The following is a 288,358-nucleotide window of genomic DNA, read 5'->3' as shown; positions in this document are numbered from 1 at the left end:
AAATTCTATCTTCGGCCTTTTTAAACCCGGAGTGGATTAGGTACTCACCCAACACGCGCGGACCTGAAGGGGACCACTTTATGTATGAAATGTATATTCATGTGTCCATCATTTTTTCCAGCTTATTTTATGACGGGAACCCAGAGATGGAGCGGATTTATATCTCTAGTGGCTACATTCAGGAAACAGCAGTGATTAACCGTTAAAAATTTCTTATGGGCAACAAAATTTTTAAATAAAGCTCAGATTTGTGTTTTCCCCCATACAGGTTTGCTGGACTTTAGCAAATATCTAAATGCTCTCCTCAAACCAGCTCTCACTAGAAGTCATGAGAACTTTTTAAGGAATCTAGCAAATATCTAAATGCTCTCCTCAAACCAGCTCTCTCTAGAAGTCATGAGAACTTTTTAAGGAATCGTCTCACGTAATGTGGGCACAAAATCCAAACCTTCCACTAGATCAGCCAACTCATGAAACCTTAATAGCCCAAAAATTGACCAAATAAAAAAAAATCTAGCTATAGCAAAGTGAGAAAAAATTCCGACCCTTATCTTTAACCTGAGCCCACGTGAGTCACAAATTAATGTGATTTTACCTGACTTTATAAGTTAGATGAAGGCCTTGTATGGTCTAGATTGAATATACACATCAAGTTTGATAAACTCTCAAAAACTACTTATGACTATGGTCCATTACTGTTAGGCCCGTATCCTAGCCCATACCGTTCCGTAGACTTCCGCGGTCCACCTAGTCAAATTCCGGCGACTCGCGATAGGTAGATAGCATTTGCGCGCGACTCTAAGTTGTATCCCTTATTCCAGAGTCGGATCCACCCAAGACTTGTACCTTAGCGACCACGCCATCGCTGCGGTTTCGATGCCGTGTCTCGCACAGCGAGGCGATACCTAGGCCAAGAGATATGGGCCCGCATTCAATTCGAGGAAAACACCGCGCTATGCAACCCCAAGATAATTCATCACATCAAATGTCAAGTACATATCCCATCAATCACCTCAAGCAAGTACAACCACCCCTCCCCTAAAGTCAACTTTCTCTTACACTCATCACTCACACCCATCACTCACCCATCTCTCTCTCTCTTTCTCTCTTACAACCTCTCTCTCATCTCTCTCTCTCTCTCTCTCTCTCTCTCTCTCTCTCTCTCTCTCTCTCTCTTTCTCTCATTCTCCCTAGCAACCCCATGAGCACCTCACGTCCAAGCATTTCCATGGGAGAGAGGAGAAGCTAGTGTGGCCCACCTCCCTACTACCCAATCCAACCGTCCAATGTCCATCATCCTCCGTTAAAGTCGAAGCTGAGGAGCTAGGGATTTCATCTGACCAAGAAGGACCGACAATGGTGAGTGATTTTATGAATTTTCAACCATTGATTATTGTGTATTTGAGGGTCCGTTTATGGTGGGACCCATCTTGATGTACGCCTTGTATCAAAGAGGGACCCATAGTGGCGAGCTCCCTCTCATCTCCACCATTCTCTCTCTCTCTCTTTCTCTCTCTTTGTGATGGAGTGTGGCCCACCTGAACCAGACCGTTCGATCATGAGGCCCACCTTACTGCTGGATTTCGGTAAGCCCTGGATGAATGGAAACACAAATATCTGCTTGATCCAAACTCCGAGTGGGCGACATCGACGTGGACCCACCTTAATGTATTATATATTGCACCGCCCATCTGGACATGCAGGGCTTTGGTGGGCTGCACGTTGCAGCAAGCAGCACCGTCCGTGCTGCTGTTGGTGGGCCAGCACCCCTCCCCTGCTATCTGGAGGCGAAACACAAATATCGACTTGAATCTTAAGCTAGTGGGCCCCACACGGGTGGACCCACCCCCATGCATGTGACCTATTTTGGCCGTCCATCTTCGAGACGGCCAGCAACTTGGCTGGTTGTATTGACGTCAACAGGGCCTGTGGGCCCTGTTATGAGGTATACGTTATATCCTATCCGTCCATCCAATTGCTGGACGGTGGGACCCACTCTACACGTGTGGAACCTCCACCGTCCAGCTAAGACATGGATGTCCCACCATAATGCATGTGTTTTATCAATGTCGTCCATCTGTATCCCATATCTGTACCGTCCATCTAAACAGCCAACAACATTAGCTGCTGCAGTTACGTCAACAAGTTCTGTGGGTCCCTTGATGTATATGTGATATCCACATCGTCCAGAGTGTCTGGACGGTGCTGGACCACCTTTGGACGGTGTTGTGGACCCCACCTCGATGTATGTTTCATATCCACATCGTCCAGAGTGTTTGGACGGTGCTTGACAATGTCTGGCAGGTGTTGATTTACATGGACAATGTTTGGATAGTGCTGATTTACAAGGACAATGTTTGGACAGTGCTGATTTACATGGACAATGTTTGGGCGGTGCCGATCATCATTAGAGTGTCATGTGTCCCATAAAATGATAGTGTACAGTGATACACATGTTGCACCTGCAACTATTGAAATGATTTTTAGTATAAACCAAGCTCTCTCTTGTGACCCATTGATGCGGCCAACTTGTTATATATTAAGGGCCATTGGTGCGGCCCATTAATGTAGCCCACTTGTTGTATATTGAGGCCCATTGGTGTGGTCCATTAATACGGCCCACTTGTTGTATATGAGGCCCATTGGTATGGCTATTGATGCGGTCCACTTGATGTATATTAATGCCCATGGGTTATGGCCTATCATGATGTATATTAAGGCCCAGCCCATTGTGATTTATCATATTAGGCCCGTATGAGTGGCCCATTGTGATATAATTTCTAAGCCATGCGTTGAGGATCATTGTGATATTTTTTTGACTCATATAATGAGGCCCATTGTAATGTATTTTTGACCCATTTAGTAAGGCCCATTGTGATATATTTCTGGCCCATTTGGTAAGGCCCAATGAGATGTATTTTTTGGCCCATGTATTATGGTGCAACTGACATATATGGGGCCGATGTATTGCGACCCATTGTGATGCATATGCGGCCCATGAGTGAGGCCCATAGTGATGTGTATTAGGTCCTTGTGTGAGGCCATGGGCCCACGATATGTTTGGCTCTATGTGGGCCACTCCATGGGAGCAATGATGGTTAAATGTTAACATTGATGGGCGATGATGGTTAAATGTTTACATCGTGACCTTCCCTTAGGCCCTTTGTTAGGTTGATTACTGATTTCGATTATCGAGGCCAATTCCGATTATCAAGGCCGATTATCGATTCCAATTACGAGTATATCATCCGATACCGATTATGAGTATATGACAGTATAACATCATGATACATGCTCATATGCATCATCTGTATGTTTGTTATGAGATGTGGTTGACCATTGCATTTGTCATTGGGCAGGTTGTTATGAGACTCCCTGATAGGTGGAGATTGTCTCACATGAGTGCTCGGTATGCGCAGAATTGATGCATGATTGGATTGTATGATTCATGCATCTTACATTGTGTGTTGTGATTACTATACGCCCTAGCGACATCAAAGCCGTAACCTCCACAGTCATGTTATGGATGGACAGATGGGACACCGAAAATCTATTACTAGCATCGGGCTGCCATAGATAGCATCGGGCTGCCATAGATAGCCCCGGGTGAAAATCTCTAAACCCTCTTAGTACTAGAGGATGCTCCAACATTTAGACCTAGTGGATTACATGAGTGCTTGAGTGCCGAATACCAGTAGGCCGCGTCTCCTACTATGTCATGGTTGGAAGGGGTGTGGCCTTATCCGCCCGATTTGTAGTGGGCAAAACTAGGCTGAGTTTGACTAGCTCATAAATGGGTCCACTATCGATGTGTCAGGTAGGTATTAGCTGACTACTGGCCAGACGGATAGTGAGGTCTCTTCCACTCACCTGGTTGTGCGTGATGGGGCGGCAATCTGGTTTGGAGTGTACTAGATCCCCAGTGATGATCCCAGAGATGTACAGTACTGATATGTGGACTTATTGAATAGGAGTTGCATACTCATTCATTCATTCACTATCCACTCGAGCTGGTGGTACGTAACTAATTGTTGTTTATCTTCACAATGATAAGGATTTCGGTTAGGCGTGTGACTAACCTGAGGTTAGGGGTTTACCACATTAAGTTTGACTATCCAAATTTAGGTATGGGACTGGTTTGGATAAAAGTCCCTTGTGATGGACCCCATAGCCTGTGATACTACGTATTATTATCCCGACTTCACTCCAGCTTAGTCATTTCATTCGCACCGCATATTGCATTACATTCGTAACATTTAGTATTTTAGGTTACTATGTTTCGGCATTTATATGGCTTAGATGAAGTTGATGGCATTCGTGGCTCGTTAGGATTTGCATTTTGTATTACATCATTGGCATATTTGAGTCATTATGATTTGCATTCCATACTCTAATATTATATGACTCATGGACTGGTCAGTATTTTCGCTTACTCTGATTTCTATATGCTTGACACATACATCGCACCTACTTTCACAACCCTCTAAGCTCTCTATAAGCTTATGCACGATAGATGCGTGCATGTGGCGTTAGGTTGCAGCAGCATTGAGCTTGGAGCATGCAGCGGTCTTTTGGAGCTTTCATTTTGTCAAATGTATTTCCCTTTCTATATTGTATTCAAATGTTTATATGTATGTGATGATGATGTTGCCTTTATGATTTGGTTAAACTTGTGGTTATGCTTCTTATGAGACAAATGTATGTTGGAAAATTCTCCTTATAGGATCCCAGGATCAGAATCTGGCGTATGAGCACTTGGAGCTGAGAATGGGGTACTATGGAGGCTGTCGGCACCGGATTCGGCAATCGGAAATTTTGTGAACCCGATTTCCGGGTTTGGGGTGTGACAATTACTATGAGCCTATATGGTGTAGGAAAGCATTTCCCCAGCAAATAAACATTGCGGTGGCATTATTGTGGGCCCCTAGAAAATTTTAAAGGTGGACATTCTATTACCATTGTTTCCAATGGCATGGTTCAGCTTGAAATTGCGTAGATTATCTAACCCGATGTCATGGCACGTGGAAGTTTATGGAGTTTAGAATTATGACTAAGTCTAAGAGGGGAAAGGGGTTAATGGGACCACTTAAAATATTTACCAATTAAAAAAAATTAGGTTGAATTACTTTTCGATTAAAACAATTAAGTTATGTAGGTCCAAGAGTATATACTACAATAGATATAACTTTGTGTAACTAGTATATGATGTGATATATGAAAATATCAATTGTATGTGTTCTCAGGTAAGTGCCTAGCATACAATTTATTCATATATTCATATAACATAAACATCAACAAGCATAAATAGATTTTTATCCTCATAAAATATCGCAATAAAAAATAATGTATGGTTGTTCGGTTAAATACATATTCCACTCCTGGCAGACACACTCAAACTCAAGTGTACCGGATTACTATGTCAATTGGTTTTCTATATGTTCACCAAAAATATTTATAATGGTTTTCACTAGGCTCACCACAAAGTAACACATATACACTTATGTCAGTGGACACATACATACCTGTGACGGTGGAGATCCTGCACAAGAACCTACATGTACACACCCGTATTAGCGGAACACGTTTACACCCATACCGGTGGCTCCCTTAGAGACTTAAAAGGTTTTCTATAGGCTCAGCAATAATTTACACATAAGCACCCGTGTCAGTGACGGTCTTACACAAGGACCTATATGTACATACCCGTGTTGGTGGAAAACATTTACACTCATGTTAGTGGCTCCCTTGGACACTTAAAAGGTTTTCTATAGACTCACCAATAATTAACACATATGCACCCGTGTCAGTGACGGTCCTACACAAGGACCTATACGTACACACCCATGTTGGTGGAAAACGTTTACACTCATGTTGGTGGTTCCTTACATATTAAAGGGGTTTTATATAGGCTAATTGTTCACAACCCCAAGTGTAGGGTCGCGAAGTAGTAATAATCTCGATAAGACCGAGGTCGAATCTGAAATTGTGGTGAAGACCGCTTTAGTTGAAGTAGGAATATACCAATATGTCCTAGAGGGGGGTGAATAAGACTTTTAAAAGTTTTAATAATTTATTAAAAATCCTATTACACTAATCCTAACAGACTGTACTTATCAGGATTACTCAAAAGTAACTCTACTGGCTTCCAAGCCCGGTAGAGGATCCAATCACAAACTATTTAAGAAATGAATAATATGCAAACTAATTTATGATGGATATGACTGTGTATGTGTGTGAGGTGTGATCTCAAATATAAAAGTATTAAAGTAAATCACACAATCAAAAGAATAACAATCTCAAACACAGACATTTTTATAATGGTTCGACTACTTGTCTACTCCACTCCCGGTAACCACACTCAACCCATGAGTGCACCGGATTTCACTAAGGAGGTTTCACAGCGGTTCACTCAAACCTAAGGTTTAAATCAGGTTCACCTTCAACCTTTACAACCTACACTGAGACTGACTATTTATGCTCCATGAGCAAGGGTCAACACATAGCACCCGGGTTTTAGGCACACTGGCCAAGGATCCACACAAGGAACCTCTATTTATGCTCTCACGAGAGAGGGTCAACACATAGCACCAAAATTTAGGCACACTGCCCAAGGATCTTCCACAAGACCCTAACTATTTATGCTCTCCACAGAGCAAGGGTTAACACAGCGCACCCACCACATACACTCCCGCCGGAGGCCTCCTGCGAGGGCTTGCAAGGGTGAGAAACACCTTAGACCCAATCCTAAAAAGGAATGATCACAATTGTCCTCTGGACTCTAATAACTTACAAATAAATGGATGAGTCCCATTCAGTATGTTGACAAAATTCTCCTCCTTGTTGATGAAGAATCTTCGACTTCCTTGATCCGCAACTTAGATGATGTACCAATACAAGGCTTCGGGTTGGGTCAAGGTTAAGACGGAATCCTACTCTATAAAATATTTTCCTATAAGAAAGATAGAGTGATTCTGTTTATGCATTCGAGGCATCCCAGCTTAATGATTTGCCATTAAGGTAGTAACTAGATGATCCTTGAATGTGAAAGTTCATTCCCCAATCCACTCTATTGAATATCAAGGATGAGGGTGGATTGGAGGATGAACTTCCCTGAGAGAAAGGGCTTTGGGTATTTGATTTAAGGTAAAACACTCAAAAGCACTCTCTTCTTTCTCTACTAGAAATAATAGATAAGCTCTCTTTATATAGGCAAAAGGTTTCAACAGATATTAAATGGTCACATTTATGACAGAGTTCGATATCATCGAGCGGGATCGATATCATTGAGCATATACTCTCGATAGCATTGACAGTCCGCTCGATGACACAAACTTAAATGTCATACGCTTTTGAAACTAATTGCCAGCTAGTCGAGGGAATCAAAACATATATCGATGTCATCGGATTTCGAACTCCGATTCCATTGATGCAAGGTTCGATTCCTCGACATTTGTAAATGAGAGAGACTTGCTTTGAAATATTTCAGGTTTACAAGAATGATCCAGGGACCTTTGATTTCATCAGAATTTGAAGGTCGATGATATCGATAGCTGTGTCAAGGCATTGATAAATCTAAGGCATTTTCATTTAAGCTTGCTGGATAATTTCTATCCCTGTTCAATGCCATCGAAACCGTACCGATATCATCGATATTTGAATATCGATTCTATCGAGTGACCCTCGATCATAGATAAACAACCCTGAAATAATTGTTGGAAGACTAGGAGCCCATGTCCGATGATATCGAGAGCCCTCCGATGTCATCGAGATTTGAACTTCGATGGTATCGAGAACGACTTCGATATATCGATGCACATGTGATTTTCTTAAGTAAAAATAGGGGCACCGGATATCTGTCTGTGGATATTATCGAGTCAACTTCAATGGACTAGAGATTCAAATATCGATGATATCGATAGGTACATTGATACATCGATAAATCTGTCTAGAGATGTATGTATTTGTTGGACGTATTTTGTCCTCATTTCGATGATTTTGTTTAAGCATCAAGGACATCGACAACACAGGTCGATTCTATCGAGAAGTGTATTGATAAAATTGACGAAGCAAGAAAACTTAGAGAATTTTCTAATTTTGAAAAAGTTTTCTTAACTTAAAAATCCTATCATATTCTAGTTTGTTTTAAGGGTTTTATATACCTGGTGTTTTGGGACATGGGTTGTGAAGCTTTGATTTACCTGTGGCGAGATCACACACATCTGCTTGAGACAAACGCTTTGATTTGATCTTCCTATGAGGCTCTGCAGTCTAGCTGACTCAACACTCAAGCTAATTGACAAACCAGGGCACTTTCAATCTGCCCCTTTGTCAATTACGTGACAAAATACCAAAACACCCTAGACCAGCTTCTATACTGACATTCTAAATTGTGTGTACATGTTCTTTACACAATTGTACAATGCTAACAATGACATATATACAACACATCCAGAAGCTGCTCTCCTTAACTACAAAACTCCCCCTTGCTTGGTGCAACTGCTCCCCCTAACACCTGCAGCACCATTCAAGCAGATATACAATTTTCCATTGTTCGAGATGTTTGAATCATTCTGCCCCTTTTTGTCAGTCATTGACAAAGATATAGCAGTTGATATTGACTGAAGTTTGAAGTATTTGGGAGAAACACTCATTCAGTAAGCATACATACATAGAGTATTGATGTATAATGATTGAAATAGTTTAAGTAGACAACATTTCCAGAAACTACATAGCAGATTAGATAGAGCAGTTAGGATAATCATGAGAAGAACATCACATGCCTTCAATTTGTCAGAAACTAAATAAACCAGGGGACAGATGAGACATAATCATGGCAGTAAAAATATTGAATTATAACAGCCATATCCAAATATCAAAAACACATACTGCCACAGATAGCAATAAATTAATAGTTATCCCAACAAAAATCACCAAGCCCACTTAAAGGCACCTAGAAATATCCATCAGTATTTAGCCCAATCGTGGGCATATACAAAAAAACATCAGCCTATGCAAGTTAAAGAGCTATCACATACACCTATGAGACCGTAGAACATCCAAAAAGATACTAATGTTCATACGCTGAAATAGGAGTGAGGTGTGTGTGACAACATTCAAGGACCAGCATTATGGAGCAAAGGAGGATGGCGCCATGTCGTCCCGACGACAAGTTATTAGATCAACCAATTGTTGGACAATCTGCTGCACTCCTTGGACCAGCTGTTCCAAGATGGTAAGCCTCTTGTGCATCGAGTGGACATCCCTTTAAATTGTCCCAATCCTGTCCAGCTCAAACTGTTTGGCATACCCGGGCGTTGACGTCAATGGTGCTGGATCAGGTCCAGTGAGTTCATCTCTGGCCATTTCAGTCCCTTTAGTGGGAGCATCGCCTGCACCTCGTACTCCTTCTGCTTGAATGCCTTCCTCAGACGGATCCTCAGGATATTTACAAAACTTCAAATCCATTCCTCGAATATTACTTTTGTTAAAGTTTTGGAGAGGAAGTACAAGATCATTTGTAGTTGGAAAGGCAATGACATTGCATATTGTATGTATGAACCAGGGATATGGTAAATAAACATCCCTTGTCGTATGAAAAGCATAAATCAACTGATGCATGACGAGGGTAGGCAGACAGATCTTGAATCCAGAGGCGATCAAGTAAATTATCAAAGTCATGAAGCCCGTGAGATATGCCTTATTGGAACACCTAGAGTAGATATTTGAAGCAAGGATACCATGCAATACCCGATAGCATGGTTCCGTAAATCTGGCTTTTAGGGCATTCCCTTGGTGTCATTGGACATCACGGTCATGACATAGGAATTTGGTAACCTTGGATCGAACCTCAATATTTTCCATGTCCATATCTGGGAGTCCTATACGTGATAGAGTAAGATTGAAAATTCCCGCTATAGACTCAGGAGTGATCTGCAAATCATCACCAACGACGGTCACTATGACGGACAGAGGGTCAGACACTAGAGAGTGACAGGCGCCAAAGAAATTATATGTTCTTTCAAGATGGCACAGCCCGCCAAAATCAAGAATGGGCAACCCATCTATGGTAGCAAGCAGAGGTTCCAGGTTATATGGAATTAAACAACTCCTATCAACTTTTCTCTCCTGAATAACCTTTCTCCCAGTGAAGTTTTCAAAGACCAGATTTGCTTTTACCGGTGAAGGTGCTGGTGCCCCGGACTGGGACCCACAATGCGATCTAGTGCGTTGCCTTGTAGGGGTCCCACATTTTGGAACTCTTGCTTTTGTTTTAGAGGCAAGCACTTTTTGTTGGGAGGATTTCGAAGATTCCCCCTATTTAGATGCTTTTCCTTTGTCTTTTCCCATGTGGACAAAAAGAGGGTTTGAAGGATTTAGGAAAGAGGACAAAAACCCAACAGAACCAGAAATACCAAAAAAAAAAATGGACTCTTGATGTATAGGAAGGTATTACCGGATTTGTTGAATGATTTGGGGCAGTACTTCAAGGGTATAAGTGGTCCAGTCAAGAGAATCGAGCAGGGAAGAAGAACAGAAACCCTTGAAAAAAAACCCTTTTTCGTGCTCCACTAACTTATATCGGGCGGCACTTGTCAATATCATCGATCTTTGTTTCGATGATATCGAGAAACTCTTGATCAATTTTATCGAGCCTGTCTTCGATATCATCCTTACTCGTTTGCCTTTTCAAATTCTAAAGAGATATCGATGATATCGATTGTTTATTGATTTTATCGAAAATGCACATAACAGTCATATTGACGTTGAGTATTTTCAATACTTAGCATTCAAACATCCTTTCATGTATACATATAGTGTATTTATGAATCAACAGTATACACGGCAAAATTATGTACAGACTTTGTACAAATCAAAAATTATAAACATTTCAAAATGTTCATATACGAAAGATTGAGGTGAGAAACATCAGATATATCTTTAAACGCTCAGCAAAAAATTGCATTGGTTCAACAAATATCTAGATCTAGATGCATGATCTGGACTTGTCTTTTCATGTTTGATATTTCAGGGTATAGGGTTTAAACAATTCAATTTTTATTTTACTATCCATTTTGAGACAGAATTCTTAACTGTGGTAGATTTAGTTTTCATGGTTATCTCGCCCACTTGATCCACCGATTCCTTCATCATGTCTTTCATTTTGGGTGGTGATGGATGAGTGTTTCTCTTAGGTGGACTTTTGACATTCTGTATTTCTCTGGTCGGTTTGAATTTTCTAATATGATTTTGACCAGAGTTATGTAAAGTCCTTCTAGGTGTCAAACATTCAAATTATAATAACCCAAATCACCACATAAATGACAAACTGGAGTAGTTTTTATATTATTACCTGAAGCAGCAGAATTTTCAGTTTTTAAGGCTGCATTTCTAGTTCTTGTTTTAGTTTTATCATACCCTAGGCCACTCTTTTCTCTTCATTGTCTTCCCATCCCTAACAATTTTTTGAGTTTTTCACCACTCTGGGAGAATTTATAGTTTATTTCAACAAATTTTTTAGATTTTTCTAAGTCAAACCAGATGTGTGATTCTCATTTTGGAGATGCCTATTTTCATCTTTTAATAATTCATTTTTTTTATAAGCTTTGATGAGTCAGTTTTCAGGGATAGGTTGATTCTTTCCAACTTGTCATTATCTTTATAATATTGCTGTAGATCATTGACTAGATGTGAATTGATTTCCAATGTTTTGTTAAGATCTTTTCCAGCAGTTCCTTCTTGTTTTCAGTCATTCTAAGTCTTTTAAGAATTTTGATGCTATGAATATAGAGTTGATTGTAAGCATCTTGTAGCTTGTTTTGTTCTTCTTCTTCTTCCTTTTCAGTTTTCTCATTATCTAACGGAAATGATTCAGTGGCTTGTTATTCTTTTTCATTCTCAGATTCACTGGGAATGATTAGAGTAGTGGAGACCATAAGAATTTTCAAGGATTTCTGATCTCCATCACTCTCTGAAGCACTAGATTCTGAGATTGACACTTCTGTATCATCCCATGTGGCAGCCATAGCCTTACCTTTAGTTTTTTTGTTTGAGCATTCAGTAGATAGGTGTCCATACTTCTGACAGACATAGCATTGTGGTTCTTTGGTCTTTCTACCAAATTTGCCTGCAGAGGGTTTGTTGTCCACCTTTCTACCTTTGGAGAGACGGGCACGATTCTTCTGAAAAAATTTCCTGAATCGTTGTGCTAGCAAAGCCATTTTCTCATCTTCATCATCTTTTTCACTTCCACTGTCCTCATTTGTTATATTCTTTAAAGTTTTTAAGATAGTACTTTTGGATTTTTGGGTTTGTATGAAGTGTAGTTAAAAAGTTTGTAGGGAACCTACCATTTCTTCTACTTTCATTTCATCAATATTCCTACACTCTTCAATGGTTGTTACTTTGGGATTAAACCGTTCGGGCAGTGATCTCAGTATTTTCCTAAAGATTTTAGGAACCGGAACTTTTTCTCCCAAACCACCCATGGAGTTGCAAATGATATTCAGCTTAGTGAACAACTCCATAAAGGTCTCATGCTCTTCCATTCTGAGACTTTCAAACTGTGAAGTTAGGAGTTGCAATTTAGATCTTTTCACAGTGTTTATGCCTTCGTGGGTTGTTTCCAATAGATCCCATGCTTCTTTGGTTGTGCCACACATACTTATTTGACTGAATATATCTTGGGACACGGCACAGTAGATGGCGTTCATAGCTTTAGCTTTAGTAGTTTGTTTTTCTTTATCAAACATCGTCCACTTTTCTTTCAGTTTGGGTTTTGTCATGGTTGTGCCACTGTCAAGTATAACTTGTTCAGATGGTGGCACATATCCACTTTCAACTATATCCCAAACATCATGATCCAAAGATATCAGAAAGCAGTGTATCCTAGCCTTCCAGTATGCATAATTTGATCCATCAAACACTGGAGGTCTAGTGACTGATGAGCCCTCTCCTTTGGCCATATTCCCAACTTCAGTCAAGATCACTCTCTAGGTGGTGAAGCCCTTAAAGAGAGACCCTCTCTGATACCAATTGAAATTACGATGAGGACCTTTTTAGTTGAAGTAGGAATATACTAATATGTCCTAGAGGGGGTGAATAGGACTTTTTAAAGTTTTTATGATTTATTAAAAATCCTATTACACTAATCCTAACAGACTGTACTTATCACCCCCTCTAGGAAATATAGGCAAAAGGTTTCAACAGATATAAAACAGTCACATTTATGACAGAGTTTGATATCATCGAGCAGGATCGATATCATTGAGCGTATACTCTCGATAGCATTGACGGTCTGCTCAATGACACAAAATCAAATGTCATACGCTTTTGAAACCAATTGCCAGCTGGTCGAGGGAATCGAAACATGTATCGATGTCATCGGATTTTAAACTCCGATTCCATCGATGCGAGGTTCAATTCCTCGACATTTAAAAATGAGAGAGACTTACTTTGAAATATTTCAAGTTTACAAGAATGATTGAGGGACCTACGAGATCATTGGAATTTGAATGTCGATGATGTCGATAGCTGTATTGAGGCATCGATAAATCCAAAGGAATTTCGTTTAAGCTTGCTGGACAGTTTGTCCCTGTTCGATGCCATCGAAACCGTACCGATATCATCAATATTTGAATATCGATTCTATCAAGTGACTCTCTATCACAGATAAACAACCCTGAAATAATTGCTGGAAGATTAGGTGCCCATGTCCGATAATATCGAGAGCCCTCCGATGTCATCGAGATTTGAACTTTGATGGTATCGAGAACGACTTTGATATATCAATGCACATGTGATTTTCTTAAGTGAAAACAGGGGCGTCGGATATCTGTCTGTCGATATTATCAAGTCAACTTCGATGGACTTGAGATTCAAATATCAATGATATCGATAGGTATATCGATACATCGATAATTCTGTCCAGAGATGTATGTGTTTGCTGGACATATTTTGTCCTCATTTCGATTACATTGTTTAAGCATCGAGGACATCGACAGCACAGGTTGATTTTATTGAGAAGTGTATCGATAAAATCGACAAAGCAAGAAAACTTAAAGAATTTTCTGATTTTGAAAAAGTTTTCTTAACTTAAAAACCCTATGATATTCTAGTTTGTTTTAAGGGTTTTATATACCTGGTGTTTTGGGACATGGGATGTGACGCTTATATTTACCTGTGGCGAGCTTGTACACATCCGGTTGAGACAGATGCTTTGATTTGATCTTCCTATGAGGCTCTGCAGTCTAACTAACTCAACACTCACACTAATTGACAAACCAGGGCACTTTCAGAATCCATAGGGACTAATCTCGTACGTTTCTGATAGTAAGTAGAATCAAAACTAGAAGAAGATCTAAAACTAAATCTGAATAATTAGAAGAGTAATTGTGAATAGTGCAATTGAAACTTGTGAATTTAAAAGTCGGAACTAGGGTGCCAAGGATCCACTTATAGCTATTAGGATGTTTCCTTACTTGATTCAAGGAACATAATTGAAATTGGAGTCTTATCCTATCTAATTGGAAGATATATCAATTAAATCAAATCTGAACTTTCATTGACCTAATTCTTAATATAAGAGAATTGTAAAGATTGGAAGGGATTCCATCACCCTACCTTGCCCAGAAGATGATGGCAAACAATAGGATTTACCAATCCCATAATCTCAAAACAGGAAAAGAAGATATCCAAAGCTATTGTAGCGTCTATTGTAATTTAAGTCACAACAAACCATAGAAAACTAAAAATATTCCTTTAATATCAAATTAGAATCAAAGAAGTTCAACAAAAACAAGAATCAAAGCTAAAAAATCATCCAAACATGCTACAAGCTTCTCCTCTTAGCCCTAGATAAGAAGTTTAGCCAACCATAGACATGATTGGATCTAAAACCCTAAAAGAAAGCATTAAAAATAGGAAGGAAAGAAGAAAACTCTTGGGAGGCTTCTTCACCCTTTGCTCTGCTTCTCAAAACCCTGGATATCCTTAAAAGTCTTTACGAAACCCATATTTATAGCCTTGTTCACGTAAAATTGGAAAACCGCATCAAATTTACGCAGTCTGCACAAACTTTGTGTAACGGTTCGATGTCATTGAAGAATGTATCCAATTTGTCTAGCAAATAAACTTGATTTTTCTGTAATTCTTCGATGTCATCTAACAGTGTTTGATGTTATTAAACATTAGCTTCGATGTCATCGTACAAACTTTGATGTCATCGAAGAATGCATCCAGTTTGTCCAGCAACCAAACTCAATTTCTCTGTAATTCTTCGATGTCATTAAACAACCTTTGACGTCATCGAAGACTATCTTCGATGTCATCTAAGCTCAGATTCTATGAATTTTTGCACTAATTTTTACACTTCATTCCTTCTACACTTGGTTTTCTTGAATCTTAGGGTCTTGAAATCTTCAATCTGAAATTGCGATTATGGGCCGCAATGCGTCTAAGTATGGAATATGGTAGAGATATAAAATGTAGACTAAGTCCTAGAGGGGGCAGGGGGGTGATTAGGACCAATTAAAAATTATGACAATTTAAAATCCTAATTGCCTAACTGAAATTAATTTGTAATTAAACTAATTTTCCTAACTTAACTCTAAAGGCTTCCAAGCCAATAGAGGGTCCAATCACATAGGCTACAATAGATATGCAAGTTAAGCAACTATCCTATATAAGATAGTGTATATGAGTGTGTGGAATGTGTTTTCTGTCAATTCTAGACATTCATCTAATCATACATCATATTTAAACATTCAAGATACATAAGCATAATTAAATAAATGCATAAAAAATAATTCCAAATAAGATCATATATAGTGGTTCAGCTACATGCCTACTCCACTCCCGGTGGACACACTCAACCCATGAGTGTACCGAATTTCACTATGGGAGGTTTTAAATTAAGTTCACCTCAAACCTTTACAGCCCTACACAAGGACTTTACAATTTATGCCCTATACAAGAGCAAAGGTCCTAATCTCGAACCTGACAGTTTATGCCACATAGGCCATGGTCCTAATCCCGAACCTAAGATTTATGCTTTTCATAAGAGTAAGGGTTCTACTCCCGAACCCAACAATTTAGGCCACATAGGCCAAAGTCCTAATCTCGAACCTAATATTTATGCTCTACACAAGAGCAAGGGTCCTACTCCCAAACCCGGTCAAGTTTGAGGATAGAAAAATCTTAGCCTTAATCCTAAACTAGGAATGAGGGTTACTTACAGACTTCTAATAATGACACTTACTTGTCGGATTGAGTCCATTTTTATAGCTCCTATTAGGTTGCTTGATCTCTGCTCTCCCGTGTTTCAATCAGCTCCCCGATGCTCCCCCGATCATGTTATTGCTTCTTTGCCAAGGCTTCAGCTCCATGTTCAATCTCCCTGCATTTGATCCTTCTTTCAAGATGACCAAGGTGATGGTAGTGGTTGAATCTCGTACAACTAATGGGTAGTTATTTATCCTAGGGGATTCAACCGATGGACACTCTAGAGTATCATAGAGACTATAGATATACCTATAAGGTTGGTCCCAATACTTTAGAGAAGGCATGAGATCATGATCTTCCTTAATAAAAGCATAGAATGCTTGTTGAGTGATGAATCACAAGGAAGAGGACATGAATTTCAATGGAAAAGAGTTATAGGCTATAAATTAAGCTTGGGATGCATTAGATTCTCTAAAATGCCTTAATCCACCCATTTCACAAAGTTTTGGGTCCTATATTTATATAGAAAAGGTCCCAACGAATATAAAATGGCTACTTTTCGGTGGCAGTCGGTGGCATCGAATTAAATCCTGAAGTTGCTGGATGAAAATTGTCACTTCCGGTGGCAGCTTTGGTGACACTTAGTGGCAGCTTCGGTGGCACATTCTGCCACCTAGGGTGTGATAGGTTTTCCTGTTTCAATTCTTATCTTTTAACAACTTTGAACAAGCTTTCCTCAGAACATTGTCCTAAATCAATTGAAAAAAATAGGTTATGTCTCATGTGCCTTATTCAAATGCAGTTGAAAATTTAATGTATGCCATAATCTATACGAGACCATATATTTCACAGGCCATCAGTATTGTAAGCAGATATATGTCAAACCTCGGCAAGCAACATTGGGAAGCGGTGAAATGATTACCTCAATACATTCGAGGTAACAAATACTACGTTAAAACTTTTGAAAAGACATGGACAAAGTTGGTATACTATGTGGATTTAAACTACACGGGCAATGCGGATTCCAGAAAGTCGACTTCTGGTTAATAGTTTGTACTAGCGGTGGAGCAATTAGTTGGATGTCGAAGCTTCAGTCCATGGTGGATCTTTTCACGACCGAAGTAGAATATATGGTAGTGACGGAAGCATTTAAGGAAGGTATTTGGCTAAGAGGCATGATAAATCAGTTGGAACTTCAGCAGGAGGTCGTGCTAGTTAATTATGATAGCGAGAGCGCTATTAATTTGGCTAAAAATTCTATTTATCACTCACATGTTAAACACATTGATGTTCGTCACCATTTTATCCGATAGGTGCTTGAGAAGGAGACGTAACATTTGAGAAGATTCACACTAGCGTGAACCCGGCAGACATGCTCACCAAAGTTGTTCCTATAGAGAAGTTCAAGTTCTGTGCAACCTCTCTGTACTTGGTAATGGCATAAAACAAGGACTGAGTGTGCACGAGAAACATTGATTGAAGCTATGATGCGATGCAAAGATAAAAGAAGAAGTCAAGAAGCTACACGGTTGAAGATTGAAGACATGGTGGAGATTGTTGTTAACAGATGTTTTAAATTTGAGGAAATTCAACTAGCCTAAGAAAGTTCGGCTGGAAGTACGGGTGTACATCGAGCCGAACCGAGTCGAACTGGGCTTAACCCGGCCCGGCCTGGTCACTAGTCAAACCTAGTCCGAACCCGGCTCAGTCCAGCCACCGGGCCAACATGTTTAGCTCGAATTCGGCCCAGTCAGCAATCGGCCGAGTTCGGGCCAGTTTCAGACCTGTTCCATCTACAAAGAGACCCACGATTTAGATGGCCTGGATTGCTGTAAATCTGTGACACCTATGAGGTAGATGAGTCATTGTCACTTCAAAGATGAGTGGTGAACTATCCCAGAAGTCAAGAGAGAGATTGAGAGAGAGGGAGAGAGAGATTGAGAGAGAGACGAGATGGATGCGAGAGAGAGAGAGATATTAGAGAGGGAGAGAAAGAGAGAGAGAGAGAGAGAGAGAGAGAGAGAGAGAGAGAGAGAGAGTTTTAGGATTTAGGGTCAGGCGCCGTTCTCACATCTCTGTCTCAAATGGTTAGGGTAAGGATTTAGGATATATATATATATATATATGAAAACGGTAGAGTCAGGCCGGGTCGGGCGAGGTCGATTCAAGTTTCAAACCGAGTCGGGCCGAACCGGGACCTATTCGAACTCGGCCCGAAGTCAGTTTCAAGCTGAAGAAAATGGCCCGTCTCAGACCGAACTCAGTTCTGGGTTAAGCCAGGTCGAGCTTTTTCGAGCCGAGTCGAGCGAGTTAACCGGGCTAGCCCAGTTCGTGTACAGCCTTAGCTAGAAGTCCAGCAACAATATATTTTGAAACTTCTGAGAAATTCAACTAGTCGAAGGGCACCCTTCAACTAGCCCAAGCTCTAACTCGACTAGTCGAAAGACACCTTCAACTAGCCCAAGATCTAGCTTGATTAATCAAAGGTTACGCAAACTGCATAAATTTGAGGCAGTTTCCAAACTATTCCAAGTTGGTGCGAAAGTAGGGTTTCCTAAATTATAAATAGGAGTTCTTATGACCATTCTAAAGTATTCCAAAGGGTTTCTATAAGGGGTTCTAGGGTTTCAAAGGGTGTAGCAAGTCAAAGGGTGTAGCGAGGGTGAGATTCAAGATTGTTCGTATCGAGTAAGTCTTTTCTCTTTGTAATTTATGCTTTTATAATAGATTTTTGCCGCTTTATGCTGTGGTTTTTTCCCGAAAGGGTTTTCCACATTAAATCTTTGTGCTCTCTTGTGTTTGCTTGATACTCTTGGATTGTTATTTTAGATCCATCTCTGTGTGATTTCGCACCACAATCCCCAACATGTTTATATGCCTCCAAACCATTCATAAGGTCATTCCCACTAAGATGAATTGAAAAGACATGATCCAAAACTTCAACAATAGACGTTCAAGCCTTACTGTTTCTTTCCTCTGGTGTAGCCCACTTCAGTTTATGATCTACCTCATTTTTGGGCTCATGTCCCAACATGAGCTGGCAAACGGATGAAGGGGGTGGATTTCACAACATCAGGGTGGGGCCCACCTAGGAATCGGCCGCAGGAAGTGGGCAATCCGGGTCCCTATGAGGCCATGATAATCAGCACGTTATTCCAGAAAAAAGGAAAGGGTTTTCAGAAAATTAAGGAAAGTAGACTTTAGTGCTAAAATATATATATATATATATATATATATATATATATATATATATATATATATATATATGTGCACGACTCGCTGGTGAAGCATACATGTAATCAGTTTTAGAAAGTATGTGTTCTTAATTAGGAAAGCTGTGGGCACTTAGTGCGATTGCAAGACAGAAGGAGAGAAATGCGCCAGTGCAGTCAGTGCACTATAAGTTATAGTGCTCCTAGTTACACTGGTTCACTTGGACAATCAAATTGAAAAGATAGCTTTCCTCTGTTTGTCAAGACATGATCCAAAACTTAAACAATAAGATGAATTGAAAAGACATAATCCAAAACTTCCCACTAAGATGAACTGAAAAGACATGATCCAAAACTTCCACAATAGGCGTTCAAGCCTTACTGTTTCTTTCCTCTGGTGTAGCCCACTTCAGTTTACGATCTGCCTCATTTTCGGGCTCATATCCCAACATAAGCTGGCAAACGGATGAAGGGGGTGGCTTTCATAACATCAGGGTGGGGCACAACTAGCAATCGACTGCAGGAAGTGGGCAATCGGCGTCCCTATGAGGCCATGATAACCAGCACGTTCTTCCTGAAAAGGAAAGGGTTTTCAGAAAATAAAAGAAAGTGGACTTTAGTGCTAAAAAAAAAATAATATGTGCACGGCTCGTTGGTAAAGCATGCAGGTAATCAGTTTTAGAAAGTATGTGTTATTAATTAAGGAAAGCTCTGGGCACTTAGTGCGATTGCAAGACAAGGAGAGATGCGCCAGTACAGTCAGTGCACTAAAAATTATAATGCTCCTAGTTGCACTGGTTCACTTGGACAATCAAATTGATCAATCTGAACCGTCCATTAAATTCAGAACACTTCTTATGGGCTACGATGCAAAAATTGCAGTGATGAGATGATCTTACTTTTTATAGACATCCATTTCCAAGCCATGGTTGGGATGAGCTGATTGCCTGACAAAAGTGATTGGTTGAATTCATAAGCAACTCATAATGGACCCTGACAAATAGATGGATCAAATTGTTTATTGGGACTATTTTGGTAAAACAATCTTGACTGTCCTTATTAAAGGCCTGATCAAATGGTTAGTGTTTGTTAATTCGATGTGATGTCTGCATGGTGGCCCATGAAATGTGTGCTAAACCTAAGAACGGTCTACGTCAGTGGATTGGATTGTCTAAATGTTCAGATGCAACCAGGAGCACTATCTAAGAGCGCTAGGTCCCAAAGAGTTCCTGCATTTTGCAAGTTGGCGTGTGGGGGTGGGATTTTGAACTTTGAGATGGAGCATTTGGAGTTACCATGCTTATCAAAATGGAAGTGTCCAGTCCACCATAGAGGGGCCCGGACAGGTGAGGAAGTGGATGAGAGGCCGTGACCATGGGGCCATCTCGATCTATGTGTTGTACATCCACACTATCCATCCGTTTTGCCAGATTATTTTAGAGCATGGTCTTAAAAATGAGGCGGATCCAAATCTCACGCGGAACACACCATAGGAAAGTAGTGGTGATTGATCGGCCAGCATTAAGAACTTCCCAAGGCCATGATCACAGTTTAATGCAGTGAGCATGTGTGAAAATTTAACCTGAATCACGTTTAATGGAAACAGTATTTATGTCAATTTAATCTCCGCTGTTGATCTTCTAGCAAATTCAACAATGTAGATTGTTTCGATCTTCCGGGCTATTTAAGCTTATCAAATATAAAAATGGAGATCATCATGATGTGGCCCCAATTTCAAATACTTTGAGACTAAATTTCAGCCGCATTATAACTTAGATCAGACCGGTGGGCCACATGGCCCAACCATTTGACCAGATCCCTTCTTCTTTAAGCCCAAATCAAATAACAAAAAATTTATACCGTTTCAAATGTAACCGAGCCAGCTTTTCAACAAGATAAAAGCGACACGAATCCAACGTGAAGGACCGGTGAGATTATGAGAATTTCAACGCTAGAGCATGTCCAGCCGAATTTCTATATGCCTTTTAGGTTCCTCTTGGTTGGTGTTGTGCGCTGCACTACGCAATCGGAGATTTTCTCACATGCCAAGCATTGATGTGTTAATGAATATAAGGTCATAGACACCCACCAAAAGTAGAAATGAGCTACGCTGCTATTCATGTACGTTTTATTGTTTAATTTGTTTGAGCAACCGTTTTTATTGCTTGGAAAGTTGGGTTTTGTCTAGGATTTGAATTCTATGTTGAGATTTTGTTACTTCTATTTATAAATAATAAGTTCAATATAGCTTTCAGTTTTGGAGAATCCATTTTTATGATTATGAGTCTTTTCTCTCTATGCCTTCCAGCACATTTAGAGCTGTACACAAGTTGAACCGAGTCGAGCTTGCAATACTTGACTTGACTTGGCCAATAGTCAACCCAAGCCCGAACTTGGCTTGGCTCGGTCCTTGAGCCTAATTGGCTAGCTCGGCTTAGTTCAGTCAGCAGCTTGGGCTAGTTCAAGCTGAGTTTGAGCATGTACGACATTTTTTCAAATACATAAATTACATCTTCAATCTTCCATACTTCGAATGCAAATCAATAAGAGCATTTTGTAGACATTTTATTAACACTCAGCAAGTAACATCAATATTAAGATATGAAGTTAATCCTATAATGTAAATGTTTTTTTTTTTTTTTTTTTGAGAGGGAGGGGTGGAATTTATTTATTCAACTTTTTTCACTCAAAAATCCATTTCAAGAGTACCCAAATATAAGGGCACTCCAAGAAACATCTCTTGGTTGAAGCATTTTATCAAATACTCATTGAGAAGCATAAAGATCAAAATTACCGAGTCACCAAACCAATTTGATCTGAGTCAATTTGAGTTAGAGTTTGAGCTGATTTGAGTCGAGCTCGAACATGCTCGAACTCAAGTTGAAAATTTTCCAAGCTCCAAAAACCAGCTCGGCTTGGTCCAAATCTAGTTTCGAGCCGAGGCAAGTCGAACTTTTCTGAGTTGAGTCGAGCGAGCTAACCGAGCTAACTCAACTCGTGTACAGCTCTAAGCACCTTTAGCTTAGGGAAAGTTGATTGGTCCACTGAGATGCTCACATGTCACATTCTTTCATGTGTAAGAGTTCTATAGAGTGGGCATAATTGATCAACGGTCTAGATTTACCTAAGTGTTGGATATTATGATTAGGTATACCGAATACCCCCACTAAAGTTGTTGTGATCAGTCTCAAATTCGTGTAGGGGTGGTATGCTTGATGTCTTAATAGATTTATAAAATGGAAGAGTTTCCATAAATTTCAAACCCCTCTCCTCCAATTACTTAAATAGGATTGGGTCTCCAAACCCATACATCAAAAACTTTTCCTCGCTTCTAATTACTTCTCCAAGGTATAAAGCTGCTGAAGACTCAAGCAATCTTATTGAGCAATGGCTTCGATGGCTTCCCAAGGAAGTATAATTTCAATTTCAATTTTCTTGAACTCCATGTTCCATGCACACATCGATCCTTTTTAATTATGCAATTAAGTATTTTTATTTTTATTTTTTATTACATCATGGCCCAGTATAATACTGTTGCTCGGACAGTTGGAAGTTTGCTTGGCTGATTATTATTGCGATCATATCAGACCATCGTTCCATTTGCTCTGGGTTGCATCATAGTTGGTTATGTTGTTTGTTTTTTGTTGTTTGAGCCGGTGTTGTTAGACTTATTTTGTGGGCAACACATAGGCTAGTTATTTTAATAAACAAGATCGATTTTGAAGGTTGAATGTATTTCAATGAGCATGTCAATGGGGCCATGATGGTGTGTGATTGCACAATATGAAAAGGGCTGGCTAGTCTATTCATGGTTAGGTTTATTATACATGAAAGTGTGTGTGTGTACACACACACACACATATGTATATGAGAAAGGCTCACACACAACTTTGGACACTGCGTTTTGGTCCAACTAGTTGGGCATTTAATGTTGAGAGAGAGTGTGTTTGCTTCACCTTAACTTTTGAAGAGGTCCTAAGAATGATTCCCGGCTCGGGTGGGCCCCACTGTGGTGTTAATGTAAAATCCACCTTGACCATCATGTATGTCAACCCATGTTAGACCTTGGAACCAAAAATCAACTCCATCCATGGTTCAAGTGGACCTCACAATTGGAAATTGTGTGCAAAAAAAGTTTAACTTCCAAAATAATTCTTTTGATGAGGCACACTTAAATTAAGTATGGCCCTGATTTGTGAGTTCTACGTCTAACCTTTGCTGTGGCATCTAATGGTTAGAGTTGATTTAATTTTCTCATGATTATGAGTCTTATAAAAATAAGAGATTGACATCTCTTCCTCTAGTGTTATATTGGTGTGGCCTACCTCAATCAAAAGTCAGTTTGATATTATGTACCAAGACTTAGGCACATTCTGACATCACGATGGACCCAATAAAAATAAGGTTATGCCTTCATCTCCTGCAATTAAGCTTCTTCCGCTCCATTACAAGAAAAATGTGCCTATTAGATTTTATTTTTTTTAAAGAGTGGATTAAGTGCAGAACCTTCCTCATGCAACACAGTTCATCCCTGATCATGCCGCCCACATTGATATAGGTATTGTATATTCACGTTGTCCATTGGCTTTTTCAGCTCCTTTTAGAACATTAATCCAAAAACTGAAGCAGTTATAAATCTCAAGTGATCCGCACCATAAGAAATAGTAGATATTGAACTCTTACCATTAAAAATTTCTTAGGGCCCACTTTAATTTTTTAGTTGCCAACCAACTCATTGATAAGCTTACAAAGACCTTGATGAAGTAAATTAAAAATAAAAAACAAATTTCAGCTTGATTCAAAACTGTTGGCTCACAAAAAGTTTTTAATGGCTAATCACCACGGTTTTTGTGGTGTGGTCCACCTCAGAATTTTATCTACTTCAATTTTCAAATCAAGTCTTATCATGAGCTTAAAATATGGATGTTGGGCATAGATATACAATACAAATATTAAGGTAGGCCCCAGGGTTAGGGATGCATAGAAGTGTATGAGGACAAGTTGCACCTAATCCACTCTCACGTTTTTCGAAACACCCACCTTTTCTCTCCAAATTTGAAGAAGTTGAACAACGGCAGAAAAAGCCGACCTTGATTTTTTATATGGCCCACCGAGTCATATATATATATATATATATATATATATATATATATATATATATATATATATATATATATATATATATATATATATATATATATATGAGATCCACTCCGACCATCAGATTTGCAATCTCATTATATGTCTAGAGCCAAAATATAAGGCAGATTTGTAATTCGAGTGAGCCACACCAATAGAACATTTGACGTAGAGACATCCACCTTTGATTTTTACAGGACCCCAATCATGAATATGTGAAATCCACTCCAACCATTAGATGTGATGGAGAATTCTAGGTGTGGGACCAAAAAATGAGATCCACACGTGATTGAAGTGGGCCTCGTCAAATGAATCATTTTAGAGGGTGAGATTTTTCAGCACACTGTTTCTAATTGTGTGGTCCACCTAAACCCCCAACAGGGTTGATTTTCAGTCCATAAGTCTAACATCGGGTGACACACGTGATGGTCGGGTGGATTTTACATTAACACCACAATAGGGCCCACCCAAGCCAATATCCATTTTGAAAGACCTGTTTGAAAGGTAATGTGAAACAAAGTCCTAACCCTGTCTCAACATTAAGCTCCGGTGAGGTCGAGTTGTGTGGGCCCCACCGTGATGCGTGTCGACCATCAACACCATGCATTTGATGGGTCCCCTCTAAATTATGGGATATCCCAAAAATCAGCCGTATACAGAACTCAGGTGGGCCATACCATCTAAAATCATGTGAAGACACCGTTAAAACATACAAAAGCACTTGGTGGGGTCCACCTGAGTTTTGAATGCTGCTGAAACTTGGTCTGAACCCTCATCCAAGTGGGACACATATAATGGATGGGCTGGATTTACAAACCACATCTCGGTAGGCCCAAAAAATGATTATGAATGTTTTAATGGTGCACGGCCCCTCCCCACTTCTGTATGTGGTGTGGCCCACACAAGTCACGGATTGACTTGACTTTTTGAGACCTAGGCCCACGATGGAATGGTGCATCTGACTGATGGGGTAGATGTTCGAAACGCATCACGGTGGGGCCCACACAGCTTGACCTCATGGGATAGACTGGTGAGGTCGAGTGCATAGTACCTTTTCCATATATATATATATATATATATATAGATAGCCAGATCAAGGGCTCTCTGAGCCCTTTCACATATGACGATGGCAATCTAGGCACGTGATTTAAGTTATGTAGTCCGATTTGATTCATAAAGATTTTGGAAAATCAAATGTACTTATTATTTTGTGGTATCCAAGTAGGATGCACTTATTATTTGTGGTATATATCCGAGTAGGATGCACCAGTATTTTCATTGCTGATTCTGGTAATATCTCTTCCAATTCTCTATTTGCTATTGAACTTTTATCAATCACCTTTGATTCCAAGGGTAATCGATCATGGAAAATTGAATAATCTTGGCACGCTGATACTCGGTAATTATTTCCATTACCAATTCTACCCAACTCATTAGCCATTCATGGAATAAAGACTCGGTGACTCAGATCAACTCACCTGGTATTGAGTCGAGCCTGGATTGGACCCAACCAAATCAGGCATTGTTAGGATGGTAACTTGTGGTAACAAGCCAGATGGGATCCACCCAAGTATTTTGGATTTTTCTTTTTATAATTGTTTGAAAGAGCGTTTAAATGATTATTTAGATTACTTGTCCAGACCCCTAAAATTTAGAAAAATTACCAGCATTTCTATTAGTGGTACCAAATCAATTGCTACATCGAATCGAAGTACTTGATTTCCATGATTATCAATGCAAGAACATTTATTAAGCAAACCGTTTGATTGTTGAATGGCCACCTTCACAATCGATCATCTAGTAGCAGTGATCAAGCACTTTTGGGCATGCATGCAATAGCTTATGCAACAATGATTGTCAAGCCCCGTACTGTCGAGATTGGAATGCACGAATTTCTCCTCTTTTACTATGTCAAATAATCAGTGGCTCTAAAAGCTCAAGCCATTAGAAGATGGTGTATCACTGTATGTCAAGGGACTTCAACAAAATTTTAGACTACAGGCAGAGAATGTTGAGATGTGGAGCCACATCTGGATAGCCGCTCGAGCAGTCGAGTGACCTGCTCAACCGGTCAAGTGGCCCGCTCGACCAGTCGTGGACTGACTCGACTCATTTTCCAATGAGTTGGAATTTTGGATTTCCGATGTGCTCGACCAGTCGTGGGATGTGGTCGACCAATCGAGGGTGCCACTCGACCCGTCGACGACTCCGCACGACAAGTTAAACTTACACAGATTAGAGTCCAGATTTGATACGGACTGTGAAAATTTGAGTCGGTTTTCGCAGATGTGCGAAAAAGGAGTTGCTTAAACTATAAATAGGTTTCCTTAGGGCTTTTATAGGGTAATGGGAAAGCTTTTCTACTGAATGGAAAATAATTCTAAGCTGTGCATAAAGGGTTTTCTCTGTACTTTTAAGGAAAAGGTTAGTATATTGCCTTGTAATCTTCGGTTTTCTTCATAGTGGAAGTTTGCATCTATGATTTTTTACCCTTGTTGGGGTTTTTTTACGTATTTCTTGTCTTGTGGTTTATTTGGAATGTTTTGATTCTGTTTCCAGTCTATGTTTCTTCTTATTTATCGTTTGTAGGTAAGACCAGATATTGGATCTCGATTCACTGCGTTGTTGGCGTGCTGCGCAACAACTGGTATCAAAGTTATTTGTTTAGTTCTATTGAGAGCGATGACAGAAGAAAGGAAGACTTAAAATTGAGAAGTTTGATGGTTCAAATTTTTTCTTCTGGAAGATGTAGATGGAGGATTATCTGTATCAAAAGGACCTCTATATTCCTATAGGAGGAAAAGAAAAGAAATCAGAAATGATGACAGATAATGAATAGTTTTTATTGAATCAGAAGGTTTTAGGAACGATCTGACTCTCTTTGTCTAAGAGCGTCGTCTTTAATATATCCAAGATGAAAACTACAAAAGAATTAATGAGTGTCCTAGCCACCATATATGAAAAGCCCTCAGTGTCCAACAAGGTTCATCTTATGAAGCAGCTATTTAACATGAAGATGTCAGATGGTGGGAGCGTAGCTGAATATCTAAACGAGTTCAATACAGTCATGAACCAGCTGGAATTCGTTGACATTGTTTTTGAGGATGAGGTCAGGGTATAATTGATCCTATCTAGTCTGCTAGACAGTTGGGATGGTTTGGTGATTGCTGTGAGCAATTCTTCAGAGTTGACAAAGCTGAAATTTGATGATGTGGCCGGTCTAATTCTCAGCGAAGAATCTAGAAGAAAGGCATCAGGAGTTTCAAGGGATTCAGGGAATGCACTAAACGTTGAAGGAAGAGGAATATCGTTGAACAAATGAGACAATAAACACAGACGTTCTAAGTAGAGGAAGAAGTCTAAGGGACCGAAAGACAAAGACGGGTGTTAGCATTGCGGGAAGAAGGAGCACATGAAACATGATTGCAGGGTGCTTAAGAAACCAAAAGGAAGCTCTCAAGGTGGGAAGAATTCAATAAATCTATCCGAGGAGAGTGACACAGAAGCATTGATCTTGTCTCTTGATGCGAGGAATGAGTCTTGGGTTATAGACTCTGGTACTTCGTTTCATGCCACTTCATGTAAGGAAGTTCTGCGTAATTATATATCAGGTGACTTCGAGAGAGTCTACCTATGTGATGATGAGTCATGCAATATTGTTGGAAAGAGAGACGTTCATATAAATTAGAAAGACGGAATGACTTTGAAATTGAAGGATGTCAGACATGTACCAATTTTGAAACGGAACTTAATCTTAATGGGGCAGTTGGCCGATACCAGTTATGTGACGACATTCACCAGTGATTCCTTGAAGATCACAAAATGTGCTTTGGTGATATCTCGAGGCAAGAAGGAAGGTACTTTATACGTGACTTCAGGATCGTATAGTTCACTCGCAGTTGCATCAACAGGAGTGAATGGGCTGTTATGGCATCAGAGGTTGGGACAAATGAATGAGAAGGGGATGGAAGTGTTATTGTCAAAAGGGAAGCTACCAGGGCTGAAGTCTATTGACTTGGAATTCTGCGATGACTCCGTGTATGGTAAGAAGAAGAGGGTAAGTTTTAAGAAGACAGGACGCGCTCCAAAGACGCGTCTGTTGGAGCTTGTATATACTGATGTATAGGGACCGACACAGGTATCATCTCTTGGTGATTCACGTTTATTGATGATGCTAGTAGAAAACTGTGAATCTATTTCTTAAAGCACAAATTTGATGTATTTGATTAATTTAAGAAGTGAAAAATAATAGTAGAAAACAAGACAGGTAAAACAATAAAATGTCTCAGATCTGATAATGGGGGAGAATACTATGATAAGAGATTTGAGGAGTATTGTACAGCAAATGGAATCAAACATTAGGAAACGATTCCAGGGACACCACAATAGAATGATGTGGTTGAGCGCATTAAAAAGACCATCCTTGAGCGCGTCAGGAGTATGAGGTTACATGCAAGGTTGCCCAAGACCTTTTGGGCAGATGCTTTGAATACTACTGCATATCTCATCAATAGAAGTCCCTTAGTACCATTGGATGGTGGGCTACCAGAAGAAACGTGGACTGGGAAAGAAGTGAACATTACACATCTCAGAGTGCTTGGTTGCACTTCATATGTTCACATTGATGCAGAGCACAAAAATAAGCTGGATGCAAAGTCCAAGAGGTGCAAGTTTATAGGCTATGGGTAGTATGATTTTGGCTATAGTTTTTGGGATGCAGAAAATAAGAAAATCATCAGAAGCAAGAACGTAGTCTTCAATAAAAAAGTAATGCATAAGGACAGTGTGCAGGAAAATAAGGCCAAGGAGAAAGAATTTGTAGAGTTGAAAGAGTTACTGAACATGGGTGTTACATCGCCACAGGATGATCATGCACATGAGCATTACGAGGTAGTGCTGCATACACCAGTTGTGAGGAGGTCTACTCGAGAGAGGAGACCCACGGTATGATACTCACCCTCCTTACATTATCTACTACTGACAGATAATGGTGAACCCGAGTGTTTTGAAGAGGCATTACAGTCGGATACACAGGTTAAGTGGGAGCAGGACATGGATGATGAGATGGACTCTCTTGAGTATAATCGTACATGGGAGCTAGTCACTCTACCCAAGCGTAAGAAAGCTCTTCATAACAAGTTGGTTTATAGACTGAAGGAGGAGCATGATGGTTCGAAACAGTACAAGGCTAGATTGATTGTGAAAGGGTTTCAATAAAAGGCAGGTATTGATTTCACTGAAATATTTTCATCGGTAGTGAAAATATCTACGATTCGCATGGTCTTGAGTATAGTGGCTACAGAGGACTTACATTTAGAGTAGCTAGATGTTAAGACAGCATTTCTTCATGGGGACCTTGAAGAAGAGATATATATGCATCAGCTGATAGGATACGTGGCACTAGGAAAGGAGAACAAAGTGTGCAGACTGAAGAAGAGTCTATATGGCTTGAAGTAGGCCCCGAGGCAGTGGTACATGAAGTTTGACAGTTTTATGTCGGGAAATGGTTTTAGGAGATGTCATGCAGACCACTATTGTTATTTAAAGAAGTTTGATATGTCATACATCATCCTTCTTCTGTATGTTGATGATATGCTTGTGGCCGGTTCAAGCATGAAGGACATCTCAGATATCAAAAGACAACTATCTAGAGAATTTGCCATGAAGGATTTAGGAGTTGCAAAACAAATCCTAGGCATGAGGATAAAGCATAACAGAGAATGACAGGAAAAATAAGAAATTAGTTTTGTCACAGGCAGAGAACATAGCCAAGGTAATTGATCAATTTAATATGAGAGGTGCTAAGCTAGTTCGCACTCCATTAGCCAACCACTTCAAGCTATCTAAGGAGGAAGGGACAAAGACGCATGAGGAGCGGGACTACATGGCTAAAGTTTCATACGCGTGGGCTATTGAGAGTCTTATGTATGCTATGGTGAGCACGAGGCCAGACATTGCTCAAGCAGGGAGAGTTGTTAGCAGGTTCATGAACAACCCCAGAAAGGAACATTGGAAAGCTGTGAAGTGGATCCTCAGATATCTGGTAGGTACTGTGGATATAGGGCTATGTTATGGTGAATCGAAAATCAGGCTACAAGGCTACGTAGATTCAGATTTGGCAGGAGATATCGACAACAGAAGAAACACTACAGGTTATGTCTTTACTCTGGGTAGTGCTGCAGTCAGTTGGGTCTCTCACTTACAAAATATATTATCTATCAGTACAACAGAAGAAAAATATATTGCAGCTACAGAAGCATGCAAAGAGATGGTGTGGATGCAAGGTTTCATGGAAGAGTTGGGTAAGAAGCAAGCAGATTGCAAGTTGTACAGTGACAGTCAGAGTGCAATACACTTGAATAAGAATTTATCCTTTCATTCAATGACCAAGCATATTAACATCAGATATTAGTTCATACGTTCGTTACTGGAAGATGGATCAATTGCTCTGGAGAAGATTCACACAAGTGAGAATCCTGCGGATATGCTGACCAAAGCCGTCACACAGGAGAAGCTAAAGCTCTATTCAACTTTGATTAGCCTTTAAGCTTGAAGACAGGGAGATGATGTACTCCGGATAAAGAAAAAAAAAGTTTATAGCGATGTGTCTCCAAGTGGGAGATTGTTGAGATGTGGAGCCACATCTGGATGGCTGCTCAACCAATCGAGTGACCTGCTCGACCAGTCATGGACTGACTCAACTTGTTTTCCAGTGAGTTAGGATTTTGAATTTCCAAGGTGTTCAACCAGTTATGGGATGTGCTTGACCAGTCGAGGGTACCGTTTGACCTGTCAAAGACTTCGCACAACCAGTCGAGCTTACGCAGATTTGAGCCCGGATTTGATACGAACTGCAGAAATTTAAGTCGGTTTTCACAGAGATGCGAAAGGAGAGTTGTCTAAACTATAAATAGGTGTATTTAGGGCTTTTCTAAGGGAATGGGAAAGCTTTTCTACTGGATGAGAAATAATTCTAAAGTGTGGGTAAAGGGTTTTCTCTGTACGTCTAAGGGAGAGGTTAGTATATTGCCTTGTAATCTTCGTTTTTCTTCATAGTGGAAGTTTGCATCCGTGGTTTTTTACCCTTGTTGGAATTTTTCCACATATATCTTGTCTTGTGGTTTGTTTGGAATGTTTTGATTCTGTTTCTAGTCTATATTTCTTCTTGTTTATCGTTTGTGGGTGAGACCGGAGATTGGATCTCGGTTCACTGCATTGTTGGCGTGCTGTGCAACAGAGAAGGTATGGCAGTTTCGTTTAAATAGTTTGGCCCAAATTCAGGGCATTATATGGATGACTTTTTAGCCTCAAATCTGTAAGTTTTAGTTGTCTTTAAGGACTAATTTGGGTTAAAAAAGATGTCCAGTTCATGGCCTAGATCTAGAGTATCCTTGGCAATAGTTTTGGGGCCTTCTTTAGCTATTATTGGATTAATTTTGATGATGGGTCCCTGTATAAATTAACCTATTGTTTGATATGGCCTTAGATTGAATATATTGCCTAGATGGTGGGCCTTCTTTAGGCATTATTTGCACATTTTGGTCAATAATCTAGACTGATTCTTTGTCAAAAGCTTGGGTCTATTTTCACTCTTAAACAGACCCTTATGATGTGCAAGCCAGTCTATATTGAATGTCATCTGGATCAGATTTGATCCTTCATTCTAGGTCAAATCTAATAATTCGATATTGAATGTAGAGGTGCTTTAGCTCTGTCCAGTGGTTGCGGCTGGTGCTGTTGTGTAGCTAGGTAGTGCTGGTCTGTGCGATGATGCCGGTCAGGGTTGGAAAAGAAGGAAACAAGAGAAGGAATTAAAGAGAAAGGGAGGAGGGCGTGAGGTACAGTCTAGGGCCAATAGAACTTTAGCTAAGATATCACGTTGATAGAAAAAGAGGAGAGAATTCGTGAAAAGAAAATAGGTATTGGGGAGCATGAGTGTTATTAACCCTAATTATACTTAGGGCCGGTTTGTTAAATCTGAAATCGAACGTCCGAATCTGAATCTGAATATAAAGTTTGAATCTTAAGTCCGAAAACTCGTAGTGAATTTAGAACAACTTGTTCGTTAACTAAATGTATGAGATGTTTGAAATATATTAATTTGACACATTTACCCATATAAACAATTGTGATCGAATCCGTACCCTTAAAAACATCATGGTTTTCACTAAAATGTTTATTTATCATCCAACCCATTAAGAAGGTCACAAATAGCTAGATGAAGGGATGACACAAATATCATCTGTATCTAAAGCTTTTGTGCCTCACAAGAATTTTTAAATGGTCAATCACCATTGTTTCCTATACTATGGTCCATCTGGAATTTGGAGTTGCTTTATTTTTTAGATCATGCCCTAAAATAAGCTTTCAATACAGATGGACGGTGTGGATGTAGCCACATATATCACAGTAGGCCCCACGGTCAGGGGTCCCACCCACATTGGTGGATCCGAGAGTCACACCAAATCAACTTCCCCAGCGGTTGGGGAGGTAGATTGGCTAGTGATCCTGTAACTAGCCATTGGTTACTGGTTGGTGTTTTGTGGGCTACACCATGATGTATTCATTTCATCCGCTCTGTCCATCCATGTTTCCAAGTTATTTTATGGCATGATCCCAAAAATGAGGTGTATCAAAATCTCAAGTGGATCACACCATAAGAAACAATTTTGATTGAACGCCCACCATTAAAAACTTACTAGGGCCCACAAAATTTTTGGATAATGTTGATATGTGTTTTCCCCTTCAATCCAGGTCTGTACGACATAATCAACAGGTTTTATGTGAAATAAACATTACAGTGGGTACCAAGAGGTTTTTAATGGTGGCACTTAATTACTATTGTTTTCCTGTGGTGTGTCCACCTGAGATTTATATATGCTCATTTTTTGTAACAATCTATAAAATGGTATGGAAAACTAGATGGACAGTGTAGATGAATCACACACCACTGTGGGCCCACATAGCACCAACCGCTAGCCACCTTGATAACGGTAGCATCACTGGCAAAACCGCGTCTCCATATGGGAGGCCAGTTTCATGGGAAAGTCTTCTGCATGAAGTCCAGTGCTAGAAATCTAAGTGGGGTTCACTGTGATGTTTGTGTGAAATTCACCTCGTCCATCCGTTTTGTGAGATCATTTTATGTCATGGGGCCAAAAATGAGCTGGATCTAATACTCAAATGGGCGAAAACGTTATGATTGGACATCCATAATTGAAATATTCGTGGGGCCACACAAGTTTTCAATTAGGCTAATATTTATGGTTTGAGTTCATCTTATTGGTAATGACATTATGAACGGTATTGCTAGCACATAAACATCATTGTCGACCCCGGGGAGGTTTCAACAGTAGGAATTTTCCTACCCATCGATCTTTTCCTTTAGTGCGGCCCACTTCAGTCTTGTATCCCGCTCATTTTTAGTCTCAAGTCCTATAATGATCTCAAAACACAACAAGGATCGACATGTTAGATTTATCACAAACATAACAGTGGGCCCCACCTAAGTTTCTAGACCAAGAACATCCTAAATCCACACCTAAATCTGGATTGAGATTACAGGCTACCCACCAAAGTCTAGCGAGAGATAAATAGTTAAGGGCTTTGTGGGGCCTACCATGATATGTATGTTTTATCGATACTGCCCATTCATTTTTCCATATTATTTTAGAAATTAAGATAATAATAATAATAATAATAATAATAATAATAATAATAATAATTAAAAAAAAAACAAACAAACAAACAAACAAGAGAAATTTAAGGCTTAAGTGGGCCACACTAAAAGAAACTATGAGAATTGGGTGCATATCATTCAAAACTTCTTGGGGTCACATAAGGTTTTGATCAAGCTAATTTTTGTGTTTTTCCTTCATCCAGGTCTGTGTGACCTTATAAAGAGGTTTGATAGAAAATAAGTTTCATGGTGGACATCAGGAAAGTTTTAATGGTAGTCATTCCAGTCCCACTACTTTCTATAGTGTGATCGACTTGAGCTTTGAATGTGTATCTTTTTTCATATCATGCTTTAGAATGATATAGAAAAGTTGATAGACAATGTGAATCTAACACGTAAATCATGATGGGCCCAGAGAAGTGTCACACATTCAAAGTTGGATTGTGTATTACATAAAGGAGAAAATATATGTCACAAAGGGCAATTTTGAATTTAAAAAAATAATAATAATAATCACAGAGCGCATTCTTAATTCACCATTAAGCTAGACCCCGTTGAGAAAAAATTTCAGCATAAGATGACAATCCCCTTTCCTTCTTGTGTGCTAACAAGCATCACTAAACATGGAATGCTTTCCAAATTCCCTGTTAAGTGAAAAAAATTAAGTGTTAACAAAAAGGCCACCATGATATCTCAATGAAGCATCAAATGTCCATATAGAAAATTTGCTTTCTAACCGTATAGACCTCTGTACCAATTGGCCCACCAGTAAAAAGTTGAAGTCCTGACATCCCGACCGTGGGTCTTGGAGGACCAAAAGTCCATCCACCACAGGTCCCATCATGTAGCAATATGGTTCCAAAATTGATGACTCAACTCAAAATTCAGCTGAGAAAATAGGTATTAGGGAGCGTGGGCGCTCTCTTACCCTCTTTCATTAAGATTAAAGCCTAGTTACCAAAAAAAACAAAAAAGTTATGATATGTCTACGTAGCATCAAATATGGATATAGAAAATACACTCTTTGACAGTTTCGACCACTGAACCAATTGGCCCACTTGTAGAAAGCTGAAAGTCGTCATCCCAACTGTGGGTCCTGGAGGACCAAAAGTCCATCCACCATGCGTCCCATTATGTAGCAGTCTGAAACGCAGTAACTTGACTCAAACTTCATCTGAAAAAAACAGGTATAAGGGAAAATGAGTGCTCTGTAAGATTTAACCCTAATTATAAATAGCATGATATCCTGATGAAGCATTGAATGTAAATAGAGAAAATACACTCTCTAACAGTTTGGACCACGGAACCAATTGGTCCACTTGTGAAAATCTGAATAATGTAAATAGAGAAAATACACTAACAGTTTGGACCAGTACTAAACCAATTAGCCCACTTGTGAAAAGCCGAATGTCCTAAAATCCTGACCGTGGATCTTCAAGGACCAAAAGTTCATCCACCATAGGTCCCATTAAGTGGCATAATTCCAAAACTTGGTGACTCGACAAAAAATTTACCAAGTCAACTCGACTTTGTGAGATTTCAAGCCAAGTCTCTTGATAACTAGCTGCCAAGAGTGCTCGTCGAGTCTCAACAACACCCATCAAGTCGACTCGATCGTGAACTCAGTCGACTCAACCTAACTCAATCAAGTTACTTTCCCGGTCAATGGTGTTTTTCTATTTTTTTATTTTTATTTTTAAAATACAAATTTCATAACTCAAAACACACAAACGGTTTCATAACTCAAAATACAAATTTCACGAAACAATTGTACGGCTAAAAACATACTTGAAGCTTTTCTAAGCTCTAAACCTGTTTGTATCATCGTGCTGCCTGATGAGTGGACTGATAACATCTTGGAGGTTGGACCCAACCTGCAGGTCCATGCACCGGCACATGTTGGCATTTATATGGTATCCCTTGTACACGCATGTGGCTGAGCACACATGTGAGAGATCCAAACTTTTAATCGTGTGGAACATGGTTCTTATGGTTTATATGCCGGTGTTCTGAAAATAGGTCTGATCTAATACTAAGGTGGATCATGTGGATTTTGAACTGGTTGGGCCTCAGTTTAGACTTGTGGCTCATTGGACGCGAGTTTCTGGCAACACCTGTTTCGGGAGTTCCTGCAAACCAAAGCTCCATGGGGCTACTGTGAAGTCAGTGTAAAATTCACTCATCCATCAGTTTTGCAAGATCTTATTAGCATGAGAACCCAAAAATTAAGCAGATCCCAAGTGGGCAACACCACAGGAAACAGTGGGCATAAAATTTCCCAAAATTGAAATCTGCTTGTGGTTCACCGTGATATTTTTGTGCAATCCAACCCATGGTTATTCCCATCAGGATGAAGGGAAAATGCAAATATAAGCCCGATTCGAAACTTATGTGAGCCCAGTAAGGTTTCAATTGTGTACATGCACCCAGTTTGACCCAAATTTCCTACAACACTTGTGGCACTGAACCGGTGCAACAAATATACTGTAGAGATTACTGTGATGCCTGGTCATTATATCAACTCTGCCAGCTTATGTTAGTACAGCGGCCCAAAAATCTGGCAAATCTAAAACATCACTCGGCCACACCACATGAAACATTAGGAGTGAGGAGACCCACCATTGGAATGTTCCTGGCCCACTGTGATGCCTTTGTGACATTCATTTTATACATCAGTTGCACAGACATGGGTCAGGTGGCCTTGCCAACATCACCTCTAACGGTAGTGTGTGTTGATGTGTTGGGCACTGTGGGGCCCAACGTCATGTATGTGTTTTATATCCACACCCTCCATCCCTTTCCCCCTTCATTTTAGGGCATGAACCTAAAATTGAAGTAATGAGAATCTCAAGTGGACCACATCACAGGATACAATGGTGATTGAACGTGTGCACCTGTAAAAGCTTCTTTGGAGCCACAAAAGTTTTGAATCAGATTGATATTTGTGTTTTCCCTTCATCCAGGTCTGACTGACCTTATCAACAGGTTGGATGACAAATAAACGCTCTGGAAATGTTTCAATTGTGGGTGTAATTATCCCCACTGTTTCCTATGGTGTGGTCCACTTCAACACCGGATCTACTTCATCTTTGTTTTATTCATATTGTCAAATGAACTTGGAAAAAAAAAAGAAAGAAAGAATGGACGGCATGGATATAGAACACATACATCAAGTTCGGCCCCACAGAACCCAACAGATCAACACCACCATTGGAGTGGTATTGGCAACACCACCTAGTATCGGTGCCAGTTGCGCTAGCTCATTGTAGCATATCAGTCCAGAGAAGGCAGATCCAAAACCCAAGTTGTAAGTGCTATAATGTGTAAAGCACACATCGTTTGTCAAATTTTTTTTAGACAAAACAACTTATGAAGTGTCCTTCGAATGTGGATCTAGATGGAAAGTTCAAGCTCTACTATAGTTCAAGTTAAGTAGAAGATCAAGAGGGAAAGTTCAAGTTCCACTTACATCAAGATGGAAAGTTCAAGTTACACTTAGATGAAGATGGAAAGTTCAAGTTAAGTTCAAGTTCTACTAAAGTTATAGTAGAAGATCAAGCTCCATTTAGAAATTCAAGCTCTATTGAAGAATCTATTAGAAGATCAAGCTACATAAAGTTCAAGCATTTAATCTACTTCAAAGTTCAGTCATTTAAGGTATTATGAATCGTAGAAAGACCTTAGGTTTAGGTCCTTTCAAAATCTACTTTAAATGGATTTTTATGCTTATAGTTGGCTAAGGTTTAACTAGTATAACTTGTGGCTCGACTAGTCTAAGAAAGTTCGACTAGTCCTAATTCAAATCGAAGAAAAAACGGATTTTCTATTACACCTTCGACTAATCGAGGAGACTGCTCGAATTGTCGAAGATGGGCTGTAACGCCCTGAAATTCGGGGGTCGAGCATAACTCAGCTCCCGAGTTCCAAAAAATCACTTATGCAACATATTTAATGATGGATGTATGTTGTCTGTATTAGTGCATAAAACATGGAATAGATTAAGCAAAATAGCAGATATAATTCAGGGATAAGTGAAGAACGCAAGCGGAAGACTTATAAACTCATATGTGTACATGTACATATCCCTGAAATACATATACATACCAGGTCGTATTATAAGTGTTACTATCAAAATTACAAGTATCAAATTACATCATTTAATCCCAAAAGTAATCACAGAATCCCGCGCATCAGAACAAGGCTCACTAGAACCCATCTGAAAACTGCATAAAAGAGAAAGCAGCCTCATCATCCTCAATCTACGGCTCTGCCTCAAAGGTTGCATCAACATCTGCAACATCAGCAACTGAGACAGAGTCTGGTGGGTGTTTAAAACTGCCCCAAAACGTGGGAGTGAGTGATCAACTCAGAGGAACAATAAAGCAATGGTTAACATGTTATCAGTTCAATCAAGCAGTAATGATAAAGTAGAACAATCAAATATGTCCTAAGTACTCTTGTTAATGCAAGGATGTATGCAGAATGATGCGTGCCCTCGCGTGTACACCCTCAGCGTCTTCATCTTACGTTACGCATGACATCGCCTCAAAGTGCGCCACGTCTACAAAGCACACGCAAATGCGGTGCATGAACATGATTACCAAGTTATTATTAGTCTTTTTCATACAGCAGGATTGGGAAGCTAAGGTACCTTCCTCATATCAACGTCCAAACAGTGATCCATTTAGGGTCGTCAGTCCTAGGCATCTTAGACAATCATATGGTTTTAGGTCGTTGTAAAGGGCTCGTCACCAATCAATGCACGCCTATCATATCTTCGTTACTACAATAAGGCTCGTCACGTCAATGCGGTATCCAGGCATGCTCGAGGTCACTACAAAGGGCTCGTCACCAATCAATGTAAGCCGACAGCATGAATATAGTGTCCCATACCACCATAATCGGCTCACGAGTTTGGTTGCTCACTGGTCACTACGGGGAGGCTCGTCACCCCAGCGTAGGCCGACAGCTCGACCACGGTGTCCCATACTACCATGTCCGGCTCATGAGTCTTAGCGGATCAAGGTACCATGGTTAACAGGATTTCATCGGTAAGTTTGGTACCCTAGATTCAAACAATAGCGTCCATACATGGTGAATATACATCGGACAATCGGGTTACTTGATGAACTCGACTAGCACGAGCGCACGTTGGGTTGAACGACATAGAGTGCGCAAACACTTCGTGTGGCCAGACCACTGCCGACAACTCTAATACGACTCGGGTTCGTTTAATCACGTCCTACGTGGCGAAAGCAACCTCAGCCACGAACTTAAAGCCGATTACCGATTTCCTAGACTATTCATAGTCCCAAACACATTCCACTACAACAAATATTCATAATGAATTTAGAACAGTAATGGAACAACAATTTCAACCATGTAGCATATGAGTATTTGAAGAATATCAACTTAACATGGATTTACACACAAGTAATACTGGAAGTTAAACAACAAGGAATATGACTTGCATGCGGCAAATCATACACATCAATAGGAGTGTTGAGAATCGCTTCTCAACGCCCGCAATTGGGTAAATATATTACACTTTAGATCATACAGACATTTCTACAAACACTTAGAATACATAGTTCAACATACATGACGTATGTTGAAATACACACATTTGGACAATTCCTTTTACCAAGGAGTTGCGGCACATACAATTAGCATAAGTACACGACAATTAATCATGGTAACCACATGTTCATATTTTATACGCATACGGTACTTTATACATATACATAGAATACATAAATCTCAATATAACATACATATTAGGAACGCAAAATAAACATAGCATTTGGCATGTGAAATCTCATCCATAGCAAGAATAAACCATTCATTGGCATTGAAAGCCTTGAAAACCATAACCTATACGATTAAAGTCCGTACCTTAAACCAAGAATGGAACACCGAACTGATTCAGACGATATGTCTTCGTCAACGGCGACAAGACAACCTAAAGCAAGAATAGAAATGCGCTACAACAACACAAAGACTATTCTAAGCTCTAACACAGATTAGGGTTAAGTTAACTTACCCAAAGATGAACTTAGAATCGCCGGAATAACGATTCTAAAGTGAAGGTTTAAGGATGAAGAAGAACAGGAAAGAATCTAAGATGATTCACCAACTTGTCTCTCACTTTCTCTCTCCTTTCCTCTCTCTTTCTTAGCTAGGGTTATGAAATTCATATGGAAAAGAGAGCTAGGGTTTTAAGGTCTATATATAGGCCTAACATTGATGGAAATAACCCCAGGGCCAAGGTATACTTAGGTTATAACCAAAACAGGCCTCTCTCGATCTAACGGAGCACTTCCGGTGGGCCTATTACCACGAAAGGTCGGACTTAAGCTCACTGACCAAGGATCTAGATCAAGCTGAGTTTTCATATCGACCGGATCTTCAGATCAGCCGTGGAGGACCACGCTCAATTCAACGGTCACCGAATCTCGATCAGGTCCACAAACACAAGGACATGCCTAGACCACCTTTCCTGATCAGAGGGTGAAATTAGGTTAGAATCCAACAGTCAGATTGCTTAAAATCGTCGCGCAAGCGACACGACTCAGATTTCATAAAATCTCATTTAATTTCTCACCGTTCTCACTCTTCACTCCGGACTCAATCAAATCGACCTAGAACATCATCTGGACTTGATTTTTGAGGTGATGCCCAAGTCCAACATGGTGACCGCAATAGCCTAAGATCATCGCTATCAGACTTCCGACGCGCGGTCCAGGTCCGATCCAGAACTTCCAAAAATTCTCAAGAGCAACTGGCTTTAGCGATGAATCCCAGATTTCAGAGTAACCTAACGCTAATGATTCTACAGGTTTTGAGTCATGCAGATCAAATTTAAAGTGATTGATGCAAATTTCACAAGCAATCGAGTTTAACGCTAATTACCCCAATAAGCTTCTAAGGAAAATAGAGGTAGTACTCGGGTCTTGGCACAAAATTTTCAGGGTCATTACAATCTAACCCCCTCAAAGAAAATTTCGTCCTCGAAATTCATACCTTCTCATATTCCTCAAGGATCTGAGGGTAGCTCTTTCTAACCTCAGCTTCAAATTCCCAAGTGGCCTCTTCCTCACTATGATGCGTCCATAGTACCTTCACAAGAGGGATGACCTTGCTACGCAATACCTGCTCCTTCCTGTCTAGAATACGCGTCGGTCGCAGTGCATATGTGGCATCCTCGCTCAACGGCACTTGCTCCCAACTGATAATATGCGAAGGATCAAGAACGTACTTCTTCAACAAAGAAACATGAAATACGTTATGCACGCCCGCAAGAGGTGTGGGCAAGGCAAGGTGGTATGCTACTGCTCCCACTCGATCCAGAACTTGAAATAGACCAATAAATCTCGGCATGAGCTTTCCATTCTTACCGAACTGCAGAACTCCCTTCATAGGAGAGACCTTCAGAAATACATGGTCTCCAACCTCAAACTCAAGCGGTCGCCGCCTCGTATCAGCGTAACTCTTCTGCCTACTCTGGGCTGTCAGAAGTCGATGTCGAATAATGTCAATTTTCTCTGACGTCACCTGCACCAACTCCGGGCCAATCAAACTACGCTCGCCAACTTCTGCCCAGCAATGCGGTGCTCTGCACGGGCGACCATACAACGCCTCATAGGGAGTCATGCCAATACTCGCCTGGAAACTGTTATTATACGCGAACTCTGCATACTGGAGACAATCATCCCAACTGTCCTTAAAATCTAAAACACAAGCTCGCAACATGTCTTCCAGGATCTGATTCACGCGTTCCGTCTGCTCATCTGTCTGCAGATGAAACGCAGTGCTGAACTTCAATTTTACACCCATCGCTTCCTGAATACGAGTTCAGAAGATAGATGTGAAACGCGTGTCTCTATCAGACACAATCTTCAAGGGAACTCCATGCAGACGTACAATCTCCTTGATATACAGCCTAGCCAACTCGTCTGCAGAGTTTGTGACTCTGATCGGTAAGAAATGAGCCGACTTCGTCAATCAGTCGACGATCACCCAAATAGAGTCATATCCCTTCCTCGTTCTCGGCAACCCAGAAATAAAGTCCATAGAGATGAAGTCCCACTTCCATCTGCTATGGGCATGGGCTGAAGCAACCCAGGAGGTCGATGATGCTCTGCCTTGACCTACTGGCACGTGAGACAACGAGATACAAACTTAGCAATATGGACCTTCATGTTGTCCCACCAATAAGATCTTCTCATATCCTGATACATCTTCGTGCTACCTGGGTGCATCGCAAGCTTAGAACTATGGGCTAACTCGAGAACCTCCCGTCTCAAGCCAGGGATGTCAGGAACACATAACCGACCACGAAATCGTAGGCCCCCATCAGAACTAACACTCCAGTCGGAGTTCTCATCTGTACCAACCCGCTTTCTCATCTTCGCCAAAAGCTCATCATCTGCCTGAGCTACAACGATCTTCTCGTCGATAAGGGGCTGTACACGAATGTGTGTGATACCCTCATATGGCTCTTCCACCGTAAGATTCTACTCAAAGTCTCACACAAACTCCAACATATCCCATTCTGCTATCATCAGCGGAGCCGCAAACTCAATAGCCTTCTTGCGACTCAACGCATCTGCCAAAAGGTTCGCCTTGCCCGGATGGTAAGAAACATCGAACTTAAAGTCTTTCAATGTTTCCATCCATCGGCGCTACCTCATATTCAAATCACGCTGCGTGAAAATATACTTAAGGCACTTGTGGTCATAAAAGAGCTCGAACTCCTCTCCATAGAGGTAATGTCTCCAGAGCTTTAATGCGAAAATGACAGCTGCTAACTCCAGGTTGTGCGTAGGGTAATTCTCTTCGTGTTTCCTCAACTGACGCGAAGCATAAGCAATCACCCTGTCCTTCCGCATAAGGACACAACCCAGACCAACGCAAGAGGCGTCAGTATATATAATATACTTAACCCCTTGCTCTGGCAATACTAGAAAAGGGTAGACGTCAACTTATCCTTCAGCTCTTGAAAAGCTTCCTCCGCCCTCTCATTCCAAGCAAACTTCAAATCTTTCCGTGTCAACTGCGACAACGGTCTGGCAATCTTCGAGAAGTCTTGAATGAAGCTTCGATAATAGCCCGCTAAACCCAGAAAGCTCCTTACCTCAGTAACTGAACCAGGCTACTTCCAATCATGCACTGCAGCTACCTTGGCAAGATCGACAGCTATCCATTCCTTGGACACCACATGTCCCAGGAACTTGACTTCCTCTTTCCAGAAATCACACTTCTTGAACTGCGCAAAAAGATGATTCTTCCTAAGGGTATCCAAAACCGCTCTTAAGTGTTCCTCGTGCTCTTCCCGGCTCGCAGAATATATCAAGCGACAAAGACAATGACGAATCGGAACAAGAATGGCCGAAATACCCTATTCATCAGATCCATGAACACGGCCGGTACGTTCGTAAGACCGAACGACATCACAAGGAACTCATAGTGACTGAAGCTAGTCCTGAAAGCGGTCTTCTATACGTCCTCATTCTTGACGCGCAACTGATGATACCCTGACTGCAGATCAACCTTCGAAAAGTACTGTGCCCCCTTCAACTGATCAAACAGATCATCAATCCTAGGCAAAGGGTACTTATTCTTCACAGTGACCTGATTTAACCTGCGATAATCAATACATAATCGCAAGGAACCATCTTTCTTCTTCACAAACAAGACAGGTGCTCCCCAAGGAGACACACTGGGCCGAATAAAGCCCAAATTCAACAAACCATCTATCTGCTTCCTCAACTCCTCCATTTCACTCGGAGGCATATGATAGGTGGTTAAAGAAATGGGCGCTGCACCAGGCATGAGATCGATAGTAAAGTCAATCTCACGCTGAGGAGGTAATCCAGGAATCGACTCAAACACATCTTCAAACTCCCGAACTACAGGCGTACTTTCAAACTCCGATTCAACCATACTCTCCAACGGAGAAGTATAATAATCAAGACGAAAAGGGTAACTGACCTGAACTGGAAAAGTAACTGTCTCGTCCTCAGGTCCATGGATTGTCACCGACCTTGTTTCACAATCAATCTCTGCTCGCATCCTTGTGAGCCAATCCATACCCATAATAACATCGTAATGAAAAAGAGGTGCGATAAAGAAATCAACACGAATCGATCCACTTCCTAGATCAACCAAACAATCCATACAACGCTTGTTCATAGCAAAGGAAATCCCCGTAGCGGTAGTAAGCATCACTCCTTGCATACAAATAGTGCTCAAATCCAAACGCCTAACTGCCGCATATGATATAAGAGAGGTAGTGGACCCTGTATCCACTAACATAGAAATGGGAATACCTTCAATGTGCGCTGTAACCTCGAAGGATCTCGGCACCAAGTCAAACATAGGCGCTTCAGCTGAGAGCGCATGAACTCGAGCCTACTGCTGACGATTTGACGGAGGAACCATGGGCCGCTGAGGTGGCCTGAAGCTAGGTACTGCAGGTCTGAAGGATGGATGAGCTGGCGCTGAACGAAGAGGTGGAGGTAAAATAACCTGAGGCATCGAACGGCTAATCCTCTGCGGTGGAGTAAAACCACTGGCCCGCATACGCGAAAAGCAAAAATGATCCAAATGCCCCGTCTTCCCACAATACGAACAGCGAAGATCAGCTCGCATCTGCTGAGCGGGCGGCGCTGAACGCCTAGGAGGAGAATCTGCCCGCGACCTCTTGCCGAGAAAGGGTGCAGGTCTTGGAACCATAGGTGCTCGCATACGGGACGACCTATCCCTGTCCTGCTCTGCTCGCAAGGACATGCTCACCAACTCCGCATAGGAAGAAATACTAGCACAGCATATCTTCGATCGGATCTCAGGCCTCAATCCCTCAGAAAAGCGCCGCATCCTCATCGGCAGATCACCCAGAATCAAAGGAACATACCGACCTAGCTCAGTGAACCGGTTCTCATACTCCGTCACCGATAGCCCTCCCTAGCGGAGGCGAAGGAACTCACTCTCCTTCTCATGTCGGTACGTAACCGGAAAAAACTTCTCGTGGAAGCGTGCCTCAAACGCCTGCCACGACCACTCAAATCCTTCCTCGACATTGGGAAGAACACTGTCCCACCATAGACTGGCCTCCTTCTCAAACACGAAGGAGGCAAGCTCAACCTACTCAACCTCAGAGTAGTGTAGCGGTCTCAGCATCTTAGAAATGCAATCAATCCAGTACTATGCCTCCACGGGTCTATGAGAACCCGCAAATGTGGGAAGTCGTAAGCGCTGGCATCGCTCAAAAGTGTCGCTCGCACTGGCGCTCCCAGATGGGGGCATAGGTGAAGCAGGTGGAGTCGCCCCCACTGACTGAGCAAAGATGCCAGCCATGGAAGATAGAAACTGTTGCTGCTGTTACTGCTGCTGTTGCTGGTGGTGCTGCTGTTGAATCTGCTGTTGTTACATCAACAGCATCATCTGCTCAAACCTATCAGACGGTGGAGTAGACGAAGATGCATGGCTCGGCTCAGGAACCGAAGGCGTGACTGGAGGAGCCATAAGTGTCGGCCCAACACCGGCATGAGACGGGCCCGTTTGGCTATCGCTCAAGGGAAGAACCCCAGCAAGCGACTCAACCAAGGAGAGACGAGCCGAAGTCTTCGAACCCTTAGGAGGCATACCCTACATTCAACAGAGGATGCAACCTGTAAGATTCTACGTCCACATAATCCATCCACACAGCATTCACAGTACAACTTCAAAGATAAACAACATGCATTCCATTAATAAAATTTGTCACAATACAGGTAGTGCAGCATTACATGAATCATGACAGGGAAAGCATGTGAACTACAACATCTAAAACTTCAAACACAACAAACAACTTCCAACTACAAAAGTCAACAACGGCTACACACAGAAAGAAACAACAAACAAAGCAAAGGACAACTACAACGATAACTACTTGTCGGAATCAGGAGATGGAGGCGGGGCACCCTTATCCTACAAGCAATACAGGATAGACTTCAGAGTTCAAATCACCTTCTTAAACTTATGCTTCATAAGGCCTCGAAGATCCATGATATCCTGGCGTAGAACAGCCTGCCCTTCCTCAAGCCGAGCAATACGGGCATCCCTGGCAGCCTGATCTGCGCTCTGCTCTGGTGCCACAGGAGGAGAGCTCTCACTCGTATCCTGTGCCTCAACCTCTTCCTCGTCCTGCTCTGTTTCTTCTTCAATCTCAGCACCACCTTCAGCATAACTCTCATCCTCATCACTCTCTGACTCATCCTCACTCTCTGAGGCCTGTTGACGAGGACCAATCTCCATCTGCTTAAGGGTCGTCAGATTAATATGACGAACAGGAACCGGCTTCTCTGCTCCAAGCCTATAGCCAAACTCATGTGCAAGCTTACAGATGAGTCGGCCAAAAGGAAGCGATTCGGTCCTCCTAGTCAAATGAGCGATAAGGATAATCTGACGCAAGATGAACGTTGGCACACATAACTTCGCTCCTTGCCCCACTTGATACAGAAAATTCACCATCAAGCGCGTACACTCGCTGCGATTGCTCCACCTTGGATATACATTGAACGTACACATGTGGTGAAGCAAGCGGAAGTCGTCCGTCATGTTGGTAGCTAGAAGACTTCTATTCGATTGCCATTCGACTAGACGACCACACAGGAACCGGGTGTGACGATCCCTCTCATGTATACTGTTCAAATTCTTCTCACTGGCATGCACCTCACCAAGTGGCACATTCAGGAGTCGGGATATCAAAGCGACGTTGACCGTGGCCTCCCTACCGCTACCACAAGGAATCTTGAACTGCAGAGGCTCCAGCGAAGGATCATGAATGTTGGCATAAAAACCTCGAACAGTATTTGCATTCGTGTGATACTCACCCTCAAATAAGGGACACCAACCAGCTTCTTCCAGGCGCTCCAACAACAGAAACTCGCCATATAGCCGCGGATCAACATGAGCCACAAAAAGGACCCTACGGCCTTCATAGACTCTATGCGATAGCTCCGCCAACAAGGTTCTTCCAATGGGAGCTCGAGGATCAAGGTCCCGGTTGGTCTGAAACTCACGGGCGGCAGTCGTGCTCGCGGTGGCACCTCTCGGCCTCCGTGCACGGGTTGGGCAGCTAGGCCCAGCTTCATCCACGGGCGCTCTCTTCTTCCCCATCAAAGAAAGAAGGGTAGAGATGGAAAAGATGGCCGTGATAAACTCAAAGAGGGCCATGAGAAATGAGAGAAAGAGAGAAATAGGAAGAAAGGATGAAGCTTCCACACACTTGAGATCCCAAAAGAGGATTTGAGAGCCTAAATGAGAAGAAAAGGAGATGTAAACAACAATGGGGGGTGAGATTTTGAGATGGGTTGGTTGGGTGTGCACGAAAATGGAAGAAGAAAAAGATTTGGAGGAGTTTTAAGAGGAACTTGAAGGAAAAGAGAGCTTGGGAGGGAGGATTGTGAAGGAAGTAGGGCTTAGGAGAGGTTTTAATCAACAAACCGTGGAAGGGTGGGCCACACTAGGCCAAAAAATCGTCAGCCCGAGCCGGCCCGGCCGGCCGGCCCGCTGATCGGCGAGGACATCGCCGGTCTCTGGACCGTCCGGCGATGCCTCTCCATTTGGGCGAGGTCCTCTTGGCCCCTAAGCACTAAATGAGGTGGGTCCTCCCCCTGGGTCCCCCTGGAAATGCCCCGATCAGCCCCTTTGCATGATTCGACGCCTATCGGGCCATTCAGGCAGAAATCTGATGCAAACAGAGATTTCTTGAAGATTGAAGGGTTGAGATGGAAAAATAAACCATCTAGACTCATTAATAGATGGTCTAGAAGAGGTTTTGGGTCGTTGTGTGTGATCAGGAGAGAGCAAAAACTCGATCTCGGTGATTATTTTCAGTAAACTTTCGCCGATAGAAGAAACAAGATACAAACACACATCTACAACAGACTCGCACCCAAATACACTAAAGTGGCGACAGCGTGCGGTGTGTGACCATAACCCAGGTCCGGTTTAATCCAATTCATGCTCTGATACCAACTTGTAATGCCCTGAAATTCGAGGGTCGAGCATAACTCAGCTCCCGAGTTCCAAAACATCACTTATGCAACATATTTAATGATGGATGTATATTGTCTGTATTAGTGCATAAAACATGGAATAGATTAAGCTCAATAGCAGATATAATTCAGGGATAAGTGAAGAACGCAAGCGGAAGACTTATAGAATCATATGTGTACATGTGCATATCCCTGAAATACATATATATACCAGGTCGTATTACAAGTGTTACTATCAAAATTATAAGTATCAAATTACATCATTTAATTCCAAAAGTAATCCCAGAATCCCGCGCATCAGAACAAGGCTCGCTAGAACCCGTCTGAAAACTGCATAAAAAAGAAAGCAGCCTCATCATCCTCGATCTCCGGCTCTGCCTCAAAGGTTGCATCAACATCTGCAACATCAGCAACTAAGACAGAGTCTGGTGGGTGTTTAATATCGCCCCAGAACATGGGAGTGAGTGATCAAATCAGAGGAACAATAAAGCAAAGGTTAACATGTTATCAGTTCAATCAAGCAGTAATGATAAAGCAGAACAATCAAACATGTCCTAAGTACTCATATTAATGCAAGGATGTATGCAGAATGATGCGTGCCCTCGCGCGTACACCGTCAGCGTCTTCATCTTACGTTACATATGACATCGCCTCAAAGTGCGCCACGTCTACAAAGCACACGCAAATGCGGTGCATGAACATGATTACCAAGTTATTATTAGTCCTTTTCATACAGCAGGATTGGGAAGCTAAGGTACCTTCCTCATATCAACGTCCAAACAGTGATCCATTCTAGGGTCGTCAGTCCTAGGCATCTTAGACGATCATATGGTTTTAGGTCGTTGCAAAGGGCTCGTCACCAATCAATGCACGCCTATCATACCGTCGTTACCACAATAAGGCTCGTCACCTCAATGGGTTATCCAGGCATGCTCGAGGTCACTACAAAGGGCTCGTCACCAATCAATGTAAGCCGACAGCACAAATATAGTGTCTCATACCACCATAATCGGCTCACGAGTTTGGTTGCTCACTGGTCACTACGAGGAGGCTCGTCACTCCAGCGTAGGCCGACAGCTCGACCACGGTGTCCCATACCACCATGTCCGGCTCATGAGTTTTAGCGGATCGAGGTACCATGGTTAACAGGATTTCATCGGTAAGTTTAGTACCCTAGATTCAAACAATAGCGTCCATACATGGTGAACATACATCGGACAATCGGGTTACTTGACGAACTCGACTAGCACGAGTGCATGCTGGGTTGAACGATATAGAGTGCGCAAACACTCCGTGTGGCCAGACCACTGCCGACAACTCTAATACGACTCGGGTTTGTCTAATCACGTCCTACGTGGTGAAAGCAACCTCAGCCACGAACTTAAAGCCAATTACCGATTTCCTAGACTATTCATAGTCCCAAACACATTCCACTACAACAAATATTGATAATGAATTTAGAACAGTAATGGAACAATAATTTCAACCATGTAGCATATGAGTATTTGAAGAATATCAACTTAACATGGATTTACACACAAGTAATACTGGAAGTTAAACAACAAGGAATATGACTTGCATGCGGTAAATCATACACATCAATAGGAGTGTTGAGAATCGCTTCTCAACGCCCGCAATTAGGTAAATATATTACACTTTAGATCATACAGACATTTCTACAAACACTTAGAATACATAGTTCAACATACATGACGTATGTTGAAATACACACATTTGGACAATTCCTTTTACCAAGGAGTTGCCGCACATACAATTAGCATAAGTACACGATAATTAATCATGGCAACCACATGTTCATATTTTATATGCATACGGTACTTTATACATATACATAGAATGCATAAATATCAATATAACACATGCATATTAGGAACGCAAAATAAACATAGCATTTGGCATGTGAAATCTCATCCATAGCAAGAATAAACCATTCACTGGCATTGAAAGCCTTGAAAACCATAACCTATACGATTAAAGTCTGCACCTTAAACCAAGAATGGAACACCGAACTGATTCAGACGATATGTCTTCGTCAACGGCGACAAGACAACCTAAAGTAAGAATAGAAATGAGCTACAACAACACAAAGACTATTCTAAGCTCTAACATAGATTAGGGTTAGGAGATGAACTTAGAATCACCGGAATAACGATTCTAAAGTGAAGGTTTAAGGATGAAGAAGAACAGGAAAGAATCTAAGATGATTCACCAACTTCTCTCTCACTCTCTCTCTTTTCCTCTCTCTTTCTTAGCTAGGGTTAGGAAATTCGTATGGAAAAGAGAGCTAGGGTTTTAAGGTCTATATATAGGCCTAACATTGATGGAAATAACCCCAGGGCCAAGGTATACTTAGGTTATAACCAAAACAGGCCTCTCTCGATCCAACGGAGCACTTCCGGTGGGTCTATTATCACGAAAGGTCGAACTTAAGCTCCCTGACCATGGATCTAGGTCAAGCTGAGTTTTCGTACCGACCGGATCTTCAGATCAGCCGTGGCGGACCACACTCAATTCAACGGTCACCGAATCTCGATCAGGTCCACAAGCACAAGGACATGCTGGGACCACCTTTCTTGATCAGAGGGTGAAATTGGGTCAGAATCCAATGATTAGATCGCTTAAAATCGTCGCGCAAGCGACACGACTCAGATTTCATAAAATCTCATTTAATTTCTCACCCTTCTCACACTCTTCACTCCGGACTCAATCAAATCGACCTAGAACATCATCTGGACTTGATTTTTGAGGTGATGGCCAAGTCCAACATGGTGACCACAACAACCTAAGATCATCGCTATTGGACTTCCGATGCGCGGTCCAGGTCCAATCCAGAACTTCCAAAAATTTTCAAGAGCAACTGGCTTTAGCGATGAATCCCAGATTTCAGAGTAACATAGCGCTAACTAATCTACAAGTTTTAAGTCATGGAGATCAAATTTAAAGTGATTGATGCAAATTTCACAAGCAATCGAGTTTAGCGCTAATTACCCCAATAAGCTTCTAAGGAAAATAGAGGTAGTACTCGGGTCTTGGCACAAAATTTTCAAGGTCATTACATGGGTCTTCGACCAGTCGAGGGTTGCTCGACTCGAAGTCCAGCAATTGAATCAGTTCAAATTTTAGGCACCCTTGACCAGTCGAAGACCTTGCTCAGCCAGTCGAACAGGGCCCTTGGCCAGTCAAAGATCTGTTTTATCTTATCGCGCTCAAATTTGAAAATTTGTTGGAATGGAATCTGGTCCTTAAATAAGTCGAAGATTATCTTAGACGAGTTGAAACAACAACCTCTTTGCATATAGATTGAAGCTTTCTCTCAATTCGAAAATATAATTCAAGTCTATCAAATCCTTCTACAAGAGAGAGAGAGAGAGAGAGAGAGAGAGAGAGAGAGAGAGAGAGAGAGAGAGAAGTCCTTATTATGCTCAAGCTATTGCAAGGTATTTATTAAATATTTTTAATGACTTTTTGTGTAATTCTTTTATCTCTTATTCTTTCAATTTCATTTTATAAAGAGAGTAAATACACCTTCTTCTTTTTTTTTTTCAAAAAAAGTGTATGTCTTTGTTCATTTCTAAAAAAATCACCTTTATAATAGGGAACTCCTTTACATAAAACAGGAGGCCCAACATGGAAAATGGCAAAAATAATTACACAAAGGTACCACCGAGGATCATACCATTTTAATCGATCCCAATCTAACCCTGTCAAGAAAGATGATACCTCGAACCAGACGAGGAAGCTCAGTTTGATTCTCGAAACAAGCACAAGACAGGGAAGCATTTCCTAAGCGAGCCATAAAATCCGCCGGCAAGTTCCCTTCCCTTAGGACGTGCACAAAACTGGTTGTACCCCTCCTCAGCTGATTACTCCTATATAACCACGCCTTCCATTTCCAATCTGGCTGTGCTACTCCATTGATCAGGTCTACTACCAGCCGCGAATCCAACTCTATAATGATTTGACAAAAACCCCTCTGAAGACCGATTAAGAGGCCATCATGCACCGCGCACAGTTCAGTAACAGTGTTTGAGCCAATACCATAACCAGCCGAGAATGCAAAAATGAAATCACCCTTCTCCCCTCTACAAATTCCACCCCCAAAACTCCCCAAATTTCCTCTGGCTGATCCATCTACGTTAATTTTAACTCATCTGGTTAATGACCTCTCTCACTTGATCACTACTGGTCGACCTTTGTTTCTGGAGTTAAAAGGCGAGACACCACCGAACCTCGTTAAATCTGGCCACCCTGTCCCAGTCGCACATCCACCGCTGCTTGAGCCGTTGAGCAGGGCAACCCACCATCTGATTTTGGCAACCACTCGATCAGAGGACACCGACAGACTTTCAAATACTACAGCATTGCAAGCTTTCCACAGTTCCCAGATTATAATGCAAGGAATCAACATTTGGCTTACCGATCTGTGCTGCTTGGAAGAAACAACAGCCTACCATTGAAGTAGCCTAGCTTCAATCGAAATTGCTGGCATGACACTAATCCCCAACCAACTGCCAACAGCCAACCAAACTCTCTACGCCAATGTGCTGTTGACAAATAGGTGAATCGAGTTTCGATGGCGAAGGAATGGGCGTCCTGGAGATTGCAGCATACGCACCTGGACGCTAGCTGAACTCCCCAGGATTGCACCGCACTATCCACCGGGACTGCTTTATGTATCACTTTCCAGACGAGAAGAGAAATTTTGGGAGGAATTTTCGTATGCCATACCCATCTTGACCAGCTCCGACTAGGATTAAGGACCCTGCTCATCTACCAAGCTAATTTTACGGAAAATTCTCCTGAAGGCGTTAAAGAGAGAGTAAATACTCTTCTTTTGAGATCTTAAAGGAATTCAAGCAAGTAGCCATTGATTTGAATTTATTTAAAATCAATCTAGAACCTTAAACCCTTGTCTATATGACTGAACATTGAACGATCTACATTCAAGAGAAGTTGTTCTACGGCTACATTGACAGATATGTCTTCAGAAGAGAAGATAAGTATATTTCTTTTATATTTTGGTTTTATTGAGATAGCCGGAAAATCTTATTTGGTTTTCCTAAGATAGCCAGAAAATCTCAATGAGGGGTTTCTTGTTTGTGATAGCCCGATAAAATCACAACTATATCAGAGTTTAAGGAATTCCTGTGAAAACCTTATTTATAATGAAAGTCAATATCACGTGGATAGTAATTATTAGGAGTGGAGTAGGTGTGACTATTTAAGAATAGTTGTTGACGCACCGAACCACTATAATTCTTGGTGTTGTGGTAAATGCCTTTTATGTTTATGTTTATATGGTAAATGATTGTAATCTTTTTAAGTTAAAGTGGTGAATGCTTGTAATAAGTTTAGCTTTTATTGACTCTTACTTGGTTTGAGATTTTGATTCTTACAAGTTTCGTAAAATAAGATTGACCTGTGTAAACTTGCTTGGGTGAAGGTTGTCCTACGAACCCATTTGAATCAACGTTTCAATACTAATGCAATTGAGATATCTGATTTATTTATTATTTTTGCACTTTATTTTTTATTTGGCATAGTCCTATTCACCCCTCTAGGACAGGTTTAGCTCTCCTTTTCACAAGTCAACCATGCCACTTGAAAGGTTGGCAATGGGAATGCACCATAATGTGTACATGAGGCAAGTTTCATCAAGACGAAGGAGAAACAAATATATCAGACTTATCCAAAACTTACTGGGCTCAAATAAGGTTTCATTGGTAGGCGTCCCATCTCTATGTTTTCTGTGGTGTGGCCAATTTGAGTTTTGAATCCATTTGATTTTCGGGCTCATGCCCCAGCATGATCTGGTGTAACTGATGGAGTACATGTCACGCAGATGACACCCTGCGCCACAAAGCTTTTTGTCACGGAACCTCCGTCCAGCAAGGTGTTGTAGGAAATCACTGTGCTGTGGGCCTAGCTGAGGCTCCTTTCAAGGCATCGTTATAATGACGGTCGTGTATAAAGCTCCTTTAACATCACTCTATGTTTGTCACGGGATGCCCATATCTCTCTTTATCACAGACCCACACATACGCATTGGCTTAGAGGAAAAAAGGGGCAGTCCAATCATCATGGGCTGAATGGTACGTTTAATGTGGAAGGCATACCTGTTGATTTGATCAATCTCATTTTTCCAAGCCCAGTATCTAAGAAACTCACTGACAAGTTAAAGTCGGTTTTGACTCACCAAAACACGTTGACTCAGTTCGCCAACTCGGTTGATCCTACACGACTTAGCTTGACTCAAACCAGGTCACTGTTGAGTCATATGGATTTCTAATTATATATTATTTTTTTAATTCCAAAGCTGGTGGAAATATTCCAAGGGCCAATCTCACAATCTAGGCGACTTGTCATCCACTACACTCATGATAAAAAAGAAAACCATTACTTTAAACTCATATTCTAAAAATATGTAATCTAGTCGCTTCTTAGTTAAGCAATTAAGGGCACATTTAAGTACTACCAAATAATTTACTTTTTCTACTCAAAGCAGTAGATAAGTAACTTATTTGAAATAAGTTAGGTTTAGAGCTATTACAAGTAACGCTTTTTTTTTTTTTCCTTTAAATCTAATGGTCTTTAATCACTTCAGCTTAATAGGTAGATATCAAGATAAACTACTTAAGGTATAATACACCGATCCATAGCTCAAGTGGTAGACTTGGTGAAGATAACCTTGTTTCGACATTGAGGTCTTGGTATCCGATTCCCAAGTGGTGTGTGGCCAACGGTAGGGTAGTGTACTAACATGCTAATCAATAAAAAAAAAAAAAAAAATAAACAAAAAAAAAAAAACTACTTAAGGCATAAGTAGCTTATCTTAATTAAGCTTTGATCCCAGTTGAGTCCTTGGTTCGGATTGATTTGTCTGAACACTGTGTTAGATGTCCTTTTAGACGTGTGCTTGTGGGCATGTGGAGGCGTGCATAGTGCTGGAGAAGCTTACGCGTGAAAATGTCATGTATCATGGTAGAGAATCAGTAGAACTTTCTTAAAGGACCAATCTAGATCATACAGTCTACGGCACGCTGATGGACAGGCGCACTGAGGAAGAATGTAGGGACCACAAGATAGGAGTTCCATTGAGGTATACATTATTCAGGCATGGGCTTCCTTATCTTTTTTATAATACAGGCACCTCTCTTGTCTTGCGTACAGCTAAAAAGCCTTACAGATACATATCCCCGCTACAATAGTAGATTGGATTTTCATACAATGCACAGGTTCTACTGCTTCCCACCTTAATGACAAATATCGTTCTCGGCAATTTCTTGGGCAGGGAAATTTCTCAGCGGTTTTCTAAAATTCATGTTTTTCATGTGATATTACAAGATTTTTGCTGAAGATAAATATTATAAATATTATTATAAATTGATAAATGATTTTGAAGTTTAGTAAATTTAAGTATAAAATGATTTATTTTAACTTTCAAATAAATTTTATACAAAATCACAATAGTTCCAAGACAAAATCGCAAAAAAAAAAAAAAAAAGAAAAAAAAAAGAAAAAGAAAAAGGAGCTAGCAAGATTTTAAATATATCCGTAACAAAACTGGAAATTTGTCTGTCTTTTACTTTTAGTAACCGGCTCCTCAGTCATGGTTGTAGTTTAGCAAGTCTCCATGATCATGATCACAATTAAGCAATAATCCTTTTAGTTTGTGATCTTGTTCGCAGCTGAGCTGGGTAATAACTCTCTATAGCTTAAAATCTCAAAAAATACATAAGGCTTGTGAAGTAAAGATGGCACACTTGTGCATGCGCATAAGGGTGCCTAACTCCATCAACCAGGCCTTTATTTCGGAATCCCTGATAGCAGGCCAACTGCAAGAGTCATTCAAATCAAAGAGTCCTTAACTTGAGCATGAATTGGGTATTACTACCACCACAACTGCAAGAGATAGACGGTCTTGTCAGGGGATCTATGTGGCCTGATGTGATGTATTTGTTTTATCCATGCCCTCCATCTATTTTGGAAATTCATTTTAGGACATGATCCCAAAAAGGAGGCAGATGTAAGGTTCAAGTGGGCCACACCACAGGAAACAATGGGGATTGAATTCCTATTATTGAAAACTTCCTAGGGCCCACCATGATGTTTATTTGCCATCACTATTCATAAGGTCACATTGACTTGTATGAAGGGAAATATAAACATCAGGCTGATTCAAAATTTTTGTGAGCTCCAAAAAGTTTTGGACAATAAGCTTTCAATCTCCACTTCTTGTGGTGTGATCCACTTCAGCCTTCAAAATACTTCCTTTTTGAGCTCATGCTCTAAAATGATTTATCAAAATGGATCCACAAGTGAATAAAACATATACATCGGTGGACCCAACGGAGCCCTTGATGGGACCGTCCATCTCTAGCTAGGTTCCGGGGGGTTTGCCCTCATTAACTCTTTAGCTCATTATGATTCTACGGTATCCAAGTCAATCATAACATTTGCAAGTCACCACCCACCACCACTATAAAAGAAAAATAAAAGGATGGGGTGCCCCTTTGTCTGCATATCCACCAAGCCTAAAATGACAAAAATACTCGACTATAATTTGCCAATAAGGACTTGTTAGTCACCTTAGTATTGAATTGACCTAGGACTCAGTGGATAAAAAATAATAATTAAAATGAACTTTTATTATTTATTATAATATAAATGAATGAAAACATAAATAAGAAAATAAGAAAAAATGAAAAAGAAACTATTTCTTCTCCTTTGTTCATCTTTTTCTTAAGAAAAACGAATAAATAATTCAAAAAAATTGAAAAAAATTGTATTATTAATCTTCTTCTTCTTCTTTTTAAATTAAAAAAATAAATAAAAATAAAGAGTAAAGTTAGAAAAAACTGTAATTTTTTTTGCCCCTGCTTCTCTTCTCTTCTCCCCCTTTCCTTCTCCTCTTGCTTCTTCTTCTTATTATTTTTTACAATAAGAACATACGGAAAAGAGGGGTTTCTGCAACTTAAAAACGTAGACGGAATGAATAGTTATTTTAGTTTTTACCTAACTTCTCACTTAAAATTACTAACTAGGTCATGAGTTGGCTCAAAAAACCAGATGCCCAATCTGTTTTAACTCAACTTGATCAACTAAGTCATGAGTTGCTCAAAAAACCAGGCCCGAGTATGGTGCATCCCTAATTTTCCCGACCCAGTGACCAGCCTAGTGACTCGGCTGGGTTGACTCCGCTGAGTCCCTAGTCAACTCACCTAGTTTGCAAACTATGCACTTGACACTGGATAATTAACAAGCATGCTTTGACAAACAATAGATAATTAGGTTAATCATCAATAGAATACCAATGGATTTTCCATAAATAGCCTTCAATGCCCAAGAGCTACACAAGACTGGAATAGATCAAACAACGAGCTGCACCAGGAATAGAAAATTTGGTTTTGCACTTCTAAACTACAACTTTCTTTGATGGGATGTAGTTAATAGCTTGTGGTATGTTATAGCCAGAAATATTCATTCTCTATAGTTAATATGTTGATCAAGTGCCTTTAATCCTAGTACTGAGAAGACCTGTTTTGGTTCGACATGTCCCTTCGGTTTGACCAAATTAGTGAGTAAACTCTCAGATTGCACACAATGACCTTTTTGCAAATTTTTGGTTCGATCGATGGATGTGAGTCCGTTCTTGTCTCTCCAACCAAAGGTCCCATTGATATGACTGACGAAACACGTAAGTTTGAGTAAGTATGGGTTTTGTTTCCTAATCTTGTATGGGAATGTATAAATACCCTTTGAATTGCGATTAAGGTTATGGTGAGGAGCTTAGCACGAACATTCAAGACAATTTTGAAGATAAAAACTGAACGTGCGTGGAATAGTTTATCACGACATATGTGGAAGCTTGGCGTAGCTATGAATCATGGCTGTTCTAGAGAGGGTGGGTGAATAGGACTACTTAAAATTCTACAATTAAAACGCATTTGCCTACTTAAATTAATTTACCAATTTAAAATAAGAAATGCAATTAACACTAGGACTTCCAAGCCAAAGTGGGTCCAATCACACAGAGTATAAATGATGTTCCAATCAAGTAACTAGTCTATAGGAGAGATAGTGAGCTTGTGTGTGCTTACAAGTCCCTAGCATACAACTCAATTCAAGCATTCATGTGATTTAACTAACATATAAGCATGAGTTAGAATTGCAAACATTCACAATCGCAAACACAAGCATGTATAGTGGTTCAGTTTCCTTACTCCACTCCTATTTGATGGACTCTCCTCAAGTGTACTGGTATTCACAATCGGAGGTTTTAAATCAAGTTTATCTCTAACTTTTAAAAGCATACACTCACTTTGGAGGCCTACATAAGCATTTACCCACATATGTACCCACGTACTCACCTATGTCGATGGCTCCCACAAGAGGCTTTAAATGCTTTTCTATTGGCTAACCAATAATCACTGGCGGTCCTAATCCAAGGCCTTACATACACTACCGTCGAAGGCTCCCCATGGAGAGTAACATATATACAACCATGTTGGTGAATTCGGCCCTACACAAGTGTGCAAGTCTTACACAAGAACTTATTGAGTTTAGGTCACAAACTTTTATATTCAATCATATACAAGGAAAGAGTGTATAAAGACTATTATAAATGCCAACTTACTTATCTGATTGAGCCCATTTTAATACATCATCTTGAGATGCTTCTTCAATGCTCTCCGTGCATGAATTGGATTCTCAATTGCTCCTCCGATTGTTGATGTCAATGCTTCAACTCCTATGAACGTTCACCTTTCATGTGATGTGTCAATGAGGTGAACAAGGTATAAGGGAAGTGGTGGGATTCTTACAACTAATAGATAATTGATTTCCCAGGGGATTCACCTATATAGGTCTTCTAGAGAACTTAGATAAGCATATACCAATAGGCTTAATGTCTAATCCCCAGAGAATTGTGAAGATGAAGTGCATCTTCATAATGGAGGTTGGAATCCTCATTAGAGTGGTAATCTCAAAGAAGATGACTTAACATTCATGGGATTAGAGTCATAGGATGAGGGATATAGTGTGGAATCATGTAAGCTTTAAATGCACAAAAAACCCATACAAATGCCCAGGAACTGAATGCTATATATAAAGGAATTGAATTCTAACAATAAAAAAAAAGGGTAAAAAATGGATCTTTCGATCGATCGAACGATGCCTTCGATCGATCAAACTCCCCTTCGATATGATCAAAGATTAGTTCGATGGTATCGAGAAAATTTAGAAATTAGACATTTAGTTGCTGGCCGAACCAAAAACGTGAAAAAGTGATTATTGTGGATCATAACATGATTGACAAAATACGTGCATAAATAAATTATAACGCTCCGAAAATCGAGGGTCGAGCAAAGCTCAACTCTTGAGTTCCAACGCATCACTTATGCAATATAGATAATGATGTTTAAATGTTATCCATATTAGTGCATTAAACATGAGTGAGATTAAACTAAATCAACATATCATACTCCAGAGTTAATGTAAATAAGCAAGTGGAATACTGAACTAAATGTATAAAGTATATACGTGTTTCATAACCTCCAGAGTATGAACATGCTACTGGGCTGAATATATATATACATAATTTGTTTCAGAATATACAACATGACAAAATGTGAATGTTCCACTAATCCGATATCCCTGTAATCTCGACGACGCAGCTCTTTGTCTATACAGACTCGCCTGAGAGCTGAACGTAGGAGAACTCCTCCTCCTCGTCAAAGAAGTCCGGCTCCATCACATAAGCCTCGTCGTAACCTGCATCTAAATCAGAGTCTGGTTGGTGTTTTAAAACACCATCCCAGATTGGGAGTGAGTGATCAACTCAGTGGTACTATAAGGCAAAGGTTAACATGTTATCAATTCAATCAAGCAGTAATGATAAAGCAATACAGCAATCACTTCCTAATTACTCTTGTTAATATAGGAATTACATCTAGTAATGATGCATGCCCTTGCCTGCACTCCCTCAGCGACTTCATCTAACGATCGCGCATGGCAAACTCCCTAAAAGTGCGCTTCCTCACCAAAGCACATACAATGTTGTATATGGTCGTGTTAGCCAAGTAATTTATTAGGCTTATTTATACAACAGATTTGGAAGCTAAGGTACCTCCTTTTTTATTATTTACCCAAGCAAGGATCCATCTAAGGTCGTCAATCCTAGTTAATCACATACGATAGGCAAGTTGTAGGGCATCACCCCTGATGAAAACAGTGGATAAGTAAGTTCACGAGTTTATACTTGAGGTCACTACGGAGAGGCTTGTCACCTCATCGTAGGCCTAATTTATACTCGAGGTCACTACGAGAGGTTTGTCACCTAAACGTAGGCTGACAGCTCGAATACGGTGTCCCATACACCACCATATTCAACTCACGAGTTTGGGTTGTTCACTGGTCACTATGGGGAGGCTCGTCACCCAAGCGTAGGCCGACAACTCGACCACGGCGTGTCATACACCACCATGTCCAGCTCATGAGTCTTAGCGTATCTTGATACCATGGTTAAACAGGCTTTACATTGGTAAGTGGTACCTTAGATTCAAGCAGTAGTGTCCATACATGGTAAACACACAATAGGACAATTGGGTTATTTAACAAGTTTGATTGGTACGAGCGCAGGCTGAATTAATTGACATGGAGCGCGTACGCACTCCACGTGGCCTAACCATTGTCGACAATCAGCATACAGCTCGAATTCCTCGAACGTATCCAATGTGGCAAGACTAATTCGTCCACTTAGTCGGGAACGATTACCAATTGCCTGGACTTCATTGTAGTCCCAATCATACTCAAATGCGATAGGTAGTCACATATGTTAATCATAACTGCATTTAACGAATAATTCAAACATAATTCTCATTTGAGCATTTTATCAAACACATTGAACATGTTAATATACATATCCATCTAGTCCATAAATCACATAGTAGCAATCACATTACATGAAGGAAGTAGCAATCACATTACATGAAGGAAGCTATAAGTATGGATAAGGTCATTGAGAATCCTATCTCGTCACCTTTATTAAAAGCGATTCATCAAACAATTTCTCATTCAGACATTTTATCAAACACTTAGACTAGACATTACTACATACATAGACTAAATTAGTTATGGCATATATTATGGCAAATCCTTTCGCAAGGGAGTTGTCATACATACAACAAACATGTATTTTAGATTAATAGTCATGGCAAGCATAAATCAGAATTTCACTTTCATTCAAACATTTTGACAAACACATGAAATGCATTATATATTCACATAGTTCACACACATGAATAGTTTATCGAATACATCGTAACTAAGATCATATGCCAGCAATCAAGTCAAACATAAATCATTGATGACATTGAAAGCCTTGAAAACCATAACTTAAATGTTTATAGTCCGCACTTCTTTTGGTTAACTCATTTCGAACTTGGTTCGAATCCTATGTCCTCGTATACAGAACAACGGTACCTAAACATCGAAATAAGTTAGCTATTTCGCTGATTCCTCTATTTGGATTCCTAAAACAAGATTAGGGTTAGGATTTCTTAACCAAATCGAAGTCGGAATCGATAGTGTAGCGAAACAGGAGAGGTGATTCAGCCCGTGGAGTGGTGGGAGTGAATCCCAGCAATGATCACCATATCTCTCTCTCTTCTCCTCACTCTTTTCTTCTCTTTTGTTTCTTCTCTCTCCTAAGGTTAGATAAATTCGTATGAAATGAAAGAGAGGTGGTTTAAGGGCATTATATAGGTTTCGAAGTGGTGTAAATGGCCCCAGGGCCATGGTATACTTAGGTTATAGCTAAAGGGCGACTATTTCTGACGAATGGGGCTCATCTGGAGGTCCATTACCTGTCTATGTCACGGAGTAAGTTCCCTGACAATGGATTTATACCAGGACTATGTTTATGGTGTGATTTGACAAACTGATCGGCTGTAAAGGACCTGTATCAAGTCAACAGTCGTCATTACTCGATCAGGGTCACAAGTACACCAAAAGGTGCAGGGAAATTTTCCTGATCCATGGGTGTAGTTAGGTTAGAAACTGACAGTGTGAAGTCCTCAATTTCTCCCGCAAGTGAATGGTCTAGTTCACTTAAGTTTGAGTTCATTTTCTAAAGATATTTATGTTTCTCACAAACTTCGCTCAAGGCTCAAGTTGTATGTTTCTGGGTACTATTTGGGCTCGATTCCCGCGATGGTTGTCAAGCCCAATAAGGCAGTCATAACCTTATAGTTTCATGGTAATCGGACTTTCGACGCGCGGTCCAAGTCTGATACGGAGTTTCAATGTGCTCCTTCGAGCAACTGAGTTTTGGGATTTCCCAGAGGTTTTTAAGTAATTTTATGCTAGCGATTTTAATGGTTTTGGGTCTTGCAGTTCGTATAGAAAGTGGTTCAAGCAAATCCACCAATTAATTTAGTTTAGTACTTAATTAATTTTTGTTTAATTTCCACAGTATATGGTCTTTATGGTTTTCTTCCTGAGGTGGTACTCGAGTCTTTGTACGGATTTTTCCGAGACGTTACAATCTACCCCCCTTAAAGAAAAATTGTCCCCAAAATTAGTACCTTTTCATATTCCTCGAGGATCTGAGGGTAGTTCTTACGGACTTCGGCTTCCGTTTCCCAGGTCACCTCTTCCTCAGTGTGGTGAGTCCACAATACTTTCACAGGAGGGATAACTTTACTGTGCAGCACCTGTTCCTTCCTATCCAGGATACGTGTTGGTCGCAGTACATAGGTAGCATCTTCACTTAGCCGTACCTACTCCTACTTGATAATGTAAGTAGGATCATGAACGTATTTCTTCAACATCGATACGTGAAATACGTTGTGCACACCGGCAAGTAGTGTGTGCAAGGCGAGATGATATGCTATCACACCCACTTGATCCAGAATCTAGAATGGGCCTATGAACCTTGGCGTAAGCTTTCCTTTCTTGCCAAATTGAAGGACTCCATGGGGGAAACCTTAAGAAACACATGGTCCCCAACCTCGAATTCCAACTGTCACCGTCATGTATCAGTATAACTATTTTGTCTACTCTGTGCTGCAAGGAGTTGGCATCTAATAATATCAATCTTCTCTGAGGTCGCTGGAACCAAATCTGGGCCAATCAGGCTCTTCTCGCCAACTTTTGCCCAACAATGGGGTGCTCGACATGGGCGCCCATACAATGCTTCGTATGGAGCCATGTCAATGCTCGCTTGGAAGCTGTTGTTATAAGCGAACTCAGCATAGAAAAGACAGACATCCCAACTGTCCTTGAAATCAAGCACACAGGCCCGCAACATGTCTTCTAATATCTGATTTACCCGTTTCATCTGCCTATCTGTCTATGGGTGGAATGCGGTACTGAACTTCAATTTCACTCCTATTGCTTCCTGGATTCGAGTCCAGAAAATGGATGTGAATCGCGTGCCTCGGTTCGACACAATCTCTATAAGAACTCCATGCAGACGTACGATCTCTTTGATATACAGCTTGGCTAATTCATCTGCTAAGTTTGAAACTCTAATCGGGAGGAAATGAGCCGACTTCGTCAATCGGTCCACAATCACCCAAATGGAGTCATGCGCCTTTCTTGTCTTCGGTAACCCGGTAATGAAATCCATAGATATGAAATCTCATTTCCATACAGCTATGGGCATGGACTATAGTAAACCAGGAGGTTGGCGATGCTCAGCCTTGACCTGCTGGCATGTGAGACAACGGGATACAAAATCTGCAATCTAGGCTTTCATGTTGTCCCACCAGTATGAACGCTTCAAATCCCGATATATCTTCGTACTACCGGGATGCATTGCCAATCTTGAATTATGTGCGGCTTCCAGAACTTCTCTTCTCAAGTCATGGAGATTCAGGACACATATGCGGCCACGATACCTCAAACCTCCATCTAAGCTAACCCTCCATTCAGAGTCTTTACTGTCACTTGCTCGCCTTCTCATCTTCACCAACAGTTCATCTTCTTTCTGTGCCACAATGATTCAATCATCTATAAGCGACTGTACATGGATGTGTGCGACGCTCTCGAACGGCTCCTCTATTGTAAGCATCTGTTCAAAGTCTCACACAAAATCTACCATATTCCATTCTTCTATCATCAGCGGAGCTGTAAATTCTATTGTCTTCTTACAGCTCAACGCATCAGCCACAAGGTTAGCCTTACTAGGATGGTAGGAAACCTCAAACTTAAAGTCTTTCAAGGTTTCCATCCATCGCTGCTGCTTCATATTCAGGTCCCTCTGCGTGAATATGTACTTGAGGCTCTTGTGGTCGCAAAAGAGCTCGAACTCCTCTCCGTAAAGGTAATGTCTCCAGAGCTTTAATACAAAAATGACCGCTGCCAAGTCCAGGTCATGCGTGGGGTAGTATTCTTCATGTTTCGTCAACTATCACGATGCATAGGCAATCACTCTGTCCTTTTGCATAAGGACACAACCCAAACCAACACGAGACGCGTCAGTGTATATAGTATATCTGACCCCTTACTCTGGCAATACTAGCATGGGTGCGGATGTCAGCTTGTCCTTTAATTCTTGAAAGGCTGCTTCTTCTTTTTCGTTCCAGGTGAACTTAAGATCTTTTCGAGTGAGTTGTGATAACGGTCTGGCTATCTTGGAAAAGTCTTTAATGAAGCGGCGATAGTAACTAGTAAGTCCAAGGAAACTCCTCACTTCTATAACGGAACCGGGTTGTTCCTAGTCCTGAACCGTGGTCACCTTAACAAGGTCTACGACAATATCTTCCTTGGATATTACGTGCCCCAGAAACTTGACTTCTTCCTTTCAAAAGTCACATTTTTGGTATTGAGCAAATAACTGATTCTTCCTGAGAGTATCGAAGACTGCTCGTAGGTGCTCTTCGTGATCCTTTCGGCTCTTGGAGTATATCAAAATGCCATCTATAAATACGATGACAAACCGGTACAGATATGGCCGAAACACCCAGTTCATGAGGTCCATGAACACTGCTGGTGCTTTGTAAGTCCGAACGACATCACAAGAAATTTATAGTGCCCAAAACTAGTCTTGAATGCTGTTTTCTGCACGTCCTCATCCCTGACGCGTAACTGATGATACCCCGACTGTAGGTGGATCTTAGAAAAATACCGTGACCCGTTCAACTAGTTGAACAGATCATCTATCTTGGGTAAGGGATACTTGTTCTTCACTGTCACTTGGTTCAATCTGTGATAATCAATACACAATCACAACGACCCGTCTTTCTTCTTTACAAATAATACTGGTGCTCCCCAAGGGGATACATTAAGCCATATAAAACCTAATCCAACAGATCATCGATCTGTCTCCTCAACTCCTCCATTTCACATGGAGGCATGCGATACATCGGTGAAGAAATGGGTGTCGCACCAGGCACAAGGTTGATAGTAAAGTCGATCTCGCGCCGAGGAGGTAGTCCAGGTATTGTCCTGAACACGTCCGTGAAATCTTAGACTACAGGTGTGTCTCCAAGTGTCGGATCATCAACATTCTCCAATAAGGAAGTGTAACAACTTATACTGTAGGGCCAACTGACCTGCATTGGGAAAGTAAAGATCGTGCCTTCAGGTGCATATGCTGTCACCAATCTAGTATCACAATTAATCTCTACCTTCATTTCAGTGAGCCAATTCATGCCGAGGAAGACGCGTAATGATGTAGCAGAGTGACAATCAGGTCAATGCACACTGTTCTGCTCCCTAAGTCTATCGGACAATCTTTATAAAACTTAGTAGCGTCGAAGAAAGTCCCTGTTGTGGTAAGGACTCTCACCCCAATCATAGGGGCACTGTTCAACCCCAAACGCCTGACTGTAGAGCATGATACTATCGAGATGGACCCGGTGTCCACCAATAGAAATATAGGTGTATCTTGAATGTGGGCAATGACTTCAAAGGCTAAAGGCACTGCAATTGCTGTCTCAGATGCACCAACTTCTAGTGCATGTACACGTGCTTGTTGAGGACGATTCGGTTGTGCTGTCATATGTCGTTGAGGTGGCCTATTTCGAGGTACAGGTGGTCGGTAAAATGGCTGTGTTGGCGATACGATTGTAAAGGTGGAACTGATATAACTTGCGGTTGCTGACGACTGATCTTCTAAGGCAGCGTAAAACCATTGTCCCTCATCTTAGTAAAACAATATGTATCGGAATGGCCCATCCTCTTACAGTAGGTGCACCACATATCTGATCGCATAGGCTGTGTCGGTGGAGTCATAAGCCTAGGAGGTGAATCTACACGTGGCCTCTTGCCGAGGAACGGTCAGTTCAGCAAATTAGGTCGAGGCCTCGGGCCCATTGGTAAACAAGTGCGAGACAGTCTGTCTCCATCCTACTCAGCTTGCAGGGACATGTTCACTAGCTCAGCATAGTTGGGGATACTAGCGCAACACATCTTCGTGCGGATATCAAGTCGCATACCATCTGAGAAATGCTGCATCTTCATTGGCTCATTTGATATGATCAAATGAGTGTATCTGGCTAGCTCCGTAAATTTATTCTCATATTTCAACACGGTCATTCCTCCCCGTTGAAGGCAAAGAAACTCACCCTCCTTTTCATTATGGTGAGGGAGAAGTACTTCCCATGGAAGCGAGTCTCAAATGCCTCCCATGTCCACACATGTCCTGCAAGAATTGTTCGTAGGACGCCGTCCCACCATAAACTAGCCTCCTTCTCTAACATATATGTGACTAGCTTAACCTGTTCTGCCTCAGTGCAGTGCAACGACTTTAGCATCTTAGAGATGCGATCTCACCAGTATTCGGCTTCCTCGGGCCTGTGAGTGCCTGCAAAGGTGGGAGGTCGGAAGCGCTGAAAGCGTTCAAATAGACCGCTGGTATTCATGTTTCCAGTAGGCTGCACAAGTAGTGCAAGAGGGACCGCATTCATGTTCTGAGCAATGCCCCCCGTAATAGTGGCCAAAAATTGTTGCTGTTGCAACATCAAAAATATCATCTGCTCCAACTTATCAGGAGGAGGAGCCGACTAAGGTACGTGTGGCGTCGATGAAGACGCACGGTTCTGTTCTGGAACCAATGGTGCAAAAGGTGCTGGCCCATTTATGGGGTCAATGGCTAGCTTTGAATTCGGCATTGTCTCAAAGTCCGGGCCCAAACTGGGGTTCGTCTAGCTATCGTTCAGGGGAGGTGCCCCATCAACCAATCTGTCAAGTGCAAGACGTGTCATGTAACGAGTGGTTTTCGGAGGCATTCCCTATATACAACATAGGGTGCAACATGTGTGAGATTCAGAACAAGGTTACTCAATTTACCAAAAATTCCACATATTCCATAACAAAAGAAGCTTCATGCATTTCATTTAGCCAAAATTGTCACATTACATGAGATGTAGTCTTACATGGATCATGACGCAAGATACATGTGAGCTAATCTAACAAAAGCTTTAAACACTAAGTAAATTAACACATAACTACACCTACTAAGGATATTATAAATGAAAACAAGAAATAAGGAAAACCCAAAGATGACTACAACATATAACTAGTCATCCGATTATGGTGAAGGTGGAGGAGTACCCTTGTCCTGCATACAGTACAGGAGGGCTTTCAGAGTGCTAGACATCCTCTTAAATTTCTTTTTCATATAAGCTTGATTCTCTTCAAGCTTTTGCTACAATTCGGGGTGGGTCTCCTTAACCTCTTGTCTCAAGGCAGCCTGGTTTCCTTCAATTTGAGTCATGCAGGCTTCTAGGGCGGCTTGATCACGGCGGTGCTCATGTGTAGCAGTAGGAGGTCCCCCATCAGAGTCTTGGGCCTCCTCTTCTCCCTCACTTCCTTCCTTTATTTCGTTTTCTTCCTCTTCTTCACTACTTCCTTCCTCTTCACTGTCCTCTTCTATCTCATCCTCACTCTCATCGAGTCAGGCTTGACGTTGTCGCAGGCCAATTCCTATGTTGTTAAGCGTAGTGTCATTAATGAAGTGGATCAGCGCAAGCTCATCTATGTTAAGTCTGTAGCCAAAATTACGAGCAATCTTGCATATAAGTCGGCCAAATGGGAGTGAAGTATCTACCCTAATAGATCGTTCAGTCTGGATTATCTGTAGCAGGGCGAACGTAGGCAGGCACAACTTGTCTCCTTGCCCAGCTCTGTATAGGAAGTCCACCATCAAACGAGTGCATTCGGTACAGTTGCTCCACCTAGGATACACATTGTACGTGAATATGAAGTAAGGTAAGCGAAAGTCTACCATCATCTTGGTCGATGGGAGACAATTGCCTTATTTCCAGTAAACCAGTCGGCCACAAAGAAACCGCGTTTGGTGATCTCTTTCTCGCACACGAGTGAGGTGAGATTCACAAGCATGTACCTCACCACGTTCAATTCCCATAATTCAGGCCATACACCTACGTCGACAATGACTTCCCGCCTTCCCACGGGAATAGCGAATTGTAGAGGCTCTAGTAGTGGATCCCGTATGTGGGTGTAGAAGGCTCGGACAGTGCTTTCACATGCTGAGACTTGCCTTCAAATATGGGACCCCACCCGGATTCCAACAGGAGGTCCATCAAAGGATATAGCCCAAATAGCCTTTCGTCAACATATGCTTCAAACACAACTTTACGGCCATGAAACTTACCAAGACCGATGCCCGTGGTAGAGATCTTTCGAGCAAAATTTGGGGATCGAGATCCCACTTCGTCCTTCGCTCTCGCTCGACGCTAGCACTAGCCTCGGTGCTTGTCTGCTTTCTTGAACGGGTAGGGCGGCTAGGCTCGGATTCATTCGTGGACGCCCTCTTCTTTCACATGAGGAAAAGGAGTGCGGAGATGGAGAAAATAGTGATAACTAGCTCAAAAAGAACCATGGGAGTGAAGACACTTGAAAGGTGTGATGGGTTTGTAGGTTTTGGAGATTATGAGACACAAAAGAGAGCCTTTGTACTCAAATAGGTGGAAAATAGGAAGATGAAGAGTTGTATAAGATGGGTTGATGAAGAGTTGTATAAGATGGGTTTAAGGAAAATGTTGGAGGTGGGAGTGAAATGTCGAAGAAGAAGAGGCTTGGTGTGTATGGGAGGAAGATTTGAGAGAGAAATCAGATTTTTGGAGGGGTTTGGAGGGCTTAGAAGCTTGGAATGGGGAGAAATGAAGCAAAATGGAAGAAATAGGGAGGCCCCATATGTAAATAGGCCTCACACATGTGGGTTAGGGCAGCCGGCCACCGGACCCACCACAGCCCGCTAGAGGTGGGCGCGGCACACCGTGGTCAGGGCGGTGCCGCCGTAGTCCGCTGGACTGTGGATGGTATCATCGCCCTAGGGCGGTGGCCACCCCCTTCCTAGGGTGTCAGAAATAGGTGGGGGACCCCCTAGGTCCCACCGTATTTTGCATTTTGGGCTCCTATGCCCGTGAGATGTGTTTTCTCGCCCCACTTCACACATATTCATGCCTTTTAGTGTGTTTCGAGTTTAGGATTCACCAACTAATCACTTAAACCCATCGTTTGACAGCCTAGGAAGGAATTGAGATCATTTTACATGGTCTCGGTCGCGTACAGGCTATATTCAACGGTCATTCTCGCCTGTTGGTGAAACTTAGAATCCTATGAGCGTTTCTACATTTTATCGCCCCCTCGTAAGTCAAAGTACATCAGTGTGTATCGTGTTATCACAACTCAGGTCCAGATTAATCCAAATCGTGCTTTGATACCAACTTGTAACGCCCCGAAAATCAGGAGACGAGTAATACTCAACTCCCGAGTTCCAACGCATCACTTATGCAACGTAGATAATAATGTTTAAATGTTGTCCATAGTAGTGCATTAAACATGAGTGAGATTACACTAAATCAACATATCCTACTCTAGAGTTAATATAAATAAGCAAGCGCAAGACTGAACTAAATGTATAAAGTATATACGTGTTTCATAACCTCCAGAGTATGAACATGCTACCGGGCTGAATATATATACATAAATTTTTTCAAAATATACAACATGACAAAATGTGAATGTTCCACTAATCCGATATCCCTGTAATCTCGACGACGCAACTCTAAGTCTACATAGACCCGCTTGAGAGCTGAACATAGGAGAACTCTTCCTCCTCATCAAAGAAGTCTGGCTCCATCACGTAAGCCTCGTCATAACCAGCATCTAAATCAGAGTCTATTTAGTGTTTTAAAACACCGTCCTAGAGTGGGAGTGAGTGATCAACTCAGTGGTACTATAAGGCAAAGGTTAACATGTTATCAATTTAATCAAGTAGTAATGATAAAGCAATACATCAATCACTTCCTAGTTACTCTTGTTAATGTAGGAATGACATGAGTAATGATGCATGCCCTCGCCTGCACTCCCTTAGTGACTTCATCTAACGATCGCGCATGACAAACTCATTAAAAGTGCGCTTCCTCGCCAAAGCACATCAATGCGGTGCATGGTCGTGTTAGCCAAGTAATTTATTAGGCTTATTCATACAGCAGATTCGGGAAGCTAAGGTACCTCCCTTTTTATCATTTACCCAAGTAAGGATCCATCTAGGGTCATCAATCCTAGTTAATCACATATGATAAGCAAGTTGTAGGGCATCACCCCTAATGAAAACAGTGGATAGGGAAGTTCATGAGTTTACACTCGATGTCACTATGGAGAGGCTCGTCACCTCAGCATATGCCTAATTTATACTCAAGGTCACTACAGGAGGCTCGTCACCTGAACGTAGGCTAACAGCTCGAATACGATGTCCCATACACCACCATATTCATCTCACGAGTTTGGGTTGCTCACTGGTCACTACGGAGAGGCTCGTCACCCCAGCGTAGGCCAACAGCTCGACCACGGTGTCCCATACACTACCATGTCCAGCTTATGAGTCTTAGCGGATCTTAGTACCATAGTTAGACGGGCTTTACATTAGTAAGTGCTACCTTAGATTCAAGAAGTACTGTCCATACATGATAAACACACAATAGGCCAATAAGGTTATTTGACAAGTTCGATTGGTATGAGCGCATGCTGAATAAATCGACATGGAGCACGTACGCACTCCACATGGCCTAACCACAGTCAACAATCACCATACGACTCGGATTCCTCGAACGTATCTAATGTGGCGAGACTAATTCGGCCACTTAGTCGGGAACCATTACCGATTGCTTGGACTTCATTGTAGTCCCAATCATACTCAAATGCGATAGGTAGTCACATATGTTAATCATAACTACATTTAACGAACAATTCAAACATAATTCTCATTTTGGCATTTTATCAAACACATTGAACGTGTTAATATACATATGCATCTAGTCCATAAATCACATAGTAGCAATCACATTACACTAAGGAAGCTATAAGTATGGGTAAGGTGGTTGAGAATCCTATCTCATCACCCTCATTAAAAGCGATTCGTCAAACAATTTCTCATTTAGACATTTTATCAAATACTTGGACTACACATTACTACATATATAAACTAAATTAGTTATGGCGTATATTATGGCAAATCCTTTCGCAAGGGAGTTGTGATACATACAACAAACATGTATTCTAGATTAATAGTTATGGCAAGCATAAATAAGAATTTCACTTTCATTCAAACATTTTGACAAATACATGGAATGCATTATATATTCACATAGTTCACACACATGTATAGTTTATCGAATACATCATAACTAAGATCATATGGCAGCAATCAAGTCAACTATAAATCATTACTGACATTGAAAGCCTTGAAACCATAACATAAACATTTATAGTCCGCACCTTTTGTTAGTTAACTTATTTCGAACTTAGTTCGAATCCTACGTCCCCGTATACAGAACAATGGTACCTAAACATAGAAATAGGTTAGTTATTTCACTGATTCCTCTATTTGGATTCCTAAAATAAGATTAGGGTTATGATTTCTTACCCAAATTGGATTCGGAATCGATAGTGTAGCGAAATGGGAGAGGTGATTCAGCCCATGGAGTGGTGGGAGTGAATCCCAGCAATGATCACCCCATCTCTCTCTTTTCCTCACTCTTTTCTACTCTTTTCTCTCTTCTCTCTCCTAGGGTTAGAGAAATTCGTATGAAATGAAAGAGGGGTGGTTTAAGGGCATTATATAGGTTTAGAAGTGGTGTAAATTGCCCAAGGCCATGGTATACTTAGGTTATAGCCAAAAGGGCGACTATTTCTAACAAATGGGGCTCATCCGGAGGTCCATTACCTGTCTATGTCACGGAGTAAGTTCCCTGACAATGGATCTACGCTAGGACTATGTTTAAGGTGTGATCTGGCAAACTGATCGGCCGTGAAGGACCTATATCAGATCAACGGTCGTCGTTACTTGATCAGGGCCACAAGTATACCAATAGGTGTAGGAAAATTTCCCTGATCCATGGCTATAGTTGGGTCAAAAACTGACACTCTGAAGTCCTCAATTTTTCCCACAAGTGAATGGTCCAATTCACTTAAGTTTGAGTTCATTTTCTAAAGATATTCGCGTTTCTCACACACTTCACTTAAGGCTCAAGTTATGCATTTTTTGGTACTATTTGGGCTCAATTCCCATGAAGGTTATCAAGCCCATAAAGGCGATCGTAACCTTATAGTTTCGTGGTAATCAGACTTTCGATGCACGGTCTAGGTCCGATACGGAGTTTCAATGTGCTCCCGAGAGCAACTGGGTTTTGGGAATTCTCCGAGGTTTTTAATTAATGTTGAGCTAGCGAATTTAATGGTTTTGGGTCTTGCAGTTCGTATAGATAGTGGTTCAAGCAAGTCCACCGATTAATTTAATTTAGTACTTAATTAATTTTCATCTAATTTCCACAGTATACAGTCTTTAGGGATTTCTGCCTGAGGCGGTACTTGGGTCTTTGTATGGATTTTTCCGAGACGTTACATAAATGCACTAAGAAAAGCTAAGGTTTCTACTGTAAGTGTTTCTATCTCTTGTAACCTTCTTCTTATTATAGTGTATTGATCATCGTTGTGTCATGGTTTTTTCTCATATAAGTTTTTCATGTTAAAACTCGTGCATTCTCTATGCTTGATTGGTTTTTCATTATCTATTGCTTGTTTGATTTATATATGAGGTTATTTTCACTTCTAACAATTGGTATCATTGAATAGGTTGGTGTATTAGTTTGAATATGGAAAGATGGCATCGAGAGAATTGAATGTGGAGTTCGAGATAGAGAAGTTCACAGGCAAAAACTATTAGTGTCTATTTTTTTCAATGACGTGAGCTAGGGAGTCTTGAGTTGGTTAATCATTTATAAGAAGACATCGAAGACTAGAGACTTAAAGATTTGAAACATCAACGCTTCAAGACAGATAAACATGAGGTATCATGGTAAACCTAACCCTCAACCCTTAAGTTTCAAAATAACCTACCTATAAATGTTTCATTCTATAGGTAAACATTTGATTCATTTAACCCAAACCTTATACCTTAAGTGAACATGTTTAGATAGGTTTAAAGAGGTGCAAAGTTGTTGTGAATCTGAAACCCAAAACAACAAGTTTTTGACAACTGTTGATTGAATCGATAGTTCATCGATCAGACTCAATCGATTGAAGGTTCGATCGGATCGATCAAAGTTGGTTAAAGGTATCCAATGAAAAATTTGCAAAATCCTCAAATTTCTCAATCGTATCAAAAGTACGCACGGTTGATCGATTGAACCATAAATTTGTCAAAGCTTTTTCTCTATAAAACTAGCATTTGGATATTTGTGGAAATGATGTTTAAGGTGATTTAGAAGAACTAGTGCATTCTAAGCTTTCCCAACACTCATATGCTATCACCCAAAGAGATCAATGCCTTCTTCCTTGTGATTTATCACTCCAAAGAGCATTTCAAGCTCCATTTGAGGAAGAACATGGTATCTTGCATTCTCTAAAGAGTATACATCAATCTCATAGGTAAATCCTAATGTCTATCATCATCTAAAATGCCCATTTAGGTGTATCCCCAATTGAAGCCAACTATCCCATAGTTGTAGGAGATTCAACATCTCTTGTATTAGCTTGACATCTCAATAAGAAGATCATTGTTGATAGTTGATTCAAAGAAGCGGAAGAAGATCGACTTTAAAGATCGTGGAAGCATAAGAGAAGTAAATTCAAGAAGAGAAGATGCTTTCTCTAGAAATGTGCATCAACGGGGCTCAACCAAATAAGTAAGATTATTGTTTTAGATTCCATTGAGTTTGAGATCCAAACTCATCTAAGTCCTTGTGCAAGACTGTCTTCGGCTGGACTGTAAGCAGGTTCTTGTGTAGGACTGCCAACGGACACTGGTGTATACATGTAGGTTTGTGGTGAACTTGTAAAAGCACTATAAATGTTAAAGGTGAACTTATTGGAAATCTTTATATAACACCCCAAAATTTTTAATACCCGAGTATTGAAAGTTCTCGAGTGTTACTATGAAATTTAACTTATTATGTACATGTGTATGATACCAATCTAGCTATCGTAACATTACATTTATTCTCTCACATGAATCTGACCATTGGGAATAATCCTCATTCCTAGATCAAGCAATCTAACCGTTGATTTAGAGATAAGGCCATCATATATCTAAGTATCCTCACCTGTCCATCATAACCAACCACTCAATCAAATATGCATTGCTAGATAAAGACATTTAACCATCCACTTCGATTTTGGACCACCTGATTATAATAAACTAGCTACTTGATTTCTACATCTGCTCGTATACATATTTTATTGATATTCTGATCCGTTCATCTTATTCATCACCTATGAATATGCTTAACTCACCATTAGAACTATAATCTGAGAAACTTATACATGTGAACAAGACACTCGAATCTAACGATACACATGTTCTACTCCCTAATCACTTTAGAAACCCACCTTGTGTTCTTCCATTTACAAAACTCGTCATATGTATACCTACATACACTATTAGAGTACCAACCATCAAATTTTTCTATTTTAAACATGTCATCTGACCATCCATTGTGTGGTTTGATATATGGATATTCCCTAATTAATTAAGTGAATAACTCTTTATTCATAATGATTTAGATATATGTCCTTTTGTGAGAATTACTTAAAAACATTCATATAACCATGTAGAACCATTAGATTTTTCAAAACTCTGATATTAGCAATAATTATGAAAATGCCATTAACATAGACCCCTGAATTCTGGATCACATGGTTCCCACAATTCATTTGATGAAAAATTTTATACCATGCTTATTTATCATAAATTAAATCATACATGTCAAATTTCGGCCCTTAGATCATTGTAAAAGTGACCCAATTGACATATCATCCCCTTAACCATTGATTTTGGTGTCCATCGAGTGAAGAAACCTCATAAGTAGTCGTAGTAGGATATTTTCCTTCATATAAATGGCTTGGATTGCCCATAATATGGACCAAGTGTGAAATATGAGACCCCACTTTGGTAGGCTTTTCCTTAGGCGCGAAGTTATCCTTTCAAGGCCCATCAACTCCTTATAAATCTGGATCTTCTGATTTAACCACTTCATTCCGTCTATCGCAACTCAAATTTGGACCACTCTCTTGTCTTATATGAGTATGAGGTTATATAAAATTTAGACCCCGATCTATGATCCTGCACCATTTAACGTTGAAGCCAGTTCCTTCCTATTGATGCAAAAGGTGATATTTTAGATCTAAGCCTTTTCCACCATTGATCAACTACTAAAAAATTTTCAATCGTTTGCCTATCCTAACTACACATTTCCTTCAAAATTGGGCTCTGATCATTAAGTATGGACCGTTAATTGAGATCAAGTTCGTTTTCGCACCCATTAGGAGAATTTTCAAGATGGGTCAATCTAAATTTCAGATCACTAAGAAAATCATATACCCCATCTCTATTCGAGGACCCTAACATAATGGATGAATTAGATTTAAAGAAAGATCCTCAGAAAAGGGAAAATTAGAGAAACCCATTCCAAGTATGATGTGAAACACGCCCCTCTCATATGCCCACTCCCTTTTAAAAAGTGGGTGTGCATTCCCCTCTCTATTCACACACCCACCTCTCAAATGTCTAAGGAGATAGAGAGAGAGAGGGGGGTGGGGGAAATAGAAAGAGAAAGAGAACATCTAGTATCTCCCTCTTGCTCAAACGATGCCATGATTCATGTAAAAGCTTTCCTATATAGATATCTACATACAGTTTAGATCTAAGACTAAGGTGAGGGATTCCTTTAAGCTTATATTAACTTGAGTTGATGTGAATTATTATATTCCCTCACATGCTTTGAATCTTCCATGCAAATATTTAATTTACCCCCATTAATTATTTATCCTTTGGAAATTATGGTTAAGGTGTGATGTTAATTATGTATGATCTTTCTAAATTTATGTGAGGGAATCATTTAAGCTTACTTTGATTTAAGTTGATATAATCTTACCTTTTTACATGCTCTTATGTTACTATGATTCTCTCACTGCAATTGTTTAATTTACCACCGACAATTATTTACCCTTTGGGATTATAATGTTAATTACGAGTGATCTTCATTATTTTTATATGGGATGATGGATACAAGCCTTGCCCTTGCTGAAAAGGGCGAGCCCCAAGTCTCGGGGGGTGTGAATAGGACTATGCCAAATAAAAATTAAATGTGGAAAGATAACACAGATAACATAAATCTAAAACAATCTCAAATGCACAAGTATTGAGAGGTTGATACAAACGTTGTTCTAAGTACAACCTTACACCAAAAACCAATGGCTTATGGTAGGACAACTTGATTTCTAGAACGTTGGTAAATATCAAAAACTCAAACTGATACAGAGGCAAACGAAATGAATCAGGCTATTACAACATTCACCACATGTATATGAAAATAAATACAACATTCAATACATCACATACATCACCATCATCATCATCATCATCATCTAAACTCCGAGAATTATAGTGGTTCGGGTGTACACCAACTGTTCTGAAATAGCCACCCTACTCCACTCCCAATATTCACTACCCACGAGATATTGACTTTCACTAAGAAAGAAGGTTTTCCAAGGTTCACCTTAAAACCTTTACAATAGTGTTTTCAATGGGCTATCATAATTAAAAACCTCACACACACTGAGATTTTCTGGCTATCTTAGTCAAAACCAAAAATGAAAGATTTTCTGGAAATCTTACAAACTACAATGAAATAAATGAAATATACTTATCTGACGAATGATCGTCGATGTAGCCGGTGGAACTGCCTCTATGTAGATGGAGATGTTCAATGTTTAATCTCATAGAAGAAGGGGTTCTAGGTCTAGATGAATTTTAAATTAAATTCAACTTTAGGCTACTTAGATTCAATTTCTTAGATCTCACAAAGGGTTAAATCAAAATTCCCTTTATATTAAGTAGAATGGAATCAAGATATCAAGAAATCAAGAAATTAAGAAAAATAAAAAGCTATTAAAATGATTTATAAATACCTCACAATAGCTTCACAATAGTGGGGACTAATCTCTCAGAGTGATGGCTTGAATTGGCTTGGAATGAATGAAAAGATCTAAGAAATGTCCTCAATTTATAGGCTACAATTCGGTTCCCTCGACTGGTCTAAGGTTCGACTTGATTGGTCCTAGCAGAACCAATTTTCAAATTTTCTGGTGCGATCGGATAAAATAGACTCTCGACTGGTCGAGTGACCAGTTCGACTAGTCAAGCACAACGCTCAACTGGTCGAGTGAATAAAAATTGCATTGCTGGACTTTGAGTCGAGCCCTGCTCGACTAGTCAAGCAGGTCTCCATGACCGGTCGAGCAGGGTACTCAACTGGTCTAAAGACCAAACAACCTTATCTGATTTTTTTAGTAAAATTCTAGATTGGTCGAGCCAGTGCCAGGTTCGACTTGATTGGTCCTAGCAGAACCAATTTTCAAATTTTCTGGTGCGATCGGATAAAATAGACTCTCGACTGGTCGAGTGACCAGTTCGACTAGTCAAGCACAACGCTCAACTGGTCGAGTGAATAAAAATTACATTGCTGGACTTTGAGTCGAGCCCTGCTCGACTAGTCGAGCAGGTCTCCATGACCGGTCGAGCAGGGTACTCAACTGGTCTAAAGACCAAACAACCTTATCTGATTTTTTTAGTAAAATTTTAGATTGGTCGAGCCAGTGCCAGGACTAGTCGAACAATGATTAGGACTAGTCGAAGCAAAGCCTAAAATAAGTATTATGACCCAAATTAAAAATGCAACATTAATGACTTAATCCTAAAGTCTTTATAGGGTCATGTATACCTTAAATGTGAGTATTGAAATTGAAGCATTGGTCTCTTCGGTAGATAGGTCACTTCGAAGCACATGAAACTTGACCATGTACACTAGAACTTGTGTCTCAAACTTGTGTCTTGAACATGTGTCTTGAGACTTAAGCTTGAGCAAATGTACTTGAGCTTGAACTTGAGCTTGAACTCGAACTTAAGCTTGAGCAAATGTACTTGAGATTAAACTTGAGTACTTCAACTTGTTCTCATAGTTGAACATGCATAATTGTAGCACACTCAATGTCAATGTAGATAACACGAAGCTCATCTTCGAATGAAGGTGAACTTTCCATCTATTTGAACTTGAAGGTGAACTTTCCATCTATCAAAACAAGTCAAACAATCCAAAGTGTTTTGGCACAACAAAATTTGACAATCTAGGTCGCGAGATTTATAACATAGCACTTACACTTACTGTTACCAATTTTGTTGAGTTGGCCCTTGCTACTCTTTTCTTTGTTGAGTTAGCTATTGCCACTCTCCTCTTTATTGAGTTGGCCCTTGTCACTTTCCTCTTTGTTGAGTTAGCCATTGCTACTCTCCTTTTTGTTGAGTTAGCCATTACCACTCTCCTCTTTGTTGAGCTAGCCATTGCTACTCTCCTCCTTATTTTATTAGCCATGTGCTATCTAACTTTATGGCTTGGGCATGTGCCTTGAAATTGCAAAACCCCCATGATTTGAATTATTTCTCTATCAATGCAAGTGATGTGTTAGAGGTATCACAACTAGTGATTCAAATATTTATCGTGGATGTAATGAGGTATCACAACTAGTGATTCAAATATTTATCATGGATGTAATACGTTACGGGTAGCGGTCCTCTTGGTTGGCACGTAATTTCATAGGTTGGTTATCGTGATGCACGATCGATGTAAGTAAATCGCTATGTGTGTTACATCACTTTTCGGGATTAGATGTCACAAATAGTCGCTCCATGAACATATCGTGTTACGTAAATCCCCCAACTGCAATGTTGTGTTTCCTTGAGATGTTCGCATAAAGCCACGTTAATGTTTGACACGCTGACAAATCTTCGTAGTTATGGGTACAGGGCGAGTGGGGTTTCTATAAATTATATTACACATTGAGATGATCACTATGTATGATGAGCCGCACACACTTTGCTAGGTGTTCACAACCCCAAGTGTAGGGTCGTGATGTAGTAATAATCTCGGTAAGACCGAGGTTGAATCCATAAGGACTAATCTCGTGTGTATTTTGAAAGTAACTAGAATCAAAACTAAAAGAAAATCTAAATCTAAATTAGGACTAAAAAAGAAGTAATTTTGAAGTGTTTCATTAGAAACTTAAGAATTCAAAAGTGGGAACTAGAGTTTCCAAGGATCTACTTGTAGCAATCAAGGTGATTCCTTACTTGATTCAAGTAACACAATTAGAATTCGAGTCCTATCCTATCCTATCCAATTGGAAGATATAGCAATTAAGATTAAATTGGAACTTCCTTTGACCTAATTCTCAAAAGAGGAGAATTATAATAATTGGCAGGGATTCCATCACCAAACGATGCCCATGAGACGATGGCAAACAATAGGATTTACCAATCCCATAATCTCAAAACGGGAAAAAGAAGATACTCATAGCTATTGTAAATACACTATAATTTAAGTCACAATAAATCATTAAAAACTGAAAGTATTCCTTAAATGTCAAACTAGAATAAAAGTAAGTTCAACATAAACATGAATTAAAGAAATAAAAATATTCCATCACACTACAAGCTTCACCTCTTAGCCCTAGCTAAGAGGTTTAGCCAACCATAGACATGATTGGATCTAAAACCCTAAAAGAAAACATGAAAACTAAGGAAGAAATGAAGAAAAACACTTGGCGATGGCTCTCCACCCTTGTGTTTTGCTCCTCCAAGCCCTAGATGATTCCCAGGGATGCCTTAGGGACTCCTATTTATAGTTGAGCAACACCTCCTTTCGCACCAACTTGGAAGATTCTAAAAACCGCCTCAAATTTACGCAACCCGCATAAAATCTGCGTAACAGCTTTGATGAATCGAAGGTCTTTCGATATGATCTTCAATATAAGCTTCGATGCATCAAAGGTCGTTCAATATCATCGAAACTGGTCTAGAACTGTCTAGCAAATTTAGTTTAAAAATCCTTCAATTTTTTATTCTACATTCGGTACATTTAAGTACCTTTAATATGATATTCAATGCATCTAAGTACCTTCGATATGATCGAAGGTGATTTTTGTAGTTTTTCAGAATTAAACTTTTCTGGTCCCGGAATCTGTTTTCAGGATAATTTTCAGGATTCCTTTTCTTCACTTCAAGTCTTCGATTCTCTTCCTTCATCACTTGGTTTCTTTAGATCTCTGGCATGTGAATTATTCAATCTTAGTTTCCTAAGATCCATCGCTTGCCATGGTGATCTTTAAGTATTAAATTCATGCTTTTAGCACCTTTTCCAATCCAAGCTCTTAAATTCACCTTGCAACACAAACATGAGTAAAATAGGACATTAAGCAGTATCATATTCATAAAATCAAGATATAATTTGGGGATAATATACAATATTTGACCCTCAACACTAGGCATGCATCCATATATATTTGTTGCGCATATTGATACCCCGTGTAGTGGAGTATGAGATGTATCAGAACCCTTACATTACTTTTATGAATTTCTTGAATTATTGTTAATCTTAAAGGATAACTATCACTATGAGTAGGGCATTGACCCTCTCCAACCATACAAATGATACAGATGATGAACAGATTGAAGACCTAGAGGACCATCTCCCTATAGAAGATTATACTAAAAGAATAAGATGATAGTTTTATGATTTAGTTTTTTATTTTCGCTGGGAACTCGATAATGTAATAAGCTCCCATTGAGAGAGCATTTAATAATTTTTTGAATTCTCTTACTTTGATGAAATAATAATTACAATCGATTTTATTCTTGTAAATGGTTACCTTAATGAATGTGATTGGATGTGATCTAAATGAAAAAAAATATGGTGTGATTTTTTAAAGTATTCAATTCATTCGATTATTAACACTTGGTTTTCTCAGGCACAAGTATAAACTCTGGCCATAAAATTTCAGGATGTTACACTCTGAGATAGTGAAATCTTGTACACTCGAGGAGAGTGCGTCCGCATGGAGTGGAGTAGGCAGTTAGTCGAACCATTATACATCCTTGTGTTTACAATTATTGTTGTTTAAAATTTTATTTATACTTGTGTTGATTTTTTTATTATTATGAATGCATGAATAGATTGTATGCTAGGCATTTAATTTGTAAGCACATACAATTCATATTTCTCATCTCACATATAGACTAGTTACTCAATTAGTTGTATCTATCGTAGTATATATACTTGAACCCACTTGGATTGGAAGTGACATAATTATAAGTTCTGTAAGCTTCCGCGTAGCGTGGTGTCATGTTAAACAACTAACACAATTTCAAAAACAACTTTGAACTATGGAGGTTGAAGATGAAAGCCCTCCTAATTCAACAAGGGTTGCAGCATGCACTCTTTGAAAAGTGCATCATTTGAAATCTATGAAGGAAGAAGATTGTGATGAGCTTGATCAGAGGGTGATTAACATAATTCAATTGTGTTTGTCTGATAAAGTCATTTAAAATATAATTAATGACACGACTACCGCGGGTTTATAAGCAAAGTTAGAGAGCATATACATGACGAAGTCGCTCACTAATTGTCTATATCTAGAGAGACAATTTTACACTCTGAAAATGGTGGAAGGGTCGAATCTATTTGAGAACATTAACATCTTCAATAAGCTAGTTTGCAAGTTGATAAGCGTGGAGGTAAAAATCAATGATGAGAACAAAGCCCTTATTTTGTTGAAATATCTCGGAGCCCCATTAGTATCTAGTTGATACTCTCCACTATGGTAGGGATAGCTTAGACATCGAGACCATTATCTCAGACCTTCAATCGAGGCAATTGAGAAAGAAGAGAGGAAGTGAATGTACTTCTACGGATGCATTGTTTTCTCAGGGAACATCGTCTAAGCGAGAGAATGAGAGATCTTGATTTAGATCCAAGTCAAAAGGAAAAGGCAAGTTGAACTACTGGAATTGTTAGCGGATGGGACATGAAAAAGGATTGACAATATCCCAAAACCCAGAAGGAGGAGATATCGTATGATTCATCGAAGGAAGCCAATTCAATGAAATCTGGTGAAGGATTGGATGGTTGTGATAGTTTGTACCCTATTTAGTCGAGGTCTATTTTCGACCAATCAGGGTAGAATACGTGTACAGAATGCATATTGTGGTCAGAAGATTTCCTGCAGATATTTACTGTTGCATCTCGAGGAATGGATTACAACGTATCAATTATATTAAAGTGGTTGATGCGTATGCGACTGAGTCTAAGTGACTAAGCAACGAATGGTTAATGGTCGAAATATGCACAATTATCAGCTAATTAGTTACAGAAAAAATTCAATGAAACAGATCGTGGGAAGCATCCAGAAGGCAATAGTGATGAACGATTATAACAACCGTTAGAACATGGGAAGAATCCAAAATGCTTGGATTAGAGCTATAAATAGAAGATCAAAGCAAGAATGAAAATGGTCGTATCACACCAACCAAACCAATAAAAACTAAAATTTTTCTTTCAATTATCTCATCAAATTTACATTCCATAATGTAACTATCTACTTTCCTTATCAAGTACATTACTTGGTATAATCATTTACTTTCCACACTAGCCATTTACATTCCTTAGTGTAATTCATAGTGTTAATGTAGTAGTTGATAATTATAGCTATAATTTTCATCCCAACCACCGTCCGTAAGGAATTCTCTTTTATTCCATTTGTCTCTTCTTACAGAAGGCAAAGGAGTAACCTATCATCAGAGGATGAACCCCAACCTCTAACTATCGTCTAATTGATTTATACTATTCACAACCCCAAGTGCAGGGTCATGATGTAGTAATAACTTGGTGAGATCGAGGTCGAATCCACAGGGACTAAACTTGTTCGTATTATGAAAATAACTAGAAATAGAAGCAGAACAAGATCTATCTTAAAATCAGGAATATTTGAAATTAATTGTGAATAAATTATCAGTAATCAAAAGGAAACTAGAGCACCAAGGATGCTACCTCACTGGATTCAAGAAATACAATTAGAATTGGAGTCCTATCCTATCCAATTGGAAAATCATATCTCTGAACTTTTCATTGACCTAGTCCACACATAAAGGAGTATTATGATGATTGGAAGGGAATTCATGTATCCACCATACCCAAAAGAAATGGTGAATCATGATTTTTACCAATCTCACAATCTCAAAACAGGAAAAGAAGATATTCAAAGCTATCACATTATCTATTGTAATCTGAGTCACAATAAATCATAGAAAACTGAAAATAATCCTTAAATTGAAACTAGAAATTAATGAGGTTCAACATAAACAAGAATCAAAGCAAGATAATCATCCCAACACGCTACAAGCTTCACCTCTTAGCCCTAGCTAAGAGGTTTTGTTAACCATAGACATGATTAAAACTAAAACCCTTAAACAAAATATTAAAAATAAATAAGGAAAGAAGAAAAACTCTTGGGAGGCTGCTCCACCCTTTGGTTCTGCTCATTGAAACCTAATTCTTGTTTATAACTCCTTAAACAACCCATATTTATAACCTTAGTCCGACCGTCTTTGAAAACCTCCTCAAATTTACGCACTCTGCGTGACGCCTTCGATGTCATCGAATGTAACTTGAATCCGGAAGTTGTGCCTTTTCACACTGCATAACGCATTTCGCACTGTGTAACTTTTTTTATCATCGAACATACCTCACTACGGCCAAATTGCGAATTTACGACGGACCAAATCCATCATAAAACGAAATAAACGATGGATTTCATCCGTTGCTTGGTCCATCGCTGTTTACTGGGTCATTTTTTTGGATGGATAAAATCCGTCGTTTAATCTATGACGGATATGATCCGTCACATAGTAGCGACGGAGATCCGTCGCAAAAAATAAAAAATTCGTCACAAAAATTCAAACGAACCGTCATCATTAAAATTATTAGTGACGGATAAGTTTTGTCGCTAATATGAGGAGAGTGATGGACCCAAATCCATCATTAATTTTCAACTTGTTCAGAAATTAGCGACGGATTTGGTCCATCGCTAAAATATTTGTAAATTTAAAAAATATCATCAGATTTATTATTATTATTATTATTATTATTATTATTTTGAATCTTACACCTGATAGTCATTCAAAAAATAATTCATACGATTATTTAATAAGAATTCTATTCAGAAAATAAATCCTCTTGACATGATTGTTTAATAAGAATCCTATTCATCAAACCAAAACGTTCAATCATACCGAAAATAAAAATTCCCTACCAAAGCATTATATGATATCTCATATGAAAAATACATGCACATAAATGGAAACCACTAAATATGATACCTCATATAACAACATATACCCATTGATTTGTAAAACCCTGCTAGTCCCCAATGAAATCTAATATATACTTGCATACCTCTAGGAGACGGGAGATTTTGATGGGTACACTTCTTTCTTCCAGCTTGAATCCATAGCTTTTTCTACCATGGGAACATATTCATCAAACTCTGAGAACCCTGCCCTTCCAAATTAGAGTGCCCTTCCAAATTAGAGAAGCATGTCAAAAACTACTGCTAGACACATTGTTACAGTATTTCTAGAAGACGGAACATTAATTAATTAAATACAAATGGAAGAAAAGCCTCATTGAGAGTACATGAATCTTTGAAGTGGTTTTTGTATTGATAAAAGACCACTGTCCTCCACAGCAGCCTAAAACCAGGGCCAACATTGATGATAAACATTCGACACAATGTCTGTACAAGAGCAAGTCCAATGTTATAGGCAAACACTATCTAGACGCACATTTCCATTAACAACTCGAATTCCTATTTAATTTTTGGTCTGAACCAAATAATGACTACACCCCATCTCATCCATTTCAATCCTGCACATATCCATTTCAGTCCCAGTTTCAGTCCCTAATCAGTCAGGTGACTCATTTCAGGTCAAACCAAAAACGATAAGACTGGACGGCACCAAGTTGTATCAGACATCATTTAAAACCATGTTAATAGGTGGGTGATGTAAGGGTGTAGTGCTAGAAAAACTCTATACATAAGAAAAATTAAAAAGGTGCAAAAAATAAGAGGTAGAGCATAATTGCGACATCAAACTTCCATTTAAGCTTTTTAATAAGCTCAACTCACCCATTATAGATGCAACCTACTAAGTCTAAGAGCCTTAAAGAACCATGAATTTTGTAAGAAACAAATGCAAGCAGAAGGATACAGATGCACCAAATTGTGTGATTGAATACCAAAAGAAAAATTGGAGAAAATGATGCCAAAGCAAAGCCAAACCTGATATCTTTAGCTATCACAGTGTTTCCATCTTCAACGCCAAGATGGCGTAGTACCACTTCTTCTAACCAGCCATCATGGTATGCATGCTGAAATAACAAAATGCATGAAATCAAGCCCTAGAAAATTAACCTGATGTAATGAAATAATTACCATAACAGGTATGCTACAAGTGGAAGACACAAGGCATGGAACCCATAACATGTAATTATCCGGGGAAAAGGCAATGATCCCTCCCGCCCTCTCAATCCCTTGAAAAGATTCACATAGGTTACAAGGAAGCTAACACTTACAAAACATGACAAAATCAATAAAAACAATTTCATGATGGAGTTCCACATTAACTAGAGATAATTTGATTTCACTACTAACAACGGGGATGGATGTTTTATATGATAAACAGACCATCGAAACCACTAACCAATAGCTTGCACGGCGTATCCCTTCTCATAGATTACATTTGTTATCTATCATGAAACTTTATGAGGAAGCAACTGGTTCCCGCCATGGAATTTTCAATGGGATAAGCTTCATAATGCTTGGACAGAGATCTATCCTAACTTTCCATACAGTTTACAAAAACTTAACAGGGGAAAAAAGGGATACATTAGCTTCTGGATTTAGGATGCTTAATTCTTCTTTTCATGTCAGAATCACATTAGCTTAAGCTTCACCACATTTGGTCCTAAATACAGATTTGACTGGCTGCATTTTTCTGAATAGAACATCAACAGCAAGGCCAAAGGTAGAACTCATAAATTATCATACCATCTCTGAACTAAAACTTAGGAGGCAGATAAAAAAGACCCACATGAATCTACAGTGCCATACTTTGAAATAAATATCCAAGAAATTACAAGTGGACAAAACTAAAAGATCATCTTGAAGAGTCCTGCGAATCAATGCCATCTGCCTTAATAGAGAAACCATCTATAGCATTAAGCCACCATACTCACTAAGTGACCTGGCCAAATAAGAAAGTTACCTTCCTCAAGCCAAGAAAAAGCCAAATGTCACAAGTAAGAGATAATTCGTATGCCATTGACTCCGGAAGGACACACACATACACACACCGTGATCTGTTTCCCAAATCTACTCCGTCCACTAGATGGGTGACCCATTTTTTGCTTATGACTAAAAAACCAGCCCCATTAGTGCTTCAGGTGGACCACACAATTGGAAACAGTGTACTGGGAAACACCCACCCTCCAAACTAATTCCCTTGGTGTGACCCACTTGAATTATGAATGGGCCTGATTTTTTAACTGCAAGCCTAAATTTGGTATGGCATCTAATGGTTGGAGTGAATTTCACATAACCATTATGGTGAGCCTCTGTAAAAAAAATAAAAAATAAAAATAAAAAATCAATGGTGGACATCTCTCCCAATTGTTTCCTTTGGTGTGGCCCACCTCAATAGTAGGTTGGCCTGATGGCCCTAGGCCTAACATGGGCACAAGGCTGAAAATAAAGCAGGTCCAAATCTTAGGTGAACTATATGGTAGGAAGCATGGGTGATTGACTATCATAAACATTTTATGAGCCACAAAAGTTTTGGACTCAGCTAATATTTGTTTTTCCCTTTATCTAATTGTGTGGCCTTATCAGCTGGTTGGATGTCAAATAAATGCTACGGAGGACATTAGGAAGTTTTTAACAGTGGGACATTCAATCACCATTTTTCGTTTCAGTAGTCCACTAGATATTTAGATCTACTTTACTTTTCATCTCATGCCCTAAAATGATATTAAAAAATGGATGTACAGGTGGATGCACACCCTGTAAGACCCGTATCTTAGTCTGTACTGTTTTGTCGACTTCCGCGATCCTTCCCGTCGAATTTCGACAATCCGTGACCTGTAATCGACGTTTGCACACAACCCTAAGTCGTATCCCGTAGATTTGAGTCAGCTTAATAGACTTGTACTATTGCGACCGCACCATCGCCCCAGTTCCAACGTCGTATCTTGCACACCGATTCGATACCCTGGCCAGGAGATGTGGGCCCGCATTCAGTTCGAGGAAAATACCGCGCATTTGTAATCCCAAGAGAATCTCTACAACATGTCCCATCAATCAATTACTCAATCAATCATCTCATGTCAAGTACACAACCCATGCTTTCTTTCTCCACAAGTCAAGCAATCTACCCCAAAAGTCAACAAATCTCTCACCTCACCTATCACTCACCTCACATCCATCACTTCTCTCCTAACAACCCCCTCTCTCTCATTTCTCAAACAAAAATTCCAAGCAAAAGAAGTGGTGGACGTCCAACAATTCTAAGAGAGAAAAGTGAGTGTGTGTGGCCCACTTCCCACCCCAAAATCTTTCATCCTAGCCATTCACTTCTCATCACCCTCCATCAAAGTGAGAAACAAGGAGATCGGCGTTTCATCGGACCAAGAAGATCGAACGGCGGGTATTTCCATAGGCTTAGATTTCATGTTTTTATGATGGGCCAAGTGAGGCCTACTGTGTGATGGTATGGATCTCACTTTGGACCCTAGATGTGGCCGATGGCCCACCTTGATCCTCATGATCATTCTATGATAGGGCCATTCTCCATGGACCCCATCATGATGTTTATTTTCCTTTCATGGATAAGGTCATCTAGACCTTGCATTATGTAATGGGACCCACTTGATGTATGTTGTAAATCATAGAAGGGAGGGCCCATAGTGTCGGGTTCCCTCCATCACTCGATCTCTCTTTCTCTCTCTCTCTTTTTCCCTTGTTCATGGCCCCATGATGTGTCCATTTTATCCAAGTCGTCCACCTTCGTGGGACCCACTTGCTGGACGTATTGGATCCATTCGTCCAAGCCATGTGGGCCCTACCTGGTAGTGATGAGAAAACACAAATATCAAATTTATTCAAATCAGGTGGGCCACGTCCATGTGGGACCCACCAACTATGGTCCCCACGCGTGAGACCCACCCTGACAATATATGTATACATGCCGTCCGTGTAATGTCCAGGGATGTTGGACGTGTTCTGTAGGCGTGAACAGGTAGTGGGTTGTCCTCACTATAGCAAAATAATATATATATATAATAGCTTGGTTATGCTTTTTGGGTGGGCCGCTCATGCAGGCCCTACCTTGATGTATGGGTCCAATCCACACCGTCCATCCCATTCCCTAGATCATTTTAGGCGTAGAGCCGAAAAATGATGCCAATCAGACTATCTGACAGGCCATAATATAGAAAACAACATTTTTACCGTTGAAATCCATCTTGATGTTTTTGTACCCCAAAATATATCAAATATTAGGCTTGATGGCTCTGTTTTGAGTAGTAAAAACAAACGACTTGATGGGTCTGTCTTGAGCAGTAAAAACTTACTGATGCAGGCCCCACCCAGGAAAAACCTTTGAAAAAAAAAAACATGCAGCGCCTGCTGCTGCACCGTCAGCAGCGTAGGACACTGTTGCCTGCTGGTGACGGGTAAGAGAGGCAGGGATCTTGGGTCCCAGCTGTGGGCCCCACCGTACTGTGTGTGAACATCAACACAATGCATTTTGATGGGCCCCTTAAGGCAGTGGGCCCTCCAAAAAAATCAGCCGTGTACATAACTCAGGTGGCCCACGTCACAGGAAACAGTGGATTGAACGTTTGTCATTGAAACCCTTGTGTGGTTACAGAAGTTTTGGATCATTATAAAATTTGTTTTTCCTTTTTTTCTGGTCCGTGTGACCTTACCAACAGATTGGATGGAAGTTAACATTATGGTGGGCCCCACGTGGGACCGCCCCTTAATATATATGTTTGGTCCACACCATCCAGATGGCTGGATGGTGGGTCGTACCATGATGTATGTGTTCACTCCATCGTCCAGATAGCTGGACGGTAGGCCTTGCTATGATGTATATGTGGTATTCACACCTTCCATCAGTGTGGACCCCACCATGGGGTATGTACTTTATCTATGCCGTCCATCCCTATGGGACCCACTATGATGCATGTGTTGCATCCAAACCGTCCAACCTTTTGGCAAGTTCATTTTAAGGCTTGAGACTAAAAATAAGACAGATCTATTTATCAAGTGGACCACACGACACTGTGAGCATTGAACGTCTACCATTGAAATCCCCTTAGTATCATAGAAATTCTAGATCAACATGAAATTTCTTTTCCCTCTTAATTCAGGTCCGTGTGACCTTATGATCAGATTGGATAAAAAAATAAATGTTATGGTGGGCCTTGGGAATTTTAATGGTGGAAATGATTGTCACCACTTATAGTTTGGGTGGCCCATTTGATATGCATGAGGCCTATTGGTGTGGCCCACTTGATGTAATATAGCCCATGTGATGTGGCCCACTTACCATATGAAGGCCCATTGTGATGTATTCAAGGCCCATAAGTTATGGCCCATTGCAATGTACATAAGGCCCATTGGTGCGGCCCATTGATGTGGCCCACTTAATGAATAAAAGGCTCATGTGATGTAGCCCATTTGATGTATTTAAGGCCCAATGGGATGTACATAAGATCCATTACAATGTGTGATTTTACCATAGTTATGAAATGATGTTTATAGCGGGCTATGCCTTGGGAGCAATGATGGTTTGATGCCCACATTGTAAGTACAATATTGGTTAAATGCCCGCATTGTAACTCTCTTTAAGGCCCATTGATAGGCCCATACTTGTTGTGTAGGCTGTTTAAGCCCATCTGCGTTGTAAGGATAGTTCATTACCTTATAACATGCTTAGTGTAACTCCATGATTCATGCCCATATGCATCATATGTATGCTTGATATGAGTAGTGACTGATCATTGCATATGCCATTGGGCAGATTATATATGAGACTCATTGATAGGAGTTACCTACATGAGCGCATGGTATGTGTGAGATTGCTGCATGACTGTACGATGTGACTCATGCATCTCACATATGTGTGACCGATCATTGTACGCCCTAGCGACATCAAGGCCGTGACTCCACAGGCACATCATGGATGGCCGAATCGGATACCGAAAATACTTGGTTCGAGCACTGTGGTCACTTAAGATGTCCTTGGGTGAAAGTCACAGAACCTTTTTGGTACTAGGAGATGCTCTAACGCCTAGACCAAGTGGATACACAAGCGCCCGAGTGCCGAATACTAGTAGGTCGCATCTCCCACTATGTCATGGTCGGTTGGAAAGGAGTGTGGCCTTATCCGCCCGAGTGAGGGGTCTATAAGCTAGGCTGAGTTTAATCAGCTCGTAAATGAGTCCGCTATCGACGAGCCGGGTAGGTATTGACAGACTACTGGTTAGGTGGATAGTGAGGTCTATTCCGCTCGCTAGGCTATGCGACTAGGCGGCAGTCAGTGTGGAGTGTACTAGACCCTGGTGATGCCCCAGAGAAAAACTGTACTGATATATGTACTTAATAAGGACTGGCATGCTTGTTTTGCATCTCGCATATGACATTTGGTTACACAGGCCTCGCATCGCATGGCCGTGGTATGGCCGATAACATTCATGCCTTGCATCACATAGCCTTGGTATGGCTGATAGTATTCATGGACTTATCCGCATATTTCTACATTACTCTAATATTGTATACTTGACACTCACCTTGCGCACACACTTACACCACCCTCTAAGCTTTTGTAAGCTTATTCACGACCATTGCGTGCAGGTGTCATTGGATTGCAGCAGTGCTGAGGCAGGAGTGCATATCAGATTATTTTTGAGCTTTTTGATCACCTTGTATTTCCCTTTCCGCATTGTACTTAAATTTTTTGATAGTGGACATGTGGTGATGTTATTTTGTGACTTTGTTATGCTTGTGGTTAAGCTCCATTACAAAAAATAAAAATAAAAAATCATACTGAAAATCCTCCTTGTAGGATCCCAGGATCGGAATCTGGCATATGAGTGCCAGGATATGAGAATGGGGCACTACGGAGGCTATCACCGCCAGATTCGGCGATCGGAAATTTTTTGAGCCCGTTTTCTGAGTTTGGGGCTTGACACACCCCCACGGTAAGGGCCCCACTGTCTTGGGTGAGGCTCAAGCATCACCAAATCTTACTCCCACCAAAAGTAGGAAGTGGACTAAGCGGTTACCGGTAATATGTAAATGGGTGTTGGACTAACCATAAGCCTATCTTTGTCTTGATGTATTTGTTGTATATACGTGCCATCCATTAGTTTTCCAAGCTCGTTTTAGAGTGTAATAAAAAAAATGAAGCACATCCAAATCTCAAGTAAACCACACCACAGCAAAATAGAGTTCATCCCATCATTAAAATATTTTGAGACCCTACTAAAATTTTTATTTGCCATCTACATGATTTTAAGCACATAAAAAAAGCCTGCATCAATAGTAAATATCTTGAAAATACCTTGCAACGCGTATGTATCTTGGAGCTGAGCAAGTTACGAACATAGACGTTGAATAGTCTGAAAAGGAAAAGAAAAGATATGAAAACCATCATCCTGAATAAAACCATGGTGAAGGTAAAGGACAAATTCTGTTAGCAATATTATAAAGATGGAAATGGGCATGGAGCTGGTTATCACAATTTACAACCTCTTTAGATGTTTGTGTATGAAGTAACAAAATAAAGGGTCCATTTGTATATCTGTTCTGAATTGGTCACTAAGCTGAGCTGGTTATCACAATTAGTGGAATCACTTCCATCAATTGATGACCATAGCTGTCAATATCATTTGGTGGGCCATTTTGGTTTGCCTGTGAAAGAGGTTTCTGAAATATTCCATAGAAAATGACATAATTCGTACAAGCTACTTCCTAATTCCAAAAATAAATCTGAATTTCGAAACAAAAGAGGATCTCCCAAATAACGAAGATTAATCAAATACAAAGGAACATGGTAATGTGAACACCTAATTGGAGATAAGATTACAGGAGGCATTTCCATATCCAACAGATAACTATATCCATTGTTTCTACCTTTAGTCATACAATATTACAAAAGCTGTACTACTATGAAAAACCAAAAGTGAGAAGGATGGATGTATTCATTAGTCAGAACAGAGAAGATAAAATTCCCAAAAATTACAAAAAGTACTGAAAAAATCATAAAAAAGACAAAAGAAAAACAGAAACAGAGAAGATACAAACGACCCTTTGTAAGTAATCTATACAACACTTCTATTCCTTGATTGAAGACAAAAATAACCAAATTTAGGCCTCCTTCAAAAGCTAAAACATCTATAATTAACAACATCATGCAACAAAAAAAAGTATGTGTTCCATCCACAATACCAAAACAAAAGCCACCACTCAATTTGTGGCATTGCATGGACAGTTAAAAGAAAATGTCTGGTACTTAAACACAATGGCCCAGATATGTCAAATCAGCATGCTTTCCAGTATGTGTTCCATCCACAATAAGTAAAAAATATCTATACTACAAATTCTAGGACCCTGCTGAAAGCTTTTCAAACTAATTCTACAACACTGAATTTCTTCATAAAGTAAAAAATATCTATACTAGAACCATAATACGAGCATATTTAGTAAAAGAAAGAAACAACAAATCTGTAGCGGTTAACTCACAACTTTAACTGTTTCCAATTGGGGTTCAGCCTATTTATAGGCTTGTGCTGATTTTTCTAATGCCTGAAACAATATTATGAATTAAACTAATATTCCTATATTGGTACCAGCAGTTCAGAAAACCAACCAGAGAAATTATAACAACTTACCCCATATTCCGATATTGGAATTCCTTGTTGAGCATGTAGTAAATGTGCTTCCTCCATGTTGTGGCCCACCTCACAAGGTTCCCCCACCTTTTAAATTATTCGCCCTTCATTTCCAAGAGCAGTTTAATTTATCAACTCAGCCCATTAAAAAATATTCCCACCCCCAAATATTTTCATCGAGAATTAAATGGTAGGAGAAATGGAAAGAACGAGAATTAAATGGTAGGAGAAATGGAAAGAAAGCTTGCCTACCAAAACTTCAAGTGATTGTGCAGAAAAAGAAAAAGAGGAGGAAAAAAAAACATACACACCTTGTAGAGATGTCGGTTCCCTCTAGGAGAAATCAGGCCTTCAACCCTTCCACCAGGAAGCACCAACAAGCATGCATGTATTTTATCCATATGTTCATCTATATGCGCACTGTACACATGACAATCTAGTTGCATATGCATACAAGTGACTAACATGTGTTAAATTTGGTCTGGTGATTATAATTCATGGTTCATCAGGCAGGTTGCACTTAATACATAGCTTTTCCTAAATGAAGAATTTAAGAAATATTCAATCGATCAAGTTACTCTCTCATTTGACCCAAAATAAATAAATTCAACAAATTAAAAAAAAAATAAAAAAATCCAGATTCAATGAAAAGAATTTGAAAAGCAACATTCCATTCATTAATGCAAGAACAAATAAAAATCATAATAAAATTAAAACATAAAAAACCATTTCAAATTCAATCAAGTGAATGTAAAAAATCACAACTATTGCATTCAAAAAAAGAAAAAAGAAAAGGATATGACTTTTGCAATCCTTCAAAATAGCATAGTTGTACATATGCTATCCACTGTTTCTTAAATGGTGCATTTAGCATTCATGTATGTCATTCAAGACCATCTAGATGTTTGGAGGGTAGCACATACCTTGCACATGATTGGAGGGCAGAGTTGCGTTCGCAAAATCATCACATACAACAACTGTATATGAACTTTCACATTCTGCATTTTTTCCCACCAGAGTTGCGTTTGCAAAATATTCAATACATGTAAAAGGTGAGTCATATACCATGAAACCTGTTATTGAAATTGAGTTAATCTACTCATTGGGTAGGCTATAAGTCAAAATCAATGGCGAGCTAATGGACATCTAGCTAATCACATGACTAAATGTAATTGTCCTGCCGACATGGTAAGTGGATTGGCCTAAAGTTCATACCAAGTAATCATCATTTTATCCCAGATAGGATATTCTACACATGAAAAGTTGGTTAGTAAGAAATGGTTATCTAAGATAGTTCACATACAGCCGTTGTGTGACCATTTCTCCTGAAGAAAAGAAAAACAAAAAACAAAAAAAAAAAAAAAAAAAAACCAACAAAACCTCCAAAGCTCTGTGAGCCGCCTTTCTTCACGATCAATTGAGTTATTGTTGAAATCTTCTCCAGAAGTTCCATCCTGCAAATGTAAAATCTCAGTTGCAAGAACAACCAATGGGCCAATATATCCCCTTAAAAAATTTCTAATTAAGAGTTTTGAATTTTGAATCCCTAATTAGGGATTTTCAGTTTTTTAATCTATAATTCACAATTAGGGAATGGACACTACATGAGCCGGCACAAAAAAACAAAAAGCAACATTTCTATTAGTTAATGGATCAAATTTTGATCATAGACTACACAACAATGAAGCCTCAAAATCATTATTAACTTTTCAAGGTTTTTCCCTGCAACAGCTATACCAACATTTTCAAGATTTCAACTTCCATAAAACCAACATGCATATAAATAAATAAATAAATAAATAAAAGAAAACTATAGAAGTTGCATTTTGTACCCGACTATTAGTCAATGAAAAGAATCTACAATGACAAAAGTATACATCTTTAACATTTAAAATATAATAATTTAAAGATGCAGCCTCACACATGACTAGTTAGAAAATAATTTACCGTCCACCTACATCATCCCACTCGTCTAAAAGGTTTGGCCCCCACCACGAAGAATGCTTAACATAAAAATCAGGCTCGTCCACTCATCATGTGGCCTACACCAAAGAAAACAATTGGTAGTTAACTGCCAATTTGATAATCCTAACAAGATTCATGTGTTAAAGTTTTGCAATAAAAAACCTCATTTTTGAATTCTTCATTCCCTTGCCCCAAATTATTGGAAAGCATTTTCCCTGCTATTTCCTAACCATTCATCAGCTTACCCTGAAAGTAACCATCCAACAAATTTGGGTTTTCAGTACAATCAAGAAGCACATAAATCCATCCATTCTTAAAATGATCATATAATAGCAAATTTGGCAGTGAAAGTGGCAAAAAAAAAATAATCTAGTTCATTCAGCTAGCCCTTTGTACGAAATGGATGTATCACATCACACTATTTACCTTAAGACAATCGGGATCCCATAATTCCTATGTTTAACCATAACCACCATCCACAAACTCATGAATAGCCAAACCAACCATTGTAAGGTGTACGAAGTAATTAGGCATAACAGGGCATATATATATAACCTACACAACATATATATTTAGTTATAATAAAGCACATAAGCTACAGTCATACCACAACTAGGAAAGGTAAACACATCAAACCACCTTGTTTACTTCTGAAAGCTGATCACCTACAACCACTGTATTCTAACTTGTGATGCAGCCAAATCTTTTCTGAAACACGTCTTCCATCATTTTACAACCAAGTACATCGAATCAGGCAAGGAATCCTATTAGATTGCGCAAAATACCAGAAAAAAATCAGATCTAATCTCCAAACCGAATCTATAGCTTCAAAAACCTAAAGAAACTGTAATAAGATAAGATGGACAAGATCTCTCCATAAACCATGAAAAAACATCATTCTGGGGAAAGAATATGTATGCTCTACCCCCAAACATCGTATGTATGCTCTGTCCCCAAACGGGCTATTTCTTTTCGACGGCGTTGGAGTAGCAGAAATCCCCAGATCCCCGATAAATAAATAAATAAATAAAACATAGAAGGTGAAATCCTCAATTCCAAAAATCCTCAAGCCCCTAAAATCTTAAAATCCCCAAATCCCTAATTTGTAAAATCAGAAAACCCCAATTTGGGGTCCACATTCAAATCTGTAAGCCCTAAAATCCCCAAATCCCTAAATGAGGGTCCACATCAAATCAAAAATCCATAAATTACTAAATCCCCAAATTCCCAAATCGGCGTTGAGATTAAGAGAGAGAGAGAGAGAGAGAGAGAGATACCTCACGTTCGACAAATAGTCGTCAACCGAGCTTCAGAGAGAGAGTAAAGGCATGCGTGGGCAGGGCATTCGTGGATTAAAGACACACACAAGAAAGGTGAGAGAGAGAGAGCGGGAAGAGAGAGAGAGAGAGGGAGGGAACGGGAGAGGAGGGAGAGGGGATTAGGATGAGAGAGAGAGAGAGAGGGAGGATTAGGGCGAGGGAGAGAGAGAGGATTAGGGCGAGAGAGAGAGGACAGGGGACGTGGATTAGCTACTGACAGGTTGTGCAGTGAGACTTGCTACTGAAGTGAGGCCACAAAGTTCTATGGGGCCCATTATGATGTATGTGTTGTATCCACACCGTCCATCCATTTGGAGATATCATTTTAGGGTGTTATCCAAAGAATGTGGTAGATCCAAAGCTTTAGTAAACCCCATGACAGAAAATAGTGGGGTGAGTGATTCCCACCGTTGAAACCTTCCTAAGGCCGACCATGATGTTTATTTGAAATCCAAACTATTCACAAGTTAACAAAGACATGAAAGAAGGTAAAACACAAGTATCAGCTTGATCGAAAACTTTTACGGACCTTAGAAGTTTTTAATGGTGGGCATCACTCTTTCCACTCTTTTCTATGGTGTGGTCCACTTGAGGTTTGGATTAGACTCATTCTTTGTTTATTTCCCTAAAATGATCTCTCAAAATAGATGGACAAAGTGGATACAAAGGATACATCATCATGGGGCTTACAAAACTTAGTGATGTTAGTCTCGCTACTCAACCTGTAAGTAGCTGATCCACGTCCAGGAGAGGGAAGGATTTCCTGCAAAAGCCTTTAACAGGAAGTTCCTGCACAAGGATGTTAGGTGGGGCCCACCGAGGTGTTTGTGAGAAATCCACCCCGTCCATTCATTTTATGAGATCATTTTAGGATGTGTGAAATTAGCTGTATCCAACACTCAACTGGACCACACGAGAGGAAAAAGTGGGAATTCAGTGAGCACCGTAGACATTCAATCAATATTGTTTTCCCATGGTGTGGTCCACCTGAGATTTTGATCTACCTCATTTATGTAATATAATATTAAAATGATGTGTAAAAATTGATGGACGGTGTGGGTTGATCCCAAATTTATGGGCCTTACAAAAAATTGTGGTCCAATCCGTCCCCTTATTGGTGGTGTGGTCCATTTAATCTTTGGATATGATTCATTTTTTGGATAATTCTCTAAAATGATCTCAAAAAACAGATGAATGGTGTAGGTTGATCCCAATTTTTCGGTAAATCCAAAACTCAAGTAGACCATGCCACATGAAACAGTGTGGAATAATGATTTCCACCGTTGATACCTTCCTTAGGCCCACAGTAACGTTTATTTGCCATCCAACCTGTTCATGATATCAAAAAGATATGAATGAAGAGAAAACACAAACATCAACTTGATCCAAAACTTCTATGGCCTCCAAGAAGTTTACAATGGTAGAGGTTCAATCATAGTATTTCCTGTGGTGTGGTCCACTTAAGCTTTGGATATGCTTCCTTTTTGTTGTTTAGACCTCAAATTATCTGTTAACATGGATGAACGGAGTGGATAAAATAAATAAATAATGGTGGACCACACAAAGTTTAATCTAATAAGGGTAACGAGTAACTCACCTAAATGTAGTGGAGAGGGGTTTCCTTAAAACATTCGTAATTATATATTGGGCTTGCCTAAATGTGATTCACATATCCAACCCACTAATTATGTGTGTCCCACTTGGATGAGGGGTTAGACCAAGTTTTACCCGCACCCAAAACTCATGTGGGCCCCACCTAGTGCTTTTATATTTTTTAGGATGTCTTCACATGATTTTATATGGTATGGCCCACCTAAGTTTCGTATACGGATGATTTTTGAGATATCTCATAACCTAAAGGGGAGACATCAAATGCATGGTGTTGATGTTCGACACACATCATGACAGGACCCACAAAACTTACTAACATCAATTCTTAGGTTCTCGCGAGGCCAATAAGTTGGGTCACAATTTTGACTAGAATATTTGGCCCATTTTACATGTCTGGTCCATTCACTCTATTTTACTGATCAATACCCTCAATTTGACTACTTACCCCGATCAGGCTAATTACATATGAGAAGGAAATTGGGCATACAAGACTGATCAACAATTTGAGTGAAATTTGATTGAAACATTTGAAGTTATTTATTCTTCAATTTGGCCTAATTAGATTGTCCAAAAATGGTTAAATGTTCAATTAGTGGATGTGCCTAATAATTTATTAATTTCTTTTCACAGATAAATTTCAATTTCCATTTAAAAATAACAATTTTTTTTTTCAAAATGTTTATTTTTTTACTCTTAATTTTTCTTTGAAAACTTTTAACAAAATACATTTTTATTACAAAATATTTCAAAAAAAAAAAACAAATTCTGAATTTTTATTTTCAAAATCTTTAAAATTTTCACAAATTTTAATTTTTTCCCCCGAAAATTCCAAACTGCTGATGTTTTTTCTTCAAAAGCATCATTTTGTTTTCAACTTTTCAATTTTCTTTTTCAAAATGATATATATATTTTTTCAAAATCTCAGTGTTTTTATAAATAAAATTTTCTTTTAATTTCAAATTTTGAACATTTTCAATTAATTTTCAAAATCACAAAAATTTTCAACTTCTTTATTTTTTGTTTCAAAATGTTTGTTTTTTGATGAAGTATTGATTTTTTTAATATCGTTTTATTTTAAAATTTTCAATTCTTTCTAACTTCTCCATTTTTTAAAGCATTTTTTTCGAACCTGTCAATTTTTATCGAACTTCTCGATCTTATTTTATTTTTCAAAATACAAACTCTCATTTTCTTTTTCAAAATATTTTCATTTTCCATCATTGTGAAAATTTTCACATTTTTTTAAATCTTTCTAATTTTCTTTTTCAGAATTTTTTTTTTCTCAAAATCAAATTCTTTTTTTTTTCAAATTTATCAACTTTATTCAATAATCTTTTTTTTTCTCCCACAAAATAGATTTTTATTTAATCACAATTTTTATTTTTTGAAAATCTCATTTTTTCTCAAACATTGTTAAATTTTTTTAACTTCTCAATATTCGTTTTCATGTGATATTACAAATCATTTAAATATTAGTTTCAAATTAAAAAAAAAATCCACTCATTTGTATAAAAACAAAATAAATTTTTTTTTCGCATTCAATCAATTATTAAAAAATAATCTTAGATACAAATATGTACAATTAAACCACTGAAATTCTATTAAAAAACAATTATTAGACTAAAAAAAAACTTAATTTCCCACCATAATAAAGAAAAATGAAAAAAATTAATGTTCAAGGCAAAAGTCCTTTTACGACGGACCATGATCCATCGCAAAAGCCACTGAAAAGCATCGCCAATTGGTACTTTGGGCGGGAAAAAGCCACTGATCGTATTCCGTCGCAAATTTACGACAGACCAAAATCCGTCGTAAATACGTCGTAAATTAGATTTTAGTGATGGATTTGGGTCCGTCGCAAAATTCCACGACATTTGGACTACGGATTTTCGAGAAAGAGGGGCTTAGTGACTGACTTTTTCCATTGGCGACGGATTAAATCTGACATTAAACCAAGAGATTTGTGCGACGGGCGTAGTACCTTCAATGTCATCGAAGGGTGTTTGATCAATCGAGAATGTATCTAGTGTTCCAGCAAGTTGCTTCAAAAATCTGCAAAAATCTCAATATCATCGAACTGCCTTCGATGTCATTGAACAGGTCTTCGAACAATCGAAAGGGGCTTCGATGTCATCGAGAAATGCTTCCAATTTGTCCAGCAACCAAACTCGATTTTCATGTAATTCTTTGATGTCATTGACCCGTGTTCGATGTCATCTAATACTTGCTTCGATGTCATCAACCGGTAGTCAATGACATCGATGACATAGACAGTGAAGTTCAAATTCTCTAAATTTTTGCACTTTGCACTTTTGACTTCCTTGCTTCTCCACTTGGTTTCCTTGAATCTTGGGGTCCTGAAATCTTCAATCTTGGTCTCTTAAGATCCATCCATTGCCTTGGTGATTCTTGAGCCTCAAATCCATGCTTTTAACATTCTTTTTAATCCAAGCTCTCAGACTCACCTCGTAATACAAACATGTATAAATTATATCCATTGAGCATTATCATGTCCATAAAATCAAGATATAAACAGGGGGAAATATGCAATATTTGACACTCAACATATACATTGAGGGAGTGGCTGAATAGGCGAGCGATCTCCTTAGATCTCAGTCATACTCTGTGTCTGCTTACTTCGGCGCTCGGAGTCATTGTTGTTCAGTTTGAATTGGAACCGCAATAATAATTCTAGCATGCCTGCACACTAACTATGCTAGAAGAGGTCGCAGCAGTGACGAACAATTTTCTAGCATTCCCGGTGGGACCCTATTTGTTTAACTACTTTTGTAGTTATTGTCAAAAAATGTAGAGAATAAGTGATCCAATTGTTGGAACCGAACCTCTAACGTCAACCGCACTACCTCTGGGTGATAATGTGCAGGTTCAGGCACCCCCAGGTGAAATTAATTTGAATGTTAAGCCAACCAAAAATTAGGATGGACCATCCATGTCCCACCCCATCCTTTTGGATGAGGTATCGGTTGTACTCCAGGATGTTCATATGAGCATCCAAATGATATAGGAGTGTGGGAGATCCCAGGCAAAACAATTTTGTCAATAGGATGAAAGCACTAATCGTTACATGGCCAACTGGACCAAGGCTATTCATCGATTATTGGCTGTAATGACAGAGCGAACGTAGTCAGCATCGCATCACAATAGGAGCTTGGTTAATAATGATATCCCATTCTCATTGACACCACCGTTATAGCGTAACCCACCACCAGTTCCTCCCCCAGAGGTCAGGAATGTGCCGCTTCCTATGGAGATCAGGCAACCTGAGTGCGAGATTAGAGAATTTGAAAATAGAAATCATGGATCGCCAATTGGGGTTCACCCACCGCAAGGTCTTAGGTTTCAGGATAATTTTAATTGATTCGGTCCGGATCATCCGCTAGCCGTGGAGCCTCGACGGATCAATCATGACCAAATATTACAACTTGAGCAGGAGGTTGCTAGCCATGTGCTAGGCCGCAACGCTATTCCCACATATTACAAACCATACCCTGAATGGGTAGACCGGCAACACCCATGTCGAAGAATTATCAACCAGATTTTGCCTTATTTTCTGGCAAACACGGTCAGTCAACCATCGAACATGTTGGCCAGTTTACTATGCAATGTGGTAAACTAGCCAACAATGATTATTATAATTTACAGTTATTCGGTCATTCATTAACTGTCATGGCCTTTACATGGTATTTGAACCTACTGTCAAATTCAATATACAACTAGCAAGAATTGGAAGAGAAATCCATGCCCAATTTTCTCCAGAAACATGGACTTAACCATTGCCGATCTCGCAAGATTCTGGCAACGGCCTGGAGAACCATGCGAAAGTTATATAATGTAATTTAAGCATGCGAAGAGCCACCTTAAGGTAGTCATGATCAAGGTCGAATTCATGCAACTTGCATAAGACAGTATGGAATACAAACTTCGCAAGAAGTTTGTAAGCACAAAATTTGCTGATTTATATGACCTTACTAAGAAGGTTTCTCGTTATAAGGAATTACTTCAGGAAGGGGATAGGCAATTTGTTGATAGGAATGTATTACAATGATCCTAATTATGAAATTGCAATGGTCGAAGTAGTGGATAAAAAGCCATTGGTATGCTCGGCATTGATTAAGGAAGAATCGACCACCCTAACTGCGCAGAAGGCCCAAAGTTTATCAAGGTTCCTATTAATCATAAAATACATTCGGTCAATGAATTCCAAAAGGTTAAGTATTGCAAATGGCATGGGTCTCGATCTCATTCCACTAGTAAATGTGTTATTTCGAGGAATCTCATTGAAGATCACATTAACCGCAGATTGATGAAGTTTTCAGAAAAGGAGAATGAAGCAATGTTAATTGATGTTGACCCATTCTCGGCCGGCATGGAAGTGAACATTGTTACTGTTGATTCGAGGGATCGATTGAGACCAAAGATTACACTCGATCCAAAAAATCTACAGAGAATGCCCGGCCAACCCACACTAAGGCGGCGATGGACACCCCATTATCAAGATGCACGTTCATTAAGCGGTCGAAGGAACTATCAAAAATATCACTTCTATGATCGTTGTACTCGGGAAATCCCTTCATAGTCGAGAGATCCTTCCCGGATGGCAAGGGACGACTTCGACCATAGCCAAAATTATTATTGGCAAAGGCAATAAGCATCCAACCGCCGATTGCGGTGGGGACCACCCTTAACTAGGATGGCCAAACCTCCTACTACACAAGGAGTATGAAAGCGAATCACCCACCCAAAGTTCAAACCTTCTCCCAAAAGTTTTGACTAATACTTAGAAACATTAATGGCAGAGATAAAGAGCCGCGACGAGAAGAGAAAGGGAAGGAGATGAAGTACCTCCTCAACCAGAACCCCGACTACCCTGCCCATTTTGGAAAGTTCTCACACTCGATGAACAAGTGACTATGAATACAGTCGAAGCTGTGATACCACCTGTCAGTCAAGAAAATAAAAATTCCCTCAAAAGCATGGAGAAATCGCGAGGTCCTAAGGAAGAAGACAACACTAGTAACTTGTTAGACTACTTTAGTTAGGATTTCTCTTGAATGAAGAATGGTTGCCTGGCGAACTCACGTCTACCACAAGTATGTTAAGGAATACAGGGGTTGATTTTCTAGTCGACTTTAGGACAGACAAGTGCCCTAGTCAAACCGAGAAGTTGAGTCTGATACACTAGGGGGGGGGGGGTTTGGGCAGTGAAATTGTGTTTGGTTCGTTGCCACCCATGGTGTTTCATTGCAATATGGTTTTTAATTTTCTATCTAGTTTTCGAGCAAGGCCAACTCAGCCAAACACAATGCCTAGAGATGTAAAAGTGGACGCTTCCCCGATAATTATACAACATGATTTTTTCCTTACGAGGAGGGTAAACAAGTTAGGGCATTGCATGTTAACATGGTTACTGTAGCGACCGAAGGTACCACCAACAGAGTGATTATAGATAAACCCACCAATAACATGACGCAACATCTCAAGCCGTTGTAAATATCGGGCCATTTAGATGTATGCCTTGTTACAAGGATTTTGGTAGATAGTGGGGCCGCAATAAAGTTGTTACCAAAGAGAATGATGGCAAATTTAGGGAAAACCATAGCTGACTTGATTCCATCAGAGGTGACCGTTAGTAATTTTACTGGTCATGTTACCAACACTCATGGTGTCTTACTAGTCGACCTCACTATAGGCACCAAGTCTATCCTGGCAACCTTTTTTTGTATTTGACACATCATCAAGCTACAATTCTTGTTAAGGAGAGACTGGATTCACTCTTTCGCGTGCATCCCATCTTCTCTTCACCAATTTGTAATTTTTTGAAATTAAGAAAAGGTCGAGCTGGTCTTGGCTGATAATAAACCTTTTTGGCCACATCGAATGTCAATGAGGCATATTATTATGGTGAAGAAATAGGGCCCATTAGGTTCACGGGGAGGAATAAAAACGGTTGCCCAACTGGGGTTACAGTAAGAAAAATCTAGGCAGATCATGTGGGCGATACCAAAAGTGACCCAGGCAAACAAGACTTACCCAAAGGGCATTGTCCTTTATTGGTCAACTGCCCATTATATTTTTGGAGAGATATCATGATTATGAGTATTGAGTGAGTATTGAGTCGATGAGTCAAGTGGGGCCCATATGAAGATTGTTTAAGACATTGCCTCAACTGGATGTGTTCTCAGAGCTCATCATAGGTAAACTTAGCCTCACATCCCAAATCCCAAAACACCCAGGTAAACAAAAGCCTTAAGAAAAACTTAGAACAACATAGGTATTGAAAGTCTAAAAACCTGGTTTCAAAATGAAAAATTCTTTAAGTTTTCAGCTATGTTCGATATCATCGATTATTAGTCGATACAATCGAACACTCAGTATCAATGAGATTGAACTGGTCTCAATAACATTGAATTGAGTCCTCTTTATGTCCAGCAACCACAAAGTTCATTAGACAAAATATTTGATAAATCTAAAGTACATTCGATAACATCGAATTTCAAATATCGATGATATCGAAGGACAGTCGATGATATCAATAGTCTCAGAGCTCTATCCAGCAAAGGTTTGGAAAATATTCTTGATATTGCTCGAGGAATCGAAGGACAATCGATATCATCGAAATTCAAAACTCGATAATATTGACATAGTATTGATGACATCAAAATGGGTCAAGTTGATTCCTGCAAGTTTTTGAAAGAAAAACATCTAAATGTTCAAGGAATCGAAACCCACATCGATCTCATCGAAATTCAAATCACGATGATATCGATATAGACTCGATATGATCGAATCAGGACAAAATTGCTCCAACAAACTTGAAAAGAAAAATCTTATGTGAATGATCGAGGAATCAATATTGTCTCGATATAATCGTAATTCAAAAATTGATGAAATCGATATGAGATCGATATCATCGAATTGGGTCAAAAAGTGTCCAACAAGCTTTCTTAAAATATTCATTAAAAAGGTAGATGAATCGAAACCACTATCGATGATATCGGAATTCAAAATTCGATAACATCGACGCATGTTCGATGTCATTGATCTTCAGTCAAAAAGTTTCGGGTATGTGCTTCAGTTGAGTTCACATCATCGAACCCTGTCTCGATGGAATCGAAAGTATACGTTTAACGACATCGAGCAGGACCAATGAGATTGAACTCAGTCCGACTTGACATATTTATTACCATTGGAACTTTTTACCTATATATAGGAAGCTTGCTCTTGGTTACTAGTGAGAAAAATAGAGAGAGCCTTGATAGAGTTTTGCATACTAACCCTAAGCTCTTTTTCTCATGGAAGTCCATCCTTCAATCCACCCTCATCATTGATATTTAATAGAGTGGATTGAGGAATGAACTTCCTCATTTAAGGATCATCCAGCTACTATCGTAATGACAAATCATTGAGCTGGGATATCTTAAATGCTTGAATGCTTGGAATCACTTCTTCTCTAAAACAGGAAAAAATTTAATAGAGTAGGATTCCAACATATCCTTGACCCAACCCGTCGCCTTTATTAGAACATCATCAAGTGTTGCAGATCAAATGAGTTGAAGAATCTTCATTATCAAGGAGGAGATCCTCATTAACATGTTTAATAGGGCTCGCCTACTTATCTTTAAGTCATTAGAGTCCAGAGACCCTGTTGATCATTCCTTGTATAGGTTTGGGTCACAGGTGCTTTTCACCCCTTTTAAGTCCTCATAGGAGGCCTTTGACGGGAGAGTACGTATGGGTGCTGTGTGTTTGAAAAGGCCTAGCTATGAGTCTTAGAGGGGGGGTGAATAGGACTATGCCAAATTAAAATGATAATAGTGAAATTTAAATGAATAAACGAAAGATAACACTTTAAGTAATTCACAATATAGAAATGTAAAGCAACCTCAAAATTCAAGTCTTGAGAGGTTGATATAAATGTTGTTCTAAGGACAACCTTACACCATAAAAACCAAGGGTTTATGGCAGGACAACCTTACTAAAATGGTTTAAGTATCAATATCTCAAACCAAAGAGGAATGAAAGGAAATAGCAATAAATAGAAAGTCTAAACTATTACAACATTCCCCACAATGCTTGAAATGTAAATATTACAACATTCACATTCACACATACATCCCACAAACTTGAATGATTAAAGATATAGAAAATAAATCACACATCCACAAAACACAAAGAGTTATAGTGGTTTGCCTGTGTGTACACCAACTATTAAACAATAGCCACACAACTTGCTACTCCACTCCTAATATCCTCACACAGGGGATATTAGCGTTCACTATGAAAATAGGTTTTTCTCAGGTTCACCTAAAACCCTCACAATTGTGTCTTTTAAATGGGCTTACACAATTCAAAAACTCCACACTTTGAGTTTTCTAGCTCTCCTCAAATAACCAACACTTAGAGATTTTAAATTAAATCAAGTTCAATGTCCAATGTCTAATACTCACTTTGAAATGGTTCTAAGTTCTAATTAATTTTAAATTAAATCAAGTTGAGCTAGCTCTATTTGATTTTGATTCCAAGAAGTGGAATATCACAATTCCTCTTTCAAATCCAATTGGAATGCGAAAATAAAATCAAATATAAAAAGTTAATAAAAGAGAATATTAAATATGCACAATGTAGCTTAAAAAGAACACAAACATATCTCTTAGAGTGATATCTTGATTTTACTTGAATTGGATTATCAAACTCTGAAAATTGTGCTCTATTTATAGTTTTAGAAATCGCATCTTCCACTGGTCCTTTGGACACTACGACTGGTTGTAGGACCAACAACATTTTGAAATTTTGACCGCGATCAGATAAAACCGTTCCACGACTGGTCGTAGGCACTACACAACTGGTCATGATTCCTCCACGACTGGTCGTGACTTGCCCACGACTGGTCATGAGGAGCCAGGAATAGTTGTTGGAGTTTGAATCATAGCTACTGGACTGGTCGTGAACGAGTCGACACTGTTCATATGATTGGTCGAGCAGACTCCAGGACTGGTCGTAGCTCAACCAAAAAATTCTGAAATTTTGCAACAGCTTAGGACTAGTCTTGGAATTTCTTGGACTGGTCGAGCCAGTTCTAGGACTAGTCGAAAAGAGTCCAGAACTAGTCTAAGAACAGACCAAACACTTATAAAATGATTCAATTTTAATTATGAATACAAAATGACCTACCCTAAGGTCAATCTAAGGTCATTTATACCTTAAATATAAAGTATGGACATTGAACCTTTATTTCTTCAGATGATGGATGATCTTTGAAGTTCATGAGACTTGAGATCTCGACACATGATGAAGCTTGAACTTGAGATCTTTGAAACCTTGAACTTGTAGTTCTTAAGTTGTATTTCACCTTGAGTCTTAAACAAGATCTCGCAGCTTTAAAACTCTGAAGCTTTAGAGAAGAGAATAATGTACTTGACCTTGCATTACTTGAAGTAGATCATTGTTCTTGACTTGCAGCATTGTGTTTGGACATGTGATTCATTACCTTGAACAAATGTATCAATGTGCTACACAAGACACAGATTGTGGTTTTGGCACTACAAAATTTGAGAATTAAGGTAACAAATAACCATTGCACTTATAATCTTCCCCTTTGTCAAATTTGCGACAAAACACATTCCATTAAGAATAAGAGTAAGAGTAGCATCACATGCTTAATAAAGAATCATGCACTTATAAAAGAAAACCAGTTACAGCCTAGTTAAAGAATCATGCACTAGTTATCATCAACTAGCACACATTATCAAGTAGTAGGCAAAACTCCTCCTTACTTACTCCCCCTGAATAGCACACATAAATCCATAAAAATTATGCTACTACCCCACATCCATATCCATAAAAAATCAATCAATCCAAAGAAATATTCTCCCCCATTTTGTCATAATATGACAAAGGAAGCAAAGAAGAAATGGAAAAGGAAGACTTAACAAGAGAGTAATAAAGGAGTTAATTAGGCAAGATATGAAAGATATATAAGCAAATTCAATGTTCACATATCATTAACCAACATATACCATAGTCAACCAAAGTAAGTCTCGCAAACTGAAAGAAGGCAAAGTAGTATAAGAGTTATTACAGACCATAGGATAAAAACACCTAATCAGATCTTGAAGCAGGAGCAGGTACGGTAGGATCAAGTTGATGAAGGCCTTTGTTTAAGCACCTAAGATACTTGCACATATATTTAAATTGTAAATCATGAGCAACATTCATGTTCTCTACCTTCTCCTCAAGTGCACGAAGACGAGCATCAAAATCGGATGGCTCATAGTCAAGATCATTAATAGAGTCTGATTCAATTTCATCAAAAATGTCATCCATATTTATATCATGAAGAGGAAGATCGCCACCTTCTTCTACATTCCCTGCTTCAGCTCCACCACCACCCACATCCACTTGGCCAGGAGCCAGTTCTAATTTCATCTTATTTATATTTGAATTGTTAAAAATAAGATGATGAATAGGAGCCTCTCCAACAGGTATAGTAACTAGCATGTGAGTAGCTAACACAGTCATAAGATATGCAAATGGAATATCACTGTGTCCAGGATGGAGATGAAATTGAATGATCGAATGACAGATCAAAGAAGGAAGATAAACTTTAGTACCAGAGATGATGGAATGCAAAATCTGAACCATGAAAGAGGTGATTTCAATTTTGTTACCTAAACGCGGATACAGATTTGAAATAAAGATTCTGTGAAGAACTCTATATCTAGGTAACAAGTACTTGGAAGCAAGCGCATTTTCCTTATGAGTCCATTGCACAACTATGTTGCATAATGCTTTAGTGAGCATGTGTTTTTCCGATTCCAAAGGTTTCTCAACTAGAGTGTGAATAGTAATACCCTCGTCAATAAGAGGTATGTCCATTAGAGCTGAAATCAGATGACGGTCAATTTCAAATGGACCTTCTCTAGTCGCTATTGTAAACGTTAAATTCTCAGTCAAAAAATCAGAAATGCAAGCAAACATAGCCTGCACAATAGACTGGTATGCTGGCCCACCCCAATGTAGGATGTTATCCCAACCTACAGATTGGAGAAGTGGAAGGAGACTAAAAGGAGAAATATGTTCAATATGGACAGGTCGCTCAACAGTAACATTGAGTAATCGTAATTCTCACACATGTGATGGATCATCTTCGGGTGACCGAAGATTGTGCCTTATTAAAAGAGTTGATCTAAATGAGGAAGCACTACGAGAAGTTTTCTTTTTCCCTCTAGCATCCATTTGCAACAAGAAAATCAAAGAAGTAAGGAGTTGCAAAAGATATGGAATGGGTTTTCTCAAAAATAGATTTGGGTGAAGTAAACCCCAAAATCTTTAAGAAAACTTGAAATCAAGCACTCCAAGGAAGAAAATGAAGTGATATGCATTTAAATCTAGAAGGAAAATGAAAATAATGGATTAACCTTGAAGAATCAAGAAGTTGTGTATGACTAGTCATGCTACGGCCCGTTGGAGAGCAAAGAAGAAATAAGGAAGGAGTTTTTTCCCAAATTAAAGTGATCTAGCGCACTACACGACTGGTCGTGGGATGTCCTTGACCGGTCGTTCCACGACTGGTCGAGTACGTCCTCGACTAGTCGTGTAAACATAAAAACATGCATTTTTCTTATAATTTTGAAATTTAAACAAATAAATTAACAAATATATATTTATAATACAAAAATGCTAGATTAATCAATTTAAATTGCACATACCAAGATTAAATTTCAATTTATTAAACCTGCTTTTGTCGAGCGATTTAGTGAAAATGTCAGCAAGTTGAGTCTCGGTCGGAATGCAATCCAAAGAGATTGTCTTTTCTTCCACTAATTCATGAATGTAGTGATATCTAATGTCAATGTGCTTGGTTCGTGAATGATGGATTGGATTTTTATATATATTTATTGCACTGCAATTATCACAAGATTAAACCATTGAATCTTGTGCAATCCCATAATCGCTTAACATTCTATTCATCCATACAAGCTGAGTACATGCATTTCCTGTTGCAATGTATTCAGCCTTAACAGTTGAGAGCGATACAGAACTTTTCTTTTTGCTAAACCAAGAAAGTAAATAATTTTTGATATAGAAACAACCACCACTGGTTGATTTCCTATCATCAATATTTCCAGCACAATCAGCATCAGTGTACCTAGCCAACTGAACACTAATATCATATGGATACCAGAGACCCAAATTAGCTGAACTTGTGACATATCGCATAATCCGCTTAACAGCAATTAGATGAGACTCTTTAGGGTCAGATTGATATCTAGCACAAATACCAACACTAAAGCAATATCAGGTCTACTTATAGTTAAATAAAGTAAACCGCTAATCATACTACGATATAATTTAGGATCCACATTTTTACCTATAGAGTCTTTTGAGAGTCTTAAAGTTGTAGTATCAAAATTTTTTCAATTCTCAAATCCGAACTTTTTAATTAAGTTCAGGACATATTTGGTTTGAGAAATAAAAATACCATCAGGTTATTGTTTTACTTGTAACCCTAGGAAATAATTCAATTCCCCGAGCATGCTTATTTCGAACTTAGATTTCATTAAATCTGCAAACTCAACAGTCATGTTAGTACAGATAGATCCATAAATAATATCATCAACATAGATCTGAACAATTAAGATATGATCGTTATGTTTCTTAATAAAAAGAGTCTTACCAATACTTCCCATTAGAAAATTATGACTTAGTAGAAACTCAGACAATTTTTCGTACCATGCCCTAGGAGCTTGTTTCAAACCATAGAGAGTCTTTTTTAGGCGATAGACACAATCAGCATTCTTAGGGTCTTCAAAACCCATTGGTTGTTCAACATAAACTTCTTCATGTAGATCACCATTTACAAAGGCACTCTATACATCCATTTGATAAATTTTGAATTTTCTAAAGTAAACAATGGATATAAATAGTCTAATTGATTGAAGACGAGTTACTGGGGCAAATGTTTCATCATAATCAATGCCTTCAATTTGAGTGTACCCTTGTATAACCAGTCTAGCCTTGTTTCAAATTATATTACCAAGTTCATCAAACTTAATTTTGAAAATCCACTTAGTTTCCATAACATGTTTATCTTTAAGTCTAGGAACAAGATACTAAACATCATTTCTCACAAATTGGTTAAGCTCTTCTTGCATCGCTACCATCCAATTTTCATCAGTAAGAGCTTCTTTTACGTTAGCCGGTTCTATCTGGGATGTAAAGCACGCGTAATTACATATATCTTCTAGTTGTCTGCAAGTGCGCACACCAGTGAGAGGTTTTTCAAGAATCTGAGTGGTTGGATGATCTTTGATAGTCCTCAGTTCAGAGTTATTTTGACTTGATGAAGTATCTGGTTTGTCAATTAAAAGAACTTCATCATTATCTGAACTTGTGGTAGGTGTATTCAAGTGATCATCAATGACCATATTAATGAACTCTTGAATAACACCAGTCCTCTTATTCAGTACTTGATATGCTCGACTATTTAAAGAATATCCTAAAAAGATCCCTTCATCACTTTTAGTGTGAAACTTGCCCAGATTTCCACGGTCATGTAAAATATAGTACTTGCTGCCAAAAACTCGAAAGTATTTGATAGTAGGCTTCTTATCGAACCATATTTTATAAGCTATTTTATTATAAGTTTTACTTGTATAAACCCGGTTGATTATACAGCATGCAATATTTATAACTTCAGCCCAAAGATTTTTAGGGAGCTTCAGACTATTCAACATTACATTTCCCATTTCTTAAAGCACACTATTTTTTCTTTCAACAATTCCATTTTGTTGTGGAGTTTTGGGTGTAGAGAATTCATGTGATATTCCCTGATCGCAACAGAGTTTCTCAAAACTGCTATTCTCAAATTCTGATCCATGATCACTATGGATCTTACAGACTTGAGAACCTTTTTACGTTTGGATTCGTTTGAGAACTCTTTTCACTTCATCAAGGGTTTCTAATTTATCCCTTAAGAAGGTTACCCAAGTGAATCTCGTATAGTCATCCATGATTATCAATATATATTTTTTGCCACCTCGACTCTCCATTCTGGTTGGTCCTATAAGATCCATATGGAGAAGCTTGAACGGTTTTGATGTGGCATTGGAGTTCACATTTTGTGAGTACTCCTAGCTTGTTTGCCAATCTAGCAGTCGCCACATATTTTGTTTACTTTCTAAAATTTAGGTAGACCTCTTATCAGTTCTCTTTTTCTCAATCTATATAGATTGCGGTAGTGTACATGTCCAAGAGGTTTATGCCATAACTCAATCTCATCGGTATAGACAATGTAATACGATTGATTAGATGAGAATATAGCAGTTTTCAGAAGTTCTACGACCACTTAATATTACAGAACCCTTTTTATTTAAAATTTCACAACCTTGGTTAGTAAATTTTACGCTATGATTGTTATCACATATTTGAGATATGCTTAACAGATTGTGTTTTAACCCTTCAACGTATAAAACATTTTTAAATAAGGGAAGGTTAAAGAGTTGAATCGTACCTTGGCCAGTAATCCTGCAGTTGCTACCATCACCAAATATGACTGAACCATCAACCATGTCTTTAAAATTAGTGAATATACCTTTATCACTAGTCATATGCCTTAAGCATCCACTGTCTAAGTACCAATTTGAGTGACTTGTAGCTTTGAAAGCCGTGTGGGCAACCAAGCAAGTAACCTTAAGAACCCATTTCATAACTGTTTTGGGTTTAGGAGTATAGTTGGTCTTCTTATGTTTGCAGTTATTATAAGAATGACCCACTGAGTTAGATTTTAAGAGCTCCTTAAGCAAATTAACTATTTTTTCAGCTAAAGGTTTTGGTTCTGATTATTATAGTTGATATGGTTACTTTTAGGTATAAAAGATTGAAAAGTTTTGATATTTTTAGAAAACTTTTGATTAGAACTTTTCTCTTTTGAGTTTGAGGACTCTCCTTTTACAAACTTAGGAGGAGTATTCTTCTGTTTAGGAGGAATATCTCTATCGTAGCCCAAACTGGATCGGTCGCCACATTTTCTTGATCTAGATAAAAGTTTTTCTAATTTTGGATCACCTTGGGCATACTTCCATGTATCCTTTAAACTCAAAAGTGAAGGAACTTCAAGTTTAAGTTTTTCATTTTCAGATTTTAGATTTTCAATAAGGGAGGTTTTGAAATCGAAATTACATTTCGATTTTTTAAAGCAATCTGAAATGTGGAATTTTTCTAAAACAAGAGTTTCAAAATTTTCTTTAAGATTCAAAAACTTTTCTTTCTGAAGTTGAAGTTTAACAGCAATTTTACAACTCTCTTTGTAAAGGGCATTATAAGCATCTTGAAGATCTTCTCCATTTTCATTATCACTATTTAAATTTTCTTCACTAGTTGAATCATTGTTATCTGAAAAAGTAAACTTGGCTAGAGTCATAAGGGCTTTGACTTCATTGCTCGACTTAGTTTCATAATCTTCTGATTCAGAAGAGGCTTTAGAGCCAGAGGATTCATCCCAAGTAGCTAACATACCTTTTCTTTTAGGTTTGTCCTTTTTAGGACACTTGTTTGCTAAATGCCCATATTCTTGGCAGTTGTAACATTGACTATCTTTTAAAGATTTCCAAGTTTTAGATTTAGATCTTTTCTTGTCATTAGATTTTTGAAAATCAACCCTCTTTTTACTTTTGAAAAATTTGTAAAACTTTTTAGCTAAAAGGGCTATATCATCTTCGAAATTTTCTAAATCAGAATTGCTATTGTTTTCTTGAGAGACATTTTTAGAAGATTTAAGGGCAATAGATTTACCTTTAGGAGCTTTAAAATTTAACTCATAGGTTTGTAAAGACCCAACTAATTCTTCTACCCTCATATTATCCGTATCACGAAGTTCCTGGATCGCAGTTACCTTAGAATTGAACCGTTCAGGAAGTGAGCGCAGTATCTTTGTACATACTTTACTTTCAGGGATTTTTTCACCAAGACCCCACATAGAGTTCACAATGTCATTTAATCTAGTATAGAAGTCCATAAGCATTTCATTTTCTTTCATATGTATTTCCTCAAATTTGGTTGTGAGGATTTGAACTTTAGATTTCTTGACAATTGATGTTCCCTCGTGTGTCATTTCTAAAATATCACAGGCTTGCTTTGCAGTATCACATGATATAATACTTTTGAATTCATCTGGTGATAGTGTGCAAGTGATTGCATTTAGTGCTTTTGCATTGGGACTACTCTTACTTTTCTGAAGAGTGGTCCAAGAAAAATAAGGTGAGATTTTCATAGATTTGGATCCATTGATACCAGTTACTTCAATGGTAGAGGGGTCCATTCAGTCACTGTGGCTTGCCACACATTCTCACCCATGAATTTTAAGAAAATTCTCATCCTGTCTTTCCAATAGGCATAATTAGAGCCAGCAAATGGAGGAGGCCAATGACTGAAAGGCTATTAAAATTTAACATCTTATAAACAGCTTAGATCGATTAGCTCAGGAAATAAATTCAAAAAATATAACAAAAGCCTCGAAAAGGCCTAGCTATGAGTCCTAAAGGGGGGGGGGGGGGGTGAATAGGACTATGCCAAATTAAAATGATAATAGTGGAATTTAAATGAATAAAGGAAAGATAGCACTTTAAACAATTACAATATAGAAATGTAAAGCAATCTCAAAATTCAAGTCTTGAGAAGTTGATACAAATGTTGTTCTAAGGACAACCTTATACCATAAAAACCAAGGGTTTATGGTAGGACAACCTTACTAGAACGGTTTAAGTATCAATATGTCAAACTGAAGAGCAATAAAAGGAAATAGTAAGAAATAGAAAGTCTAAACTATTACAACATTCCCCACAATGCTTGAAATGTAAATATTACAACATTTACATTCACACATACATCTCACAAACTTTAATGATTAAAGATATAGAAAATAAATTACACATCCACAAAACACAAAGAGTTATAGTGGTTTGCCCGTGTGTACACCAATTGTTAAACAATAGCCACACAGCTTGCTACTCCACTCCTAATATCCTCACACAGGGGATATTAGCGTTCACTATGAAAATAGGTTTTTCCTAGGTTCACTTAAAACCCTCACAATTGTGTCTTTCAAATGGGCTTACACAATTCAAAAATCCCACACTCTGAGTTTTCTGGCTCTCCTAAGATAACCAACATTTAGAGATTTTTCTGGCTTAATCTCAAAGAAACCAAAAACATAGAAGATTTACACAAATGTAAAATACCTGGATTTCTCCTTTTGTAGCAGCTCGGAAGAACTAAATCAGAGTAGAAGTTCGAATAGAGAAGTTCAATGTCCAATACTCACTTTGAAATGGTTCTAAGTTATAATTGATTTTAAATTAAATCAAGTCAGGCTAGCTCTATTTAATTTTGATTCCAAGAAGTGGAATATCATAATTCCTTTTTCAAATCAGATTGGAATGCAGAAACAAAATTAAATATAAAAAGCTAATAAAAGAGAATATTAAATATATACAATGTAGCTTAAAAAGAATACAAACTTATCTCTCAGAGTGATGCCTTGATTTTACTTAAATTGGATTATCAAACTTTAAAAATCATGCTCTATTTACAGTTGCGGAAATCGTATCTTTGACTAGTCCTATGGACACTACGACTGGTCGTAGGACCAACAACATTTTGAAATTTTGAGCGCGATCGGATAAAATCATTCCATAATTGGTCGTAAGCACTTCACGACTGGTCGTGAGTCCTCCACGACTGGTCGTGACTTGCCCACAATTGGTCGTGAGGAGCCATGATAGCTGCTGGAGTTTGAGTCATAGCTGCTGGACTGGTCGTAAACGAGTCGACACTGTTCACATGACCGGTCGAGCAAACTCTAGGACTGGTCGTAGCTCAACCAAAAAATTCTAAAAATTTACAACAACTTAGGACTGGTCTTGGAATTTCTTGGACTGGTCAAGCCAATTCTAGGACTAGTCAAATAGAGTCTAGGACTAGTCTAAGAATAGACCAAACACTTATAAAATGATTCAATTTGAATTATGTATACAAAATAACCTACCTTAAGGTCAATCTAAGGTCATTCATACCTTAAATGTGAAGTATGGACATTGGACCTTCATTTCTTTAGATGATGGATGATCTTTGAAGTTCATGAGACTTGAGATCTCGACATATGATGAAGCTTGAACTTGAGATCTTTGAAACCTTGAACTTGTAGTTCTTGAGTTGTATTTCACCTTGAGTCTTGAACAAGATCTTGTAGCTTTAAAACTCCAAAGCTTTAGAGAAGAGAACACTGTACTTGACCTTACATTACTTGAAGTAGATCATTGTTCTTGACTTGAAGCATTGTCCTTATACATGTGATTCATTGCCTTGAACAAATGTATCAATGTGCTACATAAGACATAGATTGTGGTTTTGGCACTATAAAATTTGACAATCAAGGTAACAAATAACCATTGCACTTGCAGTGTTGACCCTTGCTCTTGTGTAGGGCATAAACTTTAGGTTCCTTGGGTGGATCCTTGGCCTGTGTGGCCTAAAACGGAGGTTCTTTGTGTGTATCCTTTGCTCTTGTGTAGGGCATAAAACCTAGGTGCTTTTTATTGACCTTTGCTCTTGTGTAGGGCATTAACTTGTGTCATGTGTAGACATGTCTTATGTACCTTATGTAGGTCCTAGAGTCAACCTTATGTAGGTTGTAACGATTTTAGGTGAACCTGCTTTGAAACCTTTGTTAGTGAAATCCGGAACACTCATGGGTTGAGTGCGTCTGCTGGGAGTGGAGTAGGTATGTAGTCGAACCACCATAAATGACTGTGTTTGGGATTGTTCTTTGCAATTGCTCTATTGTGCTTTCTTTGAATGTTCCATTGAAACATATTAACATGATTATTTAGAACTAATAAGAATCGCATCACACACATAGTCACACTATTCATCCATCATAGACTAAGTATATATATATATATATATATATATTGGTTAAATATTGAGTAGTCTTGTGATTGGATCCTCTATTTGACTTGGAAGCCATTAGAGTTAAGTTGAAGATATCTTGATAAGTTCCATATTATATCAAGATTAGCTTAATAGGATTTTAAATCGGCATAAAATTTTATAAAGTCCTATTCACCCTCCTCTAGGACTCTTTGACCTATTTCTACTTCTACTAGAGCGATCATTAACGCAATTTCAATTGGTATCAAAGCCGGTCTCTCTTAAGGGCTTCACTGCCTAGAGAGTGATCTTGACTGAAGTTGGAATCATGGCCAAAGGAGAGTGCTCATTTATAACTAGACCTCCTGTTTTTGATGGTTTAAATTATACTTACTAGAAAGATAGGATGCACTACTTTCTGCGATCTCTGGATCATGAGGTTTGGGAAATACTTAAAAATGGATATCTACCACCAACTGACAATGTAGTACTTGAAAATGGTACAACTATTTCCAAACCTAAATCCAAAGAAATGTGGAAAGCATACAAAAAAAAAGAAAAGAAGCAAAAGCAATGAATGCTATTTACTGTGTTGTGTCCCAAGAAGTCTTCAACCAAATTAGTATGTGTGGCACATCTAAAGAAGTGTGGGATCTGTTGGAAACAACCCATGAGGGGACAACCATAGTGAAAAGATCCAACCTGCAACTCCTAACTTCACAATTTGAACATCTCTAAATGGAGGAACATAAGACTTTCATGGAATTCTTTACAAAACTTAATATCATCTATAATTCCATGAGGGGATTGGGAGAGAAGGTTCCGTTATAAAAAATCTGTAGGAAAATACTAAGATCCCTACCGGAGCGATTTAACTCCAAAGTAACAACCATTGAAGAATGTAGAAACTTGGATGAAATGAAAATAGAAGAACTAGTAGGTTCCCTACAAACATTTGAACTACACTTAAAACCAACCATCAAATCCAAAAGTAATGCCCTAAAAGCTGTAAAACATTTTAACAGTAATGAGGAGGAAAGTGAACGGAAAAAATGAAGATGAGGAAGTGACCCTCTTAGCTCAATGGTTCAAAAAATTCTTCCAGGCTAACCATTCAAAGGGAAACAGTTGGACAACAAGCGCTATATAGGAAAACCTATTAAAAAGTCCAAAGAGCCACAATGTTACACATGCCAAAAATTTGGGCACTTGTCCACTGAATGCCCTAATAGAAAAACCAAAGGAAAGGCATTGGCGGTCACTTGGGATGACACTGAAGAATCAAACTCAGACTTCAGTGATTCAGAGAGTGATGGAGACCAGAAATCCCTGAAAATACTCTTGGTCTCCACACTCACAAGCATTCCATTAATAACTAAGGAAATTGATGAACCACGGGTTGAAGAGACACTTCCATCAGATGAAGAGAAAGAAGAAGAAGAAAAGGATAATTTACAGGATGCCTATACTCAACTTTACATACATAGCATCAATATCCTTAAAAGACATGGCATTACTGAAAATAAGAATAAATTGCTGCAAATTGATCTCGATAAAATCTTAGAGAACAATACACACATTATTAATGATCTTCAGCAATACCACTCAGATAATGATAGGCTGGAAAGAATTAACTCATTTCTGAAATCTAAATTGGTGAAACTAAACAAATAGATTGAGTCATTGAAAGATGAAAACATGCGTCTTAAGAATGAAAATCACACACTTGTGTTTAATGCAGAAAAATCTAAAAAATCTGTTGAGCTGAGTTACAAATTCTCCCGAAGCAGTGAAAAATTAGAAATGCTCATAGGGATGGGGAGACCACAAAAAGATAAGAGAGGACTGGGATATGGAAAATTCTAACCAAGCCTCACTCCTACATCACCAATGATAGGAAAGAGTGCTACATTAGGAAGTAACACCAGGACTACTCCTATTTGTCATTCATGTGGTGACTCTGGTCATTATAAATTCGAAGCCTTGCTACTGGGAGAACTCTATCGAATTTCGGTTTAAACCTTACAGGAAAATACAAATCAACCAGAAAAATGATATAAATTGTCAAGAGTTCATCAAAGTACATGGCAAGAGGTAAGCCACATCCGTCCCAACCAGAAATGACTAAGAATATGGAGAAGTTACTAAGTCAGGTAGCTTAACTGAATCAGAAAACAAATGAATTAATGAAACAAGTAAAAGTGATTCAGCTACCCAACATACCCAAACAAGTTCAAAGCAAAGTAAAAACAACACCTTCAGGTAAACTTGGCACAAAATGGGTAGTAAAAGAAAAGAAAAATTGCCTAGTAACTCACTCAAGTCCAAAAACAGGCAATAATACTAAGTGGTACTTGGATAGCGGGTGCTTAAGACATGTCACAGGTGAAAAAACTCCTCTCCAACTATTCAAATCTTGATGAAGGGAAGGTCACTTTTGGTGATGGAAGCACCGCTAAGGTACTAGGACATGGAGCTATCATTGGATTAGAGATGTTAAAAAATGTGAATGCTTTTTGTGTAGAAGGTCTGACACACAACCTTCTAAGCATCTCTCAAATATGTGACAACAAGCATGTGGTCACATTCTGCACACAAGAGTGCAAGATCTTGGACCTGTTAGGAAAAGTAATTATGAAAGGTCTTCGCACAAATGATCAATGCAATGTCATTAGAGGTAACAGGAAGGATGATTTTTGTGCCTAATAGTATGGGAGCACAAATAATGGGTCCGGGCTACAACTTCTAAGCCTTGGACATATGAGTGTGAAATGATGTATTTTTGTCATTATCATGATATATCTGAGGATAATATTCCTTAAAAATTCTTTTTGAATTTGAAATCTGGAAATGTTTATAATTTTGAGATCAAAACATTTTGTACAAATTTTACTACGTATACAAGCTGATATGATCATATTTTATAATATGCATATATGAAAGATTATCAAAGTACTCAAACTAATATCACATCCTTCGATAAGACAGTCAATGAATCGAATGAACAATCGATGATATCAATAGTATATCGATATCATTGATGATTCTTCCGAATTAGAGATGTCACGCATAAAGATTTGTCATCGAACATTGCCTCGATAAGATCGACAAAGGGGGTTCGCTATCATCGAAACTAAATCGATGATATCGAAAAATCCCTCCCGATAAAAGTCAAGTGAGTGGGAATTTTCTATTTTCACTTCAGTTTTTGGGATTTCTTCTTCCCAAGGGCTCTCCACTGCCATTAATGAAGGAGTGGTTTTCATCCAAAATCCAAAGTTCCCTAGGTGTTCTTCACTCTCTTCACTCAAGGTATTCATCATTTGATTGAAGTCTTTCTTTAGTTGTTTATTTCAGGTTTCCCTTCTTCTCATTTTTGTTTCTAGTTGGGTTCTTGGAATCTTCACCTTGTTTTTCTTCACAAATTTGTGATTCAAAACCCAATCATGTCTAAAGATAAGGGAAAAACTCCCATCTCTAGAGAACCGTCACGTCCTACTCGGCAGAAGTCTCTGGCCTTGTGGGAAAGAGCCAGAGCTGCCGAGTTGCCAGCTCATCGCCATGGAACCTCAGTTAGATAGTCGGCCCGCCGTGAGGCCATTGTTGCTGTACATGCTCCTCCTCTAGCCGTTTTCATTCCTCCACCACATGCCAATATTCTGGAAAAATACTTGGGGAGGAGACTTGTGCATGAACGCCAAGTAGATAGGGAATGTATTCTCCATTTTAATCTAAAATCCCTCCTGTCTGCGGTTGATTGGTCACCCATTTTGGATTTCGAAGGACCATGTCACGATGAGAGGACCTATCATTTCCTCGCGTATTATCATTCCCTTGTCCTAGAGCCTCCATCAATCACAGTCACGAATGGGGAGATGGATGTTGAACTAACTCCTAAGTCTGTCACACAGTTACTTGATCTCTCTCTTTCTCCCATTGGCTTGTCTGATCTTGATTTGGAAGATCCTACTGTACGATCCAAAATAACCAAATTTCTGTGCCATGGGAGAGATATTCCCTGGTATCAAGGAAATGCACTCAAAGCCAAATATATGGAACCAAAATATCTGGTTTTGCATGGGATCTTCTCAACAAACGTGTATCCAAGGGGAACCAATCGAGTCGATCTTACTGGCTTCATGGCCCTTGTTGTGTATAGCATCACTTCTGGTATCAAATTGTGTCTGCCTACCCTCATAGTACACCAGTTGGCTTCTGTTATTCACACCTCTCAAGCAACTCACCTTTCATACACTCACATCATCTACATGTTGAGCAATGAAATGGGACTTCCTGTGATGGACGATCCTGAGCGTCCACTGCAACATTTCAATAAGGTCAACATCCGAAAGATGGACCTTAAGTTCCATGAGTTTACAGAAGGGCAGCCTTAGGAAGAGATACAAGGAGAAGCAAAAATGGGAGTGGGAGCCACATCGACTCATGAGGAACCACAAGAGCCTCATCCTGTTCTGACAACACCTAATACTGCACAGACTCAGCGCTATAAATTTCATCAGGATCAGGTCAGGGCAACCTTGCGAGGAGTGGCACAGATTGAGGATAGGCTTAATAAACAAGATGAATGGCTCTCAGGCTTGGAGCGGTTGGTGGCCGAATTACAGCATACGGCCTAGCAAATCATCGACCTGTTGACATGCCATCATGACAACACTGCTCCTTCTAGCTCAGCGCCATAGTTTTGCGGCTTGCCCCATCACATACACACTGCTCCTCACTTATGATTAGGGCATGGATATCTTTTTGGTTGTCCTAAGCACTTATGAGTGTATGTGATGGTCCACTGACTTGTATAGTCTAACAGTTTCATGTGTCTGTCTGGTCCATGGAAGGACCAAAGATGTTGAAAGCATTGGGATAGTTTTTTCTTTTGGGATTCGATACTTGGATTTTTTGGGGAAATGTGTGCCCATGGTGGGCTGGATGATATTTTTTTTAGATGTTTAAATTCTACCAAGCTTGGGCAGATACTTTTGATTGCGCTTAATATATGTTTCCATACATGCTAATATCTTTGAATTCACATTTCTATGGGAATGTTTACTAGTTATGGAATGATGATTACTGCTTAAACTACCCATGAAAGGGTTTCATTATGCTGTGAAAAACTGTTTTTAGTACTCTGTATTCTCATACATATCTGAGTATCAGCTGTCATCTATGGAATACTAACTATCTTTTGAAGATATGATTACATGTTAGAAAATGCTGATCATTTATTCCTTGAATTGCGATGGCTCTCCTATTGCCTTACTTCTCCCAGTTTCTTTAATGTCAACTTCAATCATTCGATCTGTTATTGGTATATTAACCTTTGTCAATGACTGATAAAAGGGGGAGAACAAATCCCACCATGAGAACACTACTTGGTATATGGTTTTGAGCATGGTGATATAGGTAATAGGGTGAGCAGCTGCAAGAAGATAGGGGGAGACAAATCCCACCATGAGAACACTACTTGGTATATGGTTTTGAGCATGGTGATACAGGTGATAGGGGGAGCAGCTGCAAGAAGAGAGGGAGAGCAATTGCCTGAATCAAGATTGTGCGTGAACTCCATAGTATCTTTGTAAAATTGTGCAAAGTTCGTGTACACACAATTTAGGATGTTGTTCTAGGTGTGTTTTAGGTGTTTTGTCATGTAATTGACAAAAGGGGAGATTAAAAGTGCCCTAGTTTGTCAATTAGCGTGAGTATTGAGTCGATGAGTCAAGTGGGGCCCATATGAAGATTGTTTAAGACATTGCCTCAACCGAATGTGTGTTTAGATCTCATCACAGGTAAACTTAGCCTTACATCCCAAATCCCAAAACACCTAGGTAAATAATAGCCTTAAGAAAAACTTAGAACAACATAGGTGTTGAAAGTCTGAAAACCTAGTTTCAAAATGGAAAATTCTCTAAGTTTTCAGCTATGTTCGATATCATCGATTATTGATCGATACAATCGAACACATAGTATCGATGAGATCGAACTAGTCTCGATAACATTGAATTGAGTCCTCTTTATGTCCAGCAACCACAAAGTTCATTGGACAAAATATTCGATAAATCGAAAGTACCTTCGATAACATCGAATTTCAAATATCGATGATATCGAAGGACAGTCAATGATATCGATAGTCTCAAAGCCCTATCCAGCAAAGGCTTGGAAAATATTCTTGATATTGCTCGAGGAATCGAAGGACAATCGATATCATTGAAATTTAAAACTCGATAATATCGACACAGTATCGATGACATCGAAATGGGTCAAGTTGATTCCATCAAGTTTTTGAAAGAAAAACATATAAACGTTCGAGGATTCGAAACCCACATCAATCTCATCAAAATTCAAATCATGATGATATCGATATAGACTCGATACGATCGAATCTGGACAAAACTGCTCCAGCAAACTTGAAAAGGAAAATCTTATGTGAATGATCGAGGAATCAATATTGTCTCGATATGATCGTAATTTAAAAATTGATGAACTCGATATGGGATCGATATCATCGAATTGGGTCAAAAAGTGTCCAGCAAGTTTTCTTAAAATATTCATTGAAAAGATCGATGAATCGAAACCACTGTCGATGATATTGGAATTTAAAATTTAATAACATTGACGCATGTTCAATGTCATCGATCTTTAGTAAAAAAGTTTCTGGTCTATGCTTCAGCTAAGTTTGCATCATCGAACCCTGTCTCGATGGAATCGAAAGTAAATGTTTGATGACATCGAGCAGGACTGATGCGATTGAACTCAGTCAGACTTGACATATTTATTACTATTGGGACTTTTTGCTTATATATAGGAAGCTTGCTCTTGGTTGCTAGTGAGAAAAATAGAGAGAGCCTTGAGAGAGTTTTGCATACTACTTACCCTAAGCTCTTTTTCTCATAGAAGTTCATCCTTCAATCCACACTTATCATTGATATTTAATAAAGTGGATTAAGGAATTAACTTCCCTATTCAAGGATCATCTAGCTATTATCTTAATGGCAAATCATTGAGCGGGGATACCTTGAATGCTTAAATGCTTGGAATCACTCCTTCTCTAAAATAGGAAAACATTTAATAGAGTAAGATTCCAACATAACCTTGACCCAACCCGTCGCCTTTATTGGAAATAATCAAGTGTTGCGGATCAAAGGAGCTGAAGAATCTTCATCATCAAGGAGGAGATCGTCATCAACGTTCTTAATGGGGCTCACCTATTTATCTGTAAGTCATTAGAGTCTAGAGACCTTGTTGATCATTCCTTGTGTAAGCTTGGGTCACAGGTGCTTCTTGCCTCTTTCAAGTCCTCATAGGAGGCCTCCGACGGGAGAGTACATATGGGTGTTGTGTGTTGACCCTTGTTCTTGTGTAGGGCATAAACTATAGGTTCCTTGTGTGGATCCTTTACATGTGTGGCCTAAAACAGAGGTTCCTTGTGTGGATCTTTGGCCTTTGTGGCCTAAAACGGAGGTTCCTTATGTGGATCCTTTGCTCTTGTGTAGGGCAGAAAATTTAGGTGCTTTGTGTTGACCTTTGCTCTTGTGTAGGGCATAAACTTGTGTCTTGTGTAGGCATGTCTTAGGTACCTTGTGTAGGTCTTAGAGTCAACCTTGTGTAAGTTGTAACGGTTTAAGGTGAACCTGTTTTGAAACCCCCGTTTGTGAAATCCGGTATACTCATGGGTTGAGTGCGTTTGCCGGGAGTGGAGTAGGCACGTAGCCGAACCACTATAAATGACTATGTTTGGGATTGTTGTTTGCAAATTTCTTTATTGTGCTTTCTTTAAATGTTTTCATGAAACATATTAACATGATTATTTAGAACTGATAAGAATCACACACACAGTCACACTGTTCATCCATCATAGACTAAGTATATATATTTGTTAAATATTAAATAGTCATGTGATTGGATCCTCTATTTGACTTGGAAGCCATTAGAGTTAAGTTGAAGATATATTGATAAGTTCCATATTATATCAAGATTCAGTTAATAGGAATTTAAATCAGCATAAAATTTTATAAAGTCCTATTCACCCCTCTCTAGGACTCTTTGACCTATTCTTACTTCTACTAAAGCAGTCATTACCACAATTTCATGGACGAAATTAATCTGGGAACGGATCGGGATCTGAGGCTTACGTTTATAAACAATCTATTACAACCACTTGAGCGAGAAGAGTTAACAAGTTTGCTCTAAGAGTTCATGGATTGTTTCGTATGAGACTATCACGACATACCAGAGCTTGATAGATCCCTGGTCGAGCACAAGTTGCCTACCAAAGAAGGGTATTGGCCATATAAACAACCTCCCAGGTAGATGACGACCGAAGTCACTCCTAAGATTAAAGAAGAAGTCGAACGACTCCTAAAAGTCGGGTTCATTCGGCCGATTAAATATGCAGTGTGGATGTCAAATATAGTCATAATAATGAAGAATAATGGTAAGTTGAGAGTGTGCGTTGATTTTAAAATTTTAAACCTGGCCACACCTAAATATGAATATCCCCTGCATGTGGTCGATCAGCTAATCGATCGGGCTGCTGGACACAAGGTTGTGTTTTTCTTGGATGGACGCTCTGGGTACAATCGATCGGGCTGTTGGACACAAGACTGCATTCAGATGTCTCAAGCCCTTGGAGACCTATTGCTGGGTGATAATGCCTTTTGGTTTGAAGAATGTAAGGGCTACATGCCAAAGAGCAATGAATGTCATCTTTCATGAAATGATTGACCATTTTATGGAAGTTTATGTAGACGATATGGTAGTCAAGTCGACCAATGCAAAAGAGCATCTGGCCCACTTGCACAAGTCTTTCGAATGAATGAGACTTTATAAATTGAAAATGAATCCTTTGAAATGTGCTTTTAGGTTTCAGATGGTAATTTCTTAGGATTTCTTGTACACCAAAGAGGGATCGAAATTGGTCAGAACAAGGCTCAGGTTGTAATCGATGCACGACCACTAGGAAACAAAGCTGAGCTACAGAAATTCTTGGGCCACCTTAATTTTGTACGACGCTTCATATCTAACGATGCAGGTAAGACTAACATTTTCTCCTCATTATTGAAATTAAAGTAGGGGAATGAGTTTGTGTGGGAAGCAAAGCACCAGTTGGCTTTCGATTGAATTAAGGAATATTTGATGAAGCTGCTTATGTTAATGCCTCCTATCAAAGACCAGCTACTCAAATTATATATTGCAGCTTCCACAGTGTCGGTTGGAGCCCTCCTAGCATAGGACAACGACTTATGGAAAGAAAGAGCAATCTACTCTTTAAGCTCAACTTTGCTTGATGTATAAAGGTGATATTTGGTTATGGAAAATTCATATTTGTCCTTGTATTTTGCAGCTACCAAGCTTTGACATTACTTGTTGCCGAAGGAGTAAATGTGATAGTCGTAACTGATTTAGTTAAATATATGTTAAATTAGCCAATTTTTAGCGACCATATTAGTAAATGGGTATTGGCGCTATTAGAGTTTGACCTGCATTATTTGCCATAGAAAGCGGTAAAAGGGAGGGCCATAGCAGATTTTTTGGCTGATCACCAGTCGGATTTGGAAAAGAAAATCCCTTTAAACATTGTGGATTCATATTATGTACAACTCATGTCCTGGATAGTCTTTGATGGATCAAGGATGTATGAAATGTCTAGAGCTGTAATAGTGTTGATAGCTCCCAATGGAAATCGATAAGAGTTTGAATTCCAATTAGAATTTGAGTGCACTAAGAATCAGGCCGAATATGAAGCCATGATCATCGGCCTAGAAATTTTTTTAGAATTACGTGTAAAGGACGTAATGATCATTGGGGATTCAAAATTGGTGATAAATGGGATGACAAGATTATTTAAATGTACCAGTCCATCTTTATTACCATAATATGCTATGGCTATCCAATTACTCGAGCAATTCAATGACGTCCAACTAATGCATGTCACTCCAGAATATAATGTAGATGCCAACGAAATGGCACAGTTAGTGTCAGGTCTAAACACATGAAAGGGATCAATCGGTTGGTCGATCACGTTCTAGAGAAGGTCATTACCTTCTGTCTTCCAGAGAGAACATAAAAGAAGTTCGTCAGGTAAAGGTGGGGGAGGATGATTGGAGAGCTCTCCTTATGGGCTACTTGCAAAGTCCTTGAACCAAGACTGATAGGGGTATATAAAGATCGACTATCAATTATGTTATGGTTAATAACAAGCTATATCGAAAAGGGGCTAATGAGGTTTCTCTTCGATGTTTGTAAAAAAAATGAAGCCATGTGGATCATGGAAGGGGTTCATGTAGGCATTTGCGAGGCTCACCAAGCAGGGAGGAAAATGAGGCTTATGCTTAGATGTTATAGATACATTTGATGAGAAATGATGGCCAATTGAGCCCAATACGTAAAGGGTTGTGAGGCTTGCCAAAGAAATGGACCAGTCCAACATGTGCCTATGGCCGAATTACATCTTATCATAATTCCATGGCCATTTCGGGGATGGGCAATTGCCTTGATTGGGCAGATCCACCCACCTTCAACCCGGCTAAACATATTTATTATAGTGGTGACTGATTACTTTACTAAATGGGTCGAAGCAAAACCCATGAGGAAGGTCAGTCACGAAGAGAGCATTAGTTTTATAGAAGCTAACATCATTCACCATTTTGGTGTATCAAAGTTTATTACGATAGACCGAGGTGCTACTTTCTCAGCCAAAGAAATGCATACTATGGCCGACTAATACAGTATAAAGATCCTACATTCAACCCCATATTATGCTCAGGTTAACGGCCAGGTTGAGGCTAGCAACAAGGTAATCAAGAACATTTTGAGAAAGATGATATGAGGGAATCCACGTGAATGGCATCTTAAGATATCTAAAGCCTTGTGGGCTTACAACGTATCACCCCGTACTAGTACAAGAGTCAGCCCATTTGTGCTGACCTATGGACATGAGGCAATATTGCCCTTAGAAATGAAGGTCCCATCATTACGAGTCACGCATCAATCCCAATTGAGTCCTCTAGAGCTTATAGTAGCAATGTTGGCCAAGCTTGAGGGATGGATGAGGCTTGTATCAAGGCTCTGAATTCTATCATGGCTAATAAAGCAGTCGTGGCCCGAGCATACTGTAACACCCTGAAAATCATCGAGCAGATGCTCAACCCCCGAGTCCCAACGCATCACTTATACAATACAGATAATGATGATTAAATGTTGTCCATATTTGTGCATTAAATATGAGTGGGATTATACCAAATCAACATATCATACTCCAAGGTGATTAAATTAAGCAAGCGAAAGACTGTGATAGATATATAAAGTGTGTAAGTGGATATAAATCCCCAGAGTATGATCATGTCACCAGGCTGAACAATTACATGTATAGTTTCAAAATATACAAAATGATAGAGTGTAATGTCATTCAATCCATATCCCTATAGCCTTGGTGACGTAACTCCAAGTCTACATAGACCCTCCAAAGAGTTGTAGGTAGGAAAACTCCTCCTCGTCGTCGTAGAAGGCCGGCTCCAACCTGTAAGCCTCGCCATCATCAGAAACTACAACAGAGTCTGGTTGGTATTTTAAAACACCGTCCCAGAGTGGGAGTGAGTGATCAACTTAGTGAAGCTATAAGGCAAAGGTTAACATGTTATCAATTTAGTCAAGCAGTAATGATAAAGCAATGCAACAAGCATTCCTAAGTACTCTGGTTAATACAAGGATGATATGTATCAATGATGCATGCCCTCGCCTATACTCCCTCTGTGACATCATCTCATAGTCGCGCATGCTAAACTCTCACTATGCTCAACACCCATGCCAAAGGCACATGTAATGCGATGCATGGTCGTGTTAGCCAAGTTCTTAATTAGACCTATTCATACAGCAGATTCAGGAAGCTATAATACCTCCCTTTATATCATGTACCCAAACGATGATCCATATAGGGTCGCCAATCCTGGTTAATCACATACGATAGGCAAGTTATACGGCAACGTCACCCCTGATTTAAAAACAGTGGACAGGCAAGTTGAGGTCGCTACAGGAGGCTCGTCACCTCGGCATAGGCCTATTTTATACTCAAGGTCACTACGGAAAAGGCTTGTCACCTTAGTGTAGGCTGACAACTCAAATATAGTGTCCCATACCACCGTATTCGGCTCACGAGTTTGGTTTGCTCACTGGACACTACGGGGAGGCTCATCACCCCAGCGTAGGCCGATAGCTCGACCACAGTGTCCTATACCACCATGCCCGGCTCGTGAGTCTTAGCGAATCATGATACCAAGGTCAAACGTGCTTTTCATTGGTAAGTGGTACCTTAGATTCAAACAGTAGCGTCCATACATGTGAACATACATTAGGCCAATCGGGTAACTTGACAAGATCGACTGGTACGAGCGCACGTTGAATTAATCGACATGGAGCGCATACGCACTCCTCGTGACTTAACCACTGTCGATAATCACCGTACGACTCGGATTCATCAAACATATCTGTTGTACCGAAAATGGTTCGACCATTGATCATAAACCGTTACCGATTGCCTAGACTATGAACCAGTCCCAATCATACTCAAACACAATAGGCATTCATATATGATAGTCAAAACAGCATGTGACAGTCAATTCAAATATAAGTCTCATTCGAGCACTTTAACAAACACATAGTGTACATGTTTCATACATAGGCATCTCATTTATAAATCACCTAGTAGTAAGGTAGGTTACATGAAGGAAACTGTAACTAGAGATAAGGTAATTGAGAAACCTATCTCAACACCCTCATTAAATATATTTCAATAAGCAATTTCTCATTTAGGCATTTTACCAAACACTTAGACTACACATAACAACATACATGTAATAAATTAGTTATAACGTATATTATAACAAATCCTTTCACAAAGGAGTTGCCACACGTACAACAATCATGTATTCCCAAACAACAATCATGGCAAGCACAAATCATAATACTATATTTATATAAACATTTCAATAAACACATTGAATGCATTAATTTCAACATAGCTCATATATATATGTAATACGTGAAAAATGTTGCATCTAAGCATATCCGATAGCAATCAAGTAGGTCATAAATCATTAACTGACATTGAAAGCCTTGAAAATCATAACCTAAACGTTTATAGTCCACACCTTCAGTCGGTAAACTCGTAATGAACTTAGTTCAAACACTATGCCTTTGTCTACGGCACAACGGTTACCTAAATCATGGAATAGGTTAGCTATTTCACCGATCTACCTATTTGATACCTAAAATAGATTAGGGTTAGGATTTCTTACTCAAAAGTGGATTCGGATTCGCCGGTGTAGCAATACAAGTAGGATGATTCAGCACGTGGAGAGGTGGGAACGAATCCCAGCAACTATCTCTCACTCTCTCTCTCTTCTCCTCACTTTCTCCTCTTTTTTCTCCTCTCTCCTAAGGTTAGGAAATTCGTATGGAATAAGAGAGGGGTGGGTTAAGGTCCTTATATAGGCCCAGAACTGATGCCAATAGCCCCAGGGTCATGGTATACTTAGGGTATAGCCAAAAGTTGTCTATTTCGGCCAACGGAGCTCATCTGGAGGTCCATTTTTTGCATACGGTCCAAAGAAACCTCCTTGACAATGGATCTATGTCAGGTTAAGATTTTGGTCTGTTCGGATTTATGGATCGACTGTGGAAGACCAGTTTCAGTTCAACAGTCATCGCCACTCAATTAGGGCCACAAGTACAATGACATGTGTAGGGAAATTTCCCTGATCCAAGGATGTAGTTGGGTCAAAATCTGATGGTCCAAAACCTTAAATTTGGCTTGCAAGTGAACAGCCCAATTCACTTAAGTATGAGTTCATTTTCTAAAGACATTCGCGTTTCTCACACACTTCACTCCGGGCCCAAGTTGTGCATTTTTGTATACTATTTGGACTTGATTCCTGAGATAGTTGTCAAGCCCAGTAAGGTGGTCATAACCGTATAGTTTCACTGTAATCGGATTTTTGACGCATGGTTCAGCTCCGATACGGATTTTCAAGATGCTCCCGAGAGCAACTAAGTTCTGAGATTGATCCTAGGTTTTTAAGTACTGTAGAGATAGCGATTCTACTTGTTTTGGGTCTTGCAATTCGCATAAAAAGTGGTTCAAGCTAATCTACCAACAATTCAGTTTAATACTTAATTAATTTTCATCTAATTTCTAAAGGATTCAGTCCATAGTGATTTCTGCCTAAGGTGGTAATCAGGTCTTTGTACGGATTTTTTCGAGACATTACAATCTACCCCCTTGAAGGAAAATTTTATCCTCGAAATTAGTACCTTTTCATACTTGAGAATCTGAGGATAGTTCTTACGGACCTCGGCTTTTGTTTCCCAAGTAGCCTCTTCTTCAGTGTGGTGTGTCTACGGTACTTTCACAAGTGGAATAACCTTGCTACGCAGAACCTGCTCCTTTTTGTCTAGGATAAGCGTCGGTTGCAGAACGTAAGTGACATCTTCACTTAACTGTACCTACTCCCATTTGATAATGTGGGAAGGATCAGGAACGTATTTCTTCAGCATCGATACATGAAATAGGTTGTACACGTCTGCGAGTGGTGTGGGCAAAGCAAAGCGGTATGCTACCACACCCATTCGATCTAGAATTTGGAACGGACCAATAAATCGTGGCGTGAGCTTCCCTTTCTTGCCAAACCGAATGACTCCTTTCATTGGGGAAACCTCAAGAAATATATGGTCCCCAACCTCAAACTCTAATGGTCGCCGCCTCGCATCGGCGTAATTCTTCTGTCGCTCTGTGCTGCCAGGAGTCGACGCCTGATAATGTCGATCATCTCTGAGGTCGCCTACACCAACTCTGAGCCAATCAAACTCTTCTTGTCAACCTCTGCCCAGCAATGCGATGCTCTACACGGACGCCCATAAAGTGCTTCGTAGGGGGTCATGCCAATACTCACCTAAAAGCTGTTGTTATAAGCAAACTCAGCATAAGGAAGACCATCATCCCAACTATCTTTGATATCGAGCACACATGCTCGCAAAATGTCTTCCAGCACCTAATTTACTCGTTCTGTCTGCCCATCCGTCTGTGGGTGGAACGCGATACTGAACTTCAGTTTCACACCCATTGCTTCCTGGATACGAGTCCAGAAGATAAATGTGAATCGCGTGTCTCGATCTGACACGATCTCTATTGGCACTCCATGTAGACGTACTATCTCCTTGATGTATAGCCTGGCTAACTCATCTGCGGAGTTTGAGACTCTAATCGGGAGGAAATGAGTTGATTTCGTCAATCGGTCCATGATCACCCAAATGGAGTCATGCCCCTTCCTCGTCTTTGGTAGCCCTAAGATGAAGTCCATAGAAATGAAATTCCATTCCATTCTGCTATGGGCATGGGCTAAAGCAGTCCAGGAGGTCGGCGGTGTTCGGCCTTATCCTACTGGCACTTAAGACAACGAGATACATAGTCTATTATATGGGCCTTCATGTTGTCCCACCAGTACGACCTCTTCATGTCTCGATACATCTTCATTCTACCAGGATGCATTGCCATCCTCGAATTGTGTGCAGCTTCGAGAACTTCCCTTCTCAAGTCATGGAGATTTGGGATGCATAGGTGGCCACGATAACATAAACCCCCATCCGTACCGACTCTCTATTCAGAGTCCTCATCATCACTAGCTCACTTTCTCAACTCAACTAACCATTCATCTTCCCCCTGAGCCACTATGATGCGGTCATCGATAAGTGGCTGTACATGAATATGTGCGATGCTCTCGAATGGTTCCTCTACCGTAAGCTTTTGCTCAAAGTCCCACACAAATTCTACCATGTTACACTCGTCTATTATTAGCAGAGCCACAAATGTTATGGTCTTCTTATGGCTTAATGCATCTGCCACAAGGTTAGCCTTAATAGGATGGTAGGAGACCTTGAACTTGAAGTCCGTCAAGGTTTCCATCCATTATCGTTGCCTCATATTAAGGTCCCTCTGCGTAAATATGTACCTGAGGCTCTTGTGGTTACAAAAGAGCTCGAACTCCTCTCCATAGAGGTAATGTCTCCAGAGCTTCAATGCAAAGAAGACAGCCGCTAACTCCAAGTCATGCGTAGGGTAGTTTTCCTTGTGTTTCCTCAACTGTCACGATGCATAGGCAAAAACCCTGTCCTTCTGCATCAGAACACAATCTAAACCAACACGAGACGCGTCGGTGTATATTGTATATTTAACCCCTTACTCTGGCAATACTAGCACGGGTGCAGATGTCAACTTATCCTTCAGTTCTCGAAAGGTTACTTCTGCCTTCTCATTCCAGGCAAACTTTAGATCCTTCCAAGTGAGATGAGACAACGGTCTGGTTATTTTACAAAGGTCCCTAATGAATCGATGATAGTAACTTGCCAGGCCAAGGAAACTCCTCACTTCAGTAACTGAACTAGGTTGCTACCAGTCCTAAACTGCAATTACCTTAACAAGGTCCACAACTATTCCTTCATTGGACACCACATGTCCTAGGAACTTAACCTCTTCCTTCCACAAGACACACTTCTTGTATTGGACAAACTGGTTCTTCCTGAGAGTATTAAAGACTGCTCGTAGGTATTCCTCGTGATCCTCCCGACTCTTAGAATATGTCAAAATGTCATTTATAAACATGATGATGAATCAAAACAGATACGGCCGAAACACCTGTTGAGGGTCAAATATTACATATTAGACCCAGTTATTGCCTGGATTTATGAACATGGTACCATTGAATAACCCATTTTAATCATGTTTGTGTTGCAAGGTGAAATTGCGAGCTGAGACTGGATCAGGTTGCTAAAAGTACGGATTTAACGTTTAGAATGCACTAAGGCAAGGGACGGACTCCAGGGGACCAAGATCGACAGATTTGCACGCCAGGGATCCAAGAAAATTGAGAAATTGAAGCTCAAGTGGCCTGAAAAGTGTCCAGAATGCAAGATCACTGGGTTTCCATCATCTGTTTGGTTCGAAACTTTATACATGGCTCGACGACCAAAAACTAACTGTACACGTCAAATTTCAGCCATTGGATCCTCGTGAAAGTGGTTGAACTAACAGATCAGCCCATAAAACCCTGATTTGGGGCCCACCCGCTGTCCAGATACGCTTTAACTTCGGCCCCCACGGCTCAAATGAAATGGGGAACAAGATGGATGGTGTGGATTTCTCATGATCATCATACAGTGTACATAGTACACTTTTTGCACTAAACGTGCATGGCAACATAGGAATCAAACTTCGGTTTTTCTGCCGCTGCGAACGCGAACAGAGAGTTGCGGCTGACATCTAGTGGACCACTACCTTCGATCACACGGTCAATCCGGACCGTCCAGTCACTCCAGAAGATCGAACCGACTCCCGGACGGATGGCAGCACACCTCTCCAGGGCCTGCCTACCTATAAGAAAAGGAAAGAAAGAAAGAAGGAGGGGGCCGAGACCTGAGAAAAGAGGGAAGAAACAAGAAGACAGGGAGCCTTGGCTACTACTTAGCCGTGGGAAGCAGCAGGTGGGGTCTCGGCTTTAGTTTTGTGCTCGGTGGGAGGATTGGAAGCAGCAGCTGGTTCTTTTTTTTTTTTTGCTAGACGTGGCTGGAGAGAGAGCAGTGGCTGGAGAGAGAGAGCCGTCTTGGGTTTGGCAGGGACGAGAAGTGGTTTTTTTTCTCTTCTTCCTTCTTGTTCTTTTCTTTTCCTTTTTATTTTTATTTCGTTGTTTATTCAGCCCATTCATATGTGGCTAAACCTCTTAACTAGGGCTAAGAGGTGAAGCCTGTAACGAGATGGGAGATTATATTTTGTTCCTGTAATTTCAAATTCATAAACTGAATGTGATTCTAGTTGATTATTCAAGGAATATTTTTCTTAGTCTTTAATGGTCTGTTGTGACTGAAATTACAATGGGTTTGCAATGGCTTTGAATATTTCTTTCCCCTTTTTATATTTATGAAGTCAGGAAGCCCTGTTGTTCATCATTGTCCCATGGGCATGGTAGGATGACAGTACCTTCCTGATCTTCATACATTGTTGATTGGTTGGTAATTAGTTTAATTCTATTGTTTACTTTGTCTCCTGGGCATGGTTTGGTGATGGAATCCATTCTAATTCATATACCTTTCATCCCTTGAAAACCCGATCAAGTAAGTTCAGTTTGAATTCCATAATCCTTGATGCAGGCATAAGATCTCCCTGATCTTTACAAGTGGATCCTCTTAATCCCTAGTTTCCTTCCTCTGAATTCTTTAAAGTTTTAGATAATTATTTTACAATTATTTCTTAAATTCTATTTGGTTTAGATCACATCTTAGTCTGGTTCTAGTTCTACTTGGTTTCAGATAACGTACAGGTATCAGTCCCTGTGGATTCGACCTCAGTCTTACCGAGTTTATTACTACATCACAACCCTATACTTGGGGAGTGAACAAGTTTTTGGCGCCGTTGCCGGGGATTGACGGTTACGTTTTTCTGAGATTAATTAGTTTTAGAATTAGGTTAGGATTAAGATTTTACTAACTTTAGGATAAAAGTTTTTATTTTATTTTATTTTTAGAAACTATTATTTTATTTTTAGAAACTAACTTGTTTTCCTGTTTTGTAGGATCCTGAAATAACTTCTAAACTGGTAATCCCTTTCTAATTCTTGTACTTTTCTATTTTTAGAATTAGGATTTGAGTTTTGAAAATTTTCTATTTTCTAGTATTTTTTTATTTTTAGGAACTAGTTTATTTTCAAACTTTCATCTTTTGTTTTTAGAAACTAGGTTAATTATTGCCCTTTTTAGAAATTCTTTCTAATTTTAGAAACTAACTCATCTTTCATTTATTTTATTTTTAGGCTTTGATTTTCTATTTTAGAAACTTTCTAATTCTAGGTCTCCTTTTTAGAAACTAACTTTTCTATTGTTTTCTTTTACAGGATCTTAACATAGGAACTTCTCATTTGGTACCTTCTTTCTAACTTCTCCTCTTACTTTATGTATTGCTGTAGGATTCTTCTTTTTTCTAGGATTAGACTCAGAGTTAGGGTTCTACCATGGAAGCGTGGGTACGTGCATATGCCGAGATGGATAAGAGATATTGGGGAATGCCTGAGGGTTGTGGAATTCAACGTATACCTCAATATTTTTCTCCATCAAGAGCAGACATTGAGAACCGACTAAAACGTTATGTTCCATCTGTTAATAGGGCCGTATATGATCGTAATTATGGAAACGAGGATTATTATCAACCATCATATTCTCCCATGTATGATCAGTATGACTATTACAGGGGAAACATCAAAATTTGGAAGATGAACCAACTATATGTTATAATGATTACCCTCTTGGATACCCTATCATTGATATCCAACCAGAAACAATCCAAGAGCATTTAGCTCAGCGTAGCCTGGCCTATCTCACGGAAATGAGAAAATCGTTGGAAGCGCTTAATTCGCGCCTTGATAAGATAGAGGAGGCTCGGTTATCTCAACCACAATTCATTCCAGAAATACAATGCGAGAAAAGTGATCCTAACTCGCTTTGGAAGAACTCTGGAATTACAAATGAGGAGTTGGATTCTATCAATGAACATATGGTTCAATTTCCCGATGAGTTGATCTCGATGACTGTTCAAAGGAATGGTCAAGATGCGTGGGTATCTTTCAAATACAGTGATGATGATCATGAATATACAGCCCAAAGTCCCCTAGAATCAATCTCAAGTTTGGTCCAGGTCAATGATCAAGATGTACATGAAGTGGTCGGTCATAATGAGCCACTCCCCTCACCTGGCATGTCTGATTTTAAGGTAGAGGATGAGCCCCTTACAATCGACTCTTCTAACTCTTGTGAAACATGTTTGGACCACTCCTCTGAATTAAATGATGATGTGATTCGGGAGAAGGACGAGTTGCTCGCTACGACCTTGAAAATTGAAACCACTAAGTTGAGGCCACCATCTGAGCTGTACACATTTGACAATTCAACACCTCGATTGAGTAGTTTCAATGAATAAAGAGATCACATCGATGCTTCCCCTATTGATTTTCAATCTATCTGTGTAGGGCTGGAGCAAGAGAGCACACCTCCGTTTACCTTTAAAGATAATGGATTCCTTGGGCAGATCATCACAAGCTTTAATGTGGAAAATGAGTCACCCTCAGCTGAATGTCCCAACTCTTTTGATGATTGTTTGGCACACTTTGCAGATTCAAATGATCCCATGATAAGAGACATAGTGAATGCCTTGCAAGACGACATCTCGGTAGTCATCACTGACCGAGTGAACCCTTACTCTGAAGCCCCTTCTTCCACAGACCCTGAATGTTTACCATTAGGGGAGGAGGAGCTGAAAATTGAACTGAAGTTTGCTACTTCGGAATGTGTTGAGACTATACCACTTCCTGAAAATTTTTCTCAATTTGATCTACCTGTAGTCTCTGATTCACCATGGGATACTAACTTTGCAACTTTTTCTGACACAGGTGAATCATATATACTTTGGATACCTCAAGCGAATCAACAATAAAATTTTAATGAGGTACATAAGTTTCTCTGGAAAGTTAAGCTCCAGGGCATCCAAGCCTATTGCAAAAAGGGCTTTTGGATGATCCTGTTGAGAAACTTACTGAGAAACTTATCACGATACTGGCCGGAAGAAGAACCTTGCGACATGATCGAGTAGTTTTTCCCTGCTTTCATAGGACTAGGGTAGTTGCTTTATTTGTCTGGCTGAAGACGGTAAACTTAGCGCTCCTGGGAGGCAACCCAGCTCTTCATTTCATTTCGTTTTTATCATTAGTTAGTTCAATGTTTGTGGGTAACATTACTGCAAACCCTCACGAGACTACAACTCGTCCACTAGGGGTAACCTAGGGGTTTAAAGGCTTGTTGCATATGCTAAATGCAATCGAGAGCACCTGCGAAAGTGGTACAGGTAGGGTTTCATTTTTGTTATTTTTATTTTACTTCTGTTGGTTTCTCTCTTGTGCTGACCCGATCTTACGTAGATATCTTTGGAAAGCCTTTTGATTCTTTCGTCCAGGTACTATCTTTCCATCACTCCTCTTATATTTTTGTTGTCCCATGTGCATTGCATGCTTATTTCTTTTACATTGAGGACAATGTAGATTTTAGGTTGGGGGTGGGAGATTAGGGTTCCTAATCAGTGTTTTCTTGGTCTTGAGCAAAAATTGTGAAATTTTTTTTTAATTTGTCTGGATTTTCTTGTGAATTCGAAGGGATTTTGACGGCCATCTAGGGCACTTGGAATTACAAGATGAGTGATGTTGGTAATTTATGACTCTTAGATTCAGTTATTTATTATATTACATTTCACAGTTAAGTTTAAAGTGTTAATCTCTGATTAGAAGTTGTAAACATTAATTGAGTTATGATCTCACATGTCACATCTCGCTTTCACATTAAGGTTTCAGTTTGATATTGAAGGATTTACTTGGTACTCACTAAGCTTGAAGGGAACCAACCTGAGAAATTGAAAGGATTGGGCGAATGGTCTACACCATAGGCTTGCTCCTTATAGGTGTAGATTTAATTCCCTATGAATGATATGTGAAAAATTTAGGTGTACAGTCTTCATTATAGGTTTGCTCCCTTTAGGTGAGGATTTGATTCCCCTTCTTGGCATTACTTTTAATGGAAAAATTAAAAATTAAAAAGAATAAAAAGAGAATGTGTGAGGCAAGTTTGAGTTATGGTGAATTCTTTTATTGGTTACCAATGATATCCTTAAATAGAGAGGTGAATCTTAATGTTGACAAGTCGAGATTAGACTATACATCCATGGAATTCAATATTTAGATTTTTTTTTTTTAATTCTTGGAATAATACTTTGAACTTGATTATGAAGTTTACCGTGCGCCTGAGTCTAGGAGAAAGTAATACCCAACATTCATGAATCTGAGCATTCTCATATCTGGATTATTATGCAAAAATCACTCGAATTTATTTTTTATAGAAATTGTTCTGTAATTCTCAACTTACTTTTCACATATTTTGCTCAGGACTAGCAAAATGCTGGTTGGGGGTTGTGTTGAGGGTCAAATATTACATATCAGACCCAGTTATTGCCTGGATTTATGAACATGGTACCATTGAATAACCCATTTTAATCATGTTTGTGTTGCAAGGTGAAATTGCGAGCTGAGACTGGATCGGGATGCTAAAAGTACGGATTTAACGTTTAGAATGCACCAAGGCAAGGGACGGACTCCAGGGGACCAAGATCGACAGATTTACACGCCAGGGATCCAAGAAAATTAAGAAATTGAAGATCAAGTGGCCTGAAAAGTGTCCAGAATGCAAGATCACTGGGTTTCCATCATCTGTTTGGTTCGAAACTTTATACATGGCTCGACGACCAAAAACTAACTGTACACGTCAAATTTCAGCCATTGGATCCTCGTGAAAGTGGCTGAACTAACAGATCAGCCCATAAAACCCTGATTTGGGGCCCACTCGCTGTCCAGATACGCTTTAACTTCGGCCCCCACGGCTCAAATGAAATGGGGAACAAGATGGATGGTGTGGATTTCTCATGATCATCATACAGTGTACATAGTACACTTTTTGCACTAAACGTGCATGGCAACACAGGAATCAAACTCCGATTTTTCTGCTGCTGCGAACGCGAACAGAGAGTTGCGGCTGACATCTAGTGGACCACTACCTTCGATCACACGATCAATCCGGACCGTCCAGTCACTCCAGAAGATCGAACCGACTCCCGGACGGATGGCAGCACACCTCTCCAGGGCCTGCCTACCTATAAGAAAAGGAAAGAAAGAAAGAAGGAGGGGGCCGAGACCTGAGAAAAGAGGGAAGAAACAAGAAGACAGGGAGCCTTGGCTACTACTTAGCCGTGGGAAGCAGCAGGTGGGGTCTCGGTTTTGGTTTTGTGCTCGGTGGGAGGATTGGAAGCAGCAGCTGGTTCTGGGTGGTCTGCTGCTGTAACCGTTTGGAAAAGGTGGACGTGGCTGGAAGCAGCGGCTGGGTTTGGCAGGGACGAGAAGTGGTTTTTTTTTCTCTTCTTCCTTCTTGTTCTTTTCTTTTCCTTTTTATTTTTATTTCGTTGTTTATTCAGCCCATTCATGTGTGGCTAAACCTCTTAGCTAGGGCTAAGAGGTGAAGCCTGTAACGAGATGGGAGATTATATTTTGTTCCTGTAATTTCAAATTCATAAACTGAATGTGATTCTAGTTGATTATTCAAGGAATATTTTTCTTAGTCTTTAATGGTCTGTTGTGACTGAAATTACAATGGGTTTGCAATGGCTTTGAATATTTCTTTCCCCTTTTTATATTTATGAAGTCAGGAAGCCCTGTTGTTCATCATTGTCCCATGGGCATGGTAGGATGACAGTACCTTCTTGATCTTCATACATTGTTGATTGGTTGGTAATTAGTTTAATTCTATTGTTTACTTTGTCTCCTGGGCATGGTTTGGTGATGGAATCCATTCTAATTCATATACCTTTCATCTCTTGAAAACCAGATCAAGTAAGTTCAGTTTGAATTCCATAATCCTTGATGCAGGCATAAGATCTCCCTGATCTCTACAAGTGGATCCTCTGAATCCCTAGTTTCCTTCCTCTGAATTCCTTAAAGTTTTAGATAATTATTCCATAATTATTTCTTAAATTCTATTTGATTTAGATCACATCTTAGTCTGGTTCTAGTTCTACTTGGTTTCAAATAACGTACAGGTATCAGTCCCTGTGGATTCGACCTTGGTCTTACCGAGTTTATTACTACATCACAACCCTATACTTAGGGAGTGAACAACACCCGGTTCATCAGATCCATGAACACAGCTAGTGCGTTTGTGAGTCCAAATGACATCACTAAGAATTTGTAGTGCCCAAAGCTGGTTCTGAACGCTGTCTTCTGCACATCCTCATCCCTGATGCACAACTCGTGATACCCTGACTGTAAATTGATCTTTGAAAAATATTGTGCCGTTTCAACTGATCAAACAAGTCATTTATCCTGGGCAAAGGATACTTGTTCTTCACTGCAACTTAGTTCAACTTGCGATAATCAATACAAAATCACAATGATCCATCTTTCTTCTTCACAAACAACACAGGTGCTCCCCAAGGAGACACGCTAGGCCGTATGAAACTTGAATCCAGCAGATCATCGATCTGTCTCCTCAGTTCCTCCATTTCACAAGGAGGCATGTGATATGTCTGTAGGGAAATGGGTGTCGCACCAGGCATAAGTTCGATCTCGCACTGAGGAGGTAATCCAAGTATCGTCCTGAACACATCCATGAAATCTCAGACTATAGGTTTGTTCCCAAGTGTCAGACCATCAACATCTTTAGCAAGGAAGTGTAACAACTCATACGGCAGGGCAAACTGACCTGAACTAGAAAAGTAAAGGTCGTGCCCTCAGGTGCACGGGCTGTCACCACTCTGGTATCGCAATCGATATCTGCCTTCATCTCGATGAGCCAATCCATACTGAGGATAATGTCGTAATGGTATAGTGGGGCAACGATCATGTCAATGAGTATCGTCCTGCTTCCTAAGTCTATCGAGAAATCCTTACAAATCTTGGTAACGTCTGAAAAGGTCCCTGTGGCGGTAAGGATTCTCACCCCCTTCGTAAGAGCCATTTCCAACACTAGTCACTTGATTGTTGCGCATGATATGATTAAAATAGTGGACCTGGTGTCCACCAATAACGAGATTGGTATACCTTGGATATGTGTCGTGACTTCGAAGGGCAACAGTGCTGTAACTGCCATCTCGGATGCCTTAGCTGAGAGTGAGTGCACACGATCTTGTTGAGAATGGTTCGGCTGCGGTGCCATAGGTCACTGAGGCGGCCTAAATCGAGGTGCAGGTGGTGCTGATTGTAGAGGTGGAGCTATGATGGCCTGAGGTAATTGACAGTTGATCTTCTGAGGGGGCATGAAGTCATTGTCCCTCATCCTGGTGAAGCAATAAGTGTAAGAATGACCCGACCTCTTGTAGTAGGCACAGCATGCATCAGGTCACCTCGGCTATGTTGATGGAGCCATAAGCCGAGGAGGAGAATCTATACGAGGCCTCTTACCGAGGAACGACCTGCTCGGTAAATTTAGCCGAGGCCTAGGAATCATAGGTACACATGTACGGGACAGCCTATCCCCATCCTACTTAGTTCACAAGGACATAGCTCAGCATAGTTGTTAATGCTAGCGTAACACATCTTCGAGCGGATCTCAGTCTGTAAACTCTCAGAAAATTGCCGCATCCTCATCGGCTCATTTGCTAGGATCAAAGGAGCATATCTAGTCAACTCCATGAACCTATTCTCATATTCTGCCACAGTTATTCCTCCCTGGCGAAGGTGAAGGAAGTCACTCTCCTTCTCATTACCGTACATGAAGGGAAAGTACTTCTCATGGAAGCGAGTCTCAAAGGCTTCCCTTGTCCATACGTATGTAGCAGGCACTGTCCATAAGACGTTGTCCCACCAGAGACTGGCCTCCTTCTCAAATATATAAGTAACCAGGTCGACCTGCTCTGCCTTAGTGTAGTGCAATGGCTTCGGTATCTTAGAGATGTTGTCAAGCCAATACTTGGCCTCCTCGGGTCTATGAGTACCAGCAAATGTGGGAGGCCGGAAGTGCTGAAATCACTCAAATAGGCCGCTGGCACTCACATTCCCAGCAGGGTGCATAGGTGATGTAGGCGGAACCACACTCATATTCTAGGCAAGGGCCCTAACAATAGTGGTCCAAATCTACTGCTACTGCTGCATAAGGAGCATCATCGACGTGGACGCATGGTTCTGCTATGGAATCGGTGGTGCAAAAGGTGTCGGCCCATTTGTGGGGCTAGTGGCCGGCTAAGAATCCTTCATAGTCTCATGATTCAGGCCCAAACTGTGGTCTGTATGGCTATCACTGAGGGGAGGTGCCCCGTCAATCGAGTTGCCAAGTGTAAGACGTGTTGTACTCCAAGTGGCCTTAGGTGGCATTCCCTATATACAACATAGGGTGCAACATGTGTAAGATTTAGCATAACAACACTCAATTTCTCAAGCATTTTACACATTTCATAATAAAAGGTGTCGTATGCATTTCATTAAACCAAAATTGTCATAATACATGGGAGGTATGTTTACATGGACCATGACCAAAGATGCATGTGAGCTAAATCTAACAAAGCTTTAAACACCAAACACACCATCATCCACCCCACTACTAAGCCTATTAAGGCTATAACATAGGAAATAAGAAAGCAAAGAAAACCCAAAGACAACTACAACATAGGACTAGTCGTCTGAATCTAGTAATGGAGGAGCACCCTTGTCCTGCATGTAGCACAGGATAGCCTTCAAGGTGGGAGACACCTTATTAAATTTCTGCTTCATAAAGGTCTGGCCCTCTTCAGCTTGGCCCGGGTCTCACTGACCTCCTGTCGCAGGGCGACCTGGCCCTCCTCTATCTGAGCCAAGCGGGCTTCTATAGTAGCCCAATCACGGTGGGGCTCATGTGTAGCAGGTGGAGAGCCCCATAGAGTCTTAGGCCTCCTCTTCTTCCTCTTCGTGTTACTCCTTTTCCTTGTTTTCTTCCTCTATCTCATCTCTGCCTTCTTCATCACTCTCTTCCTCTTCACTTCCCGTCTTATCCTCACTCTCATCGAGTCAGGCTTGACGTTGTCGTGGCCCAATATTCATATTATTGAGAGTAGTGTCGTTGATGAAAATGGATCGGTGAAGCCTTTCTAAGCTAAGTCTATAGCCGAATTCACGAGCAAGCTTGCATATAAGTCGGTCGAATGGGAGTGAAATGTCTATCCTAGGAGAGCATGTGGTCTGAACTATCTGTAGTAGTACATACATAGGAAGGCACAACTTGTCTCCTTGCCCAGCTCAGTATAAGAAGTCCACCATCAAACGCGTGCATTCAGAGTGATTGTTCCATCTAGGATACATATTGTGTGTGAATATGTGGTGGAGCAGGCGTAAGTCTTGAATCATCTTCATCACTGAGAGGCAGTTGCCTCTATTCCAGTGGACCAGTCGGCCACAAAGAAATCACCTACGGTGATCTCTTTCACACACACTCTTAAGACTCTTCTCACTAGCATGAACCTCACCAAGCGGCCTCCCCATGAGTCGGGCTATCAAGCCCACATTGACAATGGCTTCCCACCTTCCCATGGGGATAGAGAACTGTAGAGGCTCCAGCAGTGGCTCTCGTATATGGGCGTAGAAGGCTCGGATATTGCTCTCATTCGTACAAGACTTACCCTCAAATATGGGACCCCATCCGGCGTTCAACAGGAGATCCATCACCGGATAAAGCATAAATAGTTTCTCGTCCATATGCGCTTCAAAGAGGACCCTACAGTCTTGAAACCTTCCATGTGCTATATCCACCAGTAGAGCTCTTTCGAGAGGAAGCTGGGAATTAAGATCTCACTTCATCCTTAGCTCCTAATCGACGCTTGTGCTAGCCTCGGTGCCTTTCTGCCTCCTTGAATGGGTAGGCCGGCTAGGCTCGACTTCATCCGTGGGAGCCCTCTTCTTCCCCATGAGAGAAAGAAGTGTGGAAAGTGAAAATCCACGAGCTCAAAAAGAGCCATGAGAGTGAAATAAGATGGAGGGATAGGATGGATTGGTGGACTTTAGGATTTTTGAGACACAAAGGAGGGTTTGTGTGCTCAAATGGGAGGAAATGAGGGAGATAGGAGATGGGTTTGAAAGGAATGGTGGGAGGTGGGTATGTAATGAAGAAAATGAAGAAGATATGAGAATGGAGGAAGGATTTAAGAGAGAAAAATGAAATTTTTGGGAGATTGGAAAGCTTGGAGGGGTGTAAGAGGAGGAAATGAAGCAAATAGGAAGGTTATAGGGGCCCCCACACGATTTTGTGGGCCCCACATGTGCACACAGCTATTGGCCCGACCGGCCCGCTGCAGCCCGACAGGCCCAGATAAACTATACCATGAGGCCTCACGATTGGGGCGATGTCATTGTGGTCCACTAGACCTAGGGTGATGGCATCCCCCCATGGTGCCGAAAATGTGTGGGGTCCACTTTGGTCCCCCTCGATTTGCGTCGTTTGGGCCCCCCGAGTCCATTTGAATCGTTTCGAGTTCCATCTCACACACATTCACGCTTTTCAGGTTATTTGAGTGTGAATTATGTTAAATTATCATCTAAACTCGTCGATTAACGGTCTAAAAAAGAACAGGAATCACCTCGCATGATCATAGATGCGAACGGGTCTTATTTTAACGGTCAGTTACGCCTGTTGGCAAAACTTAGAATCCTATAATTATTTCTACATTTCATCACCCCCTCCTAAGTCAAAGTACATCAGTGTGCATCATGTTACCATAACCCAAGTCCAGTTTAATCTAAATCATGCTCTAATACCAACTCGTAACACCTTGAAAATTGAGGGTCGAGCAAATGCTCAACTCCCGAGTTGCAACGCATCACTTATGCAACAGAGATATTAATGATTAAATGTTGTCCATATTTGTGTATTAAACATGAGTGGGATTATACCAAATTAACATATCATACTCCAAAGGTAATTAAATTAAGCAAGCAGAAGACTATGATAAATATATAAAGTATGTAAGTGGATATAAACCCCAGAGTATGATCACGTCACCACGCTAAACAATTACATGTATAGTTCCAAAATATACAAAATGAAAAAGTGTAATGTCATCCAATCCATATCCCTGTAGCCCCAGTGACGCAACTCCAGGTCTACATAGACCCGCCAAAGAGTTGTAGGTAGGAGAACTCCTCCTCGTCGTAGAAGGCCGGCTCCAACTCATAAGCCACGCCATCATCTGAAATTACAACAGAGTCTGGTTGGTGTTTTAAAACACCATCCCAGAGTGAGAGTGAGTGATCAACTCAGTGGAGATAATAGCAAAGGTTAACATGTTATCAATTCAGTCAAGCAGTAATGATAAAGCAATATAACAAGCATTCCTAAGTACTCTGGTTAATGCAAGGATGATAAGTATTAATGATGCATGCCCTCGCCTACACTCCCTTTGCAACATCATCTCACGGTCGCGCATGTTAAACTCTCACTATGCTCAACACCCACGCTAAAGGCACATGGAATGCAGTGCATGGTCGTGTTAGCCAAGTTCTTAATTAGACCTATTCATATAGTAGATTTAGGAAGCTAAGGTACTTCCCTTTATATTATGTACCAAAACGATGATCCATATAGGGTCGTCAATCCTAGTTAATCACATACGATAGGCAAGTTATAGGGCAACGTCACCCCTAATTTAAAAATAGTGGACAGGCAAGTTGAGGTCGCTACAGGAGGCTCGTCACCTTGGCGTAGGCCTATAGTTTATACTTGAGATCACTATGAGAAAGGCTCGTCACCTTAGCTTAGGCCGACATCTCGAATATAGTGTCTCATACCACCGTATTCGGCTCATGACTTTGGTTTACTCACTGGATACTACGGGGAGGCTCGTCACCCCAGCGTAGGCCAGCAACTCGATCACGGTGTCTCATACCTCCATGCCCAACTCATGAGTCTTAGTGGATCGTGGTACCAAGGTTAAACAAGCTTTTCACTGGTAAGTGGTACCTTAGATTCAAACAGTAGCATCCATACATGGTGAACATACATTAGGTCAATCGGGTCACTTGACAAGCTCGACTGGTATGAGCGCACATTGAATTATTTGACATGGGGCGCATACGCACTCCTCGTGGCCTAACCACCATCGATAATCACCGTACGACTTGGATTCATCAAACGTATCCGTCATGGCGAAACTAGTTCGGCCACTGATCGTAAACCGTTACCGATTGCCTAGACTTTGAATTAGTCCCAATTATACTCAACCACAATAGGCATTCATATATGATAGTCAAAATAGCACGTGACAGTCAATTCAAATATAAGTCTCATTTGAGCACTTTAACAAACACATAGTGTACATGTTTCATACATAGGCATCTCACCTATAAATCACGTATTAGTAAGATAGGTTACATGAAGAAAATTGTAACTACAGATAAGGTAATTGAGAATCCTATCTCAACACCCTCATTAAATTCATTTCAACAAGAATTTTCTCATTCAGGCATTTTATCAAACACTTAGACTACACATAACAACATACATGTAATAAATTAGTTATAAATATTATAGCAAATCCTTTCACAAGGGAGTTGCCACAAGTACAACAATCATGTATTCCCAAACAACCTTTATGGCAAGCACAAATCATAATTCCATATTCATACAAACATTTCAACAAACACATGGAATGCATTAATTTGAACGTAGTTCATATATATATGTAATACGCGGAAAACATCGCATCTAAGCATATGTGATAGCAATCAAGTCAGTCACAAATCATTAAATGACATTAAAACCCTTGAAAACCATAACCTAAATGTTTATAGTCCGCACCTTCTATCGTCAAACTCGTATCAAACTCAGTTTAAACACTACGCCTTTGTTTATGGCACAACGACTACTTAAATCATGAAATAGGTTAGCTATTTCACTGATCTACCTATTTGGATACCTAAAACAGATTAGGGTTAGGATTTCTTACCCAAAAGTGGATTCAGATTCACTGGTGTAGCGATATAGGTAGGATTATTCAGCACATGGAGCGGATGGAACGAATCCCAGCAACTATCTCTCTCACTCTCTCTCTTCTCCTCTCTTTCTCCTTCTCTTTTCTCTCCTCTCTCCTAGGGTTAAGAAATTCATAAGGAATGAGAGAGGGGTTGGTTAAGGTCCTTATTTAGGCCCAAAACCGATGCCAATGGCCCCAAGGCCATGGTATACTTAGGGTATATCTAAAAGTTGTCTGTTTCGGACCAACGGAGCTCATCTGGAGGTCCATTTTTTGCATATAGTCCAGAGAAAGTTCTCTGACAATGGATCTATGTCAGGTTAAGATTTTGGTCTGATCGGATTTGTGGATCGACCGCAGAAGACCAGTTTCAGTTTAACGGTCATCATCACTCGATCAGGGCCACAAGTACACTGATATGTGCAGGAAAATTTCTCTGATCCAAGGGTGTAGTTGGGTCAAAATCTGACTGTCCGAATCCTTAAATTTGGCCTGCAAGCGAACGGCCCAATTCACTTAAGTTCGAGTTCATTTTCTAAAGATATTTGTATTTCTCACACACTTTGCTCCGGGCTCAAGTTGTGCATTTCTGTATACTATTTGGACTTGATTTCCGAGATGGTTGTCAAGCCCAGTAAGGCGGTCATAACTATATAGTTTCGCGGTAATTGGACTTTCAACGCGTGGTCCAGGTCCGATACGGAGTTTCAAAATGCTCCTGGATTGATCCTAGGTTTTTAGGTAATTTAGAGTTAGCGATTCAAATAGTTTTGGGTCTTGCAGTTCATATAGAAAGCAGTTCAAGATAATCTACCAATTAATTCAGTTTAGTACTTAATTAATTTTCGTCTAATTTCTAAAGGATTCAGTCCTTAGTGATTTCTGCCTGAGGTGGTACTCGGGTCTTTGTACGGATTTTTACGAGATGTTACACATACAATCAAAAGGGTTAAATGAAAAGCTTTCAGAGAAGGAGACACGGTCTGGAAGATGGTTCTACCCACCGGCCAGAAAGATCTAGTGTTAGGAAAATGGTCCCATACGTGGGATGGACCATATTCCATCGAGTAAGTTCTTAGGGGAGGAGCATACGTTCTTAAGGACATGAATGACATTGCTGCACAGGCACCTATAAATGGTTAATTTTTTAAACAATACTTTCCTTCACTATGGGAAGTTATAAAAAATCGGGTCAAGTCAATTCAGTAAAGTAGATGGAATTTTCATTTAAATAAAACCCTGAATAAGGATCCATCAGGTATATTCTAATAAGGCCCAGAGGTCATTAGTTACAATTATCTTGAGCAAGGTAGAAGAGAGTGAAGAAAACAGTGGAAAGGGAAGGTTGGATGATGGGACTACCATTTGGGCCACGTGATGTGTTCGAAGCTTTTACCAACTTCGGCCTTTGCATCCTTCACTAGACTCTTCCTCTCGCTCCAAGACACTTACTAGCTAGTGACCTCTATCAAGGTGCATTATATGTAGGCCAAATAGCGGTCGATGCTAATTTGTTCTAACTTAGCCTATCATTTTTTAGCTTCACTGGCCTTAACATGCCCCTGATAGAGAACTATCTAGGCGAACGCTTCAACATCCGCAACATCTTTCGATTGAGCATAGTCTTCCATGCTGCTTCAAAATAGGTTAGCAGGGCCCTGCACTAAGTACTAAGTGCTGATAGATGGTTTAGGGCTGTAACGCTCCATCACTATGATCACATGTGGGTGGGCGCATGTGAGCGGACACTAAGTGGGCGGGGCATGAGGACCTGAGTGAGCTACCAGTGATTGACATGCTACTGTGCACATAGTGAAGGAAGAACTTTGTCCCACATCAGAAGCATCATTCGATGTTGTGGTGGCTAAAAGTTGGAATCTTTCCTTAACTATCGTGATACGTTTTAAATCAGTGAGCCTATCTTGATATTTGGACTAGATCCGTCGTCCTTCTATAGACCCCCATCATTGTATGCATGTTGTGATGGATGATTAATTGATGCAGATGTCATTGGGTTGAGATGTTTATGAGACTCCTTGTGAGACAGAGTTATCCCCACATGATCGCGCAATACGCATAGGTTTGATGTATGGCCTAGATGAGGTAAATGGTATTCATGACTCTTCAGTATTTACATATTGCATGGCATCATCAACATTTGATATTTAGCTCTATATGATTCCGCATTTGCATAGTTGATATGCATTGCATATTCTAATATTGAATGATTTATAGACTGGTAGTATTTTCGCTTACTCTGATATCTATATGCTTGGGACGTGCATCGCACACACTTACACCACCCTCTAAGCTTTCTATAAGCTTATGCACGATAGATACATGCAGGTGGCGTTACGTCACAGCAACGTTGAGCATGGAGCGTGCTATGGCTTTCTAGAACTTTGATTTTCGATATATGTATTTCCCTTTCCACATTGTATTCAAATGTTTATATTAGTGGATATGTAATGATGATGTTACCTTTGTGATTTGGGTAAAATTGTGGTTATGCTTCTTATGAGATAAATATACATTAGAAAATCCTCCTTGTAGGATCCCAGGATCAGAATTTGGCGTATGAGTGCTATGAGCCGAGAATGGGGTACTACAGAGGTTGTCGGCACTGGATTCGGTAATCGAGAATTTTGTGAGCCCGTTTTCCAAGTTTGGGGCATGACAAGGGCAACAGTGCAGCATTCAATTTTTTCATCCGTCATAGTATATTCATCTCTGAGTCATCTAAGCTTGGAGAGAGTGTTCAAAATCTCCTGAGGAGGCCATTCCTTCTCATGTAGTTTGTCAACATCCCTGAGGAAGGGGAAGGGATCACCTACAAAGGAGGAACACAAGAAAGACTATATGCCTTCCTTAAGAATTCCTTCCATAATCTTGAAGGATAGAGTGAAAAGGTCCATTGATGTTAAAATCTCTTTGATGGGAATGTTCGTTAACATTGGTCCAGTTAAAGCCTAAGTACCGCTTTTATGAGTTAAAATTAAGAGCTTAATGTGCACAAGGAGTGGAGCGATGGTTGGTTACCTGATGCTGAAGGGGTTATTCCCAGGATCGTGGAGACATGGTGGGATAAGTGTAACTTATTAAGGAAGTATGACTCAGGCATTGTGCATGTTGCATAATGATTAAATGTTGTATCCACACTCTGAAGGATAAGGCTTAATTTAAATGCAAAGATGTCCTCAACCGGTCAAATTATATTCATCATTGAAATTTGTTCATCACTTTGCTGGTCATCGACCGCATAGTTGCATAAAGTAAAGATAAAATTTAGGGTTGTTAACTACAAAGCAGATAAGGCTAACTCATGATAAACTTTAGAGATAGAGAAGAATAAGATGGAGAAGAGGACGGAGGGGACAGGCTGTTAATGAAGAAGATAGTCAAGATCATATTATGATTGGGCCCACCTAAGTTCTTTGAATCTCATCTCGATTGCAACTTTCACCTCTCTAGCTGCATGTTGTCTTCTCACCCATGGGGAATACTGACCAATGAGCATAGAGGAAAAACGCTCGACACGAGTGAGATGCTGGCTGAGAGTCGCATGCTCCTACTCGGTTGTTCTCTTCTCAGTATCACTGGAGATTGAGCAGTCCCAATAAAACATTATCTGGGATTTGATAAATAAAGCCAGCTCCACACTTTTTGGATGAACTCAGTCTAGCTAAAGTTGATGGATCTGAGCCAAGTCATTAGCGAAGGTGTTAAGGGAAAGCCTCATTGACCACAACATCTCCTTATTAAAGTGGCACTCGTAAGTCCAATGTATTATGTTTTGCCAAGTCAGCTCCCGACAAACTGAAAGAGTCCTGCATTCAGTGGTGAGGGATGACATGCACGAGAGAAAAGCATTAAAGCGGACAATTTCTCGATTTTCTAGTAATATTCTTCTCCAAGTCATCGGAGTTCTGAGATAACCTCCATAACTGTCAAAGTAGATTGACAATCTATAGAAAGGTCAGCGACACCTTGGATGAGAGGGGAAGGATTGGGCAAGAAAGAATTTGAGGAGTGTAGCCTTTTTGAAAAAATTTCCTCCATGATGTTGGTCACCTGATAAAGGAGATCCATCATAGATGGAAGCTAATATGGCGAAGGTTTTTGGTCTAAGTGGGTTTATGAGAACTTAGAACCCAAGTCCTCTTTTTATAGACAAGGTATAATAAGGTAGCAATTAATACACTTAGGGAAATGATGATGTATGGGTTTCTCCATATAAATCCAGCTATTCTCAGGGTCGTCAGGATATAGCGAATTCAATGAAAATTTTCAGGAGGTGATGTATCACTGTAGCAAAGATGTGACAAGCATGATCGGAAATGGCTAAGTACTGGGTATCCTACATAGGGGCTAGGTGGATTATGAAATGACTACTCAGTCCATCCATTATGGTAAAGATAGAAGATGTGTGACATCTAGATTTTTTATTGAAAAAAATAATAATTGACTCATCATCCTGCTGGTCATCAACCGCATAATTACAGGGAAGACAAAGCAAAATGCTAAAGACGAATGAACAAGTTAGATGTTTAAATTTTTGAATTTTGCTAAGAGAGCCTGCATCACTACTTCATTTTTCTCCTTGGCAGGACTCTAAGTGCCCTTCTTCGATGAAGCATGGAAAGAAGTGAGGCAGCTAATCGACACGGACAACAATTGAGTGAACTACACTGTTGGTTGCTTTTTTAGCAACGTGACTCACCATTTATCAAGTTTGAAATATGTGAATATGTTCATCTATGAATTACAAATCTGCTGGAACCGTCATCTTTTTCACATAAAAGGCACTGCCTCGTTCCCATAATTCATCCATCAGTCTAGAGCGATGAGATTGCAATGTTTTAAGCATTGATCAGTTGAACTAATGTGCTTGAACACAATGTAACTTTTCATACCAGGATCGTTCATATTTACCACTTATATCGGTCGAGTCCTTCACAGCTGCATCTTGTTGTTCCAGGTAACACGTATTCACCTCATGGAGATGGTATAATCTTTTGTAATGGTCTCCCATAATAGCTAATCATCTCAGCTTTACAAGTAATCTTTTAAGTCTATCATTCAACTCAGCCGAAGGATGAACGTTAAGTGAACAAGAAGCATCGGTAACAAATGTCCTTACATCAGACGATGAAAGGGAGAAAGAAAAATCTTTCATCCCATCATTAAAGATCTCTTTAAGGAAGGATTCAGCACCGACAATGAGAGAATGTAACTCGATAGCCATTGGGAAAGATTGAATTTGAAAGCATAATGGTGAAGTCAAGAGTTCAATGTCGTTTAAGTAGTCAGCTCTAGAAGCCCACTATCCATAAAAGGCATGGCTAGAGGGAGTTACACATCTCAGTTTGTATGAGACGTGGGTAGTTAAGGCACGATATTTGGAAGTAGCCCACGTTCAACTAATATTCAGGAAGTGGCTTAAGGGTATAATTGCAAATGGTTACTAAAAAAAAAAAAAAAAAAAACAAAAGTCTCAAAAGAGGCTAAATGGTCATTCATTTAGGTAAGAAATATTACAAATAAAAGACAAAAAAATTCTATAAGAATGTCTTGGCCATCTCCATCCATCTTTTAGTGGTCCACAACGATGCTTCTCCTTTTGCTGTCGATCGAGACAATCGGTTGACATCTTCTGCTTGAGTATGTGTTGTAGAAACTAGCTGGGAATTTTCATCCGTGGTATTGAGGCATTCTGTGCAGTTTGTTTGTCAGATGTTGTCTCAATGTAATCGGTTCGGCCTCCAAGGCCATGATTCTAACTTCTAAGTTCTGAATTTCCATCTCGAAAGATTTCACTACAACATTTTTTATTGTAAGTTCTTAGGCAACCTCCTGTACACTAGCTTTCTTAAGATCGACCTCTCATTTTTCATCTTTGAGACGAGCGACGACTGCCTCCGCTTGACAATACATGTCGATTATTCCCTAAAGCTCTAGGAGAGGTGGTGTCCTAGTCGTCAAAGTTGGATTTAATTGAGAAAACACATACGCGAAATCAATTGATCAGCCGATCTTATGTATCAACTTGGCGTTAAAGGATCCGGATAACCCCTTTCAAAGGAGCTTGTATAACTCAGCTTGTAAGCTTTGAAGATTTCCATGGTGGAGAGGAGATTTTACTCCAGACATCTCTCCGACGAGGGCCTTCTTAAGCACAAAAAGAATGTCGTTGACAGAAGAAAAGTGGTAGAAGTTGATGCATCATTGTTGAGTGTGAAATATTATTTATTTCCTCTATTTATACCTTAGTTTTATAAACATGATAGTGCTTAATTGGTTTAATTACGTATGTTTTCATGTGCGAGGTGATTTCGAGAGCTTAAAGGTGAAATTGATGCCAAAAGGAAGATTTATGCTCGAAAGTTTACTAAATGAAATTTTAGAGATTTAAAAGTTATTAATGAAGAATTCACATGCCAAAGATCCAAGAAAACCAAGTGAGGAATGAAGAGAATCAAATATTTGAATTGAATAAAAGGAATCTTGAAATTGTCCTGAAAATAAACATATTCCTAAAATTGTCCTGAAAAGGCATATTCTGAAACTCGAAGTATATTTTGGAAAATTGTGCAGAGTGCGTAAATTTTAGGCGGTTTCTAGAATTTTCCAACTAGGTACAAAAGTTGGAGTTCCATAACTATAAATAAAACTCTCTAAGATGCTTCAAATCATCTTCTAAGGTTTGGAAGGGTCTCAAGGAGCATACACAAGGGTGTAGTAGCCGCCAAAGAGTTTTTCTTCTTCCTTAGTTTATTTTTCATGCTTTTTTTTAAGAGATTTGGTTTTAATCATGTCTATGGTTGGTTAAACCTCTTAGCTAAGGTTAAGAGGTGAAGCTTGTAGCGTGTTAGGATGTTTATTTTTCTTTAATTCTTCTTCTTATTGAACTTCATTGATTTCTATTTTGATATTAAGGGAATATTTTTAGTTTTCTGTGATTTATTTTGACTCAAATTATAATAAATGTTATGATAGCTTTGGATATCTTCTTTTCTTGTTTTGAGATAGTGAGATTAGTAAATCTCGTTATTCACTATCGTCTCTTGGGCATGGTAGGGTGATGAAATCCCTTCCAATCTTCACAATTCTCCTCCATTGAGAATTAGGTCAATGAAAAGTTCAGATTTGATTTAACTTGGTTTATCTTCCAATTAGATAGGATAGGACTCCAATTCCAATTGTGTTTATTGAATCAAGCAAGGTAGCATCCTAATAGCTACAAGTGGATCTTTGGCACCCTAGTTTCCTCCTTTAAATTCATAAGTTTTAATCAACATTATTCACCATTAGTCTCAATTATTCAGATTTCAATTTAGATCTTTTTCTAGTTCTACTTTTAGTTATTTTCAGAATATGTACAAGTTTAGTCCCTGTGGATTCGATTCATTCTTACCGAGTTATTACTACATCGCAACCCTACACTTGGTGTTGTGAACAAGTTTTTAGAGCCATTGCTGGGGACGATAGATACGTTTTTCTGGAATTAATTAGTATTAGTATTAGGTTAAGATTAGGGTTAACTTTCTACTTTGATTTTAGGTTAAGATTTTTTTTCTTTAAAATTATTTTTAGAAACTAACGTTGTTTTCTGTTTTATAAGATCTTAACATAGCAACTCTAATCCAATAACCTCTTTCTAATTCTCTCTTTCTTTTGTCTTATAGATTTCTTATTTGTTTTAGTTTTTCTAGTTTTCTTTTTCTTAGGTTTAATTTTTAGTTATTTGAGGGCTGAGAGTGTTTCATGCCCAAGTGGGTTCGTGATAACACTATACGTCTTTTGAGTGAAGGAGGATTAGTCGAAGGGTTGCCTATCTATCACGGGATTAGACAATACTTAAGACCCTCTGAGTTAATAGAAGTGATGGCTGCAAATCAACCTCAACCACCAGTTGAGGAAGTTGAAGTTCAAGATGAAAATGAGGTGCATAATGCACCCCCGCCTCCTGCTCTATAAGATTATTTACAACTAGCTGGGGTGAGTACACCTTGCATGGTCTTTCCACTTAATACATGAAACGTGGATATCAAATCTGGAGTGATACAACTCCTTCCTAAATTTCATGGACTAGATTCTGAAAGTCCATACTTGTACATCAAAGAGTTTGATGAGATAGTTGTCACATTACACTTTCCAAACATGTCTGAGGACACAGTGTGACTAAAATTATTTTTCTTCTCATTAAAGGAGAAGGTTAAGACATGGATGTACTCCTTAAAGCCAAGATCCATTAGCACATGGGCCTAGATGACTCGGGAATTTCTCAAAAAGTTTTTCTCATTTCATAAAACTAACACTTTAAGGAAGGCAATCATGAACTTTTCCCAGAAAGAGGAAGAGACCTTCTTCCAATGCTAGGAAAGGTTTAAAGATCTCACGAATTCCTGACCACATCATGGCTATGAGATATGGCGAACAATAAGCTTTTTCTATAATGGATTAACTTCACCAATGCGTCAGTTTGTAGAGATGATTTGTAATGGTGAATTCATGAATAAGGAGGCCGATGATGCATGTGATTACCTAGATCAATTAGCAGAGAACGCGCAATCATGGGACACCTCTTCAAGACCCACTAGTTCTAAGCCTACTCAATCAAAGGAACGGAGAAGAATTTATGCTTTAAAAGAGGAAGATGATATGAGTGCAAGAGTGGCCAATCTCACAAGAAAAGTCGAGGCCATGGAACTTAAGTGGTATTTGTGCTTGCAACATACATACCACTAAAAATTGCCCAACAATTCCTGCTTTTCAAGAGATATTGAATGAGTTATCAAATGACGTGAATTGTAAGACCCGTATCCTAGTCCGTTCTGTTCCGTCGAGTCCCGCGATCCTTCCTGTCAAATTTTGGCAACCTGTGACGTATAATCGACGTTGCGATCGACCCTAAACCTTATGTTGTGCATTTGAGTCGGCTTAAATCAAGACTTGTACCATTGCGACCGCACCGTCGCCGCGGTTCCGACGCCGCGTCTCTCGCACCGATCCGATACCCTGGCAGGAAGATGTGAGCTGGCGTTTATTTCGAAGAAAACGCCGCGCGTTTGTAATCCCAAGAGAATCTCTTCAATGTGTCAAATCAATCCCATCAATCAATCTCATCCATCACCTCATGTCAAGTACAAGCAACCCATGCTTTCTCTCTCCAAAGTCAACCCTTTCTCACCCTCTCTCTTACACACCCATGCTAGTCAAGTACACATCACCTCACCCATCACTCACATCCATCACTCTCTCTCTTTACATCCCATCTCTCCCTCTCTCTTTCTCATTTCTCAACTCAATTCCAAGCAACCTGAGAGAGCTCTCACGTCCAAGCTTCTCCATGTGAGAGAGTGCTTGTGTGTGGCCCACTTTCCCATCCCAAACCCTCCATCCTAGCCTTTCATTCCCCATCTTCCACCGTTAAAGTGAAGCACAAGGAGGTCGGCTTTCCATCGGACCAAGAAGATCGGACGGTGGGTGCCTTATAGGATAGTTTTTTTTATGTTTTGATGATGGACCAAGTGAGGCCTACCGATCAATGGTGTGGATCTCACTTGGGACCTTAAGATGTGGTCGATGGCCCACCTTGATCTTCATGATCATTCCGTGATGGGGCCATTCTCTATGAACCCCATCATGATGTTTATTTTCTAGCTTGAAAAGGGTCATCTAGACCTTTCATTTTGGTGGAGAAGGGATCTCCACCGTTGATCCTTGATTTGGTGGGCCCACATGCAATGGGACCCACTCGATGTATGATTGCTTGTAAGGGAGGGCTCATAGTGGCGGAGCCCTCCATCATGCGTGTCCCATCTCTCTCTCTCTATCTCTCTTTCTCCCTCTCTTTTATTTATCCTTTTACTTATCTTTGTGTGTGATGGGGTGGCCATGTGACCCACTTGGATGGGCCCCACCTTAATGTATGTTTTATCCTTACCATTCATCCATTTGGTGGCCCACAGGAGCAAGGCCCACCTTGTGCATGCCCTGTGCATATGCCGTCCGTCCCTGTCCAGGACGTCCCTGGACTGACATGGAAACACAAATGTGAGCTTGGTTCATGGGATTTGGAAGGGGTTTACCCATGTAGGCCCCACCTTGATGTATGGGGCTAATCCACACCGTCCATTCCATTTTCCAAACCATTTTAGGCGTTGAGCCAGAAGATGAAACTGATCTAAGCTTCTGGCGGGCCATACCTTTCAAAACAGTGATCTCCACCGTTTAAAGTTCTCCAGATTTTTCTACACGCTGAAACAGGTCCGATATTGGGCTTGATGAACTTGTTGTGGACTATAAAATCTGTTGGTTAGAGTGGATTACCTTAAAGCGGGCCCCACACGTGAAAAACCATGGAAATACCGGTTTTTCCACAAAAAAATTGCTGCTGCTGTGGCGTCAGGGACGCTGACAGCGCCAGGCGGGCAGGCGTCCGTGCAGGGACCCACGGCCCCTCATGTGGGCCCCACCATGATGTATATTTTGTATCCACGCCGTCCATGAGGTGGACCACCCCTTGAGGTGGGTCCCCTCCAAAAATCAGCCAGATCCAAGACTCAGTTGGCCCACACCAAAGGAAACAGTGGGATTGAATGTATACCATTAAAACCCTTTTTGGGTCCACGGCAGTTTTCGGATCAAGCTGAAATTTGTTTATACTCTTCATATAGGTCTCAGTGACCTTATGGACGGATTGGATGCCATATAAATGTTATGGTGGGCCCCACATGGGACCCACAGTGATGTATGTGTTGTACCCACCGTCCAGACAGACGGTGGGGCCTACCTTGCTGTATGTGTTCGTCCGCACCGTCCTCCCTGGACGGTGGGACCCCCCCTGTGCGCGTGTGTGCGCGCGTGTGTGTGCGTGCGTGCTGTGTGCGTGCGTGCGTGTGGTGTGTGTATATAAATATATATATTTATATATATATATATTATATTATAAATGTTATATTGTATATAATATATATTATATTATATATGTTATATTGTATATATTATATATTATATTATATAATATACATTTGTTGGTGGGCCTTAGGGATTTTAATGGTGGAAATCATCATCACCACTTGTGTTTTGGTATGGCCCACCTTGGTATACATGTAAGGCCCATGTGATGGGGCCCATTCAATGTATTTGAGGCCCATGTTACAAGGCCCATTGTGATATATTCTAAGGCCCGTGGGATATAGCCCATTGCAATGTACATAAGGCCCGTTGGTAAGGCCCATTAATGCGGCCCATTTGACGAATGTAAGGCCCATGTGATACGGCCCATTTAATGTGTCTAAGGCCCATGGGTCGAGGCCCAATGGGATGTCCTTAGGGTCCATTGCAATGTGTGATTCCATATGGTTTGTGTAATGGTATTTTATGGCGAGCCATGCCTTGGGAGCGATGTTGGTTTGACGTCCACATTGTAAATACAATGTTGGTTAAATGTCCGCATTGTAACTCTCCTTAAGGCCCATTGATAGGCCCATACTTGTTGATAGTTCCGACTTTATAACATGCTTAGTATAGCTCCATGATACATGCCCATATGCATCATATGTATGCTTGATATGAGGAATGCTTGATCATAGTATAAGCCGTTGGTGAGACATTTACGGGACTCCTTATGAGACGGAGTGCCCCACATGATTGCGTGGTACGCATGAGATTGCTGTTGCATGATTTGACGGTGTGACTCATGCATCTTGCATATGTGTGACTTGATCACCGCACGCCCTAGCGACATCGGGGCCGTGGCTCCACGGACACATCGTGGATGGCCGTATCGGATCCGTAAATACTTGAGCTCTGTGGGCACTTAGGATGTCCTTGGGTGAAAGTCCAAAAACCTTTTTGGTACCAATGCTCCAATATTGAGACTGGGTGGAATACATGAGTGTCCTACAGCCGAATACCGGTAGGCAGCGTCTCCCACTGTTCGTGGTCGGTTGGGATGGGGTGTGGCCTTGTCTGCCCGAGGGTAGGGACAAAGCTAGGCTGAGTTTGACCAGCTTGTAAATGGGTCCACTACTGACTAGCCAGGTAGATATTGGCTGACTACTGGTTAGGCGGATAGTGTGGTCTCTTCCACTTGCTTGACTGTGCAGCTAGGGAGGAGGCAGTCAGTGTGAGGTGTATTAGACCCCGGTGATATCCAGAGAGGAACTGTACTGATATGTGTACTTGATGAGGACTGACATGCTTGCTTCGCATCTCGCATATGACATTTGGCTATATAGGCCTCGCATCGCATGGCCTTGGTATGGCCGATAGCATTCATGTCTTGCACCATATAGCGTTGGTACAGTTGATAGTATCCATGGACTTATCGCATATTTCCGCATAACTCTGATATTGTACACTTGGCGCTGGCCTTGCACACACACTTGCACCACCCTCTAAGCTTTTGTAAGCTTATGCACGACTGTTGCGTGCAGGTAGTGTTGGACAGCAGCAGCGCTGAGGCAGGAGTGCACAGCAGTTTATTTTGAAGCTTTTGATCACCCTGTATTTTCCCTTTCTGCATTGTACTTAAAGTTTTTGATTTAGTGGATATGTGGTGATGTTGTTTTGTGACTTGGTTATGCTTATGGTTATGCTCTATTACAAAAATTTTTTTACTGAAAATCCTCCTTGTAGGATCCCAGGATCGGAATCTGGCATGAGAGTGTCGGAATCCGAGAATGGGGGCACTACGGAGGGCGATCGGAAATTTTGTGAGCCCGTTTTCCGAGTTTGGGACGTGACAGAAGTTGGTATCAGAGCATAACTTGGGAATACCTGAGGATCACATCACATATCTGCTATGAACTTAGAATGTATAGGTTCCAAGTCGGAATAACTTCGCGATTTTTTTCGACTTAGACCCTTAACCTTCATGCCTTCGAGAATTCTCAAGGCTGATAGGCCCTTATTCCTTCCTGTAGGACAAATGGCTAGAAGATCGACCCGAGCGAATCCCCCTCCGCCACCTGCGACCCCCGCTCCTCCACCAGCTGCTGCTCCCGCTCTACCCGTTCCGCCACCAGATATTCTCGATTTTCAGCCCGAGGATGCCACTCCTTTACCGAGGACCGGTGCGGATCCGACTGCACCGGAGTGCCACCCAGGTGCAGCAGATGCTTCAAGCGATGACCGTTATTCTTCAGGGGTAGGATCCCACTGTTACACCGGCCGAGGCCGAGCGAGCGAGCGAGCGCCCTTCTCAAGGACTTCGGACAACACGATCCTCCGCGTTTCCGAGGCGAGCCTGACCTAGCCGAGATATGGTGCTCCGAGGTGGAGAAGATATTTGACACCATGAGATGTACGACCCAAGGCGTGTCCCATTAGGTATTCCTTCTCCGGGTGAGGCTCGGATTGGTGGGCATCCGTGGCCCGATCTGTAGGGCCGATTTCGAGTGGACCGGGAGGACTTTGTAGACCCATTCTGACCGAAGTTCTTTCCCGAGCATGTGCGATAGCGGCGTGCATTAGAGTTTGAGACTCGGTCCAGGGGGACATGTCCGTGTCCCAGTATAAGGCACTTTATCGTGCTGTCGAGATTCGCGGCGTATCTTGTTGATGATGAGGGGCGGAAGGCCCGCCGTTTTGAAAACGGTTTGCGTCCCGCCCTCAGGAGTCGTGTGATTGGACACATGCTTCCGACTTTTGAGCGGATTGTGGAGAGGGCTCGGTTTATGAGTCGGATTGGGCCGGGCAGAGAGCCCGTGACCGGAGGGGAGATCGAGAAGAGGAAGGCGCCCTCGGTAGTTCCCAGCAAGCAGATCTTTCCACAAGCGACGCACGACCCGCCGATTCGAGCACGCAGACCCAGCACCACCTTCGGGACCATTTACCGGTACTTGCTTTGGGTGCGGTAGGGACGGACATCGCGTGCGGCGTCCCCATCCACGGCAGCGGCCAGACACCGCATCGGCCTCCACGAGCCCACCACGGCGGCGGCGCCACATCACCGGCCTCCGGGCCTCCCCACGGCAGAGGGCAGTCAGCCACCACGGCGCGGCGAAGATCGATCGCAGAGACCTCGGAGGGGACTGCACCTCCCAGCAGCCGGGGTAGATTTTATGCCGCGCAGCAGGACCCTCTCATCCTGAGGGGTCGCCGAGGGTACTCTCCTGTTTTCGCATGCATTGCACGTGTATTATTTGACTCTGGTGCATCTCATTCTTTTGTGGCCGAGAGCGATCGACCGGTTTGCCGATGGAGTCCGCCCGTGAGGGTGTCAGTATTGACGCCCTTAGGGAAGACTGCGATAGACCGATTTTACTCGTCTTGCCCCGTCCGATTGGGGATATCTTTTTGCTCGCGGACCTATTCGTATTGCCGATGTCCGATTTTGATGTTATCTTGGGCATGGATTGGCTCGGAGTATCATGCCGTATTGATTGCTGCGAGGACAACACGTTTCTATATACCGCGTGCGAGTTCCGTTTGTTCGGAGCCAGAGGAGAGTTGCTTTCTTGTCTGTTATCGTGTGCCGTTGAGGACCAACTGCTTTAAGTATTGAACAATTGCCGGTTGTTTGTGGTTTTCCGATGTATTCCGGAGATTCCGGTTACCACCTCGTCGGCACCGAGTTCCAGATTGATCTTGTGCCCAATGCGCCTATTTCAAAGGCCCCGTATCGTATGGCACCGTTGGAGTTAAGGGAACTGCAGGAGTAGTCGAGTTGCGCGAGTTAGGCTTTATCCGTCCGAACAGTTCGCCGTGGGGAGTCCCGGTACTCTTCGTGAAGAAGAAGGATGGCTCGTTGAGACTTTACGTAGATTACCGCGAGCTCAACAAGGTCACAATCAAGAATAAGTACCCGCTTGAGGATCGATGATTTGTTTGATCACCTGCAGGGGCGCACTTCTTTTCGAAGATAGACTTGCGGTCCGGTTATCATCGAGTTCGGGTTCGAGATGAGGATATCCCAAGACGCCTTTAGGACTCGCTATGGTCATTTTGAGTTTGAGGTCATGTCCTTCGGACTAATCAATGCGCATGTTCATGCAATTGATGAACGAGGTCTTCCGTCCATATCTCGACCGTTTGTTGTGGTGTTCATCGACGACATTCGATCTATTCGAGGACCCGTGAGGAGCATGAGCGGCATCCGGAGATCACATTGCGGACCCTTCCGTGCACACCGCCTTTACGGGGAGAAGTGTGAGTTCGGCAGAGGAGGTGAAGTTCCTCGGTCATGTGGTGACGAGTCGGGTGTCGCAGTGGATCCCTCAAAGATTGATGCCGTGCGTGGCCAGCACACGAACGCATCCGAGATAGGTAGTTTTCTTGGTTTAGCGGGCTACTACCGACGTTTTATTGAGGGATTCTCTCGCATTGCAGCCCCGTTGACTAGGTTGACTCGGAAGGGTGCCGAGTTCGTGTGGAGCGATGCTTGTGAGCAGGCATTTATGGAGCTGAAGGACCGTCTCACGTCTGCTCCTGTCCTCACTCTTCCCTCCGGGAGTGATGGATTTGTTGTATTTACCGATGCCTCGCGTGTTGGTTTGGGTGTTGTCCTGATGCAGCACGGGAAACTGGTGGCTTATGCGTCTCGTCAGCTCAAGGTCCATGAGCTGAACTACCCTACGCATGATTTGGAGCTGGCAGCAGTAGTCTTCGCACTGAAGGTGTGGAGACACTATCTTTATGGGGTGAGATTCGAGCTCTTCTCCGACCACAAGAGCTTGAAGTATTTGTTCTCTCAGTCCGAGCTGAACATGAGGCAGAGGCGTTGGATGGAGCTCCTGAAGGACTATGATTTTGATCTCCAGTACCACCCAGGCAAGGCGAACGTGGTGGCGGATGCCCTCAGCCGTCAGCCACGAGGCCTAGTGGCGCACATGATGATTCAGGAATGGAGGATGCTCGAGGATATAGTAGAGTACGATTTCGAGTTTGGTCTGCGGTCTTCTATCGTTCAGCTATCGAGCTTGTCGATTCAACCCTCTCTTGTCGCAAGGGTGATCGAGGCTCAGCAGACAGACGAGTCGTTGGCTGATTGGTTCTGATGGTGGACTTCGTTTCAGAGGCCGATTATGTGTCCCGGATATTCCTGAGTTACGCCGAGATCTTATGACCGAGGCACATCGATCACGATTCTCTATCCACCCTGGATCGACGAAGATGTATCGTGATATGAGGCGTCAGTATTTTTGGGGGTGAAGTGCCAGATCGCCAGTTTGTGGCCGAGTGTGACACATGCCGCGTGTCAAGGCCGATCATCGGAGACCCCCTTTGAGTGTCCGGATGTGGAAGTGGGAGCACATATCTACCGATTTTGTCATGGGTTTGCGAGGACTCGGCGTGGTCATGACGCTATCAGGTTGTCGTGGACCGTCGACAAAGTCGGCGCATTTTTGGCAATTCGTGAGACTTGGCATACGGACCGGCTCGCCAGATGTTTGTTGATGAGATCGTGAGACCGCACGGTGTTCTAATCTCGACGTTTGACCGAGACCCGAGGTTCACATCTCGTGGAGGAGCTTTGAGAGCAATGGGGACTCGATTTGCGGCTCAAAGCAGTATCATCCGCACCGATGGCGACCGAGAGGGTCAACCAGATCCGTGAGGATATGCTTCGCTGCCGATTGATTTCTCGGGTAGTTGGGACGAACACTGCGATTGGCCGAGTTCGCGTACAACCAGGCGACCCTTGGCATGGCTCCTTTTGAGGCATTATATGGTAGACCGTGCGATCTCCGAGTTGTTGGACCGAGGTTGAGAGCGGCGTCTCTTGGGTCCCGAGCTTGTGCAGACATCAGAGGTTATCGACATCATTAGGCGGAGGATGTGCAGCTCAGAGCCGGCAGAAGAGTTTTGCCGACCGTCGGCGTCGTCCCTTGGAGTTTGCCATTGGGGACCATGTGTATCTCAAGGTCTCACCCATGAAGGGTGTGGTTCGTTTTGGAGTGAAGGGCAAGCTTGCCCGGAGATTTATAGGACCTTTCGAGATCACCGAGCGCGTTAGCGCTGTGGCCTATCAGCTTGCCTTACCATCTCAGTTGTCTGGCATCCACAACATTTTTCACGTCTCTATGTTGAGGAAGTGTGGGTCAGACATCGTGCCTGTTATTGATTGGCCCGTTGGAGGTTCGTGAGGACGCTTCTTACATTGAGCGGCCGATTCGTATTCTTGATCGAGGAGCAGGTCCTGCGGACCAAGGTCATTCCCCTGGTGAAGGTGCAGTGGAGCCATCATAGTGTGGATGAGGCGTCTTGGGAGCGCGAGGCGGAGATTCGAGAGCGTTATCCCCATCTTTTCGATGTTTGATTGTATGATGTATGTGTTTTGATTATATATGATATTATATTTCCTATTCTCTTATGAGTTATGTTGAGTTGTGATGATAGTGCAAATTTCGAGGACGAAATTTCTTATTAGGTGGGGAGAGCTGTAAGACCCGTATCCTAGTCCGTTCTGTTCCGTCGAGTCCCGCGATCCTTCCTGTCAAATTTTGGCAACCTGTGACGTATAATCGACGTTGCGATCGACCCTAAACCTTATGTTGTGCATTTGAGTCGGCTTAAATCAAGACTTGTACCATTGCGACCGCACCGTCGCCGCGTCTCTCGCACCGATCCGATACCCTGGCAGGAAGATGTGAGCTGGCGTTTATTTTGAAGAAAACGCTGCGCGTTTGTAATCCCAAGAGAATCTCTTCAATGTGTCAAATCAATCCCATCAATCAATCCCATCCATCACCTCATGTCAAGTACAAGCAACCCATGCTTTCTCTCTCCAAAGTCAACCCTTTCTCACCCTCTCTCTTACACACCCATGCTAGTCAAGTACACATCACCTCACCCATCACTCACATCCATCACTCTCTCTCTTTACATCCCATCTCTCCCTCTCTCTTTCTCATTTCTCAACTCAATTCCAAGCAACCTGAGAGAGCTCTCACGTCCAAGCTTCTCCATGTGAGAGAGTGCTTGTGTGTGGCCCACTTTCCCATCCCAAACCCTCCATCCTAGCCTTTCATTCCCCATCTTCCACCGTTAAAGTGAAGCACAAGGAGGTCGGCTTTCCATCGGACCAAGAAGATCGGACGGTGGGTGCCTTATAGGATAGTTTTTTTTATGTTTTGATGATGGACCAAGTGAGGCCTACCGATCAATGGTATGGATCTCACTTGGGACCTTAAGATGTGGTCGATGGCCCACCTTGATCTTCATGATCATTCCGTGATGGGGCCATTCTCTATGAACCCCATCATGATGTTTATTTTCTAGCTTGAAAAGGGTCATCTAGACCTTTCATTTTGGTGGAGAAGGGATCTCCACCGTTGATCCTTGATTTGGTGGGCCCACATGCAATGGGACCCACTCGATGTATGATTGCTTGTAAGGGAGGGCTCATAGTGGCGGAGCCCTCCATCATGCGTGTCCCATCTCTCTCTCTCTATCTCTCTTTCTCCCTCTCTTTTATTTATCCTTTTACTTATCTTTGTGTGTGATGGGGTGGCCATGTGACCCACTTGGATGGGCCCCACCTTAATGTATGTTTTATCCTTACCATTCATCCATTTGGTGGCCCACAGGAGCAAGGCCCACCTTGTGCATGCCCTGTGCATATGCCGTCCGCAGGGACGTCCCTGGACTGAAATGGAAACACAAATGTGAGCTTGGTTCATGAGATTTGGAAGGGGTTTGCCCATGTAGGCCCCACCTTGATGTATGGGGCTAATCCACACCGTCCATTCCATTTTCCAAACCATTTTAGGCGTTGAGCCAGAAGATGAAACTGATCTAAGCTTCTGGCAGGCCATACCTTTCAAAACAGTGATCTCCACCGTTTAAAGTTCTCCAGATTTTTCTACACGCTGAAACAGGTCCGATATTGGGCTTGATGAACTTGTTGTGGACTATAAAATCTGTTGGTTAGAGTGGATTACCTTAAAGCGGGCCCCACACGTGAAAAACCATGGAAATACCGGTTTTTCCAAAAAAAAAAAAATATAGGTAATATAAGGGCAGCGCCAGAGGCGGAGGCGCTGCCTACGCGTGTAGGCGGGCGTCCGTGCAAGGACCCACGGCCCCTCATGTGGGCCCCACCATGATGTATATTTTGTATCCACGCCATGAGGTGGACCACCCCTTGAGGTGGGTCCCCTCCAAAAACAGGTCCATCCAAGACTCGGTTGGCCCACACTAAAGGAAAACAGTGGGATTGAATGTATACCATTAAAACCCTTTTTGGGTCCACGAGGTTTCGGATCAAGCTGAAATTTGTTTATACTCTTCATATAGGTCTCAGTGACCTGAATGGATTGGATGCCATATAAATGTTATGGTGGGCCCCACATGGGACCCTGATGATGTATGTGTTGTACCCACCGTCCAGACAGATGAGCCTACCTTCTTTGTATGTGTAAAGAGCCTATTTAAGAGCCTTATATGAGTGTGTGTGTGTGTGTTTGTGTGCGTGCGTGCGTGTGGTGTGTGTATATAAATATATATATTTATATATATATATATTATATTATAAATGTTATATTGTATACAATATATATTATATTATATATGTTATATTGTATATATTATATATTATATTATATAATATACATTTGTTGGTGGGCCTTAGGGATTTTAATGGTGGAAATCATCATCACCACTTGTGTTTTGGTATGGCCCACCTTGGTATACATGTAAGGCCCATGTGATGGGGCCCATTCAATGTATTTGAGGCCCATGTTACAAGGCCCATTGTGATATATTCTAAGGCCCGTGGGATATAGCCCATTGCAATGTACATAAGGCCCGTTGGTAAGGCCCATTAATGCGGCCCATTTGACGAATGTAAGGCCCATGTGATACGGCCCATTTAATGTGTCTAAGGCCCATGGGTCGAGGCCCAATGGGATGTCCTTAGGGTCCATTGCAATGTGTGATTCCATATGGTTTGTGTAATGGTATTTTATGGCGAGCCATGCCTTGGGAGCGATGTTGGTTTGACGTCCACATTGTAAATACAATGTTGGTTAAATGTCCGCATTGTAACTCTCCTTAAGGCCCATTGATAGGCCCATACTTGTTGATAGTTCCTGACTTTATAACATGCTTAGTATAGCTCCATGATACATGCCCATATGCATCATATGTATGCTTGATATGAGGAATGCTTGATCATAGTATAAGCCGTTGGTGAGACATTTACGGGACTCCTTATGAGACGGAGTGCCCCACATGATTGCGTGGTACGCATGAGATTGCTGTTGCATGATTGTACGGTGTGACTCATGCATCTTGCATATGTGTGACTTGATCACGCACGCCCTAGCGACATCGGGCCGTGGCTCCACGGACACATCGTGGATGGCCGTATCGGATCTGGAAATGCTTGGTTCTAGCTTGGGCACTTAGGATGTCCTTGGGTGAAAGTCCGAACCTTTTGGTACCAGGAGATGCTCCAACGTCTGCCGAGTGGATACACGAGCGCCCGAGTGCCGAATACCGAGGCCGCGTCTCCCACTTTCGTGGTCGGTTGGAAGGGGGTGTGGCCTTATCCGCCCGAGTGAGGGGGCTATAAGCTAGGATGAGTCGCTCGAGGAATGAGTCCCTATCGACGAGCCGGGTAGATATTGGCGGACTGTCGGGCGGATAGTGTGGTCTCTTCCACTTACTTGACTGTGCAGCTAGGGAGGAGGCAGTCAGTGTGAGGTGTATTAGACCCCGGTGATATCCAGAGAGGAACTCTACTGATATGTGTACTTGATGAGGACTGACATGCTTGCTTCGCATCTCGCATATGACATTTGGCTATATAGGCCTCGCATCGCATGGCCTTGGTATGGCCGATAGCATTCATGTCTTGCACCATATAGCGTTGGTACAGTTGATAGCATCCATGGACTTATCGCATATTTCCGCATAACTCTGATATTGTACACTTGGCGCTGGCCTTGCACACACACTTGCAGTACCCTCTAAGCTTTCGTAAGCTTATGCACGACCGTTGCGTGCAGGTAGTGTTGGACAGCAGCAGCGCTGAGGCAGGAGTGCACATCAGTTTATTTTGAAGCTTTTGATCACCCTGTATTTCCCTTTCTGCATTGTACTTAAAGTTTTTGATTTAGTGGATATGTGGTGATGTTGTTTTGTGACTTGGTTATGCTTATGGTTATGCTCTATTACAAAAAAAAAAATTCTACTGAAAATCCTCCTTGTAGGATCCCAGGATCGGAATCTGGCATGAGAGTGTCGAAATCCGAGAATGGGGGCACTACGGAGGCTGTCGGCACTGGATTCGGCGATCGGGAATTTTGTGAGCCCGTTTTCCGAGTTTGGGACGTGACATGAATAACTACCATAAACCTTTTAATGGACCCACCTCAAACACATACAACTCCAGCTGGAGGAACCATCCAAATTTCAGTTGGAGGAATGGACAAATGGCTAACCCTCAAGAGGCCCTTACGAAATTCTTAAATCAAAAGAGGCCTTAAGAAGATACAGTTTAAAAATTCATGCAAAATTAAGAGTTATTTAACCAGAATACGTTGCAAGCATTTCAGGATCTTAAAACAATAATGAGAATGTTTGCATCATCCATTCAAAGGATTGAGTACACTTAGCGAGTGGGGAGAAAGGGATGCTTTCAACCCAACCCATCCCCAATCCAAAACCACAATGTGAAATTAATGACCCAAGCTCTTCAAATCAAATGGAGCAAGCCAAGTCTATCAGCACTCTTTGGAGTGGAAAAATAATTTACAAATCTATTCAAGTAAAGGTTGAAAAGCCTAAGGACCCAAAAGAAATTGAGAATGATAAACCTAGTAATGCCCCACATGGGTTGGAACCGAAACATCATAGTAAGCCGATTGCGTCATTCCCCTAGCGATTGATTATACCAAAATCTCTTTCTAACTCTCAGGATATTCTAGAGGTACTTAAATAAGTGAAGGTCAACATCCCTCTACTGGATGCCGTTAAACAAATCCCTTCATATGCCAAATTTCTGAAAGATCTATACACTACCAAAAGACGGCAAAACATACAAAAATCTTTTTAACAGAAAAAGTGAGTGTCATCCTCAAGCAAGATGTGCCACAAAAATACAAAGATCCCGGTAGCCTAACCATCATTTGTGTAATTGAAAATTACCGGATTGAGCATGCACTTATTGACTTGGGGGCGAGTGTAAATCTGATTCCTTAACTCGGTCTATAAACAACTAGGATTTGGTGAATTAAAATCAACCCAAACCATGTTACAACTTATTAATCGATTAGTTTGTGTACCGAGAGGGATGATTGAGGATGTGTTGGTGTAGGTTGATAAATTCTAGTACCTAGTAGATTTTATTGTTCTAGATACTCAACCCATCGTGGATCTAAGCACTCAAATACTCGTCATTCTTGGTCGCTCATTCCTTGCTACATCAAATGCTATCATTAATTGTAAGAATGAGATTATGAATCTATCTTTCAAAAATATGACATTAGAGCTTAACATCTTTTTCAATATAAACAAACAGTCAGAGGATGAAGACAATACCCACGACATTAACATGATCGACTCTTTCGTGGAAGATGGAGCACTTTTGACTTTATACTCTGACACTTTAGAGACATGCTTAGCCTACTCCCCTGATTTAGATGATGACATGATTAGGGAGATGGATTCCTTACTTGATGCTACGCCGGTACTTGAAGTTAACCAGTGGAGGCTATAATTTGAGAAATTGTCCCAAACCGATGTAGTGCCTCTACCCTCTAGCCTCAAAGCACCGAAGCTTGACCTAAAACCTTTGCTCACTGATCTTAAATATGTCTACTTAGGTTAAGATGAGACATACCCGGTGGTGATTTCTTCCCAGTTTAAGAAAGAACAAGAGAAAATGCTTATTTCTACTCTCATTGAGCATAAATGATCCCTTAGAAAGTTGATTGCAGACCTCAAGGGAATTGATCCTTTGATTTGTACTCACCATATTCATCTTGAGGATAATGTGAAAACCTCCCAAAAACCACAACGTAGACTCAATCCAAATATGAAAGAAGTGGTTAAGGCTGAGGTACTTAAGTTATTGGATGTGGGTATAATTTGGCCTATATCCGACAGTCAATGGGTAAGTCCAACTCAAGTGGTTCATAAGAAGTCCGAAATCACCATCATAGCCAATGCCGACAATGAACTTGGGCCAACTAGAGTTACTACTAGTTAGAGAATGTATATTGACTATAGAAAATTGAATACCATAACAAGGAATGACCACTTTCCTTTGCCCTTCATTGAATAAATCTTGGAAAGCCTAATTGGTCATTCTTATTACTGCTTCCTTGACGGGTATTCGGGCAATAATCAAATAGAGATAGCCCTTAAAGATCAAGAGAAGACAACATTCACATGCCTCTATAGCACCTTAGCTTACCGAAGGATGCCATTCAGTCTATGTAATGCCCCTGTTACTTTTCAGCGATGCATGTTGAGTATTTTTTCTGACATAGTGGGGCAATATTTAGAGGTCTTCATGGATGACTTCTCTGTCTTTGATTCATCCTTCAGCGAGTTTCTGAAAAATCTCAAAAGTGTGTTAAAGCGATGCGAAGAAAAGAATTTGGTTCTGAATGGGATAAATGTCATGTCATGGTTCCTAAGGGAATTATACTTGGACACATAATTTCATTTAAGGGAATTGAGGTAGACAAGGCCAAAAATAGATCTTATCTCTAACCTACCACCTCCCAAAAGCATACGTGACGTGTGATCTTTCTTAAGACACGTCGGATTCTACAGATGATTCATAAAGGAATTTAATCACCTTTCTCATCCTTTATGTAATCTACTTTAAAAGAACACTCCATTCAAGTGGACCTAACAATGCTAAGAAGCTTTCACTAAGCTCAAGAGCATGTTGACTACCGCAACCATTATGCAGCCACCCGACTGGAGCATACCTTTTGAGATTATGTGTGATACGTTTGACTATGCTATTGGGGCGGTGTTAGGCTAGAGAAAAGAGAAGAAGCCCTACATGATTAACTATATAAGTAAAACACTAAATTCTACCTAAGTGAACTATTATACTACGGAGAAGGAACTCTTAGCCGTAATATTCACTTTGGACAAATTTAGATCCTACTTGATTAGATCTAAGATCATTATCTACATAGACCATGTGACGCTAGAGTATTTTCTTTCTAAGAAGGATGCTAAGCCTCGCTTGATAAGACGGATCCTCCTACTCCAGAAATTTGATATAAAAATACAAGACAAAAAGGGAGTGGAGAACGTAGTGGCTGACCATCTCTCTAGGCTTGACCTCCCTGATTCCCTTTAGCCAACACCTATAAAAGATATGTTCCCTAATGAACAATTGTTTAAACTCTCCCAATTACATTGGTTTATTGACATTGCGAATTATCTTGCCATAGGTTTCACACCGACATATTGGACTGCGCAAGATAATAAAAATTCTTCACCGAGGTACATAAGTTTTTTTGAGATGATCCTTATCTGTTGAATATTACCTAAACCAAATTCTAAGGAGATGTGTGTTAGACAATGAACATCAGAGTGCCATCTCCTTTTATCACTCTCAGGCCTGTGGTGGTCACTTTTCTGCTAAAAAGACCACAGCTAAAATTCTACAGCGTTGCTTTTACTGTCCCACTATGTTCAGAGATACACATGAGTTTTACAAAACTTGTGAGTGTTGTCAAAAATTGAGAGGGTTGTCCCATCGAAATATGATGCCACTGAGCCCCATTCTTATCATTTAAGCATTTGATTGTTGGGGCATCAATTTCATGGGCGCATTTCCACAATCCTTTGGGAATATTTACATTTTGTTAGTAGTAGACTATGTCACTAAATGGGTTAAAGTGATCTTATGCTGGAACAGTGATAAAAAAAACAGTCATCCGATTCTTAAAAGAAAATATCCTTTCCTAATTCGGAATGCCTCGGGCCATCATTAGTGATGGAGGTTCATACTTTTGTAATAGGCCATTTGAGAAATTAATGAAGAAATATGACATCTCTCATAAAGTGAGCACTCCATACCACCCGCAGACAAGCAGATAAGCCGAGATTTTCAACAGAGAAATTAAATGAATTCTGGAAAAAACGGTTAACCCTGACTGTAAGGATTGGTCAATTCACTTGACTAATGCCTTATGGGCTTACCATAAAGCTTTTAAGGCCCCCATTTGAATGTCTCCCTTTATACTTGTCTATGGAAAAGTTTGTCACTTACATGTGGAGATGAAGCATAGAGCCTATTAGCCTATAAAAAATCTGAACTTTTACGTAGACAGTGTTGGATCGCTGTGCAAGCTCCAACTAAATGAACTTGAGAAAATTCGGAACAACACTTATGAGAACTTGAGAACTTACAAGGATAGGATGAAGGTGTTCCATGACAGGAACTTCCTTCGAAAATCATTCATAACCGGTCAAAAAGTCCTTTTATACAATTCTTGGTTACATCTTTTTCTGTGAAAACTTCGATCTCGTTGGACTGACCTTTTAACTATTACTAATGTCTATCCTCATAGGGCCGTTGAGATAAACAATCTAACAAATAATAATGTTTTCAAAGTGAATGGATGTTGTCTCAAGCCATTTATTGAGAAGTTTAATTCAGAGGACATGTACATGCCTGTAACTGATCTTATGTACCAGGATTGACCTCCTAGTCTGATGGAGGTGTAGTTAGGTTTATTGATTTCATAGAATTTAGGATTATGATAGTTTGATTTCAGTTTGTTTAGTCTTTATGCTAACCCATTTACATGTTAAGAACTTTGGAAAAGCTTCAATTCTCCTTCTTCGAGTATTATCTTCTCATCACTTCCCATTTCTTTCATTGTCTCATGTGTATTGCATGCTCATATTTTTTACATTTAGGAAGATGTAGGTTTTAGGTTAGGGGGTGTGGATTAAGTAAACTAATCAGTGTTTTCTCAGTTTTGAGAAAAAATTATGAAAATTTTCAAATTTTCAAGTTAAAAACATGTTTGGAAAATGATAATTTATGGAATTAAGAATGCTTTGAGTATGATGATAAGATGATGATTGAACTATGAATTGTTGGAGTTTGATCAACCAAGTAGACTATCGTCTAAATTCTTATATTTAATTGATTAAGAGGAAGTTTGAATATCATGTTAATCTAAGTCACAAGCCACATTCAAATTGCTTTCTGTGAATTGTACCAGAATTTCTCATTTTTAGTATGTGTATCATTGATAGATATTGAGAATTAAGTTTGGAGAAATTTATCTACCTTAAAAAGATGAAAAAAATCAGTTAAAAAATAGAGAGATTGAGAAAAAGGTCATGTATGATGAAAAGACTGGAAAGGAATGAAAAGTCTAAAAAGAATTAATAAATAAAAGGGACCGTCGATATAAAATCAAAAACTGGAAAAAGAATGAAAATGTGATAAGTTCGGAATCAGTACGTAATTATTGAATAAAACTTGAGATGATGCCTGACTAACATTATGAAATAGCAGTATGTTATGGAAAGTAAATAGAATTTACTAAGCATATTGGAAAATTTTGATATATAAACTTATGCTCTTAAATTATTGATAAAGAAACCTTTTTTATTGATTGCTCATGTGATTCAGCTCTAGGTTTTCAAAATTGCATTCTCTCTTATTTAGATTATACTCATTCATACTTGATTGCACAAAATATAATTTTCTGAAAGTGATTTGAACATTGAAGATTGAAGATCACTTCACGCATGTTATTCTCAGGACTAGCAAAATGTTGGTTTGGGGGGGGGGGGGGGGTGTGATGAGTGTAAAATAATGTTTATTTTCCCCTATTTATACCTTGGTTTTATAAACATAATAGTACTTAAGCAATTTAATTATGCATGTTTTCATGTGCGATGTGATTTTAAGAGCTTAAAGGTGAAATTGATGTCAAAAGGAAGATTTATGCTCGAAAGATTACTAAATGAAAATTTGGAGATTTGGAAGTCATTAATGAAGATTTCATATGCCAAAGATTCAAGAAAACCAAGTGAGGAATGAAGAGAATCAAAGATTTGAAGTGAAGAAAAATAATCCTGAAATTGTCCTGAAAACAAACATATTCCTAAAATTGTCCTTAAAATGCATATTCTGAAACTCGAAGTATATTTTGGGAAACTGCGTAGAATGCATAAATTTTAGGCGGTTTCTAGATTTTTCCAACTAAGTGTGAAAGTTGGAGTTCCACAACTATAAATAAGACTCCCTACGATGCTCCAAATCATCTTCTAAGGTTTGGAAAGGTCTCAAGGAGCATACACAAGGGTGGAGCAGCCGTCAACGAGTTTTTCTTCTTCTCTAGTTTATTTTTCATACTTTGTTTAAGAGATTTTATTTCAATCATGTCTATGGTTGGTTAAACCTCTTAGCTAGGGCTAAGAGGTGAAGCTTGTAGCATGTTGGGATGTTTATTTTGATTTGATTCTTGTTCTTATTGAACTTCATTGATTTCTAGTTTGATATTAAGGAAATATTTTTAGTTTTCTATGATTTATTGTGACTCAAATTACGATAGATGTTGTGATAGCTTTGGATATCTTCTTTTCCTATTTTGAGATAGTGAGATTGGTAAATCACGCTATTCACCATCGTCTCCTGGGCATGGTAGGTGATGGAAGCCCCTTCCAATCTTCACAATTCTCCTTCATTGAGAATTAGGTCAATGAAATGTTAAGATTTGATTTAAATTGCTTTATCTTCTAATTAGATAGGATAGGACTCCAGTTCCAATTATGTTTATTGAATCAAGTAAGGTAGCATCTTGATAGCTACAAGTGGATCCTTGGCACCCTAGTTTCTACCTTTAAATTTATAAGTTTTAATGAACATTATTCACCATTACTCTTAATTATTCAGATTTCAATTTAGATCTTTTTCCAGTTCCAGTTCTAGTTATTTTCAGAATACGTACAAGTTTAGTCCCTGTGGATTCGACCTCAGTCTTACTAAGTTATTATTACATTGCGACCCTACACTTGTGGTTGTGAACAATCATCTCCAAGGATAGTTGTTAAAGAAGAAGGGAGAGGAGTTGCACTGACCACTTCCATTTTGGTTGGTGTTACAGGGATCTCGACCGAGATAACTTTAGCTGGTTGCCCAGCATTGACTTATTGATGTTCCACAGTCATAGGCAAGACTTGTTCAATCACTTCCACAAAAGTGTCGATGATTGTTTCTTCCTCAGATACAACTCTCTTAGTCTCGACCGATTCTTCAAGTATTGCTATCATGTCGGCCACTACAGACTTGGTCGGAGCCGGGATTTCCTCGACCACTATAGGCAATGAAGGAAGTGATGTAACCATATCTAGTTTAAAAGGACGGGTGGGGGAGATCAGAATTCTCCGTCGTGTGACTAACGCAGGCAGGGAAGGAGTTTGTTGTGTATACTCTGAGTCAGCAATATCAATACTAACTTCAGGCAGACTATTAAAAGGAATATCCCCTGTACTGGTCATGGTCTCTAAATCCAAAGACACCACTTCTGTTATTACTGGGATGGGATCCTCGAGGATCACAGGAGTGATCAATGTCATGACTAGTGTGTCTGTAAGCGTTGAGATTGTTGAAGGAACTGCAGCTAATGGGATCGCTAGTATCGGTTGCTTGCCCTGTTTTTGAGCCACCACTATTTTGGGAAATTCTCAAATCACTGAAAGAAATCAAACAAAAATAATGAGTGTGTGAGTAAAAACACCAATTCAAACAAAAGAAGAAGTAGACGATCTCCACCTAAGTTAGATCGTATCTTGTATCTGACCGATAGACCCTTGACAGATTCGCGATTTGTTATTATAGTCAACAATGGCCTAGCAGAAGTAGGGAATGGTGGCGGTTGGCCATGATAACGTTTAAGATATATTTCAAATGAAATGTGAGGTTTATTCAAACTTTCTTTATCCTAAGCCTATTTGTTCCATCATTTATTGAAATGAGCTTCTTTATGCCGTTTTATGCCCTTGACCATTTCTTAGGAATAAGTTGCCATACTAAGGAGAGGCTAGTACTATATTTTAACATATTTTTTGAAGGTTGTTATGGCCTCGGCCGAAGAAGTACCTTATGGCTTTTTAGTTCTTCGTAGTGACCTAAGTTTTATTGTTGGAGGAGGTTTGGAAGGAGCTGCACGCTGGAAAGAAAGAACAGGTGGTTTTGGGGGAGGACTGATACCTCCCAAGTCAGAAATTTTCATTGGAGCCATCCGTTACGGTCGAGTGCCTACAAGAATATCGAAATGCTCTTAAGTGATTTGCGAGACTTCTGGGTAGGGAGCTTCAGCTTTTGAAATAAGAGAAGTAGCAGCTGACCTCGTCTTCACTCTCATTATTCTCTTCACTGTAGTGATTGTGGGTGCAGGGGCACTTCATTTCTTACTCTCCACTAGACCCAGCTAAGAGCATAATTGAGATGAAAGTTTTGTGGTACTTTGACCGCCCAAGAACTTAACATACTGATGATCTCACCACGCTACGAAGTTTCTCTTCACCTCAGGAGACTCCAGATAGGTTGGAATCTGTAGAGTGACTGCTTTTTTACGATAAGATTTTCCAAGAGAATTATAAAGTTCCTCATCGGTCACTATGGCCCGATTGTAAAGAGGTTGGTTATATGTTGTGTGAGTGAGAGGATAGGAGATGTACTGCACCAAGCCTAATTGACGAGCAAATAGAGAAGGGTGATATTGTTCGACTCCTACCTTCACCTTCTTGCCTTTCTCGATCGAGCTGCCAAAAGTGAAATTGTGACTGATGACGTAGCAGGTCCAAGCGTGATGTAGTTGACCGGCCGAGTGCTCATTTTTAGGATCAAATTGTCCTGTGAGCCATTCAAGTCCGTAAGCCTTTCTCTTTGCAAAGGGTATAAAGAACTGATCGTTATCAGATTTATCGAGAGAGAAGAACCCTAAGAGGTATTCGCTGACCATATTGTTCTCCAGGGGAGTGTGGAGAATTCGATCGCCATAGGAGGAAGAAGATCAGTCGATTTGCTCCTAACTAAAGAGATAAGGCCAAAAGTATGCTACAAACTACATCTGTATAAGCCATATAAGCCCTCTTACTGAGTATAATCCTTTGACATTAACTTCATAGAGACCTCTATACAGATGGCTAAGAACAAACGGTGCTAGTGCTACTCGATGTCCTTGAACGAGGCACTTAGTCAAAGCAACATATTCGGTCGTAACTTGATGGGCATTGACGCATAATAAGTGATGACAAATTTAAAGGAGAAGGAAGGAGAGGTGTTCGATTTCTTCAACCGGTCCGTTGAATTTGCAATAGACATTCATGAAATTGGTGTATCCTTTAGTGGTCTTGTTGGGAAAGTTTTTGCGTTGCCCTGTTTTCGCCTTTACAAGATACATCATCCCAAAGGGCAAAAGTTCGGTCAGATGGCAGATGTCTTTAATGGTGATGCTCATCATACCATAACCAAACATGAAAGTGTTGGTGGTAGCGCTCTAAAATGATAATAGAGCAAGAAGGAGAGATGTGTTGGGTAAGTATTCCAAAATCGATAGTTTGATGCACTTGTATATACCAAGGTCTCTCCATAGATCTTTGTGTTGTGCCGATACTTCTTTAAATAAATATTCCCATCTTAGAAGTATTTTTGGCTGCAATCTTGGTGTTTTTGGTGCATTGGCCGCGTCAGGAACGGTTCCAGACTTGATGAGAATGTTATCTCTAGGACCTATTGAAAAGAATGGATCCCAAGGTTATAGTGCTTCAGCCGAGATTTATGAAGAAAATGAAGGGCCAAGGCAGAAGGCATCTTCATGTGTTAGAGATTTGAAAATTATCTCCTCAGTTCACTTATAGACGAATAGATCCATTGTCGCCATTATATCTTCTTCTTTTTTTTTTTATCAAAGGAAGGTTTGAACAATGAAGATGTCATTGCTAAGAGATGAGAATAGTAGTGTAATATCCCAGAAAATTCTGTGCAAAGACCCGAGCACCACCTCAACCAGAATTCTCTTAGGACTCAATCCTTTAGAAATTAAACGTGAATTAACTAGTGCTAAACTCGATTACCTGTGAAATTAACACCAATCACTTTAAATTCGATCTGTAAGACCCAAAACCTGTAGAATCGTCAGCACTACATTATCCTGAAATCTAGGATTCAACGCTAAACCCAGTTGCTCTCGGGAGTACTTTGAAACTTTATATTAGACCTGGACCGCGCGTTGAAAGTCTGATAGCGATAAACTTAGACAATTATGACCACCTTGTTGGGCTTAACAATCACCTCGAAAATCAAGTCCAGATGATGTCCTAAGACGATTTGCTTGAGTCCGGAGTAAAGAGTGTGAGAAAAGTGAAAATATTTAGAAATTAAATATAAATTTAAGAAATCTGAGTCGTGTCGCTTGTGCGCCGATTTTAAGCATTTTGACCGTTGGATTCTGACCCAAATTCACCCTCGGATCAGGTAAGATGGTCCACACATGTTAAAGTGCCTATGGCTCTGATCGAGTTTCGGTGACCGTTGAATTGAAATTGGTCCGCCATGAGTGATTTGGCAACCCGATCGGATTGAAACTTAACTCGCTTAAGATCCAATATTAGTGAGCTTAAGTCCGACCGCACTCAAAAAAGGACCTCCAGAAATGCTCTATTGGATCGAAATAGACCCAATTTGGTTATAACCTAAGTATACCTTGGCCCTGGGGATAATTCCATCAATTTTAGGCCTATATAAAGACCTTAAACCCTCACTCTCAAATTTCATACGAATTTTCCAAACCCTAGCTAAGAGAGAGAGAGAGAGAAAAGGAAGAGAAAGAGAGAGAGAAGTTGGTGAATCATCTTGAGATTCTTCCCAGTTACCCTGCGTACCTAATCCATCGCATCTGAATCATTATTCCGGCGATTCTAATCTCATTTTTGGGTAAGTCAATCAAACCCTAACCTGTTTTGAAGCTTCGAACAGTCTAAGTGTTGATGTAGCTAATCTAATTCATGCCTTAGGTTATCTAGTCGCCGTTGACGAAGACTTATCGTCTAAATCAGATCTGTTGTGCAATTTCTGGTTTAAGGTGTGGACTATATTCGTATAGGTTATGGTTTTCAAAGCTTTCAATGTCAGTTAATGATTTATTACTGACGTGGGTGCCATTTCACATGCTAAATGCGATATCTGTTTCGCTTTACGTATATAGATAATCTATGTTGCAAGTAGTGTGATTCATGTGTTTGTTGAAATGTTTGTATGCATTTGGAATTTGGCATTGTGATTGCCATGATTAATTGTTGTAGGAATATGATTGTTATTTATGCGACAACTCCTTGTCAAAAGGATTTGCCCTAATATGTACTATGGCTGACATATGTGATGTATGTTGCCAAGTGTAGTCTAAGTGTTTGTGAAAATGTTTGAATGAGTGCGTATTTAGTAAGGTGTGAATTATGAGGGAGTTGAGGTATAGAATCCCAACTACTTCCTTATATATACTATTTCCTCCATGAATTGCTTAGTCTAATTATCCATGTTGACTATGTGTATGATTTCCTCCATGCAAGTTGTTAATTTTACCGCCTTACTTATGAAATGCATGTGTATGGATTCTCGTTATCTTGCATCTTATAACATGTTTGCTATTATGGCTGAATGTGTATGGGGCCATGTTATGGTCCAAGCAGTCGGTTACAGGCAATGAGATCGTGATTGAGATTCATTCGTCACGTGGGACGTGTTTGACGAACCCGAGTCGTATTAGGGTTGTCGGCAGTGGTTTGGCCACACGGAGTGTTTGCGCACTTCGTGTCGTTCAACTCAACGTGCGCTCGTGCTAGTCGAGATCGTCAAATAACCCGATTAGTCCGATGGATGTTCACCATGTATGGACGCTACTGTTTGAATCTAGGGTACTAAACTTACCAGTGCAATCCCGTTAACCATGGTACCTTGATCTACTAAGACTCATGAGTCGGGCATGGTGGTATGGAACATCGTGGTTGAGCTGTCGGCCTACGCTGGGGTGACGAGCCTCCCCGTAGTGACCAGTGAGTAATCCAAACTCGTGAGCTGATTATGGTGGTTTGGGACACTATATTCATGTTGTCGGCCTACATTGATTGGTGACGAGCCCTTTGTAGTGACCTCGAGCATACCTTGATACTGCATTGAGGCGACGAGCCTTATTGTAGTAACTAAGGTATGATTAGTTATGCATTAATTGGTGATGAGCCCTTTGCAGTGACCTAGAACCATAATATCGTATGAGACTGTCTAGGACTGACGACCCTAGGATGGATCACTGTTTGGGAATTGATATAGGGAAGGTACCTTAGCTTCCCAATCCTACTATATTAAAAGGACTAATAACAATTGGTAATCATGTCCATGCACTGCATTACATGTGTCTTGGCGTTGTGGAGCACTGCGGGAGGTTGTCATGCGTACCGTAAGATGAAGACGTTGAGGGGGTGCAGGCGAGGGCATGCATCATTTCTACATACATCCTTGCATTAACAAGAGTAATTAAGACATATTTGATTGTATTGCCTTATCATTACTATTTGATTGAATTGATAACATGTTAACTTTTACTGTATAGTTCTACTGAGTTGATCACTCACTCCCACATTCTGGGACAATGTTTAAATACTAACCAGACTCTGTCTTAGATGCAGATGATGATGCGACCCACGAGGCTGAGCAGGAGTATGAGGATGATGAGGAGGCATTCTCCTCTATGCAGTTCTCAGGCGGTTTCATGTGAGCCGTGTCCTGAGCTACGGGGATTCAGGGTTATTATTGTAGTGGTTTACTTCATTTTGATACTTATATTTTGAAACAAACACTTGTAATTATGACCTGGCAGAGCATACATATCTCAGGGACTTATATATATACATATATTTCTTCAGTCTTTCGCTTGCATATTTCACCTGTCCTTGGATTATGTTTGCAGTTTTGGCTTAATCTACTTCATGTCTTATGCACTAATATAGACAACATACATTCATCATTACATATGTTGCATAAGTGATGTTTTGAAACTCGGGAGCTGAGTTGTGCTTGACCCCTGAATTTTAGGCCGTTACAAGTTGGTATCAGAGCATGATTTGGATTATACCGGACCTGAGTTATGGTCACACAATGTACGCTGATGCCACCTTAGCATAGGAGGGTGCGAGATAAATCTAGAAATGGTGTAGGATTTCCAGTTGCACCTATCGGTGAAAGTTTACTGAAAACGATCGCCGAGATCGAGTCCATGCACACTATTGATCACACACAGTGACCCCAAATCTCTTCTAGACCGTCTATCAATGGGTTTAGACCATGTATCATTCCATCCCAGCCGTTAAAAATCTAGTAAATTTAAATCTGTATCAGGTTCTATTCAAAGTGACCCGATATGAGTCGAAACAGACTAGGGGCCCAATCGGGGCATTTTCAAGGGGACCCAGGGTGGGACCCACATCATTTTTAGACCCAGGGTGCAGAAGGACCTAGCCCAAATGGTGAGCCCTCCCCAAACAGTCCAGAGACCGGCGAGGCCCTCACCGCCCAGTGGGCCCGGACGGGCTGGGTAGGTCGTGCCAATGCTTCTAAGGCCTAGTGTGGCCCACTCCTCCATGGTTGGTCATTTAAACCCCTCCCAAATCATCTTCCCTTCACAAATCACCCCTCCAAACTTCCCTTTTTCAGAAATTTCTCTCAAAAGCCCACAAAAATCCCTCTTCAAACCCTTTCTTCTTCCATTTTCGTGCACTCTCAATCTACCCATTTCAAAACCCACCTACATTACTGATTTCCCTTTCTTTTCTTTCCATTTGAGCACTCAAATCCCTACTTTGAGTCTCAAATTTGTGGAAGCCCTATCATTCCTTCCATTTTCCTCTTTTCTTTCATTTTCCATGGCCCTATTTGAGCTTGTTATGGCTATATTTTCCATTTCCTCCATCCTCTCTTTCATGGGGAAGAAGAGAGCTCTCGTTGATGAAGCCGGGCCTAGCCGCCCAACCTGTTCATGGAGGCCGAGAGGTGCCGCCGCGAGCACGACGGCCACTCGAGAGTTTCAGACAAAGCGGGAAATTGAACCCCAGGCTCCCGTTGGAAGGACTTTGTTGGCGGAGCTATCTCATGGAGTTTATGAGGACCGTAGGGTCCTTTTTGAAGTTCATATAGATGCGCGGCTATTTGCAGAATATCTCTTATTTGAGTGCTTGGAAGAGGACAGGTGGGGTCCGCTATTTGAGGGCGAATACCACACAAATGTGGGTACTGTCCGAGCTTTCTATGCCCACATTCGAGAACCTTCGCTGGCCATTGCAGTCAAGATCCCTTGCGGAAGAGATCAGGAGGCCACAATCAACGTTGTCTTGATATCCCAACTTTTGAACGTGCCGCTTGGCGATGTTCATGCAAGTGGGAAGAATCTGAGTAGTGCGCATGAAAGGGATCGTCGCACACGATTCCTTTGTGGTCGTCTGGTTGAATGGCAGCCTAACAGAAGCCTTTTAGCGACCAACTTGACAAACGACTTCTGCTTGCTTCACCACATTTGCACATTCAACATTTATCTTAGGTGGAGTAACCACAGTGAGTGCACGTGCCTGATGGTAGATTTCTTGTATCAGCTGGGGCAAGGAGAGAAGTTGTATGTGCCTACATACATCTTGCGACAGATAGTCCTTATCGCACGTTCGAATAGAAGGACTAAATCGCTCCAATTTGGTCAACTCATATGTAAGATTGTACATGAGTTTGGCTACAAACTTGGGGCGGAAAAGCCGGTACCTGTCCGTTACATCAATGAGATGACTCTTAATCAGATGGACATCGGGCCACAACGACGACAAGCCTTACTTGAAGAAAGTGAGGATGAGACTGAGAGCTAAGAGGAAGAGAGTAATGAAGAAGGTGAAGCTGAAATAGAAGAAGAAGAAGAGAAGGACGAGGAAGAAGTTGAGGCCCAGGACAAGAGTGAGAGTTCTCCTCCTACGGCACCGGAGCAGGGCACGGATTAGGCCATCAGGAATGCCCGTATAGCTCGACTTGAGGAGGGTCAGGCTATTCTACAACAAGACATTATGGATCTTCGGGGCCTCGTGAAACATAAGTTCAAGAAGGTGACTCGCACTCTGAAATCTATCCTGTGTTGCCTGTAGGATAAGGGTGCCCCTCCTCCATCACCAGATTTCGATGAGTAGTCGCATATGTAGTCATCCTTTACCCTGTTTGTTACTTGTTATTGTGTGTAGCCGTTATAGGCGTAGTAGTTTGGAAGTTGTTTTATTGTTTGAAGCTTAAGTTGTATTAGCTCGCATGCTTTCTCTGTCGGGATCTATATAATGCTGCACTTCTTGTATTGCAACAATTTTGTTAAATGAAATGCATGTTATTTTCCTTAAGCTGTGATGTGAATGCTATGTGGGTGGATTATGTGGATGTTAAATCTCATAGGTTGCACCCTCTGTTGAATATAGGGCACGCCTCCTAAGGACTTGAGGACTTCGACCCGTCTCTCTTTGGGCGAGTCGCTTAACGAGGTCTCCCCCCTAGGCGATAGCCAGTCGGATCCACAGTCGGGCCCGTCTCATTTTGGTGTTGGGTCGGACTCTCAGCCAACTACTGGCCCCGCTGCCTGGCCGACTCCTGTGACACCATCTATGGTTCCTCCAGTCACGCCTTCAGTTCTTAAGCAGAATCGTGCATCTGTGTCGACGCCGTATGCATCTTCGTCCGCTCCGCCTCCTAATAGGCTAGAGCAAATGATGTTGTTGATGCAGTAGCAGTAGATCCAGCAGCAATAGCAGCAGCAACAGTTTTTGTCTTTCATGGCTAGTATCTTTGCTCAGTCGATGGGGGTGACTCCACCTGCTTCACCTATGCACCCATCTAGGAATGCTAGTGCTAGCGGCACATTTGAGCGATTCCAACGCTTACGACCTCCCACATTCGCGGGTACTCATAAATCCGAGGAGGCCGAGTACTGGATTGACTGCATCTCTAAGATGCTGAGGCCACTTCATTGTTCTGAGGCAGAGCAGGTCGAGCTTGCCTCCTTCATGTTTAAGAAGAAGGCTAGTTTATGGTGGGACAATGTTCTCCACACAATTGCGGAGGGTTTCATGTGGACGTGGGAGGCGCTTGAGACTCGCTTCCACGAGAAGTATTTCCCGGTCACTTACCGACACGAGAAGGAAAGTGAGTTCCTTCGCCTCCGTCAAGAAGGGATATCGGTGACAGAGTATGAGAACTGGTTTACTGAGCTAGGTAGGTATGCTCCTTTGCTTCTGGGTGATCAGCCGATGCAGATGCGACATTTTTCTGAGGGGTTAAGGCCTGAGATTCCATCGAAGATGTGTTGTGCTAGCATCTCTTCTTATGCTGAGTTGGTGAGCATGTCTCTACGAGCTGAGCAGGACGGGGACAGGTTACCCCGTATGCGAGCACCTATGGTTCCCAGACCGTGACCTGACTTTTCGTGTACACCATTTCTCGGCAAGAGGCCATGGGCAGATTCTCCTCCAAGACGTGTAGCGTCGCCGGCTCAGCTGATGCATTCAGGTTTGCTCTGTACATACTGTGGTAAAGTTAGGCATTTGGATCGTAATTGCTTCACGCGAATGTGGGACAGTGGATTTACGCCGCCACAGAGGATCAGCCATCCGATGCCTCAGGTCATATTAACTCCACCCCTTCGTTCAGCACCAGCTCACCTATCCTTCAGACCTTCCGTACCTCGCTTCAAGCCACCTCAACGGCCTATGGTACCACGTCGAATCGTCCACAGTAGGCTCGAGTTCATGCGCTTACAGCTGAAGCGCCTGGGGCTGACTTAGCACCGAGATCTTTTGACTCTCAACCAAGGTATTCCCGTCTTCTTGTTGGTGGACACAGGGTCCACTACCTCTATTATATCGTATGCGGCAATTAAGCGCCTGAGTTTGGGCACTGTTACTATGAAGGGAGTGACACTCACTACTGCTACAGGGACCTCCTCTGATATTACCAGGGTTTGTATGGGTTGTTTGATAGATCTAGGGAGCAGGTCGATTTTAGTTGACTTGTTTGTCGCACCTCTATATCATTATGACGTTATTTTGGGCATGGATTGGCTCACGAAGATGCGAGCAGAGATTGATTGTGAGGCTAAACTGGTGACAGCCCATGGACCTGAGGGCGAGACATTTACTTTCCCTGTTCAGGTTAGTTACCCTTTCTGAATTAGTTGTTATACTTCTCTGTGGGAGAGTATTGCTGGTTCGACGCTTGAAAACACGCCAGTGGTTCGGGATTTTGAGGATGTATTCGAGACGATTCCTGGATTACCCCCTCGGCACGAGATTGATTTTACTATCAATCTCATGCCTGGTGCAACACCTATTTCATTGCCCACCTATCATATGCCTCCAAGTGAAATGGAGGAATTGAGGAAGCAAATTGATGGCTTGTTGAATTTGGGCTTTATTCGACCTAGTGTGTCCCCTTGGGGAGCGCCTGTTCTGTTTGCCAAGAAGAAGGATGGTTCCTTGCGATTATGTATAGATTATCGCAGGTTAAATCATGTGACAGTGAAGAACAAGTATCCCTTACCCAGGATCGATGATCTGTTTGATCAGTTGAAGGGGGCACGACACTTTTCGAAGATAGATTTGCAGTCAGGGTATCATCAGTTGCGCGTCAAGGATGAGGACATGCAGAAGACTGCATTCAGAACTAACTTTTGCCATTACGAGTTCCTTGTGATATCGTTCGGTCTTACGAACGCACCGGTCGTGTTCATGGATCTGATGAACAGGGTGTTTCGGCCGTTTTTATTCCGATTCGTCATTGTCTTTATCGATGACATTTTGATATACTCTACGAGTTGGGGAGAGCACGAGGAGCACTTAAGAGTGGTCTTGGATGCTCTTAGGAAGAATCAGCTTTTTATGCAGTACAAGAAATGTGACTTCTAGAAAGAGGAAGTCAAGTTCCCAGGACATGTGGTGTCCAAGGAAGGGATAGCTGTTAACCTCGCTAAGGTAGTTGCAGTTCAGGACTGGAAGTAGCCTGGTTCGGTTACTGAGGTGAGAAGCTTTCTGGGCCTAGCAGGCTATTATCGACGCTTCATATGAGATTTCTCAAAGATAGCCAAACCGTTGTCTCAGTTGACATGGAAAGACTTGAAGTTTGCCTGGAATGAGAAGGTCGAAATAGCTTTTCAGGAGCTGAAGGACAAGTTGACGTCCACCCCTGTATTAGTATTGCCAGAGCAAGGGGTTAAGTATACGATATATAATGACACCTCTCGCATTGATCTGGGTTGTGTCCTTATGCAGAAGGACAGGGTGATTGCATATGCCTCGAGATAGTTGAGAAAACACGAAGAGAATTACCCTACACACGACCTGGAGTTGGCAGCTATCATTTTCGCACTAAAGCTCTAAAGACATTACCTCTACGGAGAGGAGTTCGAGCTCTTTTGCGACCACAAGAGCCTTAAGTATATATTCACTCAGCGTGACTTGAATATGAGGTAACGCCGATAGATGGAAACCTTGAAGGACTTTAAGTTCGATGTTTCTTACCATCCGGGCAAGGCAAACCTTGTGGCAGATGCGTTGAGCTACAAGAAGACAATAGAGTTTGCAGTTCCACTAATGATAGCAGAATGGGACATGATAGAGTTTGTGCGAGACTTTGAGCAGAAACTCACGGTGGAAGAGTCGTATGAGGTTATCGCATACATTCGAGTACAACCCCTCATTGATGATAGGATCATTGCAGCTCAGGCAGATGATGAGCTACTGGCGAAGATGAGAGAGCGGGTTCGTATAGATGAGAACTCCGAGTGGAGTGTTGGTTCAGATGGGGGTTTACGATATCGTGGCCGCCTATGTGTCCCAGACGTTCCTGACTTGAGGCAGGAGGTTCTTGAGTCAGCCCATAATTCGAAGCTTGCGATGCATCCAAGTAGCACGAAGATGTATCAAGACATAACGAGATCCTACTGGTGGGACAACATGAAGGTTCACATTGTTGAGTTCATATCCTGTTGTCTCACGTGCCAGCAGGTCAAGGCAAAGCATTGCCGACCTAGTCCACTGCTTCAGCCCATGCCCATTGCTGAATGGAAGTGGGATTTTATCTTTATGGATTTTATTTCAGGGCTACTGAAAACAAGGAAGGGACATGACTCCATTTGGGTGATCGTCGACTGATTGACGAAATCGGCTTATTTCTTACCGATCAAAGTTATGAACTCTGCAGACGATTGGCTAGGTTGTACATTAAGGAGATTGTACATCTGCACGGAGTTCCCTTGAAGATTGTGTCTGACAGAGACACGCAATTCACATCTATCTTCTGGACTTGTATCCAGGAAGCGATGGGTGTGAAATTGAAGTTCAGTACCGCGTTTCATTCACAAACAGACGGGCAGATAGAACGTTTGAATCAAATTTTGGAGGACATGTTGCGAGCTTGTGTTTTGGATTTTAAGGACAGTTGGGATGACTGTCTCCCTTATGCAGAGTTCGCATATAACAACAGCTTCCAAGCGAGTATCGGCATGGTTCCCTACGAGGTATTACATGGTCGCCCTTGTAGAGCACCGCATTGCTGGGCAAAAGTTGGCGAGCATAGTTTGATTGGCCCAGAGTTGGTTCAGGCGACTTCAGATAAAATCGACATTATTAGACATCGACTTCTGATAGCCTAGAGCAAGAAGAAGAGTTACGCTGATACGAGGCAGCGACCGCTTGAGTTCGAGATTGGAGACCATGTATTTCTTAAGGTTTCTCCCATTAAGGGAGTTCTGCGGTTTGGTAAGAAGGGGAAGCTCACGCCGAGATTTATTGGTCCATTTCAGATACTGGATCGAGTGGGGGCAGTAGCTTATCGTCTTGCTTTGCCCACACCACTCACAGGCGTGCATAACATATTTCATGTATCCATGTTGAAGAAGTATGTTCTTGATCCTTCGCATATTATCAGTTGGGAGCAGGTGCAGTTGAGCGAAGATGCCACCTACGTATTGCGACCAGCATATATCCTAGATAGGAAGGAGCAGGTACTGTGTAGCAAGGTCATCCCACTTGTGAAAGTACTGTGGACGCATCACAATGAAGAAGAGGCTACTTGGGAGACTGAAGCTGAGGTCAGAAAGAACTACCCTCAGATCCTCGAGGAGTATGAGAAGGTACAAATTTTGAGGATGAAATTTTTCTTTAAGGGGGGTAGATTGTAATATCCCGAAAAATTTCGTGCAAAGACCCGAGCACCACCTCAACCAGAATTCTCTTAGGACTCAATCCTTTAGAAATTAAATGTGAATTAACTAGTGCTAAACTCGATTACCAGTGAAATTAGCACCAATCACTTTAAATTCGATTTGTAAGACCCAAAACCTATAGAATCGTTAGCGCTACATTACCCTGAAATCTAGGATTCAACGCTAAACCCAGTTGCTCTTGGGAGTACTTTGAAACTTTGTATTGGACCTGGACCACGCGTCAAAAGTCCAATACCGATAAACTTAGACAATTATGACCACCTTGTTGGGCTTGACAATCACCTCAAAAATCAAGTCCAGATGATGTCCTAAGACGATTTGCTTGAGTCTGGAGTAAAGAGTGTGAGAAAGGTGAAAATATTTAGAAATTAAATATAAATTGAAGAAATCTGAGTCGTGTCACTTGCACGCCGATTTTAAGCATTCTGAACCAAATTCACCCTCGGATCAGGGAAGATGTCCCACACAGGTCAAAGTGCCTATGGCTCTGATCGAGTTTCGGTGACAGTTGAATGAAATTGGTCCGCCATGAGCAATCTGGAAACCCGATCGGACTTAAAACTTAACTCGCTTAAGATCCAATATTAGTGAGCTTAAGTCCGATCGCACTCAGAAAAAGGACCTCCAAAAATACTCTATTGGATCGAAATAGACCCGATTTGGTTATAACATAAGTATACCTTGGCCCTGGGGCTAATTCCATCAATTTAAGGCCTATATAAAGACCTTAAACCCTCACTCTCAAATTTCATACGAATTTTCCAAACCCTAGCTAAGAGAGAGAGAGAGAGAGGAAAGGAGAGAGAAAGAGAGAGAGAAGTTGGTGAATTATCTTAAGATTCTTCCCAATTACCCTGCGTACCTAATCCATCGCATCTGAATCATTATTCCGGCGATTCTAATCTCATTTTTGGGTAAGTCAATCAAACCCTAACCTGTTTTGAAGCTTCGAACAGTCTAAGTGTTGATATAGCTAATCTAATTCATGCCTTAGGTTATCTAGTCGCCGTTGGCGAAGACTTATCGTCTAAATCAGATCTGTTGTGCAATTTCTGGTTTAAGGTGCAGACTATATTCATATAGGTTATGGTTTTCAAAGCTTTCAATGTCAGTTAATGATTTATTACTGACGTGGGTGCCATTTCACATGCCAAATGTGATATCTGTTTCGTTTTACGTATATAGATAATCTATGTTGTAAGTAGTGTGATTCATGTGTTTGTTGAAATATTTGTATGCATTTGGAATTTGGCGTTGTGATTGCCATGATTAATTGTCGTAGCAATATGATTGTTATTTATGCGACAACTCCTTGTTAAAAGGATTTACCCCAATATGTACTATGGCTGACATATGTGATGTATGTTGCCAAGTGTAGTCTAAGTGTTTGTGAAAATGTTTGAATGAGTTTGTATTTAGTAAGGTGTGAATTATAAGGGAGTTGAGGTATAAAATCCCAACTACTTCCTTATGTATACTATTTCCTCCATGAATTGCTTAGTCTAATTATCCAAGTTGACTATGTGTATGATTTCCTCCATGCAATATGTTAATTTTACCGCCTTACTTATGAAATGCATGTGTATGGATTCTCGTTATCTTGCATCTTATAACATGTTTGCTATTATGGCTGAATGTGTATGGGGCCATGTTATGGTCCAGGCAGTGAGATCATGATTGAGATTCATTTGTCACGTAGGACGTGTTTGACGAACTCGAGTCGTATTAGGGTTGTCGGCAGTGGTTTGGTCACACGGAGTGTTTGCACACTTCATGTCGTTCAACTCAACGTGCGCTCGTACTAGTCGAGCTTGTCAAATAACCCGATTGGCCCGATGGATGTTCACCATGTATGGACGCTACTGTTTGAATCTAGGGTACCAAACTTACCAGTGCAATCCCATTAACCATGGTACCTCGATCCACTAAGACTCATGAGCCGGGCATGGTGGTATGGAACACCGTGGTCGAGCTGTCGGCCTACGCTGGGGTGACGAGCCTCCCCGTAGTAACCAGTTAGCAATTCAGATTCGTGAGCCGATTATGGTGGTATGGGACACTATATTCGTGCTGTCGGCCTACATTGATTGGTGACGAGCCCTTTGTAGTGACCTCGAGCATACCTTGATACTGTATTGAAGCGATGAGCCTTATTGCAGCAACTAAGGTATGATTAGGTATTCATTGATTGGTGATGAGCCCTTTGCAGCGACCTAGAACCATAATATCGTATGAGACTGTCTAGGACTGACGACCCTAGAATAGATCACTGTTTAGGAATTGATATAGGGAAGGTACCTTAGCTTCCCAATCCTGCTGTATGAAAAGGACTAATAACAACTTGGTAATCATGTCCATGCACCGTATTGCATGTGACTTGGCGTTGTGGAGCACTGCGGGAAGTTGTCATGTGTACCGTAAGATAAAGATGCTGAGGGAGTGCAGGCAAGGGCATGCATAATTTCTACATATATCCTTACATTAACAAGAGTAATTAGGACATGTTTGATTGTATTGCCTTATCATTATTGCTTGATTGAATTGATAACATGTTAACTTTACTGTATAGTTCCACTGAGTTGATCGCTCACTCCCATGTTCTGGGATGGTGTTTAAACACCAAACAGACTCTCTTAGATGCAGATGATGATGCGACCCACGAGGCTGAGCAGGAGTATGAGGATGATGAGGAGACGTTCTCCTCTATGCAGTTCTCAGGCGGGTTCATGTGAGCCGTGTCCTGAGCTACGGGGATTCAAGGTTATTGTTGTAGTGGTTTACGTCGTTTTGATACTTATATTTTGAAACAAACACTTGTAATTATGACCTGGCGGAGCATACATATCTTAGGGATTTATATATATATATATATATATATATATATATATATATATATATATATATATATATATATATATATATATATATATCTACATATATCTCTTCAGTCTTTCGCTTGCATATTTCACTTGCCCTTGGATTATGTTTGCAGTTTTGGCTTAATATACTTCATGTCTTATGCACTAATACAGACAACATACAGTCATCATTACATATGTTGTATAAGTGATGTTTTGAAACTCGGGAGCTAAGTTGTGCTCGACCCCCGAATTTCAGGCCGTTACAAGTAGAGATTTTGAGAGATATGAGTTGTAAAGAGAGAAGGATTCTGGAAGCATGGTGAATTCTAATGCGAGATTGCGTATATATAGGCGAATGGAAAGTAGCATTTATTGTGAAATCAAGCCTATTTTGGCATAATGGCTCTTTGAGAGATGTGTTGGCTCAAGACTCATTCGATGCCTTGAATCAACACGATCGGGATTGACGATAACGGTCGAAAGCAGTTCGCATTTAGGTAACACATGTGTGCATTTATGATAGCATTATTAAAATCTCAAACGTCATTGTCACTTTCTTCGAAAGGACAACAACAAGGGGGGAAATGTTTGTACCTCATCCGTCCAAGGTTTGTTTTCAAGTAATCAAGGTAGAGTATGTGTACAAAATGATATTGTGGTTAGAAGATTTCCTGCAAATATGTACGGTTTCATCTTGAGGAAGAAATTACAACGCATCAATTATATTAAAGTGGTCGATCCATACGCGACCGAGTCTAAGTGACTAAGCAATGGATGGTTAATGGTCAAAATATGTACAATTGTCAGCTAATTGGTTACTGAAAAAATTCAAAATGAAATTGATCACGGGAAGCATCCAGAAGGCAGTAGTGATGAATGGTTATAAGAACTGTTGGAACGTGGCAAGAATCTAGAATTCCTGCATTAGAGATATAAATAGAAGATCAACGCAAGCATGAAACGTCATCTCACACCAACCAAACCAATCAAAACCAAAATTTATCTTTCAATTATCTTTCAATTGTCTTTCAAATTATCTCATTAGATTTACATTCCATAATGTAACTATCTACTTTCCTTATTAAGTACATTAATTTTCTTAGTATAATCATTTACTTTCTACACTTGTCATTTACATTCCTTAGTGTAATTCGTAGTGTTAATGCAATAGTTGATAATTATAGCTATAATTGGAACTTTATCCCAGCGACTGACCGTAAGGAGTTCTCTCTCATTCCATTTAATTCCCTTCTTACGAAAGGCAAGGGAGTAACACATCATCAGAGAATGAACCCCGCCCTTTAACTATCGTCTGATTGATTTATACATTGAGCGAGTGGTTAAATAGGCGATCGATCTCCTTAGATCTCGTTCATACTTTGCGTATGCCTACTTTGGCATTCGTGATCATTATTGTTCGGTTTGAATTAGAATCGTGATACTAATTTTGGCACGCCCACACACCCCCCATGTCAGAAGAGGTCATAATAACGACGAACAGTGACGTGTTGTTAATGTCCAAGATTGGTTACTTCTATCATGAGTGGATTTTGATACGGGAGCATCGTACCATGTGTCCTCATCGGAGTTGGCTCACCACATATAATGAGTATGATGGTGGTTTGGTTCTTATGGGCAATGATCGTGCCTGTAAGAAGTTCATAATTGGTTTGGTTTGTGTCACACCCCAAACTCGGAAACCGGGCTGACAAAATTCCCGATCACCGAATCTGGTACCGTCAACCTCCGTAGTACCCCCATTCTCGGCTCCCAGCGTCCATATGCTAGATTCCAATCCTAGGATCCTATAAGGAAGATTTTGCGTTTTACATTTAACTCGTAAGAAGCATAACCACAAGTTTACCCAAATCACAAAGGCAACATCATCATTACATACCCACTAATATAAACATTGAATACAGTGCTGAAAGGGAAATACATAAGTCAAAATTCAAAGCTCTAGAAAACTGTTGCATGCTCCAAGTTCAACATTGCTGCAACCTAACGTCACCTGCACGCATCTATCGTACATAAGCTTATAGAAAGCTTAAAGGGTGGTGTAAGTGTGTGCACAAGGTAAGTGCCAAGTATTCAATACAATGCCATGATCACACAATATCGAAAATGCTGGCAAGAACATGAATGATACAATATCAAAGTAAGCAGAAATACTGACCAGTCCATGAGTGCCATCAGCCGTACCAAGGCTATGCGATGCAAGGCATGAATGCTAACGACCATATCAATGCAGAAACATGGCAACCCAAAATGTTAAATGTTGTGGATGTAATGTAATATGCAGTGCGAATGAAATGACCAAACTGGAGTGAAGTTAGGATGATAGTATGTAGTATTGCAGGCTATGAGGTCCATCACAAGGGACTTCTATTCAAATCAGTCCCATACCTAAATTTAGATAGTTAGACTCAATATGGTAGACTCCTGATCTTAGGTTAGTTGCACGCCCCAACCAAAATCCTAGCCATTGCGAAGGTACACGTAAAAAATAGTTGCGCACCACCAGCCTGAGTGGGTAGTGAATGAATGAATGAATATGCAACACCTGCTCAATAAGTCTACGTATCAGTACTGTACATCTCTGGGATCATCACCGGGGTCTACTAACTCCAAACCATATTGCTGCCTCATCGCACGCAACCAGGTGAGTGGAAGAGACCTCACTATTCGCCTGGCCAGTAGGCAGCCAATACCTACTCGGCACGTCGATAGCAGACCCATTTATGAACTAGTCAAACTTAGCCTAGTTTTGCCCATTATGAATCAGACGGATAAAGCCACACTACCTTCCAACCAACCACGACACAGTGGGATACGCGGCCTACTGGTATTTGGCACTCGGCCGCTCATGAAATCCACTTGGTTTAAACATTGGAACATCTCCTGGCCACGGAGGTTTAAGAACTTTCACCCATGGACATCCAAAGTGCCCAGATGCTTGAACCAAACATTTTCGATGTCCCATCTAGCCATCCACGACATGCCTATGGAGGCTACGACCCTGATGTCACTAGGGAGTACAGTAATTACAACACACAATGCAAGATGCATGAGTCATACAATCGAGTCATGCATCAATTCTGCGCATATCGTGCGCTCATGTGAGATAGTTTCTGCCTATCAAGGAGTCTCATAACAACCTGCCTAATTGACACGTCCCAAACCCAGAATCGGATTCACAGGAATCCCGATCACCGAATCCGGCGCCAACAGCCTCGATAGTACCCCATTCTCGGGTTTCTAGCGTCCATACGCTAGATTCCGATCCTGGGATCCTATAAGGAGGATTTTTTATGTACATTTAACTCATAATAAGCATAACCACAAGATTACTCAATTCATACAGGCAACATCATCATCACATATCCACTAATATAATCATTTGAGTACAATGCTGAAAGAAAAATACATAAATCAAAAATCAAGCTCCAAAAGACCGTTGCATGCTTCAAGCTCAACATTGCTGCAACCTAACATCACCTCTACGCATCTATCGTGCATAAATATATAAAAAGCTTAGAGGGTGGTGTAAGTATGTGCACAAGGTAAGTGCCAAGTATTCAACGCAATGCCATAATCATATAATGTCAAAACAGGCGCAAGATCATGAATCATATGTTATCAGAGTAAGCGAAAATACTGATAAGTCTAGGAGTCAAACAATATCAAAATAAGCAATACAGATAAACTATACAAATGAGGAACAATACCAGAATACGCAATACAGATCAACTATACAAATGAGGAACAATACCAGAATACGCGATATAGATCAACTATACAAATGAGGAGTCATAAAGAGTCAAATATCAAATGCCATATTTAAACCATATAAATGCAGAAACACAGGTAACCCAAAATGTCATATGCCGCAGATGTAATGCAATATGCGGTGCAAATAGAATGACCATGCTGGAGTGTGAAGTCAGAATGATAATACGTAGTATCGCAGGCTATGGGATCCATCACAAGGGACTCTATCCAAACCAGTCTCATATCTAAATTTGGATAGTCAAACTCAATGTGGTAAACTCCTAGTCGTGCGCCCCAATCGAAATCCTGGTCATTGTAAAGGCACACGTAACAAATAGTTAAGCACCACCAGCCCGAGTGGATAGTGAATGAATGAATAAATAAGTATACAACTCCTGCTCAATAAGTCCACATACCAATACTGTTCATCTCTGGAATCATCACCGGTGTTTAGTACACTCCAAATGGCATTGCCCCTCTCCCAGCAGTACAGTCCAAGTGAGCGTAAGAAACCTCACTATCCGCCTGACCAATAGTTTGTCAATATCTATCTGGCACGTCGATAACGGACCCATTTACGAGCTGGTCAAACTCAGCCTAGCTATGCCCCCTACCCTCGGGCGGGTAAGGCCACACCCCCTCCCAACCGACCATGACACAGTGGAGACGTGCCTCCTAATATTTGGCACTCGGGCGCTCACGTATCCACTCAGTCTTGACGTTAAGGCATCCTCTAGTACCAAGAGGGTTTATGGATTTTCACCCAGGGTCATGTATAGCAGCCCGATGCTAGAACAAATTTTCGGTGTCCCCTCGTCCATCCACAATATGCCTATGGAGGCTACGGCCATTGTGTCGCTAAGGTTTACAGTAATCATAATGCATGATGCATGAGTCATACAATCCAGTCATGCATCAATCCTGCGCATATCGTGCGCTCATGTGAGATAACCTCCGCCTATCAGGGAGTCTCATAACAATATGCTCAATGACATATGCAATGATCAACCACATCTCGTAACAAACATATAGATGATGCGTATGGGCATGTATCATGATACTATGCTGTCACATACTCATAATCGGTATCAATAACTGGCACCAACAATCGGTATCAACAATCGGCCTCGACAATGTGGACATTTAACCAACATTACCCCCAAGGAGTGGCCCACATAGAGCCTGACATATAGTGGACCCATGGCCTCATAAAGGGCCTGATATTTAACATCATGGGCCTCACTCAAGAGCTTAATACACATCACGATGGGCCTTTCACATGGGCCAAACATACATCACAATGGGCTCCATCGCGTGGCCTCAAATGCATCACAATGGGCCTCATCACATAGGTCCGATAATCAGTCTCGGCAATCAAAATCAGCCTCAACAATTAGAATTGACACTCAGAATCGGCCTCCACAATCAGAATCGAGCTCGATTATCGAAATTGATCGATAATCGAAATCGGTAAATAGGCTACGTCAATTGGAATCGACAATCGGTCAAGACAATCAGAATCAGCAAATTGGTCATGTCAATTAGAATCGACAATCTGTCATGACAATCAGAATCAATCAATAATCAGAATCGATAAATCGGTCACGTCAATTAGAATCGGCAATCGGTCATGACAATCGCAATCGATCGATAATCAGAATCGGCAAATCAGTCACGTTAATCAGAATCAGCAACCAGTCATGACAATCGGAATCGATCGATTCAGAATCAATCGATAATCAGAATCGGCAAATCGGTCACGTCAATCGGAATCGACAATCGGTCATGACAATCAGAATCGATCGATAATCAAAATCGATAAATCAGTCACGTTAATTAGAATTGGCAACCGGTCATGACAATTGGAATCGATCGATTCAGAATCAATTGATAATTAGAATCGGCAAATCAGTCACATCAATCGAAATCGGTAATCGGTCATGACAATCGAAATCGATCGATAATCAGAATTCACAAATTGGTCACTTCAATCAGAATCGACAACTGGTCATGATAATCGAAATCGGTAAGAATGGGCTTAATAAGGCCTAAGGGAAGGTCACAATAAGGGCATCTAACCATCATTGCCCATCAATGTGGACATCTAACCAACATTGCTCCCAAGGAGTGGCCCACATAGGGGATTCATACACAATGTAATGGCTACACATACATCACAATGGGCCTCGCCCATGGGCCTCAAATACATCACAAAGGGCCATAACCTATGGGCCTCGAATACACAATAGGTGGGCCCTACACATGCGTCTCGTATGCATTAAATGGTTCACGTATCTGGGTCTCGAATACATCAAATGGGCCACGCGTCATGGGCCTAAAACACATCACAATGGGCTACACGATAAGGGCCTAATACACATCATAATGGGCCTCATGTATATCAAGTTAGGCATCATCATATGGGCCTCATATACGCCAAGTGGGACACATCAATTGGCCGCACTAATGGGCCTCATACACATCAAGTGGGCTACATCAATGGGCCGCACTAATGGGCCTCATACACATCAAGTGGGGTGCATCAATGTGCTGCACTAATGGGCCTCATACACATCAAGTGGGTTGCATCAATGGGCCTCATACACATCAAGTGGGCCTCTCAAGGTAATAAGGCCTACGACCCAAAATAAATTACAGTGTGTGTAGAACACATGTATATCATGGTGGATCCCACAAGACAACGGGGCCCACGACCCTGCTGGTAAGATGGATGGGTGCTTCGGATACAAGACATCGAAGTGGACCCTGCATATATCAAATGGGCCCTAACAGATGAATAGTGTGCCTGCCATACGCACATCAAGGTGGGCTGTATAAGTAGACAACATAGATGAAATACGCACATCATGGTGGGCCCTGCAATTGCACAGCAGGTGGGCCCATCAATCAAGGCCAAGCGGTGTGGATGAATCACATGCATCAAGGTAGGACCGGTAGATGGACGGCATGAACATAAAATACATGCATCATGGTGGAGTCCACATCACCATCCGAATTGTCCAGCATTGTCCAGCACTATCTGGATGGTGTGGGCAATAATACAAATATCAAGGTGGTCCACCGTCCAGATGTTGGATGTGTGGACAAAGCACATTCATCGTATCAGGGCCCACCATCCCTTGCTGGATGGTGGTGGATGGCACACATATAACAGGTGCGTCTAGCATCGATAGACGGTGTAAGTATAACACCTACCCCATGTGGAACCACAGAACTGCTGACATTAGACAGCAGCTAAGTTGTGGGGCCCATAAATAGACGGTTTGGATATAAATTACATGGGCCTCATGTCCACGTGGATGGCAGGGATGAGACACATACATCTTGGTGGCTCCCACGTGCTGGGCTGTAGGACGTCGGCAAGAGGGTCCCACTGTCCACGGCATGAATAAAGCACATACATCAAGGTGTGCTCACACCGCACCGTCCAGATAGACGGTGTGGATATAAAATACATACAACAATGTGGGTCCCATCCTACACGTGCAGCACATGTGGGTGGGCCCACACATGCGTAGAAATGGATGGACGGTTATGGTTATAACCATACCTCCCACGGACATTGCTGACGTCCCCAGCAGCTATAAAGCTGGTGCGTGAGTGGCTGGCCCACCGTCCAGATGATGGACGGTGGGGATATAACATATACATCATGGAGGGGTCCACATGCATGGCCCACCATTCAAATGGATGGACGGACGGGATGAAACGCATACCTCATGACAGGGCCCACAGGCCCTGGTGACGAGAATACAGCCAGCCTAGTAGCTGGCCGTCCAAAAGATGAACAGCTTAAATAGGTCACATGCATGGGGTGGGTCCACACGTGTGGGACCCACCAACTTGAGATTCAAGCTGATATATGTGTCTCGCCTCCAGACAGTAGGGGAGGGGTGCTAGCCCACTGATAGCAGCACCGTCCACGTCGTGCAGCCCACCAAAGCCCTGCACATCCAGATGGACAGTGAAAGATTCAATACATCAAGGTGGTCCACGTCGATGTGGCACACACGGAGTTTGGATCAAGTTGATATTTGTGTTTCCATTGATCCAGGGCCTGCCGAAATCTAGCAGCAAGGTGGGCCTCATGATCGCATGGTCTGGTTTAGGTGGGCCACACTCCACTACAAAAAGGGAGAGGGAGAGAGAAATAGAGAAATCGGCGGTTATGGAGGGGCCCCGCCACTATGGGCCCCTCTTCGATACAACGTATACATCAAGGTGGGTCCCACCCTATGTGGACCCTTAAATCACAAAAAAATACATAAATAAATAAATGAAAATAACAAAAACGTAGATCCAATGTAAGACCCGTATCCTAGTCCATACTGTTCCGTCGACTCCTGCGATCCTTCTCGGTGAATTCCGACAACCTGCAACGTACAATTGACGTTTGTGCGTGACCCTAAGTCGAATCCCGTAGATTTGAGTCGGCTTAATCCGAGACTTGTGCCATTGCGACCGCACCGTCGCCACGGCACCGATGCCGCATCTTACACACCGATCCGATACCCTGGCCGAGAGATGTGGGTCAGAATTTATTTCGAAGAAACATCGCGTGTTTGTAATCCCAAGAGAATTTCTACAACATGTCAAATCAATCCCATCAATCACCTCATGTTAAGTACAAAGCAACCCATGCTTTCTTTCTCTACAAGTCAAGCAAACCCAAAAGTCAACCAATCCATCACCTCACCCATCACTCACATCCATCACCCATCTCCCATCACTTCTCTTTCAACCACCCTCTCTCTCTCTCTTTCTCTTCACAAATTTCAAGCAACCAAAATGAGCTCACGTCCAAGCTCTTCCATGAGAGAAAAGTGAGTTATGTGGCCCACTTTTCATCCCAAAAAAATCCATCATCTTAGCCCTTCATTTCTCATCCTCTCCATCAAAGTGAAGCACAAGGACACCAACGTTCCAATGGACCAAGAAGATCGACGGTGGGTGCTTCTATAGGCTAGATTTTCATGTTCTTATGATGGGCTAAGTGAGGCCTATCGATCAATGGTATGGATCTCACTTTGGACCCCAAGATGTGGCCGATGACCCACCTTGATCTTCATGATCATTCCATGATGGGGCCATTCTCCATGGACCCCATCATGATGTTTATTTTCTAGCTTAAAAAGTGGTCATCTAGACCTTACATCTTGGTGGAGAAGGGATCTCCACCGTTAATCTTTGATTTGGTGGGCCCAAATGCAATGGGACCCATTTGATGTACGTTTTAAATTATGCAAAGGAGGGCCCATAGTGTCGGGGTCCCTCCATCACACGCGTCCCACTCTATTTCTCTCTCTCTCTCTCTCTCTCTCTCTCTCTTTTTCTTTTGTGTGATGGTGTAGTTGAGTGGCCCACTTGGATGGACCCCATCACGAAGCATGTGTTTTATCTAAGCCATTCACGGGTGGGGCCCACTTTATATGTGTGTCTTACCCAAGCCATCTAGCCATTTGGTGGCCCACCTGAGCAGGGCCCACCTCATATGCATGTGTTATGCATAAACCGTCCAGCGTCCAGGGACGCTGGACGTGAAAAGAAAGCAAAAATATTAGCTTTTCCAAAGCTTATTGGGTGGGCCGCTTGTGTAGGCCCCACCCTGATGTATCAATCTCATCCAAGCCATCCATCCCATTCCCTAGTCATTTTAGGCGTTGAGCCAAAAATTGAGGTTAATCCGAGCATCCGGTGGATCATAGCATTGAAAACAGTGTGTCTACCATTTAAATCCACCCCGAAATTTCGATATGCCAAAATATATTCAATATTGGGCTTGTTTGGCTTGTCTTGAGCTATGGGGACTAAGGGCAGGGTCAGATTCCACTGATACGGGCCCCATACACGAAAAATCGTGATATTTCGTGATTTCAAAAAATAAAATAAAATACAAGCAGCAAACGCCGCTGCTGTCAGAGATGCAGGCAGCGCCTACTGCTAGTGGACAGGCGGATGACAGGGACCCACGGCCCAGCCATGATGTGCGCTTCGTCTATCCACACCGTCCGTTTTGTAGGACCTTAGGGCAATGGGCTGCCCTCCAAAAATCAGCCACATCCAAGGCTCAGTTGGCCCACATCATAGGGAACATCGAGATTGAATGGCTACCCTTGAAACCCATTTTTGGTCCACAAAAGTTTTAAATCAATATGAAATTTGTTTTTACTCTTCAATCAGGTCTGCGTGACCTTATGAACGGATTGGATGGCATGTAAACCTTATGGTGGGCCCCACGTGGGACCCATAATGAGGTAAGTGTTTTATTCACACCGTCCACTGTTGTGGACGGTGGAGTCCACCTAGATATATGTGTTTTACCTATGCCGTCCAGCCATTGTAGCTAGCTACTGGACGGCAGGGGGACCCCCACCATGAGGTATATGTTTCATCCATGCCGTCCATCTATATGGGACCCACCCCCCACGTGTGGGACGGTGTGTGTGTGTGTGTGTGTGTGTGTGTGTGTGTGTGTGTGTGTGTAATCTTTTATTATATATAATGTTGTATATATATAATATTGTATACATATACTATATATGGATTATATGTTATATTATATATAATATACATGATGTTGGGCCTTCATGTGGAACCCCCACCATGATGCATGCGTTGCATCCAATCCGTCCAACCATTTTGAAAGATAATTTTGGCATGGGACTAAAAATAAGACAGATCCATAGTTCAAGTGGACCCCACTTGGTATATATATAAGGCCCAAGTGATTAGGCCCATCTCGTTATATTTATGGCCCATTTGATGTATTGTGGCCCGTTGTTGAGGCCCACCTTGATATGGATATAAGGCCCATGTTATAAGGCTCATTGTGATGTATTCTAAGGCCCATGGGTTACGGCCCATTACAATGTACATAAGGCCCATTGGTGCGGCCCATTAATGTGACCCACTTGATTATATAAGGCCCATATGATATGGCCCATTTGATGTATTTGAGGCCTATGGGTCAAGGCCCAATGAGATGTATTTGTCCATTGCAATGTGTAATTCCCCCATGGTTTGTGTAATGTTTTATGGCAGGCCATGCCTTAAGAGCAATGTCGGTTTGACGTCCATATTGTAATAATATTGGTTAAATGTCCGCATTATGACTCTCCCTTAGACCCATTGGTAGGCCCATACTGGTTATGTGTAAGCTGTCTAGGCCTATCTTCGGTGTAAGGATAGTTCATCACTTTATAACATGCTTAGTATAGCTCCATGATTCATGCCCATACGCATCATATGTATGCTTGATATCAGAAATGTTTGATCATAGCATAAACTGTTGGGCTGAAACATTTACGAGACTCCTTATGAGATGGAGTGCCCCCACATGAGTGCGTGGTATGCACAGGATTGTTGTATGATTTGATGATGTAACTCATGCATTTCATATATGTGTGACTTGATCACTGCACGCCCTAGCGACATTAGGGCTGTGGCCTCCACAGACACATCGTGGATGGTCGTATCGAATACCAAAAATATTGGATCTAGCATTGTGGGCACTTAGGATGTCCTTGGGTGAAAATTTCAGAACCTTTTTGGTACCAGAAGATGCTCCAACGTTTAGACCGAGTGGATACACGAGCGCCCGAGTGCCGAATACCAATAGGCCTCGTCTCCCACTGTGTCGTGGTCGGTTGGAAGGGGGCGTGGCCTTATCTGCTCGAGTGAGGGGGATATAAGCTAGGCTGAGTTTGACCAGCTCGCAAATGAGTCTGCTATCGACGAGCCGGGTAGGTATTGGAAGACTACTGGTTAGGCGGATAGTGTGGTCTCTTCCACTTGGTTGACTGTGCAGCTAGGGAGGAGGTAGTAGTGTGAGGTGTATTAGACCCCGGTGATATCCAGAGAGGAACTATACTGATATGTGTACTTGATGAGGACTGGCATGCTTGCTTTGTATCTCGCATATGACATTTGGCTACATAGGCCTCGCATCGCATGGCCTTGGTATGAACGATAGCATTCATGCCTGGCATCACATCGTTTTGGTATAGCTGATTGCATTCATGGACTTACCCACATATTTTCGCATTATCCTGATATTGTACACTTGGCGCTTGCCTTGCGCACACACTTACACCGCCCTCTAAGCTTTTTTAAGCTTATGCACGATGATTGCATATAAGTAGCGTTGGACAGCAGCAGCGCTGAGGCAGGAGTGCACATCGGTTTATTTTGGATCTTTTTGATCATTTTGTATTTCCCTTTCCTCTCTGTGCTTAAAGTTTTTGATATAGTGGATATGTGGTGATGTTGTTTTGGTGACTTGGTTATGCTTGTGGTTATGCTCCATTACAAAAAAAAAATCATACTGAAAATCCTCCTTGTAGGATCCCAGGATCGGAATCTGGCATGTGATGCCGGGAACCGAGAATGGGACACTACGGAGGCTGTCAGCGCCGGATTCGGTGATCGGGAATTTTGTGAGCCCGTTTTCTGAGTTTTGGGCTTGACATCCAAGATCACCCACCTTTGATCATGAACTTCTCCTTCCATCAACGCATTCTAGAGCTCCAATGGTTGAGATTCAATGGTCGAGATTGATTTTAGAGGGTGGGATAGGGTGGTAGGGAGTGGGCCACAGCTAGCTTCTCTCATGGAAGCCATGGACAATTTCTCTCTTGCTTAGGAGAATGGGAGAGAGAGATGAGAGAGAGAGAGGTTGTAAGAGAGAGGGATGGGTGTGATGGGTGATGGATGTGTACTTGACATGAATGGGTTGTAAGAGAGAGAGAGTTGACTTTAGGGGAGGGGTGGTTGTACTTGGGGATGGGTGACTGATGGGATTGTTTGATGGGACATGTTGTACAGATTCTCTTGGGTTTGCAAACGCGAGGTGTTTTCTCGAATTGAACGTGGGCCCACATCTCTTGGCCTAGGTATCGCCTCGGCGTGCGAGACGCGTCATCGGAACTGCGGCGACGACGCGGTTGCACGGGAACAAGTCTCGCGTTAAGCCGACTTTAAAATATGGGATATAACTCAGGGTTGCGCACAAATACCGATAACAAATCGCGGGTCGTTGGAATTCGAACGGGTGGACCACGGAAGCCTATGGAACGGTACAGGCTAGGATACGGGTCTTATAGCTCTCCCCTCCTAATAAAAATTTCATCCTTCAAATTTAAATCACAACATAGAAAATACAGAGCTCACAAAAGGGAGGAAAATCTTATCCAAACACAACATGCTAACATAATCAAACACCTAAGAGATGGGGACAATGCCTGCGAATCTCAGCCTCGAGCTCTCAAAACACCTCATTAATACTATGATGATCCAACTGGACCTCGAATCCTGGATCAGAAATGATCGAAACTGGAATACCATACTACCTCACAATCTCAACGGTAGGGAGCTATATCAGAAAATATCTAAGTTATTCATACTCAAGGATCTAACCATTCTAAGTTCTTAATAATCATAGAGTGAAGGGTAGCTATCAGTAGATATGTGATGTTATCATCAGGTATTCCCAAGTTATGCTCTAATACTAACTTTTGTCATACCCCAAACTTGGAAATCGGATTCATAGGAATCCCGATTGTCGAATCCGGTGCCGACAGCCTCCGTAGTACCCCATTCTCGGGCTCCTAGCATTCATGTGCCAGATTCCGATCCTGGGATCCTACAAGGAGGATTTTTTTTATGTACATTTAACTCGTAATAAGCATAACCACAAGATTACCCAATTCATACAGGCAACATCATCATCACATATCCACTAATATAATCATTTGAGTACAATGCTGAAAGGAAAATACATAAATCGAAAATCAAGCACTAGAAGACCACTATACGCTCCAAGCTCAACACTGCTACAACCTAACATCACCTGCACGCATCTATCATGCATAAGCTTATAGAAAGCTTAGAGGGTAGTGTAAGTGTGTGCACAAGGTAAGTGTCAAGTATTCAAAGCAATACCATAATCATACAATGTCAAAATAAGCTCAAGATCATGAATCATACGTTATCAGAGTAAGCAAAAATACTGACAAGTCCAGGAGTCAAACAATATCAGAAAGCTCAATACAGATCAACTATACAAATGAGGAATAATACCAGAATACGCGATACAGATCAACTATATAAATAAGGAACAATAGCAGAATACGCGATACAGATCAACTATACAAATGAGGAGTCATAAAGAGTCAAATATCAGGTCGTATCTAAACCATATAAATGCAGAAACACAAGTAACCCAAAATGCCATATGCTGCAAATGTAATGCAATATGTGGTGCGAATAGAATGACCATGCTAGAGTGTGAAGTCAAGATGATAATACGTAGTATCGCAGGCTATGGGGTCCATCACAAGGGACTTCTATCCAAACCAGTCCCATACCGAAATTTGGATAGTCAGACTCAATGTGGTAAACTCCTGATCTCAGATTAGTCGCGTGCCCCAATCGAAATCCTGGCCATTGCGAAGGTACACATAATAAATAGTAAAGCACCACCAGCCTGAGTGGATAGTGTGTAACGACCTTGGAATTTTTGTGCTAATCTTTCCTTAAGTAGTTGTTTTGGGGTAATTAGCGCTTTACTCGATTGCTTGTGAAATCCGCATCAATCACTTTAAATTGTATCTGCATGGCTCTAAACGTGTAGATTAGTGAGCGCTACGTTACTCTGAAATCTGGGATCCATCGCTAAATCCAGTTATTCTGGGAAATTTTTGAAAGATCTGGATCGGACCTGGACCGCGCGTCGAAAGTCCGATGGCGATGATCTTAGGCTGTTGCGGTCACCGAGTTGGGCTTGGTCATCCCCTCGAAAATCAAGTCGATCTGATGTTCTGGGTCGATTTGCTTGAGCTCGGAGTGAAGAGTGTGAGAACGGTTGGAATTTATTAAGCTTTTATTGAAATCTGAGTCGTGTCGCTTGCGCGACGATTTTAAGCATTCTGACCGTTGGATTCTGACCCAATTTCACCCTCTGATTAGGATAGTTGGCCCAGGCATATCCTAGTGCTTGTGGACCTGATCGAGATTCCGTGACCGTTGAATTAAGTGTGGTCCGCCACGGCTGATCTGAAGAGCCGGTCGGTATGAAAACTTAGCTTGACCTAGATCCATGGTCAAGGAGCTTAAGTCCGACCTTTCGTGGTTATAGGCCCACCAGAAGTGCTTCGTTGGATCGAGAAAGGCTTACTTTGGTTATAACCTAAGTATACCTTGACCTTGGGGTTATTTTCGTCAAGTTTAGGCCTATTTATAGTCCTTAAACCCTAGCTCTCTTTTCCATACGATTTTCTCTAACCCTAGCTTGGAAAGAGAGTGGAAAAGAGAGAGAAAGTGAGAGAGATAAGTTGGTGAATCATCTTGATTTCTTCCTTGTTCTTTTTCATCTTCGAACCTTCACTTTGAATCGTTCTCTCGACGATTCTGAGTTCTTTTGGGGTAAGTTAACCTAACCCTAACCTGTGTTAGAGCTTAGACTAGACTTGGTATTGTTGTATCTCATTTCTATCCTTATTTTAGGGTATTCTAACGCCGTTGACGAAGACAACTCGTCTAAATCAGTTCGGTGTTCCTTTCTTTGCTTAAGGTGAGGACTTTAAGTGTATAGGTTATGGTTTTCAAGGCTTTCAATCCCAGTTAGTGATTTATTCTTGTTATGGATGAGATTTCACATGCCAAATATTATGTTTACATTGCTTTCCTGATATGCATGTGCTATATTGAGATTTGTGTATTCTAGGTGTATTTATAAAGTACCGTATACGTATAAATTATGCACTTATGTTTGCCATGATTATTTGTCATGTATGTATGCTAGATGCATGTATGACAACTCCTTGGTAAAAGGAATTGTCTAAGTGCATGTATTCCAACATACGTCATGTATGTCGTTCCATGTATGCTAAGTGTTTGTAGAAATACATGAATGATCTAAGTGTAACTTATTACACTTGTTGCGGGCGTTGAGAAGTGATTCTCAATACTCCTATTGATGCGCATGATTTCCTTTATGCAGTTACTTTCCAAGTTATTTAAATTCAAGCATCTCCTATGCTTACATTTATGTTAAGTTGATATTCTTCAGATGCATATGTGCCACGATTTGAGTTGTTGTTTCATTACTGTCTTACAATCCATATGAGCATCTGTAGTAGTGTAAGGTGTTTGGGACTATGCCTTAGTCCAGGAAATCGGTAATTGACCCTATATACATGGTTGAGATTGCTTTCTCCATGTAGGACGTATTAGATGAACCCGAGTCGTATTAGAGTTGTCGGCAGTGGTTTGGCCACGCGGAGTGTTTGCGCACTCTATGTCGTTCAATTCAACGTGCGCTCGTGCTAGTCGAGTTCGTCAAGTAACCCGATTGTCCGTTGTATGTTAACCATGTATGGACGCTACTGTTTGAATCTATGATACCGAACTTACCAGTGAAATCCTGCTAACTATGGTACTTGATCCACTAAGACTCATGAGCCGGACATGGTGGTATGGGACACCGTGGTCGGGCTGTCGGCCTACGCTGGGGTGACGAGCCTCCCCGTAGTAACCAATGAGCAACTAAACTCGTGAGCCGATTATGGTGGTATGGGACACTATATTCGTGCTGTCGGCCTACATTGATTGGTGACGAGCCCTTTGTAGTGACCTCGAGCATACCTGGATACCGCAAGGAGGTGACGAGCCAAATTGTGGTAGGAAAGGCATGAAAGGCGTGCATTGATTGGTGACGAGCCCTTTGCTACGACCTCAAATGTATGATCGTATGATATGTCTAGGATTGACGACCCTAGTATGGATTACTGTTAGGATGGTGATATGGGGAAGGTATCTTAGCTTCCCAATCCTGCTGTGTGAAATTGACTAATAACAACTTGGTAATCATATCCATGCACCGCATTTGCATGTGCTTTGTAGATGTAGCGCACTTTGAGGCGATGTCATGCGTAACGTAAGATGAAGACGCTGAGGGTGTACGCGTGAGGGCACGCATCATATTGCATTCATCCTTGCATTAACAAGAGTACTTAGGATTTATTTAATTGTTCTGCTTTATCATTACTGTTTGATTGAACTGATAACATGTTAACCAGTGCCTTATTGTTCCACTGAGTTGATCACTCACTCCCACGTTTCTGGGGCAGTGTTACACACCCACCAAACTCTGTCTTAGGCCCTGATGTTGTAGATGTGGATGCGATGTCTGAGGCAGAGTGGGAGCTGGATGACGACGAGGCTGCCTTCTCCTATATGCAGTTTTCAGACGGGTTCTAGTAAGCCTCGGTCTGTTGCGCGGGATCTCTGGGATTATATTTTTAGAACTGAAATGATGTAATTTATACTCGAATTTTGTTACATAACACTTTCAAACGATCTGGCTTGTATATGTAATTCAGGGATTTACACTTGTACACATATTTTGCTATAAGTCTTCCGCTTGCTTTATTCACTTGTCCCTGAATCATATCTGTGTTTGGGCTTAATCTATTCCATGTTTTATGCACTAATACAGTCAACATACATCTCTCATTAATTATGTTGCATAAGTGATGTTTTGGAACTCGGGAGCTGAGTTATCTCGACACCTGAATTTCAGGGCGTTACGTAGTGAATAAATGAATGAATGAGTATGCAACTCCTGCTCAATAAGTCCACATACCAGTACTGTTCATCTCTGGGATCATCATCGAGGTTTAGTACACTCCAAATGGCACTGCCCCTCTCCTAGCAGCACAGTCCAAGTGAGCGTAAGAAACCTCACTATCCGCCTGGCCAATAGTCTGCCAATATCTATCCAACACATAGATAGCGGACCCATTTACGAGCTGGTCAAACTCAACCTAGTTATGCCCCCTACCCTCGGGCGGGTAAGGCCACACCCCCTCCCAACCGACCATGATATAGTGGGAGACGCGGTCTCCTAGTATTCGGCACTCGGGCGCTCATGTATCTACTTGGTCTCGATGTTGGGGCGTCCCCTAGTACCAAGAGGGTTTAGGAATTTTCACCCAGTGCCATCTATGGTAGCCCGATGCTAGAACAAATTTTCAGTCTCCTGTCTGGCCATCCACGATATGCCAGTGGAGGCTACGGCCCTGATGTCGCTAGGGCGTACAGTAATCATAATGCATGATGCATGAGTCATACAATCTAGTCATGTATCAATCCTGCGCATACCGTGCGCTCGTGCGAGATAACCTCCGCCTATCAGGGAGTCTCATAACAACATGCTCAATAACATATGCAATGATCAACCACATCTCATAACAAACATGCTGATGATGCGTATGGGCATGTATCATGATGCTATGCTGTCACATACTCATAATCGGTATCAATAACTGGCACCGACAATTGGCCTCGACAATGTGGACATTTAACCAACATTACCCCCAAGGAGTGGCCCACACAGAGCCTAATATATAGTGGACATATAGCCTCACAAATGGCCTTTCACATGGGCCTAACATACATTACTATGGGCTCCATCGCCTAGCCCTCAAATGCATCACAATGGGCCTCATCACATAGGTTTCGACAATCGGGCTCGGCAATAAAATCGGCCTCGACAAACGAAATCAGCCTCAACAATAAAAATCGACACTAGGAATCAGCCTCGACAATCAGAATCGGCCTCGATTATTGGAATCGATCGATAATCAGAATCGGCAAACCGGTCACGTCAATCGGAATCAACAATCGGTCACGACAATCGGAAACAATCAATAATCAGAATCGACAAATTGGTCACGCCAATCAGAATCGGTAATCGGTCATGACAATCGAAATCGATCGATTCGAAATCAATCGATAATCAGAATCGGTAATCGGTCACATCAATTGGAATCGACAATCAGTCATGACAATCGAAATTGATCGATAATCAGAATCGGCATATCAGTCACGTCAATCGAAATCGACAACCAGTCATGACAATCAGAATCGATCGATTCAGAATCAATTGATAATCAGAATCAGCAAATCGGTCACGTCAATCGGAATCAGCAACCGGTCATTACAAACGAAATTGATTGATAATCAGAATCGACAAATTGGTCACGTCAATCAGAATCGGCAACCGGTCATGACAATCGGAATCAATTGATTCGAAATCAATTGATAATCAGAATCGGTAAATTGGTCACATCAATCGGAATCGGTAATCAGTCATGACAATCGGAATCGATCGATAATTAGAATCGGCAAATCGGTCACGTCAATCGAAATCGGCAACCGGTCATGATAATCAAAATCGATCGATTCGGAATCAATCGATAATCAGAATTGACAAATCGGTCATGTCAATCGGAATCGACAACCGGTCATTATAATCGAAATCGATCGATAATCAGAATCGGCAAATTGGTCATGTCAATCAGAATCGGCAACCGGTCATGATAATCAGAATCGATCAATTCGAAATCAATCGATAAACAGAATCGGTAAATCAGCCACGTCAATCAGAATCGGTAATCGGTCATGACAATCAAAATCGATCGATAATCAAAATTGGCAAATTGATCACGTCAATCGGAATCGACAACCGGTCGTGATAATTGAAATCGGTAAGAATGGGCTTAACAAGGCCTAAGGGAATGTCACAATGAGGACATCTAACCATCATTGCCCATCAACGTGGACATCTAACCAACGTTACTCCCAAGGAGTGGCCCACAAAAGGGATTCATACTCAATGTAACGGCCACACATACATCACATTGGGCCTCGCCCATGGGCCTCAAATACATCACAATGGGCCACAACCCATGGGCCTCGAATACATAATAGGTGGGCCATACACATGGGTCTCGTATGCATCAAATGGGTCACGTATCTGGGTCTCGAATACATCCAATGGGCCATACGTCTTGGGCCTAATACACGTCATAATGGGCCTCACGATAAGGGCCTATTACACATCATAATGGGCCTCATGTACATCAAGTCGGGCCTCATATACGCTAAGTGGGCCGCATCAATGGGCCGCACTAATGGGCCTCATACACATCAAGTGGGCTGCATCAATGTGCCGCACTAATGGGCCTCATACACATCAAGTGGGCTGCATCAATGGGCCTCATACACATCAAGTGAGTTACATCAATGGGCCGCACTAATAGGCCTCATACACATCATGTGGGCTACATTAATGGGCCGCACGAATGGGCCTCATACACATCAAGTGGGCTGCATCAATGGGCCTCATACACATAAAGTGGGCCTCTCAAGGTAATGAGACCTACGACCCAAAATAAATTACAGTGTGTGTAGAACATATCAAATGGGCCACAACAGATCAAGGTGGATCCCATAAGACAATGGGGCCCACGACCCTACTGGTAAGATGGATGGGCACTTCAGATACAACACATCGAGGTGGGCCTTGCACATATCAAATGGGCCACAACAGATGAATAGTGTGCCTGCCATACGCACATCAAGGTGAGCTGTATAAGTGGACGGCATAGATGAAATACGCACATCATGGTGGGCCCTGCAATTGCACAGTAGTTGGGCCCGTCGATCAAGGCCAAGTGATATGGATGAATCACATCCATCAAGGTAGGACTGGTAGATGGACGGCATGAACATAAAATACATGCATCATGGTGGAGTCCACATCACCGTCCAAATTGTCTAGCACCATCCAGCACTGTCTGGACGGTGTGGATAATAATACAAATATCAAGGTGGTCCACCATCCAGATGCTGGATGCATGGACAAACCACAGTCATCATATCAGGGCCCACCATCCCTTGTTAGATGGTGGTGGATGGCACGCATATAACAGGTGCGTCCAGCACCGATAAACGGTGTAGATATAACACTTATCCCATGTGAAACCATAGAACTGCTAATGTTAGACAGCAGCTAAGTAGGTGGTGGGGCCCACAGTAGACGGTTTGGATATAAATTACATGGGCCCATGTCCATGTGGATGGCAGGGATGAGACACGTACATTTTGGTGGCTCCCACGTGCTAGGTTGCAGGACGTCGGCAAGAGGGTCCCACCGTCCACGGCATGAATAAAGCACATACATCAGGGTGTGCTCACACCCACCATCCAGATAGACGGTGTGGATATAAAATACATACAACAATGTGGCTCTTATCCCACACGTGCAGCACGTGTGGGTGGGCCACACGTGCGTAGAAATGGATGGATGGTTATGGTTATAACCATACCTCCCACGGACATTGCTGACGTCCCCAACAGCTATAAAGCTGGTGCGTGAGTGGCTGGCTATAATGCATATCATAGAGGGGTCCACATACATGGCCCACCATTCAAATGGATGGACGGATGGGATGAAACACATACCTCATGACAGGGCCCACAGGCCCTGCTAACGAGAATACAGCCAGCCAAGTTGCTGGCCGTTCAAAAGATGGACGGCCTAGATAGGTCACAAGCATGGGGTGGGTTCACACGTGTGGGACCCACCGACTTGAGATTCAAGCTGATATATGTGTCTCGCCTCCAGGCAGCAGGGGAGGGGTGCTGGCCCACTAACAGTAGCACCGTCCGCGCCGTGTAGCCCACCAAAGCCCTGCACGTCCAGATGGACGGTGCAGGATTCAATACATCAAGGTGGTCCACGTTGATGTGGCCCACACAGAGTTTGGATCAAGATGATATTTGTGTTTCCATTGATCCAGGGCCTGCCGAAATCTAGCAGCAAGGTGGGCCTCATGATCGCATGGTCTAGTTTAGGTGGGCCACACTCCACTACAAAAAGGGAGAGAGAGAGAAATAGAGCAAGTGGCGATGATAGAGGGGCCCCGCTACTATGCGCCCCTTTTCGATACAACGTATACATCAAGGTGGGTCCCACCCTATGTGGACCGTTAAATCACAAAAAAATACATAAATAAACAAATGAAAATAATAAAAATGTAGATCCAAGATCACCTATCTTTGATCATGGACTTCTCCTTCCATTAACGCATTCTAGAGCTCCAATGGTTGAGATTCAATGGTCAAGATTGATTTTAGAGGGTGGGATTGGGTGGTAGGGAGTGGGCTACACCTAGCTTCTCTCATGGAAGCCATGGACGATTGCTCTCTCTTACTTAGGAGAATGGGAGAGAGTGATGAGAGAGAGAGAGAGAGAGGTTGTAAGAGAGAGGGATGGGTGTGATGGGTGATGGATATGTACTTGACATGTATGGGTTGTAAGAGAGAGAGTTGACTTTAGGAATGGGGTGGTTGTAGTTGGGGATGGGTGATTAATGTGATTGTTTAATGGGACATGTTGTAGAGATTCTCATAGGTTTGCAAACGCACAGTGTTTTCTCAAACTGAATGTGGGCCCACATCTGCTGGCCTAGGTATCGCCTTGGCGCGCGAGACGCTGCATCGGAACCGCGGCGACGGTGCGGTCGCATGGGTACAAGTCTCGCGTTAAGACAACTCTGAAATACAGGATATAATTCAGTGTTGTGCGCAAATGCCGATAACAGATCGTGGGTCGTCAAAATTTGAACAGGAGGACCGTGGAAGCCTATGGAATGGTACGGGTTAGGATACGGGTCTTATACCAATGACATATGCAATGGTAAACTACATCTCATAATAAATATGAAGATGATGTGTATGGGCATGTATCATGATGCTATGCTGTCGCACCCTCATAATCGGTAATGACAACCGGCACTAATAATCGGAATCGGCCTCAACAATCGGAATCGGCCTCGACAATCGGAATCGATAATTGGCCTAACAAAGGGCCTAAGGGAAGGTCACAATGTGGATATTTAACCATCATCGCCCATCAATGTAGACATTTAACCATCATCGCTCCTAAGGAGTGGCACACATAGAGCCAAACATATATTAGGCCCATGGCCTCACATAAATGCCTCATACATAACATAATGGGTCGTATACCATCTCGATGAACCCTATACAATCATAATGGGCCTTACACAAGAGCCTCAGATATCACATGGGCCGCATCACATGGGCATAATACACATCACATGGGTCGCATCACATGGGCCGAAAATACATCTCAATGGGCCTCATCATATGGGCCATAAATATATCACATCAAGCCTTGCCCATGGGCCTCGAATACATCACAATGGGCCACAACTCATAGGCTTCAAATACACAATAGGTGGGCCCTACACATGGTCCTAATATACATCACAGGTGGGCCCTGCACATGGGCATAAATACATCACATCGGGCCTCACTCATGGGCCCTCGAATGCATCATACCAGCCTCATCGTATGGGCCTCAAATACACATTAAGTGGGTCGTATCCACGGGCCGCACCAATGGGCCTCATACATCAAGTGGCCCTCATCAATGGGCCACACCATGGGCCCCATACATCAAGTGGGCCGCATCAATGGGCCGCACCATGGGCCTCATACATCAAGGTAGGCCGCATTAATGGGCCGCACCATGGGTCCCATACAATCAAACAATCAAGTGGGCTACATCAATGGGCCGCACCATGGGCCCCATACATCAAGTGAGCCACATCAATGGGCTTAGAAAAGTGGATGAACCATGTGCATGCAACACACACATCATGATAGGCCGCACAAATGAACGACATAGATATACAATATATGCATCAATGGTAGGCCCCACGTGGCACCATCTAGCGATCGACGGTGTAAATATAGAATACATATATCAAGGTGGGTTGCTTTGCATAAGATGGATGGCGTGGATAACAAATACATCAAGACTGGCCCCATATGGATGGGCAGCATGGCATATACAACATATGCAGCAAGGGGTGGCCCATGCAGCACGTTTGAATGGACAGTGTGCACACAAAATAAATACATCAAGGTGGGTCCCACCAGCACGTCCAAAACAAATGGATGGCAAGGATGTAGAATACATAAATCAAGGTAGGTTCCCACCATCCTGGCCAATGGACAGCTGGATGAAAAAATACATCTTGGTGGCCCACAGAACAAGCTAACGTTAATACAACAGCCAGGGTGTTGCTTGTCCACACATCATCATGCATCATGTGGAGTCCACACGTGTGTGGATCCCACAACTGCTATGCAACATATATCACGGTATGGCCCACGGTTGTACGGTGTGGATATGACACGTACCACATGATCATACCCACTAATCATGCAGACATCAATACAGTAGTTGTATAACTGCTGTGAGGGATATCAACCAACCAGTTTCCAAAGAGGTGGGTCCCACGTAGGGCCCACCATAATATTATTTAAATATTATATATATATATATATATGGATCACATGGGCTACACCACACGTGGACAGAGCATACATCGGTGGGCTCCACCATCTGCATAGAAAAATAGATGGACGGTGGGGATTTGACCCATACATCATGGTGCAGTCCACCGTTTAGACATCTAGATGGTGTGGATAACAAATACATCAAGGTTGTGGTCCACGGAACTTGTTGACGTTACATCAAAGCAGGTGGGCCCAACCGTTTGGATGGTATAGATGAACCACATACATCATGTGAGACCCACAGAACTGACATCACTGCAGCAGCTGAAAGCTGCGTGTGGTAGACCAGCCAATCCACTCCTCATCAGGTGGGTCCTACGGATGGCCTGGCCCACCAGAGATTTGAATCTATCTCATTTCCCTGGCCATGGGATGTACGGTCTGGACCAAACACCTACGTCAGGTGGGGTGGGCTCCACGTACACGTGGCCTGTTTGATGAAGCTGATATTTGTTTTCTCCCTTCATCCAGGGTCTGTCCAGGAAGGATGTCCTGGATACAACATGTACATAGGGTGGGTCTCACCGTCCAGATAACTAGACGGTGTGGATTTTTCATATACACCAAAGTGGGCTCCACCGTGATGGATGGCATGGGTATAACACACGCATCAAGTGGGCCACATGGCATCACAAGAGAGATAGAGAGGCGTGAGAAGGGGAGGGACCCCGCCACTATGGGCCATCCCTATACAATGCATACATCAAGATAAGTCTTACCATATGTGGTCCCTCAAATCATCAAAATCAACAAATAAAATCACCCACCTCGAATTCCTTCCTTTCTCCTTCCGCCTATAGGCTTTAGAGCTCCAAGGGGGTTGATCTAATGGTTGAGATTGGCTTTGAAGGGTTGGATTGGGTGGTAGGGAGTGGGCCACACAAAGCTTCTCTTCCTTGGACGTTGGAGTTTTCTCCTCTCCTTAGGGTTGCTTGAAAATGGAGAGAGAGAGTTGATGGGAGAGAAGTGATGAGAGAGAGGGATGGTGAGTGTTGGATGGGTGTACTTGGTTGTAAGAGAAAATTGACTTTAGGGGTTGCTTAGGGATGGGGCATGTACTTGACATGTAAAGTGTTGTATACTTGATCGATGGAATTGATGGGTTTGATGTGATGTTCTATTGGGTTTTACAAATGTGCTGCGTTTTTCTCGAACTGAATGCGGGCCCACATATCCTAACTCGGGTATCTCCTCGGCGTGTGAGATGCAGCTTCCAAACCGGGGTGATGATGCGGTCGCTAGGGTATAAGTCTCGGGTTGAGCCGACTCTAGAATGCAGGATACGACTCAGGATCGCACATAAACGCCGATAACAGATCGCGGGTCGTAGGAATTTGACCGGGAGGACCGCGAGAGTCTACGGAATGGTATGATCTATGATATGGGCCTCACAGCTCTCCCCTTCTAATAAAATTTCATCCACAAAATTTACTATTACACAGGATAAGGTAAGGGAAGAGGAAGTATCGATATAAACGTATACAAGGCATATTCAATCTATAAACAAATGGAAATAGTGTTCTCTAATCTCAGCCTTGCACTCCCAAGACGTCTCCTCAACAGAATGGTGATCTTTACTGAACCTCAGATCCCGGATCAGAAATGATTGGAACTAGAATACTATTTAGCCTCACAATCTCAACGGCAAGGAGCTATATCAGAAAATTTCTAAGTTATCCGAACTCGGGGATCTAATCATTCTAAGTTCTCAACAATTATAGAGTGTAGGGAACCTATCAGCGGATATGTGATGTAATCTTCAGGTATTCCTAAGTTATGCTCTGATACCATCTTCTGTCATGCCCCAAACTCAAAAATCGGGCCCACAAAATTCCCGATCACCGAATCCGATACCAATAGCCCCCTTAGCACCCCATTCTCGGCTCTTAGCGTCCATACGCCAGATTTCGATCTGGGATCCTACAAGGAGAATTTTTCAATGTACATTTAACTTGTAAGAAGTATAACCACAAGTTTACCCAAATCACAAAGGAAACATCATCATCATATATCCACTAATATAAACATTAAATACAGTGCATGCTCCAAAAGACATATCGAAATTCAAAGCTCCAAAAGACAGCTGCATGCTCCAAGCTCAACACTGTTGTAACCTAACATTACCTACACGCATCTATTGTGCATAAGCTTATAGAAAGCTTAGAGGGTGGTGTAAGTGTGTGCACAAGGTAAGTGTCAAGTATTTAATATAATGCCATAATCACACAATATCAAAAATGCTGACAAGATCATGAATCATACAATATCAGAGTAAGCGGAAATACTGACCAGTCCATGAGTGCTATCAGCTATACCAAGGCTATACGATGTAAGGCACGAATGCTAACGACCATATCAATGCAAAAACATGGCAACCCAAAATGCTAAATGTTGTGGATGCAATGCAATAAGCAGTGTGAATGAAATGACTAAGCTGGAGTGAAGTCGAGATGATAGTACGTAGTATCGCAGGCTATGGGGTCAATCACAAGGGACTTCTATCCAAACCAGTCCCATACCTAAATTTAGATAGTCAGACTCAATGTGGTTGACTCCAGATCTTAGGTTAGTCGCGCGCCCTAACTGAAATCCTAGCCATTGCGAAGGTACACGTAAAAAATAGTTACACATCACCAGCCCGAGTGGGTAGTGAATGAATGAATTAATGAATATGCAACTCCTCCTTAATAAGTCCACATATCAGTACTATACATCTCTGGGATCATCACCGAGGTGTAGTACACTCCAAACCAGATTGCCACCCCATCGTACACAACCAGGTGAGTGGAAGAGACCTCACTATCTACTTGGCCAGTAGTCAGCCAATACCTACCCAGCACGTCGATAGCGGACCCATTTATAAGCTGGTCAAACTCAGCCTAGTTTTATCGACTACGAATCGAGCGGATAAGGCCAAACCCCCTTCCAACTGACCACGACACAATGAGAGATGTGGACTACTGGTATTCAGCACTCGAGCGCTCATGTAATCCACTTGGTCTAGACATTGGAGCGTCTCCTAGCCAAGGAGGTTTAAGAACTTTCACCCACAGACATCTAAAGTGCCTAGATGCTCGAACCAAACATTTTTGGTGTCCCATCTACCCATCAACGACATGCCTATGAAGGCAACGGCCCTGATGTCACTAGGACGTACAGTAATCACAACACACAATGCAAGATGCATGAGTCATGCAATCCAGTCATGCATCAATCCTGCACATACCGAGCGCTTATGTGAGACAATCTCTACCTATCAGGGAGTCTCATAATGTCACGCCCCAAAGTCAGAAACCAAGCTCATAAAATTTTTTATCACCGAATCCGGTGCCGATAGCCTCCATATTACCCCATTCTCGGCTCCTGGCATCCATACACCAGATTCTAATCTTGGGATCCTACAAGGATGATTTTTCAATGTACATTTAACTTATCATAAGCATAAACACAAATATACCCAAACCACAAAGGCAACATCATCATCACATATCCACTAATATAAACATTTGAATATAATGCTGAAAGGAAAAATACATATATCGAAATCAAAGCTCCAAAAGTCAGCTACATGCTCCAAGTTCCACGCTACTGCAACCTAAAATCACTGCACGCATCTATCGTACATAAGCTTATAGAAAGCTTAGAGGGTTGAGTAAGTGTGTGCACAAGGTAAGTGCTAAGTATTTAATACAATGTCATAATCATACAATATTAGAAATACTGGTAAGATAATGAATCATACGATATTAGAGTAAGCAGAAATATTGGTCAGCTATACAAATGAGGAGCCATAAAGAGCCAAATATTAGATGCCAAGGATGCAATGCAATATACAATTCCTGATGAGTTCACGAATACTGTTAGCCATATATAGACCATATAAATGCAGAAACACAGTAACCCAAAATGTCATATGCCACGGACGCAATACAATATGCGGTGCGAATGGAATAACCATGCTAGAGTGTGAAGTCGGGATGATAGTACGTAGTATCGCAAGCTATGGGGTCCATCACAAGGGACTTCTATCCAAACCAGTCCCATACCTAATTTAGATAGTCAGACTCAATGTGGTAAACTCCTGATCTCAGGTTAGTCGTGTGCCCCAACCGAAATCCTGGCCATTTCGAATGTACACATAACAAATAGTTGCGCACCACCAGCCCGAGTGGATAGTGAATGGATGAATAAATGAGTATGCAACTCCTGCTCCACTAATCAGTACTGTACATCTTTGGGATCATCACTCGGGTCTAGTACACTCTACATGCAATCGCCACCCACTAACGTGCAACCATGCAAATGGAAGAGACTTCACTATCTGGTTGGCCAATAGTCAACCAATATCTACCCGGCACGTCGATAGCGGACCCATTCATGAACTGGTCAAACTCAGCCTAACTATACCCCCTACCTTCGAGCGGGTAAGACTATACACCCTCCCAACTGACTACGACACATTGGGAGACGTGACCTCCTGGTATTCGGCACTCGGGCGCTCATGTATCCACTCGGTCTCGACGTTGGGGCATCCTCTGGTACTAAGAGGGTTTAGAGATTTTCACTTAGGGCCATTTATGGCAGCTCGATGCTAATAACAGATTTCCAGTGTCCCATCTTGCCATCCACAATACGCCTGTGGAGGCTACGACCCTAATGTCGCTAGGGCGTACAGTAATCACAACACACAATGCAAGATGCATGAGTCATACAATCCAGTCATGCACCAATCCTACGCATACCATGTGCTCATGTGAGATAACCTCCACCTATCAGGGAGTCTCATAACAACTTGCTCAATGACATATGCAATGGTAAACCACATCTCAAAACAAACATGCATATGATGCAGATAGGCATGATATCATGATGTTATGTTGTCACATACTCATATTCAGTATCAATAACCGTGATTGACAATCGACCTCGACAATGTGGACATTTAACCAACATTGTCCCCAAGGAATGGCCCACATAGAGCCTAACATATAGTGGACTCATAGTCTTACACAAGGGCCAAATATACAACACCTTGGGCCTCACTTAAGAGCTTAATACACATCACAATGGGCCTTTCACATGGGCCTAACATACATCACAATGGGCTCCATCGCCTAGCCCTCAAATGCATCACAATGGGCCTAATCACATAAGCTTGATATGCATCACATTGGGCCTTAAACATGGTCTGAATACACACCACAACGGACCTAAAATACGGGCCGTATATAAATCACATTGGGCCTCAAACACGGGCCGCATATACATCATACAGGCCGAATATGAGCCGCATATACATCACATTGGGTTACATGCACATCAAAATGGGCCTCAAATATGGGCCGCATATACATCACATTGGGCCACGACAATCGAAATCAACCTCGATAAATGACCTCAACAATCGGCCTCAATAATCAGAATTGGCCTCGACAATTGGAATCGACCTTGACAATCGGAATCGGAATCGGCCTCAACAATCGACCTCGACAATCAGAATCGCTATCGACAATCAGAATCGGCCTCGATAATCGGAATTAGCCTCGACAATCGGCCGCGACAATCAGAATCGAAATCAGCCTTAACAATCAGCCTCGACAATCGAAATCGAAATCAGCCTCAATAATCAGAATCGACCTTGACAATCAGAATCGGAATCAGCCTCAACAATCAGCCTCAACAATCGAAATCAAAATCGACCTCAACAATCGGAATCGGTGAGAATGGGCCTAACAAGGGCCAAGGGAAGGTCACAATGTGGACATCCTACCATCATTACCCATCAATGTGGACATTCAACCAACATCGCTCCCAAGCAGTGGCCCACGTAGAGCCGAACATAAAGTGGGCCTATGGCCTCACACGAAGGCCTAATATACATCATAATGGGCCTCATATAAGGGCTACATACATAACAGGTGGGCCCTGCACATGGGCCTCAATCTCATATGCATCAAATGGGCCACGCATCTGGGCCTAAACATATCACAATGGGCCTTACTAAATGTGCTGGAAATACATCTCAATGGGCTATGAGATATGGGCCGGAAGTACATCACAATGGGCCTTACCAAATGGGCCAAAAATACATCTCAATGAGCCTCATCAAATGGGTCGTAATTGCATCAAGGTGGGCCTTAACGGATGGGCCACCAATACATTAAGGTGGGATGGGCCATAGATACATCAAGGTGGGCCGCATTTACGGACCGCACCAATGGGCCGCACCATCTACAAGTGGGCTGTATGATGGGCCACAAATACATCCAGGTGGGCCCCATGGATGGGCCACAAATACATCAAGGTAGGGCCCACCATATTCTTCATACAATTTGGTCATAAGGTCCCAAAGACCTGGATTTAAGAGGGAAAACAAATTTTATATAGATCCAAAACTTCTATCACCCAAAAAGGGTATCATTGGTAGACGTTTAATCTCCCGCTGCTTTTTGCAGTGCAGTCCACTTGATTGATGGACGATGGATATACAATACATACAACCTGGGTGGGTCCCACCCCCCACATGTGCCACACGTGTGGGGTGGGCCCTCATCACCAAACGGATGAACGCGTGGAGTGGATGGCACATACATCATGATGACCCTACCCACCGTCCATCAGACGGACGGTTTGGATTCAAAACAGATGGACGGTGGGGGTACAATACATCACGGTTGGCCTGCAAACACAGCACCGTCCAGATGGACAGTGTAGATCACATACATCATAGTGTCCACCCACCGTCTAGAGAAGGATGGGTGGAGTGGATCCAGACATGCAAAGGTGGGTCCCACTCCCCAGCACGGTGTGGAGAAAACATATACATGAGGTGGGGTCCACATGGTGGCCCAGGGCCCCATTGACCAAGCTGATAGCTGGGTTTTCCTTGCGTCCAAGCGTGGTGGACATGCTACCTACGGACGGCCTGGATATCAACTCCATGTGGGACCCATTGTCCTTTGCTGCTAGACGGTGGAGTTACACGTGGAGATCAAGGTGGGTCCACATGACTTGGATGGTCCAGATGGATACTCATCAAGGTGGCCCTACTATCATCAAAACGAATGGACGATTTAGACATATAATGTATACATCAAAGGTGGGGGCCATAGAACTTGCTGACGACCCTCTCAGTTGGTTAGCTGACACGAGATACACTAGCCATTCCACTCTAGATGGGTGGGTCCCACATGGGGCCCACCTTCCATATATATGGGAAAAGGTATTATGCGCTCGACCTCACGAGTCCGTCCAATGAGGTCGAGCTGTGTGGCCCCACCATGATGCGTTTTGAACATCTACCCATCAGTTAGCTGCACCATTCCATCATGGGCCTAGGTCTAAAAAATCAAGTCAATCTGTGACTTGTGTGGGCCACACCACATATAGAAGTGGGGAGGGGCCGTGCACCATTAAAACATTCATAATCATTTTTAGGCCCATCGAGATGTGGTTTACAAATCCAGACCATCCATTATGTGTGTCCCACTTGGCTGAGGGTTCAAACCAAGTTTCAGTAGCATTCAAAACTCAGGTGGGCCCCACCAAGTGCTTTTATATGTTTTAACGGTGTCTTCACATGATTTTAGATGGTATGGCCCACCTGAGTTTCGTATACGGCTGATTTTTGGGATATCCCATAATTTAGAGGGCACCCATCAAATGCATGGTGTTGATGGTCGACACACATCACAGTGGGGCCCACACAGCTCGACCTCATGGTAGCTTATCGTGAGGTTGAGTACATAGTACCTTTTCCCTATATATATATATTATTATTTACTGGATTGACCAGCGTACAGGTGGTATCCCCACCATCCTAACAGTGGACCGTGTGGATCACCACATGCGCACTGTTGGGCCACACCATCTGATGGACGGAGTAGAAATAACACATATTGGTGGGGCCCACTTCATCACAGTAGAGAGAGGGAGAGGGGGAGAGAGAGAGAGAGAGAGATAGGGAGACGTGAGTAGCGGAAGGACCCCGCCACTATGGGTCCCTCTTTAAACAATGCATATATCAAGATGGGTCCGACTAATGTGGGCCCTTAAATCACAAAAGATAAATACAAGATCACCCACCTCAAGATCCCTTCTTCCTTCTTTCATCAATGCATTCTATAGCTTCAAAGAATGTGATCCAACAGTTGAGATGAGGCTTGGAGGGTGGAGATGGGAGGTAGGAAGGTGGGCCACACTAGCTTCTCCATGGAAGCCATGGACGTTAGGTGCTTAGGTTGCTTGGGAGAATGAGAGAGAGAGAGAGGGATGGGTGAGTGATGGGGTGTGATGGGTGAGAGATTGGTGATGGATGTGTACATGGTTGTAAGAGAGAGAGTTGACTTTAGGGAGGATGGTTGTACTTGACATTTGATTGATGGATTGATGTGATATGTCATAGAGATTCCATCGGTATTTACAACATGCGGCAATTTTCTAGAACTGAACACGGGCCCACATCTCCTGGCTTGGGTATCGTCTCAGTGCGCGAGACCCAGCATCAGAACCGCGGCAATGGCGCGGTCGCAAGGATACAAGTTTCGAGTCGAGCCAACTCTAATATACGGGACACGACTTAGGATCACGCGCAAACGCCAATAACAGATCGCAAGTCCCCGAAATTCAACCGGAAGGACCGCGGAAGCCTACGAAACGTTACGATCTAAGATACGGGTCTTACAGCTCTCCCCACTTAAAAAATTTCATTCTTGAAATTTACAGAACAGACAAGGGAAGAGGAAACATCATCAAGTATATACGTCAAGGCTCAATCAATCTACAAAAAGGATGAAGATAGTGCTCTCTAATCTCAGTCTTGCGCTCCTAAGATGCCTCCTTAACAAAATGGTGAACCATACTAACCATCGGATCTTGGATTAGAAATGATCGAAACGGGAATACTATGTAGCCTCATAATCTCAACGGTTGGGAGCTATATCAAAAAATCTCTAAGTTGTTCGAACTCAGGGATCTAACCATTCTAAGTTCTCAACAATCATACAGTGAAGGGTAGCTATCAGCAAATATGTGATGTTATCTTCAGGTATTCCCAAGTTATGCTTTGATACCAACTTCTGTCATACCCCAAACTATGAAACTCAGCTTACAAAATTCTTGATCACTGAATCCAGTGCCGAGAGCCTCCGTAGTACCCCATTCTCGGCTCCTAGCGTCATACACCAGATTTCGATCCTGGGATCCTACGAGGATTTTCCAATGTACATTTAACTCGTAATAGGCATAACCACAAGTATACCGAAACCACAAAGGCAACATCATCATCACATATCCACTAATATAAATATTTGAATACAATTCTGAAAGAGAAAATACATATATCGAAATCAAAGCTCTAGAAGTCAGGTACATGCTCTAAGCTAAACGCTGGTGCAACCTAACATCACCTGCACACATCTATCGTGCATAAGCTTGTAGAAAGCTTAGAGGGTGGTATAAGTATGTGTATAAGGTAAGTGTTAAGTATTCAATACAATGCCATAATCATACAATATCGAAAATACTAGTAAGATCATGAATCATACGATATTAGAGTAAGCGGAAATACTGATCAGCTATACAAATGAGGAGCCAAAATGAGCCAAATATCAGATGCCGAAGATGCAATGCAATGTACGATTCCTGATGAGTTCACGAATATCGTCAGCCGTATCTAGACCATATTAATGCAGAAATACAGTAACCCAAAATGTCATATGCCGCGGATGTAATGCAATATGCGGTGCGAATGGAATGACCATGCTGGAGTGTGAAGTCGGGATGATAGTACGTAGTATCGCAGGCTATGGGGTCCATCACAAGGGACTTCTATCTAAATTAGTCTTATACCTAATTTGGATAGTCATACTCAATGTGGTAAACTCCTGATCTCAGGTTAGTCACGTGTCCCAATCAAAATCCTGGCCATTACGAAGGTGCAAATAATAAATAATTGCGCACCACCAGCCCGAGTGGATAGTGAATGTATGAATGAATGAGTATGCAACTCCTGTTACATAAATCAGTATTGTACATCTTTAGGATCATCACCGGGGTCTAGTACACTCTAAATACAATCGCCACCCACTGACGCGTGACCATGCAAGTAGAAGAGACTTCACTATCCGCCTGGCTAGTAGTCAGCCAATATCTTCCCGGCACGTCAAAAGCAGACCATTCAAGAGTTGATCAAACTTAGCCTAGCTATGCCCCCTACCCTTGGGCGAGTAAGGCCACACCCCCTCTTAACCGACAATGAACAGTGGGAGATGCGACCTTCTGGTATTCGACACTCGGGCACTCATGTATCCACTCGGTCTCGACGATGGGGCATCCTCTGGTACCAAGAGGGTCTAAGGATTTTCACCCAGGGCCATCTATGGTAGCCCAATGCTAATAACAAATTTCGATGTCCCATCTGGCCATCCATGATATGCCTATGGAGGCTACGGCCCTAATGTCGCTAGGGCGTACAGTAATTACAACACAATGCATGATGCATGAGTCATACAATCCAGTCATGGATCAATCCTGCGCATACTGTGCGCTCATATGAGATAACCTCCGCCTATCAGGGAATCTCATAACAACCTGCTCAATGACATATGCAGTGGTCAACCACATCTCATAACAAACATGCAGATGATGCGTATGGGCATGTATCATGATGTTATGCCGTCATATACTCATAATCGGTATCAATAACCGGCATCAACAATCGACCTTTACAATGTGGACATTTAACCAACATTGCCCCCAAGGAATGGCCTACATAGAGTCTAATAAATAGTGGACTCATGGTCTCACACAAGGGCCAAATATACAACACCATGGGCCTCACTTAAGAGCTTAATACACATCACGATGGGCCTTTCACGTGGGCCTAACATACCTCACAATGGGCTCCATCGCCTGGCCCTCAAATGCATCACAATGGGCTCATCACATAAGCCTCATATACATCACATTGGGCCTTAAACACGGTCTGAATACACATCACAATGAGCCTCAAATACGGGCCGCATATACATCACAATGGGCCTCAAACACGGGCCGCATGCACATCACAATGGGCCTCAAATATGGGCTGCATATACAACACATTGGCCTCGACAATCAGAATCAACCTCGATAATTGACCTCAACAATCGTCTTATACAATCGGCCTCAACAATCAGCATCAGTCTCGACAATCGAAATAGAAATCGGCCTCAACAATTGGCCTCATCAATCGAAATCGACCTCAACAACCGCAATTAGCCTCGACAATCAGAATTGGCCTCGATAATCGGAATTAGAATCGGCCTCAATAATCGGCCTATACAATCAGAATTGAAATCGGCCTCAACAATCGGCCTCGACAATCGGAATCGAAATCGGCCTCAACAATCAGACTCGACAATCAGAATCGAAATCGGTCTCAACAATCGGACTCGACAATCGGAATCGGAATCGACCTCAACAATCAGCCTTGGCAATCGAAATCGAAATTAGCCTCAACAATCGAAATCGACCTCAACAATTGGAATCGATAATCGGAATCAAAATCATCGTCAACAATCGAAATCGGCCTCGACAATTGAAATCGGTGAGAATGGGCCTAACAAGGCCTAAGGGAAGGTCACAATGTGAAAATCCAACCATCATTACCCATCAATATGGACATTCAACCAACATTGCTCCCAAGCAGTGGCCCATATAGAGTCGAACATAAAGTGGGCACATGGCCTCCCACGAAGGCCTAATATACATCATAATGGGCCTCATATAAGGGCTACATACACAACAGGTGGGCCCTGCACATGGGCCTCAAATACATAACATGTGGGCCCTACACATGGGTCTCATATACATCAAATGGGCCACATATCTGGGCCTAAACATATCACAATGAGCCTTACCAAATGTGCCAAAAATACATCTTAATGGGCTACGAGATACGAGCCAAAAGTACATCACAATGGGCCTTACTAAATGGGTTAGAAATACATCTCAATGGGCCTCATCAAATGGGCCACAATTGCATTAAGGTAAGCCTTAACGGATAGGCCACCAATACATCAAGGTGGGCCTCATAGATGGGCTATAGATACATCAAGGTGGGCCGCATTTACAGACCGCACCAATGGGCCTCACCATCTATAGGTGGGCTGCATCAATGGGCCACAAATACATCAAGGTAGGGCCCACCATATTCTCCATACAATATGGTCATAAGGTCACAAAGACATGGATTTAAGAGGGAAAACAAATTTCATACAGTTTCAAAACTTTTGTGACCCAAAAAGGGTATCAATGGTAGATGTTCAATCTCTTGCTGCTTTTGCAATGTGGTCCACTTGATAGATGGATAGTGGATATACAATACATACAACCTAGGTGGGTACTACCCCCCACATGTGCCACACGTGTGGGGTGGGCCCTCATCACCAAACGAATGGACGTATGAAGTGGATGGAACATACATCATGGTGACCCTGAGTTGCTGTTACACGTGCATTAGCTACTTGCAGCGGCTGCTGGCCCACCTTTCATCAGACGGATGGTTTGGATTCAAAATAGATGGACGATGGGGGTACAATACATCATGGTTAGCTTGCACACACAGCATCGTCCAGATGGATGGTGTAATCACATACATCATGGTGTCCACCCACCATCTAGAGAAGGATGGATGGAGTTGATCTAGACATGCAGAGTGGGTCCCACTCCTCAGGACAGTGTGGAGAAAACATATACATGAGGTGGGGTCCACATGGTGGCCCAGGGCCCCACAGACCAAGCTGATAGCTAGGTTTTCCTTACGTCCAGGCATGGTCGACATGCTGCCTACGGACAACCTGGATATCAATTCTATAAGGCCCGTATCCTATTCCGTACGGTTCCGTAGGTTCCCGCGATCCTCTCGATCGAATTTTGGCAACCTTCGACCCTTATCCGATGTTTGCACACGATCTTAAGTCGAGTCCTGCAAACCGGAGTCAGCTCAACCCGAGACTTGTACCCTAGTGACTGCGCCGTCGCCGCGGTTTCAATGCCGCGTCTCTCGTGTCGAGGCGATACCAAGGCCACGAGATGTGGGCTCGCGTTCAATTTGAGAAAACACCGTGCATTTGCAAACCCAAAAAAAAATTTCAAATCATGTCCCATCAATCCCATCAATCACACCTCATGTCAAGTACACATCACCCCATCCCCAAGCACCCTCTAAAGTCAGCACCCTCTTACACAAAGTACACCCATCACTCACCTTTTCACCCATCACACCCATCTTTCTCTCTCTTACACCTCTCTCTCTCATTTTCCTCCCAAGCAACCCACGTCCATGGCTCTCCATGGGAGAAGCTTTGTGTGGCCCACTTCTATCTCCCATCACCATCCAAGTTTGATCCCGACCGTTGAAGTTGTTCATTTGGAGCTCTAGCATGCATTGGCGGAAGAATGAAGAAAAGATCTAAGGTGGGTGCTCATCATCTCATTTCTTTTTTTATATTTAGGGCCCACATGGTGAGACCAACTAGATGTATGCATTTTATTTAGAGGGACCCATAGTGGCGGGGTCCCTCCCATCTTCATCGTTCTCTCTTTCTCTCTCTCTTTCATTTTTTTGTGTGTCATTGATGACGAGGTGTGTGGCCCACCTAATGGGTTCAGCTGAAATCCAAGCCATTAAGATTCTTCCGGACATCCAGTTGGTGGAGCCCATCTCACTGTCCATTGATGGACAGCCTGGATGAAGGAATCCATAAATATCGACTTGATTTAATGAGTGGGTCACGTGTATGTGGACCCACCTGATGTGTGTGTAGTACACACCGTACAGCGACCTGGACGGTGGGCCCCTTGTAATGCATATCAACCGTCCAGATCGTCCAAAGTCCATCTGGATGCTGGTGTAATGTTATATATTATATAATATACTATAATATAATATAATATATATTAAATATATAGCTGGTGGGCCCCACGTGGGACCCAACTTGATGCATGGAATTATAATCCACACTGTCCAGCATCTTTGGACGGTGGAGACCCAACTTGATGTAATTGTTTCATCCACACCGTCCAGATGCTTTGGACGATGCTGGATCTGTTTGGATAGCAACGGTGGACGCCACCGTGATACATGGGTTTTATTTGTACCGTCCGTGCAGTGGACCCCACCATGATATTTCCGTTTTATCCCAGTAGTCCATCCGATTTTTGGACGGTGGGCTCACTGACGTCAGCACTGGAGTCTGATCGTCCAGACCGTCCATCGTGTGGACCCCACCTAATGAAGGTGTTTTGTGCAGGCCATCCAGCAAGGACGTGACCCACCTGGATGTATAATCCACACCATCCAGCAGGTCTGGACGGTGAGATTTGGTTTGACGGGTTGTATTCACACCGTCCATCCATTCTGCTGCATGCGTGGCACTCTCCTACGGTGGAAGCAGATTCAGCCACCTAACTGATGTATATTATATATAATATATTATATCAATATAGCTGGTGGGCCCCACGTGGGACCCACCAGATGTAAGTATTCTATCCCTTCTATCTACCGTCCAGTGGATAACACTCCATGATGTATGTTTTCATCCGCACCGTCCACCATCTAGGACGGTGGGACCCACCTCCATGTATGTTAAAATTCACACCGTGCATCCACCATGATGCATGTGTTTCATCTTCATTGTCCACCTGCTGGGCCGCACGAGCCATCTAGCTGATGTATTTCACGACAGCAAGTTCTAATCATGAGGTGTGTGCTATACCCTAGCCGTCCATCTGTTTTGCCAAGCATGGATAATCCACCATGACGTATTTATAATCCACACCGTGCTGGATGGGTCTGAACAATGTTTGGACGGTGCTGTCCAATGTTTAGACGGTGCAGATTTACTTGGATAGTGCTGATTTACATAGACAATGTTTAGGCTGTGCCCTGGGCTTCACCGTGATGTATTTGTTATCCACGCCATCCATCTTATGCAATGTGGCTCACCGTGATATATGTATTCTATGTTTACACCATTCATTGCTGGACGGTACCATGAGGGGCCTACCATTGATGCATGTAGTGTATATCTTCATCGTCCGCCCCTTGGACGTGTGGCCTACTTTGAGGTACGTGTTGTATCCAAACCGTCTAGCCATCTCGATCACTCAGACCGTCCAGATCATGGGGCCTACCGTGATGTGTATTTGCGGCCCAGTTATAAGGCCCATAGTGATGTATATGTGGCACAGATATGAGGCCCCTTATGATGTATTTGTGGCCCATTGGCGAGGCCCACATTGATGTATATGGCCCACGTGAGGAGGCCCACGGTGATGTGTTCGTGACCTTTGGCAAGGCCCATTGTGATATGTTTAAAGCCCATTTGTTAAGGCCCATTGTGATATGATTGAGACCTATGGGATATGACCCATTTGATATATACATGAGGCCCATGTGATTATGCCCATTTTGATGTATTCTAAGGCCCATGGGTCGAGGCCCAATGGGATGTATAATGGGTCTATTGTATTGTGCGATTCCGCCATGGGTTATGTAATGACATTTATGGCGGGCCATGACTTGAGAGCAATGATGGTTAGATGTCCACATTGATGGGCAATAATAGTTAGATGTCCTCATTGTGACCTTCCCTTAGGCCTTGTTAAGCCCATTCCAAATTTAATTGTCGATTTTTGATTTGCCGATTCGATTGTCGTGACCGATTTGCCGATTCTGATTATTGATCGATCCGATTGACGTGACCGATTTACCGACTCTGATTATCGATCGATCTTGATTGTCGTGACCGATTTTCCAACTCTGATTATCGGTTAATCCTGATTGACGTGACCGATTTGCCGACTCTGATTATCGATCGATCCCGTTTGTCGTGATCGATTTGTCAATTCTGATTATCGATCGATCTGATTGACATGACCGATTTGCCGACTCTGATTATCGATCGATCTCAATTGTCGTGATCGAATTGCCGACTCTGATTATCGGTCGATCCCGATTGTCGTGACTGATTTGTCGACTCCAATTATCGATCGATCGCGATTGTCGTGACCGATTTGCCGATTCTGATTATCGATCGATCCAATTGATGTGACCGATTTGCTGACTCTGATTATCGATCGATCTCGATTTTCGTGACCAATTTTTTGACTTTGATTATCAGTTGATCCCGATTGTCGTGATCGATTTGCCGATTATGATTATCGATCGACCCGATTGTCGTGACCGATTTGCCGATTTTGATTATTGATCGACCCAATTGTCGTGACCGATTTGCTTATTCTGATTATTGATTGATTCGATTGTCGCGACCGATTTACCGACTTTGATTATCGATCGATCCTGATTGTCGTGATCTATTTGCCGATTCTGATTATCGATCGACCCGATTGTCGGGACCGATTTACCGATTCTGATTATCGATCGATCCGATTGTCGTGACCGATTTACCGATCCTGATTATCGATCGATCCTGATTGTCAAGGTCGAGTATCGAAGCCAATTCCAATTGTCGAGGTCGATTGTATAGGCCGACTCAGATTGTTGAGGCCGATTCCAAGTGTCGATTCTGATTGTCGAGACCTATATGATGTATATGCGAACCGTAGTTGAGGCCTACTGTGATGTATTCATGGCCCATGGGCAAGGCCCATTGTGTGTATTCGTGGCCTAAGGACAAGGCCATTGTGATATGTATTAGGCCTATGATGTATGACGCATTTGATGTATTCGTGACCCTTGTGTAGGGCCCACATGTCATGTATTCGAAGCCCATGAGTAGGGCCCACCTGTTGTGTATATGTGGCCCTTGAGTAAAGCCCATGGTGTTATATATTAGGTCCTTCTATGAGGCCATGAGTCTACTATATATCAGGCTTTATGTGGGTCATTCCTTGAGGGCAATGCTGGTTAAATGTCCACATTGTCGAGAGCGATTGTCGATGCAGGTCATTGATACCGATTATGAGTATGTGACTACATAGCATCATGATACATGACCATACGCATCATTTGCATGTTTGTTATGAGATGTGGTTGACCATTGCATATTTTATTAGGCAGATTGTTATGAGACTCCCTGATAGGCGGAGGTTGTCTCACATGAGCGCACGGTATGCGCAGGGTTGATGCATGACTGGATTGTATGACTCATGCATCTTGCATTGTGTGCGCTAGCGACATCAGGGCTGTAGCCTCCACAGGCATATTGTGGATGGCTAGATGGGGGCACCGAAAATTTATTCTACATGGGGTGCTATAGATATCCCTGGGTGAAAGTCCCTAAACCCTCTAGGTTCCAGAGGTTGCTCTAACGTCTAGACCAAGTGGATGCATGAGCGCATGAGGGCCGTATACCATTAGGCCGTGTCTCCCACTGTGTCGTGGTCGGTTGGAAGGGGGTACGGCCTTACCTGCCCAAGAGGAGGGGGCAATACTAGGCTGAGTCTGACCAGCTCGAGGAATGAGTCCGCTATCGACGAGTCGGGCTCGATATTGGCAGGCGGATAGTGAGGTCTCTTCCACTCACTTTGTTGCGCGCGATGGGGCGACAATCTGGTTTGGAGTGTAATAAACCTCGGTGATTTTTCCTAAGAGGAACCATACTGATATGTGGACTTATTGAGTAGGAATTATATACTCATTCATTCATTCACTATCTACTCGGGCTGGTAGTGCGTAACTATTTGTTACATGTACCATCGCATGACCAGGATTTCGGTTGGGCACGCGACTAACCTGAGATCAGGAGTTTACCACATTGAGTCTGACTATCCAAATTTATGTATGGGACTGGTTTGGATAGAAGTCCCTTGTGGTGGATCCCATAGCCTGCGATACACGCACTATCATCCCTACTTCACATTCCAGCATGGTCATTTCATTCACACCACATACTACATTGCATCCATAGTACTTAGCATTTTGGGTTACTATGTTTTTGCACTTATATGGCCTAGATGAGATTGATGGTATTTGTGGTTCGTCAGGATTTGCATATTGCATTGCATCCCTAGCATCTGTTATTGACTTATTATGTGTTGCATCGCATAGCCTTGGTACGACTGATAACACTTATGGACTTCTAGTATATTTTTGCTTACTCTGATATCATATGATTCATGATCTTATCAATATTTCCGTTTATTCTGTTATCTTATGATTTGTGATCTTGTCAGTATTTCTATTTACTTTGATAATTCATGATCTTGTCAGTATTCATGCTTATTTCGACATTGTACGATTTATGGATTACTAGTATTTTCGGTATTGTATGATTATGGCATTGTATTGAATACTTGGCACCTACCTTGTGCACATACTTACACCACCCTCTAAGCTTTCTATAAGCTTATGCACGATAGATGTGTGCAGATGATGATAGGTTGCAACAATGTTGAGCTTGGAGCATGCAGCGGTTTTCTGGAGCTTGACTTTCAATTTACGTATTTCCCTTTCAGTATTGTATTCAAATGTTTATATTAGTGGATATGTGATGATGATGTTGTATTTGTAATTTGGGTAATCTTATGGTTATGCTTATTATGAGTTAAATGTACAAAAAAAATCCTCCTTGTAGGATCCCAGAATCGGAAACTAGCATATGGACGCTAGGAACCGAGAATGGGGTACTACGGAGGCTGTCGGCACCGGATTCGGTGATCGAGATTCCTGTGAATCCGATTTTTGGGTTTGGGGTGTGACAAACTCCATGTGGGACCCACCATCCTTTGTTGCTGGATGGTGGAGTTACACATGGAGATCAAGGTGGGTCCACATGACCTGGACAGTCCAGATGGATACTCATCAAGGTGGCCCTATTATCATCAAAACGAATGGATGGTTTAGACATACTACGTATACATTAGAGGTGGGGACCATAGAAGTTGCTGATGTCCATCTCAGCTGGTTAGCTGACATGGGATACACTGGCCATTCCACTCCAGATGGGTAGGTCCCAGTGGGGGCCACCACCTTCTATATATATATATATATATATATTAGTAATATATACTATTATTTACTGGACTGATCAGCGTATAGATGGTATCCTCACCGTCCCAACAGTGGACGGTGTGGATCACCACATGCGCACGGTTAGGCCACACCATCTGATGGACAGAGTAGAAATAACACATATTGGTGGGGCCCACTTCATCACAACAGAGAGAAAGAGGGAGAGAGAGAGAGATAGGGAGACGTGAGTAGAGGAGGGACCCCGCCACTATGGATCCCTCTTTAAAAAATGCATACATCAAGATGGGTCGCACTAATGTGGGCCCTTAAATCACAAAAGATAAATACAAGATCACCCACCTCAAGATCCCTTCTTCCTTCTTCCATCAATGCCTTCTGTAGCTCCAAAGAATGTGATCCAATGGTTGAGATAAGGCTTGGAGGGTGGAGATGGGAGGTAGGAAGGTGGGCCACACTAGTTTCTCCATGGAAGCCATGGATGTTAGGTGCTTGGATTGCTTGGGAGAATGAGAGAGAGAGAGAGAGGTTGTAAGAGAGAGAGGGATGGGTGAGTGATGGGGTGTGATGAGTGAGAGATGGGTGATGGATGTGTACTTGATTGTAAGAGAGAGAATTAACTTTGGGGCGGGTGGTTGTACTTGATATTTGATTGATCGATTGATGTGATGTGTCATAGAGATTCCATCGGTACTTATAACGTGTGGCATTTTCCTTGAACTGAACGCGAGCCCACATCTCCTGGCCAGGGTATTGCCTCTGCGCGCGAGACGTAGCATCAGAACTACGGCGACGGCGCGGTCGCAAGGATATAAGTTTCAAGTCGAGCCGACTCTGATTTACGAGACATGACTCAGGATCGCGCGCAAATGCTAATAATAGATCGCGGGTCACCGAAATTTGACCTGAAAGACCGCGAAAGCCTACAAAATGGTACGGTCTAGGATACGTATGGGCATGTATCATGATGCTATGCTGCCACACACTCATAATTGGTATCGACATCTGGCACCGATAATCGGCCTCAATAATCAGAATCGGCCTCGACAATCGGAATTGATAATCGGCCTAACAAAGGGTAGGTCACAATGTGGACATTTAACCATCATCGCCCATCAATGTGGACATTTAACCATCATCGCTCCCAAGGAGTGGCCCACATAGAGCCAAATGTATATTGGGCCCATGACCTCACATAAAGGCTTCATACATAACATAATGGGTCGCATACCATCTTGATGGGCCCCATACAATCATAATGGGCCTTACACAAGGGCCAGACATCACATGGGCCGCATCACTTGGGCCTAATACACATTAAATGGGTCACGTCACATGGGCTGGAAATACATCTCAATGGGCCTCATCATATGGGCCATAAATACATCACATCAGGCCTTGCCCGTGGGCCTCGAATACATCACAATAGGCCACAACCCATGGGCTTCAAATACATAATAGGTGGGCCCTACACATGGGCCTATTATACATCACAGGTGGGCCCTACACATGGGCATAAATACATCACATCGGGCCTCACTCATGGGCCCTCAAATACATCATACCTGCCTCATCACATGGGCCTCAAATATACATTAAGTGGGACGTATCCACGGGCCACACCAATGGGCCTCATACATCAAGTGGGCCGCATCAATGGCCCGCACCATGGGCCCCATACATCAAGTGGGCTGCATCAATGGGCTGCACCATGGGCCCCATACAATCAAGTGAGCCGCACCATGGGCCCCATACATCAAGTGGGTCGCATCAATGGGCCGGACCATGGGCCTAGAAAAGTGGATGAACCGTGTGCATGCAACACACACATCATGATAGGCCGCACAAATGAACGGCATAGATATACAATACATGCATCAATGGTGGGCCGCACGTGGCACCGTCTAGTGATGGACGGTGTAAATATATAATACATATACCAAGGTGGACTGCTTTGCATAAGATGGACGGTGTGGATAGCAAATACATCACGGTTGGCCTCACATGGATGGACGACATGGTATATACAACACATGCAGCAAGGGGTGGCCCATGCAGCACGTCTGAATGGTCAGTGTGCACACAAAATAATTACATCAAGGTGGGTCCCACCAGCACATCCCTAACGGACGAACGACAGGGATGCATAATACATAAATCAAGGTGGGTTCCCACCATCCTGGCTAATAGACGGCTGGATGAAACAATGCATCTCGGTGGCCCACAGAACAATTTGACATTAATATAGCAGCCAGGGTGCTACTCATCCACAGATGGACGGCGTTGATAAACATATGCATCATGTGGAGTCCACACGTGTGTGGATCCCACGGTTACTATGCAGCATATATCACGATATGGCCCACGGTTGTACGGTGTGGATATGACACGTACCACATGATTAGACCCACTGATCATGTGGATGTCAACACAGCAGCTGTATAGCTGCTGTAAGGGATATCAGCCAACCAGTTTCCAAAGAGGTGGGTCCCACATAGGGCCCACCATAATATTATATATATATGGATCGTGTGGGCTACACCTCACGTGGACAGAGCATACATCAGTGGGCTCCACCATCTGTACAGAATAATAGATGGACGGTGGGGATTTGACCCATACATCACAGTGTAGTCCACCGTACATCTAAACGGTGTGGATAAGAAATACATCAAGGTTGTGGCCCACGGAACTTGCTGGCATTACATCAAAGGAGGTGGGCCCAACTGTTTGGACGATATAGATTAACCACATACAGCGTGTGGGACCATAGAACTGACGTCACTGCAGCAGCTGAAAGCTACAGGTGGTAGACCAGCCAATCCACTCCTCATCAAGTGGGTCCTACAGACGGCCTAGCACACCAGAGATTTGAATCTGTCCCATTTCCTTGGCCATGGGATGGACGATTTGGACCAAACACCTACATCAGGTGGGGTGTGCTCCATGTACACGTAGCCTATTTGATGAAGCTGATATTTGTTTTCTCCCTTCATCTAGGGTTTGTCCAGGAAGGACGTCTTAGATATAACATGTACATGGGGTGGTTCTCACCATCAAGATAGATGGACGGTGTGGATTTCTCACATACACCAAAGTGGGATCCACCGTGATGGGTGGCATGGCTATAACACACGCATCAGGTGGGCCACACGATATCAAGAGAGAGAGAGAGAGGGATAGAGAGACGTGAGAAGGGGAGGGACCCCGCCACTATGGGCCCTCCCTATGTAATGCATACATCAAGATGGGTCCCACCATATGTGGGCCCTCAAATCATCAAAATCATTAAATAAAATCACCCACCTCGAATTCTTTCCTTCCTCCTTCCGCTATAGGCTTTAGAGCTTCAAGGGGGGTCAATCTAATGGTTGAGATCGGCTTTGAAGAGTTGGATTGGGTGATAGGGAGTGGGCCACACAAAGTTCTCTTCCTTGGACGTTAGAGTTTTCTCCTCTCCTTGGGGTTGCTGGAAAATGGAGAGAGAATGAGAGAGAGAGAGAGGTGGTGAGAGAGAAGTGATGGGAGAGAGCGATGGTAAGTGATGGATAGGTGTACTTGGTTGTAAGAGAAAGTTGACTTTAGGGGTTGCTTGGGGATGGGGTATGTAGTTGACATGTGAGGTGATGTGTACTTGATTGATGGGATTGATGTGATGTTCTCTTGGGTTTTGTAAATGTGCGTCATTTTAATCGAATTGAACACGTGCCCACATCTCCTGGCCTGGGTATCACCTCGGCGCGGGAGACATGGCGCGGTCGCTAGGGTATAAGTCTCAGGTCGAGCCGACTCTGGAATGTGGGATATGACTCGGGATCGTGCGCAAATACCGGTAACAGATCGCGAGTCCTCGAAATTTGACCAGTAGGACCGCGAGAGTCTACAGAACAGTATGGTCTAGGATATGGGCCTCACAGTTCGCATCAGGATGTTTGATGGCGTGGAGCGTACTTTGACCGATGTAAGGCACATTCCAGATTTGAAGAAGAATCTAATAGCTCTAGGAGCTCTAGAAGCACTTAGGTGCAAGTTCGCTGATTATGAAGGTATCCTGAAGGTTTCAAAAAGGGCACTTATAGTTATGAAAGCACAATGAAGCAGAAATCTTTACAAGTTAATCAAAAACACAATATCGATTGAAGTTATACTGTCTGTAGCGGAGTCCACGACGATAAATTTGTGGCATGTGCACCTAGGCCCATGAGCGAGAAAGGTATGACGGTATTTCTCGACCGTTGTTTAATTCTTAGTTTTAAAAGTTTTGATTTAGATATTTGTGAGCATTGTAAATATGGGAAACAAACAAGCTTACGCTTTAAAACTGGGAAGCATGCTAGTAAAAGTCAACTAGACTATGTGCATTTTGATGCGTGGGGGATGACGCCTATTATTTCTAGATGAGGGTCATCAAACTTTGTTACATTCATTAACGACTTCTTTAAGAAGGTTGAGTTTATATTCTGAAGCATAAATTTGATGTTTTCTTCACTTTCAAGAACTAAATGGCAATGATTGAAAATCAGACAGGGAGAAAAGTAAAAATTCTAAAGACAGATAATGGCGGTAAATTTACTTCTAGGGAATTTAATCAATACAGTAAGAGTGGGAGGATAGTGAGGCATACACCAAAGTAGAATGGTATGGCTGAAAGTATGAACCAGACTCTTTTGGAAAGGACCCAGAGTATGTTTAGTAATTCTTGGTTAGTTAAGGAGCTATGGGTTAAAGCCGTCTCTACGACTTCCTATTTGGTAAATCAATCTCCCTCTATAGCTAATTGAAAGGACAAGCTATAGATTTCCTAGCGGGGGAGGTGTGAATAGGACTATGCCAAATATTTCGATACAATACGGAATAATAAAACAAATAAACTCAATTGCTTAGAGTATTGAATTCTTGATATCAAATAGTTTGTAGGACAACCTTCACCTAAAATATTTAGGCAGGACAATGTTATTTCACGACGTCTTTAAAATCAAAATATCAAACTTTAGCAAGAGCAAATGAAACATAAGATAGGCATACAAGTAAGAAAAGCAATTACCACAAAGCACAAAGAAATTATAGTGGTTCGGTGCATAAACGTAAATCTACTCCACTCCTAAAATTACTACACTAGTAATTTTGGCTTTCACTAGCTCAAGTTTTCTTAAGGTCACCTTAATAACCTGATACAGTTATTAGAATTTTCACGGGCTATCATAACAAACTCATTTTTTTAATTTTCATGGTATTACCATAAACAAACCCGCAGAGATTTTCGGGCTATCTCAGAAAAACCCAAATTGAAATAAAAGTAAATCAGTACTTATCTTCGATTGGTGAGTCGAAGTTGTAGCTATAGCTTGAATGCAACGATCTTCTTCTTGGGATATTGATGAAGTCATGTACGAGTTCAACCCAAACGAATATAGGGATCTATAAAGCATTCATTATAAAACAAATACCTTAGGTGCTGCAAATTCAATTCTCTAGATCTCAAGTATAGTTTAGATTACTCTATTAAAAATAGTTAACGCATCTTGAGAAAAAGAATTAAAAATAAACTAAAATATAAGATTAGAATTATGCTAAAAAGCTTAAGAGGAGCTTAGCTTTCTCACTTGAAAAGATGGATTTTCTCACTAACTTCTGTTGTGTAAATAAATGAGAGAAGCCCTTTATTTATAGCCAAAGGATTTAGAAATTCAGCTAGCCCGAGTGTCTGTTCGGCTAGCCGGATTCTAACAATTTCATTCCAACGACACTTAAGTTTCGCGGGATAAGATCTTTCAAAAATTCGGCTGCTCCAAGCCTAAGTTTGGCTGGCCCAATATGCCTAAAATCCAAAAACATGTCATTGCTGGAAACTTGACTAAACAAGTCCGGGCTAGCCGAACATGCCACGGAAAATCTTGTTCAATCTGTAAACTTGCCCGAAACATGGAGGGTTAGCCGAAGACAGTTATGCAAAGCCAAGCAATATGTCCTAGAGGGGGGGTGAATACGACTATGTCAAATCAAAATTAATAAGCGGAATATAAACAATAAGATAACCAAATAAATGCAATTAACCAAAGCAAATAACAACCTCAATAGTCAAGTATTGAGAGGTTGATACCAACTTGGTTCTAAGGACAACCTGACACCAAAAACCACTGGTTTATGGCAGGATAACCTTACTATAATGTGGGTGAGTATCAAAAACTCAAATGAAGAAGATATGAAAGAAATAGAAACTAATCTATTACAACATTCACCACACAATGCTAAAATGTAAAGATTACAACATTCACATCTACAAATACATCTCACAATCTTGAATCATAAAAAATAAAGAAATAAACCACACATCCACCAAATACAAAGAATTATAGTGGTTTGCTTGTGTGTACATCAACTATTAAACAACAGCCACACAACTACTCCACTCCTAATATCCACTCCATCGGGATATTAGCATTCACTAATCAAAATAAGTTTTTCAAGGTTCACCTAAAACCTTCACAATTGTGTATTTCAAGTGGGCTTACACAATTCAAAAACCCCACACTCTGAGTTTTCTAGATCACCTCCGACAAACCACAAATGGAGATTTTCTGGAACAATCTCACCAACCAAACAAATAGAATTGAATTACAGAAAAGTAAAATACTTATCTATATGATGATTGTGAAGCAGCCCGGTAGAACCAACTTGATGTCAACATAGATGTTCAATGTTCAGTCTCACAAGTATATAGGGTTCTAAGTCTAGATGATTTTTTATTAAATCAGCAAGGGCTTTGCTTTGATTTTGATCTCATAAAAGGGTAAATCGAATATCCCTTTTCAATATAAGAATGGAATAGAGAATCAAAATTAAAATACAAGAGCTACTTTAAAGAATCTTAAATATGCACAAAATAACCTAGAATGTACTCAAAATTAACTCAGTGTGATTACTTAAAAATGATAAGAATTGAATGAAAAACTTTGAAATTTGAGCACTATTTATAGGTAAAAAATCAGTTCGCACGATTGGCTATTGGTTGGCTATGACTAGCCTTATCCAAATAAATTTTTAAAAATTCTGGTGTGATAAGATTTTTCAATCGCACGACTGGCCTTGTGGGTCCCACAACTGGTCGAGTGGCCTACTCGACTAGTCGTGGACACCACACGACTGGTCGTGTGAGTCCAAATCACTCATTGGAAAATGAGTTGAGCACTGTACGACTGGTCAAGCACTATTCACACGATTGGTCGAGCAGTTTCTAGGACTGGTTGAAGACCAATAGAAAAATTCTGAAAATTCATAACAAATCTTGGACTCGTCGAGAAAATTCTTGGAATGGTCAAGCCAGTGCTAAGGCTAATCCAAAGAACAGAATTTTACACTTATAAAATGACCAAAATGACCAACCGAAAGTATGAAATGACCTAATCATGATCTAAGGTCAATCTAAGTCAATCATACCTTACTTGTGAGATAGAACATATGAACCATCAAACTATCAATTACTTCAGCAGCTTTAAATTTTGAGCTTGAACTCAACATATTGAACACAGTCTTCAATTATTATTGAGTTCTTGAACTTTTCTGGTTCCAGATCTTGAACTGCAATGTTCTTGAATAATAAGTCTTCACTTTATTCCAGTTTGAAGAGCTCGACAAGTTTGTCATAGATATCGGCAAGATAAATTCAGCACGAACAGAACGAACGTCGAAGATTCAATGTGAACAGATACACAAGCTTGATACACATCAAGATACAAACTTGAAATGGTTTGACACACCAAAATTTAAAAATACTCAGGGTTTATCAACATAACACTTTCAATCTCCCCCTTTGTCAAATTTGTGACAAAACCAAAATTACAATATGCACAATAGATATTCAATCAACACATTCCATATGCATATTATGATATGATCCATAATCAATAATATAATCAACAATAATCAACTCTCCCCCTTAATCCACTACTCTCTACAATATATATATATATATATATATATATATATATATATATATATATATATATATATATATATATGTATGTATATATGTATGTATATATATATATATTCTTTATTGTTTGTTGGGCGATACACACCGTCAATTCACACTTATTGAATGATGGATGTATGTTGTCTGTATTAGTGCATAAAACATGGAATAAATTAAGCCAAAACACAGATATAATTCAAGGATAAGTGAATAAAGCAAGCGGAAGACTTATAGAAATATATGTGTACAAGTGTGAATCCTTGAAGTACGTATACAAACTAAGTCGTAATGTAAGTGTGGTTATCAAAATTACAAGTATCAAGTTACATCATTTAATTTCCCGAAAAGAAATTCCAGCATCCCGCGCATTAGAACAAGGCTCGCTAGAACTTGTCTAAAAACTGCATATAAGAGAAAGCAGCCTCATTATCATCCATCTCCCGCTCTGCCTCAGAAGTTGCGTTAACATCTACAACATCAGAACCTAAGACAGAGTCTGGTGGGTGTTGATCAACTTAGTGGAACAATAGGGCACTGGTTAACATGTTATCAGTTCAATCAAGTAGTAATGATAAAGCAGAACAATTAAACAAGTCCTAAGTACTCTTGTTAATGCAAGGATGTATGTAAAATGATGCGTGCCCTCACGCGTACACCCTTAGCGTCTCCATCTTACGTTACGCATGACATCGCCTCAAAGTGCGCCACATCTACAAAGCACATGCAAATGCGGTGCATGAATATGATTACCAAGTTGTTATTAGTCCTTTTCATACAGCTGGATTGGGAAGCTAAGATACCTTCCCCATTTCACCATCCAAACAGTGATCCATTCTAGGGTCGTCAGTCCTAGACATCTCATACGATCATATGGTTTCAGGTCGTTGCAAAGGGCTCGTCATCAATCAATGCACGCCTTTCATACCTTTATTACCACAGTTCGGCTCGTCACCTCATTGCGGTATCCAGGTATGCTCGAGGTCACTACAAAGGGCTCGTCACCAATCAATGTAGGCCGACAGCATGAATATAGTGTCCCATACCACCATAATCGGCTCACGAGTTTGGTTGCTCACTGGTCACTACGGGGAGGTTCGTCACCCAAGCGTAGGCCGACAGCTCGACCACGGTGTCCCATACCACCATGTCCGGCTCATAAGTCTTAGCGGATCAAGGTACCATGGTTAATAGGATTTCACTGGTAAGTTGGGTACCCTAGATTCAAACAGTAGCGTCCATATATGGTGAACATACATCAGATAATCGGGTTACTTGACGAACTCGACTAGCATGATCGCACGTTGAATTGAGCGACATAGAGTGTACAAACACTCCGCGTGGCCAATCCACTGCCGACAACTCTAATACGACTCATGTTCGTCTAAACACGTCCTTTGTGGCGAAAGCAATCTCAGCCACAACCTTAAGGCAGATTACCGATTTCCTGGACTATTCATAGTCCCAAACACATTACTCTACAACAGATATTCGTATTAAATGTAGAACAGTAATGGAACAACAACTTCAATCATGTGGTACTCAAGCATCTGAAGAATATCAACTTAACATAAATGAAAGCATAAGTAATGCTTGAAATTAAATAACAAGGAATGTAACTTGCAAGAAGGAAATCATACACACTAGTGGGAGAGTTGAGAATCGCTTCTCAACGCCCATACTAGGTTGAAATATCACACTTTAGATCATTCAGACATTTTTACAAACACTTAAAATACATAATGCAACATATATGACATATGTTGAAATACAAGCATTTGGACAATTCCTTTTACCAAGGAGTCATCGCACATACATCTAGCATACATACATGACAAATAATCATGGCAAACACAAGTGCATATTTTATACGCATACGGTACTTTATACATACACATAGAATACGCAATTCTCAATATAACACATGCATATAAGGAACGCAAAGTAAATACAACATTTGGCATGTGAAATCTCATCCATAACAAGAATAAATCATTCACTGGCATTGAAAGCCTTGAAAACCATAACCTATACACTTAAAGTCCGCACCTTAAGCCAGAAAAGAACACCGAACTGATTTCAGACGAGTTGTCTTCGTCAACAGCGATAGAATACCCTAAAGCAAGAATAGAAATGAGATACAACAACACCAAGACTAATCTAAGCTCTAACACAGATTATGGTTAGGTTAGCTTACCTCAAGATGAACTCAGAACCATCAGAATAACGATTCAAAGTGAAGGTTCAAGGATGTAGAAGAACCGGAAAGAATCCAAGATGATTCACCAACTTCTCTCTCACTTTCTCTCTCTTTTCCACTCTCTCTCCAAGCTAGGGTTAGAGAAAATTCGTATGGAAAAGAGAGCTAGGGTTTAAGGACTATAAATAGGCCTATTATTGATGAAAATAACCCCAAGGCCAAGGTATACTTAGGTTATAACCAAAACAAGCCTCTCTCGATCCAACGAAGCACTTCTGGTGGGCCAAAAACCACGAAAGGTCAGACTTAAGCTCACTGACCATGGATCTAGGTCAGGCTGAGTTTTCGTACCGACCAGTTCTTCAAATCAGCCGTGACGGACCACACTCAATTCAACGGTCACTGAATCTCGATCAGGTCCACAAGCACAAGGATATGCCTGCGCCACCTTCCCTGATCAGAGGGTGAAATTGGGTCAGAATCTAACGGTCAAATAGTTTAAAATCATCGCGCAAGCGACACGACTCAGATTTCATAAAAGCGTAATAAATTTCCAACCGTTCTCACACTCTTCACTCCGAACTCAATCAAATCGACCCAGAACAACATCTAGACTTGATTTTCGAGGTGATGGTCAAGCCCAACATAGTGACCGCAACAGCCTAAGATCATTGCTATCGGACTTTCGACGCGCGATCCAGGTCCGATCCAGAACTTCCAAAAATTCTCCAGAACAACTGGATTTAGCGATGGATCCCAGATTTCAGAGTAACATAGCGCTAACTAATCTACAAGTTTTGAGTCATGCAGATCGAATTTTAAGTGATTGATACGAATTTCACAAGCAATCGAGTATAGCGCTAATTACCCCAAAAACAATTACTTAGGGAAAGATAAGCACAAAATTTCCAGGGTCATTACAATATATATATTAGCCACATTTATCATCATCATATCCTTATCCTCATATCATCAACAATGATCTCCCCCTTTTTGTCACAACATGACAAAGGAAGCGAATAATGATAAAGGAAGATAATAAGAAAGTAAGTAGAATTAATGAGTACTCATCCAAATAGTATAAAACAAAGTATATGAACTGATACCATAGATAAGAGTTTAAACAACATTATTCAAGTAGTCATAGGGAAAAGAGTTAGAGTAAAGTTATTACAGATACCATCAAATCAAAAGATAACTAATCAGATTCTGAAGAGGGAGGAGGAATAGATAGATCAATTTGATGTAAACCCTTATTAATGCGCCTCACGTATTTATGCATATAAGAAAATTGAGAATCTTGGGTTACTCGAATCTGAGCCACCTGTTCCTCAAGAATAAGCAACCTGTCATCGAAACCAGAAGTCTGATAATCAGGGTCAGCCTCAGAATCTGATTCAAGTTCATCAAATAAATCATCCATATTAACGTCTTCTTGAGGTAAAGCATCAGCATCTCAGCTTCTTCATCTCCTCCAACATTCCCATCAACTTGACCAGTAGTCAAGTCCAAATTCATCTTGTTGTTATTAGAGTTGTTAAATGGACGGAGATTAATAGAACCTTTCCCAATAGGCATAGCTATGAAGCATGATCAGCTAAAAGCGAAAGGAATATCGTTGTGACTAGGGTGAAGATGAAACTAAATAATATGATGACAGATAAAAGACAAAAGACAGATATGGATGCCAGTTACAACAGAATGCATAATGTGGGCCATAAAAGAAGTTAACTCAGTCTTGTTACTAAAGCGAGGATAGACATTCGAAATAAAAATACGATGCAAGACCCTGTATCTGGGCAACATATATTTGGAACTGAGCATAGTACCATCATTCCATTCTGCATTCATGTTACAGAGAACTCTCATAATCAATTGTTTAGCATTTTCAGATGGTCTAGCTTGCAAAGTAGATATGGGTACACCATCATCAACAGCAGGTATATTCATGATTGTTGAAATCAAATGACAGTCTACCTTAATTGGACCTTCTTTAGTTGACACAGTAAATGTTAAATCATCTTAAGAGAACTTAGTAATACAAGCTTACATGCCTTGCACAATGGATCAGTATGCAGGACCGCCCTAAGATAGTATATTTTCCTAGCCTACAGTTTGAAGGAGAAGGACAATGTTAAAGCCCTCAAGATGATCAACAATGACAATAGGCTTAACAATAACATTTCTAAGACAAAAATTCCACATACTCTTGGGATCCTCTTCGGGAGGCCGAAGATGACGAATGGTGGTGGGTGTGGAACGGGAAGAAGAGGGACCACAAGTGGTTCTCTTCCTATTTCTTCCTTCCATTGCAATAAAATAGTAAAGAAACAAAGGTTTGCAAAAAGAAATGAAAGGATTCCAAGCAAATCAGATTTTAAAGAAGAAACACTATCAAACCACCATAAATCTTGAAACAAGAAGCAAAATCAAGATTAAGGATGATCAAAGAACTTACATTCAAAAGGAAATAAAAAAAATAAAGCACAAACTAGAGAGTAATCGGAGATGGGTTCGACCGGTCGTGGTTGGGCTTGATAGAGAAGAAGAAGGAAATGAAGAAAAATCACTTTTCTCCAAATAAAAACCTAATTCACGCATTTCACGACTGGTCGTGTACATACTCTACCGGTCGTGCCACGACTGGTCGAGTGTGTACTCGACTAGTTGTGTAACATAGAAAATGTGCAATTCTGCATAAATTGAAATTAAAAAAATAATAATAATATATACAAACATTATGATACATATGAGCATAAATCATCAATTCATAGTGCACATACCAAGATCAAATTTTAATTTTGAAAATCAATTTTTATTGAGCAGTTTTGTGAATACATCAGCTAGTTGATTCTCGGTCTAAATATATTCTAATGAAATTATCTTTTCTTCCACCAATTTGTGAATATAATGATACCTAATGTCAATGTGTTTGGTTCGTGAATGCTAAATAGGATTTTTGGAAATATTAATTACGCTTGTGTTATCACAATATAACATCATAAATTCTTGCACAATTCTGTAATCGCTTAGCATTCTCTTCATCCATACTAGCTGAGTGCATGCATTACCTGCAGCAATATATTCAGCCTCAGTAGTAAAGAGCAATATGGAACTTTGGTTCTTACTTAGCCAGGAAACTAGACAATTCCCGACATAGAAACAATCACCACTGGTTGATTTACGATCATCAATGTTACCTGCCTAATCAACATCCGTGTAACCAGTTAATTGCACACTAGTATCATGTGGATACTAGAGACCAAGATTAGCTGAACTAGCGACATACCATAAAATTCGCTTAACAATAATCAAGTGGGACTCTTTAAGGTCCAATTGATATCTGGCACAAATACCAACGCTGAAAGCAATATTCGGTCGACTTACAGTTAAATAAAGTAAACTTCCTATCATATTGTGATACATTTTAAGATCCACACTCTTACCTGTTGAATCCTTAGAGAGTTTTAGAGTGGAACTCATTAGAGTATCAAAATTCTTTCTACTCTCAAATCCAAACCTTTTGACTAAATTCAAATCATATTTGGTTTGAGAGATGAAGAATCCATCAAGAAGTTGTTTGACTTACAACCCTAGAAAATAATTTAGTTCTCTAACCATGCTCATTTCGAATTTGGATTTCATAAGATCTGCAAACTCAACAATCATGTTAGCACAGGTAGATCCATAGATAATGTCATCAACATAGATTTGCACAATTAAAATATGATCTTTATGTTTCTTAATAAATAATGTTTTATCTACACTTCCCATTACAAAATCATGACATAACAAGAATTTAGTTAATTTCTCGTACCATGCCCTGGGAGCCTGTTTCAATCCATAAAGTCCCTTTTTTAGGCGATAAACATAATTAGCATGCTTAGGGTCTTCAAAACCCTTTAGTTGTTCAACGTATACTTTTTCATGCAAATCACCATTTAAAAATGCACTCTTAACATCAATTTGATATATTTTAACTTTTTTAAAGTACGCAATGGATATAAATAGTCTGATTGATTCAAGACGAGCTACTAGGGCAAAGGTTTCATCATAATCAATACCTTCAATTTGAGTATACCCTTGTACAACTAGCCTAGCCTTGTTTCTAATTATGTTACCAAGTTCATCGGATTATTCTTAAAAATCTATTTTGTTCCGATAATATGTTTATTAGTTGGTCTTGGAACTAAATACCAAACATCATTTCTTACAAACTGATTAAGCTCTTCTTGCATAGCTACAATCCAGTTTTCATCAGTAAAGGCTTCTTTTATGTTAGTCGGTTCCATTTGAGATGTAAAGCACACATAGTTACACATATCTTCTAATTGTTTACGAGTGCTTATACTAATGAGGGGATTTCCAAGGATTTGATCAGTAGGATGATCTTTATTTGATCGTAGTTCAGTGTTATTTCGATTAAATGAAGAGTCCGCCTTATCAATTTGAAGAACTTCATCATCTTCTAAACTTAAGGTAAGTGTATTCATATGATCATCAATGACTACATTAATAGATTCTTATATTACACCGGTCCTTTTGTTAAGTAGCCGATATGTTTGACTATTCAGAGCATACCCTAAAAATATCCCTTCATCATTCTTGGTGTTAAATTTACTCAGATGTTCTCGGTCATGTAAGATATAATATTTGTTGCCGAAAACTCGAAAGTATTTGACAGAAGGCTTCATATTAAACCACACCTCATAAGCTGTTTTATTATTTGATTTTCTAATATAAACACAGTTAATTATATAACAAGCAGTATTTATGGCTTTGGTCCAGAGATTTTTAGGAAGCTTCATACTATTTAACATTACATTAACCATTCCTTGAAGCACTCTATTTTTCCTTTCTACTATCCTATTTTTTTGTGGTGTTTTGGGAGCAGAATATTCATGTGATACTCCCTGGTCACTACAAAATTTTTCAAAATTGTTATTTTCAAACTCAGAACCATGATCACTACAGATCTTAGTGACTTGTAACTCTTTTTCATTTTGGATACGTTTAAGTACCCTTTTTACTTCATCAAGAGTTTAAGATTTCTCTCTTAAGAAGACTACCCAAGTATACCTAGTAAATTCATCTACAATGACTAGAATATACTTCTTGTCACCTCGACTTTCCGTTCTAGTTGGTCCAATGAGATCCATGTGGAGGAGTTCGAGTGGTTTAGATGTGGCATTAGAGTTTATCTTTTTGTGAGCACTCCTGGTTTGTTTGCCAATCCAGCACTCGCCACATATCTTATCCACTTTCTTTATTTTGGGTAGACCTCTTACCAATTCATTTTTGCTCAATCTATACAAGTTGTGGTAGTGTACATGTCCTAGGCGCTTATGCCATAGTACGGTCTCATCGGTATGGACCATGTAACATGATAGTTTAGATGAGCTTAAGTCACTAACTATATAGCAATTCTCAGAAGTTCTGTGACCAGTTAATATTATAGAACTATTCTTATTTAAGATTTCACATTTTTGGTTTAAAAATTTTACATTATGATTATTATCGCAAATTTAAGAAATGCTTAGTAAATTATGTTTTAAACCTTCTACATATAAAACATTCTCAAATAGAGGGAGGTTAGGGAGTTGAACCGTACCTTGGCCCACAATTTTGCAGTTGCTACCATCATCGAATGTGACTGAACCATCAATCATGTCTTTAAGACTGGTGAAGAGACTTTTGTCACCTGTCATATGTCTGGAGCAACCACTATCTAGGTACCACTTTAAATGGCCGTGGCTTTGAATGTGGTGTGGGCAACCAAACAAGTAACCTTTTAGACCCATTTCATTACAGTTTTGGGTTTAGGAATATAGTTGGTCTTTTTTTTGTTTATAATAGTTATATGTCCTACCCATCGAGTTAGATTTTAAGAGCTCCTTAAGCAAGTCTATAATTTTCTCAGCTAAAGGATTACAGTTCGAATTTTTATAGTTGATATGGTTCTTTTTAGGATTTAAAGAATGAAAGGTTTTAGTCGTTTTAGAAACATTTTGATTCAGACTTTTCCCTTTTGAGTTAGAAGACTCTCCTTTAACAAATTTAGGACTATTCTTATATTTGGGAGGAGAATCATTAATATAGCCCAATCCAGATCGATCACCACATTTTCTAGATCTGGATAGAAGTTTTTCTAATTTAGGGTCACCTTGGGCATACCTCCAAGTATCCTTCAAACTCAAAAGTGAAGAGACTTCTAGTTTTAGATTTTCACTTCCAGATTTTAAGTTTTTAACTTGGGATGTTTTGAAATCTAAGTCACACTTAGTTTTTTCAAAGCAATCTAAAAGGTGTGATTTTTCCAAAACCAGATTATCAAAACTTTCTTTCAATTTTGAAAACTTTTCTTTCTGTAGTTTTAATTTAACAGCTATTTTACAACTTTTCCTGTTTAGGGCATCATAAGCATCCTGAAGATCTTCTTCATTTTCATGATCACTTCCTAGATTTTTTTCACTGGTTGTATCATTATCTGAGAAAGTGAACTTGGCTAGAGTCATTAGAGCTTTAACATCATTACCCGACTCGGTTTCAGAATCTTCTGACTCAAAAGAGGCTTTAGAGCAGGAAGATTCATCCCATGTATCCAATATACCTTTCTTTTTAGGTTTGTCATTTCTAGGATATTTGTTTGCTAGATGCCCATATTCATGGCAGTTGTAGCATTGGCTGTCTTTTAAAGATTTTCAGTTTTTAGATCTTGATCTTTTCTTTTCAATAGGTTTTTGAACATCAACCCTCTTTTTACTTTTGAAAATCTTATAAAACTTTTTAGCTAAAAGGGCCATATTATCTTCAGAAGTTTCTAAATCAGAATTCTTATTTTCATGAGAAATACTTTTAGAAGATTTAAGAGTGATAGATTTACCTTTCGGATCTTTAAAGTTTAACTCATAGGTTTGTAAAGAACCAACCAGTTCTTCAACTTGCATATGGTTTGTATCACGAAGTTCCTGAATGGTCGTGACTTTTAAATTGAACCTTTCAGGTAGTGAGTTAGTATCTTTGCACAGACTTTGTTTTCTAGGATGCTATCTCCAAGACCCCACATGGAGTTGACAATGTCATTCAACTTAGTAGTATAGAAGTCTATGAATGATTCACTTTTGTCCATATGTATTTCCTCAAATCTAGTGGTGAGGATTTGTAGTTTAGACTTCTTGACAGTAATCGTACCCTCGTGTGTCATTTCTAGGATATAATTCGTTTGAATTAATCTAGCGATAGTGCGCAAGTGATTGCATTTAAAGCCTTAGCATTGGCACTACTCTTAGTTTTCTGAAGTGTGGTCCAAGTGCTATAAGGAGCAGCTTTTAGAGTTTTATTTTCATCAAGACCTAGAACTTCAATAGTAGGTGGAGTCCATTTAGTTACTATGGCTTGCCACACATTCTCATCAATAGACTTCAAGAATATTCTTATTCTGGCTTTCCAATAAGCATAATTAGAGCCATCAAAAGGTGGAGGCCTAGTGATAGAAAGGCTATCAAAATTTGACATCTTAAATGCTCAAATCAGTTAGCATAGGAATTAAATCCAAATAAATAAGCTATTAAGCTCCGATACCACTTGTAAAGGACGAGCAATATATCCTAGAGGGGGGGGGGGGGGGGGGTTGAATAGGACTATGCCAAATAAAAATTAATAAGAGGAATATAAACAATAAGATAACCAAATAAATGCAATTAACCAAAGCAAATAACAACCTCAATAGTCAAGTATTGAGAGGTTGATACTAACTTAGTTCTAAGGACAATTTGACACCAAAAACCACTAGTTTATGGCAGGACAACCTTACTAGAACGTGGGTGAGTATCAAAAACTCAAACTGAAGAGGATATGAAAGAAATAGAAACTAATCTATTACAACATTCACCACATGATGTTGAAATATAAAGATTACAAAATTCATATCCACAAATACATCCCACAATCTTGAATCATAAAAAATAAAGAAATAAACCACACATCCACCAAACAAAAAGAATTATAGTGGTTCGCTTGTGTGTACACCAACTGTTAAACAACAGCCACACAACTACTCCACTCCTAATATCCACTCCCTCGGGAAATTAACGTTCACTAATCAAAATAGGTTTTTCAAAGTTCACCTAAAACCTTCACAATTGTGTCTTTCAAGTGGGTTTACACAATTCAAAAACTCCACGCTCTGAGTTTTCTTGATCACCTCAAACAAACTACAAATGAAGATTTTCTAGAACAATCTCACCAACCAAAAAAATAGAATTGAATTATAGAAAGAGTAAAATACTTATCTGCATGATGATTCTGAAGCAGCTCAGTAAAACCAACTTGATGTTGACGTAGATGTTCAACGTTCAGTCTCAAATGTATATAGGGTTCTAAGTCTAGATGATTTTTAATTACATCAGCAAGGGCTTAGCTTTGATTTTGATCTCATAAAAGGGTAAATCGAATATCCCTTTTCAATATAAGAATGGAATAGAGAATCAAAATCAAAATATAAGAGCTACTTTAAGGAATCTTAAATATGTACAAAGTAGCCTAGAATGTACTTAAAATTAATTCAGTGTGATTGCTTAAAAATGATAAGAATTGAATGAAAAAATCTGAAATTTGAGCACTATTTATAGGTGAAAAATTGGTTCGCACGACTGGCCTTTAGTTAGTTACGACTGGCCTTATCCAAATATATTTTCAAAAATTCTAGCGCGATAAGATTTTTTTAGTCACACGACTGGCCTTGTGAGTCCCACGACTGGTTGAGTGTCCTGCTCGATTGGTCATGGACACCACAGGACTGGTCGTGTGAGTCTAGATCACTCGCTAGAAAACGAGTCGAGCACTGCATGACTGGTCGAGCACTATTCACATAACTAGTCGAGCAGTTTTCAGGACTGGTCAAAGACCAATAGAAAATTTTTAAAAATTCATCACAAATCCTGAACTGGTCAAAAAATTTCTAGGACTGGTCGAGCCAGTGCTAGTAGTAATTGAAAGAATAAAATTTTATACTTATAAAATGACCAAAATGACCAACCAAAAGTATGAAATGATCTAATCATGATCTAAGGTCAATCTAGGTCAATCATACCTTACTTGTGAGATAGAACATATGAACCATCAAACTATCAATCACTTCAGCAGCTTTAAATTTTGAGCTTGAACTCAACAACCGAACATAGTCTTCAACTAGGTCTTGAGTTCTTGAACTTTTCTGGTTCCAGATCTTGAACCGTAATGTTCTTGAATACTAAGTCTTCACTTTCTTCCAGTTTAAAGATCTCAGCAAGTTCATCGTAGATATCGGCAAGATAAATTCACCATGAATAGAACGAACGTCGAAGATTCAATGTGAACAGATACACAAGCTTGATACACATTAAGATACAAACTTGAAATGGTTTGACACACCAAAATTTGACAATACTCAGGGTTTATCAACATAACACTTTTAAGTTAGGCTGGCCGAACCAGATGTCGTGCTAGCCTAATATGAGTGTATTTTAAAATAAAAGATAACCATTATAATGCTATGTGAAATAAACCTATCCTATGGTCAATCTAAGGCTATACCAGTTGATGGTTGACTCATACAGAGTGTTCCGATCTTTGAACCATGTACTTTCATAACTTGAGATGTTGAGACTTCCCTGAGACGCTTGATCCAGTTGATGATATATCTTCATGAGTTGTTGAAGAGAATCTTCATGAGAGCTTGCGATCCTTTCATGACTACAAAATTTGACAACTAAATTGTGCTTGAGTATAACCACTTATACTATTGATTGTAAAATTTGTAAGAAATATGGAGTGGTTAGGTAGTTGATTACTCGGGGCTACAGATATTTGTTTGTGATACTTACTCTCATGTACTATCAGTTGAGAAAGATAAGCTAGACCAAAGGGCTAAGAAGTATACTTTTGTCAATTATAGTGATGGCGTAAAGGTTATAGATTTTATGATTGGGTTTCACAAATAATCAAATTTAGTTGGGTCATCAAGTTTGATGAAGGCTCTTTATTTCAGATGGATAAGCACAAGGAAGAGAAAAAAAATCAGTTATTGATGTTGAAATAGACAAGAGTGAAACACTTAAAAAACCTGGGCCGCAAGTTGAGGTAGATGTGAACCAACCAACTATCAGGAGAAATCCACTAAGGGATTGTAGGTTACCATTGAGATATAGGGATATCTCAAACATTGTATTTATTCTCATTATATATGAGGAGGGATCCAGCTACTTTTCAAGAAGTACTAAAAGATAGAAATGCAGAGAAGTGGATGGCAGTGGTGCATGATGAAATGGGCTCTTTGTACGAAATTAAAAAGTGAGAGCTAATGGAGCTGCCCATTGGGTGGAAAGTGATCGGTTACAAGTAGATTTAACAAAAGAAAAGAGATAAGTTTAAGGCTATATTAGTAGTGAAGGGTTATGCTCAGAAGGATGGTGTCAACTTCAGTAAGATATTCACAACAGTGGTAAAAACACGTATCTATCATATTTATATTGTCTTTGGTTGCCCAATATAATCTGGAACTAGAACAGCTAGATGTGAACACTGCGTTTCTACATGGGGAACTGAAAGAGAAAATCCGCATGAAGAAACTTAAAGGGTTCGGGATATAGGAAATGGAGAATTTAGTTTACAGGTTAAAGATGTCTTTGTACATCCTAAAATAATCGCCTAGGCAATGGTACAAGAAATTTGATACTTTCATTTTAAGTCAACGGTTTATTAGAAGCGAATTCAATCATCATTCTATTTTAGAGCACTAAGTGACAAGGAATTTATTATTCTAGTGCTTTATGTTGATGACATGCTTATCGCCAGCCATAGCATGTCTGAAATCAACATATTAATGACTCAGTTATTTAAGATATTTGAGATGAAAGATTTGAGGGCTGTAAAGAAAATTCTCGGCGTCAATATACATAAAGGCAGAGATAGAAGAATTATATGGTTGACTTAAGAAGAATATCTTGAGAATGTCTTAGTCAAGTTTGAACTGGAAAATGAAAAATCGGTTAACACTCTCCACGCTGCTCACTTTCAACTTTCTTCAGAGTTATGTCTTATGTTAAATGAAGAAAAGCGATGTGTATCATATGCTCTACTCAAGTACGGCTGGCAGTCTTATGTATTCATGGTTTGTATAAGACTACATATTTCACACGCAGTTGGTGTTGTGAACAGGTATATGTCAAACCTTAACAAACAACATTCAAAAGCAGTGAAATGGTTACTTCGGTACATACAAGATATCACATACTACACCTTCATTTTTAGAAATTTTGAGGAGAAACTTGTAAGCTATATGAATGAAGATTATACAGGGAATGTGGATAATAGAAGGTCGACTTCTGGTTACTTATTTGTATTAATGGGTGGAGATATTGCTGGATGTCAAAGATTTAGTATATGGTTAAACTTTCCACAACTAAAGCTGAATACATGGTAGTGATGGAAGCATTTAAGGAAGTTTTTTGGTTGAAAGTGATGATGAATGAGCTGGAGCTTGAATAAGAGTCATGCATGTGCATTGTGATAGTGAGAGTACAATCAATTTAGAGAAGAAAATGGTGTATCACTCCCGAATTTGACATATTGATGTTCATTATCACTTTATCCGGTAGATGCTGGAGGAAAGAGATGTCATACTTGAGAAGATTCACACCAACGAGAATTCAACAGACATGCTTACAAAGGTTGTTCTTATAGAGAATTTCGAGCTTTGCTTGACTTCTCTGGTCTTGGAAAAGAAGAAAAGAAGATGGAGAGCTCATGAAAAGAAGATTACATTATTTTAAAAATGATTAGAAATGATGGTAGAAATTTATAGAAAAGGAGCTGGAGGATTAAAGCTATGGTGGAGATTATTGATCGAGTGCCTTTAATCGTAGTGTAGAGAAGACCTATTTCGATTCTATTGGTGTCCCTTTAGTTCGGCTGAATTAGTGGGTGAACTCTCAGATTGCATGCTAAGACCTTTTACATGTTTTCAGTTCAATTGATGGATGTGAGTCGATTCCTGTCGGTTCGACTAACGGAACGCATAAGTGTGGGTTTTGTTTACTAATCTAGTATGGGAGTGTATAAATAACCTCCTTAGGGTTATGGAGAGGATCTTAGCATGAATATTCAAGGTTTTTGAAGGGGAAAGCTAGGGTTTCTACTATAAGTTGTTCCATCTCTTGTAACATTCTTCTGATTATAGTGAATTGATCGTCAGTTTATGCCATGATATTTTCCCACATGCATTTTCCACATTAAAACTTGTGTGTTCTCTATATTTGGTTGGATTTTCTGATCTTTATTTCTTGTTTGAATTGGATATGAGGTTGCTTCAATTCCCAACATAATAAACCTTTTAGGAGAGAATTTTGTTAGATATATTTCTTACTTTTATTCTTCTCTTGGTTCTACTTTGTATCAAATTACTCAATATTAAAGTATAAATGGACAGCTCTTGACAGCCTATAGCAAAATGAGGTATGCAAAAGGAGGAAGCAAATCTTAATGGATATGGTTAAATCTATTATGAGTTTTGTTTATCTTTGTCTTTTTATGTATTTGCCTTAGAAATAACAACATATATCTTAAAAGATTTCTTATTAAATCAATGGATAAAACAGCTATGAATGCTGAACTAGATGCGACCACTTCTATGGAAACATACAGATATAGGGATGCATTCTACATGTCATGATCAAGAAGATTGAGTCAAGCAAATTTAGTTCCACAACGCGTGTTTGACATTTGATTGGTTACCCAAAATAAGTATAAGGCTACTACTTTCATGATCCTTAAGAACAAACATTCATGGTACGCAGAAATTCTATGTTCTAAGAATATAAATCTATGATGAAGTAGAAACTTCATATTAAAAAATTTCCCTTACAAACCTTAATGTGGTGGGCCTGTCATGAGATGTCTTAAATTTGTAAATGAAACAAGGGTTCAATTGATCAACTAACCTGGTCAATCAATTGAGTGAACTCAAAATTATATAGATTGGCCTCTGGATAATTTTGGACTGTCACACCAAGACTCAGTGACCGGACTCACAAGGAACCCGATAGCCGGTCCCGGCGGCAATAGCCTTAGTGGTGCCCCATTCTCGGCTCCTGACACCCATTCACCAGTTCCGATCCTGGGATCCAACAAGGAGGATTTATAACATAAGTCTGAATCTAATAAGAGCACCCCCAAGATCATAACATAGTAACCACAGATAGTAACCATAGGAACACATGACAAATTCACTAGGAATTAAAACTTTATACAGGTACAAGGCTCAAAGGGAAATACATAAATAGAATAAGGAAAATCTCTAAAAGGTCCTCAGCACACTCTATGTGGAAGCTGGGCATGAACAATGAACACTATCAATGTCACTAGCCATACCAAGGCTAAGCTATGACAATCATGAATATAACAAGCTGTACCGAGGCTATGCAAAGAAATACATGAGTACTGGGTGACATACCGAGGTGATGCACAAAAGGCCTATATAACTAATGTCAATGCAATGCAATACATGTCAGTCCTCATATCAAGTCCACAAATCATATACAGTTCCACTATAGGGAAACCACTGGGGTCAAGTACGTTACTGGCTGATTGCCGCTCTCTAAGACCTTCACAGTCAAGCGAGTGTAAGAGACCTCACTACCCGCCTGTGGACAACCAATCACCAGCAAGGCTTGACGGTGGTAGATCCATTCACGAGCTGGTCAAATTCAGCCTAGCTATGCCTACTCGCTCAGGCAGATAAGGTCACATCCCATCTCAACCGACCTCACGATAGTTGGAGACGTGGCCTAATGGTATAAGGCACTCGGGCGCTCATGTTTTCCACTTGGTCTCAGCGTTGAGGCATCTCCTGGTACCATGAAGGTTTAGAGGCTTTCACCCAAGGACATCTTACGTGCCTTAAATGCTTAAGTAACATTTCACGTGTCCAATACGGCCATCCAAGATACTCCTGTGGAGGCTACGACCCTAATGAAGTAAGGGCAAATATAAACCATGTAATGAAATGCCAGATGCATGAATCACGCATACCAGTCATGCATCAGTTCCAAGCATCCTATGTGCTCAAGAGGGGAACTCCATCCCTCTGGGAAGCCATAATATTTGCCCAATGGCTTAACCATGACCACACGTAATGCTAACCAAGTATGCCATGATGCGTATGGGTCATGAGGATGAACAAGATGCGTCATGCGGTGATGAACGATGCAGTACACTCCTCTTATCCAAGTAGGGACTAACTCGAGGTACTTAGACAAATTCTACAAGGGGGACAAACTCTAATGGGGGCCCAATAGTCTGGGGTAGCCCACAAGGCTAAGGAAGGACAATGACATGGGCCTAAACAAATGAAACGGGCCTAGCAAAGGTCTATGGTGGACCTTTAACCACTCATAGAGGTAAGTGGGCCTACCTTAGGGCCACAAATGTAGACATCTAACCACTATTTGTCCCAAGAAGGTAGCCCTAAACAATAATCTTTCACGTCTAAGGGCCCAAGGCCTACACATCACCATAAATAAGAGAAGGGCAGCAATAACATTCCACATACATACCATATTGGGCCTCAAGTAGATGGCCTAAGGCCTATTCAATACATAGGCCCAAAGGTCAACATACATAGCCCAAATCATATGCAATACTACGAGGCATAAGGGAGGTTAGGGCCCAGCATAAGGGTCACCAAATCCATATATTGTGGTGGGCCTAGTGGGCAGCCCATTACCCCAGCCACATGGGCAATAATCATGTTTTAGCCAAGCAAGTTGGGCCTACATTCTAGCCCAAGGATATAGTTGATTTGGTGGGCAACCAAGGGCCCAACCACTCGTATAATCCAACCCACTAACCCATCACAATATCATGGGGAATGTAGCCCAAGAGTCCACTGGGCCTATTTAGAAAGTTCCAGCCCATTTGGGCCTACAAGGAGTCCAAAAATCTGGTTACATATAAGTGCCCATATAGCCCAACCAAAGTGGGCCTCAATGATGCATTAATTAATCCTAAAATCAAGGGATTAAAGGCATGAATTACCCCTACAAAATCCTCACAATATTGTGGGCCCCACACCCTTAAACTCCAGCCATAAACAATGCACATTTATAGAGTATCATGCTGGATTTTCAGCCCGCCAGCTATCTGGGCCTGCTGGAGCCCTGTAAAAATAGATTTCTTACTGAGATACAAGTCCAGGGTGGTCCAGCAACATGTAAAGGGGGCCTCACCACATAGGGAGTGTATACAAAACACAACATCAGGTGGGCCTTGCTGTTGGACTGAAAGTTCAGCAGCAACCCAAAATAGTGGGCGTCCCACAAGGGGTGGGCGGTCCAAGGCCTGGATGGCCTGGCCCATGTCAAAGCTCAAGGTGGGCCCCACCATGGACATCCCACTTAAGGGTGGGCCACATCCTAGTGGATGGACGCATGGATGAAACATTACATCATGGTGGGCTCTAGGCTGGACGTCAACACAATAGACGTCCAGCCAGGTGGGCCGGTCCAGCCACTGTTCTCAAATCTTTAGTGGCCCGAATGGCCCCAAATCTTATAGGTGAGTCCCAGAAAGGGTGGGCCACCTCAAGAATAAATTTCAGATATTTATAAGCTTGATAAATATTTTAAAATAAAATGGTAACTATACATGTTACAAAAATCTGGTTGTTGTAGAAATCTTGTTATCCCTATGTTTTAGACCACATGGAGTGGGCCTAAACCTAGCCAAACCCTTGGAAAATTTATGGGAATGGTTGTCCTACTCATGGACAACAAGTGGGGTCTACTGGGATGGCCCACTTCTTCCAGAAAATCAGGCAAACATGCACATTTCCACCTTGCTGTGTTGCTGAACTGTTCAAAAATTTCTGGGCAGTTAGCCTACTTTGGCCCATACCATGGGCCTCAATCATGGGAGATAGGGTGTGGGCCCCATTCTACATTAAAGTGGGATCCACACACAACAAAACCACTAAAGAAATTTGGGATAGAAAGGCCTGCAAACAGGTCTAAACCATAGCTCAAAACTCATGCTCCAAATGGGCCTGAAATCTGGACAGCAACATAGGTTGTCCATTTTTCAGCCAATACAAATTAATCAAAGGGTTTATGGCCCTGATTCAACATGTGGAGTCCACCTTGATAAGTTAACAAAATTCCAAACCCATGGGTTCACTCAGACCTCCATCAAAAGGACATTTTGGAGGCCACCCAAACCATGCATGCATGGTGGGCTTGGACGTCCAATCAAGGTGGGCTTGGATGTCCCATCTAGCTAAGGGTCTGAGATGTTGCTGATCTCTCCTTGGTGGGCTACACATCATCAAAATATATAGGAGAAAAATATAGAGAAAGGGAGAGAGAAGAAGCAAATTGGCCATTGGTGGAAGGTCCCACCACTAATGGACCTTCCACTCCATAATCCACACCATCAACTATGTATACACTTGCATGCAAGCTATTATGCATCAAGATAATTTGTTGGAGAGTAGGGACACCTTCACTACATACATGCAAAGGCCTAGATGGCCTATGATATGCAAGAATAAAGGAGAAGGCATCATGGTGGGTCCATGGAGAATGACCCATTATGGAAGGAAATGAGTAGGACCTAGGCTCATGGCCTTCGTCCTAGGAGCCCTGTAGGACCTCCACCATGGATTGGTGGGTCCTACATGCTTCCATGCAAGCAAGAAAAGAAAAGGAAGAAGAACAAAGGAATAAAATTTTCTAGAGTGCACCCACCTTAAGATCCACCTTCAACTTCCAGTCATGGACTCCATATCTCCAAAGGTGAGATTTTAACGGTGGTGATGGTGTTAGGAAGGCTAGATTAGAAGGGAGGAGAGGAGAATGTTAGTAGATTTTTGGGAGGGAGGTGGACATCCCACCATGCAAGAGAGAAAGAAGGAGAGAAATGAGGGAGGGGAGAGAGAGAGAGAGAGAGAGAGAGAGAGAGAGAGAGAGAGAGAGGTTTCTAGCAATGAAATGAGGAGTTTGGGAGACGGTGCTAGATAGGGAAGAGGAACTCATCATGGCACATGGGAGAAGCAACCAAAATCTCATGATTGCTCTCTAGAAAAGAAAGGCAATCATAGATAAGCTATATGCTTTCTAGGAAATTACAACTAGGTGGGCCCACCTTGAAAAATGTGTAGGGCTAGGAAGTGGGCCCCACCACATGATGAATGGCCAAGAAATGCTCCAGTTAAAATCACAAGATATACATGGATTTATGCATGAGACGCAGCGTTGGAACTGCGGCGCTGATGCAGTCGCAATGGCATAGGTTTCGAGTTGATCCGGGTCGAGTTTACATAACACGACTTAAGGATGACTGCAAACGCTATCCACAGGTCGCGGGTCATCAAAATTTGACCGGTAGGACCACGGGACCTAGGGAAACGAAATGGATACTCAGGGTAGGGTCTTACATGGATAGTCTCGATTTATCGAACAATCGGGTAGATGGATTGATAGTTTTTGGAAAATACCGCTAAAATCTTTGGACACTTTTGGGCATGTTCAATTGCTTGATCAATGTTGATCTATTGGTGCTTCAATCAGCCGCGTGTGCAATTTTGTGTAATTATGTGATCAGTTTCATATTTCAACTGTTATTCTATATAAGGGTGTAATTTTGGGATTAGGGGATTCTAATCGAGGCTTAAAGTTTTCTAGGGTTTGGAGAGGAGAAAACGTGCATCCATCTCTTGTATTCTCATTATTCATAGTGATTCATTGTGGCTTTGTACCATAAAATTTTCCCATGAGGGTTTTTCCACATAAAAAGTTATATGTTCTCTACGTTTGTGATTGCTTGCTTGCATTTATCTTTCGACTATTTGATCCAAAATCAACATTTTCTTCCACGACTTTCCCAATAAGGCTAAGATAAACTTAAGCTAGGTTGAGGGGCTGTTGTACATAGTCCTAACCCAACCTGATTGAGAAATGGGCCTAAAATTTAAGCCCAAGCTTGGCCTTCACACCTCATATTCCAACCTAAGCCCGGCCAATTGACAGCCCTACAAACAAAGAGATACTTGGATTTACTTGCCTTCCTGTGGCTTTTAAGGTCTTTAAGCTAGGCAACTACAGCATTGTTACCGTAGTACACAGTAACGTTAATAGATGGAACCACTCGCAATTCTCATAATAAAAAAATCCTCATTACTTCCACAAACAACTGAGAGCTCATTGTCTATATATATTTGGGAGTAATTTTTAGTTCTCAAGCATAACATGGCACACATAAGACTTCCCACTATAGTTGAATACAACATTTGAGTAGACTCCGACCTTTGCTTTCAGCTCCAATTTTAGAACATTTTTCTTTAAAATTAATTAAACTGTGATTAAAAAGTGCATGTCCCTGCTTGGAGTACTCTTCCATGGAGAATGTTTTTAACACCTTGATATAGATGGGCTACAACAAAAAATAAAAAAAATAAAAAAATTTATACCTCGTTGGACAGTCTCTATGTCATTTAATACTTAAGACATATATGACCAAGATCCCATGTCAAAATTCTTTGAGATCCATGTCTTTGTCCACGGTAACATTCCCATAATAAAATCATCTCTTATGAGTAATATGTCATTAATATACTATAATAATTGTTATGGGAAATGTGAACAAACCTAGCAAGCTGAGCTGGGAACGGTCGACGTCCGGAGACCTACAGCCCTGGATCAGCCGAGCCAAGCTCTCATCTGGATCTCTCCTCCGAGGACTAACAACCTCGGATCGGCCGAGTCATCCTCGATCTGAAGGCCGAGAACTAAGCCCAGAACAGGCACACCCAATAGACTCCGACCCCTGTACTCTGACTAATGTGATCCAATCGTAAACCCGGACAGATTGAATCCAAGTCTGGATAAGGTCGGTCTGATCACAAGCTCGGGGAACCAAGTTGTGGGATTAACCCAAGTATGGACATGGCCGAAGATCACGCCCGTGGATACACCCCATTAAGGCATATGAGAGAATGATCTGGCACACGATCCAAAGATAATGGTCGATATCTTCGTACGCATGACATTCGCTTGATTGAGTAAATCGTACCGAGATTGTCGGCCATGATCCCTTAGTCTCACGGGTATAAATACTAAAGAAACTCTTTACAACAGGTACGTAATATCTCGTACCCTCTCTCTATACTACGCAACTTAGACCCAGATTCCTTATCTTGACTTAGGCATCGGAGGGTCCCCTGTTTAAGCCAAGGTCTCCTTTGCTCACCTTTCTGTGCAGGACCAGGGTCCGTTCTGAGTACTCAACATTAAGTGGAGGGTGGTCCATATTTTGACCTCAACATTTTTGGCATTGTCTATGGGAAGTGAAGAAAAAAGCTAAAAGCCTCACCAGAAATGGCGAGAGGAAAGAAGAAGGCAATAGCAGTGGATCCCGAGTCGAGCGGAAAACATCAATTATCTTCACTGTTGCATACTGAATCGGCTTCAATAGGGTCGTCCCAGCATACTCGGAGCCAAGGAGGAAAATACAAAGCGCTGTAAAATGAAGTTTAGATGTTGAAGGATGAAATCAATCAGATGAAGACATAGCAAAGTCGACAGCTGCCTCTCAACCTGGTGGAAGTGGCCCCGAGCCCAAGGAACCACCACAGCGAATAAACTCTCGAGTCAGAGCGTCCCAAGATCAGTCCGCCAAAGCTCTCAGTCCTATGCAAAATCCACATCACAGAATCAATCTGCTCGAGCTCCTAATCTTATGCAGAATGCAACATCCCAGAATCGGTTTGCCCAAGTCCCGGAGCCTACTCGGAATGCAGAACGGTCCTATGTGTTCACGACCACAGCTCTAGCCCCAACGGACCTCTGCCATCGGCTAGAGAGGAGAAGACAGGACAGAATGCCTGAGGTGGAGGTTCCCCAGGAAGTGGTGGCAGAGAACCAAAATTCATGTGAAGCTCAGCGTAAGGAGCTCCGTGACCAGATCAAAACATTACAGCAGAACAAACAGCTAACCACCGTCCCAACTACTGTACAGGTAATGATGGATGAGAACGAACCTCCCTTCACTGCCAGCATTATGGCCAAGTTGTTGCCTCTGAGGTTTAGGATGCCTCCTGTCATCCAGTATTCGGGTTCTGGGGACCCAACCGAACATGTCGAATCCTACAAATCTTGAATGCAGATCCAGTCAGCTTCGGAGGCAATGATGTGCAGAGCCTTCTCGATAACTCTGAACGAGTTGGTAAGAAACTGGTATTGACAGCTCAAGCCGATCTCCATCAACAGTTTTGCTAGGCTCAGCAGGTTATTCCTGACTCAGTTTATCGTCAGCAAGAAGAGCCACAAACCGTCTACTCATCTCCTTACCCTCAAACAGAAGAGCGAGGAATCACTGAAGGATTACATCTCCCACTTCAATGAGGAAGCCCTATAGGTGGACGGTTATGATGACAAGATGGCATTATCCACCATGATCAATGGGCTCAAGGAAGGGAAATTCCTATTCTCCATAGGGAAAAATCCCCCGAGTACCTTGGGCGAACTCATGAGCCGAGCTCAAAAATACACGAACGCTAAAGAGTTCTTCAATTCTCATAAGAATAATCAAGCTGTTGAACAATCATCTAAGGGGAAGAGACAGAGGGACGAGGTGCCAAAATCGGACAAGCGGAGGTCCGACGACAACACTTCCCGAGATCAAAGGCCGAGTAGGAAGCCAGAGAGGAAGTTCCACTCGTATACTCCCCTTAACACGTCCCCCGAGCAAATCTTGCTTGACATTCGAGACCAGAAGTTGTTGTATTGGTCAAGTTGCATGAAGACAGATGCTAGCCAGCGAGATAAGTGCAAGTTTGCCGCTTCCACCGTGATCATGGCCATAATACCAGTGACTGCATCGACCTAATAGATGAGATTGAGACGCTCATCCACAAGGGCCATCTGTGTCAGTATGTAGAGGAAGAGAAGCAAACTTGAAAGGATGAACAACCGCAGAAGGCTAAGGATGTGACCCCAGAGATCCGAATGATCTTTGATGGTCCGTCTAGCGGCGGAGACTTGAACAGGGCCGGCACGGCCCATTCAAGAAGCTTGATCCTGATTACTACATCGGCTCGGTAGAGAGACCGAGGAAGGAGCCAAAATAAGTCATTGCAGTCTCATGTTCACAAAGGATGACACGTGGGGCATCCAACACCCACACTACGATGCCTTAATAGTAGCAATGTAAATCGTTAATCATAAACTCTACCGAATCTTAGTCGACACAGGGAGCTAAGCCGACGTACTCTACTCCGAAGCGTTCGACAAGATGGGCATAAACAGGTTGCGCCTCTGACCTATGAAGCCTCCACTGCATAGATTTACCGGAGATAAGGTGATCTCCGAGGGCGCCATCTCCCTCCTAGTTATAGCGGGAGAAGGGCAGAGTCAAGTGACTCTACTAGTAGATTTTTTAGTGGTAAATGTGTCGTCGGTGCACAATGCCATTCTAAGACGACCGTCCCTTAACGTAATGAGGGCAATCGTATCCACCTACCACCTAATGATGAAATTCCCTACTAAAGGAGGAGTCGGGTATGTCCGAGGAGATCAGCGCAAGGTGTGCAGATGCTACTCGGTGGCAGTAAGGGCTCAACAAAGCAAGCCCTAACGATTAACATACTCGACCTTAGGGATCCTTCGGAGGATCCACTCACAAAAGACTTGGTAATTGTCCCTCTTTAGGAGGCCGATCCAAGCAGAACCATTCAGCTCAGATCATTGCTAAATTCCGAGCAATGAGTACAGATGCTGAAATTCCTCAGAGAGCACAAGGACGTCTTCGCATGGTCACATGAATACATGGTGGGAATCCCTCATGAGATCATGGTTCACAGGCTGAATGTGGACCCTGAGCACAAACTAGTAAAGTAGAAGAGGAAGGCATTTGAGCCCGAAAGATATGCAGCCATTGCTGAAGAGGTGTTAAAGCTCCTTAGCGCAGGCTTCATTGAAGAAGTCCACTACCCGAACTGGATCGCAAATGTGGTCCTCGTGAAGAAGGCCAATGAGAAGTGGTGAGTTTGCATAGACTACTCTAAACAAAGCGTGTCCTAAGGACAGCTTTCCCCTACCTCAGATCGACCAACTAGTTGAGAGCACGGCCAGACACGAGCTTCTCACTTTCCTTGATGCATACTCTGGATACAACCAGATAGCCATGCACCCCCCCAGACAGGCAGTAGACGACCTTCGTCATAGACAAGAGACTCTACTGTTACTGGGTTATGCCCTTTGGCCTGAAGAATGCTGGGTTGACTTACCAGAGACTGGTGAATCAGAAGTTTGCCCGATTGATCTATCGGACCATAGAGGTCTACGTCGATGACATGCTCATCAAAAGAATTAGAGCATCCGATCATGTTGCAGATCTTGGAGAAACTTTCTTGATCCTTTGAGAGTATCGCATGAAGTTGAACCCCTCTAAATGTGCCTTCGGTGTGGGTTCTAGTAAGTTCCTTGGGTTTCAGGTCAGCCAGAGGGGCATCGAAGCGAAGCCTAACAAGATCGAGCTTTGCTCAACATGAGCTCATCTTAGACGATGAAGGAGATTCAATGCCTCATCGGACGAGTGGCGGTGCTCGGACGGTTCATACCCAGAGCCACTGATAAGTGCCTCCCCTTCTTTTAACAGTTGCAGGGTCACAAGAAAGTGGAATGGACCCTAAATTGTTAGCAAGCATTTCAATAGCTGAAGCAATACTTGGGGTCACCTCCTCTGTTGTCCAAGCCCAATGAGGGCGAGCCTCTGTTCCTTTACTTGGCGGTGTCCGCCTTAGCTGTCAGCTCAGCGGTCATCCAAGAAGTGAAAGGTAAACAACATCCAGTCTACTACATGAGTAAAGCAATGGTCCCGACCGAGACTAGATATCTGAGCATGGAGAAGTTAGGCCTCAGCCTAGTCATCTCTGCTCGGAGGTTGTGTCCATATTTTTAGGCGCATTCCATCATTGTCCTCACAGATTCTCCTCTGTGACAAGTCCTCCAGAAGCCCGAGGTGTCTAGGTGGCTTACCAAGTGGGCGATAGAACTCAGAGAATTTGACATTTAGTACCAGCTGAGGATTGCTATCAAAGGCTAAGTTATGGCTGACTTTATAGCTGAGTTTCCCATTCCGAGTAGAGAGATCAAAGATACAAACTTGGAGACATCAAAAATGATGATGGTTGCCCCCCCCCCCAATTGCTACCTCCTCCCGAGGAGGCTAAATCAGAAGCAGAACGTGATAGGTGGACCCTGGATGGGTCGTCTAACTCGAAGCGAGCTGGGGTGGGGGTTGTCCTAGTTGCACTTGACTCAACCACCATCCAGTACACTATCAAACTCGGCTTCAAGGCCACCAACAATGAGGCGGAGTATGAAGCTTTGCTGGCTGGACTCAGACTAGCCATTAGTCTGGGGGTCCAGCTCATTGATGTGTGGTGTGACTCCCAGCTCCTCGTCAACCATATATCGGCAGAGTATGAGCTAAGGAGGCGAGGATGATTGTATACTTTGTCGAAGCTTGAAGGTTGATGGTGAAATTCAGAGACTCCGCCATCTAAAAGTGCCCTGGTTTGTCAATTAGCGTGAGTGTTGAGTCAGCAGGACAAGTGAGCCCCGTAGGAAGATCATTCAAGCGTCTGCCTCAACAGGATGTGTGCCCGAACTCGTCAAAGGTAAAATTAGCCTCACATCCCATGACCCAAAACATCAGTTATATAAAACCCTTAAAAATGGATAGAACAACTTAGGGTTTAAGGTGAGAAAACTATTTTGCAAAATTAGAAAAATCTCTAAGTTTTCTGCCTTTATCAATTTATCGATAAGTGGTTCAATGAAATCGAACACTATTACCAATGTCCTCGAAACTCACTCGATGTTATCGAAATGAGGACTTCAGATGTCTAGCAACCACAATGAATCCTAGATAGAATTATCGATGAATCAATGGGAGGTTAGATATCATCGAATTTCAAATCTCGAGTTCATTGAGATGGCTCGATAAAATTGACATCTGGTCAGTCTGTGTCTAAAATACAGTTAAGGAAAATCATATGATTTTTGATATCTCAAAGAGAGCCTCTATATCCTCGAAATTCAAACCTCGATGATATCGATGGACCTTCAATGATATCGGATTGGGACACAAATCTAACCAGCAAGCTTTCAGGTAAATTCATTTAAGTATCGAGGAGCACTCGATGATATCGATATTCAAATATCGATCATATCAATACCAGGTCGATGTCATCGAAATAGGACACAAACTGTCCAGCAAGCTTATAGGAAAATTCCCTGAAAAGATCAATGAATCAACATTGTTATCGATATCATCGACATTCAAAATCAGATGATATCGTGGGATGCTCGATCATATCAAATACCTATTAAGTTTCAAAGGCGAGATTGCTCTCACATTTTTCAAATGTCGAAGAATCGAACCATGCATCGATCAAATCAGAGTTAGAAATTTGATGACATCGAAGCATGTTCGATATCCTCGACCTGTTGGCAAAAAGGTTCAAAAGCATTTGACAGATTGAGTTCATGTCATTGAGTAACAATTCAATGCTATCGAGAGTATACGCTCGATGATATCAAACTCTGTCAAAAATGTAACTGTTTTATTTCCGTTGGAAAATTTTACCTATTTAATGAGAGCTTCCATGAGGATGTTTGTAAAGAAAATAGATACAGCTTTTGAGTGTTTAATTCATATCACCTACCCTAAGCCTTTTTCTCTCATGGGAGTTCATCCTCCAATCCACCCTTATCATTGATATTCAATAGAGTGGATTGGGGAATGAACTTCCGCATTCAAGGATCCTCCAGCTACCACCTTAATGGAAAATCATTGAGCTGGGATACCTTAAATGCATAGATGCTTGGAATCACTCCGTCTCTAAAATAGGAAAACATTTAATAGAGTAGGATTCCAACATAACCTTGACCCAACCCGTTGCTATACATTGGAGCATCATTTTTGTTGCAGTTCAAGGAAGCTGAAGAATCTTCATCATCAAAGGAGGAGATCTTCATCAACGTGCTAAATGGGGCTCATTTACTTATCTATAAGTCATCAGAATCTGGAGACCATGCTGATCATTCCTTTATGCAGGATTGGGTCACAGGTGATTCTCGCCCCTTTCAAGTCCTCATTGAGGCCTCTGACAGGAGAGTACGTGGGGGTGCGGTGTGTTGACCCTTGCTCTGTGGAGAGTATAAACTTAGGTCCTTTTAGCCAGCCTATAGTGAAATCAATTACTGAATGACATGGAGATATTTAACATGGCAGATTCATGTCTATTTAGAATAGATTGCATCAAGACATCTTACGTATAAGGTTGTCATGATACTAGATGGCTTCTCGAGCATTTATAATTAAATCTAACTTGAGGTTCATCATGAGCACTCAAATACTCTTTCGGATGGCATTGATTTAATAATATTAAGCTTACTAAAAAGACTTTGTATGTTCATATAGTTGCAGATGAAATCCAAGTGAAAGTCACTTAAAAACATAACCAGTAAAGATTAACGTTGGCAATCAACAGACATCTATGATGTGCATGTATGTTATCTTTTGTTTTTAAAAGGTAGAAAGTCTAATAACGTTTTAGATCATTTTTGAAAGATGTTTCTCAGTCAAGATGATCGCGACTATGATGATTGCTCTTCGATAATCCAACATTTGTGGCCAACTTTAGTGTATCAGGTCCACTTGATGAAAGGTGATGGATACTGGAGGGAATTGAATATGGTTTACTCTAATCAAGAATATGGGTTTTGGAGATGATTAAAAGATCTGTCTCTAATTGAAGCAACAGAGCACTTGGTTCTAAGAAGAGGGGAGTTTTGAAAAATATGGCCTACAAAATCACATGCCCTAGCTAATTATTCTCTTATTCTTAGCAAATTAGGGATTTGAAGAAACAAAAGAGAAGACCATCACACCCAAAGAAAAAAAGAGATAAGGCAAAAGGCCTATGAGGGTTTATAAAAGTTGAACCTTTCTTCACAAGATCTATAACTAAATCTCCTTATTTGCTCAGGATTTTCATACAATAAAGGACCCAATCTCTGTGTCTTCACCCATAAGTGTTTGTAGAAAATCATTTTCTTGGATTTTGATTATTGTTGTTCTCTCCCCATCATGGTCACACACCTTACCTAAAAGGCATTGTCAATCAAGCATGCAGACCACAAAGTATGAAATGAAATCCGATTCCATAATCAGTGTAAGACCCACATAAGAAGGTAGGCCCCACTAGGAATATTACATGAACAATCCTCTTTTTAGTTGAGATTAACATAACCATTCATGTCATTTTAGGCCTTCCCTTTGCCCTTTTAAAGACTTTAAGTAGTATGAACTTACTCCTAACCAGCATGGATCTTGACTAACATTGCACATAAGAAAATCGTCCAAGTCTACTTTCCCTCATCTTATTAACTATTGGTGTAACTCTTTTAAGTTTTCTTGAATGTATTCATTTTTAATTCCTCATCTTAATTGCCACTGCACCAAAATTGCCAAACTAGTATGGTTGGCATTTTGGTTCAGAAACAGCTTTAAGCCGTTCATGATTTGAAATAGTAGTCAGCCGTACTGGAATAGTTGTTGTTGTACGTTTGCTTCCACTGTTTTGTTGGTGTGTCAAGATTAAGTGTTAGATCTTCTTATTTCTTATTATTATGTTTTATTGTATTATTTTGAAACAGATGGATGGAATGGATTCTATTATAACCCTCTAAGTGGACCCCACATTGCCCGAGAGTCACATTTATGTAAATCTACCACAGATTACTGAATTATTTTCATCTCCAAAACGCCATAATCCCTTCAAAACACCCAAAACGCCTCCCTCTCCCTCTCCCTCTCTCGATCTCCCTCTTCCTCTCTCAATCTCCCTCTCCTGATCTCAATCTCTCTCTTTTGATCTCCCTCTCTCGATCTCCCTCTTCCTCTCTCAATCTCCCTCTCCTGATCTCAATCTCTCTCTTTTGATCTCCCTCTCCCGATCTCAACCCTCTCCCAATCTCAACCCTCTCTCTCGATCTCCCTCTCCCGATATCAACCCTCCCTCTCTCGATCTCCCTCTCCCTGTAATATCCACCATCCCACGACAGATAATCCTGAAACTATGAGGAACACATCCAAGAATTATGGGTTCAGAAGATAATGCTTCGACTATCAAATATTGCTAACTCTACCTCAGATTTGCAAGCTCTGCCTTAAGGCATTACTGCTCTCCTTCAAAAGGTAAGCCATCAATTCTCTTTGCTTGCATGGAGTTCATGGTTTGAAATACCAAACTGATTCTCAGCCCCAGATTAGACGATTTGGGGACCTTACTCTGAAAAGAGGTAGGAATGCAGGCCAAATTGGAATATCATGTTATGATTACAGTGTAAGTTGTCTGTATTGGATGAGTTGTATTGTGACCTGTCTGTATCTAAAAAGGCCGAGCTAAGAGTCCTAGAAGGGGGGGGGGGGGGGTGAATAGGACTATGCCAAATAAAAAATTAAATGTGGAATTTAAACAAATATAAATAAATATAGCAATTAAACAATCCACAATGCAGAAATGTAAAACAACCTCAAGTGTACAAGTATTGAGAGGTTGATACAGGTGTTGTTCTAAGGACAACCTTACACTAAAAACCAATGGCTTATGGTAGGACAACCTGATTCCTAGAATAGTCTGTGTATCAACATCTCAAACCACTATAGAGGAATAAAGAAATAAATAGGAAAGGAAATAACTAAGTTATTACAACATTCTCACACTTGCATAAAAGAAATTACAACATTCTCCACAAATGTATAAAGAAAAATTACAACATCTACAAAATGAAATATTCAATCAATCACCACAAGACCAGAAATTATAGTGGTTCGCCTGTGTGTACACCAACTGTTTAGAAAAATAGCCACACAACTACTCCACTCCTACTATCCTCACATAGCGGATATTAGTGTTCACTATTAAAATAGGTTTTTAAAGGTTCACCTAAAACCCTCACAATTGTATCTTTCAAGTGGGCTTACACAATTTAAAAACCCCACACTCTGTGTTTTTTTAGATCACCTTGGATAAACTAGAATAGAGATTTTCCTAGCACAATCTCAAAAACCAAAATAGAAATTTATAGAAAAGTAAATAGACTTATCTGGATATTCTCCTTTAATGCAGCCCGGTGAACCAAGTTGGAGTAGAAGTTTAACGTAAATGTTCAATGTCCACACTCAATTATGAAATGGTTCTAAGTTCTAAATAATTTTAAAATTAAATCACCTTAAGCTAGCTTGATTTGATTTTCATTCCAAGAAATGAGAATACTTCAATCCCTCTTTCAAATATAATTGGAATGCAGAATACAAAATCAAATACGAAAAGCTAATTAAAGAGAAGATGAAATGAGCACTAAATAGCTTAAGAATATCACTAACTTATATCTCAGAGTGGTGTATTGATTTTGCTTGAATTGGATGTCAAACTCTGAAATTCGTGCTCTATTTATAAGTGCAGAAATTGCATCTCCGACTGGTCCTAAGGTCAATTCGACCGGTCGAAGGACCAACAAACTTTTAAAAATTTGGCTGCGATAAGATAAGGCCATTCCACGACTGGTCGAAAGGACTGCTCGACTGGTCGAATGGGCTCCACAATCGGTCAAGTCTGGTCCATGACTGGTCATGTGGAACTCAAATTAGTTACTGGACTTTAAGTCGAGCCTACAGGACTGATCGAGCACTGTTCACACGACCGGTCGAGCAGTCTCCAGGACTGGTCGATACAATAACAAAAAATCCCGAAAATAAGTAACAATCTTAGGACTGGTCGAGGATTTCTTAGACTGGTCCAGCCAGTGCTAGGACTAGTCGAACTTAGTCTAAGACTAGTTGAAAAATAAATTATGCACTTATAAAATGACTCAATTAAATTATGTATTCAAAATGACCTATCCTATGGTCAATCTAGGGTCATTCATACCTTATACATGATGTATGAACATTGAATCTTCTTTTGCTTCAGTTGATAGTCGTTCTTTAAAGTTCACGAAGCTTGAGATCTTGACATACGATGAAGCTTGAACTTATGACCTTTTAAAGCTTGAAATTGAAGTACTTGTCTTGTATTCCAACTTGAGTTTTGAGTACCAATAATGAAGACTATTGTCGTGCCTTTAGATGTAGCTTTAAAACCCTGAACTTTGAAGTTTGAAGGAGTGAACTATGTACTTGAACTTGTATATCTCTTGATCTTGCATTTGAAATTCTTGAGGTAAAGACCTTTGATCTTGTACATGAGATGCAATGTCTTGAACTTATAGCTGAGCTACACAAGACAGATTTCAAGAGGTTTTGGCACTACAAAATTTGACAATCAAAGGAGCTAGAAAATATCGTACTTATAATCTCCCCCTTTGTCAAATTTGTGACAAAACACACTTCATTAAAAATAAGCATAATATGCATAATAAAGAATCATGCATCAATTATCAATATAAACCAGTTACAGCCTGGTTAAAGAATCATGCACCAGTTATTAGCAAGTCAAAACAATTCACATCCACTCCCCCAACAATACTCCCCCATACAAAAAATTGGATGGCTACCCACAATCCACAATCCAGGTCCACAATCCACAATCCACATGCCACATATCATAAGGCATGATAAAATTCTCCCCCTTTTTGTCACAATATGACAAAGGAAGGAACCACGAAATAATAATGGAAGTAGATAAATAAGGAAGAAAAACAAGAGTAATGAGGAATAAATGAACAAGATATTCAAGATAGTAAATCCATAAACAAGCATTGTTCAATCATGATCAACCATGTTCAACCCAGAAAACAAAAGAAATCTAAGTATCTTAAAAGTTATTACAAACCACATATTCAAATACTAATTAGAATCCGATGAAGGAGTAGCTATGGTAGGATCAAGTTGATGAAGTCCTTTGTTAAGGCACCTAAGATATTTGTGCATATATTTGAATTGCAAATCATGGGATACATTCATGTTTTCTATCTTCTCCTTAAGCGAGCACAACCGCGCATCAAAGTCAGATGGTTGATAATTAAGATCATCTGCTGAATCGGATTCAATCTCATTAAAAATGTCATCCATATTAATGTCATGTGAAGGCAAATCTCCTTCTTCTTCATTTGCGGCATCAACTCCACTAACACCCACATTGACTTAGCCAGGGGCTAACTTCAAATTCATTTTGTTAATATTGGAGTTATTGAATGGCAGGTGATGGATGAGAGCTTCTCCTACAGGCATAGCCACTAAACTATGTGTGACCAACACAGTCATAAGATACACAAAGGGCATGTCACTGTGTCTTGGATGGAGACGGAACTAAATGATGCAATGACAAATCAAGGAAGGAAGACATACAGATGTACCAGAGATGATGGAATGAAGAATACGGACCATGAACGTAGTAAGTTCGGTTTTGTTACCAAAACGAGGATAAACATTTAATGTCAGGGGCTAATCAAGATCATCTGCTGAATCGGATTCAATCTCATTAAAAATGTCATCCATATTAATGTCATGTGAAGGCAAATCTCCTTCTTCTTCATTTACGGCATCAACTCCACTAACACCCATATTAACTTAGCCAGGGGCTAACTTCAAATTCATTTTGTTAATATTGGAGTTATTGAATGGCAGGTGATGGATGAGAACTTCTCCTACAGGCATAGCCACTAAACTTTGTGTGGCCAACACAGTCATAAGATACACAAAGGGCATGTCACTGTGTCTTGGATGGAGACAAAACTAAATAATGCAATAACAAATCAAGGAAGGAAGACATACAGATGTACCAGAGATGATGGAATGAAGAATATGGACCATGAACATAGTAAGTTCAGTTTTGTTACCAGAACGAGGATAAACATTCAAAATGAATATCCTGTGAAGGACTGTTTATCTAGGTAACAAATACTTTGAGGCAAGTGCATCTTCAAAAGTATTTCATTCTGCATCTATATTGCATAAAACTCTAGTAAGCATACGTTTCTCAGTTTCAAATGGTTTTTCTACTAGAGTGCTAATGGGAATACCGTCATCATTGACAGGTAAATCCATTAAGCCAGATATAAGGTGACGATCCACATCAATTGGACCTTCTCTGGTCGAGATAGTGAATGTCAGATTTTCAATAGAAAAATCAGTAATACAAGCATACATAGCTTGCGTAATGGAGTAGTATGCCGGCCCACCCCAATGCAGTATGTTATCTCATCATACAGATTGAAGGAGAGGAGGGATATCAAACGGAGCTAGATGATCAACATTAACAGGTCGTTCAACTACAACATTGCGTAACCTAATATCCCGTACATAAGAGGGATTATCTTCGGGTGACGGAAGGTGGCGCACTGTTATACGAGTTGATCGAGAAGTAGAAGGACCACGAGATCCTTTCTTCCTGTCTCTACCATTCATTTGTATCAAAGATAACAAAGAACAAAGAGATTACAAAAGAGGTAGAGAGGGTTTTCAATAGATCAGATTTTTGAGTAGAAAACCCTAAAAAATACTATGAATTAAGAAATAAACCACACTAATGAAGAAAAGGGAGTGCAAAGAACTTGATTTTACAAGGAAAATGAAAACCATGCACAAACCTTGAAGAAATAGGAGATGGGTTCGACCGGTCGACCTAGGAGCCATTGGAGAAGACACCCAAAATGAGGAAAAAATGATTTTTCCCCCAAATAAAGCACCAAACCCATGCTACGCGGCTGGTCAAGTACATGCCTGACTGGCTAGTCGTGCACAGCCCAAAATATGCAATTTTACCCAAAATTTAAAATTTAAACATTTAAAATAATAAATATATACATTATAATACAAAAATGCATGAATTATCAATTCTTATTTCACATACCAAGATCAAATTTCAATTTAGCAAACCTACTTTTGTCAAGCGATTTTGTGAATATATCAGCTAGTTGATTCTTGGTCGAAATATATTCCAAAGAAATTGTCTTTTCTTCCACTAATTCACGAATGTAGTGATATTTAATGTCCATATGCTTGGTTCGTGAATGTTGGATTGGATTTTTAGATATATTAATTGCACTAGAATTATCACAATATAAAACCATGAAATCTTATGCAATTCCATAATCACTTAGCATTCTTTTTATCCACACGAGTTGAGTACATGCATTACCTACTGCAATGTATTCAAACTTAGCAGTTGAGAGTGATACAGAACTTTGTTTCTTACCTTGCCGAGAAACTAAACAGTTCCCTACATAAACACAACCACCATTGGTTGATTTTCAATCATCAATGTTACCAGCCCAATCAACATCTGTATAACCAGCTAATTAAACACTAGTATCATATGGATACGAGAGACCAAGATTAGTTGAACTAGTGACATATCGCAAAATGCGCTTAACAGTAATTAAATGTGACTCTTTAGGGTCAGATTAATATCTAGCGCAAATTCCTACTTTAAATGCAATATCAGGTCGGCTCGCAGTTAAATAAAGCAAACTACTTATCATACTGCGATACAATTTAGGATCCACACTTTTACTTATAGAGTCCTTTGAGAGTTGTAAAGTAGTACTCATTGGAGTATCAAAGTTTTTTCCACTGTTAAATCCGAACTTTTTAACTAAGTTCAGAGCATACTTGGTTTGAAAGATAAAGAAACCATCAGGTGAAATTGCAGGAATGACCGCTTTAGTTGAAGTAGGAATACGCCAATATGTCCTAGAGGGGGATGAATAAGATTTTTATAAAAAATTTATGGTTTATTTAAAATCCTATCAAGCTTGTCATGAGTAGATATGCATGAATAAAGATTTCTTCAAAATAACTCTAATGGCTTCCAAGCCCAATAGAGGATCCAATCATAAAACTACTTTGAAAGATAAACAAGATGCAAATCAGAGTTCATGATGAATGTGACTGTGTGTGAGATGTGATCTCAGATAATCAAATATGAAAGATTATAATCACATAGGAATGAAAGACAATAGAAATCATAAACACAGTCATTTTATAGTGGTTCGACTACTTATCTACTCCACTCCCAGCTTACACACTCAACCTTTGAGTGTACCGGATTTCACTAAGGAGGTTTCACAATAGGTTCACTTCAAACCGGAGGTTTTAAATTAGGTTCACCTCTAACCAGTACAACCTACACCTAGGCTAACAATTTATATTCCCACGAGCAAGGGTCAATACATAGCACCCGATTTTAGGCACACTGGCTAAGGATCTACTCAAGGAACCTCACTTGTTTATGCTCCCACGAGCAAGGGTCAACACAACGCACCCTACTTTTAGACCACCTTGATTAAGGACCTACACAAAGGACCTAACGTTTATGGTCTCCACAGAGCAAGGGTTAACACAACACACCCAACTTTTAGACCACCCTAGTCAAGGACCTACACAAAGGACCTAACGTTTATGCTCTCCACAGAGCAAGGGTGAACACAAAGCACCCACCACGTACACTCCCGCCAGAGGCCTCCTACGGGGGCTTGCAAGGGTGAGAAACACCTTAAACCCAATCCTATAAAAGGAATGATCACAAGGGTCCTCTGGTCTCTAATAACTTACAGATAAGCAGATGAGTCCCTTTCAACGTATTGTTAAAAATCTCCTCCTTTGATAAAGAACTTCAGCTTTCTTGATCCGCAACTCAAAAGATATACCAATACATGGCGACGGGTTGGGTCAAGGTTATAATGGAATCCTACTCTATTGAATATTTTCCTATAAGGGAGATAGAGCGATTCCAATCATTTATGCATTCAAGGCATCCCAGCTTAATGATTTACCATTAAGGTGGTAGCTGGAGGATCCTTGAATGCGAAAGTTTATTCCCCAATCCACTCTATTGAATGTCAATGATGAGGGTGGATTGGAGGATGAACTTCCATGAGAGAAAGGGCTTTAAATATATGATATAAGGTTAAACACTCAAAAGCACTCTCTTCTTTCTCTACCAGCAACTAAGGACAAGCTCTCCATAAATAAGCAAAAGGTTCCAGCAGATATAAAATGGTCACATTTTTTACAAAGTTTGATATCATCAAGTAAGGTTGATATCATCGAGCTTATACTCTCGATTGCATCGACTGGCTGCTTGATGACATAAACTCAAATGTCAAACGCTTTTGAAACATTTTGCCAACTGGTCGAGGGCATCGAAACATGTGTCGATATCATCGGATTTCGAACTTCGATTACATCGATACGAGGTTCGATTCCTCGACATTTGAAAAATAAGAGAGACTTGCCTTTAAAATATTTCAGGTTAAAAGAATGATCAAGGCACACTCGATATCATCGAAATTTGAATGTTGATGATTACGATAGTCGTGTCAATGCATCGATAAATCCAAAGGATTTTCTAGTTAAGCTTGCTGGACAGATTATGTCCATTTTCAATGCCATCGACCCAACCTCGATATCATCAATATTTGAATATCAATTCTATCGAGTGACCCTCGATCTAAGATAGAACAACCTGAAAATATTGCTGGAAAACAAAGTGTCCAAAACCGATATCATCGAAGTGCTTCCGATATCATCGAAATTTGAATTCTGAGGATATCGAGGAGAACTTCGATATATCGAAGATTTTATGATTTTCCTTAGAAAAACAGGGACACATTCGATGTGCTGTCGATTTTATTGAGTCAACTTCAATAGACTCAAGATTCAAAGTTCGATGATATCGATAGGTATATCGATGTCCATCCAGAAATATACGTGGTTGCTAGACATCTTTTGTCCTCATTTTGATCGTATCGATTGGTCATCGAGGACATCGACAACACTATTTGATTATATCGAGCAGTCTCTCGATAAATCGATAAAGGAAGAAAATTTAGAGATTTTTCGTAATTTTGAAAAAAGTTTTCTAACTCAAAAAACCCTATGATATTCTTTATCAATTTTAAGGGTTTTAATTACCTGGTGTTTTGGGACATCAGATCTGAGGCTTAGATTTACCTATGGCGAGTTCGGGCCTACATCCAGGTGAGGCAGACGGTTGATTGATCTTCCTATGGAGCTTCTTTGTCTAGCCAACTCAACACTCATGCTAATTGACAAACCAGAGCACTTTCAATATCCCCCTTTTGTCAATTATGTGACAAAATACCAAAACACCCTAGAACAACTTCAATACTGACATCATAAATTGTGTACATGAACTTTACACAATTGTACAATGCTATCTAGTTCACATACACAAACACTCAGAAGCTATTCCCCCTTTCTTCTTATAGTTGCTCCCCCTAACACCTGCATCACCATTCACAAGCAGACACACACAATTTTCCTATGGCGGGTGTAGATTTGTTCTCCCCCTTTTTGTCAGTCATTGGTAAAGGTAAATATAACAGTTGATATTGACTGAAGTAGATAATATGGGAGAACCAACATTTAGGAGGCACATGCATAAGATAGATAAATATAACTAGCATTGCATTCCAGAGAATATGTATGCATCGTAGAAGATCAAATTGGGCAGAAGAGTAAGCAGATAATATAAAGAGCAAAACAGTGCATGCATTCCACACCATATGAGCTATAACCAGATAAAACATGGAATGGCAGTAAGGCAGATATGAATTATAACCAATCATAGCCCAAAATATCCAAAGCATATGTACTGCCCAAGATTGACAGTAGTATGACCTCCATCCAAAAAAAAAAGAAACTTGTCAAACGTTGCAAGTTAGTAATCCATCACATACACTCATACGATCATAGGGCATTCAAAAAGATATTCAGGCCCTAAGCATTCCATGGAGAAGCACTACAAATTATGAAGCTTGGATGTGCTTAGTGCAAAGGTAGGGAATCCAGAATTTGTCCTGTAGTACGTTGCAGAATCACATCATGTGCTTAATTTCTGAAAGACAGGCTTCATAGTTGTTAAGTCGTTTCATCATGTAAGATTGTCCATCTAGAAGATGTTGTAGAATATCTTATTCTGTGAAAGCCTTAATGATATTGACGGAGTCAGGGCTATGCACAGGATTTCCCTTCCCAGAAGTTTGAGTGGTTTGACTTCCACGAAACATGTTGTCAATGATATTCAATTTGCACATGTCCTCGTAGTTGAACTAAGCACAAGGGTGCGAGGGATCATTTGTAGGAGACAACTCAATCTGTCAAGATAGCTAAGACATCAGACACGGGATCGGAAGGGTAGTGATGTATTCATCTATAGTCACTCGAATTAACCGTTGTAGAAGAAGAGGGAGTAGACACACTTGAATACCTTGATAAACATCATTCAGGATATTGAGAATGTATGGAGAAAGCTTGTTGCCAAAAAATTCACAGGGATAGATATTTATGTTGAAGATGTTGTGAAGTATTTTGCAGATGGGATTGAGGTGCTTATCATGAAGAACATTCTTTGCATTTTTGGGTATTGTAGCACCGTTACATAAAGCTCGAGTAACTTCTCCTCATACACCAAGACCGTTCATATTTCGTTTTATTATAGGTATCCCAGTGACTTCTACACTAATCAAATGACTTATCAGTTCGGGAGTGATGTGCTTAGTCTTATTTATGATAGCTATTGAGATGAGTGGGGGATTATTCTCGACGCTGTAGATTAAGTTTAGAAACTAATGTACAAGATCATATTGAAATTCCTCTCCAAAATGCACGATATTGTCCCATCCAATCATTTCCAGGAGGTTGATGATCCCAAAGGCTTCAACGCACTTGCTGTGAACAGCTCATTCTGCCACGATTTCTAAGTCTAACAATGAAGATGAGACAGTTGCATTGTTCTTACCTTTCTTGCGCCCAGTTGAGTCACTTTGTAGGAGAACCAGACCCTTGTCTTTAGACATTGCTGCTTTGAATGAAAGGAGACTTAGATTCTAGATAGAGACAACTACCCAAAATAAAAAATAAAAAATCCTCTGGAAGATGAAACACCAAAATGAGATGAAGAGGGAAGACAAGTGAAACCCTTTTTCTGCTCGCCTGACTTTTATTGAGCGGTAAACTGCAATATCATCGAACATGGTTTCGATGATATCAATATACCCCAATCGATGTTTATCAATGATGAGTTCAAGGGCAGACCAATTGACCCAACATTTCAGATTCTCGAGAGGTCATCGATGGGATCGATTATTTTCCGATGATATCGATGATTAGTTCGATTCACCAATTCACTTATCGAGAGAAAGGATGAGACAAGTTATCACTAGTTTTCGATAATCTTCCATGTATATCTCTAAATATTTTCAGTATACACACCAAAATTTGTACAAAAATTGTACCATCCAAAATTATAAACATCAGAAAAAAAAATTTTAAGTATAGAAACCTCGGATATATCATGATAATTACCAAAAATGCATCATTTTACACATCCATCCAGGTCTTGATGCCATGACCTGGACTTTTTTTCCACGCTCAATTGTTACTGGGCATATAGATCATCATTTTTGATGACATAGCAGTGATCACTGGTGCGAAGACCCTTCAGAACTGGTTTTCCTGATAAGCCCAAGATCTTACACTTTAGCTTGTCGAATGTAACCTCATGCTTATTGTCACATATTTGAGAAATGCTTAGAAGGTTATGTGTCAACACTTCTACTAGGAGAGCATTCTCATTTTTGAGCATTTACAATCCAACAATAATCCCATACACCATTACTTTAGCGGTGCTTCCATCTCCAAATGTGACCACCCCATCATCAAGATTTGAATAATTTGCGAGAAGGGATTTGTCACCCATTACATGTCTTGAGCAACCGTTATCTAAGAACCCCTTAGCACTATTGCCTATTTTTTAAAAATGAGTGAGTCACTAGGCAATTTCTTTTGTTTTTCCTTACCCATTTTGTGACAGTTTTCCTTGAAGACGCTGTTTTTACGTCACTATGGGTTTGTCTGGGCACATTTGGTAACTAAATCACATTCCCTTCATTGATCAATAGCTCATCCATTCTCTTTGTCATTCTTAGTAGAGACTTTCCTCCTGCCATGTACCTTGGTGGACTCTTAACATCTTGCATTATTTTTCCAGTTGGTTTGTATTTACCAGTAAAGTTTAAGCCAGAATTTAATTGAGTCCTTCCAATTGTAATGCATTCAAATTTGTAATGGCTTGAGTCTCCACATAAATGACAAACAAGTGTGGCCCTAGTTCTACTACTTGATGTAGCTGATTTCTGTGCTGCATTTTTGGAGCTTGGTTTGCCTTTTACATATCCCAACCCACTCTTGTCTTTACTAAGTCTTCACATCCCTAAAAGTCTTTCTAATTTGTCATTACTCTGGGAAAAATTGCAGTTTAGCTCAACAGATTTTCCAGATTGTTTTGCATCAAATTTGAGTGTATGATTTTCATTCTTGAGCCGTATGTTTTCATCTTTCATTAGTTCAATCTGTTTGATCAATTTCAAGGATTCAGATTTTAGGGATATATTCATTCTTTCCAGCTTTGTCATTTTTAGAGTGGTGATGTTGTATATTGTTGATCACATGTGTATTAATTTCTAGTGTTTTATCTAAATCTATTTACAACAATTTATTCTCATTTTCGCTCATTCCAAGTTTTTTAAGGATATGAATGCTATGTTTATAAGGTTGATTATACGTATCCTGTAGTTTATCCTTCTCATCTTTTTCTTCTTCTTTCTCATCATTAGATGAAAATGACTCTTTGATTTAAGGTTCATCAATTTTCTCATTTAATACTGGGATGTTTGTGGATGTGGAGCCCATGAGTATTTTTAATGATTTTGGTCTCTCCTACTTTCTGAATCAGAGTTTGATTCTTCAGTGTCATCCCAAGTAGTTGTCATGGCTTTTCCTTTAGTTTTCCTGTTGGGGCATTCAGTGGACAGATGTCCAAAGTTCCTGTAATTGTAGCACTAAGGCTCTTTGGACTTTTTAGCAGATTTACCTATATTGTGCTTGCTTTCCATCTAATTGCCTCTGAAAGATCGGCCACGATTCTTGTTGAAGAATCTTTTGAACCTTTGAACCAAGAGAGCCATTTCCTCATCCTCATTATTTCTACTTCCTCATTTGTTGTGTTCTTGGTAGTTTTGAGGATAGTATTTTTGGATTTAGGAGTTTGTTTGAAGTATAGTTCAAAAGTTTATAAGGAACTTACTAGTTCTTCTATTTCATCCATATTCCTACACTTTTCAATGGTTGAAACTTTTGAGTTGAAATGTTCTGGTAGGGAGCTTAGTATTTTCCTACAAATTTTTAGACCAGAACTTTCTTTCCTAATCCACCCATGGAATTACAAATGATATTTAGTTTTGTAAAAAAAATTTCCATGAAGGTCTCATCATCCTCCATTCTGATGTGTTCAAATTGAGATTTTAAGAGTTTTACCTAGGACTTTTTTACTGTGCTTGTTCCTTCATGGGTTGTTTCCAATAGACCTCATGCCTCTTTAGATGTGTCGCACGAATACTTCTTGGGACACCGCACATAGATAGCATTCATTGCTTTTGCTTCAGACGTTTTTTTTTCTTTCTCGAATGTAGTGCACATTTCTTTAGATTTAGGTTTGGAGATTGTTGTGCCATTTTTAAGAACAATTTGATCGCTCGGTGGCACATATCCGGTTTCAACTATGTCCAAACATCATGATCCAAATAGTGCATCCTAGCCTTCCAATAAGCATAATTTGAACCATCAAATACAGAAGATCTAGATATAGATGAGCCCTCTCCTTTGGCCATATTGTCAAGTTCACTCTCTAGGTTGTTAAGCCCTTAAGAGAGACCTGCTTTGATACCAAATTGAAATTGCGGTAATGACTGCTTTAGTTGAAGTAGGAATACGCCAATATGTCCTACAGGGGGGTGAATATGATTTTTATAAAAAAATTTATGGTTTATTTAAAATCCTATCAAGTTTCTCCTGAGTAAATATGCATGAATCCGGATTTCTTCAAAATAACTCTAATGGCTTCCAAGCCAAATAGAGAATCCAATCATAAAACTACTTTGAAAGATAAACAAGATGCGAATCAGAGTTTATAATGGATGTCACTGTGTGTGAGATGTGATCTCAGATAATCAAATATGAAAGCATATAATCACATAGGAATGAAAGACAATAGCAATCACAAACACAGTCATTTTATAGTAGTTCAACTACTTGTCTACTCCACTCCCGGCTTCACTACAAGAAAGAGGGTTTTTAGCGACGAAAATTTTAGCGACTAAACTTTTTTTCGTCGCTAAAAGTGACTTTTAGCGGCCAAAGAAATTTTCATCGCTAAAAGTTTACTTTTAGCGACGAAATTGTAAATTCGTAGCTAAAAGTCACTTTTAGTGACGAAAATTTTCGTCGCTAAAGGCTGTAAACAATTTTTTAAAAAAAATAAAAGGTTTAATTTTAGTTAAAAAACGTAGATGAGACTTTTAGTGACAAAAATTTACATTGCTAAAGGCTGTAAACAATTTTTTTTTTTTTTTTAAATGAAAGGTTTACTTTTAACTATGAAACTTTTCGTAGCTAAAAAACATGGATGAACTTTTAGCGACGAAGATTTTCGTTGCTAAAGGCTATAAACAAATTTTTTTTTTTTTTAAATGAAAGGTTTACTTTTAGCTACGAAACTTTTCATAGCTAAAAAATGTGGATGAGACTTTTAGCGACGAAAATTTTCGTCGCTAAAGGCTGTAAACAATTTTTGAAAAAAAAAAATCGAAAGGTTTACTTTTAGCTATGAAAATTTTTGTAGCTAAAAAACGTGGATGAGACTTTTAGCGACGACAATTGTCGTCGCTAAAGGCTATAAACAATTTTTGAAAAAAATCGAAAGGTTTTCTTTTAGCTATGAAAATTTTCGTAGCTAAAATAGCTAAAAAACGTGGATGAGACTTTCAGCGATGACAATTTTTGTCGTTAAAGGCTGTAAACAATTTTTGAAAAAAAATCGAAGTTTTACTTTTAGCTACGAAAATTTTCATAGCTAAAAAACGTGGATGAGACTTTTAGCGACGAAAATTTTCGTCGCTAAAGGCTATGAACAGTTGTTGAAAAAAATTGATAGGTTTACTTTTAGCTACGAAAATTTTCATAGCTAAAAAACATGGATGAGACTTTTAGCGACGAACATTTTTGTCGCTAAAGGTTGTAAACTATTTAAAAAAAAATCGAAGGTTTACTTTTAGTTACGAAAATTTTCGTAGCTAAAAAACATGGATGAGACTTTTAGCGACAAAAATTTTCGTCGTTAAAGGCTATAAACAATTTTGAAAAAAATCGAAAGGTTTACTTTTAGCTACGAAAATTTTCGTCGCTAAAGGCTATTTTGAATTTTAACAAAAAAATTTCACACTATCCTGGAAACGTTCGGGGTAAGACTTTTACCGACGAAAAGTTTCGTCGGTAAAAGTGTTTTTCCTAAATCTTTTTCCCGACGGCTGTAAACTGTCAGTAATAATGTAAAAATGTATTAATTTTAAAAAAAATTGTCGGTAAAAATGTGTGTGTGTGTGTGTGTGTGTGTGTGTGTGTGTGTGTGTGTGTGTGTAGAGTTTTTATATCATATGAGTGGAAATTATATATATATATATATATATATATATATATATATATATATATATATATATATATATATATATAATTAAAAGGTAATATTTAAATGATTTGTAATATCACATGAAAAAAATATTGAGAAGTTTAGAAATTTTAACAATGTTTGAGAAAAATTTTGAGAACAAAATGATGCTTTTGAAGAAAAAAATCGACATTTTGAAATTTTTGAGGGAAAAATTAAAATATGAGAAAATTTTTGAGATTTTGAAAATAAAAATTTAGAATTTGTATTTTAAATATTTTTAAAATATTTTTTAATAAAAATGATATTTTGTTAAAAGAGAAAAAATATACATTTTGAAAAAAAAAATGTTATTTTTAAAAGGAAATTGAAATTTATCTGTGAAAAATAAAATTACTAAATTATTATGCACATCCACTAATTGAACTTTTAACTGTTTTTGGACAGCCTAATCAGTTTAGATTGAAGAGTAAATAACTTCAGATGTTTAAATCAAAATTCACTCAAATTGTTAATCAATTTTGTTTGCCCAATATATTTCTCATATGTAGCATGATCGGGGCGAGTAACTAGTCAAATTGAGGATAATGATCAGTAAAATAGAGTGAATGGACCAGACATGTAAAATGGGTCAAATATTCTGGTCAAAATTGTGACCTAACTTATTGACCTCGTGAGAACCTAAGAATTGATGTTAGTAAGTTTTGTGGGCCTCATCATGATGTGTGTCGAACATCAATACTGTGGATTTGATGTGTCCCCTTAAGGTTATGAGATTTCTCAAAAATCATCTGTATACGAAACTCAAGTGGGCCATACCATCTAAAACTATGTGAAGACATTGTAAAAGATATAAAAGAACTTGGTGGGCCCACATGAGTTTTGGATGTGGTTGAAACTTGGTTTGACCCCTCATCCAACTAGGACACACATAATGAGTGGGTTGGATACGTGAATCACATTTAGGTAGGCCCAACATATGATTATGAATGTTTTAAGAAAACCCTTCTCCACCACGTTTATGTGAGTTACTCGTTACCTTTACCAGAGTAAACTTTGTGGGGTCCACCGTTATTTATTTATTTTATCCACTCCATTCATCCATGTTAAAAGATAATTTGAGGTCTAAAGAAAAAAAAGAAGCATATCCAAAGCTCAAGTGGACCACACCGCAAGAAATAGTGTAATTGAACCTTTACATTTAAAATTTCTTGGAGGCCATAGAAATTTTGGATCAAGCTGATGTTTGTGTTTTCTATTCATTCATATATTTTTTATATTATGAACAACTTTTAACCAT

General features: G+C 40.8%; 2 long non-coding RNA genes across 2 annotated transcripts; both read right to left on the bottom strand.

The window, feature by feature from the left end:
• Window positions 1-84,935: 84,935 nt before the first annotated feature.
• LOC131251253 (uncharacterized) lies at window positions 84,936-97,050 on the bottom strand. Its single transcript, XR_009173688.1, has 10 exons — window positions 96,931-97,050; window positions 96,293-96,417; window positions 94,612-95,142; window positions 94,000-94,225; window positions 93,689-93,792; window positions 93,540-93,602; window positions 92,359-92,416; window positions 86,434-86,727; window positions 86,013-86,101; window positions 84,936-85,226 (listed from the first exon to the last, which is right to left on the bottom strand). It is a non-coding gene; the product is annotated as an uncharacterized LOC131251253 (long non-coding RNA).
• Window positions 95,644-96,272, bottom strand: LOC131251255 (uncharacterized). Its single transcript, XR_009173689.1, has 3 exons — window positions 96,080-96,272; window positions 95,816-95,899; window positions 95,644-95,730 (listed from the first exon to the last, which is right to left on the bottom strand). It is a non-coding gene; the product is annotated as an uncharacterized LOC131251255 (long non-coding RNA).
• Window positions 97,051-288,358: the final 191,308 nt, after the last annotated feature.

This window comes from Magnolia sinica, chromosome 7 (assembly GCF_029962835.1).
Source record: "Magnolia sinica isolate HGM2019 chromosome 7, MsV1, whole genome shotgun sequence".
NCBI lineage: Eukaryota > Viridiplantae > Streptophyta > Magnoliopsida > Magnoliales > Magnoliaceae > Magnolia > Magnolia sinica.
This window is presented reverse-complemented; position numbering and strand designations above follow the sequence as displayed.